General features: G+C 40.8%; 1 protein-coding gene across 3 annotated transcripts; it reads left to right on the top strand.

Moving 5' to 3' along the window:
- The first annotated feature begins 30,125 nt into the window (after positions 1–30,125).
- On the top strand, positions 30,126–254,611 carry tmtc2b (transmembrane O-mannosyltransferase targeting cadherins 2b). 3 transcript variants are annotated; one of them, XM_072269329.1, is made up of 12 exons: positions 30,126–30,452; positions 109,937–110,507; positions 157,206–158,028; positions 158,137–158,251; positions 174,860–174,945; positions 176,383–176,567; positions 194,836–194,914; positions 196,889–197,010; positions 214,545–214,626; positions 223,258–223,372; positions 238,011–238,074; positions 252,575–254,611. In XM_072269329.1, exons 1-12 carry the CDS (start codon positions 30,370–30,372, stop codon positions 252,767–252,769), a joined length of 2,520 nt encoding a protein of 839 aa, XP_072125430.1. In that variant the 5' UTR covers positions 30,126–30,369; the 3' UTR covers positions 252,770–254,611. The 3 variants fall into 3 exon arrangements, with proteins under 3 accessions (XP_072125430.1, XP_072125431.1, XP_072125432.1); XM_072269330.1 differs by lacking the exon at positions 109,937–110,507 and having other exon boundaries at positions 30,366–30,452; XM_072269331.1 differs by lacking the exons at positions 30,126–30,452; positions 109,937–110,507 and adding an exon at positions 149,593–149,611.
- The last annotated feature ends 11,451 nt before the right edge of the window (positions 254,612–266,062 follow it).

Here is a 266,062-nt window from a genome sequence, read left to right as displayed (position 1 = left end):
GGACCAAGTAAGAGCAAGAGAATGCAAGGGTCTACGGCAATGCAGCAGAGTCCAAAGTGCATAATGAGCACATTTCAGTTAGGAACCGAAGTGGGCAGCAAGGTCCCTCAAGCCTGCTGTGTTATGCATCAAAATCGCAAAGTTCTACATACGTATAGTGGAGAGCATTCTAATTGGCTGCATCACCGTCTGATATGGCGGGCCACTGCACAGGATCGAAATAAGCTGCAGAAAGTTGTAAGCTTAGTCAGCTCCATCATGGGTACTGGCCTCCATAGCAAGAAGGACATCATCAAGGAGCAATGCCTCAAAAAGCCGGTGTCCATCAGTAAAGACCCCCATCGCCCAGGTTGTTGTAATGTGAGCATTATTAAAAGTAAGTTAATACTGATTAGGATAATGGGAGGGGAGGGTGGTTTTACTTCCATTCTTTTTACTTCCGGTGTGCCTCGTATATAGTGTTCCTGCCATGCCATACGGGTTCTGAAAGCCTCTGTATATGCATATTGGTTTTGACGTTCGAGAAAAAGTTGCTTCTTTGGGCATGAAGTTGTCAAGTGTGCCTTTTCAAAGTAGAAGGTACCACATATTTTTGGCGACGAGATGAACTGGTTTTGTGGACGTGTCGGCACGTTTCGAACGGGAGCAGCCGCGCCGATAAGGGGCCTCACGTTCAGATGGCTACGTTTGGGACTATCGTTGAATTTGTGGAGGTAATGGTGGACTGGCCGGAGTATGAGGAAAAGTTGGGAAACTTTTTCTGTGCTAATGGAATTACGGAGGAGGCTAAGAAGCGCTCTATTCTCCTGAGTGTGTGTGGGGGGCAAAGACTTACAAGCTAATAAGGAATTTAGCCACACCACGGAAACCGGGGGACATTCCATATGACGAACTGGTCAAGCTTGTGGGGAACAACTACAATCTGAAACCTTTGGTGATAATCCAACAGTGTAAGTTTCACAGCCGTTTCAGGAAGCCAGGTCAGTCTGTGGCCAATTTTGTGGCCGAGCTTCGGCAGCTGTTGGAGCATTGTGATTTCAGAGCGGTGTTGGATGACATGCTCCGTGGTAGATTGGTATGTGGCATTAATAATGACGGCATACAACGCCGCCTGTTAGGGGAAACCCCATCATTGACTTTCAAGAAAGCCTTAGAGATTGCCCAAGGCATAGAGATGGCTGCTAATAATGTCAGGGATATCCAGAAAGGACATGGGGGGTCGCAATCGGCGGCAGTGCACCAAGTCAGGAGGGAGACTGGTAAACAGGCAAAGCGGGTGGAATGTTTCCGGTGTGGAGGGACGCACTATGCAAATGATTGCAAATTCAAAGACACTGTCTGCCATGCTTGTAGCAAAAAGGGACGTTTAGCTAAAAAGTGCAGAAGTTCAAAGAGTAAGATTGAGCCTGGGCAGGGGAAAGCTCAACAGGCTCAGGCAGCCACACACCATCTAGAAGAAGCAGATGAAGAGGCAGCGTGTGCCTTCAACATGTTTGGAGTGGAAACAGATGAGAAACCACCTGAACCATATTATGCCACTGTCATTGTCAGGGGAAAGGACATTAAGTTTGAGATTGATTCAGGGGCTACTGCATCGGTCATTAGTGAGGAGACCTACAGGAGGACATAGGGGTCCAACCTGCCTCCCATTAGACTGTCAAAGCTCAAACTTAGGACCTATACAGTGCAGCCCATACCTCATTTAGGGGTGTTATATGTGGACATTTCAGCCGGGTGTCAGAAGGCTGCAGCCAGGCTATTGATAGCTAAGGGCAGAGGGCCCAGTCTTTTGGGTCGCAGTTAGCTCCGCAAAATCCAACTAAACTGGCATGAAATTAAGTATGCACACACGACGGAGGACATTCTGCAGCGGTACACTGGCGTTTTCAGGGACGAGCTGGGCACATTGAAAGGCATGACAGTGAAACTCCATGTTGACCCTGAGGCTACACCACGTGTTTTTAAGCCCAGGTCGGTGCCCTATGCCATGAAAGGCAAAGTTGAGAAGGAGCTGGAACGTTTACAGAGGCTGGGCATAATTGAGCCCGTCCAGTTTTCAAGGTGGGCAGTTCCCATTGTTCCAGTTTTGAAGGCAGACAAAATGGTGAGGATATGTGGAGATTATAAACTGACGGTGAATCAGGTCTCTAGGCTGGAGGACTACTCATTGCCACAGGTGGATGACCTGTTTGTGATCCTGTCAGGGGGTAAGCTGTTCACAAAGCTGGACATGAGCCATGCCTGCCAACAGCTGCTGCTCAACGAGGATTCAAAGGAGTACGTCACAATTAATATGCGCAAGGGATTATTCAAGTACAATCGCCTGGTGTTTCGAGTGGCGTCCAGCCCTGCCATTTTCCAAAGGACAATGGATACTTTGCTGCAGGGGATTCCACACGTAGCAGTGTACCTTGATGATATTTTGATCACGGGGGCTACGAAGGTGGAGCATCTGGCTAATTTAGAACGGGTGCTGAAGAGGCTCTCAGACGCAGGGCTGCGGTTGAAACGTGGAAAATGTGTGTTCCTGGCATCGAGTGTGACTTACCTGGGACACAAGATCACAGCTGAGGGGCTTGGCCCTGTGGAGGACAAACTGAGAGCTATTAAGGAAGCCCCAAGCCCTAAGACTGTCATGGAACTCAGATCATTTTTGGGCATGATGAATTATTATGGCAAGTTTCTTCCTGACCTCTCAAGGGTTTTGATCCCACAGTATAAGCTGCTTCACAATGACACTAAGTGGCAGTGGGGTGAAGAGCAGGAGAAAGCTTTCAAGGAAGTGAAAGTACTCCTCTAGTCAGCGAAGCTACTTGTTCACTATGACCCAGACAAGGAGATCACCCTTGCATGCAACGCCTCGCCCTATGGAGTCAGGGCAGTTCTCTCACATGTAATGGAGGACCATTCAGAGAAGCCTATTGGTTTTGCTTCACGTACCCTGACAGCTGCTGAGAAGGGATATACACAGCAAGACAAAGAAGGTCTGGCCATTGTTTTTGTGGTCAAATGCTTTCATCAGTACCTTTATGGATGCGTATTTACAATTTATACGGACCATAAATCACTGATAAGCCTGTTCAGTGAGACTAGATGCATCCCACCGCTAGCGTCAGCCAGGATACAGCTTTGGGCTCTTACATTGTCAGCCTACCAGTATGCTATAGTGTACAGAGCGGGTGGGAATAATGCAAACACCAATGCACTGAGTCGACTACCTTTACCTGAGACACCTGTTACTATATATGTGCCTCCAGAGACTGTGTTTTCATTGGAGAGGCTGTCAGAGACACCTGTAAAGGCGACCCAGATCAAGCAGTGGACAGAGAGGGACCCAGTCCTGTCCCAAGTCAAGACTTTTCTTTTACAAGGTTGGCCCAGAGTCGTGGGAGGGGAGGAACTGAGGCCTTATGCCAAACGCAATACAGAACTCAGTCTGCAGGATGGTTGTATTTTCTGGGGGGTGAGGGTCATCGTGCCTCCCCCTGGCCGTTCACAGATTGTAGAGGAAATTCATGAGACCCACCCAAAACACCCTCACCAGCGGTGCCTGCTGGGTCACCGGGGGTAGTGTGCAGATCACAGCGCACTCGTAAACCTCCTGACAGACTGAATCTTTGACAGGACAGTTTTTTTTGTTGTTGTTAGATTGAATGTTGAATCTGTCATGCTTTCCAGATGTTTTGTATTGATAAACTGTTGCTGAGATACTAGTATAAGTTTTCAGGGGTAAGCAAGTTAATAACACCACTGTTTTTATTTCCTAGTTTTTTACATTTGGGGAATGTTGGATTTTAAAGGGGGAGAATTGTTGTAATGTGAGCATTATTAAAAGTAAGTTAATACTAATTAAGATAATGTGGGGGAGGGGTGGTTTACTTCCGTTCTTTTTACTTCCAGTGTGTTTTGTATATAGTGTTCCTGCCATGCCATACGGGTTCTGAAAGCCTCTGTATATACATATCGGTTTTGATGTTCGGGATAAAGCTGCTTCTTTGGGCATGAAGTTGCTGAGTGTGCCTTTTTCAGTAGAAGTTCCCACACAGATCATGCCTTGTTCTCAATGCTACCATCAGGTATAGAAGTGAGAAAACACACACACTCAACGATTCAGAAACAGCTTCTTCCCCTCTGCTGTCTGCCCATGAACAGTACCTCCCTTTTTTAATTTCTATTTTTGCATTACTTATTTAACTATTTTATATATATAACGAGAGAGAGAGATAAACAATCGAGTACTTTCTCGGTGTATATAACTGATAAACACTTCTCAGGTTTTCAGCTGGGTACAGAATCAGAATCAGGTTTATTATCATTGGCATGTGTCATGAAATTTGTTAACTTAGCAGCAGCGGTCCAAAACAATACATAATAATATAGAATGAAAGAAAATAAATTACAGAAAGTATATATATGTATATTGATTAGATTAAAATAGTGTAAAAAAAAGAAATAATGTATTTTTAAAAAAGTGAGGCAGTACTCATGGGTTCAACGTCCATTTAGGAATTGCATGGCAGAGGGGAAGAAGCTGTTTGTGAATCGCCAAGTGTGTGCCTTCAAGTTTCTGTACCTCCTTCCTGACAGTAACAATGAGAAGCGGGCTTGCCCTGGGTGATGGGGTCCTTAATAATGGACGGCACCTTTCTGAGGCACCACTCCTTGAAGATCTCTTGGGTACTATGGAGGCTAGTACCCAAGATGGAGCTGGCTAATTTTCTTATGGTCCTGTGCAGTAGCACCCCTGTACCAGACAGTGATGCAGCCTGTCAGAATGCTCTTCACGGTACATCTATGGAAGTTTTTGAGTGCTTTAGTTGACAATCCAAATCTCATCAAACTCCTCATGAAATATAGCCACTGTCTTGCCTTCTTTATAGCTGCTTTGATATGTTCGGACCAGGTTAAATCCTCAGAGATCTTGACACATAGGAACTTGAAATTGCTCACTCTCTCCACTTCTGATCCTTCTCTGAGGATTGGATCATGTTCCCTCATCTTAACCTTCCTGAAGTCCACAATCAGCTCTTTGGTCTTACTGACACTGACTGCAAGGTTGTTGCTGCAACCCCACTCAAATAGCTGATATAGCTCCCTCTGGTACACCCTCTCATCTCCATCTGAGCTTCCATCAACAATGGTTGTATTATCATCAAATTTATAGATGATATTTGAACTATAACTAGCCGCACAGAGTGGGTATAGAGAGAATAGAGCAGTGGGCTAAGCACACATCCCTGAGGTGCGCCAGTGGTGGTGTCTGAAAAGAGGATGCTGTCTAAGTTGCATGCCATCTTGGTCAATGTCTCCCATCCACTACATAACGTACTGGGTGGGCACAGGAGTACATTCAGCCAGAGGCTCATTCCTCCGAGATGCAGCACAGAGCATCATAGGAAGTCATTCCTGCTTGTGGCCATCAAACTTTACAACTCCTCCCTTGGAGGGTCAGACACCTTGAGCCAATAGGCTGGTCCTGGACTTATTTCCTGGCATAATTTACATATTACTATTTAACTATTTATGGTTCTATTACTATTTATTATTTAACGAAAACCAATTTCCCCCGGGTTCAATAAAGTATGACGACTACTACTACTACGAATACTACTACTTTTTGCCACCTCTTTCATTAATTGCAAGCATTTTGGGATGCAAGTCATTTTTACATCCTGCCAGGATTTTCAGGTCTTCTTCCAATTACAGTGGATGATTTAACTAACCAACTACATCTCCAAATAATGAGTGACACCAACATTACTGAACTCCTGCCTCAGCAAGGACCTGGATCCATTGCAATTTGCCTATCGTCACAATAGGTCAACGGCAGGTACAATCTCCATGGCTTTTCACACGCTTTAGACTACCAAGACAACATAAACATCTACGTCAGGATGTTGTTCATCGACTAGAGCTCAGCATTTAAGACCATCATTTCCACAATCCTGATTGAGAAGTTGCAGAACCTGGACCTCTGTACCTCCCTCTGTAATTGGATCCTCGACTTCCTAACTGGAAGACCACAGTCTGTGCTGATTGATGATAACATATCCTCTTCGCTGATGATCAACACTGGTGCACCTCACTGGTGTGTGCTTAGCCCACTGCTCTACTCTCTGTATACACATGACTGTGTGGCTAGGCATAGCTCAAATACCATCTACAAATTTGCTGATGATATAACAGTTGTTGGTAGAATCTCAGGTGGTGATGAGAGGGCGTACAGGAGTGAGATATGCCAACTAGCGGAAGTGTGCCACAGCAACAACCTGGCACTCAACGTCAGTAAGACGAAAGAGCTGATTGTGGACTTCAGGAAGGGTAAGACGAAGAAACATATACCAATCCTCATAGAGGGATCAGAAGTGGAGAGATTGAGCAGCTTCAAGTCCCTGGGTGTCAAGATCTCTGAGGATCTAACCTGGTCCCAACACATTGATGTAGTAATAAAGAAGGCAGCTATACTTTATTAGAAGCGATTTTGGCATGTCAACAAATACACTCAAAAACTTCTATAGTTGTTCCATGGAGAGCATTCTGACAGACTGCATCACTATCTGGTATGGAGGGGCTACTGCACAGAACTGAAAGAAACTGCAGAAGGTTGTAAATCTAGTCAGCTCCATCTTGGGTACTAGCCTACAAAGTACCCAGGACATCTTCAGGGAGCGCTGTTTCAGAAAGGCAGCGTCCATTATTAAAGACCTCCAGCACCCAGGGCATGCCCTTTTCTCACTGTTACCGTCAGGTAGGAGCTACAGAAGCCTGAAGGCACACACTCAGCGATTCAGGAACAGCTCCTTCCTCTCTGCCATCCGATTCCTGAATGGACTTTGTAGCTTTAGACACTACCTCACTTTTTTAGTATACAATATTTCCGTTTTTGCGTAGTTTCTAATAATCTGTTCAATATACGTAATTGATTTACTTGTTTATTTATTATTATGTTTTATTTATTATTTTTTTCTCTCTCTCTGCTAGATTATGTATTGCATTGAACTGCTGCTGCTAAGTTAACAAATTTCACGTCACATGCCGGTCATAATAAACCTGATTCTGATTCATTAAAGCCAAAAGTGGGATAACTGGGGTCCTTTTTCAGAATTTTAAAAAGTACCTATACCTATATGTAATTGTTTCTTTACCATTGATGCAGTCAGGTTCAACAGTAAGTCCATTGTTCTTGGATGTATATCTTCTGCAGCTTGCTTGGGTACTTCCTTTGACATTTTTAAAGAGTTTGAACCTTTAGGTCTGTCTGCTTTTCAGATTGTTCAGTCTAAATGCCATCTCCAATGCTGAGCCAAATGGGTTTTAACTTACATGACATGACTGTAAATAGTCTCATTTTTTTCTCTCTCCCAAATTGGTGAACCTCTCATGATTTCTGATTCTCTGCAATATACAAAACACTGTTAATAAAGTTCAAGCAACACACATCAGAGTTGCTGGTGAACGCAGCAGGCCAGGCAGCATCTCTAGGAAGAGGTACAGTCGACGTTTCAGGCCGAGACCCTTCGTCAGGACTAACTGAAGGAAGAGTGAGTAAGGGATTTGAAAGGGATTACTCCAGTTGGCTTTAGGATTCGTTTCCAAGCCTCTCAATTTGGACCTTCTGAGGATCCCAGGCACTCACATTTTATTGACTCTGCCTCTCGCTGCTTCTCCCGTCAAGCTCTGAAGGCGACTGTCTCCGCCATGAGGAGGTACTTGGTGTCCCTATCCCAGACCCTTCCACACCTTCGGGACACTTTCTTCGCCGTCTGTAATGGTCCTACCCGTTATTTCATCCTCCGTCGGATTCATGCCTGCAATTGCCGTTTTTTTGACTTTGTCATGTTACGCAAAGATCGCAAGATCCTACATCTACGGTCTCCAGAGCCTGCCGGCCCCGACGCTAGCAGGCATGAACTTCAGATTGCAGTCCCTGCCATTGATCTCGCCGGCTCCAACACCTCAGGGCATATTCAAAACCCGGACTCCAGCAACAACCATGGACACCTTCACAGCGATTGCGCAACCACCAACTGCGACGCCAGCCTTGAACTCCAGGCCGGGTCTTTATGTGCTGCTGTTGTGACTCCCGTCTCCCCTTCCCCCACCAATACTCTGCAATCCCGTCTCCCTCAGATCCCACCGTCAGCTCCTGGGTACTCAGAGGCTCCATCTTCCCCTCACCCCAACCCTCCCCTCTCCATTGACACCCCCAGCCTTCCTCCTCCCGCCTCTGATCCCAGCTCTCAAGATTCCAGCCTTGAACTCCAGGCCGGGTCTTTATGTGCTGCTGTTGTGACTCCCGTCTCTCCTTCCCCCACCAATACTCTACAGCCCCGTCTTCCGCAGATCCCATCGTCAGCTCCTGGACCCTCGGAGGCTCCATCTTCCTCTCACCCCAACCCTCCCCTCTCCATTGACACCCCCAGCCTCCCCCCTCCCCCCTCTGATCCCAGCTCTCATCCGTGCCGGGTCTTTACCATTCCCTCTGACCTTCAACTGTCGGAGGCAGAACGCTCGGTCCTCAGTAAGGGCCTCACCTTTGTCCCCCTTCGCCCACACCTCAGCGAGTTCCGTGTTCGCCACGATGCGGAACTTTTCTTCCGCCGTCTCTGTCTCTGAGCCTACTTCTTCGGCAAGGACTCTTCCACCCCCACCGATGACCCCTTCTCCCGTCTTCAACCCTCCTCTTCTTCATGGACACCCCGCTGGATCTCTTTATCGCTAATTGCCGACGGGACATCAACCGTCTCGACTTCACTGCACCTTGTCCCCATTCCAACCTCACTCCTTCCGAACGCTCTGCTCTCCACTCCCTCCGCACTATTTATTTTTAAAAAAACTCCAACTTTCAAATCCCTTACTCACTCTTCCTTCAGTTAGTCCTGACGAAGGGTCTCGGCCTGAAACGTCGACTGCACCTCTTCCTACAGATGCTGCCTGGCCTGCTGCGTTCACCAGCAACTTTGATGTGTGTTGCTTGAATTTCCAGCATCTGCAGAATTCCTGTTGTTTGCGTTAATAAAGTTCATGTTCTTTTCAAGATGGCTTAAGAACAGAGCTATTCAAGGAATGATTAGAAGTTGGTTCAATAGTACTTATTTGTAACTTGTCTTCTGCTGGTTCTTTTGTATGCCTGAAATTGCAAAATACAAAAGCACACATTAAATCTTGCTTATACTGATGTTTATAATGTTGAATTTCTTCAGGGCAAAAAGATAGATATTTGGAAATAAAGTACATGTGTGTGTGAAAGAGAATTGTAAAGATAGATAGATAAATAGATATACTTTATTAATCCCGAGGGAGAGAGAGGCAATGTTTAAGAAAATGACTAATAGAAGTAGAGACAAATGCCCACAATGAACATCTTGGGACCATCTTATGGTCCTGAAATTATGGTGCCTATCACCAATTTAACTGTGATGTTATTTATGATATTTATTATGATATTTTCTCAGAGTGTACTACCTACAATCCTGTGTTTATCCTGTGGGATACTAGCAAAAAAAAACAAAAGGTCACACTCTTAGTTTAATCAATTGAGGTATTAAATATTCTTTTATTTTTGTTAAACTAATGCAGAGGAATTTAAACATCCTCTTAAAGGGTCGTTACTTATTCCAATAGTATTTCTCGCTACTGCCTGTAAAGTGTGTGTATGTCCTCCCCATGACTGAATGGGTTTCCTCTGGTTGCTCTGGTTTCCTCCTACAGTCCAAAGACATATCAGTTGGTAGGTTAATTAGTCACTGTTAATCGTCCAGTGTTTAGATTCGGGTTAAATCGGGGATCGCTGGAAGGGCCATGCTGTATCTCAATAAATAAATCAAGTATTTGTCACCAGTCTTAATAAACAACCATCAGCTTCTTCCTGCAAGGAAATGAGTATTTGATGTCATTAAACCTTGCATCGTAATTACGAGCTGAATGAAGCCTGTATATCTCTGCCCATATGAAAACATTACATCTTAATTATAGTTGTATGTCCGGAGAAATATTCACTGGCCTCCAGGCATATTTAGACTTGTTTGTGGTTATTATTTAAAATACATATCTAAGAATTTGTTCCAAAGAACAAAGTTCAAAATGACTTTATTATCAAATTACATATATCTCACCTTGAGATTCATTTTCTTGCAGGTATTCATAGTAGAACAGAGAAATACTATAGAATCAATGAAAAAAAACTACAATGTTTCTCCAGAATGAAGCTTAAATGGTTTGGAGTTATGAAAATTAATGATATCCCTAGCAGAAGGGGCTAAATAAAATTTAGATTGAGATTTTCTTAACAGGCATTCAGACATGTTATTAATGGAAAACTGACATTTTAGAGGTTCGATGTATGTTCATATCCTTGAAATAAATTTAGTGGTTGAGGCGGGCACGTTAGTAACAGTTAAAAACCATTCAGCTAAGTATGTGGATAGGAGAGGTTGAGAGGTCTATGTGCCAAATGTAGGCAGATGGCATTCGCTTGTTGGGAAATGCAGTTGGCATGGACTACTGTTTCCATGCTGTTTGTGTCTTTGATTCATAAACTGTATTTTGTAACAGTAAACTAGATTTGTTTAGAGTGTTATTTCCAATAAGCTATTAATTGTTTAAAGCATGGATAAACACAAATATATTAAAGGGATACTAAGTAAAAGTTAAAAGCAAAATTTATTATCAAAATACATATATGGTACCACATACAACCCTGAGATTCATTTTCCTGCAGGCATACTCAGCAAATCTATAGAATATTTACTATAACAGGATCAATGAAAGATCATCTACAGTGCGGAAATAACGAGAACATAAGATAGTGAGATAAAGAGTCCTTAAAGTGAGACCATTGGTTGTGGGAAACATGTCACTGATGGGTAAGTGAGTGTAGTTATCCCCTTTTATTCAATAGCCTGATAGTTGTGGGGTAGTAGCTCTTCTTGAACCTGGTGGTGCAAGTTCTGAGGCTGCTGTACCTTCTACCTGATGACAGAGCGAGGTATAGCAACATTGAAGGAATTTATCCAACAGATAACTTGTTGGATTAACATCCTCTAAATCTTTACAATCACTGATCTTTACAATGCGAGGAGGGAGGAGAAGATGGCGGCATGACGCAGCGCACACGGCCATTCCGAATGATATCGTATGTGTTAACTAGGGGCTGTGCACAATCCTGATTTGATGGAGACAGCCGTGAGAAGCACGGAGGAACAACTGAAGAAACTTCTGAAATGCCCGCTTCGCTGCCGCTGCTACTGTGCGATTGAGAATCTCCGGAGAGGAAGGCCCCAAATCCTTGGCTTTGCCTATTGCCTGTTGCCGGGGCTGGGGTCGAAGTGCTTGACAGAGATGGTGCTCGGTGCTTGGTGTCGGAGAGCTGGTCGGAGGCTCGGAGTTTTCGGACGGACTCGGAGTCGGACTGTGGTTGGATGCTTCCGGGATGCTGCATCGGCAAGTTTGCGGCGCTGGAGGTTTACCATCTGCGTGAGATGATGGGACGTACGAGAGACTTTGAGACTTTTTACCATGCCCATGGTCTGTTCTTTATCAAATTACGGTATTGCTTTGCACTGTTGTAACTATATGTTATAATTATGTGGTTTTTGTCAGTTTTTCAGTCGGTTTGTCCTGTGTTTCTGTGACATTCTGGAAAAACATTGTATCAGTTCCTAATGCATGCATTACTAAATGACAATGAAAGAGACTGCATGTCCTCATAATCTTATGTAATCTAATCTAATGTTGGAGTAATTAAGTTTTGTAATTGGATGGTTGAAATATTTTTACTCAGAGTAAGCAAACAGTCTCTACAGAACATTTTCATGATTATAGAACATCAAGAGTCATTCTAGAACTTAACAAAAAGCTTTTAAGTTACCATAATGTTCATTACACAGCAACAATTCACTGATCTTGTGATCCAGAATCAGGACAGGACAGTGTCTGTTATACCACTGGTACTTCAGGCAGCAATGAAGGTCCTCCATCCTTGTTTGCCCGTACCGTCACACACAGATGCAGAAGGATTCTTCATTGCTGTTTCCGTAACAATTTCTTTTGACCAGTCAGGGTTGTTAGTCCTGAGCTGAATCCCCAAACCGAGAGGACTGGTGGGCTACTCCCAGTCTGGACTCTACCCTTTGGCCTGTTTGGTATGGGTGACCCTACCAAGAGCCAAAGCATAAAGTCCTGACTCAGCCTGCGTAGCTCTCTGTTCATTGAGGCAAGCGAGTTTCCAAACCCTGCGACAAATTTGTGGTTCTCTTGGAGAGATCCAGAATCATTATCACTGACATATGGTTGTTTTGTACCTGCAGTACAGTACAAGACACAAAAAAAATCACTAAGTTACAATAAAAAAGTAAATTAGTGCTAAAGAGGAATAGGAAGGTGTCGAGATTAATAATTCAGAAAGAAGAGTGTAAATACCACAGAAACGGTTGGGAAATTAAGTGAAAAGATTAGATATTGATAAAGATGACTATGAAATTTCTGGGTTGTTCTGAAAACCCAACCACTGCATTAATGTCATAACAATAAAACCTGATGCATTTCATTACTGGATTCAGAATAACAAATAGACATCCAGTTTAATTGTCCCTGCAAAGGCCTCTTCACCTGTTCACTAATACCTAATGACCATAAGATTATAAGATATAGAAGCAGAATTAGGCCATTTGGCCCATCAAGTCTGCACTCCCATTTCAACATGGCTGATCCATTTTCTGTCTCAGACCCAACCTTCTGCCTTCTCCTGGACTTCTGCTGAAATTGCAAAGAGCAGCAGCCTGATACTGTATTCAGCAAACCCTGAAATGGAATTAGTATCTCGGACTCCTTATGAACCAACTTTGGGTACATGCTGTCCTAACAATTGGACAAGTATGCTGAAAGGAGGAGCAGAGCGATTTATCAAAAAGGAAACGGTTGTGAAAAACTCTATACAGCCTCATGGCTTTTGTTGAAGCGTGGACAAGGAAGGCTCCTCCTTCAGCAATAGATGAAGTACTTGAGCAGTTCTTGAGATAGGCTTTAACAAAAGCACCGAGATCAGTAACACTAGGGTCTGCAGACACTGGGACTCCAAAGCAACACACTCAAAATGCTGGAGGGACTCAGCAGGTCAGGTACCATCTATGGAAATGAATAGATAGTCGATATTTTGGGCCGAGACCCTTCTTCAGGACTGAGAAGGAACGGGGAAGATGCCGGTATAAAAAAGGTGGCGGGGTGGTAAGGAAGCAAGCTGGAAGGTGATAGGTGAAGCCGGGTGGATGGGAAAAGTCAAGGGCTGGAGAAGAAGGAATCTGATATGAGAGGAGAGTGGACAATAAGAGAAAAGGAAAGAGGAGGCAACCCAGAGAGAAGTAATAGGCAGATGAGAAGAGGTAAAAGGACAGAGTGGGGAGTGGGGTGGGGGGGAGGTGGGTGTTGGAAAGGCAAAATTGATGTTCATGCCATCAGGCACAGAGATTGTGTGAGCTGAGACTTCGATTTTCACCAGGTACTTTGGAACACCTCTGCTGACAAAACTGTTTAACTCTTGATTCATTCCAATTGATATCAAGAATTGGCTTGTAGACCAGATATCATCACGTTGGGAAATCTGAAAATGTATCTTCCAGCGCAAACCATGCAAGGGCAACTTTAAAAGCAGGGCAAATCCAATTGACCAATTCTGACACCAGTCTTCTCTCAGCCACCAACAGACTAATGAAATATAATGTTATTAGCGCTAAGAAGTAATGCTACATAATATTCTTCTGGCTAATGTTCAGTTTAGCTTTGGGTTTGTTTAGCTTCTGACTCCATTACAATCTTGGTCTACACATTGGGAAAGGCAAGGATTTCTATCCTGGTGTATTAAGTCAATTTTAGACTGAACTCCATGGGAAACAAGGAAATTGTTATCAGCGACCAATCCTCTCACCCCTAGGACATCACTGGAGGAATTCCCTAAGGCTGTGTCATGACCTCGCCTGCAAGCTCATGAAGGAAATTGCTATCAGCTTATCAGGGGTAATTTGGCATGGGAAATAAATAAGAGCATGGACACAGGAACAGAATTAGGCTGTTCGGTCCATCATATCTGCTCTGTCATTCCATCATGGCTGGTCATTATCCTTCTCAGCTCCATTCTCCTGCCATTATCAGCTACAACTATATCCCATGACTATGTGAAAAGTGATGCATAAATTCTCACAACAGCAGTAAGATAATGAACATATTTATTTATTTATTGAGATAGAGCGTGGAATGAGCTCTTCTGGCCCTTCGAGCTGTGGCACCAAGCAATCCCCTGATTTAATCCTAGCCTAATCATCATCTTTGGACTGTGGGAGGAAACAGGAGCACTCGGAGGAAACCGGAGCACCTGAAGGAAACCTGCGCAGTTATGGAGAGAACACACAAATGGCTTACATGCAGCAGCGGGAATCAGAGGCTGTGCTCTTCATTAGGCAAAACATTTCCGTACTTCAGAAAACATTCTCATTTTCTGTAAGATCAGGAGGAGGACGGAGAACTCTACACTTGCCAAATGAGTGCAGATTCTCAAACACGAAAGAAGGTTTTTAGGATCTACTACAAAGCAGTATGCTTAATTTGCCAGTGGGGACCAGGCTAAAGGTGTTTGGCTTGAGGAACTCAGATATAGAATAAAATATACCTTTTTTGGAGGGAAAATTGGATAGACAGTGCCCTTTATAACCAAGTAAACTAAGGCTCAGTATTAAGATCCTGGCTTCCTGACCTGGGCCTGGGCTAAATTTGGACCAGGTAGATGGATCAGGTTGGAAAAGCCCTCAGGTTTAGGTTGATTCAGATTGACTACAATCAGGTTAGGCTTATTTTATACTGGAGGAAATCTCTACACCCAAATATGCACAGTACTTCTTACCAGCTTTACGCTCTGTAGTTTTCAGGTGATATTTCTTCATTTACACAGTCACTTTGTGAGCGCTTTATTGTTAATGAGAAGGGGGACAACTTCAATCAAGTGCCTTTGCATTAAATTTTAACATGAGGCCAAATCAATATAAATACATTTATTATTTTATGACTCAAAGGTCATTGTCATCTGGCACAGGCAGAGCAGAAGTGTTAACTTTCCAATTATGGAGCAAGATTTGCTAATTAAAAATGTAAGAGCACATGAAATAATTCATGGGTGTGTCATTGGTCCTGAAATCAGCATTTATTTAAAGGAGTCACTGGTAATATTTCATATGATCCTTTTTTAATAACTAAGGCAAGGCTTATCTAATGCAATTTTGTTTTCTCACATTTCCACCAGATTCGACCACTCAGTTACACACTGGGTGAAATTTACAGCGACCAATGAATTTACCAGCCTGTACACTCTTGAGATGTGGGAGGAAATCAGAAAACTCAGAGGAAACCCCACCATCACTGGCAGGATGAGTGAACTCAATATGGACAGCAAGAGGTTAGAATCGAACCCAAAGTCCTGGAGCTGTGAAGGTGCGGCTCCATTAACTCTGCCACAGTGCCACTCTGTAGAATGCCACAGCCAGATTTTAGCAAAATTCTCTGATTCTGAAGGTTACCCGGAATATCTTGTGTGCCCATATAAAGGGGGGGGGGGCAAGATGCTGAGAGACCACCTTAATGAATATGGCAGAAACAATCATGACAGATTTTCAGATGTATCTGTTGTTATGTTTTGTTACTTCAAAATATGAAACTAATTCAAATGAAGACACAGGAGTCAAAATGCAGGTCTAACTTTGAACTTACTTTCAGCAAGGCGAGCAAGTATCATATGATTGCGTGATGACATGTGCAATTCACATATTTATACATATAACCTGTAATTAATTATTTGAAGGAACAAGAATGCTTAATCGACATATATATATATACACACATACAAGATTAGATTAGATTATGAGGACACGCAGTCCTCTTTTATTGTCATTTAGTAATGCATGCATTAAGAAATGATACAATGTTTTTCCAGAATGATATCACGAAAGCACATGACAAACCGACTTAAAAACTAACAAAAAACACATAATTATAACATATAGTTACAATCGTGCAAAGTAATACTGTAATTTGATAAGAACAGACCATGGCACAGTAAAGTCTCAAAGTCTCTCGAAAATCCCATGATCTCACGCAGACGGTGAACCTCCAGCGCCGCCAACTTGCCGATGCAGCATCCTGGAATCATCCAACCACAATCCGACTCCCAGTCCGTCCGAAAACTCCGAGCCTCCGACCACCTCTCCGACACCGAGCACCGAGCACCATCTCTGCCAAGTAATTCGACCCCGGCCCCGGCGACAAGCAATAGGCAAAGCCGAAGAGCACTCAAAGCAAGAGTACTCAAATATTATTGAGATATTAAATGCACAACATCTGTCATTACAGACCCTCAATAATTTTAAGGTAATTAGGAAAATAAAAGAAGTGACAGGAATTGGAGCCAGTGAGTGTCTATTGAAGCACCATTGACCTTGCTTAAAGGCTGATTAAGTGGATCTGTTACTGAGAGGATGGGGCAAGTGTTTTGATCTTCCCTGTAGGATGATAGTGCAACTTTTCAGGCAATATTATGTGCAGAATCACAGGTATGGTAGAAAAGGAAGTTGTCAAAGTGTGACCCTGCAAAGTACCAGTTTCCAGGTGTGTGTGACTGCCACAATCATCGGTCTGCTTCACATTCAAGTGCTAATTCCTCACACAGTCTGCAGTTCATTTCTCCTGTTCAGCATGTCACGGAAGTATATTGCAGTTTACACACTTTCACACTGATCTCTACGTCAGTCTTCAAACACATGGTAACACACACACAATACTGAAGGAACTCAGTGGATTGGTCAGCATCTATGGAAATGAATTAACAGTTGATGGTTTGGGCTGAGACCCTTCTTCAAGACTGAAACAGAAAGGGGCAGAATAAAATGGTGGGAGGGAGGGGGGAAGCAGGACAGCTAGATGAAGCCAGGTGGGTAGGGAAGGTAAAGGGCTGGAGAAGAAGAAATGTGATAGGAGAAGAGAGTGGACCATAAGAGAAAGGGAAGGAGGAGGGGACCCAGGAGGAAGTGGTAGGCAGGTGAGGAGAAGTAAAAGGCCAGAGCGGAGATTATCAAACATATGGTTTTGGTAACTCAACCTACATCAATGGTTCATAGTCAATAGCGGTACAAAACACAGGTCAGGTTTGTATCTGATCGACATAAATTAATTTTTACTTTGCAAAATGAAGAAGGGTAACAGTCCGAAATCATTGTCACTGAAATTAGAAGCAAGATTATAGCTTTAGCTACTGCCTGTACAACAGTCACACAGTTCACTTGTAAGTTACACACAAAGTTCCATGAAAGATTATGAAGGTGTAAATCAAAGTCAAAAAGTAATTATGAAGTAATCTGCAAAATCCTCATCACCCCTCCCACATATCACTGGGAGTAATGAGCTGAGACCACACAACAGATCCACTCGCACAATGGGAGTGGGACATCTTATCATCTCTTGGGCTGGCAATAACGTGTATCTCATCTCAAACTTGCTCTGCTTCTAGAAAGCCAGCTGAGCTGAACTGCTCTCCCAACCACTAAGATTCTGCAGTCATTCTTTCAAGACTGAATATAGACATCTTCACACTTTCCTCTGAAGTGTAGCACATCCTTCTCCAATGTTAAGGCAATTGGGGACCTATTTTGTGGTCCAAATATATTGCATTGCTTAAAGAAGTGTGTACTTTACAGCCAGATTGTGACTACATTATGATCAAAAGTTAGATTTAAGCTTTTGTTCATGGAGCAGCCCCGTGTAAGTTGAATATAATATAGTCTGAAATGCCACTTGAAGCAGCAATTCACTTCCACTTCTTCCAATCCAATGGATTGCATTCAATATTTACAGCATGGTTTGGATTACACTGAAAAAAAAACAAAAGCAGATTGGGTAATCACTTTCCGGAGCACCTGTCTTCCAACCTCAGGAGACACCTCATTGCTTTAGTTGCTCGTTGCTTTAATTCAGTGGCAGAGACAGGGGTGTAGGGCATGATGTGAGCATATAGAGATGAGGTGTAGAGGTTTTGCTGGTTGCTCGTTGTGCAGAACCTACGCTCTCCTTGGCATTATCAGGGCTGCAAAGAAAAGAGCCATCAGGACCATAGCAGAGGCTGTTGAGTGAGCCTCCAGATGGCTATGGATCAAGAGGCGTGACCCGTGGACCAGTGCTGCTGGGATACAAGCCAAAGCCTGATCAACCCTGGTTGGGTTGTCTGGGCAAGGCTGTCTGATGTTGAAAGACCTGAAACATCCAATGACCCCAGGTTACATCACTGATGCATCTCAGCATGACCATTCCATTCCCACTCTGACCTATCTATTTGTGACTTTTTGTGCTGTTACAACCATGGCCCAATGCAAGGTTGAGGAGCACTTTATCCAGGCACATCTTTCAACTTCAGGTATCTCCTTCTTCCTTGCCGTCTATATCAAAACTGTCCATTTCTGTCTGTTATTGGCGGCTGTGGAGGCCAAGTCACTTAAGACAGAAGTTGTTAGAATTTTGATTAGTCAAGGCATGAAGGGTTACAGGGAAAAGGCAGGAGAGTGGGACTGAGAGGGAAAATGGATCAGCCATGATGAAATGGTGGAGCAGACACGATGGGACAAATGGCCTAACTCTGCTCCAATGGTCTTGTGGTCTATTGTCATAGTTCAGTTTTTTTCCTATTAGGATATTCTGAGCTGCCATGTGTCTCCCATGGCCATGCTATTAATAACACATTACGCAGACAAAGCCCATACCTACTCCAACTTTTATTGTTTAGTTGAAGAACTGTTCACTGAATGATGGCTGAAGAACTATCTATAAAATTCAGTTGATACCTTGCATTTTTCCCCCATTGTTGATACAATTAATAAAAGTTTCTGATCCAATGGTGGTTTCAAGCAATGCACTGTTCACTGAATGATGGCTGAAGAACTATCTATAGATGGCGGCGCGATGCAGCGCATGCGGATGCTCTGGAATGATATCTGTATTTGTTAAATGGGGTACCGTGCACAATTCTGATTTGATGGAGACAGACGTGAGAGCACGGAGTAACATCTGGAGAAATTTCTGAAATGCCTGCTTCGCTGCCGCTGGTACTGTGTAGTCCGGAATCTCCGGAGAAGTAGCTCTCTGAGTCCTCGGCTTTGCTTGTTTTGGCAGCCGGGACGAAGTCGAAGGTGCTCGGCAGAGGATGGCACTCAGGAGGCTGTATTGGAGGGGCTGGTCAGAGGCTCGAAGTTTTTGGATGGACTCAGGCAGCTGTGGTTGGGTGCTTCCAATGCATCAGCAGTTGTCAGTTGTCGGTGCCTGGAGGTTTATGGCAGGGGAGTTCCTCCCTTTTTGCCACTTGCTATCGGGGACTATAGAAGTCGATCAGGACTTGAGACTTTTTTTTACCGTGCCCATGGTCTGTTCTTTATCAAATTATGGTAATGTTTTGCAAAGCCGTAACTATATGTTATAGTTATGTGGTTTTGTCAGTGTTAGTCTTTGGTTTGTCCTGTTTTTGTGTGATATCACTCTGGAGGAACATTGTATCATTTCTTAATACATGCATGCATTTCTAAATGACAATAAACGGGGACTGAGTGCCCTCATAATCTAATCTAATCTAAAAATTCAGTTGATACCTTGCATTTTTCCCCTATTGTTGATACAATTAATAAAGTTTCTGATCCAATGGCGGTTTCAAGCAATGCACTGTTGCAAAGAAATTTTATGAATAACATAGTTATTCAGTATTATTTGGAAATTTACTGGGGAAAACCACCAGAGCTGTCTGGCAGTAGGACCCAAGACAGAGCTCTAGAATTATAGGGACTTGTTCCTATAGGAGTAGATGACGCTAATCATCAAACTATTCTACAGTTCAACTTTAATTGCAATGATTATGTCATGCCGTGCAGTTAACTCTACCTCCAGAAGATCCTCTGTATTTTCTGGTCAAGAACGATCTCCAGCCTACTCTTACTCCTTCAGTGTGATCAAGAGAACATGGGCACAATCATCATGAGGAAACATTGCCGATGGATTGGGCACATGCTGAGAAGAGAGGCCAACTTCATTGTCAAGCCGGCACTTCATTGGACCTCTGAAGGGCGGAGGAAATGTGGAAAACCAAAGACAAGCTGGTGCTGTAATATAAAGACAGAAATCAGAATACTGAACCACACTTGGGGCACAATAGAGAAGATGGCCAAGGACAGACAGAGATGGAGGACCTTCATTGGTGTAACAGGCAATAAGTAACTAACTAACTTAATTGCAGTCTTTAGCCAACAATAATTAACATTAACCCCAGTCTTGAAAATTTCAACAGATTCACCATACACAGACCCTGATGTGAAAAGTGTGCCTGATTTCACTACCGTGTGGCCTTCCTTTAAGTTGCTACAGTACATATTGGATCTTTCACCTAACTTGATGTCAATATAACCTATGGCTTAACTTGTATTATTGCTATTACCTGTTGAACCTGACAAAAGTTGGATAAAGATGTTGAGGGCTCGTACTAACCTTGATTTCATTAAGCTTTGCATCATCAGGTAGTTTAATGAGGCATAATGGAATGAATCATGCATTAAAAATTGCATTAAAAACGCCACTCTTAGAAATGAAGATCATATGAAGACCTTAAAAAAAGGACCATTTTTCATTTCTCAGGAGCCTTTTTGCAATGAGTTCTTCGGTCCTGTGGGGGCACTGGAGAGCATTGGGCTCTGAGATTTTAAGAGCACCTGAATTAGTTAATTGCTGTTTAATGAGAGTCGTTAATCATTTAGAGTTCCTTATGTTTTTCTCGAGTGGCGTGTTCTTTGTAATATGGTCTCCTGGTCTTTTCTGTTTAAGCTTGTTAAGATTAGTTTGATAGGCTCAGGGATTCCGTGGTCCTTGTATTATTTAAGCAGATGCCCAATTAGTGCTAATTGCAGGGTCCTTTTTTTTTTGAGAATGTTACTTTGTATGGTGTCGCTTGGCAATGTTCCATGTAGATGTGCCCAATGGAATTATTATGAATAAGCTCTCGTTGCCATATCTACATCAGAGTCTGTTGTTCTTCCGTGCTTGGGTTCTGATATTGTCAGAGCATATCATGGCACTTTTCTCAGAGAAGGCATATATCAGGGATAAAGTTCTCCGTTCCTCCATTGTATCAGATCAACCTTTGTCAGTATGAGGTAAAGAGTATTTGGAGATCAAGACCTCAAACATGGCCAATAATTCTACCCTTCTGTATACCTCAGAGACATACATCACCTGAAGCAGGTACAAGACAGTGGACACCAATGCTGTCACTGCAGAACCTTCCAACTTCACTTGCAGAATAGGTGAACTTCTTCCAGGTCAACATCTTCATTACCTTGCTTACTCAATAACAGCAAGACCAAGGAGCTGATTATTGACTTCAGGAGGAGTAAACCAAGGGTCTAAGAACCAGTCTTCATCAGAGGATTGGAGGTGGAGAGGATCAGCAACTTCAAATTTCTCAGTGTTACCATATTAGAGGACCTTTCCTGGCCCAGCACATAAGTGTCATTACAAAGAAAGCACACACAGCACTTCTACTTCCTTAGGAGTTTGCAAAGAGTTGGCATGACAAACTTCTATATATGTGGAGTGGAGAGTCTATTGACTGATTGCATCATAGCCTGGTATGGAAACACACATGATCTTGAAAGGAAAATCCTACAAAAAGTAGTTGATAAGGTCCAGTCCATCATGGGAAAGCCCTCCCCACCATTGAGCATATCCACATTGAGCACTGTCACAGCAAAGCAGCATCCATCATAAAGTATTCCCCCTTGCAACAAGTCATGCTCTCTTCTTACTTCTGCCATAAGGAAAAAGGGACAGGAGCCTCAGGACTCATACCTGCACATTCAGGAACAGTTATTACCCCTCAACCAACAGACTCTTGAACCAGATGAGACAACTTCACTAAATTTCACGCAACCCATCACTGAACTGTTCCCTCAGCCTATGGACTCACTTTCAAGGACTCTTCACCTCATGTTCTTGCTATTTATTGATTTCAATTTATTTATTCTTTTTTTTTCTCTTTTGTATTTGCACAGTTGGTTGTCACTTGCACACTGGTTGTTTGTCCATCCTGGTGGGTGTGGTCTTTCATTGACACCATTGTGTTCCTCAGATTTACTGTGTATGCCCAGAAGAAATTCAATCTCACGGTTTTATATGGAGACATATATGTACTTTGATAATAAGTTTACCTTGAACTTTGACAAACAGAAGTCACTCACGGGATACCAATCAGACTGTTGGATTTGTGGGTGGAAGGAGGAGTCATGATACAATTTTCATTCGTCTCTCATCTTCTCACTTACTCTTGGTGTTTGGACAATTTAAACGCCAGCTCCGATAGACTAAAAGGCTGGGTGTTGGGACCGGAGGTGAGGGTTGGGCTGATTCTGCTCCCTCTCCGCAAAATCTACTGCTCTCTCTGCGGTGCTGAGGCAGCTTTGGGCTTTGTGTCTGCGAGCTTCTCGATGATCTGCCCTGCTGTGGGATGAACTTAGACTGAGGTTATGAGCCTGCTTCGGCTGCACTGATCTTTACATCTCTGGACTCAATTTCATTCTGAATGCTGTTGCTTGCCTTTATTGTTTGCATGATTTGTGTTTTTTTTCTCTCTCTGCACATTTGGTGTTGATCTTTTATTAAATCTCAAGGTTGTATAATTTATAATACTTTGATAATAAATGTACTTTGAACTTTTGAGCTTTGACTTAGGGGTCTTTACATTTTTTTTTACCTTCTCATTAGGAGAATGGCCTATGTAATACCCTGAGTTATTTTTAAATATATCTCTTCTTCAATTCCTTTTAATTCTTGTTTGTTGATTACTTTTACTGTTCTTAAAGCAAACTGAAATGTCAATTCCCTTGCTTTGAACCAATTGTTAGTGTACCAGAAACTCATACCTGAATATTTTATATACTACAAGCTCATTGTGTTTCAAGTTCCAAATAAGCATGAAATTATTTGTATATATTTTGTCAATCTCATTTCATTGGCAAAATTATGCTGATCACCATGAAAAAACGGGTACTTAGTTGTAATCAATTTTCTGATTGTAGTGTGATTTTTATTTCATTCTATGCTTTATCTGCTGTCACAGTTTTGTATTACTTGCACTGTATGTGGCAGTGCTTTATACTTGTAGTGGTTTGTACCCGCAGGTTCTGAAATGAACAAATTGTATTTTAAATAAGCAGTATTATGCTCCTGTTTCAACTAATATTGCCGTCAAGGGAAATAATTGAACAAAAAATGTTAAGAAAACAGACCGGCGAATCCAACAGAATTCAACAAGTGTGAGGCTGACACTCAAGCAGTGCATTCTTCTCCATCCAGAAATTTTACTACAAAAACTCACTTCAGATCCTATGTTCTTGGACATGCTCAGTGAAGCTTTGTAACTATGAGACATACACTTCATAAACAAATGCTGATATAGAATGGAGCACTTGTAAAGAATTTTAAAATGTATATTCACAGCTTTTTGTTTGCTATTCTACAAGATATGTTAAAAATGCCTTAACTTTTTCCTTTGTTAACTAAAATTAATTTATTATTCTTTATTATTTTGTAGCTGTTGTTCTACTGTAGCCTGGCTCTTTTGTTTTAAAGTTTTTATAGCTTTGACAATTGATTTCTGTCTTAGTTTGCATAAAATGATTCTAATGTTCCAACCAATATTACTACTAAGTAGTGGATATGGTCCAGTCCATCACGGGTAAAGCCTTCCCCACCATTGAGCACATCTACACGAAATGGTGTTGTAGAAAAGCAGCATCTATCATCAGGGACCACCCACCACCCAGGACGTTCCTGCTGCCATCAGGAAGAAGGTACAGAAGCCTCAGGTCTCACACCACCAGGTTCAGGAACAGTTATTACCCCTCAAACATCAGGCTCTTGAACCAAAAGGGATAATTTCACTCAATTTCACTTGCCTCATCATTGAAATGTTTCCACAATCAATGGACTCACTTTCAAGACTCTTCATCTCATGTTCTCAATATTCATTGCTTATTTGTTTATTATTATTATTTCTTTCTTTCTGTATTTGCACAATTTGTTGTCTTTTGATCTCTGGCTGAACACCCAAGTTGGTGCTTTTCATTTTCGTTGATTCCGCTGTGGTTAGTATTCTGTGGATTTACTGAACATGCTTGCAAGCAAATGAATCTTAGGGTTGAATACGGTGATATATATGTTCCTTGATAATAAATTTACTTTAATGTTCAGGAATTCCCCTACTGATTCCCTACTTTTAGATTTTATATTTCCCTCTTAGCATTTTTTATTCTCCTTTGTTATTTATTTTCTGTGGCATAAATTTTTAGAAGCATCACTGTAAATGTCACTATGCTGCAAACCAATATTATTTGCTAATATTTAGATACTACACAATTGCAAATATATGAAGGTAATTAGCCCAGTTCACATTATGAACTGTTCAAATGAGAGAATAATCATGTAAACGTTATTTATGTGGAATTCTATTTTGTTGAAAGAATACAGAATAAATTACATTTCAATTTGTTTCTTCCACTGACTAATAGTCATGACTGCTATTTTTGTTTATGAAAATTTTCCATGCTAATGTCAATAAGACCATGTAGATTAATAACCACTTGGTAAGTCTCTAAAATTCTATCAATGATCATGTTAGATCACATGCCATTCATTATACATGCACTTCATGCATTTTGATAAAAAACAGAACAGGACTGCAGTATATGGCAGTTTATTTATGCCTATGAATCTATGTAATAACCTCTAAATTTTAATTAACTTCTGATCAAGCACTACTAGCTTTATAGTGTTTTTTTTTAAACCCCTGATTCAATGAGATCAAATTTATGATACAACATATTGGTTACTCCAGTGCACCTCCTAGTGGACAGTTAAAGGACATTTCTAACTGGAAAGTTTAAGAATATCTTGTACCCCAGGCAATGGGAATGATTTTAGTTAAGGGAAGTAGTAACAGAAAAAGTATGTTAAATGGGTGACAATAAATGCAAAATACTTAATCATATCCACATAGATGAAAATTTTCTATGTACCCCTTATTCCTGAGAGAGGATATCAGGCATATGCCCCATTTTAAATTTAAATCAATCATATAATTGCCATAGATGACAGGAAATTACTGCAAACCACCTGGGATATGATGTTGAAGTAGAACAAATAGAAGCCTTTGTTCTTTTGTAATATCATGTTGGTGTATCCACTACAATGTTTTCAGATAGGACTGCAGTCAGTACTAAGGCCTGACCTCAATTTGTTGATTCCTGCTGCGGCTGTTTAAATTTAGTGGATTCTATTTCGTCAAGTTAGTGCAGGAAGGGAGTCATCTGGCCCAGTGATTCAGGGTGGCCAAAAATGGAGCTGCAGTACATAGGTTATTTTCACACCTCAGCTTTTTCTGTACACTTTCAATACAGGGGCAGCACCGCAGCTAAGTGGTTAACATAATGATTTACAGCGCCGACGATTCAGGTTCACTTCCCTCCACTGTCAGTAAGGGATTTGCAAGTTCTTCTGCAAGTGCATGGGTTTCCTCTGGGAGCTCCGTTTCCCTCCCGCATTCCGAAGACATCTGGGTTAGGGTTACTAAGTTGTGGGCATGCTATGCTAGTGCCAGAGGTATGGCAACACTCACAGGCTGTCCTCCCCCAGCACATCCCTGGACTCCGTTGATGATGTCAATGATGCATTTCACTGTATGTTTCAATGTACGTGTGACAAATAAAGACAATTTTTAAATACCAGCTCTCCAAATACATAGCAGGTAACTTTTAAGTGTGTAGCTTGTTTCTACCTCTGCAATCCTTCAAGGCAGTGAGTTCTAGACTCTCACTGCTCTTCGAATAAAATGAGAGAGGTGTGGAGGCAGAATTTAAGGCTGAAATAGATAGATTTTTGATCAGTAAGAAAACTAACAGAATGGTAAAGGAAAGAAGGTGAACATGAATGATTGGTGGACTTGAATAATGTCAGACCGGCCATAACTTATTTTATAGTAGAGCAGACTGGAGGGGCTGAGTTTCCTCCTTTCCTACTTTTGATGTTCCAAACTGCCTCACAATCTTTCTACCAGCTTAAGCCTATACTCCCTAGTTAGTGATCTCGTATAAATGAATGGCTTCTTCACTTCCTGTTTCGTACTCATATTTTGATATCACCAAAGATCTTATTTAAAGAAAATATTAGAAGCTTATTCCTGTGGACAAACAAGACAATATACTCAGTGTCCACTTTATTGGATACAGGAGGTACCAAATAAAGTGGCCACTGAGTGTATACTTGTCCACTTCAAGGACCAACATCTTCTGCACACCACTGTTGTAAGGCTACTTGAGTTATGGTCACCTCCCTGTCAACTTGAACCAGTCTGGCCATTCTCCTTTGACTCTCTTATTAACAAAGTGTTCTCGCCCACAGAACTGCCGCTCATTGCATTTTTTTTCCCTGACACTATTCTCTGTAAACTCTAGAGACTCTAAGATATAGGGGCAAAATTAGGCCATTTAGACAATCAAGTCTGCACCCAGGAGATCAGCAGATTCTTAGATACTCAAACCACCTTGTCTGACACCAACAGTCATACCACAGTCAAAGTCACTTAGATCACATTTCTTCCCCCATTCTGATGTTTGGTCTAAACAACAACAGAACCTCTTAGTCTTGGGCATGTTTTTTTAATGCATTGAGTTGCTGCCACATGATATTTGTATCAACGGGCAGGCGTTCAGGTGTACCTAGTCCTGTTGCATGTAGTTGCATGCCATTCAGCAACAAAATCTTCCACTTACTGTGAAGCATATGCAGACAACCCGGACACAGGTGTTGTGAAACAAAAGGTATTAAAATTCGTATAAAGTGAATGATTGATGGGTCGGTGCATCTCGGTGGGCCGAAGACGTACCTTCGTATCTGCGCTGTATCTACCTATCACGTGGGCCAGTGTATTGCCAGAGCAGCCTTAACCCTACTGAATTACCACTTGAGTGATCCTCCGAGGTTATATCTCCGTGGCATCAAAAGATCTTTAATTTATGACGATGGAACTCTTATGCGTAAAATCCTGTAATAGTTAATGATGAAAACCGAAACGTCGACTCCATTTCTTTCCACAGATGCTGCCTGATCTGCCGATTTCCCACAATATTTTGTGAGTTACTCTGGATCTCCGGCATCTGCAGATTCTTTTTGTGTTTAAGGTCATTATTAAGACCTTTGAAGAAAATCTAAGGAAAAATGTAATTTCAGATTACAAAAACGTCCGTCGTAGTTAATGACACAACTAGAACCTGCAGCTATTTAAGAACTGCGAATGGTGAATAATATTTCAATGTGCGTCGCAAATTTGAAGTACTTCTGTTCAATGGAGATGAGACTATCGCCACCAGAGGGCAAAACAATCGCAAGTCCTGGTTCAAACCGTTAAACTGGTGTGAAAGAAAATAACTGAGACTAAATCTAAACTAAGCGAAACTGGTTTAAAAATAGTCATCGACTCTGGTGCGTATTCTGTCATTTCGGTTGAATAGCAATTAATCCCAGAGCTTCACAATATTCTACCAAAAGTAGAGAGAGAAAGCACTGTATATTTTAGCGCCGAGACTGGAAATGAACCGCAGACCACATCAAAACTGGATTTTCAACAAAGGAAAACACACTCTGAAGGATTGTCTGTTTCCTTTGTTATTTCCTGTGGCTGATGTTTTCCTGATGCCCTGTGCACAAAGCCGGCTAGGGCGCCGAGTTAGTATGAAGCCACTATTCTCCCAGATCGCCCTTCGGTTAAAGGTCGGGAAAAGAAATTGTCGGGAAAAGTATGTATCGTGTATAACGCTTTCAAAAAAATGCTTTGATGTTTTCTATTTGGAGCTGGAAATGGTCAGTTTAGAAATGGTGCTTTCAAATGACCCAACTGAGAGCGGAAAATGGGCAAGGCATCACCTCGTTACTGGAGAGCGCAGGTGCACACAGCTAGGCGCCAAACTTATTGAGGAAACTTCTCATTATACAACGTGAATTGGAAAATATGTGAATGGTGGAGAAAACACGTAGAATAAACAAACGCCTGAATCTGCCTTTTTCCTCAAAGTGCGAGCTTTTTTTTCCGGACAGGAATAGTGTGGGTGTAGCCGTCCCTATAGCACATTCACTTGTTACTAAACACCTGCTTTTTAAAATAAATGTTTTCCGATCTTATTGCACTTGGAGCCTTTATGGCCTCTCGCTATTAAACACAATGACCCGTGATTCTTACAAGAGAACACATTTAACTCTTGAAGTTTCGAGTAACATGGAATCTGAACTGAGGGGGTATTCAGCAATCCAAAAATAATGTTATCACGAAAGACAGAGCACATTATAAACAGATTACTAAAGGGAAAGAGTCAGAGATAGGATGGCCGAACATCATAACAGTGGGTGTTTTCACGACCTATTAACTGTAGGCGTTATGATTTAACCGCAGAAACTGGGTGCTAACCGAGTTGGCAATCCGTTTAAGGAAGTTGTTTGTAATTTGGTTGTATGTCGTGTGGTAAACCGTGTATATATGTTGTGTGGTAAACCATGTATATATGTTGTAACTCGGTTACCTGTCTGGACACACCCCTCTGCTGACTGCCCCTGTGGCTCCCCCCACAGAGTCCTGTATAAAGGTGTTCGGCTTGCCCCTTCCCCTCAGTCCGGGGGCAGACACTCACTGTGAAGGTCCCATTGTACAGCGAATAAAAGCCTTTCAGTATTTTACCAAACCTCAGACTTTTGGAGTAATTGAAGGTGCTTCATGTCGGAAGTCCATTACATTATTCCCGTGGCTCCGACAATACCCGGGGCCATGGTTCTTCTACGCGTAGCAAACCAGAGAGCGAAAGGTGGGGGTCCATGGAATGCTAAATATTGAGAATTGTAACATTTACCCGGTTTCCTGACTACGCCCACAAATGTCCTATGAAGATATATCCTCATTAGTAAGAAACAAGCAAAAATTCAAATATGGAAATCTGCAAAGGATGTCGATCATCGCTAGTCACATTCTGCGATAACTGTGGTGCTGTGTCCATTCGCTCTGTCCATTCAACAAATGATCATTGTACCCCTGCGGCGCCAAATCAAATGCAACTTTCCCCCCTTCTTGATCGATGCTGAGTTTGCGCATCAAACTTCGGAACTGGAACGTGCTTTGTATTTCATTCGGAACATACAATTTAAATAATACAACAAAATCACCAAACCTGCTTTCGATTTTCACTAACTTCCTTATTAATTAACTCCTGGATTTCGACCTTACTTTCCACACCAGCCGCAACCTCGCTATCCCAATCATCACGTTACCCCTCGCTCCTTCAAGCCTCACCTAATTCACCTCAGCAACGGAACACTATTATGGATTTGTCTCTCTGATTGTGTGTGTTTTTTTTTACCAATAATTTGTTTTACACTGTTTTCTCTTCACTGTCTTACGTAATTATGTATAATTTATGTTTTGTGTGGTGCCTGAATTTACGCGTCTGTGGTGCCCGCTGTAAGCAAGTTTCTCACTGTAATGCGTCTCATTGTATTTGTGCACATGACAATAAACTCGAATTGACCTCTTTGCTTTTAACTCAATCCACGACTGCTGACCCCGGCTCTAAGCTATGGAGAACTTTCCCCCTCAACCATGCCACATCTTTCGACGCTTCCTAAAACCTCTCCTCTTTCAGTGTAAATACCCCGTGGAATCGCCAGCAAAGCACCTTAGGGCGCCAGTGCGTTATTTAAATGCAGGTTCGTGTTGGGCGACACAATTCCGCAAAAAGAGATTTTTTCTCGTTGCACATGCAGAAAATGTCGCGCCGCTGCAGGTGTACGGTGCTAAGTGACAGCTGTCGGGAGAAAGAACAGCAACTGCGCTGGCCCCAAATGACCGTACAACTGACAGACCCCAGGGGCGGGGAGACGGAGGGAGTGGGGGGGTGGGGGTGTGACCGTACGCATGCGCACTGCCGCCGGCCGGAACGCACACGCGGCTCCGCGCTTACAAGCAGCAACACATACACTTAGTTACTGTTAGCAGCGCCTATGCGTGCATGCGTGCGTGTGTACATATATAAGCGGATTCCCAAATGTAGGCGACCGATTGCACATCGTGTGCGCGTCCCAGGGCGACCGGCAGCACCTTGCACTGCGCTACGGGTTAGAGGCTCAAAGAAAAAAATATAAAGCAAACAAAAACAGCCCGAGGATGCGGATCCATCCCAGCGAGGAGAAACCAGGAATCGATACGATATTGTAGTAGACATGATTTCTGAATTTGTGAGCAGCGCGGTTGCTTTTGCCCTGTACCTGAACACACTGAGCGCTGATTTCTGTTACGATGATAGGTAGGTATTGTTCTTTCTGCATACTTCCTGATCGATCACTTGGTCACATAACGTTATTATGCGAATCGTATTGACGAAGCGATGGATGCGGTGTCCTTCCCTTCCCTCTGAGGATAGGAAGTGAGACCCTGTTTCTGATTAAAACTCTCAGTTGTGTCACCGCCGTTTGCAGATGCTGGTTTAGCGGTGCCGTGAATCCTGTCATGCAGTTGGGGAAAGGAACTTCCGTGTCACTCGATTAGAGAAATGTGCTTTATAAGAGCATTGGATGCAAGCGAAATCGCCTCAAATGTGCCAACCTTTTTGGCAATATTTTGAATTGTTCAATTTAATAATCGGAATTTTGTTTGCCAGCAGCTCCGTCTTCAGCCCTCTTTAAGTATGTATTTTTTAACATTGCATGCCACCTCTGATTGCGAGGTTGTGAAGGTGTCAGCTGTTGTCTGAGAAACTAGGAAGCCTGCTGTACAATCTAACAGTTTTGCTGGTGTTCCATTGGCGAGTACCGCAGTGTTGTGAAGCTCGGCATTGTTGCAAATTGATTAAAAGCGTTCCCGCTATTGTGAATCTTGAGTTTAATTCAGTTTCCGGTGACATAATCTGATTACCATTTAGTAGCTGCATAATTGGAATATATAGAACAATCACGCGTGGATAAACTTCACTGTCTGGGGGTTTCACGCTCCATTTAAATTAAACCGTCCCAGCACTTTAGCGTTATCCCCGATCGGTTTTGATAAGAGGGCTCCCCGATTATTCCGAGGTTTTACGGCTGTGGCTGCAAGATCTGAATCGTTATATTAAAAACCGATAATCAGTTGGAGACAGTTCCTTCTTCCTCCCTACTGCCTCTCGGGTTTCAGAGGTCCCGCCGGAGAGAGAGAGAGAAAGATTATTTGGTTGGAAGCTGACAAAAGTGAATCTATTGGCAACAGCGAGCGGTGGAGACTTCTTCTTGGTGAACGCTGTTAGCTTTATTTACACTGAGATGCCAAGAGGAAGGTTTCAGCCTTTAAAATGCTTATCAGCGGGTTTCATTGAAAGCAGCAGATTTTGACAGGTTCATTTTGTAGCGTTGAATTATAAAGCGACTCCTTTTACACCAAGAAAGGACCATTGTCCAGTTGTGCGGTGTTTTTTTCTCTCAGTGGGGAGTGAGGCTTCCTGAGTAATTGGAGATAGGTTGACAGTAACTGGATTTATCTGTTAGTTCATCGTTGGACACTTGGGAAAAAGTAATTTCGGGACATTACAGAGTGAAACGAGCTGGATCCTCGATTGGTGCATGCAAAGTGCTGAATAGAAAAACCATTTCAGGGAAGTCCTGTTTTGGCCCGTCCTTGGCAAGTACAAGCACGTGAGCATCCAGTCGGCCGTACCGGATAACCCCACATAATGCTCCCAAATATTTCACACAATAAGGCATCTTCTTGGCTAATCGAAACGTAAAACGTGGGATAAAAGTAATGCACTGTGAGAATAGCTGGCTCCCTGCCAACTTCTCAGCATTTTGGAGACAGAGGTTCAGAAATATGGGCCTCGAAATTACCCAGTGGGATACTAATATATCAGCCGAACGTTCATCCGAAATCCCTGCTATTTTAGTGGAGGCGTTAACGCATTGAGAGTAAGTTACAATAAATTAACCAGTTCTAAAACAAACGGGTTAACGACTCCACTAAAATAACGGATTTCAAAGGAATAGTTAGGACGTTGTTAGCCAGTATCCCATGGAGTCATCTCAAGGACCGTGGCGTTTTGTCAAGCTGCCTTTGCTGTCAGTACCTCCTGCTGAATATTACTTTCAATTAAATCACCAAAGAGAGATCCTAGAGATCTGGCCTAAACGTTGAACTATTTCCCCTCTTTTTTTGTTTCAGATGGCGATGACAGGCAGATTAGAAAAGTTCTTTCTTTATCATGCGCTTTCTTTTGATGGGAGAGTTTGGTTTAGATATAATCTTGGGTTATACCTAGTGTTCAAGTCTTTGAGTGGTATACTCACTAAAGCGAACCAGAATTACTTGATTGCCAGTATGTGAAACCGTACCAGAATTGATCGTGGTTCGGTGCCAAGCATAAACCACAGAACAATGCCAGAACAGGCAACACAATAGCAAGCAACAATTTACAACACAATAGTGCAAACTGCCATGAGCAATCAACAATTAGCAGAATGGTCTCAAGCGCAAACGTCAATAATCAAATTTAAATTCGTTGCCACAGGCGGCCATGGAGGCCAAGTCTTTACATATATTTAAGGCGGAGGTTGATAGATTCTTAATTGATCAGAGCATGAAGGGATACTGGAGGAAAGCAAGAGATTGGGGCTGAGGAAAATGGATCAGCCATGATGAAATGGTGGATTAGACTCGTTGGGTCAAATACCATAATTCTGCTCCTATATCTTAGGGTCTTAAACAAATCTGAACATATGAACAGACTCAATAATTATCAGAACAAGTACAGCAGGAAAGACCATTTAACCACAAACAGGAGAACATCTGCAGATGCTGGAAATCCAAGCAACACACACAAAATACTGGAGGAACTCAGCAGGCCAGGCAGTATCTATGGAAAAGAGTACAGTTAATGTTTCCTGCTGAGACCCTTCCACTGGATGCTAAGTAGTCTTCCTGTATTTTCCATGTACTTTGACTGTAATAAATCAAAGTATTGAGAACAGGAGATGAAATGTTATGTTGAAGTTGCGTAAATTGCATTGGTGAGGCCTAATTTGGAGTACTGTGTGTAGTTTTGGTCGCCCATCTACAGGAAAGATGTAAATAAGGTTGAAAAAGTACAGAGAAAATGTACAAGGATGTTGCCAGTTCTGGTGGACCTGATTAATATGGAAATATGTTAGGATTTTATTCCTTGAAATTATAAAATTTAGGGGAAATTTGATGGAGGTATTACAAATGGTGAGGGGTATAGATAGGATAAATGCAAGCAGGCTTTTTCCACTAAGGTTGGTTGGGACTACATCTAGGTTAATGGTGAAAGGTAAACACTTTAAGAGGAACATGAGGGGAATTTTTTTTTACTCAGAGGGTCATGCGAGTGTGGAATGAGATGCCAGCATAACTGGTGCATGCAAGCTTAATTTCAACGTTGAAGAGAAGTTTGGATAGCTACATGGATGATAGGGGTGTGGAGGGCTGTGCTCCTAGTGCAGGTCAATGGGAGGAGGCAGTTGAAATGGCTCAGCATAGACTAGATGGGCTGAAGTTCCTGTTTCTGTGCTGTACTTTTCTTTGACTCTATGTAAACGGCAGGGTGGGAATTTCTTCCCCGCATCCCACTCATTCTCCCTCTTCCCAGAATATTCCCACTTTGTGATCATTTGAAAGTGGAACACTGTCCCAAAGCTGAGCTAACGGTTGGTGGTGTGGGTATGCAGTATACAGTACTGTGCTAGCAGCATGTTGTATGATAGTCATTGACACACAGCTCAGAAATTTTTTAGGGGAGACTAAAAGCTACTTGATCTTTTCATTGAGGTAGCGTTTACAGGATATTGCTGTTATCCTTCTAATGTGAACTGGTGCAAGAGATAAATTACTATGTGATTTATGTAATGGTGCAACAATTTCAGTGTTATTGGTTAAATATTATTCCAAATTATTATCTCTGAGGTCTCCTAATGCTTATTAAGACAGTTGGAATTTGAAACAATTAGTCATTGTCCGCTTACCACAGAAGTGTGTTCATTAAAGAAAATCTATACAGCACTCTTAGGTAACCCTGGGTTCATAAGTCAGACATTAAAGAAATCGCATTGTTATAATAATTTTAGAACAACATCTTGACCGAAGAAGCAGAACCAAAAATGACAGCCAAGAATAATGAATGTGCAATGTAGGAAGTGCAAAAGTTTAGTATCAAACAGTCAAGGCATTGTTACAACAGAGAAGGAGGCTGTTCAGCCCACTAAGTCCATTCCAGGACACTGTAGTCAAATCCAGGCGGCCCACTCTCTGCTCTCTCCTTACAGCCCTATAAATTACTTCCCCTCAGGTGTTTTAAAATTCCATTTTGAAAGTCCTGCTTGACTTTATTTTCCCTCTTACAGGCAAGGAATTCTAAACTGCAGCTATTCTCTGCATTAACAATGCCTTTTCCTCGCTTCACCTCAGTTTGCTTTGCTCATCTCTTTGACTTGCTGCCCCCCTGGGCCATCGGCTAATGTGAACAGCTTTCCTCTATTTGCATACAGCTGCTTTTCATAAATAGCAATAAGTAAAATGCCCAGGTCATCTGTTTTGGATGTAGATTGAAGGATAAAAGTTGTCCAGAACAACGGGAGACGTCCACACTCTTTTTCAAACGATGTACCGTTATACTTTGCAATAAAAATAGAACACGCTATAAATTCTCAGCAGGTCAGGCAGCATCTGTGGAAAGGGAACAAAAGAGTTTTCTTTTCAGGCCATTTTCCTTTCATGCTAAATGGATGAAGTTATAGATCAGAAATATTAAGATTCAAAGAGAAAGAGAAGGGAAGAAGAAAGAACAAGTCGGCGATAGATGAAAAAGAAGACAGCTTGGACAATTACTGTCACTGTCCTGCATCTTAAAAATATTTTGTCTCAAACTTCTTTCAGTTCTGAAAAGTCATCTATCTAACAGAGCGCCCTGGATTTTCTGGAGGAATGTACCAATTCTACATAGGAATGCCAGTACATCTCTACATAATGGTCAGGAAGTGTGGGCTCCCACACTCATGTGTCTATGATGATGGATGAGACAGAACTCCTGAGCTGCTATCACAGCTTACTATTCCTTAATAGAGTAGTGGCAGAGAGCAAAATTCCAGCAATTTTCCTGCAGCTTATTGAACCTGCACCAGGAAAGATTATTTATTTCAATACAAGGGGCTGGTGATTTACAATTTTTAATGACATGGTGACATTTATAAGGAATGCAACACAACCCATGTGTCATTCTTTATTCACTTTTGAATGATATGAGAGAGCAGGTTTAGTGACTAAATTTGATATATTTGTGGATGGCACAATTTTTTCCCAAGATTGAAGTTATGCTGGTATGGAGAAGAAACGATGTGAGCTGGCCGTGTCTGTCTGCTTGTGAATTGCGAACCTGACTACTGAGACTTTCACTGCTGTTAGAACATTGATGTGTATCAGGAACCTTTAGCATCAATAAAGAAGTGATGGTGCGTTGGCATTGATAAATTGCTCAGGCTTTATTCCCATTACAATGTAATCTGAAACCCTCCGTTTTATTTTCTTGATAAATATCCAGCATCTTCTTTGCTATGGTTCTCTCATTCTGTGCATTGAACATGCAAGTCTTGTTGAGCAAATTTATGCATTGCATCTATAAAGTAAAAAATGGCTATTTGTTCACTGAATGGAATTGTTTTGTACCGATAGCTACATCCTCACTTAAAGAATGGCTCAGACTTTGAATACATTGCTGCCTAAAATTGTAGGGCTTTTCGATAGTTAAATGCTATCTTTCAAAAACAATAACTCCTGTAACTCCTCTTGTACAAGATATGAAATTACAGAATTATACACCTATTTTTTGTTCATATTAAAAAGTATCTTTGGCATCTGAATTCAGACTCAGTTGGATGTTGTAGTCTGTGCAGATTGGGAGTATAAATTATAAATTCAGTCCTTAAGATGTAATTATTTGAAGTCTAAAATTAGGTATCTTGAATAATCTTTTAACTATGATTTTAGTAACAAAAGATCTTATTTCCCTCCCCAATATTTTAACTATTCAAAAATTTCCTTTGAAAATAATTATATGTGCATATTTAGAAAAGAAACTTTTAAAATAAATGAAGTATACAGATGAGCTTTTTCCACTACCTTGACTCCCAATGCAAAAATATAATTAAAGATAAAAATTATCGGCAGTAATAGGATGAACTTCCAATTATGAAATTTCCATTTCCAATTAATATTCATGAAATTAATCAGGCTGGTCAAGCTTTTAAATTACAACACATAATAGCCCAACTTGTGCAGTTCTATGACGGTAAGAATATTGATCATTGTCAAGAAAGCGACAGCAACTTCAGGATATTGTGGCTTACGTAGTTTAAGGTGGAAATCCAGATGTTACCGGTTTGTTATTTCGACCTGTACACATGCTCTGCAGACTTTCCAACTGCAGTAATCAAAGAAAATGGTTGATCTAACGAGACATAAAGGTACTTCTGAATCGTTTTCATGTAAAATATCCTAAATTTTTCATTGTAGCACAAGATCTGAGTCATATTTTTAATTTCATACGAGTCTATGTTATTGCTTAGCAAGTTTTAAAGACTGTAATAAATTTGGATTAAAGTTTCCTCACTTCAGTATGGATTATTATAGTAATCCTATTTTTAGAGAAAAGAAAAGCTTATTGGCGACACTTGAGACCATAAGATTTAGGAGCACAATTAGACCATTCAGTCCATCGAGTCTGTTTCGCCATTTGATCATGGCTGATGCATTAACCCTTCCAACACCATTCTGCTGCCATCTCCTTATAACCTTTGACATCATTACGAAACAAGAACTTATCAAACTTCACTTTAAATATACCCAATGACTTGAGTATATTTTTACCACTGTTGTCTGTGGCAATGAATTCTGCAGATTCACCACCCTCTGGCTAAAGAAATTTCTCCACACCTCTATTGTAAAAGGATGTCAGAGGCTGTGCCCTCTGATCCAAGACTCTCCCACTATTGAAACCATCCTCTCAACATTCATTCTATCTAGGCCGTTCAATATTCAATAGGTTTCAATCAGATCCCCCTGCGTTTTTTTAAACTCCAGCGAATACAGGCCCAGAGCCATCAAATGCACCTCCTGCATTAACCCTTTCTTCATTAGGAGCATTCTTGTGAACCTCCTCTGGACCCTCTCCAATGCCAGCACATCCTTTTAAAATAAGCTACCAAAACTGCTCATTATACTCTAAATGCAGTCTGACCAATGCCTCAGCATTACTTCCTTGTTTTTGTCTTCTAATCCTCTCAAAGTTAATGTTAACATTGCATTTGCTTTCTTTACTACTGACTCAACCTCAAGTTAAGCTTGAGGGAATCCTGCAGTAGGACTCCCAAGTCCCTTTGTACCTATGATTTCTGAATTTGCTCCCTGTTTTGAAAATAGTCTGCACCTTTTATTCCTTCTACCAAAGTACATGACTGTACACTTCCCTACACTATATTCCATTTGCCAATTCTCTGCCCATTCACCCAGTTTGTCTAAGTCCTTCTGCAGACTCTCTGCTTCCTTAATGCTACCTGTCCCTTCATTTATCTTTGTATCATCTGGAAACAGCTTTCAATTTCCATCTCCCAGATCAGAGTTTCTACCTTACTTTCTCTCAATTAATAAAAAATTTCTTCAATATGATATCATGACGCTGGATGCCAAAGATCTGAAAACAACAACTACTAGGAGAGAGTACAAGACTATGGATTGCAAGATCTTTTACTGAGGTCCATGGTGAATGCCATTGCTTTGCCTATGACCACAAAATCCTGGACATTGAATATTATGATGCTGATTTTATGACTGCATGTTGGAGTACAGTCTTTTGATCAAACTGAAGTTACATCAGTGTCAATGGAATTCATAAACTGAGACATTCAGAGGAAGTCTAAGAATGACCAATTTAGTTTCTATTGTTAGGTTTTAATTCAACATTGAATAGCAGATTGAAAAGTAGATTTCTGAATTCTAATACCGAACAGGTCACCAAAAACACTAAGGTAATGTTAATTTGCAAGGATAATTCATTCATTATGTGCTGTGTTTTATGACCTGGACGATTATGGTCTTTCCATGATCATGATTGTTCTTGGCAAATTTTCTTCAGAAGTGGTATGCTATTGCCTTCTTCTGGGCAGTGTCTTTACAAGTCGGGTGACCTGAGCCATTACCAATACTCTTTGGAGATTGCCTACCTTGCGACAGAGGTCACATAACCAGGACCTGAGACAGGCAACAGCTGCTCATATGACCATCCACCACCTGCTCTGATGGCCTCACGTGACCCTGATTGGGGGAGGGGGAGGCTAAGCAGGTGCCGCACCTTGCCCAAGACTGATCTGCAGGCTAGCAGAGGGAAGAGGTGCCTTATATCTTCTTTGGTAGACGTATCTCTCCCTCACCACCCTCAGTATATTTAAAGGTTATTCACTATGCTGTTTGAAAATCTGCATTTATTGGCATTGTAAATGAATCAGTTAAGGGTAAAATATTTAGGAATGTACATAAAAATGGTTGGGAAATTATAATGCACTATGGGAAATTAAAATGTACTTATATGATTTTTTACTATCTGGAAACAATAGGTTATTGGCAACTTGACCTTGGACATTTCATTTGGGTAAAGTATTTTGGCAGTAGTCTCATAGACACAAGTGGCTGTAGATGTAGGAGTCTGGAGCAACACACAAAACAATGGAGGAGTTCAGAAGGTCAAGTTTGGAGAGAAATGGACAGTTGATGCCTTGGGATTCTCTTCTGGCTGGAGGAGAGTCAAGATAGAGAGTCAGGTACAATCCAGATGGTGGTATAGTGGCATCCGTACTGGACTTTGAGGCGAGTAGTCCCGAGTTCGAATCTGGCTGACTCCTTGCCTGCTTTCCATCTGTGCTGGGTTGAGTGTCAAGCTAGCAACTTGGCCTCATGAAAAATAGACAAAAATGCTAAAGAAATAGCAGAGTTGCTCCGGAATAAGTCACAAGACATGAAAAGGAACAGAACTTCATCTGAACAGTCCTGATGAAGGATCTCGGACTGAAATGTCGATCGTACCCTTTTCCATAGATGCTGCCTGGCCTGCTGTTTTCCTCCAGTATTTTGTGTGTGCTGCTTGGACTTCCAGCATCTGAAGAATTTCTCTTGTTTGTGGCTGAAACATTAACTGTTCACTTCCCTTCTTAGGTGCTGCCTGACCTGCTGAGTTCTCCAGTGCTTGTGTATTGGCAGTAACCTTGTTAGAGTCAATAATTTTATACCACCTATCCAAATGAGTTACCTATATTTCCATCAACGCTGATAATACGTGGAGTTAATTTGCTCATATGATTGAACAATATTGTACTATTTTATTGTAATTTCTCTCTAAAATGATTATTGCAAATTTTCTCTTATTTAATACAAATAAACATCAAAGGAAGTCCATCATTTTCTTCTAAAATTATCTAGTTGATTAAAATTGAGAAATCTCGAGAGGCTGGGAATATTCTAATACTTAGTTAGCTTGGTGCGTTTGTTTTCTGTTATCTCCAGTAAGTGGCCTGCATGTTTGAAGCAACAGTTCCATATATTATAATTTCTTGACAGTAGCTACACTCCAGTGCCAAAATGTGATAGGAAAAGGTCAGGCCTGTCAAACAAGTCTTTCTTGTAACTAAACTGGAAATTGTTTTGAATGACTTTTAGAAATAGTCGGCATGATGCCTAAAAAGTGCATGTTCTGCAATATTTTTAAATTGGACTTTTTTATGCTGTTGCTATTTGATAAAAATTAAAATCATGACATAACAAAAATCTTTTTATGCAATTATAAAGCAGCAAGGAAGAAGAACATTATAATTAATCTGGAAGCACATGCATATTAAGAGTTGGTATGGCAATATCTTTGAGCAAGACTGATATAAGACAGACCACAAGTTCTATGTGTAGTCAGAAGCATTTCTGTCAAGTGGTTTGAAGATCTAATGTTTATTTATACCAGCTGTGAGAGACTCTAGTATTAGGTATGGCTGAAAAACATAAATAAACCATAATTTGTTAAGAATAAAAATGACCTTAGCTAAAATATGTGTAATCCTTTTTTTACTTCTTTCAGCACCAGATATTTATGTTTGGATTTGAGTAAAACTTATTTGGCTTAGGTGCATTAATGGCCTAGAATTGCCTGCCAATAGTCACCAATGAGGTAAAAACGAATTTATCTTTTGCAGATCTGCTGAGACTAACCTTACTAAAGCCATCTTGATCCCGATGATGAGGCCTTGTGTGGTGGAAGGGCTTTGTCCATGTGAAGTTGCTATTTTGGGGATAGGTGTTGCACCACCCAAGAAACAATTGAGACAAACTTTGCCAGTTGACTAAGCACCCCCTGGCTTAGCTGGCATCCATAAACATCCAGAAACAATTAAAATTCAGCCAAATACTTAAAAAATCTGCAGGAGCAACACTGAGCTTCCAGTTCCCTGTCATTTGAACTCTCCATCCCACTACCACTCTGATCCGCCTGCTTTTGAGCTCCTGCATTGTCCCAGTGACGCCCAATGCATGCTTGAGGAGCAGAACCTCATTTCTTGTCCAGGCACACCTCAACTTTCTGGATTCAATATTGAATTAAATAATTCTGAATAACTAGATTTTTCTGTATCCAGAAAGGGCCAGTTCTTTTTTTAAGGTAATCCACCAGCATTATTAATACTTTTTTTTCTCTCTCTACAGATACTGATGGACCTCCTGGGCATTTCTGCTTTTGGTTTCAGGTCTCAGCAACATCTCTACCCTGCATTTCACAGCTTGAACATATCCTTCTCCCCCCCACTGGCTCTGTCATCCCTCATTAGTTGTCAATGATGAACACTGGAATCATCTCAGCAACGCTGCCTTCACTTTATCAAGGATGCCTCCTTTGTCCTTTCATAGAGTCATAGAGAAGTACAGCATAGAAGCAGGTTCTTCAGCCCATCTAATCCATGCTGAAACCATTGATCCTTTCCTTTTACATCCCCTGTCCTATTTAAACTGGGTTTCTTACTTTCCTATTTCTGACTTGAAACATTCACTGTTTCCTTCTTGACAGATGCTGCCTAGTCTGCAGAACACATCCAGCAATTTCTGCTTTATTTCAATTAATTGATTTTTATTTAAAAGTTATTAACATTAAAAAGTAAGCAAAGAATAAGGCAGAAAATGTCCACGAGCACTTAACAACATTTAATTAAATTTAAAATGTAACTTGTTAAGAGCTTACGTTGTCTCCTGCAGCCACTCGTCTTCATGTCAGTGATACAGCTGCTGCAGGTTTAGTGCTTAAAGGCTAGGGAGTTGTGTTCCATCATCTTACTCCAGAAGGAGTGTGAAGGATGATGAAGAGTGGCAGCAGATTTTTCACTTCCATGTTAAAATGTACATATGCAGGAGTTCAGGGCTTGGTCTCATTTACACATAGGTAAATATAGTTCACCTAGTTTCCTGTAAAATCTATACTTACCTTGTTTCAGACCAGCTTTACACAAAGACCACAGTAAGTCCTTCTCCCTAATATTCAAGCCCATGGGTTCATGGAGAATTCAGTGGAGTTATAGAATATGCAATTCCCAAAGCTCAGATTAAATTTTCAGATTCCCATATAATGAACCAATTTGTAATTAATTTATTCACTCTAAATCAATGGAACGCCGCCCCAAAGCACTACTTAAAAATCTCAGTACCTATGTATCAAAAGGGAATTTGATTTTTATGGTCATTGTCAGATAGTGACCTTGCTTGTAATTATCCTGTCAGGTTATAGAAGAAGGCAATTGGGAAGAGTCCACTGGTTCATGGCTGTTGTTATCAGACCTAATGATTTTAGCTGATGTTCCTATGCATAATGTCTGGCTTCTGAAATAGAATTGAATTACAATTACTTTTAAAGCAAGTGGAATAAAATAAGGCCAAATGGAACAGCATGTTTGCTGTGTAGGTATCAACTCAAATTCCATCCCAGAATTCGTTATGGTACTCATTTATCTTTGCAGATGTGTGCTCAATCCACTGGTGAGAACAATTTCTTACTTCATGTCTAATTTTAATAGGATACAATTTATATGTCTGCTGAATCTTTCAGAAAATCTTTGATACAGTGCTATACTAGAGATCGTGAAATAAAATCAGAGCACATGGTACTGGAGGTAATGTGTTGGAGTTGGAGATCTTATATTGGTGTGGATTGAAGATTAGTGAGTAGCCAGAAAACAGAGACTGGGGATAACAGTGCTTTTGGATTCTGAGACTGAACTGCAGGGATTGGTTCTGAGTTCCCAGTTGTTCACAGTCTATTATTAGTGATTTGGGTGAAGAGACAAAGATTAATACATTGCAATTTACTGTTGATGTAAAGGTATCTGGCAGTGTGGATAACAAGGAGGGGCTTCGTGTGGATATGGACGGGTTAAATGAACTGGCTAGGAAACAGCAGATGGAATATAATGTGAGGAAAGATGTGAGGTAGATCAAGTATAAAAGCAGAGCATTCCTTAATTACTGAAAGACTGAAGGCTCTTTGTGCTTAGGGGACCTGCATGACCTTGCATAGAAAAAACATTGAAAACCAGTCTGTCAGTATCACAAGCTATTTAGAAAACAAATAGAATGTTGGTCTTTTTACCACGAGGATTTGAATAGAAGAGTAGAGGTGTCTTCCTAAAATTAAACAGGGCTTCAGAGAGACTGCTTTTGGAATATTATGTACAGGTCTGATTGCCCTTTCTAAAGAAAGATCTATTTGTAATAGGAGTACGTTGACTGTTCATCAGACTGACTCCTTCGTCAGTCCTGACGAAGGGTCTTGGCCCGAAACGTCGACTGTACCTCTTCCTAGAGATGCTGCCCGGCCTGCTGCATTCACCAGCAACTTTGATGTGTGTTGCTTGAATTTCCAGCATCTGCAGAATTCCTCGTGACTCCTGGAATGGTGGGTTTGTTAAAAAAGGATAGATTTAGCAAGTTTGTGTTTAGAAAAATGAGCGGTGACCTCATTGAAATATATAACATTTTTATGGGGCTGGATAGGGCAGGTGTAGGGTTGATGCTCGCCCTTGCTGAGTGTTTTGAACAAAGGTCTCTCACGAGCCTGTGCAGCCTAAAGACAATGAACAACACAGAGCTACTTTGAACTGAACTGAATGTGCCTGAACTGGTTCAATGATTCGACGTTTGCTGTTTTATATTCTGTGTTTTTAGCTCTTTTGTTGATGTTTGCTCATTTGTTCTTTTTTTGTGTGTTGGGGGTTTGATGTTTTTCTTTGAACAGGTTCCAAGCCTTTCTTTCCTTGTTTTGTGGCTGGCTGTGGGAAGACGATTCTCAGGGTTGTATACTGCATACTTACTTTGTTAATAAATATACTTTGAATCTTTGAATCAAGTGACCAGCCATTTTGGACAGAGGTGAGAAGAAATTTCTTCACTTGGAGCATTGAAGATCATTGGAATTCTCTCCCCCCCCCCCCCAAGAGGGCCGTGAAGGCTCACTTGTTGGGTATATTCAATAATGTGGTTGATAGACTTTTTGACAATAAGAGAATCAACTGATGGAGGATTAGTACAAGAAAGTGGTACTGAATTAGAAGATGCGTGGCGTCCAAACTTGAGTCAGTGCTGGACCTTGCCCCCCACCGCCACCCCCCCCCCCCCGTGTTTGCCCCCTGACTGCAGACTGCCTCAACATTCATGGATTCAGGCTCTTGGACTGTATTTTTCTTCATGACTGTGTTATACTGATATCTTATATGGGCTTGCTATTTTATATGTGCCTTCTGTTCTGGCCAGTGGTGTAGTGGCTTCAGCACCAGACTTCAAGGCGAATGATCCCAGGTTTGAATCCGGCCGGCTCCTTGTGAGCTTTCTGTCCCTTCTGGGTTGAGCATCGAGCTAGCAACTTGGCCTCATAAAAAGCGGTCAAATGCTATGGAAGCAGCAAAAATGCTGCCCAATTTGCCACAAGACATGAGAAGGAACAGCATATATGCCTTGTACTGTGTATAACTATTGGTTCTGTGTTTTACACCTTGGCCCCAGTGTAACACTGTTTCATTTGGCTGTATTCATGTATGGTTGAATGACAATTAAACAAACTTAAAGATCTGATCAAATAATGGAGTAGGCACAAGGGACCAAATGGCTTAATCCTGCTTTTAGTTCTTATCCGTTCTTTTAAGTATTAGATAATTCAGCTTGTGATTTATTGGTGAAAGTGAAATATAGCATTTTAGTTCTTTGATCATGGGCCAACTCGCATTCAGACAAACCTTTATTATGCAAAAGACAATGGATTTATTTGATTCTCTGCTCATTGAGGTGAGGAATGCCAATGCTGTATAAAGATAAACTGATCTAATACCAGTCGAATGCAAAAAAGATTTCTTTCTATCTCGCTGTAAAAGTGCAATTGAACTCAATTTGCAAAGAACTCTACTGCGTAAATTTACTATTTTCTCCTATTGTTCATTCTTGTAGGCTCTCATTCTGAGGAGCTAATTAAACTACATTACATCCAGTAGGAGTCCAGAGCTCTGTCTGAAGAAGTGTGGGGAATTCTCCACAGTGAACTGGGCAGATTTCACCCATCAACTTGCACATAAAGATTTTCAGCTCACGTTTGTGCTGCAGACATGCGCTAAATTGCCTGCTGAACTCCTTATGTTACAACCATTTAAATATTTTAAAATTATTCCATAAATTAATGGAGTAATCCACAACAAAATGTTGTGGAATCCATTAAGGTTATAACAGGATTGTTTATAATTTTTTTAATGGAGCCCATCACAAATTATGATCTGAGCTCATGATGTAAGATACTGAATTGAATTAATATCAGCACTTTAGTCAGTAGTCGTAAAGCGGGGGGGGCACATGGACTCGAATGGAACACATCATATGACATTGATCCTCATAGTTTTTCATTCTATTATGACCTGCCTCAGTATATTCTTGAAAACAAGGAACTTAATCATCCAATGATATTATACTATCACCAAAGCAACACACACAAAATGCTGGAGGAGCTCAGCAGGTCTGGTAGCATCTATGGACGTGAATAGATAGTCAACATTTCAGGCCAAGATCCTTCTTCAGGGCTGAGAAGGAAGGTGGAGGATACCAGAGTTAAAAGGTGGGTGAGGGGAAAGAGGCTAGCTGGAAGGTGTTAGGTGAAGCTAGATGGATGGGAAAGGTCAAGGGCTGGAGAAGAAAGAATCTGATAGGGGAGGAGAGTGGACCATAGGGGAAAGGGAAGGAGGAGGGGACCCAGGGGAAATAATAGGCAGGTGAGAAGAAGTAAAAGGTCAGAGTGGGGAATAATGAGAGGGAGTGGGTGGAAGTTCTTTACTGGAAGGAGAAATCGATTTTGATGCCATCAGGTTGGAGATTATCAAGACAGAATATATTGCAGCACTTTATATTCCATCTGGGTACCCTCCAATCTGATGGCCTCTTTCCTCTCCCCCCCACCTGGCATCCTCCCCCTTCTAAGTCCTGAAGAAGAGTCTCGGCCCGAACTGTCGACTATCTATTCGTTTCCATAGATGCTGTCTGACCTTCTGAGTTCCTCCAGCATTTTTGTATGTGTTGCTTTGGATTTCCAGCATCGGCAGACTTTCTCGGGTTGAAGTTATGCTGCCACTATTTTAAATGTGGGAAGTTCATCATGCTGAAGACCTTGAGTGTAGGACCACATAGTCCCGGCGGAGATTGCCAAGCTACTTCCTCGCAACTCCAGCAACCTGGATTAAACACTGACCTCAGATGATGACTGCGTGGTATTTGCTTATTCTCTCTGGGACTAAATGGATTTCTCCCAGGAGCTCTAGTTTCCACCCACCCACATCCCAAGTTAGGTTAGTTGGCCACTGTGAGTGGTAGGACATGAACAGAGTTAACAGGAATGTGGGGAGAATTTAGAATTAAAGGGGTTCGTGCAAATATAGGGTTCTCAATCTGGGGTCCATGGATCTCTAGGTTAGTGGTAGGGGTCCATAGCATAAAAATATTTGGGAATCCCTAATGTAAATGGCTCTTGATGACTGGCATAAACTTGGTGGGTCAAATGTCTGTTTCTGAGCTATATGACAATGAAAGTTTAAATTTTTTTCTCTCTTGTAATGTATTTAATTAGATATTTTGTCTGCTCTGAGCAATTAATAAGCAAATCATTTACAAAATGCCATAACGATCAGCTGATAAATTCAGATTAAAAATATCAATACATTTTATCTACTTATTCATCTATCTATTTATTTAATGATTGATTGATTGAGGTACAGCAAGGAATAGGCCCTTCCAGCTCTTCGAGCCTCACCACCCAGTAATCCCCCAGTTTAATCCCAGCATAATCACAGGACAATTTGCAATGAACAATTAACTTACCAACTGGTATGTCTTTGAACTGTGGGAGGAAACTGGAGCACTGGGCGGAAACACTCACGGTCATGGAAAACGTACATACTCCTTACATGCAATGACAGGAAGTGAACCTATGTCACCTGTACTATAATGCCTTGTGCTAACCACTACCCTACTGTGTCACCCCATCTTAGATGAGCATTAAAAGGAAACAAAAATGCAAGATTCCACTTTGTTTATAAAATGTATGTGTATCTTCAATATAATTTGATTCTTTATAAGACAGATGCTTGGGAAAGGGAAGGACAGATGGCCTGTTTGTGGTGTGTTCTATCAGTTATCTGACAAGTAAGAAAGCTGTAATAAACCAGACTTATTTGCCAGTCATTCCCCTGTTCAACGGAGAAACACATATCTCTAACTGGTAACAGTCCAGACATTTGCATGGACTGGAAAGTCGTAAAGATAAAAGTCATATGTTTCCATTCTGTTCTGCACAATACGATTGTGGTTACTTGATTATTTTCTTGAACCAGATTGTCGAATTGGATCAGTAATTTCATGTGGCCCATCACGATAAATTCATGTAAACACTAAAGACAGAGCCAAAACAAAGCTACATGTGTAATTAACAAACAATCACTAATTTAGCACATTACATGAAAACGTAATGAAGCATGGAATATATACATACAGTAAATTTTGGACTGCAAACCCTGTTCCTGATATTTGTGCAACTGCACTCCAGCTCTGTTATTTTTGACTGGAGGATCCTCTTGATGGCCTGGACTATACGCATGTATATTCTGAGCTATTGTATTTCACTGATATTCTATATGCGCTTGTTGTCTTGTATGTGCAAGGACTGAGCCTCAGGCCGCGGTGTTGCCTGGGGGGGTAGTTTGGGTGTGGGGGGCATCGGGAGCAGTGTGGCGTGGAATCCTGGCGGGTGTTAGTGCTGCCACCTAGTGTTTGCTTGGCGGGGGACAGGCTCTATTGTGGTCAACTGTGGATTGATGGTGCACACGAGTTTCTGGGACTCTTTTATTGTGTGACTGTGATACCATTTCTGCTTGCCGTCTTGTGTGTGCTTTATGCTGTGTGTGACGGTGCCTTGTTTGGCTATATTCACGGGTATTCATGTATGGTTGAATGACAATTAAACTTGAATTGAATTGAATTAATTTCATCTCTGATCTTGCAGCTGTGAAGACATTTGGGAAGATTTATATTAGGCATAAATCACATTTTACATCTTGTACTGTTACCTTTAACAGCTACCTTATCTGTTAGAATAGACTAAATAAGATTGGCTGGCAGTATTCTGAGAAGATCAATGTCTAGCGGGGAGGGGAGATTTTCCTGCCTCTGAGATTAAGATTAATTGTGATGAGAATTTATTTAGCTACAATGGATTGCATCTGTGAAATGTGGTTCCCACATTCATTGGGAATTTGTCTGCAGTATCATCCATCTTAGAGAATATTCATTCTAGAACTGTGGGACTATGAATATGTTTAGGGTTTTTTATCGGGTCTCTTGAGTATTAATCTGAATTTTAGCATAGTTTTACTAGTCACATATAAGATTGTTTATTAAAATGGCTACATGAATAAATATTGGAATAGTTATATGTTTATAACGGGCAAATCTGGGTCAAGGTTAAATAGCTTTTGACAGCTAAGGCTTTACAATATATTATAGTTGCTTTCTTGTATGTGCATTACATATATGAAATGTACAGTTATATTTTTTTTAGTGGGAAATGTTCACCTTAATACTAAGACTACATTCCCAGATGGTGTCTAGACAGTAAATGCATAAAGTCCTTTGCGATATTTTTTCTTGTACTTTTAGACTTGACATTGTAGATGTTCTGTATTGGTTTTGGAAGCTCTGTTGAGGAAACTTTAAGAAAATGATCATGTTAGTGATGCCTAGCCTTTGATTAGAACATAATATTGTACCACAATCAGGATGTTTGGTTGTTTATACTTGGAAATTAAAAAAAACTGGAGAGAACTTGTAAACTTTTGATTTCAAAAATAGTTTTATTTGTGAATGCATTTCTGTGCAAGCAGGGCAACTGCTAATACTTGGTGATATTTTATGAATCTTTTCATACTGCTTGAAGTAAAGCTGCTGATACAGATTTTACGATTGTTTTGCAGTCAGTCAGCTGATTTCATAATTTAAAAAAATCTGGCTTCTAACTACAAACGTTTGTAAATTAAATACTATTAACGGATTTTAAAAAAAGTAACTACTACCAGATCTGCTACCTGCAGATCTGAGATGTTCTTTGATGGAATAGCAGATGAATTATTATTTGAAACCTTTGTTTGGAAATATTAGATATATTTTTAAGAAAAAACTTGCCCTTAAATGCGTTGTGTAAGATGTAGTCCAAGTAATAATGTTACTCTTCTTCTCACCAATTGCACAGCCAGAAGCCAAAGGCTCACAGTATTAAATAATTAAATCTTTGCCTCTTCACATACTACTTTAATAGTTCTGATGTTCTTTGTTTCTTTGGCTTTAATTTTTTGATAGTGAGGTTTTTCTTTGTCATAATTCTGTTGGTTAGTTTAAGTGAACTAATGTCAACATTCGCTTTCAGGTCAACGTCCCCAGTACTGAGGCCCTGGTTATTCTTGTGATATTGTCCAGTTACCTGACATTGAACTTCTGTTATGGATGCCCTGTTCTTAGTACTGTCACAGGAGGAGATTACCAGGCAGGGAAGATTCAATGCTCATGCTGGAAATCCAAAGGAACACACACCAAATGTTGGAGGAACTCAACAGGACAGGCAGCATCTATAGAAATGAATAAACAGTCGACGTGTTAGGCCGAGACCCTTCTTCTGATTGAGAAGAAAGGGGAAAGATGCCAGGATGAAAGGCTGAGGAAAAGAGGCTAGCTGGAAGGTGATAGGTGAAGCCAAGTAGTGGGAAAGATCAAGAGCTGGAGAAGAAAGAATCTAATAGGAGAGAAGAGTGGACCATAGGAGTAAGGGATGAGGAGGGGACCTAGGGGCAGTGATACGTAGGTGAGCAGAGGTAAAAGGTCAGAGTGGGGAATAGAGGAAGAAGGGAGGGGTGGGGGAATTTTTTACAGGAAGGAGAAATTGATATTCATGCCATCAGGTTGGAGGCTACACAGACTGAATATAAGATGTTGCTTCTCTACCCTGAGGTGGCCATCAGAACCCACAAAACTGGAGTGGAAACAATTCATCCTCAGCCTTGAGGAGTTGCCAATGAAGAAGAAAGATGATTAAAAAAATATATATATATATATATTAGTTTCTTTCATTTAAATGTGTGTACACTTTAAGTAAAATAACAATAACTGGCATATGCAGGTTAAAGGTAACAGTAACTTCTTTATCACTGTAGAAAACATGGAATGGAAATGCTTTGGTGCAGGTGCAGCTGACCAAAGAAGTTCCTTCTGCAGATTACCCCAAATGATTTCATGATGGATTTTCAAGAACCTATTAATTCTCAGCGAAATACTTTCATTGTACCTGTCAGATAGCCTGCCTGAGATTTGAGTTTAATGTCAGGATAAATCTAAGATTACCTCAAAATGCAGAAATTTGATCCTGTAGTAAAATGTATGCTAGGATAGTGAGGCAGGAAAACAACTTGAAAATGTAAATCGATGCAGTTTACACCTGAAAGTTGTGCATTCTTTTTAATATCATGGCTTACCTTGTCATCAAAGTCCTTCTTTTCCCCTTTATTAAACCTCTCTGGTACAAGCATTGCCAGTGGTGTTAGGGCATATTGTGGAGTTAGGGTCTACAGTAAATATGAACTTCACCAGCAATCAATCTTCAGACATGAATGTGGATTGTAGATTGAATTTAAAATGCAGCCCTGAGCAATAGTTTTCCTGGAGCTGTGGATTGGAGTTAACTGCAAGCCAGACAATGCTGATTAACATTAATGTTGGGTATTTGGAGTGTGGGTGTGAAGAAGGAGGTGTGTGAAAACTATATGTAATTCAAAGGAAGCATTGTAGATACATTGTAACTATAGAATTGTCCTGCTATTACCATTGATCTTTAGCATATAAAAATGTTATGTAATATTGGGTTGGGAGACCTCTTCCTCCAAGAGAGTCTCAATATGATGCCAGCTGCTCATTCCTGTTCAATAAAATACTTCTATATCCACTAACTTCAGTGTCTCTCTGGAGACTTGTTCACTTTAAAATGGTGGAATACACTCCCCTTTCCTTCAGTTTTTGGCTGAAATGACAGTATTGAGAGTTCACCTCTAAAACACCAATTTTAACAAAATCAATAGAAGGCTTCATCTCTGCCCAGTACATATACTTGGGCTTAAATCTGTATAAAATGCCTAATTTCATCATGCTTGTATAATCCACCAGGAATTGTGTGATTCTTCTAAAAGAAGCTCACAATTCATTCTATTTATTGGAACGTTCAGCAACATTTTTCAGTTTATTGTGAAGTTTTGAGATTAGTCTTCAGAATTTCCATTTTGCTGAGTTGCTAGCTGTTCATATGTAAATGTTTGTTTAATCCGATTTTTCAAAAAGTTAGATAACTGGGAGAAATCATAGTTTAATGAAGTCCAGAAAGCCAAGAGAAAATATGATGAAAATTCTTCTGAGTTGTAGCTATGATATATGGTTACAGTGTCACGGTGGCATCCATTAATGGGTCTTTTCACCATGTTACATTCTCGCCTCAGTGAATGTCGTTTTTCAGATCAATTGTCCTAGAGCTCGGGACTCTGTAAAATAAATGGAGTATGCAATTAAATGGAAAATGTGAGGTCTGATCTATCAAAGGGCTGTATCTAACAGTTTCAACTCTTGACATAAACTTCTTAAAAGAGTGGATTGACAAGATATGGAAGCCTAATTTATTTATGCAGTTTTTGTAAAGTTACAAAATGTAGTTCAGGGAGAAATGATTTAACTATAGCAGATAGGTGAGTCAACTTGAAGCAAGAATGAAAATGTAGGATTAGATGAATGTTAAGGCAGGGCAGAGTAGTTGAGGGATATGCTAAGACAAAGGAATGGTAGAGGCTCAGCAACAGCTTCTATCACAGTGATATAAGACTGTTAAATAGTTCCTCAATACAATAAGATGGACTCTTGTCTTCACAATCTACGTCATTATGCTCTTTTTGTTTACCTGCACTGCGCTTTCTCTGTAGCTGTTACACTTTATTCTGCATTGGTCAGACCTGGCGTAGCTTGGGGAACCGCCTTGTTGAGTACCTCTGCTCCATCCACAAAAAGTGGGATTTACTAGTGGCCAACCATTTTAATTCCTGTCCCCATTCATGATCTGACATGTTGTTCCATGGCTTCCTCCTCTGCTATGATGAGGCCACTCTCAGTTAGCAGGAGCAACAACTTTCATCTAAGTAGGCTCCAACCAGATGGGATGAAGATTGATTTCTCCAGCTTTGGGTACTTCTTGCTCCTCCTCCATCTCATGTCTTCAATTCCCCACACCAACCTCTTAAATCTTCTCATCTCCTCCTCATGGTGCCCTTCCTCCTTCCCTTTTTCCCATGCTCCACTCTCCTCTCCGATCAGATTACAACGTCTCCAGCCGCTTACCTTTTCCACCCATCAACTCCCAGCTTCTTACTTAATTTTCCTTCCCCCTACCCACCTGGCTTCACCTATCACCTTCTGACTTGTCCTTCTTCCCCTCCCCCCACCTTCCTTTCTTGACTTCTTCCCCCTTCCTTTCCAGTCCTCATAGAAACATAGAAAAATAGGTGCAGGGGTAGGCCATTCGGCCCTTTGAGCCTGCACTGCCATTCAGTATGATCATGGCTAATCATCCAACTCAGAACCCTGTACCAGCCTTCCCTTCATACACCCTGATCCCTTTAGCCACAAGGGCCATATCTAACTCCCTCTTAAATATAGCCAATGAACTGGCCTCAACTGTTTCCTGTGGCAGAGAATTCCACAGATTCACCACTCTCTGTGTGAAGAAGTTTTTCCTAATCTCAGTCCTAAAAGGCTTCCCCTTTATCCTCAAACTGTGACCCCTCGTTCTGGACTTCCCCAACAATGGGAACAATCTTGCTGCATCTAGCCTGTTCAATCCTTTTAGGATTTTATACGTTTCAATAAGATCCCCCCTCAATCTTGTAAATTCCAACGAGTATAAGCCTAGTTGATCCAGTCTTTCATCATTTGAAAGTCCTGCCATCCCCAGGAATCAATCTGGTGAACCTTCTTTGCACTCCCTCAATGGCAAGAACGTCTTTCCTCAGATTAGGGGAACAAAACTGCACACAATACTCCAGGTGTGGTCTCACCAAGGCCTTGTACAACTGCAGTAGTACCTCCCTGCTCCTGTACTCGAATCCTCTTGCTATGAAGGCCAGGGTCTGGGCCCCCAAATGTCAACTGTTTATTCATTTGAATAACACTGCCTGACCCATTGAGTTCCTCCACCATTTTGGATTTTCAGCATCTGCAGAATCTCTTGTGCTTATATGTAGAGAGCAGTTGGTGCGTGGACCACACTGCCAGGCAAGGATGTAGAGGCAGATACAGTGTATTCGGGTCATTTAAGAGACTGTTCTATAGATACATGGATGAAAGAGAAATGGAGGAGTACAGCACTGTGAAAAAGTCTTCAGCACATAGGGGGCCGAAGACTTCTGTACAGTACTGTATATTATGTCTTTCCAATGATCAAAATTACTCTTAATACTACTGAGCTAATACAAAGTTAAGTACTCTTATTTCTGTTTCGTAACTATCTTCCTATTTTAGACAATATACAGTAATGTGCAAAAGTCTTAGGCATCCTGGCTATGTGCCTAAGGCTTTTGCACAATACTGTATGTAGGCAGCAAGCGATTAAATTGACCTTGGACTAAGTTAAAAGACGGTGGGTTAAAGGGGCTGTACCATGCTCAACTGTTCTAAGTTCTATGTTACCAGCTCAATCTTACTGAGTGACAATTGCAAGTCTCCACAGTTCCAGATCTCCATGTGGATGGTAATAGTCATATCCCCAGGGTAGGGGATTTCAGAAACTAGGAGGCATAGCTTAAGGGTGCTGAGGAAAAGATTTCAAAGGGACCTGAGGGGGTATGTTTTCATGCAGAGGGTGGTGAGTGTATGAAATGCCGGAGGAAGAGGTTGAGGAAGGTGCAATAGTATCATTTATGAAGTACTTGGATATGTATATATGGAGAGGGAGAGGGAGAGGGAGGTCCTGGAAGGATATCCATTGTAGAAAGATATCGATATGTATATGAAACACCTTGGTTTCCTTGGCTGTGTAAGTCTAAGAAAGACAACCTTCGGCCCCACCAAACTCGTGCGATTGAGACAGCTTGATCCCATCCCAAACCCTGGTTTGTGTGGATGCTGTGTCATTCGCTACCCTGTTACAAATTAATGCCACAAAATAACAGACAGCACACTGCATACGATTAAAGGAATTATATTTATGCCTCTTAACTGAAGGGTTATTAAAAAATAACAAAAAGAAAAGGGCCCATTCTAATTAAACAGTCAAATGTGCACAAGTTGGAGCTCATCTTGGACTTCTCTGTCACTCACACGCTGGGCCCTCGGTCAAAGTGAAAACACATGCCACCTTCAGAATGTCGCTCACGATCCATCTCGAACAAACGGGTCTCCCAGCAGATCGTAAGCTACGACCAGTTCTCCCCAGTGCCTTCTCTCTCTATCTCCTGTCGAGCAAAAGCCCCCAAGCCCAACCTTAGCTTCCCTCACCAAGAAAACCTCCCGCTAATGGGACGGCACGCATTCCGCATCATCCTTTATCTTCAACAATAACCCAAACAGGCTGAAAGCAGAACAAACAGCTCTTACAGAATGAAATACCTACAGCATAACAGCAAAGATGTGAACCAGGGTATTACATATATATGGAGAGAGAGGTCTTAGAAGTATATTGATTGAATGCAGGAAATTGAGATTAGTTGGATGGGTACCATAGGACTCACAGCACCAGGTTTAGGAACAAGTTATTACCCCTAAACCATCAGGCTCTTGAACCTGAGGGGATAAATTCACTCACTCCCCCCATCACTGAAATGTTCCCACAACCTATGGACTCACTTTCAAGGACTCTTCATCTCATGTTCTTGATATTTATTTCTTACTTACTTATTATTATTTTTTCATTTAGTATTGGCACACTTCGTTGTCTTTTGCACATTGGTTGTTTGTCCATCCTGTTGGGTGTGGTCTTCCATTAATTCTGTTGTGTTTCCTGTATTTACTGTGAATGGCCATAAGAAAATGATTCTCAGGGTTGTAGATGGTTTTATATATATGTACTTATATGTAAATTTGCCTTGACCTTTGAACTGGTCAGGCTGAAGGGCCTGCATCAGTACTGTGTTGCTCAGTGATTGTATAACTGGCATCTTGTATAGAGTAATAGTTATTTCTTCATGTACCAAGTGTAGAAGTATCAGATAACACCAACATTTCCTGTCCACCCCAATAACTTCTTGAGCTGAGTAGATTGATTGGCTCTTTTAAGTTATGACTCAGTTACTTTGGCAGGTCTGAAGTCTGCCTCGATGAGAATGGCAAATTTTCTTCCCTGAGGGCATTAGTGAACCTATTGAATTTTTAATGATAATTCAGTAGTTTTACCAGTACTGATACTAGCTCTTTATTCCAGATTTATTTAATTACTTACATTTAAATTCCCAAATTGAACTCATGTATCAGATCAATAGTCCAGGCCTCTGCATGCTAATCCAATAATTTAACCACTGTTGTTCTGTGTCTGCATGAATTGTTCTACCACTGTATTCCCAGAAAGACACAGAGCCTAACATTCTTCTCACAAATGTGGAGGAAGTTGTGCTTTTCTTTGAAGTTCATGAATTTATAATGTAATTGTAGAAAAGCTCACCTTTCAAATAGATGATTTGTGGAAATGGCATTCTGTTAACAGCAGCAAGAGAAGCGTTTTTCAATCATAATCCTTTGACATTTTCAGGCAGCTCCCAAACCACTTAACTGTTCAGCGTCAAAATTTCGGATTGTATCCCAGACAGAAAATATAATTTGAATAAAAGGTCATTTAACATCATCAGTATCTTTCAAATAGCGAGGGGTTCGGATAGCAGGAGTGGTGGAGGCACAATGCAAATACTAAACAACAGCACAAAACATTGAAATGTGTTATAAATATGGTCATTGCTGGCTCCACCACTTCAGAAACCTGGCTGGCAGCCATAAGAAGGTCCCTAACTTCAATAAAAAATATAAAACCAAGGCATGCCAATACTGCAAAACAGTTTGCACGCAATAATTATGCGCAAGAACAAAGGAAGATTTGGAAGACCTACAGAAAGTATGTTGTAATCCCCAAGAAGGATTTGCACAGATCCAAAAGGGAGGTTATTTGAGGCTGAAGAAAGGAAGATCATGCAAGTGGCACCATATATAATGCAACAGGGAGAAAGGAATGATTACATGAAATAACTGTTACGAATACTTCATGTGTTAATCATCTGTTTCTAAATAAAATCAGCAGGAGATTTTGGGGCTCAATCTTCCCTCTGTTAATGGGAGACTTCAGCTGACTTGGGGAATTTTACAGACAATGAAGATTTAAGATTGTTTTGTGATTGCTCAGATAGATTAGTGGCCACTTGGAAAGACCCTACAATGGCGCAATCAAGTACAAGAAGAAAAAATACTTAGCACTCGAGGTCAGTGACAGCTTTGCTGCATCACACTGTACTGTAGGAGAAGTGACAATTTTGAAACCTCTGAGTTCAAAGTAACAATTCTTACTTGCAACTCTTGTTCCTCGTCAATAAACACATTGATCATAACTGCAACTCTGCACTGAGTTAGAAGACACTTCTAAGTTTTAATTTTTCATGTCATTGTGGCAATACCAGCTCTTTGTGGAGCTCTTTAACAGCAAGCCTGACCTGAGTAAAAGCTTTACAGAATGACTTTACCCTAGTGAAATATCAGTGACTTCTGTGCTTCCACGTTCTCTCTCTCTCTGGCTATCCATCCCATAGGATGATGATGGTTCCTTTCAGTCAGTTAGTGGGGTGGTACCCCACTCCTCAGAAAGGAACAGCGTGTGCGTGAATGGATTTTAGGTGAGTAGGGGGTTGCACAGGTCCAGACCCACCCTCTCGACATCCCCTCCCGGATCCAGCGGCATGGTGGGGTCCAAGGCGGCTGGGGGAAGTTCTGTTGCAGTGAATGGCCAGACCAAGCTTCAGTGCAAGGGATGCCCCTTCCACGCTTCACGACACGTGTTTGCTGGATGGCCGTTGACCCTACGAGAGGGTTCATCCGCCCTTTGACAGGTCTTGTTTTTCATCCTGCAGGGTGTCTGGCCACCCTCCTCACCAGGCAAGCCTGGTGGGGGAGCTGGTTTAGTCGCCGACCACCCGACCATGCGACGGGTAGTACTGGGTTACATGGTACCAGTAGCACTCAGACGAGTGACCTGTCTTCCACGTTGTACATGTACATTGGAGACACACATGAGGTTAAACACAATGAATACGTGTAAAATTGACACATTTGATTGACATTAGAAGCATACTGAAGGGTGTGTGCAGGAATTTAAATCTGATTAGTTTTGGAGGTGCACACTAGCTCATTGGACTGTGTGCCTCATAGATCATAAGATGATAAGATATAGGAGCAGAATTCGGCCACTTGGCCCATTGAATATTCTGCAGAATTTGATCATGGCTGATTTAATTTCCCTCTAAACCCCATTCTCCTGCCTTCTCCCCATAACCTTTGATTCCTTACTAATTAAGAACCCTATCAACATCCGTTTTAAATATACCCAATGAATTGGCCTCTACAGCCATTAGTAACAATGAATTCCACTGTTTCATTACTCTCTGGTTCAAAGAGTTCCTCCTCATCTTTGCTCCAAAGAGATATCCTCCTATTTTGAGACTGTGCCATCTAGTCTTAGACTCTCCCAATATCGGAAGCATCCTCTGCATATCTACTCTATCTAAGCCTTTCAACATATGCTTCATTTCAATGAATTCCCCCCCCCCCCAACATACCTATAAACTCCACCGAGTACAGATGCAGAGACATCAGATGCGCCTTATACATTATCCCCTGTTCATCCCCGGGATCATTCTCATATACCTCCTCTGGACTCTCTCCAGTGACAGCACATCCTTTCTTAGAAATCTGGCCCAAAACTGCTCATAATACTCCAGATGAAGTCTGGCCACTGCCTTATAAAATCTCAGCATTGCATCCTTGTTATTATATTCTAGTCCTCTTGAGATGAATGCTAACATTGCATTGGCCTTCCTTTCTATCTACTCAACCTGTAAGTTAAGCTTTAGGGAATTATGCTCCAGGACTCCGAAGTGCCTTTGCACCTCTGAGTTCTGAATCTGCTCTCCGTTTAGAAAGTAGCCTACACCTTTATTCCTTTTACCAAAGTGCATGACCATACACTGCACTCTAATTTCATTTGCCACTTCTTTACCCATTCTCCTAATCTGTCCAGGTCCTTCTGCAGACTCTCTGCTTCCTCAACACTACCTGCCCGTACACCTGTCTTTGTATCATCCCCAAACTTGACCAGAAAACCTTCAATTCTGACATTCAGATTGTTAACATATTACGTGTAAAGATGCGGACCCAACACCGACCCCTGGAGAACACCACTAATCGCTGGCAGTCATCCAGAAGAGGCCCCCTTTTAATCATGATTTACTTTCCGCTATCCAGCCAATCTTCTGTCTATGATAGTCTGTTTCCTGTAATACCATAAACTCTTACCTTCTTAAGAAGTTTCATGTGTGACACCTTGTTTAAGGCTTGCTAAAAACCTAAGTTAACAGCATTCACAGACTCCCTTTTATCTATCCTACCTCAAAGAATTATTAATTCCTCAAAGAATTCCAACAGATTTGCCAGGCAAGATTTTCCCTTAAGGGAAACAAGCTGGCAGTGGAGGGCATTCTAACTGGCTGCGTCACCGTCTGGTTTGGGGGTAGGTTGTCACGACAAAGAAATAACCAGGAGATAGTTGTGAACTCAGTGAGCTCCACCATGGGCACCAGCCTGCCCAGGACAATTCCGAGGAGTGATGCTTCAAAAAGGCGGCATCCATCATGAAGGAGCCCCGTCACCCAGGACATGCCCTGTTCTCATTACTATCATCAGGAAGGAGGTACAGAAGCTTGAAGGCACGGACTCAGTAGTTCAGGAACAGTTTGTTCCCCTCTGCCATCAGATCTCTGAACGGATATTGAACCCACAAACTCTTTTTCCACTACTTTTGCATTACTTATTTAACTTTATATATATACTTACTGTAATTTATAGTTTTTAATTATTATGTATTGCAATGCACTGCTGCTGCATAACAACAAATTTCAAGATATTTGCCAGTGATATTAAACCTCAATCTGATTCTGATCCTGATTCCGATTCTGACTTTATCAAGTTTCTCTAAGTACCTTGAAACTTCATCCTCATCTTGTCAATCACCGAAATCAGGCTAACTGGCATATCATTTCCTGTCTTTTGCCTTCCTCCTTTCTTAAAGAGTCTTAATGACTAGTGGGTAGAGGGTAGGACTAAAGACCTGTTGACCCCCCACTGGTTTATTGTTGATTCATATTTATTTAAAAGCTAATTTGAGAGTATCGTGCTTGAGAAAATCCACAATGGTGAGGTTGGAGTGCCAAAGGCTTTATAAGCTATAGATCTACATGTTTTGAGAATCTTACTGTTTGAAATGATTGTGGCTTTGCAGATTATCTTTGGTACTTGCTCATGTGTAAGCTGTGGCATCTGATTGGCACTGCTGCTTTCTACTCCAGTCTGCTGTGAGCCTTTTCTCATCTAGTACAAAGTGGAAGATACACTTGACCTCTCGTTCTGCATCTGAACTTGTCAGTATGTCCAGAGAGAAAGAACTGACAGGAAAAGCAGAGGAGCTGGATGCACGTTGTGACTGCCTTCCAGCATTATGCCAACTCTGACTAGCATGACAGCATTCATTTGAATATTGTTGCTGGCTCTGAATAAGAATATAACTGCAAGTTACATCAGCACAGATGCTTAGTAAGGTATGGTGCCTTTTAAGAGTTTTCATTTTAAAGCAAAATTTTGGTGAATGATGTTTACCACTTGATTGCTCCTGTGTACGTAATCAGATTGAGTTAAACTGCAACCGGATCCTGTAATGTATTGGATTGTTTCTGGTTTCTCTTGCCATTTTCTGCATGAATCATCTTGAATTTGTTGGTCTTTTATTAAGTGTTTTTGATAATTTTTTGTGTCAACCACCTGCTCCTGATTGCCACAAGGAACCCTTCTGTTTCTGGGGAGAGGTCTCCAACTCTGAGCCAGGCGTTCAACACTTCCTTATTGATATCTAGTCTGCTCAGATCATGGAAATGTCTTCCATGGAGAGTCATGATCTTCCATTGGTTAGCTTTTTCTTTTGTAGTGATAATTTCTTCATTTTTCTACATTGTGCTTTCATTTAAGTTTAGCGGTTTGTACTTCGTACCAGAATTGCATATGCTGCCGTGGAGTGCTGAGTCTTGTTTCCTTTGATAAAAAGATATCTTTGGAAGTTTTATCTGACTGTTGTGTAAATTTTTTATGTCTGATATTCTTTCTCCTCATTATTATTATTATTCTTTCTTCTTGTATTTGCAGAGTTTGTTGTCTTTTGTTTACTTGTTGTTCACTCTGTGAGTGTGTTCTTTCATTGATTCCATTAGGGTTATTGGATTTACCTAGTATGCCCACAAGAAAATGAATCTCAGGGTTGTATATGGTGACGTTTATGTACTTTGATAATAAATATACTTTGAAGTTTACTTATTTTCATTTATGTTTATCTTAACATTTTAAATTATGTTCTAGGAACTCATGATTGAAGTTATATATATTTTTTGTTTATTTTAAGATCCTTTGCAATATTTTTCATATCTATTTGAACGTATGTCAGTGAAAATATTAACAGTTCAAAGGTCTTTGATAACAGTGAGCTGTCAAGGATTACCGGGAGATAAGGCTTCTGATCCGTCAAACGTTCTGAGGTGTTCTTTGAGGCCTTTGCTGCCTCGAGCGAAAATTCACATGCATGGAGGGTGAACTCCAGGGATTCTTCGTATCTGCAATAGATTTGTGCTGGTGGGCAGTCATAGAAAGCAGCAGTTTTAGCAATGATCTGGATCCAGGATTGTCCGGACCATTGATTTAAGTTCAAGTTTAATTGTCATTCAACCATACATGAGTACCCATGAATACAGCCGAACAAAACAGTGTTACTGTTAGTTATATATAGATTGAGAGATACCTTGTAAAATAACTACTTTTCCTACAATTGTTTTTTTTAATACTTGATAATAAAAGATGGTGTAAATGAGGAGAAAACCAGTTGCCCTATCAGGTTCATAAACACAAGAGAGTCTGCTGATGCTGGGAATCCAGAGGAACACACTCAAAACGTTGGAGGAACTCAGCAGGTCAGTCGGCATCTGTGGAAAGGTAAAAAGAGTTGAGGTTTCAGGCTGAGACCCTTTACCAGGACTGGAAAGGGAGAAAGCCACAATAAGAAGGTGGGGGAAGGGGAAGGGATACATGCTAGAAAGTGTTAGGTGAAACCTGGTGACGAGGATAGTACAGTAGGTGGGTAAGGGAGGAGGGATGAAGTGATGATCTGAGTGGTGATAGGTGGAATAAGTAAAGGGCTGAAGAAGAATGAATCTGATAGGAGAGGAGAGTGAACCTTGGGAGAAAGGAAAGGAGGAGGGGCACCAGAGGAAGGTGATAGGCAGGTGGGAAGAAGAGAAGAGATGAGAGCAGAGCTAGAAAAGGAAATGAAAAAGGGAAGGGAAGAGGAAATACTGGAATTTACAGAAATTGATGTTCATGTTGTCAGTTTGGAGGCTACCCAAACGGAATATGAGGGGTTGCTCCTTCAACCTGAGAGTTGCCTAATTGTGGCAGTAGAGGAGGCCATGGACCGACATGTTGGAATTGGAATGGGGATTGGAATCAATATTGTTGGCCTCTGGAAAATCCTGCTTGTTGTGAATGGAGCAAAGGAACCCTGTTTTGTTGTTTAGCTCCATGCACATGGCTGGCCATTTCTTAAATCCTGATATTGAGTCTGTAGGCTGAAAGTTTAATAAGGGTTAAATATATGATATAGTAACCTGTGTGCTCTGCTTCTGAAATTACTTTCCATTTATTTCTCGACCTTATAACCTCCTACTCTGTTGAATTAATTAAAATACTATTCTCACAGACTAATAAAGCATAGAATTAGTGCCTTTGGCTCTCCATGTCCATTCCAACCATTAAATATTTCTCTATATTAATCCTATTTACCTAGGGTAGCAGGGTGGAGATTGGTCTCTACCAAAGAGGGTGTAAGGTGCTTCTTCCCTCTGCTAGACTGCAGTTCACCCCTGGGCAAGGTGTAACACCGCTCTAGCCCCCCGATCAGGGTCACATGAACCTACGGGAGCAGATGGTCACATGAGCAGCTGGTGCACATCGCAAGTCCTGGTTATGCGACCACTAACTTCAGGCAGACAATCTTCGAAGGGTAGTGATAGTGGCTGGGGTCACCCGTCTTGTAAAGACACTGCCCAGAAGAAGGCAATGGCAAACCACTTCTGTAGAAAAATTGGCCAAGGACAGCCATCACCTGCATCATATGACATAGAACATAACGAATGAATGATTTACCCACACTTGGTTCTATGCATTGGAGATTCACGTATTCATTTAAATATTTATTAAATATTGTATGTGACTCCATAACTACTCCCTGTTGGGACAAATATATGATGACCTTGGGTGTTGCTTCTGGAGAATGGCACTGGGCTTTCATGACTTGCCCTAATATACTGACACTAAGTGAACAACATTCACAACATATGCCAATGATATTAAACCTGATTCTGATTCTGATTCTTGTATATACCAGCAGGGATAACAATTAGCTTATCAGAAGTTCTTCTTAATAACACAGAAAATAATGAGGTCCTTTAGCCATTCTTTACACAGGCTGATGCTTAGGGAATTAATGACCTAAAAGTCAAACTGCTTAACCGCTGAATAAATCGTAATTGCATAATATTCATCTGCTGTTTACCTATTGAATGTATTTAGGGAAATGAACCATCAATTAAGCAAAGACTCCAGATACTGTGATTCGAAACCCGAATAACTGTGGCTCAGTGGATAGTGCTGTCATTTCTGAATCAGAAACTTGCAGTTTCAAGACCACTCCAGAGACTTAAGCATGAAACATCAGTCCAAGTTTGAGAGTACGTTTGACTGACAGGGGCTCTGTCTTTTGTCTGAATTTCTAAGGTAACAGATCTCACAGGTGGATGCAAAAGTTACAATTTCTGCTTTGTAGTTGGAGTAGTCTGATATTCTTCAAAGAGTTTGTCTATTGGTGGGTGCTCCTCGATCCAGGATCTATAAAAGTTGGACTTCCTTAATAGAGAATGCATATGCGTGACTTTGTTTTACGTGGGGAGGCTGATCCATGGGAAGCTACTAGATGGTCTTTGAGATGGGGATCAGGGACCAGTGGCATGGAATGCAAGATGACTGGGGACCCTTCGGTGCTGTAGCCTTCCTGTACCTTCATTGCCATTATGATGCCTCATCACCTCCCAGCAGCTCCACTGTTGAGGTGCCAGTCCAATCACACTTTACCTGGAACCTCGCCCTTGACCTTACTGCCACTGGAGATCCTACCAGGAGCAAAGTTCCAGATGACATTGCTTTTGGGATCTCAATAGCTCACAACGTGAAAATGTGATGATCCTAGGAGAAGTTGCTTTGTAATGGAGGGGAGCTCTGCTCCTGACCTCCCCAAAGATTATCCCTTATAAAACAATGCTAAAGATCAGAGGCCTAGCGCTCCTGCATCATGAATATAGTCCTGACCTCCAGTGCTGTCTGTGTGGGGCTTGCATGTTCTGTCTGTGACTATATAGGGTTCCACCCACATACTCAAGGTGGTTAGTACACCAAGTGACCATTGCTCCTGCATGTGTAAATGAGTGGCAGAATCTGGATGGAGAGAACAAAATGGGATAAATGTAGGATTTACTGTAAAGGGGTGGATGCTGGTTGATATGGACTTAGTGGGCCAAAAGGTTTCAGTGTTGTCAATTGATGTATGGCATAAAAAGAGCAATAGAACATTTAGTACTTGCTGAGGCTGTGGCTTTTGATGCCTAGAATGTCTTCTGACCTGGGGAGTTTGGGAGTGAAGGAGGGTCTGGTTGGTTGATTTCACCAGAGGGGTGACAAATCGATGGCATGTGTGTGTCCAAGGAGGCATGTGCAAAAACTTTGTTGCCACCTGGCATGTAGCCCTGCCGCTCAGTTCTTTAATGAAGGGATACATAATAAATACCTTTACTGCCAAATGAAGCAATGAATGATCTTTTACAACCTGAGAACAGTGAGATGCTTTCACAAGAAATGTCTAGCACCGGCTTGGCACCAGCTAGACAATTGTGGGAACGCATCGCGTTGGATGATATGTTTTAAAATCCTCACAGACCTGGTGTACACATCAGTATTTGGATGGTAAACACCAGGGCCAGTTGGCATTGGCTTCATATCTGCCCTTTGTGGGTGAGCACTGGATATTCAGTGATATTAACAGTAAATACTATATGTAGTTAAGAGACATCATTAACGATCCCTCTAAATATTTTTACAGCTGCTCAAACCAACCATTGTTCTGAGCAGAAAATTTTCACACAGCCTGAAAACTGAGTGGCACTTTAATAAAACATTAGATAAATTCCAGCTGCATGGCAACAAGGCTATGTGCACGGGAGCATTTCAGTAACCGTGCGGCCGTGCACCGCACAGTTTAAAGGGATCAGTGGCCTCCATGAATACTTATGCTTCCACAAGAGTCTTATTTATATTAGTAAAAATATTATAAGCTACATTTAACAGTGGAAACATTTTTAAAATTATGTTTACCTTTTACAGCTTGTTCAGAATGTCAGATACATAGGCTAAGAAACAAAAAACTTTTAAGTGATGGGAGAAATATTAGAGAATTTCAAAGGTGGTGGAGTGAGAGAATAGGCATGATTAAAAAGGGTGAGAAAGCACTTTGCATCTTACATTCCAAAACAGTGGTGTGCCAGACCTTCACTGTAGAGCAGCATTATGAAACTGTTCGTAAAAGGCTTGGTGATAAAAGAGAGCAAGAAGAAAAAGAACACTTTTCTTGGGAAATCAGCAATTAACTCAGATATTTTAATGACATTTATTTCAGGTAGTTTGAACTTGGTTGTTGCTAATTTTGAGGTTTCAAAGATGTTTGCTGTACATGGAAAACCTTTCTGTAATGGGGGATATGTTAAAGAATCATCCTTTCCTTTTTGATAGTTTTCCAGAAAAGAAAGATAAAATTCAATGAATTAAGGATTAGCCAATGAGCAGAAGCACATGAAAGGTAGAATATTAATGATGGTCCACTCTGCTCTCCTATCAGATTCTTTCTTCTCTAGCCCTTGACCATTCCTACCCTCTTCACCTATCATCTTCCGGCCAGCATCCTTTCCCTACCCCACCTTTTTATTCTGGCATCTTTCCCCTCCCTTTTCAGTCCTGATGAAGGGTCTTGGCCTGAAACGTGGACTGTTTATTCTTTTCCGTAGATGCTGCCTGACCTGCTGAGTTCCTCCAGAATTTTGTGTGGACAGCAGAACAACTATCAAAAAATATTAGCTCGTGAATTTCCTGACATTCATTTTGATGAGAACTCTGAAGCTCTGAAGGTCGCCTCACTATAGGAAGGATGTGGAAACCATAGAAAGGGTACAGAGGAGATTTACAAGGATGTTGCCTGACTGGGCAGCATGCCTTAGGAGAATAGGTTGAGTGAACTCGGCCTTTTCTCCTTGGAGCGATGGAGGATGAGAGGTGACCTGATAGAGGTGCACAAGGTAATGAGGGGCTTTGATTGTGTGGATAGTCAGAGGCTTTTCCCCAGGGCTGAAATGGCTAGCATGAGAGGGCATAGTTTTAAGGTGTTTGGAAGTCAGTACAGAGGAGATGTCAGGGGTAAGTTTTTTACACAGAGAGTGGTGAGTGCGTGGAATAGGCTGCCGGTGGTGGTGCTGGAGGCGGAAATGATAGGGCCTTTTAAGAGACTCCTGGATGGCTACGTGGAGCTTAGAAAAATAGAGGGCTATGGGTAAAGCCTAGCTAGTTTTAAGGTAAGGACATATTCGGCACAGCTTTGTGGGCTGAAGGGCCTGTATTGTGCTGTAGGTTTTCTATGTTACCTCATCAGGTAGGTTAGTCATTAGTTCTCAAATTTGTAGGGGTGTTGAAATATGTAACTTGGTAACATTAGCTGAACACACCACAGGGGTTGAAATATGTTAGGCAGCATAGGAATAATTGTCTCGTTGACAACTTTTCAAAAATGGTTTCTGTGACAACTGATGTGCATCAGCATGACTGGTAAAGAGGCAGGTTTTGTCAATCAATTTGCAAAATATGTTGGGCTTCCACCGACAAGTGTTCAGTGTATATATAGTATGTGAGGAGGTTTTATGTGCAAAAGCTGGCCATGAGGAACTTAAAGAAGTGATGAATATTGTAACCAAGTTAGAATCAAAATCAGAATCAGAATCAGGTTTATTATTACCAGGATGTGTTGTGAAATTTGTTAACTTAGCAGCAGCAGTTCAATACAATACATGACAATATATAAAGAAAGTAAATAAATCAGTAAATCAATTACAGTAAGTACATACATGTATTAAAGAGTTAGATTAAAATAGTGCAAAACAAAAATAATATAAAAAAGTAAAGTAGTGTTCATGAGTTCAATGTCCATTTAGGAATCGGATGGATAATTGATTTTATTTCTGAGTGTACTTTGAAAAAAAAACAATTTCATAATTTACTGAGCGATGTGATTTCAGTGAACACAGGCCTACATGGGTACAACAATGTTCATTGGTTTAGTTGAGGTTCTGTCCTTAAATGAATTGTTGAGTGTTTTGGATGAAATTCGTCTGTTGTTCATGAATGAAAAGTGTTCTTGTCAAAAATTATATATATATTTGTAGATGGATGTTTTTTGCAGATTTCTCCTCACATTTAAATGACTAGAACACCAAATTACAGAGATTTGTAAAAAACTTGACATTACATTTGATAATATAAAAGTCTTTGAAATCAATCTCTAAGTATTTAAATGTGATGCCAGAAATGGCCTTTTAAATATTTCGCAAAGTTAAAAAACACATGACCGATATTGAAATTCCTGAAAAGACAGACATTCTGAGCCTTCCTATGCAATTTTCAGCATAATTGTTCCAACTACTGAACAATGTTCTTTAAGATTCACTAAGTTCAGGCCATTTGAAGAAACTACAAAATTCATAATGAATGCAGACAATGTAACACCAAACTGAATTTGGAAATGTTGTAGCAGATTGAGTTGGATAATTTTGAAATTAAATTGATTGATTTCCAGAGCAGCTCAATTTGGAAGCAAAAATTTGTTGACTTATGAACTGAAGTAGAAAATATTGAAATAGATCTGTTAGTGACTGAATCCAGACAATGAGGTTCTGAAACTCTGGAATTCCATTCCTGAAACTTTTAACTGTCTGAAAAATCCTGCAAATGCAATATTGACAGTGTTTTCTTTGATATATTCATGTGAGTCATTGTTTTCAATGTTGAACTTTGCCAAGTCCAATTATGGACCTACTGATGAAGCTAGTGCTGCGTGCATCGTTCTCAAAACAACTTATTACAGGTCATATATATTTGTCATCATTAGTGCAGCTGTTGAAGGCGGTGGCATAAAGTATCTCCTTGGCCATTAACAACAGTAAGCGACCCCACCAATCCAGAAAGCCCATCGCCTTTATTAAAGCTGGAGATCAACCACAGTGTCAGCCCAGGTCACCAGCAGGCTTGTTTGCCATGGCATCGGATTGGCAAGCAATTGAAGTTACCTGACTTCATTGCATCGTGTTCCCTGAGACCTAACATGGTCACTCAGTCAGAAACCTCGAAGTACATGGTCATGGTAAAACTGACGGTTCCTTGGAAAGACTGAATTGAGGAGTTGTTTGAGTGTAGGAAAGCCAAATACCAGGAGCTGGTAGAGCAGTGCCAGAGACGGGGTGGAGGGCAAGATGGGAGCCTATAGGGTTGGGGTGTAGAGGTTTTGCTGGCTGCTTGTTGTGCAGAACCTACTCTCTCCTTGGCATTATGGAGGCTGCAAAGAAAAGAGCCCTCAGGACCATTACAGGAGCTGCTGAGTGAGCTGTCAGATAGCTATGGATCAGGAGGTGTGACCAATGGACCAGTGCACCTGGGACACAAGCCGGGGCCTGGTCAACTGCCTCAGCGAGAGTGTCTGATGTTAAAAGACCTGAAACCCCTGATAACCCCAGTCACATCACTGATGATGTGTTCCAGCATGTCATGGGATGTATCTCAGCATCATCAACAAAAGTCTCACTGAGTGTAAAGTGTGCTTGTTGCAGACGCAATCTTCATGGCTCTTCACACGGCTTTAGACCACCTAGACAACACAAAAACCTATGTCAGGATGCTGCTCATCGACAATAGCTCAGCATTTAATACCATCATTCGCACAACCCTGATTGAGAAGTTGCAGAACCTGGGCCTCTGTACCTCCCTCTGTAATTGGATCCTCGACTTCCTAACCGGAAGACCACAGTCTGTGCTGATTGGTGGTAACATATCCTCTTCGCTGACGATCAACACTGGCGCACCTCAGGGGTGTGTGCTTAGTCCACTGCTCTACTCTCTGTATAGACGTGACTGTGTGGCTAGGCATAGCTCAAATATCATCTACAAATTTGCTGACAGCACAGCCATTGTCGGTAGAATCTCAGGTGGTGACGAGAGGGTGTACAGGAGTGAGATATGCCAACTATTGAAATGATGCCGCAGCAACAACCTGGCACTCAACATCGGTAAGGCGAAAGAGCTGTTTGTGGACTTCAGGAAAGGTAAAATGAAGAAACACATACCAATCCTCATAGAGGGATCAGAAGTGGAGAGAGTGAGCAGCTTCCAAGTTCCTGGGTGTCAAGATTTCTGAGGATCTAACCTGGTCCCAACATATCGATGCAGTTATAAAGAAGGCAAGACAGCGGCTATACTTTACTAGGAGATTGAAGCGATTTGGCATGTCAACAAATACTCTCAAAAACTTCTATAGTTGTACCGTGGAGAGTATTCTGACAGGCTGCATCACTGTCTGGTATGGAGGGGCTACTGCACAGGACAGAAAGAAGCTGCAGAAGGTTGTAAATCTAGTCAGCTCCATCTTAGGCACTAGCCCACAAAGTATCTAGGACATCTTTAGGAAGCGGGGACTCAGAAATGCAGCGTCCATTATTAAAGACCCCCAGCACCCAGGGCATGCCTTTTCCTCACTCTTACCATCAGGCGGGAGATACAGAAGGCACACACTCAGCAATTCAGGAACAGCTTCTTCCCCTCTGCCATCCGCTTCCTAAATGGACTTTGAAGCTTTGGACGCTACCTCACTTTTTTAATATACAGTATTTCTGTTTTTGCACATCTTTAAATAATCTATTCAATATACCTAATTGATTTACATGTTTATTTATTATTACATTTTATTTTATTTACTTATTTTTCTCTCTCTGCTAGGTTACATATTGCATTGAACTGCTGCTGCTAAGTTAACGAATTTCACGTCACATGCCAGTGATAATAAACCTGATTCTGATTCTTTCCCTGATCTTTTATGGATCTGCATCAAGCTTATAATTTCACACTCTCATTTTTTATATTATATATGAGGTACAATAACAATACTATTTAGAAATTGTTATTTTTTCAATTGTCTTTTAAAATTATTAATATAAATAAATTTGAACATGTTTTCTGTTAAGCTTCATTTACTTCAATCTGTCAATGCTATACCTTTATTAATAGGTAGAACAATGAATACACATAAATCAGCATGAGGACTCAACCTTTTTCCTTAGAGAGGTCCATAATTATTGTTACTAATTCACTAATCACTGATAATCTCTGCTCAGAATTAGCATGGAATGCAAAAGAAGTTACACAACTGAAGAAGGTTCGCCTCCCTGGGTAAAACAATACCTTACTTGGTGGGTGGGTGGGTGTGGTTAATGGAGATGAGGGCCTGGGTTTTTGGGTAATGACGATGGAGATGGCAATTTGAGGGATAGCGCTGGGAATCTTGAGGATTTGAGGAGCTGGAAGTATGAACCTGGGTTGAAAATGTAGTTCTGGGGACTGGTGATTGAGCATGTTTGGAGCTTTGCTGTACCCATGCGAGGAAGGCTTGGGGTATGGAAAATAAGTCTTAGAACATAATCAGGTCACTGTTCTGTGTTACATTATTAAAACCCATTTGTTCCAAGATAATCAAACAATGGCTGATTCCTAGAAAATGTAGGCCAGCTTACCCTGAAGATGGAAAATAAGCTGGAAATAGACATTTCACACTGTTTTGAATCAGTCATGTAACCAAGTTTCCAGACTAAGTTATTAATCTTGATCTTAATGTGCGCTATCTACAGTCCTTCTAATATTGTAAAATTAACTCCACTTCAAAGTATTTCATTAACTCGAAGCTGTGTAGGAACTGAAGGTGATATGGATGATGCTGCATAAGGGTAATCCTTTCCACTTGCTGAGAGCTGCCATTCCAATCTTTATAATTCATACTCAAACTTGAATGTTTTAGTAAATCAATCTGCCATTTAGTGACCATCTTTAAGTGAATTGCCTTTCACGATAATGTTCAAATCGTTTCAGACAGTCTTTGTTTAGCATTGAGGCTGAAGGTTAAAAAAAACCTTACAGGAGGCACCCAAGGAAAAAAGTCCAAATTAATTTTTAAAAGAAGAGAATTCTTTTTTATTCTTGCTGAGAATATAACTGAATTACGTAGATTTGGGAAAGTTCCATATCGCCTGATTACTGAATAACGTCACAACCTGTCGTCTTAAAAGTTTACTTACAACCAGTATTTTAATAAATAATATAGTTCTCATTAATTACTGCTGTTTTAAATGGTAGACATATCAAAGTTCAACGAAAAAATTATTATCAAAGCACATAAATGCCATCACATACAACCCTGAGATTTATTTTCCTGCAGGCATACTCAGCAAATCTATAGGATAGTAACTATAACACAATCAATGAATGATCAACCAGAGTGCAGGAGACAACAAACTGTGCACATACAAATATAAATAAATAGCAATAACTAATGACAACATGTAAGAACAAAATAAAGAGATCTTAAAATGAGATCATTGGGTGTGGAAACATTTCAATGGCTGGGCAAGTGAGTGTAGTTATCCATTTTGTTCAAAAGCCTGATGGTTGTTGGGTAGGAACTATTTCTGCACCTGGTGGTGTGAGTCCTGAGGCTCTTGTACCTTCTACCTGATGGCAGTAGCAAGGAGAGATCTGATGATGGATGCTGCTTTCCTTTGATGGGGTTTCATGCTCAATGGTTTGGAGGGCCTCACCTGTGACGCACTGGGCCGAATCCACTACCTTTTGTAGGATTTTTCATTCAAAGGCATTGGTAACATAACATGTAACAAGAGAAAGAAAGATAAAACCTTAAACCTTTTGAAGCATTTTAAATGTTAATTTTAGTCATTTCTGAAAACAATATTGAAACTAGTAAACTTGAAATTTGAATGATATTGTTATGTTCTGTAATTTCAAAACATTAAACGAATTCAAAGGAAGACACAGGAATCCGAAATGTGAGTCTACCTTCATGTTTAGAAACATAGAAAACCTACAGCACAATACAGGCCTTTCTGCCCACATGCTGTGCCGAACATGTACTTACTTTAGAAATTACCTAGGGTTACCAATAGCCCTCTATTTTTCTAAGTTCCATGTACCTATCCAAGAGTCTCTTAAAAGACCCTATTGTATCTGCCTCCACCACCGTCGCCAGCAGCCCATTCCACGCACTCACCACCCTCTGTGTAAAAAAACTTACCTCTGACATCTCTTCTGTACCTACTGTTCAAGTGAGGCGCGCATGTGTCATGTGGTAGCATGATGACGTATACAATTCACATATTTATTACATATAACCTGCAATGAACTATTTAAAGAAACAAGAATGCTTTATCAAACTATATATATATGCACACACACGAGATTACCCAAATACATGTACTACATGTATTACTGAAATATTAAATACACAACAGATACATGCCATGTTTAAAAAACATGTTGTTATTGTTTATGATGAATGAGTGTCTTTGTGTGGGAGATGAGCTGAATTCCTTATTTCTCCGAGGGGAAGCAGCTGTGGTAATGAAAATCATACTGGTTAGAGTCAAAAGCAAAATCTTGTGCCATCTCCATTCACTTCACTTCAATTTTAGACTGATGGTGGTTAGCAGTGTAATTGGAGCTAGATGGAAAATCAAAATGGGGAGAAAATCACTGTAGGAATCGATGCTGTTGGTTCCAGGGCATAAACTGATGGCAGATTACTGGACATTGCTTTCTGTCTCTTGTAATGGTGAATGTTCCTGATCATACTCTGAGGATTTACCATTTGTAGGCACTGTAACAAAATCATAATTCGAACCATGGGGACAATGACTTGAAAGTTTGCTGATTGACAAAAAACCTTGAACAAAATGCCTTGAGGTGAAGAATATTTAGTATATTTATTCTTTTTAAACACAATGATTCCTTAATATTGAATCAGAATCAGAATCGGGTTTAATATCATCGGGCATATATCATGAATTTTTTTTGTCTTTGTGGCAGCAGTACAATGAAATATATAATAAGTGAAAAAATGTGAATTATGGTAACTATATATATATAAAATGCAGTGCAAAAAATGAAAAAAAATTAAATATGGGTTCAATGTCCATTCAGAATTGGATGGCAGAGGGGAAGAAGCTGAATCATTGAATGTGTGCCTTTAGGCTCCTGTACCTCCTTCCTGATGGTAGCAATGTGAACAGGGCATGTCTGGGGTGATGAGGGTCTTTTTTGAGGCATCGTTCCGTGAAGGTGTCCTGGATACTATGGAGGTTAGTGCCCATGATGGAGTAGACTATGTTTTCAACTCTCTGCAGCTGCCCACTCCCACCCCCATACCAGATGGCGGTGCAGCCAGTTCGAATGCTCTCCACGGTACATCTGCAAAAATTTCTGAGTGTCTTTGGTGACATACCAAATCTCCTCAAACTCCCAATGAAATATAGCTGCTGTCATACCTTCTCTGTAGCTGCACTGATATGTTGGGCCCAGGATAGATATTGACCCCCCAGGCACTTGAAATTAATCAGTCTTGCTTAATATTGCTTAAAAATAAAAAAAAGGAAATGCTTATATATATAAGCTCTTCCTATTTGTAGCCATAAGACCTCATAATTGATTTTACACATTATAAATCTGCACTGAGCAGAAAATATGTGCTACTGAAGATGGTTGTAATGGCAAAAGATTGTAAACAGGAAGTAGTTATTGTCTATACTATGAGATCATATTTTTCACCAAAATAAATGCAATGTCAATCAAATTCATTATCAAGTAAGTGAGCCTCTTTTACAAGGCTGCTTTTTGATGTTAGAGCTGTAGAAAAGTACATCACAGAACCAGGGCCTTTGGCCTGTCTAGTCTGTGCCGAAGCATTTAAACTATCCACTCCAAACAACACCCCTACCATCCATGTACCTATCCAAATTTCCCTTAAACATTGAAATCGAGCTTGCACGAACCACCTGAGCTGGCAGCTCGTTCCACACTCTCACCACCTTCTGAGTGTTACACGGTGGCTAGAGAATGCAGACTGATCTCAAACAAAAGCAGAAATATTCTGCAGGCAATGCAGCATATGTGGTAAGAGAAACAGCCAACGTGTTAGGTCAGGGACCCTTTGTTAGTTCTGATGAAGGATAGAGGTTCTGAAATGTTCTTTCTGATTTGCATTGATTTGGATAGATGCTGGCTTGCATGCATTTTTTTCAACTTTGACAATGATAGGAGCTTTGAAGTAATCAGGGCATATTTCATTGGTAGAATTAGATAAGTAATCATTTTCATGCATTTCAGAACAGTAGAGATGGAAGAGATAATGTCCTAGTACAGACATTCCACCCTGCAAAAACTCATTTCAGGGAGGTAGCACCATCAATTTGTGGGAGACTTCCGGGAGAGGTGGGATGTCTGCAACAGAGTAGCTCCTTAGCAGCTGGCCAGCTAGTGGTTAGCTATGCTAATAAACGAATGACACCTGTTAAACTTACCTCAACATGTCTTTTACAGTCTTAACCCACCATGGGCAATAGAAAAGTCACTGTTGCAAACAGTGCAGCGAGCAACACTGTCATTATTTTGACCCCTATTAGGCAGGGGTAAACTTTAGTGTAGTCTGGGGTGAGGTACGTTTTATATTTTTTTTGCAACACGCTCTCATGGGGCGCTCTCGCTCGCGCACGCTCTCTCGTGGTCACATGCGCGCTCTCAAGCGCTCTTGCTTGCTTTCTCTCTCGCTCGCGCGCTCTCTCTTGCTCTCTCTCTCATGCATGCGCTCTTGCTCGTGGTTGCTCTCGTGCTCTCTCTTACTTTCTCTCGCTCGCTCTCAAAAAAATTGATTTCTGTGATATTGTATATAATTTGCGGGCATCAGGGAGCCACTATTAATATGCGGGAGACTCCCGGAACTTCCGGGAGAGGTGGGATGTCTGCTAGTATGCCATTAAAATCAACAAGGTGTACTTTTTCTCTTAAAAGGAAAATAGTGTGTAAGTGCTGGAGTTCTCGTATATTCTTTGATGTCTAACTTACTTGGTATTATCTTTTTAATCATTTTTACTGGTTACAGAGTCTCACAGAGTAATGTAGCACAGAAATAGGCCCTTCAGCCCAATTCGTTCATGCCATCCACAACATCCTTCCAGTTGAAGAAACCACTATTTTCTTCACAAATATTCCAATTTAAATGGACTGTTAAATGAAATAACACAATTGTGCTCTCCCAAGCTAACATCAACAGCACTGAGGTCCCACTTACACAATGTTGGCTCTTGTGGATAGGCTACATCATTTGCATGCCTGAAACTGGATTCCCAAACAGACATTGTTATTCTGATCTCTGTCATGGATAAAGATTCCCAGATGGATAGAGTTCCTCCAGCATTTTGCGTGTGTTACTCTGGATTTCCAGCAACTACAGAAACTAAAAGAATCTCCTGTGTGAAGGAATTATGGATCTGTATTCCCAGCTGCTTCTGGTCTACTCAGCATTCCCAGATCCCTCTATTATACATTTCAGATCAAAACATTGACTGTTTATTACTCACCATAAATGATACCTGACCTGCCGAGTTCCTCCAGCATTTTGTGTGTGTTGTTTCATAGTTCCTTGAAGGTGACATCACAGGTAGATAAAGTTCGTAAAGAGAGCTTTTGGCATATTGGCAGTCATAAATCAATGTGCAGGAGTTGGGATATTATACTGGAGTTATGTAAGATGTTGGTGAGACCTAATTTGGAGTATTGTGTGTCAGCTACCTGCAGCAAAGATACCAATAAGTTTGAAAGAGTCTATAGATAATTTACAAGAATGTTGCTGGGACTTAAGGATCTGAGTTATAGGGAAAGTTTGAACAGATTAGGACTTTATTCCCTGAACGTAGGAAAATGAAGGGAGGTACGATAGAGGTATACAACATTATGAGGGTGTAGATAGGGTAAATGCAAGCAGGCTTTTTCTACTGAGGCTGGATGATACTAGAACTGGAGGTGATGGGTGAAAGGTGAAAGAAATTTTTAAAAGGAACCTGAGGGAGAACATCGTCACTCAGAGAGCGGCGGAAGTGTGAAAAGAGCTGCCGTGGAGGTGATGGATGTGGATTCGACTTCATTAGGAGGGATATGGAGAACTATGGTCCAGATGCAGAAGAGTGATGAGGCTGGACGGAATAATAGTTCAACATGGACTAGATGGGCCAAAAATCCTGTTTCTGTGTGAATAGTGTTCTATGACTGTGGCTCTGTTAAAGCACGAGCTCAAAACATCCCTGAGAAAAATGTGAGATCTCCTGTGACTCCTGGGAATCTCCAACCCATGACGAGAGGGATGACATTGAGAATGTTATGTTTTTATTTGAGGAGAACATAAAAGCTCTACATAAATAGTATTAGGAGCATGTCAACTTACAAACTACCCTTCCACCTGTTGTATCGGCCACCTCCTGCGCATCTATGGATGAGGCTGTGATTTTCGCATAGGTAAAATATATCACCTCAGGACCCACTAAGTCCACTTCACCCTTAAACAAGGTCACTTTGAAGTCTCCTCTACATACTTGGAGCAGATCCGGTCCACTTCACACCCCACTCAAGTTTGTTCCACCATTAAGTAAGTTCATGGCTGTTCTAACAGTGACCTCAACTCAGCATTCCCAACTAGTTGCTGCAACCTTTCACTTGCTTACTAAGTATCTAATTTTGCCTCAGTGATGTACCCTACTTCTGATATCCTTTGAAGTAGATAGTTCCAAATCATAAACACAAGAGAATCTGCAGATGCTGGAATGTGGAGGAACTCAGCCAGTCAGGCAGCATCTATGGAAATGAATAAACAGTCAACGTTTCAGGCTGAGACCCTTCATCAGGACTGAGAAGGATGGGGGGAAATGCCAAAATAAAAAGACGGGAGGAGGGGAAGGAGGCTAGCTGGTATGTGATAGGTGAAGTCAGTTGGGGGAGAAAGGTGAAGGGTTAGGGAAGAAGGAACCTGAGAGGAGAGAAGAGTGGACCATAGGAGAAAGGGAAGGAGGAGGGGACCCAGAGCGGAAGTAATAGGCAGAAATAGAGAAAAAGTAAAAGGTCAGAGTGGAAGGGAGGGTGGAATTTGTTTACCAGAAAGAGAAACTGATATTCACGCCATCAGATTGGAATATAAGGTATTGCTCCTCCACCTTGAGGAGCCCCTTATCTTGGCAATAGAGGTGGCCATGGACTGAAGTGTCAGATAGTTCCAAAGACTCATGATAAGCTGAGAGAACTTCTTTGTTTCATTTCTGTTTGTGAACAATTTCTTCCCCTCTGTCATCAGATTTCTGATCGGATGATGAACCAGCTCGTGAGCACTATCTCACTATTTTAGCTCTCTTTGTGTGCTACTTATTTAATTATATACATATATAATAGTAGTATTTTTAATGTATTGTAATGCAATGCTGCTGCAGAACAACAAATTTAATCTCGGAAGTGAGTGATATTAAACCTTTTTCTGATTCTGATTCTGAAATGGGCAACCTTTTATTTTTAAGCAATGACCCATAGTTCAAGATTCTCAAACAAGGAAACATTCTCCCCACCTCCAAATAATCATTTCTATCTTTTGGTCAAATCACCTGTCTGCCCTCTGATACAAATCCATCATCTTTTGTTGTTTTCTTATCTCGTAACTCGAAGATTCAAAGCACATTTATGGTCAAAGTATATGTGCAGTATACAACCCTGAGATTCATCTTCCTCGCAGACAGTCACAAAACAAAGAAAAACAATGGAACCAATTTGTTCAACGAAAAAAAAACGAACATCTGTGATGATATTGATAGAATTCTATTAGTGCTTCTCAAAAATGAACACATTCTTCTGAGATGTTATTTAAGAATCATGCCGGCAGGTTCTGAATTAGTATATTTTATCAGTTGTGATGCCGATCTACAGTACCCTACTGACATGCACGTGCTTCTCTGGTGAGAGTGAATGAGATAGCAGCTTCCTTTTATTGAGATTATGTAGAATGGAGCCATTCAAGTTAGCAAATTGCCAGAAAAGCATGTTAAGTGAATGGATGATTTTGAAGCGGAAACTTTAATGAAGGTATATAAACATTCTCAGCATCTGTATTATTATGCTTTTGTAAAACTGTTCTCTTATTGTGTCAATGTGATTTTAAATGGCTTGGTTTGTGACTCTGCATTAGTGTCATGACGTTACATTCATTGCAAGTCAAGTTAAAATGATCAGAACATAAAAGAAACTTAAGATGAATTCATTGAGCTGTCAGGTAGCAAAAGATGATCACCAGAGTGAAAAGCTGTAATCTGAAATTGTCATTTCAATCAGTTAAGTGTCATTTGACTATTAAATACAAATATGATCATGAAAAATCACCCTGGTGCAATTGAAAGGCTTTGCAGCTGAGCAAAATCTCTAATAAGCCAAAAGAAAATACTGCAGATATTGGAAATATGAAATACGAAGAGAAAATGGTGGATATACTCAGTAGATCAACCAGCATCTGTGGAGAGAAAACAGTTAATATTTTAGTTTGATAGCCTTTCATCAGATCTATTCTGATAAATTATCATTGACCTGAAATGATAAGTCTGCTCCTTTCTTCGTAATTCCAGGATTTTCTGTGTTACCTCTTTATAAAAGGTTCCAAGATATTCTTCTCCTTCATTGTAAACAAAAATTACCTGATAAAATATAGCCATTCAGCAATGTTTTTGCAGAAGCTTTGTTACAAGCATATTCTTTAGGATAAGTTGTGATATATTTTGTGATGCAACCTTATGAAATGCTTACACGAGGAACTCTGCAGCTGCTGGAAATTCAAGCAACGCACATCAAAGTTGCTGCCTGGTCTTATGAAATGCTTCTTCACTATCTTTTCCTATGCCACTTCTTATTCTCACCTTCTTCCAATATGAAGCAGTTCTAAGCAAATTATCTCTCTATCTCACAATATGATGAGAGGTGTCCAAGGTTGTATAGACTGAATTCCTAAGAATTTCTCTAAAGTGAAAGTCTGGCATGCAGTAATTGTTCTTTAAATGCAACATGAGTATAAGTTTCTGACAAGGAAGAATTTCTCAGTCTTTTTCTTCCCCTTCAATGTTATAGAGTAATTTTACTTTCTGTAGTAACTAAGCAACTATAGTGAAGATTGCAGTAACAGCGGGGAATATGAGGGCTGCAGAGCCGCTGATATTCATGATATTCTCTTCTGTGCTGGGGAGAATATTAAATATTGTAGTATCTCCCTCAGTTGCATTGAATCCCATTACTTGTCTTGAAATTTGGTGTACTGCCCAATTTAGATGTTGACAGTTTCTCTGGGGAATGAAGGCTAGGAATATATTTCTCTTCCAACTTTCTTTGATTTTTTTTTGCATTGCACATGCAATTCCAGAGCACTGAAGAGCATAAACTTCAGTTGTTTTTATATTTGCTATCATCTCAATCATTGCTCCAAGGGGACCACAACCTCGTTATAGGGATTTGAGGCTTGCATGCCTCAGTGACTCAGAGATCTATGTTGGTTGGAGTCAGGGCTTTCTGCTTTGACTCTTACTTGGGTCACCCATGCCAAACAGGTCAAGGAGTAAAGGCCAGACTAAGAATGGTTCGCCATTTCTCCAGGTTCTGGGGTTCAGCACTGAGCTAACAACCCTGACTGGTCAAAAAAGTTGTTACAACAAAACAATAATGAAGAATTCCTTTATCATCTAATAGTCTCTTCTATTTGCCTTGAATTATTTTCTGTATGCTCAAGAGCATTCGGTCTTCTTTTTGATGAAAACTTATTTTTTGAGCAGATAATAGCAATGTTTGCTGGTGGTGTAGTGGCATCCACACAGGACTTTGAGGCAAGTGGTCATGGGTTCAAATCCAGCTGGCTCCTTGCACGCATTCCGTTCATACTGGGTTGAGCATTGAGTTAGTCACTCATTAAAAAAACAGACAAATGCTGAAGAAATGGCAAGGTTGCCTCCCGATGCACCACAAGGCGTGAAGGGGAACAACAACAGCAATATTATGGAAAATGTGGCAACTAAATATTATTAAGATTAGATTAGATTATGAGGACACACAGTCCTCCTTTACTGTCATTTAGTAATGCATGCATTAAGAAATGATACACTATTCCTCCGGTGTGATATCACAGAAACACAGGACAGACCAAGACTGAAAAACTAACAAAAACCTCATAATTATAACATATAGTTACAACAGCGCAACAATACCATAACTTAATGAAGAACAGTCCATGGCACAGTAAAAAAGTTCAAAGTCTCTCGAAAGTCCCACATCTCACGCAGACGGGAGAAGGAAGTAAACTCTCCCTGCCATGCCCGACCACAGTCCGACTCTGAATCATCCGAAAACGTCGAGCTCTGATCCCCCCTCCGACACCAAGTACCAAGCACCATCTCTATCTGAACGCTTCGACCTCAGCCTCGGTCGCCAGCAGCAGGCAAAGCCGGGGATTTTGGGGCCTTCCCTCCGGAGCTTCTCGATCGCACAGTAGCAGTGGCAGCGAACCGGGCATTTCTGAAATTTCTCCAGATGTTCCTCTGCTTCTTACGTCTGTCTTCATCAAATCAGAATTGTGCACGGCGTCCTACTTACAAATATGATATCATTTCACTGGAGAGGCTACGCGTGCTGCGTCGTGCTGCCATCTTCTGCTCCCGCAGAACTTATAACTTAAATAAACAATAATAATCAAAACAGATCAAGCAAAAACATTTAAGTAAACTGATGATTAAAAATAATACCTCCCTCATAGCTGTCTTTCCATTGAATTGAAAAGGAATATTGGAATATATTAGAGAATAATCTGTGTAGCCAACAGATTTTAAACATGGCTGAAGGTTTTGGTTATAAACAGGGTCATATTCAAGAGACTGTGGCGTACAGGAGAGGACATGAGGGAGCTAAAGGAGCCAGCACATGGTGAACTTTCGTGTTTGCACAGGAACACTGAACTTGATGACATCTCTCCAGAGAACTGTCAATAGTTCAATACTGCTGGCAAGCCTCAGCACAATGATTTGTACACGAAGACCACTTTGACTGGAAGGTTCAGCTTAAATTACCCAAGAAAGTGAATCAGTTGTGCATTACATTTATATAGGCAAAGAGACTATTGGAAACCCTCATTAGTGACAACTTTGTTGTGGCCTTTATGGATAATAAAATAATTTGTTACAATGAATTTGACTGCTGTTGGAAGATATGCCTGAGAGATTGATTGAAGCCGGGTCATTGACGGTATTTAAGAAGTGTCTGGACAAGCACTTGTATCACCTAGACATATAAAGCTGGGGGATGGGACTACTACAGAAGGGTATTCACTGGTCAAAGTGGCTGAGGTAAGCTGATTCACTTCCATGGTGAATTCTCTGACTCCCAGAGTCGACGACTCTAATATCATCACTCCAGCACCTTAGTATCATCTCCCACCTGTTGTGTTGCACAGTGACTAGATTATGACTAAAACTCTCAGCTTATAACCAAATATCTGAGCCATGTTTAATCCTCAATGAGCCACCAACAATGCCTCGATATTTTGAATGTTGAAGTGGTTGGATTATTCAATTAGATTTTGATTTGTTGAACATCTTCATTGTGAAGCTCCACCGTGCGCAAACTTGGAACCAATAAAGCACTGCAATTATCTTTGTTTCCCGCACTCAAAATTCAAGATTGTTTATTTCATTCCCAGTACACAAGTGTAAAAGAGAACAAAATAATCATTACTTCGAATCCAATGCAGCACAAAAAACCCTCCCACAAAGATAAAGAACACAATCATAATAAAAATAAGACAATAAATATAGATATGTAAGATAGCTTACAACATAGGTTGATCGTATGTCCATAAAGTAACACTTGGTTGTACATAAGGTGACTGATGGGAAATAATAAATTAGTGGTGGAGTCAGTGGGTGGAGGTGTTCATCAGCCTTATGGCATGGGGAAAGTAACTGTTTTTGACTCCGGTCATCCTGGTGTGGATGCTATGCAGCCTCCTCCCTGATGAGAGTGGGATGAAGAAACCATGAGAAGGGTGGGTGGGATCCTTCATGAATTTACTGGTCCTTTTCCAGTACCTTTCTGTATTTATGTCCTTGATGGTGGATAGGCTAATGCCAGTGATGCATTGGACTATTTTGACGACCTGTTGTTGTGCCATCTTGTCCACCACAGTGCAGTTTCTGTACCAAGCAGTGATGCAACTTGTTAGGGATGCTCTCTATTGCAAATCTGTAGAATGACCTGAGTACAGATGTGCAAAGTCCAGCCCTCATCAGCCTTTACAGAAAGTAGAGAAATTGGAGAGCTTGTAGGATTGGGACCATGGGACATTGTGTGTGATGTTCACTCCCAGGAGCTTGAAACTACTCGCAGTTTCCACTGCTGTTCTGTGTTGTTCTCTCACTCAAAGGAATGACATCACCAATACTACTGTCTGCAGGGACTCATTAGTCCCTTGTGCTAATTGACTTAACTTTTGTTTTGAATCAACTCTCTGAAAACAAGGAGATGCAATAAATGGATATTTTTGTGGCCAAGATGTTTTGTAGAAATATACAAAAACCTTAAGAAAATATTCAGGTATTAACAAAAACCAGCAGGAACACTCTATTAGATTGTTCGAACATTGCGAGTAGCCTCTCGTACCAAACAATCGTGAAACATCGAGTAAGCATATTGCCATTCACTGAACAATTAGTAGTATGCTTATATTTGTTTTCTGTAGTAAGGATGATGTCACCATTTAGCACAGTATGTGTAGCACACCATTAGGACAGCATGTTTAACAATATATTCTTATACGTAATGTCTCTGGAAAATTACTAGATATTTTAATAAAACTGATGGCAATTGATAATAATAGGGAAGAGTTTTCCTCCTGAAAGTACACCTGGTGGGTGGTGGGGGTGCGTGGAGGGGCTTGTGGTGCTTTGGTTTGTAGTTTGCATTAGACAAATTTTACAGTAAAAGTTTTGAGCAGTACCACATTATTAAATCTTCTTCTGGGGTCTGTGCTGAATTTGTTTGTGCGTATGTATTTAAACTGAAAAGTCCAGTTGACCAAACAACAGCTCTGTTCACAGAGAAAACTTCAATAGCTCTGCAAGCACAAAAGGCTTTCATTGTATCTTAGTTGAATCATCAAACAAGACGTAAAAAAAATCTGTGCTTTTTATAGGGTTCTCTTTGTTTGTATTTGACAAAGATTGGGTAAGAAGCAAGACATCCTTTAATTCAGTGAAAGTACCACCCAAGGATCTAACCCATCGCCGTCTTTGCAGAATCATTTGTAGGTTTCTGCAATTCATTCGTGTGGTGAAGTCAACCATGAGAAACACAACCAGGGAATGAAACACTGCACCGATGACTAAAAGCTGAGGATCCCAAAGGAAATCATTGGTTTTAAGTTATATTTGTTAGTTGTGGCAATGCAAGGGAAGTTAATACGTTAGAATGTAGCACTTCTGAGAGAGCAAGTTTGTCATTGACATTGTAATTTCTTGACCAAACCCACACTAATATCATCTGTGATTCCTGTGTCTGTCCGCTGCCCACATTAGTGAATATTATGTATTTAATGAATATTTTACTTCAGTATTCACTATGGAAAAGGATCTTGGTGATTGTAGTGATGACCTGCAGCAGACTGAAAAGCTTGAGCATGTAGATATTAAGAAAGAGGATGTGCTGGAGATTTTGGAAAGCATCAAGCTGGACATGTCGCCGGGATTGGATGAGATGTACCCCAGTCTACTGTGGGAGAAGAGGGAGGAGATTGCTGAGCCTCTGGCGATGATCTTTGCATCATCAATGGAGACGGGAGAGGTTCCAGATGATTGGAGGGTTGCGGATGTTGTTCCTTTATTCAAGAAAGTGAATAGAGATAGCCCAGGAGATTATAGACTAGTGAGTCTTTCCTCAGTAGTTGGTAAGTTGATGGAGAAGATCCTGAGAGGCAGGATTTATGAATATTTGGAGAGGTATAATATGATTAGGAATAGTCAGCATGGCTTTGTCAAGGGCAAGTCGTGCCTTACGAGCCCGATTGAATTTTTTGAGGATGTGACTAAACACATTGATGAAGGAAGAGCAGTAGATGTAGTGTATATGGATTTCAGCAAGGCATTTGATAAGGTACCCCATGCAAGGCTTATTGAGAAAGAAAGGAGGCATGGGATCCAAGGGGACATTGCTTTGTGGATCCAGAACTGGCTTGCCCACAGAAGGCAAAGAGTGGTTGTAGACAGGTCATATTCTGCATGGAGGTCGGTCACCAGTGGAGTGCCTTAGGGATCTTTTCTGGGACCCTTACTCTTTGTGATTTTTATAAATGACCTGGATGAGGAAGTGGAGGGATGGGTTAGTAAGTTTGCTGATGACGCAAAGGTTGGAGGTGTTGTGGATAGTGTGGAAGGCTGTCAGAGTTTACAGAGGGGCATTGATAGGATGCAAAACTGGGCTGAGAAGTAGCAGATGGAGTTCAACCTAGATAAGTGTGAGGTGGTTCATTTTGGTAGGTCAAATATGATGGCAGAATATAGTATTAATGGTAAGACTCTTGACAGTGTGGAGGGTCGGAGGGATCTTGGGGTGCGAGTCCATAGGATGCTCAAAGCAGCTGCGCAGGTTGACTCTGGTTAAGGAGGCGTATGGTGTATTGGCCTTCATCAATAGTGGAATTGAACTTAGGAGCCGAAAGGTAATGTTGCAGCTATATAGGACCCTGGTCAGACCCCACTTGAAGTACTGTGCTTAGTTCTGGTCGTCTCACTACAGGAAGGATGTGGAAACCATAGAAAGGGTGCAGAGGAGATTTACAAGGATGTTGCCTGGATTGGGAAGCATGCCTTATGGGAATAGGTTGAGTGAACTCGGCCTTTTTTCTTCGGAGCAACAGAGGATGAGAGGTGACCTGATAGAGGTGTATAAGATGATGAGAGGCATTGACCTTGTGGATAGTCAGAGGCTTTTTCCCAGGGCTGAAATGGTTGCCACAAGAGGACACGGGTTTAAGGTGCTGGAGAGTAGGTACAGAGGAGATGTCAGGGGTAAGTTTAATATGCAGAGAGTGGTGAGTGTGTGGAATGGGCTGCTGGCAGCGGTGGTGGAGTGATACGATAGGGTCTTTTAAGAGACTTTTGGATAGGTACATGGAGCTTAGAAAAATAGAGGGCTATAGGTAAGCCTGGTAATTTCTAAGGTAGGGACATGTTCGGCACAAATTTGTGGGCTGAAGGGCCTGTGTTGTGCTGTAGGTTTTCTATGTTTTCTATTAGGTTCCAGTTGCTATCAACCCGATGGCATGAATATCAATTTCTTCTTCCGGTTAATAATTCCCCCTTCCCTCACTTTCCTCTATTCCCCACTCTGACATCTCACTTCGCATCTACTTCCCCCGGGTCCTCTCCTCCTTCCCTTTCTCCTGTTGTCCACTCTCCACTTCTATCAGATTCACAGCCCTGAAGAAAGGTCTCGGCCTGAAATGTCTTTTCCATAGATGCTGCTTGACTTGCTGAGTTCCTCCGGCATTTTGTGTGTTGCTTTGGGTTTCTGTTGAATAAAATGCTTATGATAAAATTCTCAACTTGTTATCAAATTCCTCTCTGGCTTTGCCCTCACCTTAGCTACAATATCGACTGCTACTGGACTATCTCAATATTTTTCAGGTTTGGCCTGATTATTCCAGATCCAGATTGCACACAGTTGGCCGTTGTGCCCTCAGCTCTACTGTTCCCTTCTTTAAGACCTTTGCTTCTTTGTCCCCTCCCTTGGAGAAGCTTCTAAATGCCAACATCTTTATCTAGCTTTTGTTTACTTACACTGATTTCTCCTCTTGTGGCCTAGACACCAACACGGCTCAATAATACTGAAATGACGTGTCATTCCTCCTCTCGATCCCGTGTTCTCATTCATCCCTCATTTCCTCTTCCTCCAACCAGATCAACTTGGATTAATTGTGCTTCTTCATCCTCAGTCGGCTGACATCACCACCACTTGTGTCATTTGGCATCTCCTGGTTTCCACCTTATTGCAGGCATTCCATTTGTTTTCTTCACCTCTCCTTTTCCGCCCTAGCCCAAAGCATGGCTAAGTTCTAACTTCTTCTCGTTCTGATGAAAGATTGGCAACATGAAGCTTTAATTCTATTTCTGTCTCCATGGATGCTGACTGATTTGCTGAGTGTTCTGTTGTTTTCTGTTTCAATGGTGTACCACAGAGTCAAGCTCAAAAATCTAGACCAAAGGTTTCCAAACTTTTTTATGCCATGGAGCCTTATCATTAACTGAGGGGTCTGTGGACCTCAGTTTGGGATCCCCTGATCGAGACTGGATCTCGAAACTATTATGTCTAATGTATTGTTCAACGTAGCATTCATTCTGAAGCGGCAAATGTCTAATACCAGAAGGCATGTATTTAAGGTGAGGGGAAGGGGTAATTTCAAAAGCGATGTGAGGGGCAAGTTCTTTACCCAAGGAGTGGTGGATTCCTGGAGTGTGCTGCCTGGAGTGGTGGTAGAGGCAGAAACATTAGGGATTTTTAAGAGGCATTTAAATAGGCAAATGGATGTGTGAAAAATGAAAAGATATGGACATTGTGTAGGCAGAAGAGATTAGTTTAGTGAGTCATTTGATTGGTCTGGCACAACACTGTGGGCTGAAGGGCCTGTTCCTGTGCTGTTAATGTCACACAAAGTCATTGTTAGCTCCCTCAGGTACGTGATGTTATTCTGAGGAGAGGCAGGAGAGTTTATCCATGTGTCCTAATAAATTTCTGTCCCTTACTTAAGGTAAGTCGCATCCGGAGTTTCTCCGGTTAGTGGACGATTTCCCTTCATGCCTCTCTGACGTAGTGGGGAACCGCGTACGAGGCAAGTTACAGCAGTGGTTTGCCATTGCCTTCTGCCGGGTGAGTTTCCAAAGAGATCACCAGCTCATAACCCAGCATGGCTGGAAAGCGTTCAGGGGAGCTGGCTGGATTCGAACTCGGGACCTTTCGTCCTGAAGTCCGGCACTGATGCCACTACGCCACCAGCCGGGTCGTCCCTTACTTAACATAACTAAAAAAACCTGCGTTATCTTTCCTTTATGATATTATGGTTGTGGCAAACATATGCTCAAACTGGCTGTAACTTTTCTGAGGTCACAGTGACTGTACTTAATCACCATCACCGCCATCATCATTATATGCTGTGATGTATGACATTGGCAATAATGGTCTTTCTATGACCATGATTGTTTTTGGCAAATTCTTCTTCAGGAGTTGTTGCCATTGCCTTCTTCTAGGCAGTGTCTTTACAAGAAGTGTGATCCCAACTATTATCAATACTCTTCAGAGTTTGTCTGCCTGGCGTCGGTGTTGGCACAACCAGGAGTGCTCACATGACCATCCACGTGACCCTGATTGGAGGGCTAAGCAGGTGCAACTCCTTGCCCAAGGGTAACAGGCAAGTGGAGCGAAGGAGCACTTTACACCCCCTTTGATAGGGATGTATCTCCACCCTGCCACCTAGTGACTGCACCTCATTATTTCCAAATTACACTCGACCCGAAGCAGCGACTGTTTATTCCCCTCCATAGATGCTGCCTGACTTGCTAAGTTTCTACAGCATTCTGTGATTGTTGCATCTGCAGAATCTCTTGTCTTTTAGATAGAGAACTCTTGAGCATGTGGACTCTACAATCTGAACATCATGACCATTGGATAAATTACACACATTTCATTTAGTCAGAACAAGTATCTGCCGTCTTATGGGTGGAGGGAAGCAAAGTGGTCAGAGGGAAAGTAGGCCAACTCCAGACAAGGTCGGTATCACACCCAGATCCCTAGAGCTGGGAGGAAGTGACATTATTCACCCGATTATCATAGATAGGCACGGAACTAAAGGCAGCCACTCAGCCCATCAATTTTGCAATAGCCGTTTAATTCTATCTCACTCTCCTACTGCAGCTCTAGGGAACCAGCAATGGCCCTGATCTGCGCAACAATTTACAGTGCCAGCAGTCGATCCCCGCTGTTGTGTTCACCCTGTGACCACAGAGCTTCCATCAGTGTGCTCTTGTTTCCTCCCACATTACAAAGATGTATGGTTCAGGTAAGTAAGTTGGGGGCATACTATGTTGCTACTCTAAGCCTGATAGCATTCATGGGCTGCCCCAGAACTTCTTTTGACTGCATTGGTCGTGAACAGAGATGGCATACTTCACTGTATAAAACCAATCTTTAAATCTAAAACTGTTCTCAGCCCATGAAACGTGCTAGGTAAATGCAGCTCTTCATTCCTTCGTGCAGTTACTCATTTCACTCTCGGAATAGCAGGATTGGATTTCACTTTCCTAAATTGTTTTGCACTGTGTAATCCAGTTTCAAGTCAAACCCAGATGAACAACGGCAACTTCATGCGAGGCATTCAAAGTCATCAATTTTAGCATTTTTTTGCTGAGACATGGAGGATGCTGGACCGATGCAGCAACAATACATGCATAAACCCCGAATACCAGAACCACAGATATGCAGTGTGACCTGTGCAGAAGGAAGCGATTACAGCAACTGTGAAGTCTGCTTCTGCGTGATTGAAAGATGAGATACTTCACTGAGCATTATTTTTAAGTTGATATTTAACCTGCTATCCTTTGGGCACTGAAGTAGGCAGATTAAATGGTTTTGGCATGGACTAGATGGGCCAAAGGGCCTGTTTTTGTGCTGTACTTAGCTATGACTCTATGACAGCAATTCTCCTCAGTCATCATCATTATTATGAGCCGTGTTGTATGATGTGAGTGATCATAGATGCTGCTTGGCCTTCTAAGTTCCTCTAGCATTTTGTGTGTGTTACATGGTCTTTCCATGACCATGTTTGTTCTTGGCATATTTTCCTCAGGAAATGTTTTGCCATTGCCTTCTTCTGGGTGGTGTCTTAACAAGATGGGTGACCCCAGCCATTATCAATATTCTTCAGAGACTGTCTGCCTGTCATCAATGGACACATAAACAGGACTTGTGATATACATCGACTGCTCATACAACCATCCACCACCTGCTCCCATGGCTTCAAGTGACCCTGATCAGGGGGGCTAAGCAAGTGCTACACTTTTCCTGAGGGTGACCTGCAGGCTAGTGAAGGGAAGGGGTCTCCTTTGGTAGAGACATATTTCCACCCCACATTTGGGCTTCATCTACAAGGGGTATGAAGAAACTGTTTTAAGCAGGGTTTTACTAATAATTCAATGTATGCAGAGATGGTAGAAAGAAAATCAACCTTGCAGCTAAATGCAATGTGCGTAGCCATCATGGTTAGCATGGGTGAGCAGGGCCAAAATGGGTATGGTAGCATAGTGGTTAGCACAACGCTTTACAGTACAGGTGACCTGGGTTCAATTCCCTCCGCTGCCTGTAAAGAGTTTGTATGTTCTTCCCGTGCCTGCTTAGGTTTCCTTCGGGTGTTCAGGTTTCCTCCCACAGTCCAATGATGTACCAGTCAGTAGGTTAATTGGTCACGTTGAATTGTGATTTGGTTAGGATTAAATTGGGGAATTGCTGGGTGGCGTGGATCAAAGTGCCAGAGGGGACCATTCACTCTGTGTCTCAATTTATTTATTTATTGCAATACAACTTGGACTAGGCCCTTCCAGCCCTTTGAGCCACGCCACCCAGCAACCCCTAACTTAGCCCTAGCCTTATCATGGGACAATTTACAATGGCCAATTCACTTACCAACTGGTATATCTTTGGACTGTGGGAGGAAGCCGGAGACCTGGAGGAAACCTAGGCCCGCATGGTCAAGGGGACAATGTACAAACTCCTTACAGATAGTGGCAGCTGGCCTCCCTTCTTTGCAATAACAGTTCTACATTGTGTGAGGAAAGACAGTAGTCAAGAATAACATGGACTCCTTGAAATCTGTTGTCAGTGACATTGTAAGTTAAAGTTAGTGTTGGCAAGCAGGTATAATACTTACTCTGCAGCAGTATTTACATTAGCAAAGTCTATACGATGTCAGAATATTAAAAAATGTTAATGCCAAAGCTTAAAATCCCTGAATCCACAGAAGATACAGTCTGATTTTTCACTTGTGGTGAATATAAGACTGAGGGGGAAATGGCAAAGACTTCCTGATCTCCTCTCCAGTAAATGAGGCACATAAATGTACTTGCTCACATCCTCAATTTGGTCTAATTCAGACAACCACACTTCCAACAAAATATCAACAGGCTGGAATTCCAATTGCGAAATATGTTAAAAGGAAATCAGATCGACCCTACTTAAGATCATAATCTCTCCATTATCTCCAAATGCATACTTGTTTCATGCAAAAGAATTAGTAATGCTGTCCAACACAAGATGTTTGCTTTACTGTGTATTCTGTTTACTTTTTATGGTTAGTCAGACACTAAAACTTGTGAAATATTAAAATATTTAAAGTTCCCAGCATGAAATGGTTGTCATTTTTACCTGTGATACGTTTTAGTATCAAAATTGTAGTCATCACCCAATCATGATTAACAGACATAATGACAACCACTCGGTCTGCAAGCCATCATGTCAAATTGCTCTTGTCCATTTCTCAGCGATCTTGCCGAGGAAGATTGAAATCATCCAGGCATGAGCAGAAGGTGAATGGGTGTCACATAAGAGCATAAGAAATAGGAGCAGGAGTAGGCCATCTGGCCCGTCGAGCCTGCTCCGCCATTCAATAACATCATGGCTGATCTGACCATGGACTTGTCTCCACCTACCTGCCTTTTCCCCATAACCCTTAATTCCTCTACTATGCAAAAATTTATCCAACCTTGTCTTAAATATATTTACTGAGATGGCCTCCACTGCTTCATTAGGCAGAAAATTCCACAGTATTTAGAGCCGTGTACCAGCTTCTCCCTCGCTGATGCTGGAGGAAGGTGTCTGCTGGTGACGGTCTCTCTTTCCCTCTTGCTCAGTGCTCCTAGAGGAAGGTCTCTGCATTCGCATGATCTCTCTCTCTCTCTCTCTCTATGTTGTTGGAGGATGGTGCTGGAGCATCGGGTCGGGCAAAGTTTCATCAATGTGATTAGTGGGTTGGACTCTGTAGTTCACGTTACGATGTGTTTCTGGTTTCTGGTTGCTCCTTTTTTTTGTTGCTATTTTGGACGACTTTGAATCGGAGCTGCCAGCAGATAACAAACTGAGCTGAACTAAGTGTGCCTGAACTCTTATGGTTTTGTGTTCTATTTTCTGTGTTTTTCACTCATTTTTGTTTGTCGCTATTTGCATGATTTTTTTTTGCATGGGAGTGTGGTTGATGTTTTTCTTCGAATGAATTCCACAGTTTCCTTTTGTTTTGTGGCTGTCTGGGAAAGAGGAATCTCAGGGTTGTATACTACATACAGACTTTGATAATAAATGCAGTTTGAATCTTTGAATCTTTGTCCCAACTCTACCTTGAATGCCTAGCCTCGGATACATCCTGAGAATAAATGTGTCAGTGATTCTCTGGCTCTTATGAATGAGAGAATAACAAACGGAAGCTATTCCTTCCATATATCTGCTCTTTGAAAAAGAAATTCCATTATTCCCATCCTCTACACCTTCCTTATATTTGTACAAACATTTCCCCTTTCTCCCATGGCCCACTCTCCTCTCCTTCAGATTTCTTCTTCTTCAGCCTTTTACCTTTTCCACCAATCACCTCCCAGCTTCTTACTTCACCTCCCTTCCCCTACCCACCTACTAACCCCTGCACCTGGCTTCACCTTTGACCTGCCAGTTTGTACTCTTTCTCTTCCCCCTACCTTATTCTGTCTTCTTCTCCCTTCCTTTCTAGTCCCGATGAAATATCGACTGCTTATTCCTCTTCTTAGATGCTGCCTGACCTGCTGAGCTCATCCAGTGTTCTGAGTGTGTTTTCCCTTTCAAGTACACTCTTTAAAATTCTAATCTTAAATCAGCTTCTGCCTACCTTTTCAGGCTTGGTTCTGAATAACTCACAGAGTATAGAGAAAGGATTACCTCATCCCATGGTTATTTTGCTAATTTAATTGAAATCCTTTGGTGACTGTGACTTCTTGGAACAGTTTCTGCCCCTCAAACCCTTCAGGAGTTGAGATGTACTCCTGCAGTTCCATTGAATGTCCTATTTCCCAAAGTTCAATATATGTGCTTTCCATGCAAGCCAACTCCCACGAACAGATCGCTTCTTCCCATGACCTATTTTCAGAAAATATCTGTCGTGCTCCAGGAACTCTTTTCAGTGCATCAGAATGAGCTTATATTTGTTAAAAAAAAACATTCTTAGTATTAAGATAAGGAAAAGAAAATTATTAAATCCTGCATATCATAATGCAAAAAAAAAGAATCATGTGATTTTTCTTCTTATAAATCAGTCATTCTCCTTTCAGTTCTGAAACTGAAACACTAACTCACCTAAATGTCACAGGTGTCAGCTGTGGTTTAGTGGTAGGGTTAGACAGAGGGCTGTTAGTTCAAATCACACCCCAGAGACTTGAGCACATGATCTTTCCTGACCTTTCAGTGCATTACTGTGGGACTGTTTTGCTGTTAAAGCTGCCCTGTTGTGCCAATATTAATCCCTCACAAAACATCACTGAAGCAAATGATAGTTAGTCGCAATTTCATCGCTGTTTGGAAAATTTGGCTTTGTTTATGTTGATTTTTGTTGTATGCCCTTTGTTGCTTGCTGGGCTATTTTCAAATGTAGTTCATGATTTTTTTTGGTACGTTCTTCCCGTGACTGCGTGGGTTTCCTCTGAGTGCTTTGGTTTCCCCCCCCCCCCCCCCACAGTAAAGATGTACCATTTGGTGGGTTAATCGGTCATTGTAAATTGTCCTGTGATTGGGCTGGCATTAAATTGGAGGATTGCTGGGTGGTGTGGTTTGAACGGCCTACTCTGTGCTGTATCCCAGTAAATAAATAAATAATCAGAATGCATTCCAAAATTAAATTAGAGCATTAAACTTTTCAGTTAAAGGTCAAGATTTAAGGTTCAAGGATTCAAAGTACATTTATTACTTTTAAATTGTGGGATCGTTGGGCGGCAAGGCTTGAAGGGCTACTCTGCACTGTGTCTCACTAAGTAAGTAGATAACTGATTTTCCATCCAGTAGTTAATACATTCAGCTGTGGTTCACAATGAGCCCTACTTTCATGGAGTTCATCATTGTTGGTAACCAAACAACATCTTCCAGGAAAGAGTATAAATTGAGAATTACAACCCAATAAAACTCTTCTCAGCTTTTAGCTGACCTAAACAGCCATTAAACAGATGTGATTATGACACCTAATAAGTTGGAATTTGCTTGAAGGCACATCAGCAACAGCACATTTCCAAAGATGAACACCTTGGGCTTGCTGCGTGTGTTTGCCTTCACAGCAATAAAAGTGTTTTACATCTGACATAAGACTCTTTGAAACCTTTTACCACTAGGAGAGAGCTACTCAGCAAATCCAGCAGACTCTCGACTTGAGAAATTAACAGAAGTTTAGACTCTGAGCTAAAGAATTACTTCTATTATTAATTTTATTACTTCTATAATTTATAATTACTTTTACCTCTCAAGAAGAAACAAATTTAGATTTTGAGCCACAAAAATAGAACATTTAATATATAATGTATTAGTGAAATATTAATATATTTTGGAAGTTTGTAGTGGGGACTAGAAATTAAAAACTGAAGCTAATATTTTAGTGCTAATGTTCTTTGAGAAGCAACACATGGTGAGAAATTCTGGAGCTAAACCACACAAACATTGTTTATTCTCTGGGCATAAAATGGAAGTTCCATTAATTATGAGTTGCTCATCTTGTATTGAATGGATTATATCTGTTTTATGTGCTTTGACATCTGAACTGAGCTTTAAAATCCATAAGACTTCTGTTCCGAACTAAAATATTTACATAAATATCAGTGAGAATTCAGTGAGCTTAAGTGTGTTGAAACAATCCAATAACTGGTTTCATCCTTTGCTATTTTTTTAATTGACTTGCTATTTTTGAAATGTTTTAAAATATCCTTTCCTTTCCCTCTTCCCCTCCAGCTGTTGGCCCATTGATGGCATGGTCAGGAACTCAGCCTGGGGAATTGCAGGCATGAAAATGTGGGCCTGGAGCCTGTTGTAAAAATAACAGCAAGGCTATTATCACTCACCATTGTTAAAGTGTAAATTGGACAGCAACTTCCGGCAGCTGCACATGTGCATTTAAGCAAGGGTATCAGGATGTTGTTGTACGAGTGCATGCCCCTCTTTATTTAGTATGACCTATTAAAAGATACAGCCTTAAAATTCCTGGAAGGTTGTGAAATTGTGGTACAAATGATAGATGCACTAAACTCACTAGGGCAAAAAAATCAGGGCTTGTCCTTTGTAGTGAAATCAAACTTTTGAATACCGTGCTAAATATCCGTTATTAACTACTTTGTGTAATTAGGGGCACATTTATTTTACTTTGGAGTAGTAAAAGAAGAAAAAAATATTTTAAATTATTTTCATCTCTCATTTTTCCCTTTGTTTTCTGCACTGATTTGAGATTGAATGTAACATTCTAATTGACACTTTCTGGTTCAACCCCTGCATGCCTTCTTAATGATCCTTCAGTCTGATTGGTTAAAGCAAATTAATAGCAGCTTATCCTGCTTACAAAGGTCTCAGGTTCCCTGTGGTGCTATACTGAAATAACTCAGTTGGTACATAGGTTTTAGTGCAAAATCCTCATGGCAAGTTTGTGGGTATGTGCGAGTTTAATGAATAGCTTCCACTGTTCCAATGCTGCTCATCTCAAAATCCAGGCCGTGGTTACAATTCAGTGATGTCAGCAGTGGGAGGGAGCAACTAGTTTGCACAATAAATTCAAACTTCGCTGAAGTTATATTCAAACCTTGCTCAAATTAATGGGATACAAGTATTTGTTTCTTGCTAACTGAAGGATCTTAAGCATAATTAGTCCATGTGGTAACAATCTAAACCCCAGAAGGTGTACCATGTAGTTCGTTTCTTTTCAATTACTATTGTGAGAGAAAACAGATGATTTTGGGAAAGAACTACTGCCTGAATGTTCATCATAGGTAGCGAGTGTGAAGATTGTCCAGTAAAGCTATACTACTACATTCCTCTGAGGAGAGCTTTAAGTATCCTCCAAAGTTCAGCAGGACAAGAGGTAATCTTTTGGAAATTCCTGGAGGAAATTCTTGAAAGGCTTGACAAGAGTGATGGAGAGAAGATGCTTCCCTTAGCTGAGGAATCAGGGAAGTCACAGAGTAAGGGGTAAGTAGTTTCAGATGGAGGTGAAGAGTAGTTTCTTTTTGAAGAAGATGGTGGATCTTTAGGATACTCAGAGCATGATGAAGTCAGAATAAGAATCAGGATTAATATCACTGGCATATGTTGTGAAATTTGTTGTTATGCGGCAGCAGTATCATTGCAATAACTAATAATAAAAACTGTGAATGACAGTAAGAAGTGTGTGCGTGTGTGTGTAATATACGAGGAGTGATTGATAAGTTTGTGGCCTAAGGTAGAAGGAGTCAATTTTAGAAAACCTAGCACATTTATTTTTCAACATAGTCCCCTCCTACATTTACACACTTAGTCCAGCGGTCGTGGAGTGTACGGATCTTGGACCTCCTGAAAGTGTCCACAGCAGGGGTGATTGATAAGTTCATGACTTAAGGTAGAAGGAGATGAGTTATACAGCTCTCGTTACATACACATGCAGGTCAACTCTTTGAGTGATTATGCAGAAAGTACTTCTATCTTAGGCCATGAACTTATCAATCACCCCTTTTGTGTGTGTGTGTATGTGTATATATACTGATCCTGGATCATTGAGTGTGTGCCTTCAGGCTCCTGTCCCTCTTCCCTGATGGTAGCAATGAGAACAGGGCATGTCCTGGGTGATGGGGGATGCATAGTGATGGATGCTACCTCTTTGAAACACATTCCTTGACGATGTCCTGGATGCTGGGGAGGCTAGTGCCTATGATGGAGCTGACTGAGTTAACAACTTCCTCAGCTCATTTTGATCATTGCAACACGTACTAATAAAACTGTGATTTACAGCAAAGATACAATCATTAAATTAAATAAGTAATGCAAAAAAAGGGTAGTGAGGTAGTGTTCATGAGTTCAATATCCATTCAGAAATCTGATGGCAGAGGTCTCAGCCACTGAGTTCATTACAAAGATCATTAGATTTCTGGATGTAAAAGCATTCAAGGGATATGGGGACGGTGCTGGAAAATGGAGCAGAGGAAGAAGATCAATCACAATCCTGGTTAATGACAGAGTGCCTTTGAAGGGCTTAATCTTTCTCCTAATTCATATGTTATTACACATGTAGGCTGAATTTTGAGTAAAATTATTACAGTAAAAGCTATTAAACACAATAATGATCTACTGTTTCTCTAAAATCCATTCCTTTCTGTGAATGGAACTAATTCTAATTCTCGACATTTGGGGGGGTGGGAGGGGGCACGGTTGCCTAGTGGTTAGCACAATGCTTTAGAGTTTAGGAGACCTGGGTTCAATTCTTGCTGCTACCCATAAGGAGTTTATCTGCTCTCCCCATAATGCGTGATTTCCTCCTGGTGCTCCAGTTTCTTCCCACAGTCCTCCCTTTCTCCTGTGATTAGGCTAGGATGAAATCGGGGGATTGCTGGCCGGTGTGGCTTGTTGGGCCAGAATGGCCTTTTCCACACTGTATCTCAATAGGTAAATAAATCTGCCGGACAATGCTGAGGATGTTCTACGAGTCTGTGGTGGCCAGTGCTATCATGTTTGCTGTTGTGTGCTGGGGCAGCAGGATGAGGGTAGCAGACATCAACAGAATCAACAAACTTATTCGTAAGGCCAGTGATGTTGTGGGGATGGAACTGGACTCTCTGACAGTGGTGTCTGAAAAGAGGATGCTGTCTAAGTTGCATGCCATCTTGGTCAATGTTTCCCATCCACTGCATAATGTACTGGGTGGGCACAGGAGTACATTCAGCCAGAGGCTCATTCCTCCGAGATGCAGCACAGAGCATCATAGGAAGTCATTCCTGCCTGTGGCCATCAAACCTTACAACTCCTCCCTTGGAGGATCAGACACCCTGAGCCAACAGGCTGGTCCTGGACTTATTTCATAATTTACTGGCATAATTTACATATTACTATTTAACTATTTATGGTTCTATTACTATTTATTATTTATGGTGCAACTGTAATGAAAACCAATTTCCCCCTGGCATCAATAAAGTATGACTATGAAATAGTTTTCATTTTAGACAGTCCTTTGGAGTCAAAGATGAGTTGCTTCCACTCCATTTCTGAGAAGTGCAAGATATTAGTGTAAAGGTCTGTTGTGTTTTTTTGAAAGGTTATTCTATTTTGCCAGCGTGAATTAGGTCAAGCATACAAGTTATTGTGAAGGTAAGAGTAACAGGTAGAGCAGCAGACTTATTGTCACGCTACTCTGTCTTAATTGGGTGGCAGGGTGGAAATACGCCTCTACCAAGGGTGTAAGGCATTCCTTCCTCCCTCTAGGCTGCAGCTCATCCTTGGAAAAAGTGTAGCACTTGCTTGGCCACCCAGTCAGCATCATGTGAAGCCATGGGAGCAGGTGGTGGATGGTCGTATGAGCAGTTGGTGCACATCACAAATGCTGGTTATGTGACCACTGACGCCTGGTGGACAATCTCTGAAGAGTATTGATAATGGCTGGGGTCACCCATCTTGTAAAGGCACTGCCCAGAAGAAAGCAATGGCAAACCACTCCTGTAGAAGAATTTGCCAAGAACGATCGTGGTCATGGATAGACCATGATCGCCCATTTCATATGACATGGCACATAATGAACGATGAACTTTGTCTTAAATGAGGGTAGGGGATGTAATGAATTTTGTTTTTGCACCTTTCTAAGTTGTTCTCAAGAAAATTCTGACATAACGAGGTACTTCAGGATAGTTAAATCTACATTCTAAACTATTTTCTTTATGATCTTTTCTGATACTTCTGAGCAGTTCTGTATCATAAAATTAAACTCTGATGTTATTGGATGATATTTCATTGCAATAGATTCACTTTAACTGATCCTACTCGGCAGGAAAGTAGTGTCAGGGAGTCAGGGTCTGTTTTACATCCTGCCTCATTTTCCTGAACACTGGGTCAAATCGGGTGAGATAAAACCCAACAACTTGGTGGAATTCAAAAGGGTGAAACTAAACTGCGTGACCAAGATGCATCAAACAAGATGAAACAAAGATTACTATGGTACCCAAGGGTGGTAATCTTCTAACAGAGTATTCAGCGTAACTGAAACTGAATCAGAAGCTCAAATATAGCCAATGAGTTTGGAGTATTTTTTTGGAGTTTGGAGTTTTTATTTGGAGTATTGTGTACAGTTCTGGTCACCAAATTATAGGAAAGATGTCAATAAAATTGTGAGAGTACAGAGGAGGTTTACTAAAATGTTGCCTGGGTTTCATCTCCTAAGTTACAGAGAAAGGTTGAACAAGTTAGGTCTTTATTCTTTGGAACATAGAAGGTTGAGGGGGGACTTGATAGAGGTATTTAAAATTATGAGGGGGCTAGATAGAGTTGACGTGGATAGGCTTTTTCCATTGAGAGTGGGGGAGATTCAAACAAGAGGACATGAGTTGAGAGTTAAAGGGCAAAAGCTTAGGGGTAACACGAGGGGGAACTTCCTTACTCAGAGAGTGGTAGTTGTGTGGAACGAGCTTCCGGCAGAAATGGTTGAGGCAGGTTCGATGTTGTCATTTAAAGTTAAATTGGATAGATATATGGACAGGAAAGGAATGGAGGGTTATGGATCGAGTGCAGGTCGGTGGGACTAGGTAAGAGTAGGAGTTCGGCACGGAGTAGAAGGGCCGAGATGGCCTGTTTCCATGCTGTAATTGTTATATGGTTATATGTTATATGGAGTTAATTTGTAATGTTAAATGTAACTTGCAGCTGACTAGTTTTGCCAATTTCTTCCACCATGAAGCCTCTTAATGTCATAAAGGAAAAGAAATCTATGCCTCTGTACAGGAGCTGGATTTTATGCAGCAATACTCGTAATGCAGTATGCTTATTGTTTTAACGGGCATCAAAGAAAGCAAACAGAATCATGGTTGCCAGAATCAGTGGAAGTACTCAGTAGGACAATTAGTTGTCAAGGGAAAGGGAAAACATTTTAAAAATTAAACACAAGATACTGCAGATGCTGGAAAGACCATAAGATAGAGGAACAGAATTAAGCCATTTGGCCCATTGGAGTCTTCTGTGCAATTTTATCATGGCTGATTCATTTCCCCTCTCAGCTCCAAGCTCCCATCTTCTCCCCGCACCGTTTCATGCCATGACTAATCAAGAATCTATCAACCTCTGCCTTAGGTATACCCAATGACTTGGCCTCCCTGCTGCCTGTGGCAACAAATTCCACAGATTTACCACTCTCTGGCTAAAGAAATTTCTCCTCATCTCCATTCTAAAAGAATGCCCCTCTATTCTGAGGCTATGTCGTCTGGTCTTAGGATTCCCCACCATAGGAAATATCCTCTGTACATCCACTCTATTGAGGCCTTTCAGCATTTGATAGGTTTCAATGAGGTCACCCCTCATTCTTCTGAATTCCAGTAAGTACAGGCCCCGAGCTCTTCATGTGACAAGCCTTTTAATCCCGGAATCCAAAGTAATTCGCACAAAATACTAGTGGAACTCCGCAGATCAGGCAGTATCTATGGAGAGGGCTAAAGAGTAGACATTTCGGGCCGAGACCCAGTTCAGATGAAGGGTCTCGTCCAAAATATCGACACTTTATTCCTCTCCATAGAGCTGCCGGATCTACTGAGTTCCTCCAGCATTTTGTGTGAGTTACCATCTTTTGGTTGATGACTTTGCACTGGAATCTGCTGGAAGGGTTTTGAAGAAAGGTCATCAGATTAAGATGATGCCTGGTTCTCCCTCCACAGCTGCTTTCTGACCTGCCAAGTATTTCTAGTGCATTCTCTGTAAGTTTGTTTTCCTTGGATAAATAGACAGAAGCTGATCCCGAGGTTACAGCAGATTTAATGGAAAATATCTGAGTAAGCTGCTGTTCAATGAAAACTGAATTACAGTTTGTGTATAAATAAATTTTATTATCTTGTCAGAATGTTTTCGGGATGAACCAGACCCTCGCACCAGAACAGTGACACTCTATTGGCACTGCATAATACATTTATGTTTACATTCAGTAAAGTAGTGATGAACACATGCTTCAGGCACTCATGGTGACTGAAGATATGTGGGCTCGGGATTGTTATTGCATTGCCCACACAATTCTGGTTCCAAGCTGGTTATAAATCACGACAATTTGGCAGCAGATGACCTGTCATGATCACCGCAGGCATTGACACTGGAAAGTTCATTGGGAATCATTTTTTTTTTGAGGGGTAGATGGCGAAAAAGGGTATAGGTCTGTATCAGTGTGCAAAATTGCACCCTAAAGCTGAAATAACTGATTACAATTATTGCTTTATACAGGATCTGTCAGTAATTCCGCTAAAAGCAGAGCAAAACTACTGCTGTTGCTGGAAATCCATACTAAATGTTGAAATATCGTTGACCTTAAATGTTAAGTCCTTCTCTCTTCCTGAGTATTTATTTAGAGATACAACATGGAACAAGCCCTTCTGGGCCTTGCCACCCAGTGTCCCATCTATTTAACCCTTGCCTAACCACAGGACAATTTTTGTAGGGGAAAATGTACAAACTGCTTACAGACGGGGCCAGAGTTGAACTCTGAACTCTGACGCTCTGGGATGTAATAGCGTTGCACTAACCACGATGCCACTGTGGCACGTTAACTGCTGAGATTCCCTAGTGTTTTCCGTTTTTATTCCAAGCAATGTTTTACTGCCTGTGGAGTGAGAAGGCGCAGGTGTCTTCCTCGTTGACGACCTCCACTCAACTCCTGTGGAGCCACTGCTATTCCAGACCTCCAGAACTCTTTCCTTGGACTCTGCAGTACTGCCAGCGAAACAGGCAGACTTATCTCAATTAATCTCCTCCCCTTAGTATGGATGCAACCAGTATTCAAGTGCTTTGAATAGCAGAGTTTGCTGTGGCTAGAATTTTATACTGAGACATATTTGTGTGTTACATCTTAAGTATGTTCATAGAGTCATTAGAACACTACAGCACAGAAACAGGTCCTTTGGCCCATCTAGTCTGTGCTGAACTATTAATCTAGTCCTATTGACCGAAACATCTATTTGGTTACCCTGGTTTCCTCCCTCAGTCATGGAACATAGAACAGTACAGCACAGTACAGGCCCTTTGGCCCACAATGTTCTGGTGACCCTTAAACCCTACCTCCCATATAACCCCCCACCTTAAATTCCTCCATATACCTGTCTAGCAGTCTCTTAAATTTCACTAGTGTATCTACCTCCACCACTGACTCAGGCAGTGCATTCCATGCACCAACCACTCTCTGAGTAAAAAACCTCCCTCTAATATCCCCCTTGAACTTCACACCCTTTACATTAAAGCCATGTCCTCTTGTATTGAGCAGTGGTGCCCTGGGGAAGAGGCGCTGGCTGTCCACCCTATCTATTCCTCTTAATATCTTGTATACCTCTATCATGTCTCCTCTCATCCTCCGTCTCTCCAAAGAGTAAAGCCCTAGCTCCCTTAATCTCTGATCATAATGCATACTCTCTAAACCAGGCAGTATCCTGGTAAATCTCCTCTGTACCCTTTCCAATGCTTCCACATCCTTCCTATAGTGAGGCGACCAGAACTGGACACAGTACTCCAAGTGTGGCCTAACCAAAGTTCTATAGAGCTGCATCATTACCCCGCGACTCTTAAACTCCATCTTATGAAAGCCTATGAAAGCTAACACCCCATAAGCTTTCTTAACTACCCTATCTACCTGTGAGGCAACTTTCAGGGATTTATGGACATGTACCCCCAGATCCCTCTGCTCCTCCACACTACCAAGTATCCTGCCATTTACTTTGTTCTCAGCCTTGGAGTTTGTCCTTCCAAAGTGTACCACCTCATACTTCTCCGGGTTGAACTCCAACTGCCACTTCTCAGCCCACCTCTCCATCCTATCAATGTTTCTCTTCGATCTTCGACAATCCTCTACACTATCCACAACACCACCAACCTTTGTGTCATCTGCAAACTTGCCAACCCACCCTCCTACCCCCACATTCAGGTTGTTAATAAAAATCACGGAAAGCAGAGGTCCCAAAACTGATCCTTGTGGGACACCACTAGTCACAACCCTCCAATCCGAATATACTCCCTCCACCACGACCCTTTGCTTTCTGCAGGTGAGCCAATTCTGAATCCACCTGGCCGAACTTCCCTGGATCCCATGCCTTCTGACTTTCTGAATAAGCCTACCATGTGGAACCTTGTCAAATGCTTACTAAGATCCATGTAGATCACATCCACTGCACTACCCTCATCTATATGCCTGGTCACCTCCTCAAAGAACTCTATCAGGCTTGTTAGACACAATCTGCCCTTCACAAAGCCATGCTGACTGTCCCTGATCAGACCATGATTCTCTAAATGCCCATAGATCCTATCTCTAAGAATCTTTTCCAACAGCTTTCCCACCACAGACGTAAAGCTCACTGGTCTATAATTACCCGGACTGTCCCTACTTCCTTTTTTGAACAAGGGGACAACATTCGCCTCTCTCCAATCCTCCGGTACCATTCCCGTGGACAACAAGGACATGAACATCCTAGCCAGAGGCTCAGCAATTTCTTCCCTCGCCTCGTGGAGCAGCCTGGGGAATATTCTGTCAGGCCCCGGGGACTTATCTGTCCTAATGTATTTTAACAACTCCAACACCTCCTCTCTCTTAATATCAACATGCTCCAGAATGTCAACTTCACTCATATTGTCCTCACCGTCATCAAGTTCCCTGTCATTGGTGAATACCGAAGAGAAGTATTCATTGAGCACCTCGCTCACTTCCACAGCCTCCAGGCATATCTTCCCACCTTTATCTCTCATTGGTCCCACCTTCACTCCTGTCATCATTTTGCTTTTCACATAATTGAAGAATGCCTTGGGGTTTTCCTTTACCCTACTCGCCAAGGCCTTCTCATTCCCCCTTCTTGCTCTCCTTAGCCCCTTCTTAAGCTCCTTTTTTGTTACCGTATATTCCTTAATAGAGCCATCTGATCGTTGCTTCCTAAACCTCATGTATGCTGCCTTCTTCCACCTGACTAGATTTTCCACCTCACTTGTCACCCATGGTTCCTTCACCCTACCATTCTTTATCTTCCTCACCGGGACAATTTTATCCCTAACATCCAGCAAGAGATCTCTAAACATCAAACACATGTCCATAGTACATTTCCCTGCAGAAACATCATCCCAATTCACACCCGCAGGTTCTAGCCTTATAGCCTCATAATTTGCCTTTCCCCAATTAAAAATTTTCCTGTCCTCTCTGATTCTATCCTTTTCCATGATAATGCTAAAGGCCAGGGAGCGGTGGTCACTGTCCCCCAGATGCTCACCCACTGAGAGATCTGTGACCTGACCCGGTTCGTTACCTTATAGTTGATCTAGTATGACATTCCCCCAGTTGGCCTCTCAAAATATTGTGACAGGAATCCATCCTGGACATACTTAACAAACTCTGCCCCGTCTAAACCATTGGAACTAACCAGGTGCCAATCAATATTAGGGAAGTTAAAGTCACCCATGATAACAACCCTGCACCTTTCCAAAAACTGCCTCCCAATCTGCTCCTCGGTATCTCTGCTGCTACCAGGGGGCCTATAGAATACTCCCAATAGAGTAACTGCTCCCTTCCTGTTCCTGACTTCTACCCATACTGATTCAAAAGAGGATCCTCCTACATTACCCACCCTTTCTGGAGCTGTAAGAGTATCCCTGACCAGTAATGCCACCCCTCCTCCCCTTCCCCCCACCCCATCCCTTTTAAAGCACTGAAATCCAGGAATATTGTGAATCCATTCCTTCCCTGGTGCCAGCCAAGCCTCTGTAACGTCCAAAGATTTACCAGTCGGTAGGTTAATTGGTCATTGCAAATTGTCCCACAACTAGGCTAGGATTAAATCGAGGTGCGACTCAAAGGGCCAGAGGGGCTTAGTCCGCACCTTATCTCATTAAAAAAATAAATAATCAGAATACATTGTTAAAGATACATTTCAAAATTAAATTGTAGCAGTAAACTTTTCAGTTAAAGGCCAAGGCTTAAGATTCAAAGTGCATTTGTCATCAAAATATGTATGCAGTATACAACCCTGAGATTTGTCCCCCCACAGACAGCCTTGAAACAAAGAAAACCATAGAACCTGTTCAAAGAAAGACATGAACCACCCCCATGCAGAAACAAAAAATAAATTGCTCAAACAGCAAAAAAATGAGCGAAAAACACAGAATAAAAAACACAAAATTGAAAGATTCTAGGCATATTCAGTTCAGCTCAGTTCAGTTCAATCTAGCACTGTGTCGAACTGACTTCAACAATTGTGATTTCTACTAAGATTGTGAGATGAAATACCACTTTAAGTATACATTTTGCAACTTCAGTATTTATTTGTAGTTAGCTTTGGATCACTGGTATAGTTTTTGCCGCCTTATTTATGTGTTTTTTTTCCATTATTCCATGTGGGTATTTTGTTTTTTGAGGGCAATGGTGAGGTGTTATTTGTCTGCAAAGAAGGGGAAGTAATTTTGGACAGCTAATGTTTCATGCCACTCTTGGGGACTCAAACATGTTAGCCATGACCTAGATTGAAGACTGAATCTTGTTAAGTTTAAGGTGTGAATGCAGTTAGCTGATTGGTTCCCCCTGAAAGTAAAGAGAAGTCCATTTAGTCCCATAACAAGAAACAGATTTTTTGTTAATAGGTATTTTTTAATAGAAAGTTTCAAAATATTCATCCAATTTTCAAAGCAAGCTATAGTTTATATTAAAATGAGGTCCTTTGGCCCATCCAGTCTATGCCAGCTCTCATGACATTCCCATCAATTCCCTTTTTTTTGCATGTGCCTGTGTGCATGCGCGTCTGTGCGTGTGTCCGTGATTATGTCTCTTTCATGGCTTTTACAAGGCGCGGAGTGAGAGAGAGACTGTGTGGCACGCCACACCTCACACAGACATTTTTGCAGTATTTTTCCCTTTATTTTACGAGGTTGAGTTGCGATCTCGACACTCAACCCGGCACGGATGGGAAACGTACTCGGGAGCGGACCCGACTGGTTTCGAACCTGGGAACCTCCGCTCCCGGGTCCGGCGCCGATGTAATTGCGCCACCAGCCGGCCATTCCCATCAATTCCATTCCCATGCTTATTTTCCAATAGTTGATTATCTCTCACATGCCCATCAGCCATCACTACACTTCAGTACCCAGTTAAACTACCGGCATCGTCACTGGAATGTAGAAGGAAATCGGAACAAGGTCATAGGGAAAAATGTGCAAATGCCTCACAAAGGGCACCTGGTCAGGCCCTACAGGTGTGTTCCAGCCCAATGTGCTTCAACATGGTGCTGTCACTTTCAGGGTGTGGTGAACATTTGTATTAACTGTGGCTGAAGTAAGCGATTCCACCACTTGAGTCTGCTCCACCATTCAATAAGATCAAGGCTGACTAAGTCTTGACCTCCACCACTTTTCTGCCTGATCCTCATTATCATGGATTGCCTTATTTTCCTCACCAGCAATTTCCTTAATTGTCTTGAATACCCTTAATGTCTCAATTTCCACTGCTCTCCAAATTCTAAAGATCTAACACTTTGGTTGTAACTCTTACTGTATGTTAAACAAGTGACACACCACCTGAGACCATGCATCCTAGTTCTAGATTTTCTTCATAAAAGGGATGGTAGCATTGTGGTTAGCACAACGCTTTACAGTACAGGCAACCTGGGTTTAATTTCCACTGCTACCTGTAAGGAGTTTGTACATTTTCTCCCTGAGTCCAAAGATGAACCTGTTGGTAGGCTGATTGGTCATTGTAAATTGTCCCATGATTAGGGACAATTTGGATTAAATTGGGGGTTGCTGGACAGCACGGCTCAAAGGGCTTGAAGGGCCTACTCCACACAGTATCTCAATAAGTAAATAAATAAATAAGTGGTAATCATCTTCCCTACATCTACTGTATACTATGAAGTCCAGTCAGAATTTTGCAGAACATAGCCCTCACAAGTCTCAGCAAGTTCCGTTGTTGATCTCATCGGCGTAGTCGTTCCACATCAGATGCTTTTTCAGTCCAGAAATAAATCTGTTTGTTTTTACTGCCTCCAAGGCAAGTGTAATGTTTTTTTTAAGCAAAGAATGTAAAACTGCTTTTTAGATGATCCTTTAGGTTTAAGGAAGCCTTAGCTCCACTCTGGTTCTTGTGATTTCTGACCTGCTGACCCTGAAGGATCCACATGCTCTGCCATAGTTGGTGTGGATCCATCTTGATGGGATGGATAGATGGCCTGTTTTGATTGTTTTGTGGTCCTTCTTCTGCTTGTGCATTGCCTTGTACAATTGCCGGAGAGCTATGAAGTGCTTGGTGCCTCTCTACGTGCTTTTCTGTCAGTTTGAGCAGTTTTGTGTCAGGGACTCACGAGCCAATGAGGGTTTTGCTCCAGATCTGGTGTCACCCAAAATTCAGCGCAGTTTTAGCAAATGCCCAGCCTTATCTTTGGTTCTTGTTGCAAGAAAGGTAAATATTCTATTGCATGTTGTGTCTGTTAAGCTTCTCTCAAAGTTCAAAAAGGCTAAATTCAAAGTAATTGTCAAAGTGTGTGTGTGTGTGTGTGTGTGTGTGTGTGTGTGTGTGTGTGTGTGTGTGTGTGATCATAAGCTACTCTGAAGTTCATTTTCTTGCAGGCATTCACAGTAGAATGAAGAAATGCAATAGAATCAATGAAAAACTGCACACAAAGACTGACAACCGATGTTCAAAAGATTAAATGTGCAAATACAAAATAAGCAAATAGTAATAACAACAGGTAATACTGAGAAGATGAGTTGTAAAGTCCTCGAAAGTGAGTCCATAGGTTGTGGAGTCAGTTCATAGTTGAGGTGAGTAAAGTTATCCACATTGGTTTGGGAGCCTGATAATGGCTCTTGAGCCCAGTGGTTTCAGATCCCTCTGAAGCTGCATTCTGTAGTCTTGTGCCATTTTAATAATATTTCTTCTTATGGCAGCAGATAGCCTCTCATTTCTCCACAGTATATATCATTTAGCAATCCCCAATTGCTTTCCCAGATTTGGCATGCCTTCTTGAAGCACAACAAACTGTGTATTGAATGGACTCATTTGCATGGTGCAGTTGGATAGGGAGATCATGGCACAGCAATAAACTTCTAGGCTGGGATAATCTGCATGTCGTGAGGGAACCATTACGCACCACAGAACAAGACCTTACCTATGACTTACGAAGCATTCTGTAGTTCTCAAACGTTAACACAAGTTTGAGTACCAATTGATGGAATGCACCTGGAACTTGCCTATTTCTAATAGGTGTTGTGCCACAGTCATTGAGGCAAGTTGTTCAGAGAACAGGCTAGCTAAGCAGTGCCTTATTCATCTTACCTTACTGTCCATTACTCTGCTGGAACTTAGGGCAGCAATGAAGGTCCTTCATTTCAGTCTGCCCTTGGCCATCAAAACCAATTTTGGTCTTGGTCTTGGCAGTGTTCAGGACTTACTTCATCGTGCCAGTAGCTTCCTCCCAGTTTTCACTAGTGTCAGTCACGCGAGTCCTGGGTGGAGACTGAGGTATACTGTCACACACAGATGTAGAAGAATTCTTCATTGCTGTATCCGTAACTATTTTGTTTTACCAGTCAGGGTTGTTAGCCTTGAGCTGAACCCCCAAACCTGGAGGACCGGTGGACCACTCTTAGTCTGGCCTCTGCTCTTTGACCTGTTTGGCATGGGTGACCCTACCAAGAGTCAAAGCATAAAGCCCTGACTCCAGCTGATATAACTCTCCAGGTCTCTGAGGCACACAAACCTCCAAACCCAACAACAGGGTTGTGGTCCTCTTGGAGCTACGCTACTCATGCTCTAATATTACTGGTGGGCTCTCAAAGACTTTAGAGCCTGCATATAATTCCGCTTCTGCTTACATGCCATTCTTCTGCACTTTCTGTACAGCATTTGTTGTTATATTTATAGTCTAGAGCAGCCAACTAACGTGCTGATAGAATGTTTGAATTAATGAAGCCCTGCCTTTAAATTGAGTCAGGATGCATAACAACATCTACTATTTCTCTGGAGTTCCATTCAAAAAGAAAACCTCATTATTTGGTCAATTACCTGCTGTTTGTGGGAGCTCCTGTGTGCAATTTGGTAATAATGCATTTATTTGTTCTATAATAAATTGAGATGAAATATTCTATAAAGGTATAAATTGCAGTTTGTCCCTCATTTTATTAGCTGAAGAAAATTTGATGTTTGATTTATTTACTATGGAATATTTTCGTAACTTCAGAACATTTGGAAGGTAGGTTGATCTGTTAATGAAAAAAAACTGCAGATGTTGGAAATCTGAAATAAATATATGCTGGGACGCTCAGCATGTCTGTGGCTTGGTCTGTTGAGTGTTTCCAGCACTTTTTGTGTTTATTTGTTGCTCAGACCTGAAAATAACATTAAAATCAACTGAGAATTAAAAAATACAAATTTTCACTTCTAATTGGAATTGTTATGTGTCTGCCATTTCAGTAATTCATTCTGTGTATGTCCATTTGTACTAACACTTAATTTTCCTTTTTTTAAGCAACCAATGTTTCATACTTTGGTAAAATAAAATGTCTTGTTTTCACATTTGCGTCTGAAACCTTCTGAAACTGTTGCTGAGAATTCCATCCCCATTCAGCAACACTCAACAAACTGTTGTGCAGGACCGTAGGAATTTGGCTCCATTAACTCCATCTGTAGATTCGCAAGAAGATAGGGTGATGGTTGAAGGGAATTGGCATAAGCTGAAAGCAGTAAAGTTTTAGCTGAGTACAAGTTTATGACTATGGAAGATTGGAGTGGACAACTTTGAAAATATTCCACCCTGCAGATTCATCCATTTTGCATGAATTTGCTCCGTCCATAACTTTATTTTCGAGTGATCCTTCAATGACCAAATGCTATACTTTAAAACCACAGTGCCCATTAGTTATATGACAACACACATTTGTTACCACTGTTCTTATAAATCAAGTCAAGTCACGTTTATTATCATTTAACTATATACGTGTATACCGTCAAACGTGACGTTTTTTCCAGACCAGGGTGTAAAGCACAATAGTACACATAACACACATATAACACACAATAACTTAGGAAAGTAAGGATAAAATCTACGCATGAGTTATGCATAAATAAAGAAAGTAAAGTACATAACTTAAATATTGTAAGGCACAGAACAGATTAACCGGTGACTCTTCAAATGCGATGCAGCAGGGAGTTCAGAAGTATAATGGCCTGAGGGAAGAAACTGTTCCGTTTTAACAAAACTATCAAAGTTTATTTACATATCAATCATACAAGCTGCAGGTATTCAGTATTTACAAGACAGTGAGTACTCTCAGATTAAAATATGGCTGCTACCATCTATTGAACAGTCAATGCCCTGGGGGGCCTACCACTCCCGGAAGTCCCCCAATGTACCCATTGCCACCATCTGTGTGAGGAAACTGGAGCACTGGAGAAAACCCACATGGTCGCAGGGAGAACGTGCAAGCTCTTTACAGGCAGTGGTGGGAACTGAACCCACATCACTGGTACAGTAAAGTGTTGTGCTACCATACCTTTCCCATCCTGACTGTTCTTGTCTTTATGTATCAGAGTCTCCTGCCTGGTGGTAGAAATTCAAAAGGGATGCTGGATGGATGGGTGAGAGTCCTGATAATACTAAGGGCCCTGCGTATGTAGCGCTCCTGATAAGTTTCTGATGGATGGTAATCCTCTCAGCTTTTCTCACAGTCCTTTGTAGGGACTTCAGGTGCTCCTGTACCAGACGGAGATGCAGTTTGTCAGGACATTCTCAACGGGCCTCCTGTAAAGTTCGGTTAAGATGGTGGGGGGTGGGGAAAGCTTGCCTGAATCTCCTCAGGAAGCAGAGGCACTGCTGTGCTTTCTTAGTCAGGCAGGTGATAAAGGCCACATGCTGATTATGTCTTTGAGAACAGCGGCAGAGAACATGATGTTGGCTTATGTTAGGAAAAGGAAGAGTGAATAAGGCAAACACGTCAAAAGTGGGAGAAGAGTACAATAATAATTTTCAAATGAGACCCAGCTTCGTCACCTATGAAGAATCTAAGCTATGGTAATTGCACTTACGTTCTTGTACTGGTTTTTCACTTATTCAGCTGTAGACCTTCATAAATCAACAAGAAATGTGATTGGAGATCTGCTATTAAATTGCTAAGACTTTCTTGTCCAATAATTAATTTTATTTCTATATTTCCTTCCAGCCGAGCCATTAAAACCAACCCAGATCTACTTCCAGAAACACCGTGGGTGAATATCTTTTATAATGACTTTTGGGGAACCCTGCTCACCCATAGTGGCAGCCACAAGTCGTACCGGCCGCTGTGTACGCTTTCCTTCCGTCTGAACTGTGCCCTCGGAGCTTTGGAGCCCTGGAGTTTTCACCTTGTTAATGTACTGTTGCACAGTGCCGTCACTGGCTTTTTCACAAACTTCTCCCGGTTACTGTTCGGTGACGGCCAGTGGACGTTAATCGCAGGCCTACTCTTTGCTGCACATCCTGTCCACACCGAAGCAGTGGCAGGGATTGTGGGACGAGCAGATGTCGGAGCTGGGCTCTTTTTCCTCCTTTCTTTAATGTGCTACATTCGGCACTGTGACTGCAGGAGACGGTCGTTGTGGAGCTGGCCTTGGTTGTTTGGAAGCTTCGTGTGTGCGGCCTGCAGTATGCTCTGGAAGGAGCAGGGTGTAACTGTCCTGGTAATTTTGGCTGCTTTTGATGTTTTTGTAGATCACAGACTCAGATTGTACCAGCTCATCTCACTAATTCAGAAGGTAAGCCACTTCAGATTAATTCAGGAATTGGATTTTAAGAGGCTAACAGTGAGCTCATGCTTTTGAGAAAAGGCCTCTCCCTCTGGCAAACAGAGCACATTAAAAAATCTTCTGTGGATTGTCCCATAATTTCCTGTGTGGAAGCAAAGGCATATCAAATTCTCCCTTCAATGAATCTGTTTTATTTTTATTTGGTGCTATCATGATAATAATTGTATTAACTGTCATCCAGTATGCTGGTTTTCAGCATTTGCATTCGACCTAAGAGTATGTTTGTGACAAAGCCAATATAAACCACAACAGGCCCCGGTGTCATGCTGAGAGCAATTTAGACACATACCAATGTGATGGGGCAGTGCTATAATGAATGGCAAATCGCCCATCCCTTGTGCTCGGCCTTTGAAAAGCTGCACCCTCCGCCCTCTACCCCGCCTCAGTGTGGGCAGCAACTGTTTTGCTCCATTTGTGTGCAGTTATAATTGCAAAAACATGCAATGGCAAAAAAAAAATTAATTGTCCAGGCCAGCTTTCAAAGCGTTGAGTTTAGGTACAAATAGTACCTAGCTACCTCTATGATAGCATGGCGAATTTATCTGTAAATATTTTTATATGTTATCTGAGCAAGACACTATCTTGCAATATAATCTGAGGGACTGGTCAGATTCCTTGAAAACAATGTGACAGAAAATTTAAATTCTGCCTTTTACTAGCTTCATTCCTGCTACCCCCTCCCACTTTCCATCCCCCACCCACTTTCCATCCCCCACATCCCTGTTCTTCTAGCTGGGTCGTCTGTGTTGTATTCAGTCCACCCGCTCTGATTCCCATCACCACTCCACCCTGGGAATTCTCGATAACATAGGCTTGTCAGACCACTTCAGTATGGCAGGGGGTCTTACCATGGCTGAGGCTGATTTGTTTTGTCAGAAGTTCATGGTTTCTGTAAAGGACTGGGATTCCCTTCTCACAGATGCCTCATGCCAACTCTGGTCTTTCCATCAATACTCTGACCTGAGATTAGATTACTCAGCACGTGCCAGACATCAACCCCAGGAGGCTTCTGTCCTGATTAACTCAGCTACCCATCCTTTACATAAAATATCCATAGGAACATAAAAGCCAAACAGAAATCTGCAATGCAATAATTTTTCCTTCAACTGTCCTGGAAGTTGTATGATACATTGAGACTGCAAATGTTGACTTATCACAGCAATCAAATCCGTACCAATTAACTCCAGTGGTTTAGGGCCTTAAGTGTCATAAACCCCAGGTCACCTTCCCTAGCAAGCAAGCTACATTCCAGCTACATCCTAGTAAGATTTTTACAAATATATATATTTTCTGTATTGTCATGTGTCTGAGGATGTAATATGCTATATTCGGTATTCAGTGATTTCATTCTATATTCGATTTGCTTTCCAGATAGACCATAAGACCATAAGACAAAGGAGCAGAAGTAGGCCATTCGGCCCATTGAGTCTGCTCCGCCATTTGATCATAAGCTGATCCATTTTCTCCTATTTAGTCCCACTCCCCCGCCTTCTCACCATAACCTTTCTAAAAATGCAATCAATTGATAGGGTCCAAAATTACCCCCCTCCCTCTGTTCCCCACTCTAACCTTTTACTTCTTCTCCCTTGCCTACTTCTTCCTGCTTCCCTTGTTCCCCTCCCCTTTCCCTTTCTCTGTGGTCTGCTCCCCTCTCCTATCAGATTCCTTCTTCCCCAACACTTGACATTTCCCAACCATCTGACTTCACCTATCGCCTTTCCAGCTTGCATCTTTCCCCTCCCCCCACCTTTTAATTCAGACATCTCCCCCTCCTGCCCCCACCCCACCTTCCCTTTCAGTCCTGAAGAACATCTACTACTACTCATTTCCATAGATGCTCCTGACCTGCTGAATTCCTCCAGCATTATGTTTGTGTGTGTTGCAGTAGAGTACACAGCTTTTCATCTGTGTATATTAAGCAATGTTGATGACGCTCAATTTGAGTGAAATAACCATAGTACTTGATATGTGTCAACGAAATCTCACGGATGCCTGGCCTTGCCTGTAAGCTCCTTAGTGAGGTTGTATGATGGTCCCTTACAAACAAGCCATAGTAGTGTATAGCCATTAAAGGTTAAAAGGCCAACTCGTTTTTTAATCAGAGGATCCATTGTGGTCCTTTAGTAAATTAGAGTGAAAAGTTGAGTAGCAATGAAGTGAAACTAATTCCTCAAGGTGAAACAAAAAGGGTAAAAACAAAAGTGTGTTTTATAGGAGAGATTTCATATTATATTTTATTTCAAAGTTGCTTAATCCTTTTAAACTGTCTGAGCATAAAAGAACTAAGTGGGATTTCACTAAATGGGAATGAAGTAGGTAATCTCCGTGCTGAATTGTTGAGTTTTATCTCTTGAGTAGCCAATCCATATGCATCATGCAGGCACTATGCCTGTTAGTTGGTTCTGACTCAGATGCGGTTGATCACAGTGGGTTCACTTGTGATGAATAGCATTGTGACATTTGTCGACATAACGCCCTTTGGGTGAGGTTATGGAAACTGCGAACGAGAATAACTGAGGCAAACTCTATTTCTAATCTTTTCATTGAAAACCGGTAATTTAAAAAGCACAAGGAACACAGTCATTGAAAAGGAATATTAGAAATGTACACACACACACAATGACCTAGAAATTCTTGTGTGTTGTGCAGTGTTTATGTCTGCAGGGTAATGAGGCAGACTGCGCTGACCTTGAATTCTGCGATTTCCTTTTAAATCCACTTCATGCTTGAAGGCATCAGGAAATGCTCAATGGTATTCAGTGCGGGTTTGGGTGCTTCTTCTGCCAATTCAGCAGAATTTGCTGCTTGCAAAATTACCTGGTCAGGTAACAGAAATGAATAATCTACAAATGCAAAAAATCTGAACAAAAACACAGATTGTTGGACATAATTAGAAACATTATCATGATTTTAATTCATGTCATGTCTTTTAAAATATATTATCTGTAGTCATTTAGTAAATAGTGCTGGTTGGTGGCATAATAGGATCAGCACTGGACTCCCAGGCGAGTGGTTGTAGGTTCGAATCCAGCCAGCTCCTTGCACGCTTTCCATCCACGCTGGGTTGAGCGTCCAGCTAGCAACTCGGTCTCATAAAAAACAGACAAAAGTACTAAAGAAATGGGAAGGTGCTGCCTGATGTGCCACAGGGCGTGGAAAGGAAAGAGGGTTTAATAAATATTCGAAACCTTTGACTTGCCTTTAAGTGTCGCAGATCATCAGCAGTCATCTTAAAGCAATTTAATGGTTTTTGACAGCAGGCAGTTGGCATGTTCTCAGTATTTTTATTTGCTCAATTCATCTTCTTTTGCACATTGGGTGATTGTCAGTCGTTGCTTATGTATAGATTTTTAAAAAATAATTTCTATAGTATTTCCTTACTCTCCTGTAAATGATTGCGAGAAAATATATCTCAAGGGAGTATATGGTGACATATGTGTACTCTGATGATGAATTTACTTTGATTTTGAGTTGTTAAAAGACCATTGGGCAGTCAGTGAGCTAGGCCAAAGGATTTGTCCTGCTGCGCTTTGTGTGAAGGCTGCTGAAGCGAAGTCTCAATCAGTGTCACCTCCTGGTTTACGGTTAGTTGGTGTGGATGGTGATTACGAAGTGTGGGCCAGATCAAGCATGATCCAGCACCCCACCCCCCCCCAGCAAAAATCTCAAAACTGTATCTATCTTGTGTAATGCAAACAGATACATAATGTCAAACTTGTATTTGATAACAGGATATCTGACTTAGCGGCTGAAAGAAAAAAACCTTGCAGTGTACAGCTAAAGATGAGGAGACATGTTAATCCGCTGGGGCTTGGTATGTGCATGAAGCATGCTGGGGTTTAAGAATAGAGTCATTAATCAAATGAACTGCATGTGTCCATCTGTCAAACCGAGGAAGGACTAACTTAGCCATCCATTTTTTTTCATACAGCTCATTTTATTTGAACATTTTTGTAAGATGAAGGAAATCTAATTACTAAAGGGCACAGCTGACCATGCCAAACATTTTGTCAACACATGGATCTGAATTTTTAAAAAAGCACGGGGCACGAAAGGGCGTTCTTTAGTAGGCCAAGAAACACGTTTTTAAACATCAAAATACCTATTTATTAATCATCCCAGTCTGTGGGTTGATAAGGAAAATCGATAGCACATCTATCAAATACTTCATTAAGAAGCCTCTTTATAAGAATCATAGAACAATAAATAGAATTGAGAAATATTCCTTCAATGACATTTAATAGGACACACTCCATTGTTATGGTTGAGTATAAGCATTACTATTTCAAGCGCAGAACCTTATAAAATGTTTTTATCGAGATACAGTGCATTCTTCTGGCCCAACTACGGGACAATTGAGTCATGCCGCCCAACAATCCCCCAATTTTAATCCTAGCCCAATTACGGGACAATTTACAATGATCAATTAACCTTCCAACATGTCGTTTGGACTGCGGGAAGAAACCGGAGCACCCGGAGGAAATCCACACGGTGAAGGGGAGAATGTACAAATTTCCAGGCAGCAGTGGGAATTGAACCCAGGTCGCCTGTACTGTAAAGTGTTGTGCTAACCACTACGCTACCATGGCATGCTGGGAATAAAATACACAGCTTGCATCCATGCTGGGGTTATTGCAAGTAAATATAATATTGCAGTTGACCTGACTTTAAAAAAAAATAGAAATTCAAAACATGTTACCAATTCATCAAATGTTTATTCTTTTTGGTTGATTTGTTTAACTGTTCACATTAGTTTAAATAAATCTCTTAAAATGCAGATGAAAGTCAATGAACATGATGTAAAGGCTGACAATAGAGATATATTGTCAACTAGATTTTAGCTGGTTCTCAAAACACTGTGCAGTATGCCGTGGCTCTCATGGAAAGCACATTACATGAAACAGGTACACTGTCTTCTTTAAAGGACTGGGAAAGGAGATTGAATTCATGATCTTAAATTTAAGAGTTTTGCTGGTAATGAAGATATGAGGGGGGGGGTGAAGAATATGCTAACCAGATGGCACTTACATGCTCTACTTGTTTGATTATAGCTCTTGTCATCGAGTGATAGCTGAAAACACATTTTCTTTTCTGAGCACTTGCTCCTCAGCAACTTGTAGACAGGTTTAAAGTTACTTCAGTAATCAGTTAATCCTGTTTCCGATTGACAATAAAGAACGTTCTGTATATTTTAATTGACCTACTTCTGTAGCACCAAAAAAATGCCTAACAACGTGGCATTGAGAATTAGTACCAAAATAAGACGCTGTTGATAAATGGTGAAATTAGTCAAGAAGCCATTTAAAACAGCACTAGGAATTGCTTACATCCAGGAAGAAGTGCTGAGAGGGGTCTCGCACAGTTTACAATGGGACCAGTTCGATTGAACACAGCTGCTGACTGACACTTTGCTGTACAGCAGTTGCATAAAGGTGTCAGTTCTTAAAGACGTGCTGCCTGAGGGGTCAGTTATCAGTAACAAATTGTACTGGAGGAGCCAGAGGCTGCAGGAAAGAATTTCAAAAGAAGACTTTGGTGCATGGAATGAATGATAGGAGTGAGGTTTTGTATGTCAGGGTGGGGAAATAGACCTTTCAGAACATTCTCACAAGACGTGTCAAGACTTCTGTCTCCCTTTCCCTCTTTGACAAGGTCCTGTTGATCAAAAACACTCAGTTGCTTAGCATCCAAGATGAAGTAGTAAATTGAATTAGACATTGGCTTTGTGGGAGAAACCAGAAAGTGGTTGTAGATGGTTGCCCTTGTGACAGGAGGCCTATGACTAGAGGTGTATCATTAGGGGCGTCCTTTAGAATGGAGATGAGGAGGAATTTCTTTAGCCAGAGTGGTGAATCTGTGGAATTCTTTTCCACAGACAGCTGTGGAGGCCAAGTCTTTATGTATATTTAAGGCAGAGGTTGTCAGATTCTTGATTAGTCAGGGCATGAAGGGATACGGGAAGAATTTCTGCTCCTAAGGTCTTATGGTTTTATAATGTGCTTAACTGGATTAGCAGATTTGCAGATGACACCAAGATTGGAGGTGTAGTGGACAGTGAAGAAAACTATCAAAGCTTGCAACAGGATCTGGACCAGATGGAAAAAGTGGGCTGAAAAATGGCAGATGGAATGTTTTAGACAAGTCTGAGGTGTTGCACTTTGGCAAGACAAACCAGGGTAGATCTTACACAGTGAATGGCAGGGCACAGTAGAACAGAGGGATTAGGAAATACAGATCCATAATTTCCTGAAAGTGGTGTCAGAGGTTAATAGGGTCATAAAGAAAGCTTTTGGCACATTGACCTTTGTAAATCAATGTGTTGAGTACAGGAGTTGGGATGTTATGGTGAAATTGTATAAGGTATTGGTGAGGCATAATTCAGAGTATTGTGAGCAGTTCTGGTCACCTACCTACAGGAAAGATGTAAGTAAGATTGAAAAGTGCAGAGAAAAACTTACAGTGATGTTGCTGGGACTTGAGGAACTGAGTTTTAGGGAAAGGTTGAGTAGGTTTGGACTTTATTCCCTAGAGTGTAGAAATTTGAGGGCAATTTGATAGAAGTGTACAACATTATATGGGATATAGATAGGGCAAATGCAAGCTGGCTTTTTCCATTGAGGTTGGGTGAGCTACAACCAGAGGACATGGGTTAAGAGTGAAACGTGAAATGTTTAAGGGGAACATGAGGGGGGAGTTCTTCACTCAGAGCGTGGTGTGAGTGTGGAACATTTGCCAGCGCAAATGGTGGATGCAGGATCAATTACAACATTTAAGAAAAATTTGGATAGGTGCATGGATGAGAGGGGTATGGAGGGCTATGATCTGGGAGCAGTTCAATGTGACTAGGCAGGTTAATGTTTCAGCACAGACTAGATGGGCCAAAAAGCCTGTTTCTGTGCTGTAATGTTCCATGAACCTATGACCCTAGGCCGAAGTAATAGTGCATCAGAAGGACACTGATAACTAAGCTTAGAGTAGATTGTAATTTGATTCGTATAGTGCTGTCACTGTTTTGTCTGATGTGAATCCTACACCATTTGATATAAATATCACGGTTACAGAAGAGTTCCTGTCGTGCAATTATAGCTGAAAATGCTGGAGATTCTCAGTAGGTCAGGTAGTATCTGGGGAAGGAGAAAGGTCACAGATCTTTTGTTTTTAAAAAAAAATTGCAGCATCAACACTAACAAAAATCTTGAAATCTTGAAATGATTTCACATAGTGTCAATGTGCCCCGGGTGTGTCGAGAGCTATTCCAAATGTCTATGATATGAGACAGGTGGTGGCTGTTGGTGTGAACAAGACAGTTACCAAGAAAGAAATTTGCACAAGAACCACCAAGGGCACGAGTGAAGTATTACACAAGAAGTACATGTTTCCACTGGCATCCAACATCCATCAGACCCTGAGACTTGCATTACAATGGGCAGGTTGAAATTCAAAGTGGTGGTTGGTAGAGTGGGGCAGCAAACTGTAGCTGGCTGCTGATTGATCCTGCAGTGCAGACAGCCCATTTCTTCAGTGGAGCTTGTGAAGAAAATTCAGTCAGAAATATAGAAGTTGCCCAAGCTGCTTCCTCCTCCTTTGTGTCACCTCTGAAGGTGATTGTGCCCTGAATCTTTCTGCAATCACAGCTCTATGAATAAATTAACATTTCATAGATCATCAGGAATCATATCAGCTTCAAAGCAGATTTTTTAATAACGTGCTAGGAACAATCACTCACAGATTAACAGCCGCTGTCAGCCGCTATTTTAACGTTATCGCAATGGTCACATGATCATTGTATCAATGTGGTATGAGATAATGAAGGAAGTTACTAATGTCAATACAAGGTGTGCTTTGATAATTAGCACATTTTTCTGTGCAATTCAACATACCATAAATTTGTTAATTATAATCCTGTAATCTTAAAGCAAGCATCTAATGGCACTTAAATTCATATAATTTTCAGCAGCAGCAGTAAGTAATGCGATATGGATTGAGCACTAAAGGCCAACTATCATTCCATATCGATTGATGGCTGCCGGCATTTCCTGCATTAAATAAAAGTCAGTTAGAGATTGGAAGTTTTCTTTTCAATTAACAGTGCTTGACATTCAAGGAACTTGTATTGTTGTTGATAACCTGTCACACTCTAAAGCTACCATTACTAAAACATTTAATTATCTAAATCCAGTGGGCTACTCATGATATAAAAGCAGGCCAGCCATTTTAAATGTTGATGAGTTTTGCAGACTAGATTGCTGCTCACCTATAGCTTGACCTCATTTGTTGAGGCACCCATGTGACAGTGAGCCTCACAATTGGGTATTTATTACATCCGTCAACCATAGCAGATTGAGAAACAAAATGAAATGATCTGGGTCAATGAGATTTCCCAACTGCTTAAAGAATAAAACATGTAAGTTTAATATTACGATCGACAACATTGGCAGTTTGTTACTTTGCACATTTGTGTACTATTCCTAAATCTTTAAAGAATGTATAAACACGTTTATTTTCACAAACACGAGGAGTTCTGCAGATGCTGGAAGTTCAAGCAACACACATCAAAGTTGCTGGTGAACGCAGCAGGCCAGGCAGCATCTCTAGCAAGAGGTACAGTCGACGTTTCAGGCCGAGACCCTTCGTCAGGACTAACTGAAGAAAGAGCTAGTAAGAGATTTAAAAGTGGGAGGGGGAGGGGGAGATCCAAAATGATAGGAGAAGACAGGAGGGGGAGGGATGGATCTCCCCCTCCCCCTCCCACTTTTAAATCTCTTACTAGTTCTTTCTTCAGTTAGTCCTGACGAAGGGTCTCGGCCTGAAACGTCGACTGTACCTCTTCCTAGAGATGCTGCCTGGCCTGCTGCGTTCACCAGCAACTTTGATGTGTGTAACATGTTTATTTTAACTGGGATGCTGCCTCCAATTAAGTCACAGACGACGAAAATTCTTGCATTTGCTGGAATTTCCAACAGGAGATCATTTATACTTTCTGGAAGAATTAAAAGAGACTTTCCCCTAAATGTTTCATGATGTTCAAAAGAATACAGTATTTATAACCAATAGCGTTTTAAATCAAAGTAACTACCAGTCAAACATTAAACACTGATGACAATAGATGATGATCAAAAATAATGGGGTAACACAGAGCTCTACTTACTCCCTAACTAATTACTCAGGCTCCTGAACCAGCATAGATAACTTCACTCATGTCAGCTCTGAACTGATTCGACAATCTATGGACTCGTGTTCAAGGATTCTACAACTGATGTTCTCAGTATCTATCTATCTATCTTTTAATTTATTTATATTTTATTTTAATTGCATTGTTTGTCTTCATTTGTACATTGGTTGTTTGTCAGTCTTTGTTTCTCTGTAGTTTTCATTAATTCTATTGTACTTATTTGCTCTACGTTAAGTGCCTACAAGGAAATGAATCTCAAGGTAGTATATGTCGACATATATATACCTCAATAATAAACTTACTTTGAATTTGGAAATGATAATGATTATTGTAGACAGTATACTTGCTGCAAATGCTGCAGAGCATTTTACGTAAGTAGCACAATAATTTGCAAGATAAAGGGTTTTTTGTATGCTTCTGCTCGCCAAGATGACCACAACCTTGCTGTGGTTTGGAGGTTTGTGTGCCTCAATGACCCAGAGAGTTATGCTGGCTGGAGTCAGAGCTTTATGCTTTGGCTCTTGGTAAGGGTCATGCTAAACAGGTCAAAGGGTAGAGGACAGACTAAGAGTGCTCCACCAGTCCTCCAGGTTCGGGCATTCCACTCAGGGCTAACAACCGTGACTGGTAAAACAAAATTGTTACAGAAACAACAATGAAGAATCCTTTTAAATCTGAGTGTGACGGTATTCCTGAGTCTCTACCTGGGACTTGCATGACTGACAGTGGTGAAAACTGACAGAAAACTACTGACATGATGAAGGAAGCCCTGAACGTCGCCAGAGTTGGAGGACCTTCACTGTTAAATAAGTACACCTTTGTGCAGAAAGAATAATTTATTGATGAAACTATTAGTAATTGCTGAAATTGTTAATTTGTTGTATGATAATGATTTGTGTTGTGCATTTATGTTAGACCGGCGACAGAAGTTGTGCTTTCATTCATATCAGTTTTGAAACATTGTTGAAGCATTGCTTTTCTTATCAGCTCCGCATATAGTTAGTAGTCCTGTAACCATGTTAATTCATAATGATGTGCTAGCATCATTAAAAATCTAGGCTGCCAAAGAACTTCCTTATTTCAATGAATAAGCTTATTTCAATATGAAAATTATACAGTGAAGACTAGTTGTCCAAGTATTCAATCTAGCATGGATCTGATCATAATCTAGCCAATGAAGGTAACAGCTAAAGTTTTTTTTAAGGTGTTCTGAAGACCAATAGCTTGCTTCTGGGGCAGCAAGCATGTTCTGGGTGGGTGTTGCCTCACAAACTGACTCCCTTCCTTTTCCTACCATAACCTCTCACCACAGTTACCTAGCATTAACCTAAAGAACTGGAAATCTTGTTTCCTCCTCCAGTATCCCAGTTTGGTGCGCTTGTTATGTGCTGTGTCGTATGACATTATTATATGCCATGTTGTATGACGTAGGTGATCATGGTCTTTCCATGACCATGATTGTTCTTGGCAAATTTTTCTACAGAAGTGGTTTGCCATCGCCTTCTTTTGGGCAATGTCCTTACAAGATGGATGACCCCAGCCATTACCAATACTCTTCAGGGATTGTCTACCTGGCGTCAGTGGTTGCATAACCAGGACTTGTGATATGCACCAGCTGCTCACGTAGCTTCATGTAATCCTGATTCGGGGGTTAAGCAGGTGCTACACCTTGTCCAAGAGTGACCTGCAGGCTAGCGGAAGAAAAGAACGTTATACACCTCCTCTGGTAGAGACGCATCTCCGCCCTGCCACTGGCAGTTTGGTGCATGCAGTTTAATAACCCAAAGTAAGTGAAGACAGGAGTAAGAAAGTACAGAACTACTTTTCCATGAACAGGGGAAAATGGTTGACATATTTTCTCTCCACCTGACTCCAATTTGCCAGACGATGTTGAAATATTAATTGGTAAAGAATAGAAAAATAATGCTTGCGAAGTTACAAACTAGAGTGCTATGTCAGCTCTCTAATTAACTTGATGAGTTCAGTTTCCTTTCATTACTATGGTCAAACACAATGTCCTTTGCCATAAACATAACTGTGATCCAATAGTCCTCTTTTAACCAACTGCCCAGATTGGCTTTCGGGATATCCAAATGGAGGGAAAGATTTCTTTCCCATCATTTTACAGCAGGCGTATGCCTGCAGGGGTGACCTGATTTTTATACCGTGCAATGTAATTTAATAATAATTTAAACTGACTTGCGGGCAAGTTACCTTGGAATGAGACCTTTTTGGTATGAGGCAGGGCAGAGGATCATTATCCACTACATTGCCCTGTGTGCTAATGGTGGCTTAATGAGGAATAGTTGTGAACAATGCTTGGAGCTAATACCTAATTACTTTCCATAAGCTTGCTAGCAATTTCAGTCTTGAAAATAGAAGAGAAATAGCAGATATTTTCACCTAAGAAAAATCTTTTTAAAGCTTTATTCTTAGGATTTCAAATGCAGTTACTGGTGCTAAATTAGAGTCCACAAGACCATAAGTTATAGGTGCAGAATTAGACCGTTTGGCCTATCGAACCTGCTCCATCGTTTCATTATGTCCGATCCGTTTTCCCTCTCAGCCCCACTCTCCCAGTGTCTCTTCATGCCCTGACCAGTCAAGAATCTATCAATCTCTGCCTGTGGCAACAAATTCCACAGATTCACCACTCTCTGGCTAAAGAAATTCCTCCTTTTCCCCGTTCTAAAAGAACACCCTCTATTCTGAGAATGTGTCCTTTGGTCCTGAACTTTCCGACCATAGGAAACATCCCTTCCTCATCCACTCTACTGAAGCCTTTCAACATCCAATAGGTTTCAATGAGGTCACCCCTCATTCTTTTGAATTCCAGTGAACACAGGCCCAGAGCCATGAAACACTCATCATACGACAAGCCATTCAATCCTGGAATCATTTTTGTGAACCTCCTTTGAGCCCTCTCCAGTGTTAGCAGACCATTTCTAAGATAAAGGGCCCAAAAACTGCTCACAGTACTCCAAGTGAGGAATCACTAGTGTTTCATAAAGTCTCAACGTTACATCCTTGCTTTTATATTCTAATCCTCTTGAAAGGAATGCTAACATTGCATTTGCCTTCCTCACCACCACCTCATCCTGCAAATTAACCTTTAAATAATCCTGCACAGGGATTCTCTTGGATTTTTGAATTTTCTCTCCATTTGGAAAATAGCCTACCCTTTTATTTCTTCTACCAAGGTGCATGACCAAACACTTGGTACTCCTTTGCCCATTCTCCTAATCTTTCAAAGTCTCATATTGATAATCGTTACAATTTCTCTTAATATTTGTCTCCATTGACTTTGGTGGAACTAAATATCAGTTAGAAATGCAAAAGATTAACAACAGATTAACAGTTAAAGAAATAATTCGGAAGATGTGTAGCTCAGATAGTTGATGGTTGGGTTGAGATGTTCTCTGATCTTGGCAATTTACTCGCAAACATTTTATCAATATACAAGGAGGCTTCATCAGTGCTCTAATAATGTCACCTCACGTGGTGACAAATCATTTGCAAATAAATTGCCAAGATCAGAGAACAACTCAACCCAGATAAAGAAACCCTTAAAACAATAGGAAAAGGATCTTGGTATCCCAAGATGTACCATTATCAATTAGTTCTAGCTGGACCTAGAAATGCACAGGCTCGCTTGTTATATCACACACCATCCTGACTGGATCCATGCCTTTGTCTATAGGACTAAATCCCTACTCTATAACCACTGTGAGAGTATCTTCATTAGAAGCCCTACAGTGGATCAGGATGGTTAGTTTGCACCATCTTTTCAAAGTTTATTGAGGATGGACATTAACTGCTGACTTTTGTAGCATTGGCACTTACACAGTGGCCATTTTATTAGGTACCTCCTCTACCTGATAAAGTGGCCCCTGAGTGTATGTTCGTGGTCTTCACTGCTGTAGCCCATCCACTTCAAGGTTTGATATGCTATACATTCAGAGATGCTCTTCTGCATACCACAGTCATCATGTGTGGTTACTTGAGTTACTGTCATCTTTCTGTCTCTAGAGATTGTTGTTTGTGAAGATCCCAGAAGATCAGCAGTTTCTGAGATACTCATTCCACGGTCAAAGTAACTTAGATCACATTTCTTCCCCGTTCTGATTTGGACTGAACAACAACTGAACTACTTGACCATGTCCACATGAATTTTTGCATTGAGTTGCTGCATGCGTGAGTGGGTGATTAGATATTTGCATTAATGAGCAGGTGTGCAGGTGTACCTAATAAAGTGGCCACTGAGTCTATAATACTGCATTTGTTGTACATTTAGAGATTAATTTTGAAATGAAAGAAATTTCATGGTTTCATATTTCAGCGAGTTTGAAGGAGAAAAAATTAACGTCAATACTGCAGTCAGCAGAGGTGTAATATGTATTGAGAATGATGCACTGAGTTCCAGACAGCAACATTTTACCAACGTGTTTTAGTAATATTGATTATTCATTTGAAAACATAATGCGTGTGTTTCTTTGCTGTGCAGATGTAATCCCTGTGTCTGGAGGAGAAAATTAATGCTTACCAGAGAACCTTTATGCAGGCGGAGGAGAAGCGGACTATTGACATATGAATAAAAAATAAGCAAGTCATTTGAGCAACTTGAGACATATTATGCAATTTAAGAATGGTACGATTTATTGTGCTCGTAGACATTATTGTGGATATAGAACTTATCACAGTCATTCTCAGACTGAGTATCTTTTCAAGGCTCTGCCAGGAGAAGATGTAGAAATGGGTTTCCTGAAAAAGGTCAGATCAATGGATGTATAACACACGAACATTGGACATATAGCAATATGGACATATAACACATTATTTAAAATGTCAATTAAATTATTGATGTACAAAGATCCATTCAAATTATAAAGTGAAATCATTTTGCCTTGTGAATGGGAAAAAATAATTGAAATGGGTGAAGGTGATGTAGCAGACTTGTAAGGAAGCATGTACAAAATTCCATCATGAAGCTCGACAAATGTCCGTAATGTCGCGCATCTTACTGTTAAGTCTCATAAAACACAATGCCAACACTAAGTAGATCTTTATCAAGTGCCTTTATTCTTTAGTACTTGCAAGGGGAAAGGGCAAGAATTTCACCAGGGATAGTCGGGGACTACCAACACACCCTTTACAAAGCGTTCCTTTTCTACTTAAGAACAAGACAAGGATACCATTTCCAGTGAGCTCAGCCCTCCCGATGCATTTGTTGTAGTCTGCCATCTGCGCTTGACTCGTCTCTGCTAATTCCATATTCTTGCACCATGTTCAGTACATTAGGTGCCTGCAATCACGTATTCCTTCGTAAGCACATTTCTTGTCATCACGTGCATATATTGCAACATATTAGCTTAGCTCTCTGGGATTGTCTACTCCATTTTGTCATATCAAATGCTTACAAAAAAAAAATGGAAAGTTCATTACGGTTCTTTGCGGGAATGGGACCTGCTCTCGGGATTTCATGAATGGCCATTATTCGGCACGCCTAGGGCTCAGCCTAAGAGCTTCGCTCACCTTTGGAGGATCGAGATTTTATGGCTCTGGAGATGGGAGGATCGGAGGCCGGTGCCTCCGCAGGAGATCGGTGTGTTGTTGGAGACAGAAGATCTCTGGCTGTGTGCCCAGAGACCCGAAATCTTTGGGCACAGAGCCCAGGAAAAGTACGCAATGGACTTTTAATATTGTAAACCAGCGAGTTGTTTGTTATGTCTCCCCTCTCGCTGTGAAATAGGGACACCTCTTTTTCCCTTATTAGGGAGAGAGAGAGCCTTTGTTATGTTGAATATTGGGTGAATGAGCAGTCTTTGGGCTACGACAAGTTTGTGTCTTTGCTGTTGCTTTGCTCACCGTTGAGTGCTTGGTGGCAGGTGCTGATGCTTTTTTTTTGCCGGTGGTGGGAGGGGGAATTGTTGCTTGCTGCCGCTTGCACGCGGGAGTGAGGAGAGCTAAGGGGGGACTCTGGGGGTTCTAACACTTAACTGTCATTCATTCTTTGGGGCAATCCTCTGTTTCCGTGGTTGGTTGCGAAGAAAAAACATTTCTTGATGTATATTGTACACATTTCTCTGACATTAAATGTACCTTTGAAACCTTTGAAACATATTTCCACAGTAGTTAGATGGCCAATTTAGTTTTCATCTTTGCTAGAAATGCAAATGATATACTGCACTCCACGTAATCTATTTCATTTTGAAAGCACCATTGAATGTCGCTTTGTTTGTTAATCAGTGAAAATCCCTTAGCACTATTGGCTTTAGAGGTTTATTCCAACAATTTCTGTTTTCATATTGATTTCTCTGAAATTGCAAAGACGATTAAAAGACTTATTAGGTATGTAGTGAGACGTTATTTTCCCATGGGTAAAAGGTCAGAACTTTTAATTAAGACTGGCCATTCACTGGTGATATTCATCTGGATACCTGTTTGTCCCTCCCCATTGAAAAACTATCTGTTGACAACTGAAAAATGTAATGATTACTGTCGTTATTAGTGACGGATGTTTTAAAGTGTCCACAGTCACATGGAGTTGATGGATTTGAGATACAGATTGATCAAGGTCTAATTGGGAGGAAGAACAAGCTTAAGGAGCTGGATGGCATTTTACTGTTGTTTTGATATTAGAGTTTAAAACTTTTCTCAACAAGTGTTCAAAGTTCAGTCACCATATATTAGCCTGAAATGTGCAGTGTGGTTTGCCAGCTGCACAGAACAGAAAAGGAAGGACTTGCAGCGGGTGGTGAGGGTAACAGAGCGGGTTATTGGCACAATATTACCCTCCCTCAGAGACATTTATACTGGCAGACTTCAAAAGAAGGCTACTTGTATTTCAAAGGATCCCACTGATCCTGGATATCACCTGTTTTCCCCTTTACCTTCTGGGAAGAGATACAGAGCATTAAGGACGAAAACAAAGAGACTCCTTAACAGCTTCTACCCACAAGCAGTGAAATGTATAACACCCCCTTCCCTTCTCCTGCCCCCCTCCTAAGACGGTGGCAGCTAAATGCATCACACTTCCAGGAATGGCAGGTGTGCAATAGTCCTACCCCCCCCATCCATATATTATTAATTTTGGACTGCACTCCTGATGTTTTAGAGTTTATTTTATGTATGTATTCTTTGTCATGCTTCAAAACGTTGAGCTGCTAAACTGTGTTTCATTGCTCCACAACAATGACAATAAAGATTTTTTTTTCTATTCTAAATTCATTTTCTTGCAGGCATTCACTGTAGAACAAAGAAATTCAAAGAATCTCTATGAAGTAGGCAGTTTAAATGATTTGGCATGGACTAGATGGGCTGAAGGTCTTATTTCTGTGCTGTACTTTTGTATAACTCTATAATCAATGAAGACCTACATACAAAGACTGACCAACAACCAGTATGCAAAAGAAACATTATTTCACAATATGCAATATTTAAGAAAAACACTCGAAGATCTACTAATAGTATTGTTTAATTAGCATTTGGTTTAAAAAATTGGTAACCTGTGGCATAGGAAACAACCCACTTTTATGTGTTGATAAACATTTTTCACAGTAATACTGTGTGAGTATCTATAGTACACCCTGTGCACAGATTTGGCTTAGACCGCGGTATGATACCGTAATGATGAAGTGAATATTTAGAAGGTCAGAGCTGATTGTGGGAACAAAATAATGGGCAACAAGGGAGCTTTTACAGGTCTTGAAAGAAGCAGTGGAACTGCTGGAGCAGGAATTTGCATCATTCCAGTGTTGGGGAATGATCGCAAGGAACTGCAATGCATATGTTGTATTAATCAAAGCGTATTCTAATTCTAATCCTAATCTTAAAACTGGTAGCGGCCTTTAGAAAACACTTAACGATGAAAAGTGAAATATTTAACAAGTAAGTATTTAACAGTGAAAATATCTGAATTCCTGTGGTTGACAGCTTGATCAAACTGCTCTGCAAGTCGTCTGATGAAATAAAAAGCGGGTTTTATTTATTTATTTATTTATTTATTTAGTCATAGTCAGACTTTATTGATCCCGGGGGAAATTGGTTTTCGTTACAGTTGCACCGTAAGTAATTAAATATTAATAGAACCATAAATAGTTAAATAGTAATATGTAAATTACGCCAGGAAATAAGTCCAGGACCAGCCTATTGGCTCAGGGTGTCTGACCCTCCAAGGGAGGAGTTGTAAAGTTTGATGGCCACAGGCAGGAATGACTTCCTATAACGCTCTGTGTTGCATCTCGGTGGAATGAGTCTCTGACTGAATGTACTTCTGTGCCCAACCAGTACATTATGTAGTGGATGGGAGACATTGTCCAAGATGACATGCAACTTGGACAGCATCCTCTTTTCAGACACCACCGTCAGAGAGTCCAGTTCCATCCCCACAACATCACTGGCCTTAAGAATGAGTTTGTTGATTCTGTTGGTGACTGCTACCCTCAGCCTGCTGCCTCAGCACACAACAGCAAACATGATAGCACTGGCCACCACAGACTCGTAGAATAAGCCCTTCCAGCTCATCAAGCTGTGCTACCCCAGCAATCCTTGACAAACCCGACTCAACCCTAATCTAATCACGGGACAATTTACAATGACCAATTAAAATGAGGAAACCAGAGGGAAAATAAATAAAAAATAATTCACTTCAAAATCCTGAAAATAAGGTACATACATTAAATATAAGAGGTTCTGTCGATAGGGAGAATCCAGATCACACGCTCCAAATGCTGCAGAACAGATATTAAATGTCGTTGACAGATTCTTGTGAAAATTGTAAGTGAAAATGTAGCAACAAGAATCTGTCAACGACATTTAATATCTGTTCTGCAGCATTTGGAGCGTGTGATCTGGATTCTCCCTATCTACAGAACCTCTTAAATTTAATGTATGTACCTTATTTTCACTTAAAACTGTTTATGCAAAAAGCCATACTATAAAATGTACTTAAATAATTGCAAGTTTATAATGTCACTTGGATTATGCTTTGAAATTGCTATTCAGGATTGCTTGTTCTCCAGCTATCTCCAGTTTAACCTAATTTCCCTGTTTGCGTCCTGCATCTGTCACTACACATTGCCTTGAGTTAGTGGAAGGAGGCAATTGAGCTTAATAGATCTAATTCTTAATCCTAAAATTTAAATAGCTTTCACTGGATAAGCCACTGCTATTCAGACCAGGAAAGTTGTGGGTTTTGGAGACTGAATTGCAGCCACAACAGTGGCAGGAGTGCTACAGTTATTCATCACAATCCTCCTCCAGCCCTTGTCTTTCTTTTGATGCTTGGCCATAAAGCACTTGTAAGAAAGGGATAGGCTACAGTCTCATATGTTACAGTTGAATATCGTACAGGTACTCATCTTCAAACTTCATAGAAGCATGGTTTTGTTGCTGATTCAGTGCAGGGTGGGGTGGGGGGGCACCATCTGTAGAACAACATCCCAACAGGGAACTTGTGCCTTCAGGAGAGCAATGAATTAAAATTCCTGGGAATATTAGCATAGTGTCATCCAAAAAAAAAGAGAAGAAAACGGCAATGCCATTTAAAAATAAACTGCCTAAATTGTTCCATCAATATTTATCCAATACATGCAAAATTCAGTATTTCAGAAGTGCAATGTTTGTTGATTGCTTATACATAAAGCTCCTTTAGATTTCTACCATGCCTATTAATTAAGATATGTGGTTAAGGATCAGATAAAGATTTACTGCTCTAAGGGAAAAAGAAAGTATTGAAAGTCGTCGTCGTGGCTATCCCTCGAGGTCGAGGATGATGACCTACTTATGGGCTCTCAAGTGGCTTATAAGTCCAATCTTCGCTCTGAAAGTTCTTCCGCATTCAGGACAGGTAGTTCCAGATGGCAGATTGGGCTTTGGTTGTTGCTGTCTCTCTTTCCATTTTCTTCTCTTTTCTTCTAATTCTGCACATCTGTTGGCTTCGAAAGTTGCTGTTCCCTCTCGGATGATGGCTTGCCAGAGTTTCCTGTCCTTGGCATTGGTTTCCCAATTGTTGATGTCGATGTTACACTTCTTCATGTTGGCTTTTAAGACGCCCTTGAATCTCTTCTGTTGTCTGCCTCTTTTACGCTTGCCTTCTTTAAGCTGGGAGTAGAAGATTTGTTTCGGCAGACGTTCATCTTTCATCTGAACAACATGACCACTCCATCAGGTCAGATAGCATTTAAGGAGAGAGAAGCCATTTTAATTTTTAAGGTAATTTTTAAAATCAGAATTGGGAAAAATTGGAGATATAATAGATTTTAACCATGCAAGGAAAGTTTGGTGGTTAGAGGAGATGTGCGGTTTGTGCTGGGTGCTAGGTGCACATACAGCTTGATTTCTTTTCTGGCATGATTTATATCAATGTTTGGATGGAAATGATTTTCTATGTCGATGTTTCAGATGAGACTGTAAAGAGCATGAGTTTGCAGGTGTCACTAAAATAGATGGTGTCATAGGCCATGAAGGTGGTTATTAGAAATTGGAAAGAGAGCTTGATCAACTGGGGAAGTGGGCTGAGAGATGGCAAATGGAGTTTAATTATTTAAGTGCAAGGTGTTGTAATTTGGTGAAGACAAATAAGGCTAGAACTTACATAATAAGGCCCTGGGAACATTGTAGAACAGAGCGAGGGTCTCCAACCTTTTTTGCATCGCGGACCGGTTTAGCATTGACAATATTCTTGCGGACCGGCTGACGGTGGGGGCGGGGTGGGATGGTGTTCAAGTTCAACAGTGCTTGACAGGGAATGAGGAAAGGCGCAGCTGACTTGTGTCATTTCATATCACCAAATCATATCATTTCCTCGCGGCCCAGTAGCACATGCTTTGCAGCCTGGTACCGGTCCGCGGCCCGGTGGTTGGGGACCACTGGAACAGAGGAACCTTAGAGTACAAGTTATGGTTTCCTGACAGTGGTGAAACAAGGTAGACAGGGTGGTGAAGATTGCTTTGAGCACACTAGACTTCATTGAAGTTGGGATGGTTTGTTGTAGTTGTATGAGATGCTGATAAGGTCACATTTAGAATATTGTGTTCATTTTTGACCACACTAGTATAGGAAGCATGGCATTAATCTGGAAGGAGTGCAGAGGATATTTACCGGAATGAAGCTAGGGGTTGAACGATTGAATTATAGAATGTGGTCAAGCAGGTTGGGACTTTTTCTCATTGGAGCATCAGAGGTGATTTTATGCAGGTGTTTGCAAACATGAGGGGCATAGATAAGGATAATGCACACATTATTTCCTTTTGGGCTGTGGAGTCAAGATGTGTGGGTTTATAGGATATTGTCTACTGTAAGTTGCCCATATTGTGTAGGTGAGTGGCAGTATCTTGGGTGAAATTCACAGGAATTGGGAAAAGTAAAATACAATTAGTGTCGATCAGTGCTCAATGACCAGTATTTACTCAATGGGCTGAAGGGCCTGCTTTGACGATCTTTGACAGTAACAACTTCAGCATGAACACACAGAGCAATATACTGTTGACCTCGCCTGATTTTCAAGAGATTTTAGTTAAATTAAGCCGACCAGGGGTGTAGTGGCATCCGCACTGGACTTTGGGGCAAGCAGTCCTGTGTTCAAATCTGGCTGGCTCCTTGCACGCCTTTCATCTGTACTGGGTTGAGCGTCGTGCTAGCAACTCTGCTTCATAAAACAGACACACACAAGATTGCTGCCCGATGTGCCAAACAAGGCACAGAGAGGAACTTAAATAACTTAGATATTTAAGCCATTGTAAAAGAGAGGCTCAAAGTATATCTGTTACTTGAAGAGTAAAGGCTGATATATACTTATGTGTCAACTCGACGCCGTAGATGTGGTGTCACCGCGAACCCTACGCAGAGCCCTATGCCGTAGCCTGACGCGCACCTTTCCAAAAATGTAACTACGCGTCGCAGCAATGCAGACCGCAACAACTGTGATTGGTCCGGCTGGTAGCATCGCATCTCCTCCTACACTGCAATAGCTTCCTATTGGCTGACTGAAGGGCAGGGAAGGAACTCTGGCTGTAATGCTTTCCATAAAGCTTTACAGACCTCCGAAATTATGGAGGACACATTTCGCATTTACAAAAAAAGATGCTGGCTTTAAACTTATTTACCCCGAGTAAGACTACCATGACCATGAAGCCTTGCATGGGCAGGTGTGTGCGCATGTGCGTCGTGCCCGAAATGCAGAGCGACGCAGACACACCAACGCACAAGTGTAAATGCTCACAACACGTGTAGGCCACTTGCGTAGGTTACGGCGTCGAGTTGACGCACAAGTGTAAATCAGCCTTAACAGTTCTATACTGCAGAATGGTAGTATAAGTGAAATGCTTTACACTGACAATGACCCAGGTTCAATTCCCGCCATTGTCTGTAAGGAGTTTGTACGTTCTCCCTGTGACCATGTGGGTTTCCTCTGGGTACTCCAGTTTCCTCCCACACTCCAAAGACATAGAGTTTTTGGGCGTGCTGTTTTGGCAACAGATGCTTGCTGGCTGCTCTTGGCACATCCTTGGTCTTTGTTGGTTGTTGTTGCAAACAATGTATTTTACTGTCTATTTTGATGTTTCAATGTATGTGTGGCAAACTGAACCTCTGGCAATGATCTTTGCATCATCAATGGGGACAGGAGAGGTTCCGGAGGATTGGAGGGTTGTGGATGTTGTTCCCTTATTCAATAAGGGGAGTAGAGATAGCCCAGGAAATTATAGACCAGTGAGTCTTACTTCAGTGGTTGGTAAGTTGATGGAGGAGATCCTGAGAGGCAGGACTTATGAACATTTGGAGAGGCATAATATGATTAGAAATAGTCAGCATGGCTTTTTCAAAGGCAGGTTGTGTGTTACGAGCTTGATTGAATTTATTGAGGATGTGACTAAACACGTTGATGAAGGTAGAGCAGTAGATACAATGTATATGGATTTCAGCAAGGCATTTGATAAGGTATCCCATGCAAGGCTTATTGAGAAAGTAAGGGGGCATGGAATCCAGGGGGAACTTGCTTTTTGGATCCTGAATTGGCATGCCCACAGAAGGCAAAGTGTGGTTGTAGATGGGTCATATTCTGCATGGAAGTTGGTCACCAGTGGTGTGCCTCAGCATCTGTTCTGTGACCCCTTCTCTTTGTGATTTTTATAAATGACCTGGATGAAGAAGTGGAGGGATGGGTCAGTAAATTTGCCGATGACACAAAGGTTGGAGGTGTTGCGGATAGTGTGGAGGGCTGTCAGAGGTTACAGCGGGACATTGATGGGATGCAAAACTGGGCTGAGAAGTGGCAGGTGGAGTTCAACCCAGATAAGTGTGAGACGGTTCACTTTGGTAGGTCAAATATGATGGCAGAATATAGTATTAATGGTAAGACTCTTGGCAGTGTGGAGGATCAGAGGGATCTTGGGGTGCCAGTCCATAGGGTACTCAAAGCTGCTGCACAGGTTGACTCTGTGGTTAAGAAAGCACACAGTGCATTGGCCTTCATCAACAGTGGGATTGAGTTTAAGAGCTGAGAGGTAATGTTACAGCTTTATAGGACCCTGGTCAGACCCCACTTGGAGTACTGTGCTCAGTTCTGGTAACCTCACTACAGGAAGGATGTGGAAAATATCGAAAGGATGCAGAGGAGATTTACAAGGATGTTGCCTGGATTGGAGAACTGGCCTTATGAGTGAACTTGGCCTCTTCTCCTTGGAGCAGCGGAGGATGAGAGGTGACCTGATAGAGATGTATAAGATGATGAGAGGCATTGATCGTGTGGATAGTCAGAGACTTTTTCCCAGGGCTGAAATGGCTAACATGAGAGGGCACAGTTTTAAGGCGCTTGGAAAGTAGGTACAGAGGAGATGTCAGGGATAAGTGTTTTATGCAAAGAGTGGTGAGTGCGTGGAATGTGCTGCGATGGTGGTGGAGGCGGATATGATAGGGTCTTTTAAGAGACTCCTGGATAGGTACATGGAGCTTAGAAAAATAGAGGGCTATGGGTAACCCTAGGTAATTTCCAAAGTAAGTACATGTTTGGCACAGCATTGTGGGCCGAAGGGCCTGTATTGTGCTTTAGGTTTTCTATGTTTCTACGATAGTGGCATCAGTAATTTTGTTTTGTGTTTACACACAAATGAAAAGATGAATAAACTCTTCTCGGGCTTCCAGCTGGATACAGCAATGAAAAGATGTTTAACAGGATGTTATACATCCTTTCCAAATTCCTCAGTGGATTTTGTTACAAATGCATTTCAGGTTTCATACTTGGAACAATTAAATGAATCTGTCCAATTTAGAATGAAGTTTTAACTAGCAACTGGGAGTAATTAGTCAAGAAGTCTTATAGGGAATTGTAACAACCTAATTTGGTAATTGCGGATGAATTTTCTTTCAAGTAGTTTCAGCCATTTACCTCTCCAGTGTCAGGAACTGACGCTAGGAAGCTCAGTCTGAAGAGTGATGTCACAGTCTGAGCCCTGCAGCTGGCATACAGTACTCACTTTTCAGCACCATGATCACTAACTACAATCTTGCAGAGTGTTTAAGCTATTGATTATTTTTCTAGTCCTTTGCAGTTTAGAAAAAAATTATAGTTGAGCTGAAACCTTGATAACAATACATCAGAAAAATATGTTTTATTAGAACTATAGATCTACGAGAACATGAACAACCAGGCTGAGTAAATGACCACAGTGCTTCAACGTTCAGTACCTGTACAACATTTTCAACTGGCAAGTGTGCAGCTGGACTACAATAAAGCCAATGATAGCACTTACCATTTTGGAATGTGCTACTATTAGCTTTACTTTGGTCTGGTTGTGTGTCGGAAACACATAGAAATGCTTGAGAATCTGTGGATACACGGGTGGTTAGAATTCTGGCTTGTCATGTATAGATTCTACAGTCTTTTCCTTGAACAAAATTTATGTCCAAAGGGTTACAAGTGTCATCTTCTAGAAGGGCTTAGATAGTCATTGCTGGTGTTTAACTAGCTAAGCCTGAACCACTTCTGCAGTTGACCAGATTTAATCCATCTGCTGCACTATTGCTTTGCAATGTTACCTTGTGATCACAATGACAGGTTAATAAACTGCATCGTTTATAACTTATGATGGATTAGCAATGATCTTTTAAGGTTTTTCACATGGAAATTGGCAAAGGAGGATATGCAGGGTTGTGGGGATTGCTCTGTGAGAAGTTGAAATGAACTGAGTGGGCTTAAAAGCCTCTTGGCTGTGCCAAAACCATTTTGTGACTCTATAGGTATTATTGACTGAGATATCCACAGGGCAATGACTTGACATCAATGTTTCATTCTCCTCTCCTATCAGATTCATTTTTCTCCAGCCCTAACCTTTCCCAACCATCTGGCTACACCTATCATCTTACAGCTAGCCTCTTTCCCCACTCCCCACCTTTTTATTCTGGCATCTTCCCCCTTCCTTCTCAGTCTTGAAGAAGGGTCTTGGCCTGCAATGTTGACCATTCATTCATTTCCATAGATGTTGCCTGATGTGGAAAGTTCTCTCAGCATTTTGTGTGTGGTGCTTTGGATTTTGAGCATCTAAAGAATTTTTCATGCTCATTAAAGCTTTCGTTGCCAGTTTTCTTAAATCTGAATTGAAATAGGAGGAACTCTTTTTTCCTTTCCTGTTGCTTGAAGGAAGAATAAAACTTGAAGGAAGAATAAAAGTTGTTTCAGTTCCCAAACCAAGATCTGATTAATAGGGATTTGCAATGTAAAAGTCAGTAACCGTAACAAATATATAGACTACTGCTTTTCCTTATTTATGGTTCCAGAGTAATGGTTAAAAATATTTCTAAGATGTTAAATATATTAAATTGCTTCTATATTGTGACACCCTCTTCCACCAGTAATACCCTAGTTTGCATTTACTTGTTCAGAAGCATAGTGCATTTCAGAAGAGCATATGTTTATCTAAGCACTGCAGATTCTGGTGATAAAGTGAAGCGTTTCTTTCACACAGCTTTTGCCAGCAAATCACTAACACATGCTCTTATTGCTAGCAAAATATCACGTTGTTGGAAAAAAAAATTTAAACTAATCCGGATCAAACCTGAGCTCCTGGTGCAGCAGCAGTGATACACATTTTAACACAGGGGTTCCCAAACTTTTTTTTTAATGCCATGGACCACCTACCAGTAGCAGAGGAGTCTATGGACTCCAGGTTGGGAACCCCTGTTCTAAGTGTGAAACACTCCATGCAGGACAAACTTGCTTTTTGATACTGTCGAACTACTGTCTTGGAACTTAATATTAGAGTCATAGAAAAGTACAGCACAGAAACGGCCCTTCAGCCCATCTAGTCCGTGCTGAAACCACTTAAACATGCACCAGGACCATAGCTCTCCATACCCCTACCATCCATGTACCTATCCAGACTTCGCTTAAACATTGAAATCGAGCTTGCGTGCATCACTTGTACTGGCAGCTCATTCCACACTGTCACGGCCCTCTGAGTGAAAAAGTTTCTCCTCCTGTTTCTCTTAAACTTCTCACCTTTCATCCTTAACCCATAACCTCTGGTTGAAGTCCCACCCAACCTCAGTGGAAAAAACCTGCTTGCATTTACCCTATTTATACCGCTCATAATTTTGTATACCTGTGTCAAATCTCCCCTCAATCTCTATATTCCACAGAATGAAGTCCTTACCTGTTCAATCTTTCCATATCACTCAGGTCCTCCAGGTATGGTAACATCCTTTTAAATTTTCTCTGCACTCTTTCAATAGGCAATAGACAATAGGTGCAGGAGTAGGCCATTCGGCCCTTTGAGCCAGCACCGCCATTCACTGTGATCATGGCTGATCATCCACAATCAGTATCCAGTTCCTGCCTTATCCCCATAACCTTTGATTCTGTTATCTTTAAGAGCTCTATCCATCTCTTTCTTGAAAACATCCAGAGGCTTGGCCTCCACTGCCTTCTGGGGCAGAGCATTCCACATATCCACCACTCTCTGGGTGAAAAAATTTTTCCTCAACTCCGTTCGAAATGGCCTACTCCTTATTCTTAAACTGTGGCCTCTGGTTCTGGACTCACCCATCAGCAGGAACATGCTTCCTGCCTCCAACGTGTCCAATCCCTTAATAATCTTATATGTTTCAATCAGATCCCCTCTCATCCTTCTAAATTCCAGTGTATACAAGCCCAGTCGCTCCAATCTTTCAACATATGACAGTCCCTCCATCCCGGGAATTAACCTCGTGAACCTACACTGCACTCCCTCAATAGCAAGAATGTCCTTCCTCAAATTTGGAGACCAAAACTGCACACAGTACTCCAGGTGTGGTCTCACCAGGGCCCTGTACAGCTGCAGAAGGACCTCTTTGCTCCTATACTCAATTCCCCTTGTTATGAAGGCCAGCATGCCATTAGCTTTCTTCACTGCCTGCTTGCTTGCTTTCAGTGACTGATGTACAAGAACACCTAGATCTCGTTGTGCTTCCCCTTTTCCTAACTTGACTCTTTCAACAGGATATTATTCCTGTTCATCACCAATTGAAGTGAATATTAGCATTTCATAAATTTACAAGCTTTTAAAGATCCCTATGTGCTTAATGTACATTAAAGATAGGGGTTCTGTATTTAATTAGTATATGAAGTTACTTCTTTATGCTCTCTTCTTGCTGCTGCTATCAGGTAGAAGGTACAAGAGCCTCAGGACGTGCACCACCAGGTTCAAATACATTTGCTATCCCTCAACCATCAGGCTCTTGAATAAAAGGGGATAACTGCACACAACTTAACCAGCCCCAACATAGAAATGTTCCCAAAACCAATGATCTCTTACTAGCTCTTCTTTCAGTTAGTCCTGATGAAGGGTCTTGGCCTGAAACGTCGACTGTACCTCTTCCTAGAGATGCTGCCTGGCCTGCTGCGTTCACCAGCAACTTTGATGTGTGATCTCACTTTAAGGACTCTTTATCTCCTGTTAATTGTTGCTATTTATTTATATTTGCATTTGCACAGTTTGTTGTCTTCTGCACTGTGGTTGGTCTTTCATTGAGCTTGTTATTGTTGCTAAGTGTGCCCAAAGGAAAATGAATATCAGGGTTGTATATGGTGACATATATGTGCTTTGATAATAAGATTTACTTTGAACTTTGAACTTTCTTGCCCAGTACAACCTAAAATTTGATATTTTTTCATGGTAACAGTTTCTAGCCTCCATTGTGCAGGTTTGTTCAGACTCAGCAGATGACATAACAAGGCCAAATACTGATTTTTTTTTAATGTGTGTTATCAAAATATGCGATACAGATTGGGCAGTGTTACAGTTTTAAAACAGCAGTGTTTTTCTGCAGTTTTTGTGATTATTTGTTGATATTGGCTCACAGTTACATCATGCAATGCAATTAGGTTGGAGCAAAATGGGTCCTTGGACCAGATTCCAATCAGCAGACAGCAAATTTTGGATTTTGTGCCTCACACACTATTAATTGGATGTGCAATTAAAGGCAGACAGATGCCAATAAGTACCAGAAATCTGATAACCTATGTAAAATTTTTGTTTTGAGTCCATTTGTTTATTAGCTGTTTAATTTCCTATACTTTTGTACATGTGTACTTAATGTGAAATTGAAAACAAATGATTATTTTTGTATTTTACTTTGATTTTACAGACATTCGGACCAAAATTAAAGGTTCATAATCATTATACTTGGCTAACAGGTACTGGTAGCAATTGTGCTTTTTACCCTTGCACTTCTTCATGACTGATCTTTCTTGCACCATTATGACATCTCTTTTGCCTTTATTCCATCATCTCTTTTAGTATTTTTGATCGCTTAAGCATAGATCTTCTCTTTTTTTGCTCTTTCCTCAACCATCCCCTTTCTGGACACCTGAATTTATTTTAATTATCTATACTGTTTCCCAGTCCTCACAAAGGCTCTCTGATCTGAGAGATCTGCTGTTATTCCGGCTCCAACAGGAGCTGACTGATCTGCTGAGCATTGCCAAAAGTTTCTAATTATATTTCAGAATTCTACCATCCACGGTATTTTGCCTTTTGATTAATACCTAGAGATGATGTGGGCTGAAATCTTAATGTGTTGGTTTTGGACATTGACATCTGAAGATTGAGACAGAATTTCACTAAAAATTGTACCTGTTATGTTTTGTAACTTCAAAACAATAAATTAATTCAAAGGAGACTTGGGAGTTTTGGAATGCAGGTGTAGTTCGAGTTTACTTCAAGTGCGGTTTGCACGTTTCACGTGGTAGTGTGACGGCATAGGCAATTAATGTATTTTTGCATTTAACCCATAATTATTTAAAAGAACAAGAATGCTTAATCAAACAATATATGTACAAGATCACTCAAATATTATTGAAATATTAAATACACAATAGTGCCAATACCATGTTTAGTGATTTTAGTAAGTTTTTCAGAGTGATTTTGATTTCAAAGTAAAGTTATAAATTTTCCTGATTTCCCAGCACTCAAACAATTAGCATAATTTGTGACATCATTTAAGACGGGCATGCAAGCTTTTGTGATTGGAGGACTGCTTTTTGTTCAGAGTAGGGAGCAGGGATTAAAATAACTTTTGTTACTTCCACAAAGGTGATGTGCGGGTTGCTGATCACTGGTAATGATGCCTAATAAATTCAATATTCAATTAATATCGCTTGCATAAAAAATCCGTGGTCAAAGTGAGCCTCAAATGCAGAGGCAGAGAAGGTGTGTGCACATTTCCTTATGGTATTGATCAGAGTTTTCCAGCTTGGGGTCTACAGACCCCTCAGTTAATGGTAGGGGTCCAAGGCATAAGAAAGGTTGGGAACCCAGCCATAGCATAGAGGAAGGACATTAGATCCATATTGGCTCTCATAATCTGAATCAGGTTTAATATCACCAGCATATGTCATGAAATTAGTTGTCTTTGTGACAGCAGTAAATTGCAATACATAATAATAAAAAAACTGTAAATTACAGTAAATATATAAAGTTAATTTTTTTAAGAAGTGCTAACATAGAAAAAAAAAGTAGTGAGATAGTGTTCATGGGTTCAATATCCATTCAGAAATCTGTTGGCAGAGGGGAGGAAGCTGTTCCTGACTCACTGAGTGTGTGTCTTCAGGCTCCTGTACCTCCTCTCTGATGGTAGTAATGAGAAGAGGGCATGTTCTGGGTGATTGGGGTCCTTAATGATGGATGCCAGCATTTTGAGGCATCACTCCTTGAAGATGTCTGAATGCTGGAGAGGCTAGTACTCATGATGGAGCTGACTGAGATTATAACTTCCTGCAGTTTATTTCGATCCTGTGCAGTCCCCCCCCCCACCCCCCATACCAGCAGACGGTGATGCAGCTAGTTAGAATGCTCTCCATGGTATGTCTGTAGAAATTTGCAGATGTCTTTGTTGACATGCCAAATCACCTCAAACTCCTAATGAAATACAGCAATCCCATCAAACCCATCCTTGCCACTTTCCCTATTCCCTCACACATGCTGTTACTATGCCCAGCCATTGATTCTCTTCCCACCCATGTATACTAGGACAATATACCGTAGCCAATTCTACTGCCTACATAACTTTAGGACTTAGGAGAAAACTAGGCACTGGGGAGGGGGGCATGTTATGTCAGGGAGCACGTGCAAACTCCACGCAAGACAGCATTTGAAATCAGGATCAAACTGGGGTAGCTGAATCTGTGGGTCGGCTGCCCTACCTGTAGTACTGCTGTGGAGTTAATGAACAAAAGGCTGAAAAACTCAGCGGGTCGCTGGAGGGAAATAGATGTTTCTGGTCAGGAACCTTCATCTGGACTGGGCTGCTTACAAAGATCATTTTTTCTGTAGAGAGCAGGGTACTGGTACTGGGTTTCAGCCTAAAATTTTGACAATTCTTCTACCCCCTCCCCCCCCCCAAATACTGTTTAATCTGCTGAGTTCAACCAGCAGATTAGTTGTTGTTCAGCTGTTCTTCATTGGAGATCCCTCCTCACCCAATGCCTGCCCCGCTTTGTTGCCCTCAGGATCTACCGTCCTGATCCCTCCAATCATCTGTCTTCCCATTACTTTTCTACTGCACCGCCCCCTCTCCCCGTCCTGGGCCACACTTGTGACATTGTGTGCAGTTCTGATTTGCCACGCTATAGGAAGGATATGGAGGTTTTAGAGAGAGTGCAGAAGAGGCTAATCGGGAAGTTGCTTAGACCGGAGCGTACCAGCTAAGAGAAGAGATTGGACAATCTTGATTGCTTTCCCTGGAGTGTTGGACGCTGAGGCGGTGAGCTAACAGACGCATATAAAATTATGAGAAGTATCGATAACTGGAGTTCTTTAACCCATGGTTAAAATGTCAAATATCAGAGTGCTCGAGTTTAAGATGAGAGGGAGAAAGTTTGAAGGACATTTGCAGAGCCAGATTGTTGACATAGAGAGTATTGGGTGCGTGGAAAGTGCTGCCAGGGGAGGTTGTAGAAACTGTTTATGAAGCATTTGGAAAGACTCCTGAACAGGCAGGGAATAGAAAGATGCAGACCACGTGCAGGCAGGTGGGATTATTTATTAGGTAATACAGCACCCAGTAGGCTTTTTGGCAAACCCGATTAACCCTAACCTAATCATAGGACAATTTACAATGGCCAATAAACCTACCCAGTGCATCTCTGAACAGTTGGAGGAAACCAGAGCACCCGGGGAAAACCCACGCATTCCACAGGGAGGACGTACAGACTTCTCACAGATGGCGCCGGAAATAAACTCTGAACTCTGGAACACACTGAGCTGTAATCGTGTCACGTGATTGGCATCATGGTGGAGGGCCATGGGACCTGTTCCTCTGCTGTTCTATGCTATGTGTTTTCTGAGTTACAGCCCAAGCTCCAAGCATTAGCATAATCTAAAATAATTAGCAGTGGAATTGCACTAGAAAGAAACTTGAACCTCAGTATTACTGAAGGTTGCCAATTATCTTGTGTGGACTGAATACATCCATTGAATTGAACATCTCTATATCAGCGTGTCTGCTGTATAAAACTGGATGAGAACTGGCAGCATCCACTTAACAAGTAGTTTCAAATTAAAAGAATAATTAACAAGTTGTATAAAAACAATGTACATATAGACTGTGCAAAATGCTAGTGGCAGCAAAGCTTCTGAGTGGATACCATGCAAGCTGGTTTCATCCCTTATCAGCCCAAAGCTCCATCTATATTTGTGAACACAAGGCTTCTTGGTGAACCCTTGTGAAAGTGAATGTGAACCAGACTAATATATTCTGCAAACATCTTCCAAGTTGCCTACTTGAAACTCATCTGTTAATTCGTCAAGTACTGTGCAGTGCTAATTTTTTATTCTTTCTTCACATTTGAGTAAATGTAGCATTCAGACGAAGCCATATACCACACCAGCCAATTCCAGTTGCCAGACATATAAGGTTACATGGTTCCCATCACACTGTTGTGCTCATGGCATTAGCTGATTTTCAGATATGTCGGTCAAGTGTGTGATGAGTTTTGGCTGGTTCGCTAATTGGGCACACAGGCAGAGAGGAGAAAATATTCAGATCTGTTCACAAAGGGCTTGTTCATCGCAATGCAGTAGGTTGTGGAACTTTTCTGTTGTCTTATACTGAAGAAAAAATGCCAGGATGTGATTTAGTAGGAAAATTAATATTTGTATATTGACAAGCGATTAAATGAAGCTATTAATAGTATACTGCAACCATGTCCATACATGGCCTCCTCTACTGCCATGATGAGGCTAAACTCAGGTTGGAGGAGCAACACCTCATATACCGTCTAGGTAGTCTCCAGCCCCTTGGTATGAACATAGAATTCTCCAACTTCCGGTAGTTCCCTCCCCCTCCCTTCCCCCATCCCTATGTCACTCTGCCCCCTCCCCCAGCTGCCTATCACCGCCCTCTTGGTTCCGCCTCCTTCTACTACCCATGGTGTTTTCCCCTCTTCTTTCTTCAACTTTCCTGCCTATCACCTCCCTGCCTCCCCTCCCCCACCCCTTTATCTTTCCCCTTACTGGTTTTTCACCTGGCACCTACCAGCCTTCCCCTTCCCACCCTCCCCCCACCTCCTTTATAGGGCCTCTGCCCCTTCCCCCTACAGTCCTGACGAAGGGCTCCGGCCCGAAACGTCGACCGATCTTTTCCACTGATGCTGCCCGACCTGCTGAGTTCCTCCAGCATGTTGTGAATAGTATACTGCTTCTACCCACATCCCTAATTTTGAGCAACCATGTAAAATCATTTTTATTTAAGATTCAAGATTCATTTATTATCAAAGAATATATAAATTTTACAACCTTGAGATTTGCTTGCTTGCAGATAGTCACAAAGCAAGATACCCAAAAGAACCCAATTAAAGAAAAAAAGAATAAAAATAAATAAGAATAAAAGACCAGCACTCAATGTACTAGAGAAAGGAAAAATTACAAATCATGCAAACGATTCAAGTGAACAACAGCATTATGAACCAAATTGAGTCCTTAGATTCGATGACCCTGGAGTAGGCCTAAAGCCTTGCTTATCAGTTCATCGTATTAGTGGGCACGGAGCACAGCAGCCAGGGCAGTCTTTATAGCCTCAGTGCCATGGAGATGACCATCGCAGAGAATGAGCAAAATTGGCTCTTGTCCCAACCAGCACCCTATCTTTTCAGTGTAACTCGGCTGACATTTAAACCCACCAAACAACGGAACAGTGAAAGGCTTTGACGCCCTGGAGAGAGGAGTGAAGATCACGAGTGAAATCAGCTCTCGCTTCTGATCCGGGCCGGTGTTTAAATTGCCTGCACAGTGCAAGGTACCTTGCACTAGGATCTAGGCACCGGGCCTGGACCACGTCACCCAGCGCCTTGCTCAGGGTCTACATTCTGTCACCCAGCCCAAACTCAAGCTCTTCAGGGCAGCTCAGTGCCCAGAATGATGCAGCCTTGCACCCGGGCCATTTGAACGAGCATCAAAACTTTGCTCAGGCCCCAACGACTTCTTTCAGCACCCAAGGTGATCCAACCTCACTCCTGGGCTGGCTGTATCGGCATCAGAACCCAATTGTAACAACTCTGCTACAAACCATCTTGGCTCACCCTCTGAACTCGACTCGCCATCACTCGCTTTAAAAATTGTTTTAAAAGAAAATATTTATTCTGCTGAGCTTGAACACAAACGATACTCACTGATTTAGGAGGTGAGCTTGGGATGAGGTGGAATGAGATCCTGAATTGTTCAACCTCATTGCTGTCATTTCTGCTCCCTATTGCTCCTAGTTCCTGAGCATCAGACAGAAAATGCTGAGGAACTCAGCAATATCTGGGAAGAGGAAGAGTCGGTCGACATTTTAGGCTGAGACCCTTCATCAATCCTGATGAAAGTTCTTGGACCAAAATGCGACTGTTTATTACTATCCATATATGCTTCCTGGCCTGCTGAGTTCCTCCAGCACCCTTTGTGTGTTTTTTTTGGATTTCCAGCAATTGCAGTATGTTTTGTGCTCCTATTTCCAGTCGAAGGTTGGCACTGGACCCTGCTATCACCTGGTGAAATGTCAATTTGTGGCCATCCAATCCAGATATTCACTGTAGGATTGGTTTAGGGTCTTCCTAGGCTGGGATGGCTAATCATCTGACCTCCATTTGCCATACATCTCAACCCAGGAGCCTTACAACAAAAATGAGAATTTCCTAAGGACTTTTGTTCCTTTTATAGCCTGCTGTTTCCTCACTTCTCTCAAAATAGCCTTTCTGCTAACTCCCATACCTGCCAGTACCAATTTAGCCTCCTTCCCTGATAGTTAATTTCTGCCTCCCTTTGGTCTTGTCTTGTACCCAGTATTTCTGTATCCTCTAACCCCATTGAGACAACATGAGACTATTGTAGGTGGACTCTGCAGCCCATTGCCTCCTTCATGAAACTATCACTGACACCCACTTCCCCATTCCACCCCCACTGCCATGCTCTTGACAACCCTTTCCTCTGGGGAGGTCATAGAATATAGCGATTGTCACATCTCCGCGCTCTGCTTCCTTGATTGCCATCCCTAGCAGTGCTGTGATGGGATTTTGTTATTTGGGATTGTCTCAAACAGATAGGGACACAGCTGACGGAAGTAGTGTCCTGGCTATAAATGATCTCATTCCCACGGCTGGTCCTGCTGTTTTCCAACTCCAGTGGATTTTCTGTACCTGCCCATTCTGTGCTGGAGTACAATGGTGGTAAGCAGAAGTCATTATCGGAGCGTTCAGGTGGGACTTGAGGTTGAATCTGAAGCCAACTAATCTGGAGGATTGGACTGATTTTTTGTCATTCAAACATCCTTACCTACTGCCCGTTACACTGCTGATGCATAGGTCAGCAATGAAGGTCCTCCGTCTCTCTCTCTCTCTCTCTGTCCGTGGCCATCTCCTCTATCATGCCCCAGGTGTGTTTCAGGGCCCATATTTTTTCTGCTATGATATGGCACCAAGTTTCCTCCTACCTTCTGGGGTCCAATGAAGTGCTGTCTTGTTGATGGAGATGGCCTCTCTTCTCATCACATGCCCAATCCATCTCCAACATTTCCTCATGTTGATCATGGCCATGTGTTCTTGGTGACACTGAAGGAGTAGGGCGTGGTTAGAGATCTTTCTTGTCCAGAACATACGGAGGATCTTCTTGAGGCTCATGGTGTGGAATGATGACAGCTTGTCAATGTTGCTCTCCGTAATGCATCAGCATTCTGATCCATACCAGAGTGTGCACAGAACAGAGCTTTGGTACAGCTTCACCTTGGTGTGGACACTATACTTGGTTCATCCCCATATACCACTCATTCACACATCCAACAGAGTTAAAATTGGAGCTTTTATCTCAAAATCTTTTTTCGATAATGTAGACTCAAAAATTTCGTCATATATATGGCAGATCAAAAATCCTACGTTAGGTAAAAGGTATTTACAGAAATCTAAAAAGGGGGGGGAGTCTCGCCCTCCCAAATTTTAGATTCTATTATTGGGCCATTAATATTCGATATTTAAAATTTTGGTTATGGGATTTGGATGTATCTTTAAATCCACATTGGGTAAATCTTGAATGTAATTCATTACAAGGGTTTTCTTTGGGTTCAGTTTTAGGAACTTCGCTTCCTTTTACTTCTTCTAAGTTCTATAAACAAATGAATAATCCAATAGTTAAGCATACTTTACGTATATGGTTTCAATTTTGAGGATTGGGTTTAATTAATTTATTCTAGCAAGTCCTATTATATCTAATTTCCTTTTTCAACCTTCCACTATGGATCAAGCTTACTCTGATTGGAAAACCAAAGGTATAATATGTTTTCGTGATTTATTTTTGGATAATTGTTTCATGTCTTTTGATCAACTTTCTAATAAATATAACTTACCCAGATCTCACTTTTTTAGATATCTACAGATTAGAAACTTTTTAATTACTGTTTCTCCTAATTTTCCACACCCATATCCAATGGACACTTTGGAAAAAACTTTTAGATTTAAATCTTTCTCAGAAAAGTGTTGTAGCAATTATATATAATATAATTATGAATTTATGTCCTGATGTTTCAAATAAAATTAAAGCTGATTGGGAAAGAGAATTTAAGATTATCATACCGATTGAAAAATGGGAAAAAATTCTTCAATTGGTTAATTTATCCTCTATACGTGCTAAACATGTGTTGATACAGTTTAAAGTAGTGCACAGGGCTCATATTTCCAAAGATAAACTATCTCGTTATTACTATTATATTAATCCAATATGTGATAGATGTCATTTCGAGCTAGCTTCTTTAACTCACATGTTTTGGTCATGTCCTTTGTTGGAAAAATATTGGAAAGATATTTTTGACATTATTTCAATGGTTTTGAATATAGACTTACAACCTCATCCGATTACTGGTATCTTTGGATTACCAATGATAGATTCAAATTACTTAACCTCTTCAGCACGCAGGATGATTGCATTGCTTACTTTAATGGCTAGAAGATCCATTTTGCTGAATTGGAAAGAGATTAACCCTCCTACTGTATTTCATTGGTTTTCACAAACTATGATGTGTTTGAATTTGGAAAAAATTAGAAGTGCGGTTTATGACCCCTCCATTAAATTTGAAAAAACTTGGAGGCCATTCATTCAGCATTTTCATATGATGTAATTTGACCATTTCCAAACTTATTTTATTTCTCTGTACTGTTGGTTGAGAGGAATGGAGTCGTTGACACTAAGGTTTTCTTCTTTCCCATTTTTAAGTTGTTAGAATTGCCCAAGTCTTTTAGTTTAGTTGACTAATTCTGTTTAGCTTAGTTTTTTTTTGGGATGAGGTTTGTTTTTTTTTCTATTTTTTTTTCTTTTTCATGATTTTTCTTCAGTTTTTGTTTTGTCCTGTATTATTCATTGTTATTCTACACAATTGGGAGCTTTGTCAATTTATACTATTTGGTCTTACAATTACTCATTTTAAGTACAACAATGTATCTCCTACTATTTATATTATTGCTATGTTATGTTTTCATTTTATGAAATTAATAAAAAGATTGAAAAAGAAAGAAATTGGAGCTTAAATGCCTAATATAATTGAAAATTTCAAACACGCTATTATCAGAGAAGTGTATGGTAGGCACAAGTTAAGCTAAAAGAAGATGATTGCTACAATAATTATTTTGAAAAAGCTTGTAACCATCTCTGTCATTTATCTTTTTTGTTCATGCTGTTCAACCATCACAGTTTAATTTCACTACAAAAGCCAAAGAAAAGACTTTAATTTAATCTTCTGCACAATGAATAATCTTTCATCCCAACCCCTCATTTGATAACAACTGTCCACACATCTTGCTTGGGAACATGATGACATAAAATGAGTGAAATGTATTTGCAGTTAGCTTTAGTGTTTGGAAAAGTTAATTACTTGGCTAAACGTGTTTTCTGATCCTGAGAGCATTTTTTTTTCTCTCACCCTAAACTTCCAGGACAATCACTTCGGAGGATGCTGTCTGAATAGCATTTGCCTGGTATTATTCTCCTTGTAAGCGAAAGGATCAATTCTTATCCCCAGCTATTTGCTGTTGATAAAGTGTTGGACTTCTTCTAAGCAGGTTTTCTTTGAGTCCTTTTCTATAAATTGAAAGCCTTCTGCTTTTAGTTCTAATCCAGTTTAGAAAATACACAGATGCATACATAAGAAAAGACTGGATTGTTTCATGCCGAAAATGATTATACTGAAATATAATGCTGACTGGGAACCAACAAACCTCTTATTTAGCACTAAACAGGATTAAAGTTAGTGCTGGCTTTCAATAGCTTTCCATATATTAATGATAAAAGAAGGAGGGGAGGTAGGGGCAGGTTGAATTTCTGCTCCAGTCCCCTGGAGGTTTAGTAATTGAACTGTTCATATTGTTAGCCATTGATAATTTGCTCTTAACGTGAATAGGGTGTCCGTGTTTCGAGTCTGCTAACTGGGAAGTATTCAAGATTCTCCCAAATGTGTTGATCGGTTGTATTTTCAATAGTTAATATGAGAACTGAAGGTCCACTCAATAGTTTTATTTAGTCACATTTTTTAAAAAAGGAATTAGATTGCTGGTACACATGGCAAAAACCACACATTTTTCGTGTCCGGAGTAAATACTCGTCTACTAATTTTCATCATTTATATTGCATATTTTATTCCTTTATTGAGATACAGTGTGGGATAGGCCCTTCAAATTGTACTGCCCAGCAATCCCTGATTTAACCCTAGCCTAATCACAGGACAATGTATAATGCCCAACTAACCTACCAACCTGTCCATCTTTGGACTGTGGGAGGAAACTGGAGTACCTGAAGGAAACCCACATGGTCACAGGGAGAACATACAAACTTATAGCTAGCGGCAGGAATTGAACCCGGCTCACTGGTACTATAAAGTGTTTTGCGAACCAATGCATTACCACACCACTCTGTCATTTTAGTATCAAAATGGTAGAGAATCAGCCTTGACAAGAGTTCAAGCAATACACATAAAAGTTGCTGGTGAACGCAGCAGGCCAGGCAGCATCTATAGAAAGAGGTACAGTCGACGTTTCGGGCCGAGACGTTGACTGTACCTCTTCCTATAGATGCTGCCTGGCCTGCTGCGTTCACCAGCAACTTTCATGTGTGTTGCTTGAAATTCCAGCACCTGCAGAGTTCCTCATGTTTGCGCTTGACAGGAGTTCAGATGCTTTTACTTTAGGAAAGATTTTAACTTTAGTTTTAACATGAACTACTCAGGCAATTGAGAAGCATCCGTGCAGGGAGAACAGCAGTAACATTTCAGGGCAATGACCTTTCTTTAGAAGATTGCGGACATGGTCTGTGGATACCGCCTGACCCGTATAATATTTTCAAATCCTTATCTTAAATATTCAATAACCACAAATTGAGATTCCATTTGTAGATTCAAATTATCATTGCTGAGTTTTTGGAATGTCTGCAGTGTTGGCAAGGGTGTATTTCTTACACTTTTCTGTTTTAGCTGAGAACTTGATGATGGGCCTCTTTGAACTTCTGTGGTTTATGTAATGGCCATGCTTTCACAATGGGGGAGTAATAGAGTATCTTTCATTGGCGGAGCTGACTTGGAGATTGATGCTTGCTTCAGGACACTGTGTGACTTTGTGGGCATCGTGGGTGTGATGTTGTTTGCAAAACCCAGATGCTCTTGTTCTTCGTAGTGGAACAGGTAGCAGTCAAGCGAGGTGTTGAATTGATCAGAATTCAGAACCAGAAGACGTCATCGCTACATCTCCGTAATGTAGTTAGGATATGTTAACATGTAATTACAGAAGTACTAATATTTATGCTTTGCTCTGGATCTGGCTCACTGCCTACCTTCCCTCTCCTCACCATATCTTTGCTCCATCAGACATTCAGTACTGAGTCCACTAGCGGAGCAGGTCTAATCTGTAAGTACTTAACCTCCAGCTTGCCTAAGAGTTCAGTGTTTGATTGGACATGCTGAGCAGCCAGCAGCATGATTCAACTCAACATGTGTTCTCATCAGAGTGAACTGCAGACGTGATGAGTTCAAAATGGAAATGCTTGCCAGTAAGTGACTGGAAAACACTTTATTCTGCATTCTGTTCCTCTGTTTCTTTCTCATTCACCGTCAATGTTCTGCTGTAATGAAATGGTCTGCAAGGATGGCACTCAGAACAAACTTTTTTACTATACTTTGGTACATGTTACAAGATAGAATAATAATTTTTCTCTCCACCATGGTAAATTTAAAGGTAGTATGATAAAAAAAGAACCCAGTAAATTTCAAGAGGATTTGTGACATGGAATTGTGTACAGCCTAATATCATTTTATGGACATACAATCAATCTATGTATTTAAGCTATCATATGTATTTATATTTATATTTTATTATTATTGTGTTCTTTATCTTTAGTGTTTTTTTCCTACTGCATTGGATCCAGAGTAACAATTATTTTGTTCTCCTTACACTTGTGTGCAGGAAATGACATTAACCAATATTGAATCATGAATTGAAGGATTGTGTGTTCAAGCCAAAGGTCAATAAGTTCTTGTATTCATGTAGAACCTCCAAGAGAACCACAACCTTGTGGTGGTTTGGGGACTTGCGTGCCTCAATGACCCAGAGAGCTATGTTGGCTGGAGTCAGGGCTTTATGCTTTGGCTGTTGGTAGGGTCACTCATGCCAAACAGTTCAAAGGGTAGAGGACTGACTAAGAGTGGTCCACTGGCCCTCCTGGTTTGGGGGTTCAGCTCAGGGTTAACAACTCTGACTGGTAAAACAAAATTGTTACAGAAACAGAAATGAAGAATCCTTTATATATCCGAGTACGACTGTATTTCTGACCTTCCTCCTGGGACTTGCATGAATGACAGTTAACCGGGAGAAAGCTACTGACGTGATGAAGGAAGCCCTGAACACCATCAGAGATGGAAGATCTTCACAGCTGCCCAAATGCCAGCAGAGTAACAGGCAGTAAACATACATGCAGAAATTAATGATTTTGTGTGGGATGCGGAGGAATGAAGGAAAGGTATGATCTCACTGAGTGGCAAAGCAAGCTTCATAGTCCATTGGCGTAGTCTGAGATCTTGTTATGTTCTCAAGTCACTGTGTTACTGCTAGAGATGGAACAGGTATGCATGGATGCAAGGTCGACTGTTCATTCTTTTTGTTTGTTTTATTCCAAATTATCACCAGCATACCAAGGTAGGTTCCTCAAAATATTCATGGTATTTCTGTGTCTGACCAACATGTTATTGCATTGGTTACATTGATAGCTAGGAGGGCCATTTTGTTGAAGTGGAAGGATACATCAGCTCCCACTTTGTCACAATAGTTCTCTCAAGTGATGCTATGTCTTAGTTTGGAGAAAATTAGAAGTCGAACCTTTGAACCTTTATTTGATTTTGAGAAAAGATGGGGCTCATTTGCTCGTTATTATCATTTGTTAATTGATATAATTTTTCCATGATCTAATTGTATATGTTTTTAGTATATTTTCTTGCTGGCAGTTTGATGTTTATTTTTAGAAGCTTTTTGTATGACACATGGCTCCGGGGTTGTACACCTAATGGGTTCCTTTTTTTTTCTCTCACTTTTCTGCTTAGTAGGTTTTTTTTTGTTATCACAAAATTTTTTTTTCAATCTTTAAGATAATGTTTTTTTTGAGGCATTGTAAGTATTGTTACTTCGATGTACTCATGTTATTTTTCCTGTATATAACAATAAAAAGATTTGAGAAGAAAGCATACCAAGGTAGTGTAACAGTTAGCATGACACTATTACAGCGTAGGTTGTTGAAGTTTAGAGTTCAAATCTGACTCCGTCTGCAAGGGGTTTGTATGTCCGCCCTGTGATAAGTGTGGGTTTCCACCAGGTGCTCTGGTTTCCTCCTGTATTCCAAAGACATACCAGTCAGTAGGTTAATTGGTCATTGTAAATTGTCCTGCGGTTAGGCCAGGGCTAAATAGGTGGCGTGGTTCATTCAGCCAGAAAAGCCCAATCTGTATCTCTAAATAAATAAGTAAGTAAGTAAATAAATAAATAAAGAAAGAGAGTCAGTCATCCAGAGTATTAACATATAATGTGAAGGCAGCAGACCCAACACCATCCCCTGTGGAAGACTTCTGTTGGCAAATATTGACAGTGCTGAAATTTTGGGCTCGGTACTAATTGTACTGGTTAGTCAGTTAATTGATTATTGGAAACTGTCCTGCGGTTAGGCTAGGGTGAAATAAGTGGGTTGCTGGGCAGTGCAACTTGTGAGCTGGAGGGGCCTGTTCTGTGTTGTATCTCTAAATAAAAAAAAAGATAAAAATTGCAGGCTAAATCATAAATATATCTGGGATATGAGGTGGGGAAGGTAATGGTTGCATAAATAATCCAGTTGCATGAGGATCACTGAAATAAAAATATCACCATACATCAAACAATGATATTCTATGCAGAACACTTAAATAAATACCCGAACAATATTTCATTGCCTTACCGTTTAAAATGGCAATATTTTACATTGCAATTCAGTATTTTACGATTAAGAGTATTAATGTAAAATGCAACAGCAATATATCAAATACATGATTATACTCACCGTCACATGAAGTGCCAAACCTTCAAAGAGGTTATCGTGATTATTTGGCCTACATCTGCATGGTCCTTATGTATAAATAAAGTTAAAATAAATCTTTGCACATGTATTTGCCATAACACATGAAAATAAAATTTACTCTTTGAACTTATCGAGGCAATCTGTGTAGGCAATTAATAAATTTTTATGCATAGTCTATGCTGGCCTAGGTACCACTTACATTAAGATAAATTAGTTCTGAATATCAAAGAGACAGAGTAATTTCTGGCTATTCTATTGGCACATCATCAAGTCAAATTCTTCCTATCCTTTGAAATTTTTGCCTGTTTCATAAGAATTCTGGTTGCATAAGTACAAGATAAACAAGAATTTTTGTATTGAAATTTGTGTATATCATCATGAAAATTTGCATTCCAAGACATATATACAAAGGACTCTCTGTTACTGCGGCTTGAATTGTTCAACATTTGGTTTAGATCTGGCTTTGTCAAGCTATTCAAACCGAGCATTGTATATCGTTTGCTCTATTTTTACACTTGGCTTTCATGAATCAGATGCATCGCTGTTGGTTTTCATGTACAAGATAAATTATTATACATTATTAAGAATGTTCCAAGTACAAGCTGTGGCTGACAAGTCATTTCCTGACTGTCATCAAACTGGAAACTCAAGGCGTTTCAAAGAACTAAAATGAAATGAACTTAAAATTAGGAAGTGGAAAAACCAATTGTGGGGTCAATACAAACTAATATGACCCTTTGATCAATAGCAGAGATGAAAAATACTACCCATCTTGTCCTATGTAGTTATGATACTTGGAGCCATAAACCATTATAGCATAGAAACAGGCTCTTTGGCCAATCTAGTCTGTGCCAAACAATTATTCTGCCTAGTCTTATTGACCTGCACCTGGACCATAGCCCTCCGTATCCCTCCTCCCATTCATGTACTTATCCAAACTTCTCTTAACCAAAGTTCTCTTAACTGTTGCATTCAAACCTGCATCCAATACTTCCACTGGTAGCTCATTCCATACTTGCACCACCCTCTGAGTGAAGAAGTTCCACTTAAATATTTCAACTTTTACCCTTAACCTATGACCTCTACCTCTTGTTTCATTCAGTTAATCTTTTTAGTCCTCTAATGCATAAACTTAAGTTCTAAAGTGAAGCAGAAATATTAGTAAGGGTCCAAGTTGAATTATTTAAGGGGGTTCCTTCTTCCCAGCCCTTTACATTTCCCACCCACCTGACTTCACCTTTCACCTTGCAGCTAGCCTCATTCCCCTCCCCCCCCCACTTTTTTATTCTGGTGTCTTCCCCCTTCCTTCTCAGTCCTGAAGAAGAGTTTAGGCCCGAAACGTTGACTGTTTATTCATTTCCATAGTTGCTGCCTGACCAGCTGAGTTCCTCCAGCATCTTATGTAAGTTGTCTGGATTCCCAGCATCTGCAGACTTGCTTGTGTTTATGAAAAATTAATGAATGAACATTTATTAAAATCAGTAATTACAATTAGTTTTATAGAAATATAGAAACATAGAAAATAGGTGCAGGAGTAGGCCATTCGGTTCTTTGAGCCTGCACCGCCATTCAGTATGATCATGGCTGATCATCCAACTCAGAACCCTATACCAGCTTTCCCTCCATGCCCCCTGATCCCTTTAGCCACAAGGGCCATATCTTTTTTTAGTTGTATAGTTTCTGTCAGCTCTTCCAGCTTGCACAGATCTACAGTGGGGATGACTATTCAGTTTTGAGAGATGGTATTTCACAAGAAATATCAGTGTTGCAAAGAGAATTCATGCTATTAATTCCTCAGCATTATTTGTTTGTGCTGACAAGGCTGATTTAGATTTATTTTGGCAAGATAATTGTCCCATCCATAGGTTGCCAGCTACTGAGTTCCATTGACTGCTGCCATGTGTTTAATATTGTTCTCAGTATCGTCTATCCACACAGCTGGACCAAGCAGGCCTCATGGGGCAAATTCCCCAAAAGCCCCTGCAAATGCTTCCGTGTATAATTACAATTATTTGCATCCAACACCACCGCCGCCATTCAATATCCGAACGAACCCTGCATTCTTTAAGGAGGACTAATCCGCTCCTGCATGCATCTTTGATGTAATATCCAGCTCACTGATTCAATGTAATCAAAGAGGCAATCACTTGCAATTTTCTCATGAGATATTTAGATCCAGATTGCAAAGAAAATACTGCACATGTGAAGATCTTGCAGCTGTACCAATAGTTTTAAATTAGAAGATGTAAATAATCGTTGCTGTCAACCTCATGATGAATTACAATGCAGATGGCACCTAGAATAGAACTTGTTCACTACATAGGGCAAGGATAAAATGTTTGAAGGTTTTTGTGATTCCGGCAATGGTGTCAAAATTGATTTTTAATATCAGTGCCAAGTGGGTCATATTGAATCACTCGCTCCCATTATACCTTGTTCCATTCCTCTAAATAGAAGGCAGAATTGGGTGCGTGGCTATAGATTTGCTATCATCCATTTTGTGATATCAACCTATATTATTTCTCATGGCTCACCGAGCCCATGCAGGCTACTGGCAAAGTCCAGCTCAGAGCCAGAATTGGAATCAGGTTTAATATCACCGGCATATGTTGTGAAATTTGTTAACTTTGTGGCAGCAGTACAATGCAACCCATAATAATAGAAGAACAAAACGATGTATTACGGAAAGTATATGTGTTAAATAGTTAAATTCAATGAGTAGTGCAAGAAATAGGAATAAACAAAAAAGTAGAGAAGTAGTGACAATAAGAAGCAGGGTAGGAGAATGGATGATTATCTGAGAGAGACCAGTGTACCAGGATATAAGTGGAAAAGCTCTGAATGGACATTGAACCTATGAACACTACCTTACTACTTTTTTATTTCTATTTTTTGCACCACTTATCTGATTTAACAATGTAACATATATACTTATTATAATTCAGGTGTTTTTCTTCTATTATTATGTAGTACATTGTACTGCTACCACAAAGTCAACAAATTTCATGACATATGCTGGTGATATTAAACCTGATTCTGGGTTCAACGTCCATTCAGAGATTAGGTGGCAGAGAGGTCCATTCACAGATTGGAATACAGAGCTCTTCTACTTACTTCCTGGTACACTGTTTTTCTCTCAGATATTCATCCATACCCCTACCCTGAGTCTCCTACAGTATCTATATCAGAGGCAATTTAGAATGGCCAGTTAACCAGCCAATCAACAAATCTGGATGTGGGAGGGAAACAGAGCCCCCAAAAGAAGCCCACCTGAGCACAGGGAAACCCGCAAACTCTACACAGACAGCATCGGAGAACAGGATTAAATTAAACTCCCTGGAACTGTAAGGCGGCAGTGCTAAACTGGTTGATCATTTTATTTTGAAGTGGAGGAATATTTAATTAAGTTTCTTCAGCAAACAGAAACAAATTATCAAGCAATGAGCCTGATAAAGAGGAACGCGGAAGTTAATCCAACTCTAATTACAACAGATAAAAATTGGCTCAAAAATAGCACCAATTTTTTTCCAATTTATACTGATATTTGGAAATATCTTCCGGAGTATTTGTGGTAGTTCATTTTTTAAAAAGTGTCAAATTTGTTATAGAAAGAATAGTCTCTTCTAACAACATTATATCAAACAATTTATCCTTCATTTTATTTCGCCTAAGAACTTGACTTAAAAGTATGTTATACTGTATTGGAGAAGTCTTGAGGATGGGTCTGATGTCTTGGGGGAAAAAAAAACACTTGTGTAAAGATCTATTTACTGGAGGCAAAGAGAGAGAGAGAGCTAAATATGGGCAACTGGTACCAGCTGAGGTGGGCACCCCAGTCAGTATGGATAGGTGGGGCTGAATGGCCTGTTGTGTGCTGTGTCTTTCATGACTGTGACTCTACGGACATTAGAAATGTTTTTTGAGTGTATCTCCCCATGAGTAGAGAGTCAGGACTGCTCTGTGTCCATATAGTCCGGAAAAAGTTGAATCTAGTGTGCTGACTTCCTCAAATGCACAATCAGTTACATACTGTAAATATCTAGCAGTCACAAACACGAGAAAATCTGCGGATGCTGGAAATCCAAGCAACACGCACAAAATGCTGGAGGAACTCAGCAGACCAGGCAACATCTATGAAAAAAAATGCAGCCGACGTTTTGGGCCAAGACTCTTTGGCAAATCGAATCGCTGAAGGGTCTCGGTCTGAATCGTTAAGTGTATTTTTCTATAGATGCTGCCTGGCCTGTCGAGTTCCTCCAGCATTTTGTGTGTGTTGCTTGTATACTGTATCTACCAGTCACTATTTATAAAGTCACGTATGATTAACAAGGTACACAGTATGTCGTCAACAGGTCAAAATTACAAATTAAAGGTAGCATGAAGTTATCAGATTTATTTGTTGAATAAAAGTGAAGTTAACTTTAAAGAAGATATTTTCTTAATACTTAATGTATTTTATCTTCCTTAATGTCTTCCTTTTAACCTGTTTTTTCTATTCTTTAACATTAAATTTATAGTTTGTAGATATGAATAACTACTCTATGTCCTTCCAACATTTACCGATTTCACTTCAGATAGATAGCATTTGTAGACTACTTTTTAATGAATTGAAATTAATTATTTAATTATTTTTTTCAATGTTTTGTTGAGGGTTGCTCTCTTTGGAGTTCTCCAATCTGTTTGGGATTTATGTCGTATTGTTAAGGTCACTCAGAGTTGATTTTCCTGGAAGACAATGCAGTTTTATAGCAGGTTTCCTCTAACATCAGCATTTTTAGACCTTAGTTCAATAAGCTGTTTCAACTTTTGCATAGGTTTTAGAGTTTGTGGGTTTCTTTCCTCAGAGTGGCAAATAAGTGAATCTTTTTATGTATTTTCTAACTAACTTTTTGTTCTTTTCTCTTGCAGAGGCAGCTGGCTTCCCTTTTGATAAGGGTGGGACTATTGGCTATCTGGGGTGCCATTCTACTAGGACTTCGCCTATACTGGATGGGTAACAAGCCGCCAAGCTTCTCCAATTCTGACAACCCAGCAGCAGACTCAGACAGCCTGCTTACACGCACTTTGACCTTTCATTACTTGCCAGCAGCAAATCTCTGGCTGCTACTGTGCCCTGACACAATGAGTTTTGATTGGTCGATGGACGCTGTGCCATTGATAAGAACGGTTGGTGATTGGAGGAACCTGCACACTTTAGCACTCTTCGTCGGACTGCTGCTCCTCATCCACACCAGCCTGAAGGGTTCTCCAGAAGACAGGGTTTGCAATGGGAAAGCGGTGATGAATGGCAAACAGAATACAAATGGGCACAGCTGCCACTCAGCAATGGAGCATGGAAACAACGGACAGGGTGTTTATTTTGTACAACAAACCGATCATTTTTTAAAGAATGATTTAATTCAGGGTCTACCAACAGCGCAGAACATATTAATTTTCTCTTTATCACTGCTAATAATACCATTCCTGCCTGCTACCAATCTTTTCTTTTACGTCGGTTTTGTGATCGCAGAGCGAATCCTTTACATTCCAAGCATGGGATTCTGTTTACTGGTAACTCTGGGCATCAGGACCCTTTCTGTCAGAATGAAGAAGAAAGTCTTAAAGCACTTGGTTTTATATGCAGCCATAGCTTTGGTTATTTTATATGGGTTGAAAACGCTATCAAGGAACAGAGACTGGCACGATGAGGAAATGTTATATAGATCAGGGATAAAAGTGAATCCAGCTAAAGGTAATCACATTTTGTCCTTAATCAAAATGGATCTTGATGTTACGATGAAGTGTCTCATTTGAATGAATTCTAGCAACAACTTGAACAACTGCTTTCTTTTCCTGGCAGCGTGGGGTAACCTTGGGAATGTTCTGAAAAGCCAAGGGAAAGTTCTGGAAGCTGAAAAGGCCTATAGAAATGCCTTGTACTATCGTAGCAACATGGCTGATATGCTTTATAATTTGTAAGTATGCATGACTCAACAGCTGGCCTTTTTCCTAACCAGGTCAATTATAAAAGTTGCAATGAAAGGCACTATTGATCTATTTGTGTGACACAGATATTGTTTACTGGTACAATGAATTGCTGTAGCAGTGTTAAAGTAATCCTGTTCTCCATCCTGCTCAGAAAGCAGCATTTCTTCATGACTTTCCTGAACAGAAACAAGTTCCCAACTGCATTAATAGTTTATTAAAATCTCAAATGTCTCCTCAGTGTTGCACAAAGCACGTTTGCAGTTTAAGCTCCATTAAGAGCATGGCATAATTGGTGAAAGTAAGTTTGAAATGAGCAAAGAAAAGAAGTGCAGAGAAGATCCTTAATCCTTTTACTGTGAGATGCATTTTGTAATAAATGCTCTTTAGTTACGTGGGGCTCTGTCGCTCAGGACGTTGCAGTTGTTCAGTTTTCCTTGCTCTGTATTAATTCAGTCCAACACGTACCATGGGCTTCTCTTCATCACAGCCAGGCAGAGTCTGTAAGAACTCGGTATACTTGTGCCAATGGTTGCCTGAAAATATGATCAGATTTCACTTTCAGTGAAATAAAATTCTTGGAATTGTACAACATAGTTAGTCAGCAACTGAAAAACCTCATGCCTCTTTGGTTAAGTAAAATATTCCCCACAAACCCATCCCCGATAATGATTTCTATGTTCCACAGTGTCAGCACTTCCTTCAGACCTTTGTTCACCTCTGCTGGCTTCCTAAATGTGTTATGTAGATACATAGAATATAGTTGATCACTTAATCAAATTCAGTTGGAGAAAATATTTTATTCAAGTCTTCCTCCATTTCTGTTACGTCCATTCTCTCTGGCAAGTGGAAGTGATGAGTAACAATCAATAAGATTATATTATAGCTTTCATAAGGACCAGATATGCTGGTTTCCACTCCACAATATTGACTGCTAGGAATCATGGTTGGGATCTGATAGCCAAGTCTGATTTTGAGCAACAGACAGTGAACGTATTTACAGGTACATTGATTTTGTGGATTAAAGCAGCCATAAGCCAAGATAACTCTTTCACGTTCTTGCTGAACTGAAGTATTCCACACTAAGGAGTGAAAGTCCAAAATTTGTTTGCTATTCCTTTCATTAAAAATGCTTTTTTTCATCTAACTGCGAGGGGTTGGTCAAGATCAGGGAGCATGATGATTTGTCTAGTAAAAAGGTCTTCACCTAAATCAACTGCCTATTCCCTTCCTTCGATGCTGACGGACCTGTTGTGTTTCTCCAGGTTCCAGAATCTGCAGTTCCTTGTGTCAGCACCATGATTTAAACTGACCTGCTTTCAGTGGGATGGGTGTTGCTGGATCAGAATGCACCAGCACGCACAATTGTGCCCAAGCACACTTGCATGCACATGCATATAAAGGTTCATACATTCACTCACTCACTCGATTTTGTGAAGGCGTGTTCACACAGACACTACATGCAAACGGATATGCATGCACATCCATCAACACACACATGCTTCTACTGCTTGGGGGGGAGGGGGAGAGAATGTTTTCTGCTTGATCCAGTTGATCTGTTGCTGCCTGTCTTCCCTTTTCTTCCAGCGTAACCAGATAGATTCTCCAGATCCATGATCGCCTCTGCCCCACCCATGCCTTGCCTTTGTCATTCTTCAGCACATCAAGGAGGAGTCCTCTTATCTCATGAGTTTTCTAATCTCCTAAGCAACACTCACAAAATGCTGGGGGAACTCAGCAGGTGAGGCAGCATCTATGGAAATTAATAGATAGTTGACATTGATGAAGGGTCTCGGGCTGAAGCATTCATTGTGTATTCCTTTCCATAGATGCTGCCTGACCTGCTGAGTTCCTCCAGCATTTTATGTGTGTTGCTTTGGATTTCCAGCATCTTCAGACTTTCTCATATTTATGATCTCCTTCCTGATTTCTGATCTCCACAAGACACAAACTATGAATCTCCCTAAGTATCACCACAGCCTTTGATAGGACTCATGGGAAACTAATATTTTTTGTGGATTATCCAACTATAAGACAGTTTTCCCATCTGCCTCGGAGCTTAAACTGAATCCAAATAATTTGGTTCAAGAAGAAGCATATGACCATCAACATCTGCACTGACATTGCAAAGGTCAAGTTGGCTCCTGGATAGCCCTTTGAATCATTTGTACCCCCTTGCATTATGCTGGCCGGTGGTGTAGTGGCTTTGAGGCAGGTGGTCCCGGGTTCGAATCTGGCTGCCTCGTTGCACGTTTTCCATCCACGCTGGGTTGAGCATTTAGCTAGCAACTTGGCCATGTTAAAAAACAGACAAATGCCAAAGAAATGGCAAGGTTGATGCCCAATGTGCCCCAAGACGTGGAAAGGAACAACAACCCCTTTGCAATGACTATACACTTTGGCGTTTCACTGTTATTTCTTTAGAAATTATATCAGGAAAGTTATCAGATCCGCAGGATCCTAGAATTAAAATTAATCTCTCTCCACTCTAACCACATTATAATCTCAGAAGAAAATGCATGCTATAAGCAATTTTTCCGGCGTTATTTATTTTGTGGGCATTGTTGATCCTTGGTGTAAATTATAGGCTTTCAATTGCGATTAAAAGAAATGTGACTAAACGTCCGTGCATTTAAACCCTGTAAAGTAAAAACAGTCATGCAGGGCATAATTACTGTTAGTTTCCTGAAGGAATTGGAATTATCTATTAATTGTGTTGAGCTTCTCAATTTACATCACCTTCTATTTATGAACTGTGGAAACTCAAAACAGATTATATTTCTTTAAAAACAGATTCAGATATTGTGTTGTTTCCTTGGTGAACGCAGGCGGGATTCACATTGAGAAATTGCATGAGAAACTGTAGTTTGTAGATTACAAGCTCTTGCCAACTCCCATCATTGTAAGAGGAAGCTTATTTGTGTTTCAAGTCATGGACAGAATTCTCCAGGACCTAATCACATTTTTTAATGGAACTGTCGACATGCCATTAGTTTTATTTGCACCATACTTTTGTTTCATGGAAAATTAGTGATATGGTTAGTGTGTGCCAATGAAATTTAGTTAATGAAATATTTCAAGTGTTAAGGATGTAGTGACTCCTTGAAAACAAACTAAAGGTCACTGAGACGCTAAGTGAAGAAATGTCACACATAGTTGGACGCGCTTCCAACTAACCGAATTGCAATTCGGAAAAGTACATTTTTGATTCTTTATTACAAGCCAACAATAAAATCATTCAACTCTTCCGTAATTCATACGAAACAAATAAGAGTGTAATTGGATCAAATTCAAACAAGAATGAGCTGGTCAACAAAAAATATATGCTCCCTACTCACCCTCTCTGTGCTGCCGAAGGGGTAAACAGATGGCTATATTAGTTCATTTTAACTGGCACCCAACACCACTAATCCATGTAACAAATTACCGTAACCCAGAGTGAGGATAGAAAATACAAGTACAATACAGACAAGCAATAAATAGATACTTGGCTCCAACAGAGGAATTGCACAGAGTTTACACCAGTGAACCTACTGCTCCAATAAGCTTCCTCCCATTTTACTTGATTCAGTTCTTTTTTCCTCAGATATTTATCTAAGTGCCATTTAAATGCATCCATGTTATTTGCCCCAACAGGAAGTAACAAGTTCCATATTTTAAGACCATAATACATAAAAGAATTTGGCCATTTGACCCATTGTCTGTTCTGCAATTTACTCACATTAACAGTTAATTACTGTGTTAATGATTGAAGTCAGATTATGTCACGATGATAGGAGTTTGCTACAATATTCTATAGAACAAATAATTTCTTTAGCCACTTCAGAAAATTGTAGCTGCCACTATGCATTTTTATTATAATTAATACAGAAAGAATTCAGTCTGTTTTGAATGATAAATGCAAATAATTTATTATCATGTTGAAATAATTAGTGTTGCTGTCAAAAAGCTCTGAACACTAAGTAATCCTTGTAGTGATTTTCTGATGCTTACATTAGATAAGCAATCAATAAGGTGTGAGGGTTGCTGAAGCAACTAGGAGACACAGTCCTCACTTAACAATAATTTTATGTACTAGAGTTGCAGACTCTCCAGCCTGCAGACACCTTCCCTGTCTGTCAACAGAGATCCCACTGATAATAAATTCATCTCACCCTTCTGACCATGAACGTTGGCATCTTGTTTCATGAACTCATATTTATTTATTGAGATACAGTGTGCAATTGGTCCTTCAATCTGCCCAGCAATCCCTTGATTTAATCCTAGCCTAATCACAGGACAATTTACAATTTCCTATTAACCTACAAACTGGTATGTCTTTGGACTGTGGGAAATTGGATCACCCAGAGGAAACTCATGTGGTCACAGAGAGAACGTACAAAGTCTTTAAACATTGTGGCGGGAATTGAACCCAGGTCACTAGTACTGTAAAGTGTTGTGCTAACCTCTATGCTATCATGCTGTTGCATGTAACCCAGTGAAACATTGATTGCCCATTTATCTCCATAGGTGTTGCTTGCCCTATTGAGTTTGCACAGTTTGTGCGTAGTGACCGTTCTATCAGAATCAGAACCTGGATATTATTTTGTCATTTACCATGGAATTTATTGCTTTACAGCAGCAGTTCAGTGCAAGATAAAGCTTAGTATAAATTGCAGAAGTGGCTGCGTGACCTTGGCTTCACTAGAAGTGAGATTAAGTCAACCAGCAGGGCTGGAGCTGAGACAGCAGAGAAAGGATCAGCATGGGTGTGGACCAAGTATGTCCAGAGGGGCAGATAGTCAGACAATGTATACATATCTTGCAAACCCTTCAGTAGTTGCATAGACACCTGAAGAGCGGACTATCTGTTGGATGGAAGTGACCAACAACTCTGATAGAGGCAGATGCCAAGTTTTTAAGCTCACCAGTGGAAGCTGGTGCTTTAGCACTGCTGGCCCACCACCTCGAGGGAGTCTTGATCATAAGCGGGCCGAAACTCCTGAAGACAGGTAGCAGGTCAACTGATGATCCCACTGGTGATAGCACAGGACAGTTAACATCTTAGTCCACGTGTATTTTCAATTCATGCAGAAATAAATAAATATATAGCAAGAAAGAAAAAATAGAGGAGGTACTTATGGACGACTTTGAAGATTCAGTTCTGTTTTTTGTACGTAAACACATTTCACCTATTGATTTTAGATATTTGTTCTGTGTCTGTGAACAATTTTCAGATTCAGATTTAATTCTTTATCACGTATACATCGAAACATACTGTACAGTGAAGTGTGTCATTTGTGTTAACAACCAACACACCTATGGGTGTGCCGGTGGCAGCCCTCAAGTGTAGTCACGCATACTATGGCACCAACATAGCATGTCCACAATGTTCAGCAGAATAACACAATAACTCATCTCCTTCTACCTTAGGCCACAAACTTATCAATCACCTCGATGAGTTATTAACTTCAAACTTTCTGCATAATCACTCAAGGAGTTGAACTGCATGTGCATGTAATGAGATTCAGTGGCGTTTAAGAGATTGTATGTGGACGCTGTGAGGATATTTCTCCTTTTAGGATAATCTGGAACTAGAGGGAAATAAGGGATAATGGGCCTTTTGACCCATTGACTCTGCTCTGCTCTGCCATTCGATCACGTCTGATTTATTATCCCTGTCAACCCCACTCTCTTGCCTTCTCCCCATAACCTTTGACACCTTTACAAATCAAGATCCTATCAACCTCCACTTTAAATGTACCCAACGTCTTGGCCTCCACAGCTGCCTATGGAAACGAATTGCACAGGTTCCCCACTTTGCAGAACGATGGTCCAGGCTCAAGGGATAAATTAACCTGCTCCTACACCTATTTCTCATCTTTTATTGTTTAAAAATAGTCACAAGAGCCCATGAGCTTCACTCTAATGTACATATATATTCCAAGAAGTTCCTTGGTCATATTAAATGTAATTAGTAGGATGTAAAAGCAGTTTTGCAGAAGCCAAACTCACCATTTTGCCACTGTAAACATTGATGCTATAAAACACAAATCTCACCACACCAAGTACTGTTTATCTCTAAGTATAGTCATGGTTTAATGTGCTGGCTTCTGTTCTACAAACAGTTTCACTGGGAGTATATGTGACAAAACTCAAAATCTATGTTAGTACTTTTAAGAAAATATACAAACGCGCCACCATATGTTGTACAGTGGCAGTTTTGTTTATATACAAGAACACTTGTCATTTATAGAACTTCATTAGTGCACCAAAATAACATTCCAATGTCCAGTACACATGGGTGCATAATGAAAATAAAAACGGTTGTTGGCAACCCACACTGATAGTAATTAGATAACTGACTTCATTTAAGGAACATCTTACAGCAAGTTGGACCTTAGGTTATTCACAGTATGGGTGTTGTCTTTGCTGTTGTCATTGTTGTATAGTGGGGGAATCTAGGGCCAGAGGGAACAGCCTCAGAATAGAGGGACGTCCATTTAGAGCAGAGATGAGCAGGAATTTCTTTAGCCAGAGAGTGGTGAATCTGTGGAATTTGTTGCCACAGGCGGCTGTGGAGGCCAAGTCACTGGGTGTATTTAAGGCAGAGTTTGATAGGTTTTTCATTAGTCAGGGCATGAAAGATTGCGGGGAAAAGGCAGGAGAATGGGTTGAGAGGGAAAATGGAACAGCTGTGAGAAAATAGCAGAGCACACGATGGACCGAATGGATTAACTCTGCTCCTATATGTTATGGTCTTATATTATTTATTGTCTGTACCGAGTTGTCCCTTAGTTTAGGAGGCAGTTAGGACACAACAGGTTAGAGGGTCCAGGTCACATGTAGGCCAGACCAGCTGAGAATGGTAGACAGTGACCACAAAGGTCTGGTAGGTTCATGCCTACTGGTAATGAAACTATGTTTTTTAGACTTCGAATTTTATTTATTACTTCAACTTAATTTCCCTGACTACCAAGATGAGATTGGTTTCAAATCTGGTTTTCTGGAATTATGTTCCGGTATGTGAACCATTTTGCTAACATGCCTCAGAACAATAAAAAAGCTGTGAGACTTCAGAAATTAACTCTGGAGCTCTGGACTCCAGCAGCTGCCAGTGGTGGAATGGTTACATACACAGATGTGCAAGAGTAAGCATCAGGGGAACACATTTGGCTTGGAAGATTATAAGGTGGAAAGAGGCAAGGTCAAGGAATACTTTTAAAGGAAAGGAAAAATCATTTAATTTTGGAACATAACTTGACCAGCAACCTCAATGCGTACTGGGCCTCAAGCAAATCATAAACATGAGAAAATCTGCAGATGCTGGAAATCCAAAGCAATGCACTCAAAATGCTGGAGGAACTTGGCAGGTCAGGCAGCACTTATCGAAATGAATAAACATTTGACATTTTGGGCCGAGACCCTTCTTCAGAAGCCCTGATGAAGGGTCTCGGCCTGAAATGTCGATTGTTTATCCATTTCCCTGGATGCTGCCTGACCTGCTGATTTCTTCCAGCACTTCGTGTGTGTTGCTTTGAACTTCATGGAAGTTAGCAAATAATTTCAACTTTCAAAGTTCAAAGTAAATTTAATATCAAGGTGCATACATGTCACCATATACTTCTCTGAGATTCCTTTTCTTCTGGACACTCAGAGTAAATACAAAGGATCACAACAGAATCCATGAAGAAACACACACAACAAAGACAATAAACTGTGCAAATACAAAAATAAAAAGAAACTAAGCAATAATAAGTAAATGAATAAGCAAACAAAAATATCAAAAAAATGAGTTGCAGAGTCCTTACATTAACAGAATGAAGAAATTCAAACCTAGGTTTGATTTAAATATATATCAATAAAAAAAAGAATGAAAGAAAACTTTATGTAACACAATATTTTACCTTTCTGACACATTCTGGATTACTTTAACCAAAATGTAAACACCAATGAGTAAACCTCCATTATGTGTTGTTGAGCAAGTACTCTCAGGAACAATAAAAGTGTTTCATGTTTATTTTCTACTAATACAGTGATTTATATTTTCTTTATTAACATTTATAGGGATAACCAAAATAATGAGAATGGGCTTTGGTTATTTATTTATATGTTTGTTTATTTATTGAGATAAACTGTGGAATTAGCTCATCCAGCTCTTTGAACCACACCATCCAATAATCCCCTAATTTAATCCTAGTTTAGGGTTTCCCAACCTTTTTCAGCCAAACGCCTTGCAAAGCACTTTCATACTTGCCAATGCCTCCTAACACCACTCTTCGGCACAATATACTTTCTGGTGCCGCCATAGTGTAAAAATATTTCTACCATATGCTAACAGAATAAAAATTATTCTGCTTTAAATGTTTATTTGTCATTAAACCTAGCTGTACAGCAGCTTCGATATCAATGTGATCTTTGAGCTTGACGGTTTTTAGCAAGAGTTGAAATATCTGGTTCAAGTTGTGACAGCAAAAGCCTTAAGTCCCCACACGTAACAACATCCAAGCAGATTCTGTTTTTTGTGAGTATGGGGTTCACTGCACTGAAGCCTCATTCAACAAAGTAGGAGGATGGAAATGCAATGAAGAGTAGTTTGGCTCTTCTCCAAAGACCAGGAAACTTCATATGATGGTATAGCCATATACCAGAAAAGCCAACATCTTTGAAAAGCAGTTTTCCTTCTTCATCATTCTGAAGTTTGATAATTTCTTCTTGCAAACTCTCTTCTTGTTCTTGCAGAGAAATGGTCTCCCACCTTACAGAGAAATGGGTTAATTACCCAGTCCAGAATTTCCAGATTGTCTAAATTCTTGAATCAATTCTGAAAATCCTTCTTCAGTGATTGTGGGTGTAAGCAGTACTCTTGTAAATCACCATCTGTGAAAGAGAGCCTTACTTATCATGTGGGGAAACTGTAAGAACATTCTTCTCCCAATGCTTTGCTTATATATTTCCAATTTTCCGATAAAAGTGGACACTGCGCATCTTGCCTGGGTTAAATTGAAATTCTCACCCTATAGTTTCATACTTAAGATGTTCAATTTGTCATACTGATTGGCTAGGTATGCCACATCTCCATGTAGAAGTTCATTGTTGTTTTCCATGCTCTTGTCGACTTTGAACAAAAATTTAACCACGGTGTCAAAAAGATCAAAGAAATGATCAATAAAGATCAAACAAAAATCAAAGGTTAAGCAGCAGTCTTTTGACAGCCAGTGCACTTCAGTGTGAAGAAGCAAGCGTTCAAACTCTTCATTGTTATCTTGCCATAACTAGAGAAATATTCTGCTATTTAATGTGTGAGCTTTAATTTTGTTGATAATAGATATTACAAGATGCATGCTTGAAAAATAGCCACTGCCCGAGGTTTTTGGCTGTGAGATGTTGACGATGAATTACACATTGGATTGCAAGCAGACTTGGAAAGTTTTTTTCATAAATGCCACTAAATCAGCATGGCAACCTGTCATATATGGTATTCCATCTGTTGCACAAGAAATCATGTTCGTAATCAGAATACTTTTATCCCCAATATACATTTTGAGCTTGTTGTAGATTGATTCTCCATTGATATTTGGGTTTTAACTTTATACAAAAAAGAATCTCTTCATAAACTTTTCCATTTTTGATAAACTGTGCGTATGCCATTAGCAATGCCTCGTTGTCTCGCACAGTTGACTAATCCAGTTGTATCCTAAATTCTGTTTTTGTAGCTCTGTGCATAGTTGATACTCAATGTCTTCACTCATTTCGTCAATATGAAGAGCTACAGAGTTATTACTCAGATAACCATTTGGAGAACAGTGATGAGCACTTCTGATACAGCAGGCATTATTAATCTTTCACCAATCGTATGAGATTTTCTACACTTTGCTATCACTTTGGAAACGTTATAAGAAGCAATGAGACCACTATCAAGGTTATTTTTTGCTTTCTTGGCAAATGACTCAAGTATGCAACGCTTTTCAAATGTTTCTTTCATCTTCTGGAACTGAGTAATACCATAAGTAGCCTTTTCAGGGTGTCTTTTACGGAAGTGTTCCTGCAATCTTGATGGTTTCATGGCTTCATTAGACAGTCCAGTATTACAGATAAGACACACGGGGCGTCACTGATCTGACAGGAATGGAATAAAGCCATACTCCAGGTATGTAATATTGTATTGGCACACTTTCTGTAGTTTCTGTTTCTTAGCAGGATTAAAATTCAAGGCTTCACTGCCTTCATATTTATAGAGATCATACCGTAGGTATTTATCCATCATTAACGGAGCTAAATTAAAGTAAAACATTAACACAAACTGGGAATGCCTATTGGATGCCAACAAAGGCAGTGAGTCAACACAGATGGAATGATGGTAGTGGGATGCAAAGGAATGGTGAGGTGAATATGAAGATGATCACAACAGCAAAATTGTGTTGACAAGGATTCGGATTGGAATCTGAACGTTAGTCGGGATAGAGCTGGTGTTCGGCAAGCTACCTTTACACTAGTCCAGTTAGTGCAATTGATCAATCACCTAAGGTCCCATAATCTCCAAAGATGGTTCTTGACCGCACTTATGAAGCCAAGGTCACTTTGAATACCTCAAGAGGAATCCTTGGGGTCAGCAGGTTCACTGATTGGCTCTATTTCACCGTTTGATTCCAACCTGTGTTGTATTGTTGAGCAACCTGTTTTCCATAGATCTGTAGAGAAAACTGAGAGGGTGTGGGTGTACTTGATCTACCATCTGTTAAATTGCATGAACTTGTTCCGTGCTGCAAGTTGGGCACCTTGTCTGTTTGGGTGGTATGGTCGGATGAGATTGCTGAGTTTCAGACACGTTGTGACAACGAGTGCTCACTGCTTGCAGAACCATGGTTCCTTCTGTGTTCCAGTGTCTCAGCCTTTTTTTTTTGGAAGTGCTTGCTGTACTAATGGTCACACACAAAATGCTGGAGGAACTCAGCAGGCCAGGTACAGTCGACGTTTTGAACGGAGACCTTCCACCACCACTACAGGTCTCCTGCCTCAACTTAAGGTGCCACTTACTGCCCCCTCCCCCCAAGAATCTTGAACACCCCGATGACTTCTGTTTCCCCTAATGCCCCTTTAGGACATGTAAACACCCCCATGGGGGCAGTACCGCCCCCATTGCGAATCACTGTCCTAACCTAATCACAGGACAATTTACAATAACCAATTAGCCTACCAACCGGTACATCTTTGGACTGTAGGAGGAAACCGGAGCACCCGGAGGAAACCCACGCAGAACAGGGAGAGTGTAGAAACTCCTTTCAGGCAGCAAATGGTAACATCTTGGACAGTGTACTGTTCTCACTGTTCTTCAGTGTTGCATGAACTCATTCCCATATTGTCCAGCTATCAGGGTATTTTCCTTGAAGGGACTTCATGAACCTTTCACATAAAGTATGTTTTTTATATATTTTAAAGGTTTTAGTGGGGATTATCTGATTCAATGTTACTGCATCATCATCCTGCTCTCATCCAGCCAACAGTTCGGAGGCCCTGTGCCAGCGTGTGTTTTTTTAAACAGCTGCTTCACAAAATCACTGATAATCTTTCCATTAATAGCTAGCCATGAGAACATTTATTTATTTAGGTTTAGATGTGGGTGTAATATAGAGATAAATAGAGAGTCAGTTGCTGCAGCAGTTGTTAAATGACTTCAGTAGTTATCCAGTGGGCTGGACTAAAAATCCATAGACCTGAGTTCAGTGACTATTGAGGCAGCTAAACAACTCAGTTAATAATTTGGAATTTAATAATAAATGCAGTTACGCTCAGTAATTATGACTAAAGCAAGCTGCTGCCCTTACCTGGTCCATGTTTGATATCGGACCCATCAATATGGTTGACTTTCATCAGTCCTAACAAGCCACTTAGGCCAAGGACAGCTCAGGCTGAGCGATAAATACGGGCCTTGCTTGACAACGCATGCATAAATGCTGAAGGAACACAGCAGATCCGGCAGCCTCGATGGAAATAAATAAACAGTCGACGTTTTGGGCTGAGACCCTTCTTCAGGCCTTGCTTGAGATGTCCAGATGAAGATAAAAGAAGGGAAAATTCAAAACTCAATTTCCAAATGAACCTCGTCAATCTCTAATCATGAAGTATAACAAGATGGCACAATGGCTCAGCTTGTAGCGCTGCTGCCTCACAGAGACACTGACTCAGTTTCAACACTGACCTCTGGTGCAGTCTGTGTGGAGAGTGTATGATGTCCCTGTAATAACACTGGTTCTTCTGGGTCCTCCATCTTCCTCCCCCATCCCAAATCCATGATCGGGATTAATCGGTCACATTAAATTGCACTCAATGGGTAGGTAGGGGGTAGAATTGATGGGAGTGTGGGGCAATAGGTTACAGGGGAAATAGTAAAGCAGTGAATGGGATTGCTCTGTAAATCATTATAGATTAGGTGGATTAAATGTCATAAGAAATCATGGAGATATTATAGTTGGCAATTGCAATTGATAGCCCCAGTCAACAGAGCTATGATCAAATATGTTAACTTGTAGTAACCTTAACCCCAGAAGAACTTGCTTAAGTACGCGATGCCTGCAAAGGCAGATTCACTTATTCACAATTAGATAACTGAAAATGATGGGCTTGAGCCTGCACCGGGAAACCCACTGGTACTCAGAGCTCCTTGTGCCATCTTAAAGCAGCACATCTAATGATGCTCCTTGAACCTGCTTGGCGTTTATTTCAGCATATTGTGTTTTTTCAGATTCCCAGCATCTTCAGTTTAATGTCAGAGCGCATTACTGCAAATCTCATGAGCAGACACTAAAACGCTCACATTATTATTTAGTCAAATCAAGGTGCCGACATCCAACAGACCCCCGTTTTCCTTCCTTCAGGGTAGTTGTGGTGGAAAGAAAAAAAAAAAAACAAAATAAAAAGCCTTGCTGATGCTTGGAATCTGAAATGTGAATAGGGACATCACTGGATCTGCTCAGCATGTCAAAACAGGCGAGCTGACATTTCTGAAGCATGTATCTTATCATCACTGGAATCCGTGTAGATCCGACCCTGTGTGTACGACCATGTGTTCTTCCAACCCATGTCTCTTAGGGTTGATAACAACACAAAGAGAGAAGGCAGCTTGGCCCCTTGTGCCTGCTTAGCCATTTGGTAAGACTGTTGCTGATAAAACTGCTGTTCTCTAGTCTTCTGAGTGATTCTCCAGATTGCTTGATTTCCCCTGGCAATCTATTTCTCCATCAACTGGGAGATGGACACTCCATATCAAGAATAAACAAGTGGATTTCAGCTTTCCTGATGTTCAAATTGTCGAAGCCAAACACCAGTTCGTATTGGTTGTTGCCATTCCAGTGAACAATGCAACCAAAGGCAATGTCCTTCAGACAGTTTATGAAACTACTTCTTTCACTTCTTTTACTACTTCTTTTTCAATTATCATTCTGCTACTGTTGGAGCCTGTGATCGACATTTTGGTGTGGTGTTTTCTGGCCAGTTGAGTGATCTAGCAGTTTGCTGTCTCTGACGGAGCTGGGTGAGGTTTTGAGCAGAGTGTGAGGCCTGGAGGCCAAGAAGCCTGGAGACAGGACACAAACTCATGATTGAGTCCACTCCTCACTGATTAACGTGCTGAGGAGGATTGAAATCACCAAGGACGAGGGAGAAAGACAAGCACGTGTTCAACACTGTCTGCCTGCTTATGACTGGTCTCTCTCTCTTTCCCTCTCGCTTGATGCCGCTGGAGAACGGTGCCAGAGTGTTGGGACTTGGGCAAAGTTTAATCAATGCAGTTTGTGGATTGGACGCTGTAGTTTATGTTATGATGTGCTTCTGGTTTCTGGTCACTCCATTTTTGTTGCTATTTTGTGCAATTTTGCCATTTGGTTAGGTCCTTGTGAAGATTTTGACCAAGAGTACAATGGCCAAATGCTTTATGTTACTCAGTGATGGGATGGTGCAAGCTGAAAGTTTACATCCCGCAACAGTTTCCAGCTTTTGTGGCTTACCTACTTGACAGCTTGATTCTGGACTTCGCATTTGAGTACGAGGAAGTCCTGCTGACCCCTATACCATTGAACTTGAACTTTGCACAATTAATCCATAGTTCATTGTATATTGTAGTCCAAGTTTGCTCTTTGAAAGAAAGTATAAGAAAATGTTTAGTTAGAAACATAGAATAGAAACATAAAAAACCTACAGCACAATACAGGCCCTTTGGCTCACAAAGCTGTGCCAAACATGTCCTTACCTTAGAAATTACCTAGGGTTACCCATAGCCCTCTTTTTCTGAGCTCCAAGTACTTGTCCAGGAGTCTCTTAAAAAGACCCTATCGTATCCGCCTCCACCAATGCCGCCGGCAGCCCATTCCACACACTCACCACTCTCCGCGTAAAAAACTTACCCCTGACATCTCCTCTGTACCTACTTCCAAGCACCTTAAAACTGTGCCCTCTCATGCTAGCCATTTCAGCCCTGGGAAAACGTCTCTGATTATCCACATGATCAATGCCTCTCATCATCTTATATACCTCTATCAGGTCACCTCTCATCCTCCATCGCTCCAAGGAGAAAAGGCCAAGTTCACTCAACCTATTCTCATAAGGCATGCTCCCAAATCCAGGCAACATCTTTGTAAATCTCCTCTGCACCCTTTCTATGGTTTCCATATCCTTCCTATAGTGAGGCACAGTACTCCAAGTGAGGTCTGACCAGGGTTCGATACAGCTGCAACATTACATCTCGGCTCCTAAACTCAATCCCACGATTGATGAAGGCCAATGCACCATATGTTTTCTTAACCACAGAGTCAACCTGCGCAGCAGCTTTGAGTGCCCTGTGGACTCAGACCCCAAGATCCCTCTGATCCTCCACACTGCCTAGAGTCTTACCATTAATGCTATATTCTGCTGTCATATTTGTCCTACCAAAATGAACCATCTCACGCTTACCTGGGTTGAACTCCATCTGGCACTTCTCAGCCCAGTTTTGCATTCTATCAATGTCTCGCTGTACAAAGTTTTCCTTTGTATTAGTATTAACTGTGTTGTAAATGAGACTACTATGGAAGGATGTAGAAAACTATTTGCAAAATAAAGATTTAAAAATACCCAGCTATTTAAATCTGTAGGAAGTTCTTCTATTTCCCGTTGAACAGAAATCTTTCCTGAATGGCATCCTTGCAGTGTCCATTAGAAGATATATAATGGGCAGTCTCTGAAGGGTAACGGTGAGAGTGTTGGGATAGCCTGAAGATTTCTTCACTAAAAAAGCAAAAGTAACTTGTATCTGCGATCTATCTTTCCTAATTACTTTTCTGACCCCCAATGAAGTCAGGCCAATCAGTCCACTTCTTGGCATGTTCATCCCTGTTGAGACGACCTGGCGTGTGTTTGTTAAATATGCACAATGAAGTCCCCAGACCAAAACCTCTGAACCTTAATGAAGCTCCAGCCAGCTTTGATAAAGAACACAAGTTGCACAAAGTGCATCTGTTAAAATGAAGTCTTGGGGCAAACATATATGAGGGAGCCTGACAGTGTTTTTATACTCACTTCCTGGAGCACCTCAATTTTATCCGGCAAAGGGATTGGTGGCTCAAACTGAGGCTAGATGAAGGTTCTGTGCTTAGCTGCAATACCAGCCCCAACATCCAGAAAAAGACTTAGAGGCAACCTTGATGTGATTCTTCAAAAATCTCATTTGTATCTGTCACAATGTGCCTCATATGAAGCAAAATAAATGACATTTTTGGAAGCAAAAATGTAAAGCGGTTGGGGGAGGGGTGGAGAGCAGAAAAATTTCAAGAAAAGTGAAGCAATTGTCCCCGTGGAGGGTCAGACACCCTGAGCCAATAGGCTGGTCCTGGACTTATTTTCCATCTGGCATAGTTTGCATTTTGTTGTTTGATTGTTTGTGCTTTTTGTATTGCTATATTTACGCTCTATTCTTGGTTGGTACGGCTGTAACGAAACCCGATTTCCCTCGGGATTAATAAAGTATATCTATCTCTATCTATCTGTCTATCTACCTTTCAAAGACAGAAACATAACCAGCTGACTTTGAAGATTACTGATCAGATGCAACATGGCTGCAAGACAACATCCCATGCACTATCAGTCTTTAGTCCATACCACTCAGGGAATTGTGCTGATATTATTTTGTGACTGTATTGTGCTTTATCATAACCATATGTGCTATATCATGCCTATATGTGCACTGTATTTTGCACCTTAGACCCAGAGGAATGATGTTTCATTTAGATGTTCTATATACATGTGTATGGTTGAATGACAATAAACTTAATCTTGACCAACTTTCATCACAGTGGGATGGATAGAAAAGGGACAATCCAGAGGCGGGAAAAGAAACTACTATCCAATTTCTCTTGATTAAAGTCCTTGGGAATGTAATCAGGATCTGTGTACTTTTGCTGAAGTTGAGAACACATTGGGGGAAAAATAGGAAATGCTGCTTTCAGTTTTTATTATTTCCATCCCCACATTGGGATGCACTATTTGTCTTTAACCCTGTCTTTCTCCAGGCGACATACCCGTTGTTTCAACATCATTTTATTTTCAGTAATGTCTTGGTATTTATATTTCATATTTTTTTAAATTATCAGAGGACTGCTCTTACAAGAAAATGACCGGTTCTCGGATGCTCTACACTACTATAAATTGGCCATTGGTAGCCGACCCACCCTGGCATGTAAGTAAATGCTTAACTTTGCTGAAAACATTAACTCACTCTTTGCTTTTCAAAATAGCTAATTAGTCATATATTTTTCTCATTTGAAGTCAGGCACTGCTATCCAGATTTGGGGCACTAATCTAAAATGAACCAAATGTTGGTTGGTCAATGCTCATTACGATGAACCAATTAAAGTGTCAGTATGTTAATTTATGGCTATTTCTCTTTGCAGTAATAGTGACGAAAACTCAAATTCACTACTGTGATGAAAGACTAATTACACTCCAGTCTCTGCTCAATTAGCAAAAATATGTTTTTTTTTGGGTTGCCAATTATTTTATTTATTTGGAAATAGTTCTGGTGCATTGATGTTTGATTCTTCCATATGTTTCTGCTCAAAACTCCATACCAAAGTCAGAATGACAAGGGTCAGGCAGAAACTACTCCTAATTGGATAGTTGTATTTAATTTTGAGATATGCATTTCTTCTGATATTGCAATGGCATTGTGCAAATTGAGCACAAATGACTTTTGCCTTTAGAAGGGAATGGATTTATCCACCCTATCAGTTGCAAGAGTTTGTAGTTTATCCATCGATACAAAAGAACCAGGGATTTCCACTGAAAGACAATAAGTGTATTTGGTTAAACCTAGGTTACTTACTTACTTGCTGTCCTTTACAGCACTGGCGTTTAGGACAGCAATGAAGGTCCTCCATCTCTGGTGGTATTCAAGGTTTCCTTTATCATGTCAGTAGCTTCCTCTTGGTTTTCATTACCACCCGTCATGCAAATTCCGAGTGGAGACTTAGGAATACCATCACACTCAGATGTAGAAGGATTCATCATTGCTGTTTCCGTAACAATTTTGTTTTACCAGTCAGGGTTGTTAGCCCTGAGCTGAACCCCTGAACCTGGAGGACTGGTGGACCACTCTTAGTCTGGCCTCTACCCTTTGACCAGTTTCGCATGGGTGACTCTACCAAGAGCCAAAGCATAAAGCCCTGACTCCACCCAATGTAGCTCTCCGGGTCATCGAGGCAGGCAAGTCTCCAAACCACTCCAAGGTTGTGGCCCTTTCGGAGGTATTTATCTATAATACTTGAGAAATACTGGTTCGCAAATGTAAATAAGCAGGAATATCAAGTGCATATAATTATTAGAAACACAGTTTATGCAAGGGGTTGTTAGACACATTAAATGATTTGTTATGCAAATTTCCTGCCATTATATTTTGGTTGTTTAATTGTAATACATGACTGCTTCAACAGTGGGGCTATTTTTTGTGTTTGATATGCACATTATCCTACCTGTAGTCAACAGCATCTTTTCTAAAGGCTAACTGTGGAAATTTCAGACTTCTGTGACAAATGACACTGAAAAGAGGGAACACATCCCTTGTGCTTAATTAACATATCTGGCTGTTGTTTATTCTTTCTTCATTTTTGTTTTGCAGCTGCCTACTTGAACACTGGGATTATTTTAATGAACCAGGGACGGTTAGAAGAAGCAAAGAGAACCTTTGTTATATGTGCTGAAATTTCCGACGAAAACCTGAAAGATCCTCACACTCACAGAAGTTCAGTAACAAGCTGCTTATACAACTTGGGCAAACTTCTCCATGAACAAGGACAACATGAGGTATGAGTAGAGTAAGAAGCACGATTATAATGAAGGGTTTGCAAGCAATGCTGGAACAAGGTGGTCATGGTAGTCTTGGCAATTCCTTGGGAAGACTGGACAGAGCAGGTGTTTGAGCGTGAAGAAGCCAAATGCCAGGAGCTGTGCTAGAGACGGGTGGAGGGCACAATGTGAGCCTGTTGGGTTGGGGTGCAGAGGTTTTGCTAGCTGCTCGCTCTGCAGAACCTACTCTCTCCTTGGCGTTATGGGGCTGTAAAGAAAAGAGCAATCAGGACCATCACAGAGGCTGCTCTGCAAGCCTCCAGATGACTGTGGTTCAAGAGATGAGACTCGTGGCCAATGCTGTTGGGACACAAGCCAGGGCCTGATCAGCCCTGGCTGGGTCGCCTGGGCGAGGGTGTCTGATGTTGAAAGAACTGAAACACCCGAGGACCCCAGGATACGTCACTGATGACGTGACCCAACGCATCTTTGGATGTATCTCAGCATTGAACTGATGTAATTCAGACACTGGGGCTCGAACCATTCCAGTACATCATGACTCAGAGATTTAACACTTCAAATGCATGGTGTATGACAAGTAACAAATGTTGTTTGGGGTCTACTGCTGATCATGAAGCCCAATATACTGTGTGCAACATCACAGGGCTTACATGTTCCAGAAGCTCAAAGGCCTTTCCTCCATGTTCTTTGCAGTGGTGGAGCCAGTAGTGAATAGTTCAGGTCATGGGTCTGGATCACAGGCAATTGGTGGTGGTGTCCTGCTGTCATGTTGCACCTGATCAGTAATCTCCAAAGTCAGCTGGCTATGTTTCTGTCTTTGAAGGCACAGACTTGGACAATTACTTCACTTTCCTTGAAACTTGCCTGTTCTCCCCTATACTTTACATTTTTGTTTTGTGAAATTACATTTATTTTGCTATTTTTAAGGATATAGGGCATATTGTGATAAATGTAATTAAGATTTTTGAAGAATCATTTCAAGTTTACCCCTAAGTCTTTTTCTGGATGTTAGGGCAAGTATTGCAGCTAAGCACGGAACCATTGTCTAGCCTCAGTTTGATTCACCAATTACTTTGCCAGGGCTGCCGGCAACGGTGGTGGAGGCGGATACTATAGGGTCTTTTAAGAGACTTTTGGATAGGTACATGGAGCTTAGAAAAATAGAGGGCTATAGGTAAGCCTAGTAATTTCTAAGGTAGGGACATGTTCGGCACAACTTTGTGGGCAGAAGGGCCTGTATTGTACTGTAGGTTTTGTATGTTTCTATGTTTCTATAATATTGAGGTGCTCAGGGAAATGAATACAAAGAACATTATCAGGATATGTTTGCCCCAAGATATCATTTTAACAGGTGCACTTTGGGCAACTTGTGTTCCTTACCAAAGCTGGCAGGAGCTTCATTAAGGTTCAGTGGTTGAAATTTGGAAGAATGAATTGGGACATCTCTCAGATTGGAAGACAAGATACTCACGGATGGGGTTTAGCTATAGGAGGAAGGGTTGATTGTGATTGCTTGCTGGTGAGAGGACCAATGAGGGTTAACCTGTGACAGAGTAGTAGGTTGTAGTAGGAAAAGGGGTGTGGTTCACAGCTGAGCTGGAGATTACAAGGATTGAGGGAAAATTGGCATTAGGGGGATAATATGAAGTGAACCCAGATGAAGGTGGTTCCTAATGCTGGTCTCCGGAGAGGTCTTTGAAAGGAAGCTCTCCAAGTACGCAGGACTGGTCAGCAACTGTCAGCAGGCTGGATGGAGAGCGAGGTGTCTCCCAGTGGAGGTTGGTTGTAGGGGATTCGTAGCCCATTCTTTAGTTAGAGCCTTCAGCATTTTGGGCGTCGAGGGAGAGAGGAAGAGGAGAGCCATCCGCAGTACCACCGATGCGGCAGAGAGGGCCTCAAGATGGCTGTGGCTCAAAAGAAGGGAGCCATGGAGTCATCTCCATGTAGCTAGCCATCTGGACACAAGCTGGGTCTGATCAGCTCCGGCTGGGTCACCTGGAGGAGGTTGTATGATGTTGAAAGACCCGAAACACCCGATGATTCCAGGAACATCACTGAAGATGTGTCCAGAAGCATCAATAGATGTATGTACACAGCTGTTAAATTGTGACAGAGCAGACCATATATGAGAACCTGCTTGCATCAGAGTGGCTCATGGTGTTTGTAGCCATGCATGTGTGAGCTGTGGGGCACGCATTACACACGACTGAATGCCACCGAGCACGTACAGTTACCTGCCTCTCTGACCATCAGCATGTCATCACAAGCAGGCTCTCCAAGGAAAATCAGTCACCATTTCTCACTGCTGCCATCGGGAAGAAGGTACAGGAGGAGCCTCAGGATTCACACCACCAGGTTCAGGAACAGTTATTACCCCTCAACCATCAGGCTCTTGAACCAGAGGAGATAACTTCACTTGCCCCCTCACTGAACTGTTCCCACAACCGATGGACTCACTTTCACGGACTGTTCATCTCATGTGCTCAATAGTTATTGCTCATTTATTTATTATTATTATTTATTTCTTTTTTTATTTGCACAGTTTGTTGTTTTTTGGCACACTGGTTGAACATCCAAATTGGTACGGTCTGTTATTGATTCCATTATGGTTATTATTCTATTATGGATTTTTTGAGTATGCCCACAAGAAAATGAATCTTGAGGTTGTATATGGTGACATATATGTACTTCGATAATAAATTTACTTTGAACTTTTAACTTCGAACCTTCTGATCTGGGTTACTTACTTACTGCCCATTGCACAGTTGGCGTTTAGAGCAGCGATGAAGGTCATCCATCTCTGGCAGTATTCAGGGCTTCCTTCATCATATCAGTAGCTTCCTCTCAGTTTTCCCTACTGTCAGTCTCTCAGGTGGAGACTCAGGAATACTGTCGCACTCAGATATAGAAGGATTCTTCATTGCTGTTTCCATAACAATTTTATTTTACAGTCAGGGTTGTTAGACCTGAGCTGAAGCCCTGAACCTGGAGGACCGGTGGACCACTCTCGATACGGCTTCTACCCTTTGTCTTGTTTGGTATGGGTGATCCTACCAAAAGCCAAGGAATAAAGCCCTGACTCCAGCCAACATAGTCTCCGGGTCATTGAGGCACGCAAGCCTCCAAACCCTATGACGGGTTGTGGTCCACTTGGAGGTCTGATCTGGGTTACTGATGGCATGTTTTTCTTAGAAATTCAATCTGGCTATGCTGACATGGAAATTTATCGCCATTCCTTCACCCTCACTGAGACAAAATTAGCCTGGGGGGCATACCCATGTCTTAAGGGCTGCAGTGGTTGATAAAGCAGTTCATTATCTCATGAGCAATTAGGGATGAGCTGTTAAGATCTATCTCAGCCAGAGAAGCCCACATCCATTGAAGATATTAAAAAAATCTAACGTAGCAAATTTAAGTGTTGTGCAATGTGATGAAATTCTTAAGGACTTGGCAGTTCTAATCCTTAATTCCATGTACTTGGCTTGCTCTGTAGTCCACCAATTTTTATATAGTGAAATTAAAAAAATAATATATAGGAGCAGAATTAGGCCATTAGGCCCAGCAAGTCAGCTCCACCAATTCATCATGGGCCTCAGTATCATGCTTTTTCTCCATACCCCTTCATGCCCTGACTAATCAAGAATCTATTAACCTCTGCCTTCAATATACCCATTGACTTGTCCTCCACAGCCACTTTTGGCAACAAATTCCATAGATTCGCCACTCTCTGGCTAAAGAAATCCCTCCTCATCTCCATTCTAAGAGGATCTCCCTGTATTCTGAGTATGTGTCGACTGGTCTTGGACTTCCCCTCCAGAGGAAAATCTTCTTCGCACCTGCTTTATCAAAGCCTTTTGACATGTGATAGGTTTCAATGAGGTCACCCCTCATTCTTTTGAATTCCAGTGAGTGCAGGCCCAGAACCATCAAACGCTCCTCGTATGACAGGCAAGTTCAATCCTGCAGTCAGTTTCATGAACCTCCATTTAACCCTCTCCAACATCAGCACATCCTGTTTTTTTGATAAAGGGCCCTAAAATGTTAGAAAAATCCACTCATTGGAAAATAACATTCAGTCTTTTGAAAAAGGCTGATTGAGCTTATGACCTCAAAACATGACAACCACCTTTATCCATTCATTCAGACCGTCTTTTCTTCATCTTCACTGCATCTAAATCCTGGAAGTCCTTGTCAAATAGTACTTTGTGAACACATTGCAGCAATTCATGAAGGCTGTATATTACCCTTGTTCACAGGCAATTAGGAATCAGTAGTAAATGCCCATTTTGCTCACTACTTTGTTGTCCCATCAGTGAATAATAATCAATTAAGTATGATTATCTGTGGTAGCTAGTAGAGTTTATTATTCTGAGGTTTTAAAACATTCACTTACACCAGTGATAAATAGTATTCAAAAAAAACCTAGTGAAACATGTTCTGTTTCCTGAACATTATTAAATGTTTATTCTATTTTTTTGGCTTGGAGGGAGCTGAATGTGGAGAGCAAAACTCAAGACAGAGATAGGGATACTTAAGGGAGCTTGACAGCTGGGCCTGTAAATGTGTGGAACTGGTTTGTATTTGAAATGTGGGGGATGAGATATTGCTTCTGACAGCCTACCTTATATGTAGTTCAGTGGTCATCTCCTCTCTGAAGAGAAAAACAATCAGTTATTAGTTGAGGAATATGGTGTTGTCACATAACTCTCCACTAAGTCTCACAGGACATAATGTCAGCACTGAGTGGATCTTTATCAAGTGTCTGTATTACTTGCAAGGGGAAAGTTCACTTCCACTCCCACCAGGGATGGCAGGGGTCTTCCAACACACTGTTTACAAAGGGTTCCTTTTATACATAACAAGAGGAGTTTACTATTTCCAGTGAGCTCTGGCCTTCAGATACATTTGTTGTAGTCTGCCATCTGCAGTTGACTCATCTCTGCTACTTCCTTATTTTTGCACAATGTTCAGTACACTGTGTGCTTGCAGTCACTTATTCCTTTAGTAAGCACATTTCTTGTAATTTCTTCTTGTTTAGCCACATGCATATGTTGCTACATAATAGCATAGCACTCTGTGATTGTACAACTCCATTTTGTTACATCAAATGGTTACAAAAAAAATACGAAGTTCAATACATATTTCCACACTTCCTGTCACTTGGAAAAGGATCCGCTTATTTCTTCCTCCGTTTCCTGTCTGACAAACAGCTTGCCACCCATTAATTGATATTGCCTTCAATTCCCATGTACTTTCATTTCGTGATTATCCCCTGTTGTGAGACCTGTTGACAGCTTCTACAGCAGGGGTGGATAGTTTGTTCCATAGGCTCTGTACCCTTTCTACAGTTTTCCTTGAGTTTTGCATGTTCACAGCAAAGAGACTTAAAGGGCTTAGTTTTTAATTGCTGTTCCTTCTCATTTTTGAGTGATTTTTTAGGGAATCTGATGAGTTCAAGGGTTCAAGGTATATTTATTATCAAAGATTGTATAAATTATACAACCTTGAGACTTGTTTGCTTACCAACTCCCGCAAAGCAAGAAACCTGAAAGAACCCAATTAGAAAAAAATAAAGTCCAACCCCAATGTGCACAGAGAAAGAGAAAAAAACATAAATCATGCAAACAATATAAGCGAGTAACAACAGCAACACTCCCTATAAATTGATGAAGCAGCCCGGAGTTTTCCCAAAGCCTCCGTATTCAGTTCATCATATTAGCAAATTGGGATGAGTTTGTTACTTTTTTTTTTCAAGAAGGCTTTTATTGCCTCTGCTCCTTTTGTAATCTGTTGCTGTGATAGAGTTTGGAGTAGAATGCCTGGTTTGGGAGTCTGATGGTGGGTATATGAACAATCAGTCCTCCAGTCAGAACCAAAGAAGTACATTTAAAACCTTGGCACTGTGGATCTCGTCTGGGACAGGATGCTGACACTATTACACTTGTTGGAGCATTTACAGAGACAGCAATGGTTGTATCTCCCCAGTGCTCTGAGGTGTCTGTGGAAGGTAGTCCATGTTTCTGAAGCATCTAAGAGGGCAGAGATTGATGCTGTCCAGCAGACCATGAGCTTTGTGCCAGGTTTGAAGTTTTAATCTTCCAAAACTCATTTCTTCAAAGATCCAATACCTATGCTGGTGCAATAGAAATGGTGGTGACTTTTGTCAGTGTTGTGTTCAGTTTTGGTCACCAAATTACAGGAAGGATATTAATAAGGTTGAAAGAGTGCGGCGAAGGTTTACAAGGATATTGCCGGGACTTGAGAAACTCAGTTACAGAGAAAGGTTGAATAGGTTAGAACTTTATTCCCTGGAGCGTAGAAGAATGAGGGGAGATTTGATAGAGGTATATAAAATTGTGATGTGTATAAATAGAGTAAATGTAAGCAGGCTTTTTCCACTGAGGCAAGGGGAGAGAAAAACCAGAGGACATGGGTTAAGGGTGAAGGAGGAAAGGTTTAAAGGGAACATTAGGGGAGGCTTCTTCACACAGAGAGCGGTGGGAGTGTGGAATGAGCTGCCAGACGAGGTGGTAAATGCGGGTTCTTTTTTATCACTTAAGAATGAATTGGACAGATACATGGATGGGAGGTGTATGGAGGGATATGGTCCGCGTGCAGGTTAGTGGGACTAGGCAGAAAATGGTTCGGCACAGCCAAGAAGGGCCAAAAGGCCTGTTTCTGTGCTGTAGTTTTTCTATGGTTTCTATGTGTGTCTTTGTGGGATTTGGAAAGTGATTAAGATGGCAGAAATCCTTTGTCCTACAGATGGGTATATTTAAGGCAGAGGTTGATAGACACTTGAATAGTCCGGGCATGAAATGTTACGGGGAGAAGGTAGGAGGTTGGAGCTGGGAGGGAAAATGGATCAGCCATGATGAAATGGTGGAGCAGACTCAACGGGCCAAGTGGCCTAATTCTGCTTTTATATCTTATGGTCTTATGTTAATATGAAGCCCATTCTCTCATATGCTTTAGTGAACCAGTCAATGCTGATTTGGAGTTCGGCCTTCGAGTGTGTATGTGCACCTGCGTTATTTGCATAATGCTCTTCAATAACTGAAATTGGAGTGATCTTGGTTCTGGAGTGCAACAATAAAGGTTCCACAGTTTTCCATTAGTTCTGTAGATTAGCTCCACTCCACTGAAGAGCTTGTTGAAGGTGAGGTCCCTTGTTGTAATGGTGAGGATTGAGAAGGCGATTGGAGTGACAACAACAGTCTTGTTGAGTCTGTCTGCATTAGAATTGGATTAGCAGAGGACCCCTTGATTAGAATCATGACTTGCATATCATTGTGTAACAGATGTAGAATGCAGATGAATTTTTAGGACAAGTATAATTGAGGAGAATCCTACCTAATTCTCAAATATAATTGGTGATGAAGTTGTAGGCTTTTGAAAGGTCAATAAAACACACCAACCCTGTAATTTGTATTTCTCTGCATTTCTTTCCCTTTTGATTGCCCCTGATGACTCTGTTTTATCATTTTGGCAGCAAGGGTGTAGAGATTTTGTGACTGCTGGCTGTGCAGAACCCACTCTCTCCTTGGCATTACGGGGGCTACAAAGAAAAAAGCCATCAGGACTGTTACAGGGGCTGTTGAGCAAACCATCAAAGATGGTTATGGATCAAGAGGTGTGGCCTGTGGACCGATGCTGCTGGGACACAAGCCAGGGCCTGATTAACTCTGGCTGGGTTGCCTGGCGAGAGTTTCTGATGTCGAAAGACTGGATGACCCCATGTTACATCACTGATTGTGTCTCCCAGCAAATCCTAGGATGTGTCTCACCATCATGTTCCAGGTTGTAGCTACTCCCTGTGTAGAAACCTTTCCATCACATTTCTTCAGAATCATTCATCTATCACTTTAAATCTGTTTTCCTCGATCTGTAAATAGCTCACTGATGGGAGCAGATCTCCTTACCCTATCTATGCTCATCACGACCTTACACACCTTGAGCAAACCTCTTCTCAAACTTCTTTGCCCATGGGAGAACCACTTCAGCTACAATATTTAACTGAAATGCCTCATTCCCAAAATCTTTTCAGTAAGTAGCTGCAGCTATTCTCTCTCATGTGCAATGTGACCATAAGACCATAAGACAAAGGAGCAGAAGTCGGCCATTCGGCCCATCGAGTCTGCTCCGCCAATTAGCATGAGCTGATCCATTCTCCCATTTAGTCCCACTCCCCCGCCTTCTCACCATAACCTTTGATGCCCTGGCTACTCAGTTACCTATCAATCTCTGCCTTAAATACACCCAATGACTTGGCCTCCGCTGCTGCCTGTGGCAACAAATTCCATAGATTCACCACCCTCTGACTAAAAAAATTTCTTCACATTTCTGTTCTGAATGGGCGCCCTTCAATCCTTAAGTCATGCCCTCTCGTACTAGACTCCCCCATCTTGGGAAACAACTTTGTCACATCTACTCTGTCCATGCCTTTCAACATTCGAAATGTTTCTATGAGGTCTCCCCTCATTCTTCTAAACTCCAAGGAATACAGTCCAAGAGCGGACAAACATTCCTCATATGTTAACCCTCTCATTCCCGGAATCATTCTAGTGAATCTTCTCTGTACCCTCTCTAACGTCAGCACATCCTTTCTTAAATAAGGAGACAAAACTGCCCACAGTACTCCAAGTGAGGTCTCACCAGCGCCTTATGGAGCCTCAATATCACATCCCTGCTCCTATACTCTATTCCTCTAGAAATGAATGCCAACATTGCATTCACCTTCTTCACTACTGACTCAACCTGGAGGTTAACTTTAAGGGTCTCCTGTACGAGGACTCCCAAGTCCCGTTGCATCTCAGAACTTTGAATTCTTTCCCCATTTAAATAATAGTCTGCCCGTTTATTTTTTCTGCCAAAGTGCATAACCATACACTTTCCAACATTGTACTTCATTTGCCACTTCTCTGCCCATTCTTCCAATCTATCCAAGTCTCTCTGCAGACTCCGTTTCCTCAGCACTACCGGCCCCTCCACCTATCTTCGTATCATCAGCAAACTTAGCCACAAAGCCATCTATCCCATAATCCAAATCGTTGATGTACAACATAAAAAGAAGCGGCCCCAACACTGATCCCTGTGGAACACCACTGGTAACCGGCAGCCAACCAGAATAGGATCCCTTTATTCCCACTCTCTGTTTCCTGCCAATCAGCCAACGCTCTATCGACGTATGTAACTTTCCCATAATTCCATGGACTCTTATCTTGTTAAGCAGCCTCATGTGTGGCACCTTGTCAAAGGCCTTCTGAAAATCCAAATACACAACATCCACTGCATCTCCCTTGTCTAGCCTACTGGTAATTTCCTTAAAGAATTGTAATAGGTTTGTCAGGCAGGATTTTCCTTTAAGGAATCCATGCTGAGTTCTGCCTATCTTGTCATATGCCTCCAGGTACTCTGTAACCTCATCCTTGACAATCAACTCCAACAACTTCCCCACCACCGATGTCAAGCTAACAGGACTATAATTTCCTTTTTGCTTCCTTGCCCCCTTCTTAAATAGCAGAGTGACATTTGCAATCTTCCAGTCCTCCGGAACCATGCCAGAATCTATCGACTTTTGAAAGATCATCGTTAATGCCTCCGCAATCTCCACAGCTACTTCCTTCAGAACATGCAGGTGCATTCCATCTGGTCCGGGAGATTTATCTACCTTTAGACTATTCAGCTTCCTGAGTACTTTCTCTGTCGTAATTGTGACTGCGCACACTTCTCTTCCCTGCCAACCTTGAGTGTCCGGTATACTGCTGATGTCTTCCTCAGTGAAGACTGATGCGAAATACTCGTTCAGTTCCTCTGCCATCTCTTTATCTCCCATTACAATTTCTCCAGCATCGGTCCTATATCTACTCTCACCTGTCTTTTACTCTTTATATACTTGAAAAAGCTTTTAGTATCCTCTTTGATATTATTTGCTAGCTTCCTTTCATAGTTAATCTTTTCCCTCTTAATGACCTTCTTGGTTTCCTTTTGTAAGGTTTTAAAAACTTCCCAATCCTGTCTTCCCACTAATTTTAGCTTCCTTGTACGCCCTCTCCTTTGCTTTAACTTTGGCTTTGACTTCTCTTGTCAACCATGGTTGCATCCTTTTTCCACTCGAAAATTTCTTCTTTTTTGGAATATACCTGTCTTGCACCTTCCTCACTTCTCGCATAAACTCCAGCCACTGCTGCTCTGCTGCCTTTCCCGCCAGTGTCCCTTTCCAGTCAACTTTGACCAGTTCCTCTCTCATGCCACTGTAATTTCCTTTACTTCACTGAAATACCGACACATCAGATTTCGGCTTCTCTTTTTCAAATTTCACAGTGAACTCAATCATGTTATGATCACTGACTCCCAAGGGTTCCTTCACCACAATCTCTCTAATCACCTCCGGTTCATTACACAATATCCAATCCAGTACAGCTGATCCCCTAGTGGGCTCAACAACAAGCTGTTCTAAAAAGCCATCTCACAGATATTCTACAAATTCTCTCTCTTGAGATCCAGTGCCGACCTGATTTTCCCAATCCACTCGCATGTTAAAATCCCCCACAATTATCATAACACTGCCCTTCTAACAAGCCTTTTCCATTTCCAGTTGTAATTTGTAGTCCACATCCCTGCAGCTGTTTGGAGGCTACCCCTGCTATTTCTTAGCTCAACCCATAAAGATTCTGCACCTTCCGATCCTATATCACCTCTTTCTAATGATTTAATATCATTTCTTACCAATAAAGCCACGTCTCCCCCTCTGCCTACCTTCCTATCCTTCCGATACACCGTGTATCCTTGGACGTTCAGCTCCCAGAGACATGCATCCTTTAGCCAGGTCTCAGTGATGGCCACAATATCATACCTGCCAATCTGTAGCTGTACAACAAGATCATCCACCTTATTCCTTATGCTGCGTGCATTTAAGTATAACACCTTAAAACCAGTATTTGATATTTTTCACTTTGATTTCACTGCAACTTTATTGTACTGCAACTCATCCCAATGGCTACAAATTTGGCCCATCACCTGCCTGTCTTTCCTGACATCTTTACTGCTCACTATCGTAGATTTATTTCTGTTTTCTCCTTCCTCCGCTCTGTCATTCCAGTTCCCATCCCCCTGCCAAATTAGCTTAAACCCTCCCTAATAGCTCTATTAAACTTTCCCACCAGGATATTGGTCCCCTTTGGTTTCAGGTGTAACCTGTCCTATTTGAACAGGTCATACTTCCCCCAGAAGAGATCCCAATTATCCGAGAATCTGAAGCCCTGCCCCCTACACCAGTCTGTCAGCCACGCATTCGTCTGCCTGATTCTACTTTTCTTGCCCTTGCTAGCACGAGGCACAGGTAACAATCCCGAGATTACTACCCCGGAGGTCCTGCTTCTCAGCTTCCTTCCCAACTCCAGGAAATCTCTCTTCAGGACCTCCTCCTTTGTCCTATCTATGTCATTGGTACCAACATGTACCAAGACAACTGGCTGCTCACCTTCCCACTTCAGAATATTCAGGACCCGATGCAAGACATCCCGTACCCTAGCACCTGGGACGCAACACACCATGCGGGTACCTCTATCAGGCTCACAGAATCTCCTGTCCATTCCCCTGTCTATGGAATCCCCTACGACTACCGCATTCCTCTTCTCCCTCCTTCTTTCCTGCACAACAGTGCCAGGCTCAGTGCCAGAGACCCGGTCACCGTGGGCGTCCCCTGTCAGGTCATCCCCCTCAACAGCATCCAGAACAAGATATTTGTTGCTGAGGGGGACAGCCACAGGTGTGCTGTCCTCTATCCGGGCATTTCCCTTCCCTCTCTTGACAGTGACCCAGTTTTCTGACCCCTGTAGCCTAGGGATGACTACCTCCCTGTAGCTCCTGTCTATCACCTCTTCACTTTCCCTAATAAGCAGTACGTCATCAAGCTGCAGCTCCAGATCCCTAACATGGTCTCTGAAGAGCTGCATCTCGGTGCACCTGGTGCAGATGTGGCCATCAGGGAGACTGGAGGTCTCCCAGGATTCCCACATCTGACAGCCTGAATAAAGCACTAACCCTGCAGGCATGCTATCTAATTCTACAGGAATGAAACAGGAAAAATAAGTCTACTCACCCACTTACCTCGTTAAACAGACAAACTTTTTAAACCGTTAGCTCGTACTGTTAGCTGTGTGAGACCTGCTGTTCCTGTCTGTCCGGGCCGATTAGCGAAGGTGGGGGGAGGAGAAAAAAAAGAGTTGGTGCTTCGCTCTCGCCTCTTCCCGTTTACCGCCGAAGCCTGTTGAAGCCAAAGCCCTACACTCTGCTCCCACTCACTCCGCTGCCCGCTGTATAGGGTGGTCTCCATTTTAAACTCTCCGCGCAGTCCTGTTGACGTCACGTGCCTGCGCAGTCTCGTCCTTCTTGCACTTGAAGAAGTTTTTAAAAAAACTGCCTTCCTTCAGAATTCAGCTCCCACGACGCTCTGTAGTCCCGATCCAAAAATGTGCTGTGTGTCCCTCATCTTTCAACAGGATCCTATTCTAAACAAGCTCTCAAGCTTATCTGGATAATCCCGTGAAAATATCTTTAAACAATCCATCACAAGTTAAATATCCCACTGTGCTCTCCTGAGTCTTTTCAGTTAAAGGAACGATGAATTAGGCTACAGTGTGCTTGCTGAATGTATCTTAAACTAATTCATGAGTGGGCAAGAAAAAGAGGGAAAGAGTTTATCACAAAGATTGAGTACCATTTTGCATATACCATTAAAATACCTCATGCAAAAGGAAGCAATTTGTCCTACTGTCCTCTGCTGTTTTTTTGTTTCTTTTAAAAGAACATTGCCTCACATCACAGCTCTTTGCTGCAATCATCTAAATTTCAAACTTACTTTTTAATTATTTGTGAGATGCAGGGCAGAATCGGTCCTTCCGGCCCTTTAAGCCATATTGTTCAGCAATCCCCTAATTTAATCCTGGCCTAATTACAGGACCAATTAACCTTCCATCCGGTATGCCTTTGGACTGTGGGAGAAACTGGAGCACCCGGAGGAAACCCATGCGGCCACAGGGAGAACGTACAAACTTTTTACAGGCAGCTACAGGAATTGAACTCAGGTCGCTGTAAAGCATTGTGCTAACCACTATACTACCATGCCATACCTGACTGTCTCGATTTAATTTTTTAAAATCAATTTCCACCATCTTTCCCGATCCACACAGCACTCTGAGTGAAATCTTTTACCCTCATATTTACTCCATATCATTTTGCAAATTATTTTATACCTATTGTTTTTCAATATTCATTCTTTGTCATTTGCAAGACAAGTATTTATTGCCCATTGCTAAATTGTCCTTGGTAGGTGAGCATTCTTCTTGAATGACTCTGTTCTTTCTGGTGAATGTACTCCCTGAGTGTCGAAGCAGAGAGAGAGAGAGAGAGACTACCAGGAACTGGACCCAGCATTGATGAAGAATTGGTGGTATGTCTCTAAGTCTGGATGATGAGTGACTTACTTCTTCACAGGCACTTGCTGCCTTCATTCTTCTTGGTGAAAGAGTTTTGGAGCAGCCAAGGCTAATAACTGCATTGTATTTGGTAGATGGTGCACACTGCAGCAAATGTATGCCAGTGGTAGAGGGAATGGTTAATGGAGTTCATAAAATGGCGGCTTTATCCATGGTGAAGTTGACCTCTGATTTTTGGGCCATTTGTCAGAGGGAATAATTTTTCCCTAACTTGAATACAGTATTAAATCATTTTGTTTTAGAACAGGGGTTCCCAACTTTTTTTATGCCATGGACACTTACCATTTACCAAAGTGTCTGAGAACCCCAGGCTGGGAACCCCTGTTTTAGATCATCACTGAATCTTCTTTGAGAACAGTCTTTACTTTCTAATCCCTTGTCATAACCAAATTCCCTTCATCCCCAGTAATCTTCTTTGAGAACAGAGATTAGGAGAAATTTTTTTAGCCAGGGTGGCAAATCTGTGGAATTCATTGCCACAGGTGACTTTGTGGAGGGCAAGTCATTGGGTATATTTAAGGTAGAGGTTGATAGATTCTTGGTTAATCAGGGCGTGAAGGGATACGAGGAGAAGAGAGGAGATTGGGGCTGAGATGGAAAGTGGATCATCCATGGTAAAATGATGGAGCATATTCAATGGGCCAAATAGCCTAATTCTGCTCCTATATCCTATGATTCTACAACACAAAATCTAAATCATCTTTTAATGTTTATATCATCCCTCAAGTGTTGTGCCCAGAATTATCCTCATTGCCTCCATTCAGGGGCTAACTGGTGATTTATTATGTTCCAATATCAGCTTTTTATCTGTAAATGAAGTTGAAGGGTATACAAAGTAACCAATATGTTTGTAATTGACCTCATTAGCTTGCCCTTCCAGCGATTCATTTTGTCTACAGAGATGCAACACCAAGATTTCTCCACATTGGCACTCCCTGCCATTTATTTGTGCCATATTTCCATAACTTCAACAGAAAGAATGTGTCATGTTGGGTCATCAATTAACACCTGATTCACATCCTGTCAAATATTAAATCCTTATGCAGATATCATTTGGTTGGGTTCATAAATTGTCTCATTCCACATAAGATTTCAAAAATTCTGAACTTGATGAAAGTTGACTTAGATGGATTTGGAACCAGGAACCACATTTTACTGGTGTAAACTTCTCTTTGAATATGGCAGTGATCTGCCCCTGAAACCAACAGTCAAAGGATCACAGCTTCCTCCATTGATATCCACGTCTCTGCTGATTCTTTAAAAAGTATGTTTTGCAGACAGACTGGCAGAAATTAAGGAAATGTGTCAACACAAGGATGTTAGCTATCTCCTGCATAATCACGGCTTGCTTCTGAATCAGCTGTTGTTTAGGACCCCAGCAAACCACTGACTTCCTTATGGACTTGTTGATTTAGACTTCAGTAATGGTCAACGCACCGTGGTGGTGTCTGGAAAAACAACTCCTTTTAAAGTAATTGATATCAAATGTTTAGTAGGGCCAGTTGTGGTTCGGTGAACTGTACTCTCACTTTTGAGTCAGTGGATTCAAGTTCAAATCTTGCAGCTTGAGTACATACAGCTAGGATGACACATCAGGGCAATACCAAGGGAGTCCAGCTTGGAAGTGCTTTTGCTTTTGGATCCAACTGAATTTTCTTTCAGGAGGTTGCAAAGGTTTGGTTTGAAATACAAAAGAGTCAACACCACTGTTTGGACCAGTATTTACAGTATACTTGAATAAGTATTTTAAAGTAACAAACTGCCTGGCAACATGACATTGCTGCGAGACCTTGCTGGGCACCAGTTAACCACCATGGTTTCTACATTACATTGATGTGTACAGTTCAGAAGTCCTTCCATGGGCAAAATGCATTTTGGGATGTTCTAGCACAACAGAGCAGAGAAAGATGCTCTTCAGCACAAAATATTTGTGCCGACTTTGATGGTAATCTCTCTGCTTACACAATGTCCTTGTCCCTGTATTGCAGAGGTTCCCAACCTGAGGTCCACGAACCCTTCAGCTAATTGTAGGTGTCCATGGCATAAAACAGGTTGGGAGTCATTGATCTATTCACTGCCTGTTATTAATGCTTCTTAAACCTATTGTCTTTAGTATTTGATACTGGAAAAAAGACTCTCACTATCTGCCTTAGCTTTGTTTCTCATAGTTTTACAGTATTTACTGTGGTCCCAGTTAGTTGGCCATCGATTAATCAGTGCAGTTGCTTATTTGAGACAAATCTTAAAAAACAAAAACTGCTGGACAAAATAGCTGGGATTTCCTTCATTTATTTGGGACTCCATGCCTCTTAATTGTGGCAGGAGATGGGTTGTCTTCTTCTTCTGCTGTGGCCGAACACTTTCTAACTAGCATCAATTGTCTGTACCTGTGAGTCCGTTAGACACTACACTATGTGTTTATGTTCAAAAAGCAATAATTTTTGTCACTGATAGTTGGTGAGATATAAGCCGTAAGACAATTCAGAACGGTTTTGCTCACTGTGGTTTCAAACATTCAGGCTTGATGATGATAGAAACAGCCGGGATTGAAAATGAAATGATTTCACAAATTCAGCAAGTTAGGAACTACATAAAAAGTTTGAAGGTATTGACAATTATCTTGAATCTTAGAATAAAAATGAAGATTTGGAGGAGGCAACAGTTTTAATTAGGGTCAGTCACGTACACTTGTGTGGCTTAGAGTGAACAGTTTTTAAATACCGTCAGTTGCGTATGTTATGTTATTTTGTTTGGGCCAACCAACTGAATTAAAAAGCAGTGATCTTTGACACTACTTTATGCAGGAAGACGATGAAGGAAATCCATTATCTGCACTAGCTGTCTGTGCCAATTTTGTTCATTTACAGTCTACCTCAACAAACATTGTATGAATTTTTGTATTTATTGTTTATTTTTACTTATTGAGATACAGCCCATCGAACCACACCATCCAGCAATCCACCAATTTAATCATAGCTTAATGATAGGATAATTTACAATAACCAGTTAACCTACCAACTGGTACATCTTTGTATTGTGGGAGGAAACCTGAGCATTCGGAGGAAACCCGAGCATTCGGAGGAAACCCACACTGTCACAGGGAGAACGTACAAACTCCTTACAGGCAGTGATGGGAATTGAACCCGGGTTGCCTGTACTGTAAATCATTGTGCTAACCACTATGCTGTTGTGCCAGCCCTCCATCACTTCCTACATCGATAACTATTAGGGACTGATACACAGAGTTCTCACTCTGTAGTACTATAGGTAGTGTTCTAATTTATTCTGCATTTCATTTAAAACATAATTTGTTACTTAGTTAAATGGTAGTATGTCTTTTTTAAAACTATTTCCACAAAACTTCAGATAATTGGGTTAGCCGCTTAATTGACTCCTACTTGTTGCTAGTCCCAATGTATCCAATGAACCAAAATCCCCTGTATTTCTTATCATGTACTTCTATCAGGTCACCCCTTCAGCCTTCTACTTTACAGCAAACAATCCAGGTCTCTCCAAGTTCTCTTTATAGCTAATACTTCCCCGTTCAGTACCGTCTCCACCTTCTTCCTGTAATGTGGCAACCAGAACTGCACACAATAGTCCATTTGTTCCAAGCCAAAATTATCTTAATATTGCTTTATTATTGTCAAATGTACCAAGATACATTGAAAAACATTTTGCATAGTGTTCATGCAAGTCAAAATCATGATACAATGCATTAAGCTAGAACAAGGTTAGACGATAACAATAACAACTGAGAAGATGACAGTGGTCTCCCTACTGTCTCCCTGCCTCATCATGGAAATTTATTAGGAGCACTGCATATGCAGGTCCCACCACTCAGAGAGACAATGTCTCATTTCTATACACATTATATGATTATATACATGTATATAGATAAATGAGAATAAATTTGATTTGACTTGAATAAAGTATAGAAGCTACAGAGAAAGTTACACAGTTGCAACTTGAATAGTGAACCTTTATACTTTCTAAGTGTTGCAACTGAAGAAAGAAATTATGCTGTATGCCTTCCTACCCACCCAATCCACTTTTCTTTTAGATCTCAAAGGTGCTTAAAGAAATGCACATCTTTCTGCTCTACGTACAGTAAATCCCTGAAGTGAGACGGGAGGAACTGACTTTAAAAACAGAAAATAAATGTGACCCCTCAAGCCATTCCAGATAATCACCGATTGATATGCCCTCTCAGGGTCATGCATGTTTCTATGAGGTCACCCCTCATCCTTCTAAACTCCGAAGAATATTGATCTAATTTCCTTAGTTACTTGTGATCCTCACATCTCAGGGATTAGCCCAGTGAATACCCTTGGACCGCCTTCAAAGCCAGTGGGGGGTGGCGAAGAAATGCCAGAGAATCCTAAACCCTGACAGTTACATCTTAACTATGTATCACCACAATCAGAACAGGCACTAATTAACCGCACTTGATTTAAAGGCAAAAGTTGTGGATTACGCAGCAGTTCTATTAAACAGTGACGGGAAGTTAATATTTCTGGCAAGAACTTCTATTGGAAGATGAAAAAGTTATTAACTGTTTTTTTATTCTGACGGGTTAGTTGTAAACATTTTTGTAGACATTTTTACAACCACCCTGTTGGTTGTAGTTGTTTTATGTGGCCCAGTGAGATCAGTAGAAAAGAGAAAAACTGTGTTGAAAGAGATTTTGTAACGTCTCATCTATGTGTATGTTTTTTTGTCATAAAATTTGTGTTCAAAACGACAGTTATCTTTCTTCACTGCAGGATGCACTGGTTGTCTATAAGGAAGCAATACAGAAGATGCCAAAACAGTTTGCTCCACAGAGCTTATACAACATGATGGGTGAGTGCATCACGTCATGGCCTGTAATACCTGGCACATGCACAAAAAGAAATGTGACTAGTAATTCATCTCTAGTTTATAATGTTAAACCTGCAAGCAAGTTTTCCCCTGCTGTCAAAGTTCATTCCTTTGAAGTCATACTAAAGTGAGGGCATACACTTTCAGTCTTGCTGTCTGGGAATGCATCTTGAGCAGTAATATTTTTTGAAGGCATGTTGAACACTGTAGGTCTGCAAACTGCCATTTTTCCACTCCAAAGGCTCCTAAGCTATTTTTGCTTCTCCCCACTTCAGAGGGGTTTCCTTTTTTCCTGCCCCCCCATCTGCATTATCCACTATAATTGTAAACATTCTGCAAAACTATTCATTTTTATAATTGCGACCCTTTCTAGATTTACCATGATCCCTTGTTTGAAAGCTCAGGCTTTAATCAATTGCTGTGAAGCAGCGTTTCTGACTTAACCAGCTCAGTGTAGCCATATCATTTTGTAGAAGTGGCTCCGGACAAGAACTTCAAGAGAATTTTAAACTGATGAACCTCTCAATTAAAATCAAACTTAAGACCATAAGATAAAGGATAATAAGGTAATATTAAAATTGCAAAGCAGAGCACAACATGTGCTGCTTATTAAGCAGGGGGAAAAAAAATCAATTCTTGTTCTATTAGTCAAAGTACCACAGTAAAAGAGCTTGTTAAAAAGCAACTGAAGTCAATCTTCTGCTGGTGTGAGTACTAGTACAGACACGTTACTATTTGGTTAGAGCTGCAACCCACAGAATGGGTCTGTAAAAGCGGCCAGATGAGTCAAGCCATATTGTAAAATTTATTGCCATGCCACAAAGCTTTCTTAGACTATCACTTGCTTCAGGACCATGAAACCTCTTGTCTAAAAGAAAATATTATTGCAGGATAAACTTGGGTTGTTTCTTCTGGAGCACTGGAGGCTAAGGGGAGATCTGATAGAGGTTTATAAGATTATGAGAGACATAGATAGAGTAGTCAGGGAGTATCTGGTTCCCAGTGTTGAAATGTCAAATACCAGAGACCATGCATTGAAGGTGAGAAGCGGTAGGTTCGAGGGGTATGTGAGGGGTAAATTTTTTACTCAGAGAGTGGTGGATGCCTGGAAATGCGTTGCCTGGTATGGTGGAAGAGGCAAATACATTAGAGGCTTTTAAGAGATGTTTGGTTAGGTACATGGATGTAAGGAAGATGGAGGGATATGGACCCTGTAGGAGTGATTAGTGTTTGGGTGTTTTTAATTTGCATTTTAGCTGGTTCGCCACAATATTGTGGGCCAAATGGCCTGTTCCTGTGCTGAACTGTTCTATGTTTTATAAAAACATAATTTATCTTAATCTGTTCAAATTCTTTTGAATGGTTACAAAAGAAATTCATGAATAAAGGAAATATTTTAAAATCGTCCTTGTGACTAAAGCCTCCCTTATTATGGACAGACATAGCATTAAAAACAATGTTGAGTAGTAAATACAGTTCAAAGAATTTCATTACATTAAAACAAACATTGTGTCTGTAAATTTAAACATGCCCTTTTAAGTTAGAGCCAATCCCCAAGTAGTCATTATAGTTGTCTCCTTATTCAAAGCTGCATTGTTTTTCAGGAAAGTGATGTTAGATTAATGCTTTTTTGAGGATGTTGGCCTCCAAGCTGTTGCTATATGTTAGTCTTGGACTGAGTAGTGCCTTGGAGGAGTTGCCTCATTGGTGACACGCTTCATTTCTACTTCTAGTCAGCCTGATTATGTTTCAAAATGTCATTACTCAAGTTGGACATCAAAGTGCTTTACACTGGACTATTCCATTGTGTGAAACCTGCCCATTTTTTAATCTGTCGTACTATAACAAAACTCAGAAGTTCGATGAACTTAAAAAATTTCCTTTGCTGTGCTCGTGTTGTGGGAGGGTACTGTTAAAGGTACGTATTGACCCAATTTTTAACCTGTGTGCCAACAGGTGAAGCCTACATGAGACTGAACAAGCTGGCAGAGGCTGAATATTGGTACTTAGAGTCTTTGCGATCCAAGCCTGATCATATCCCTGCCCACCTCACATTTGGGAAACTTCTGGCTCTCACTGTAAGTTGAGCTTATTAATAGCAATGCTGTCTTTATGCTACTTGTATCTCACAACATGTACTTTACGAACTTGTGCATCTGGGACAAGGTTCTAGAAAGCAACTCTCTAAGTTCTAGTGCTTAACTTCTTTACTTCTGCCAGAACTTTGAGTTACGTAATATTTTTAAAGTTTCAGTAGCCAGATGGTTTTCTACTTAAAACACACTGAGGTTGCTTCCAGAGTATGTATGAATAACAGAAAACGAGATTTTTCAACATAAATAAAAACAATATTACTGTTAGTATGAGACTGTGGAGCAAATGTTGACTAAAAGCTCTATATGATGTACCAATGGGTCCCCTATGTATTATTTCATGTGGTAGATGGTTTCCGGATATTGCTCAATTTAGAGTCTTTATAATCGCATGGCTCAGAGTTCAAAAAGAGTTGGTACTTTGAGCTTGTAAGGCCCACTTCATCAAAGCATATGCTCTTAGATTAATCTGACAACTCAGTTAGCTCTGAAGATTCATATATTAGGCTTAAATATGTAAGGGGCTACAATTCCAAAGTGTATAATTTTCCTTTGTATGAATTACTGTACCACCACTCCAACACTAAGTTAAAATTTTTGACAGAAGGAGATTGAATTTACCAATGTAGTTTAGATGTCAAATTCAGCTGGTAACACTTGTTGAAGCAACAATAAAATATACTGCATAAAGGGAATAATTGCAGGCTAGTCCCCCTTACCTTCAGGTAAACTAGATCTGAAAATTTACTGCGATTTATAATTTTATTTTGCTAATTTAAGGACTTAGCTAAAATGATACTGTCTGAGGAGTATTGTGGAAGTGGTACAGTGCAGGTAGGCTCACATATTATACGTAGAAGTTCAGATAACTGCAGATACCCATCAGCTTGGTTATTAACCACATTTTATTCTTTTTGTCATAATTCACTTTATTGTGGTTGACCTTTCAAGGTATTTTTATGGAGTCACTTCTTGGGCCATTTAATTTTCATCAATATGGAACTAATATAGCAGGGGGATGGGAACTAGTATGATAGAGCTGAGGATGAGCCAGCAGGTTTGCAAGTAGATGGTGTAATATGTAAAGAAGGACAAGACAATGATTGGCTAAAACTGCTGACAGAGCAAAGAGTTAAGTTGTACCACAGAGGCAAAATTCATAAGAGCAAATAATGTAGGAGTGAAGGTGCTGTACTTAAATGCACATAGCATTCAGAATAAGGTGGACAAACTTGTGGCGCGATTAGAGACTGGTTGGTTTGATGTTGTGGGCATCACTGAGTCGTGGTAAGAGACGGAATTACATCTTTAGAAAGAGGTGACATAGGGTCAGAGAATGTAGAATCTTTGTAGGTGGAGTTAAGAAACTGCAAGGGTTAAAAAAACATTTTGGGAATCATATATAGGCCTCTAAATAGTAGCCAAGATGTGGGGTTAAGATTGCAAAGGGAGCTGTAAAGAGCATGTAATAACGGGAATGTCACAATTGTAATGGCGAACTTCAATATGCAAGGGGATTGGGAAAATCAGGTTGGTGTCCGATTGCAAGAGAGAGAATTTATTGAATGCCTATGAGATGGCTTTTTAGAGCAGCTTGTGTTTGAGCCTACTCGGGGAAAAGTATCTTAGAGTGAGTGTTATGTAATAACCCAGATCTTATTAGGGAGCTTAATGTAAAGGAACCATTAGGAAGCAGTGATCATAATATGATTGAATTCATGCTGCAGTTTGAGAAGGAAGCATAAGTTGCATGTATCAGTATTGCAATGGAATAAAGGCATTTACAGAGGTAAGAGAGAGGAGCTTGCCCAGGTAGATTGGAAGAGGATACTGGCAGGTTTCTGGGAATAGATCACAAGGTTCAGGGTAGATATATTCCACAGAAGCAGTTGTTCTCAAATGGCAGTGGTAGGCAACCATGGCTGACAAGGGAAGTTAAGGACTGCATAAAAGTCAAGGAAAGGACATATAAGGTAGCAAAAGTGAGTGGGAAGTTGGATGATTGGGAAGCTTTTAAAATCCAACAAAAGGCAACTAAAAAAGCTATAAGAAGAGAAAAGATGAAATATGAGGGCAAACTAGCCAATAATATAAAGCAGCATACTAAAAGATTTTTGAATTACATGAAGAGTAAAAGTGAGTTGAGAGTTAATATTGGACCACTAGAATATGAGGCTGGCGAGGTCGTGAAGACAAAGAAATGGCAGATGAACTTAATGGGTACTTTGCATCTGTCTTCACTGTGGAAGACACTGTGAGCCAGAGGCCTGTGAGTATCCCAGAGTAAGAGTGAGTGGCATTGCTATTACAAAGGAAAAAGTACTGGGCAAACTCAAAGGTCTTAACGTGGATAAGTCACCTGGATCAGATGGACTACATCCCAGAGTCCTAAGAGAGGTTGCTGAAGCATTGGTCATGATCTTTCAAGAATCACTTGATTCTGGCATGGTCACGGAACACTGCAAAATTGTGAATGTCACTCCAGTCTTTAAGAAGGGATAGACAAAAGTGGGAAATTATAGGCCAGTTGGCCTAACATCAGTGGTTGGGAAAGTGTTGGAGGCCATTAGTAAGGATGAGATTTTGAGGTACTTGGAGACTAATGATAAAATAAGTCAAAGTCAGTATGGTTTCTGTGAAGGGAAATCTTGTCTGACAAATCAGTTAGAATTCTTCAGAAAGTAACAAGCAGGGTGGACAATGGTGAGGCAATGGATGACATTACTTGGATTTTCGGAAGGCATTTGTTAAGGTGCCTCACATGAGACTGCTTAACAAGATAAAATCCTATGGCGTTACAAGAAAGATACCAGTGTGGATAGAGAAATGGCTGACAGGCAAGAGGCAGCCAGTGGGAATAAAAGGGGCCTTTTCTGGCTGGCTGCCAGTATCTAATAGTGTTCCTCAGGGGTATTGAGTTTGCTACTTTTCACATTGTTTGTCAGTGATTTAGATAGTGGAATTGATGACTTGTGGCAAAGTTTGCAGATGATACAAAGATAGCTGGAGGAGTAGGTAGTGCTGAGGAAGTAATGTGATTGCAGCAGGACTTAAGCAAATTGGAAGAATGGGCAAAAAAGCGGCAGATGGAATACAGTGTTGGGAAATGTATGATAATACATTTTGGCAGATTATTATCTAAATGGTGAGAAAATTCAAACATCAGAGCTCTCTATTTGTACATTTCTTTATATATGTTTGGATTACATTGTGACTAGGCACTTATCAAGTGTAGTTTAATTGTGAAATATTTCAAGTGTTTTAATAAAACTATCAAAATATGTCTTTGATATATCACTTTACCCCCCTTTGTAATTATGAAGAAAGCACAGCAGCATCTATACTTCCTTAGGAGTTTGCAGAGATTCAGCAGGACATCTGAAACTTTGACAAACTCCTATCTATGAGTAGTGGAGAGTATATTGACTGGCTGCATTACAGCCTGGTATGAAACACTAATGCCCTTGAATGGAAAGAACCACAAAAAGTAATGGACACAGCCTATTCCATCACGGGTAAAACCCTCCCAACTAATGAGCACATCTGTATGAAATGCCTTTGCAGGAAAGCAGCATCTATTGTCATGGACCCTCACCACCAATGACGTACTCTCTTCTCACTGCTGGAAGAAGGTACAACAGCCTCAGGACTCACACCACTTGGTTTAGAAACAGTTACTGCCCCTTGGCCCATCAGGTCCTTGAACCAAAGGGGATAACTTCAATAGCCTGTCATTGAGGTGATCCCACAAACAATGGGCTCACTTTCAAGGACTCTTCATCTCATGTTCTTGATATTTATTGTTTACTTATTTATTGTTATTATTTCTTCTTTTTGTATTTGCAGAGTTTGTTGTCTTCTGCACTCTGGTTGAGCACCCAAGTTGGGTGGTCTTTCATTGATTCTGTTACGTTGTGATTCTATAGATTTCTTGGGCATGCCTACAAGAAAATGAATCTCAGGGTTATATATGGTGACATACATGTACTTTGATAATAACGTTTACTTTGAACTTTATCTGAAACATTTCAACAAAACTGTCATAGTATGTTTTTGATACATGACTCCCTTTCCAGTGTTACCTGTGTAAATTGATCAGAGTTCAAAGTAAATTTATTATCAGTCTACATATATCTTACCATTACTACCTTGAGAGTCATTTTCTTGCAGGCATTTACAGAAAAAAAAAGGAGTACAGTAGAATTTTAAAGTATACATAAACAGACAAAGACTGACAAATACCAATGTGCAAAATAAGACAAACTGTGCTAATGAAATTGAGAAAATGAGCTGTAAAGAGTCCTGGAAAGTGAGACTGTGGATCATAGAATCAGTTCAAAGAAATGGTGAATGCCCATTCAGGAGCCTGATGGTTCTAAGATAATAACTGCTTCTGAACTTAGTGATGGACCTAAGGCTTCTGTACCACCTACTCGAGAGTAGTAGCAAAACAAGGGCATGGCCTGGATGGTGGGGATCTTTGATGGATGTTGTTTTCTTGTGGCAGCACCCCATGTAAGAGTGTTCAATGCTGCAGTGGGCTTGACCTGTGATGGACTGAGTAGCTTTCGCTACTGTCTGTAACTTTTTCTATTCCTGGGCATTGTTCTTTTTTCATTCCAGGCTGCATTTTAACTAGTTAGGATACTCTGCTCAACTATTGAAGTTCGTCAAAGTTTTTGGTGTCATGCTGAATCTACATTGACTTTTCAGAAAATAGAGGCACTATTGTGCCTTCTTTGTGATGGCACGTATATGCTGGTCCCAGGGCAGATCCTCTGATATGTTAACTCCAAGGAATTTAAAGGTACTGATCCTTTTCACCTCCAATCCCCTAATGAAGAGTGGATCATGGGCCTCCAGCTTCTTCCTCCTGTAGTTGATAATTAAGACTGCTGTTCTCTCTAATGAAGGCATCTTTCCATGATTAATTGGAGGACAGTGCACTTTAAGAGGAATGAAGAGATGATATTTTTCATTTTTTTTTACATCTATACCGTTTGACACTACGTCTAGTGGAAAAGTATCGATCAAAGAATTTTCTTACCAACATTGGCCTATTCATGCAATAATCATTTATGAACCTTAGAACATAAAGAGGTTACAGTGAAAGACTGACATTGGGTCCTTCAACCCTGTTCCACAATTCTATAAGTATATTGCTGGCTTCTATCTCAGCTCTAATTGATTGTACAATCTTTAGATTGCTTAATTGTTTTACTATCCAGAAATCTATTGATCTCTTCAACAACTTTAAATTCCCTGGCCCTAGTTGCCTCATTTTCACCATAGATGTCCAGTCCCTATACACTTCTATCCCCCATTAAGAAGTTCTCACCCTCTTTCTCAACAATAGGCCCATCTGATTCCCCTCCTCCATCTGATGGAAATGGTCCTCACACCCAACAAATTCTCTCTTGGTTTCTTCCACTTACTCCAAACCCAAGTTGTAGTCGTGGGCCCCAGCTATGCCTTCCTTTTTTTTTTTTGGCTATGTGGAACAGTCCCTGTTCCAAGATTTCACGGGTAACACTTTCCAACTCTTTCTGCGCTACGTTGACAACTGCATTGGTGCTGTTTCATGCACCCATGCTGAGCTTGTCAATTTGATCAACTTTCCCTTCAGCTTCCACCCTGCCCTTAAATTCACTTGATCCGTCTCTGACACCTCTCTCCCAACTTTCTCGATCTCTGTTTTTCCATCTCTGGAACAAATTGTCTACCAATTTATTTTATAGACCTACTGACTCTCTCAGCTATACTTCTTTCTACCCTGCTCACTTGTAAAAATGCCATTCCCTTTTCTCAGTTCCTTTGTCTGTGCCTCATCTGTTTCCAGAATGAGGCTTTCCTTTCCATAACATCAGAGATGTCCTCTTCCTTTAAAGAAGGGGTTTCCCTTCCTCCACCATTGATGCTGCCCTCACCTGCATTTCCCCTATTTTTCAGATTTTTGCCCTCCCCCCATCTTTTTGCTGCCTTAAAAAACCCCCTCTTGTCCTAACCTACCACCCTGTGAGCCTCTGCATTCAGCACATCGTTCTCTGCAATCTCCACCATCTTCAATGGGATCTTAACACCAAACACATCTTTACTTGCCCACCACTCTCCACTTCCACAAGGATTTCTCCCTCCATGATTCCCTTGTACATTTATCCTTCCCCACTAGTCCCTCTCCTGGAACTTATCGCCGGAGAAATACTACACCCGCCCATTCACCTCCTCCCTCATCTCCACTTAGGGCCCCAAACAGTCCTTCTAGGTGAGGCAACACTTCACCTGCAAATCTGTTTGGTCTACTGTATCTGGCGCTTCTGATGTGACTCCTCTACATCGGTGAGACCCTATGTCGAGTGGGGGACTGCTTTGTTGAGCATCTTTTCTCCATCCGGGGTATATTACGATCGAGGAACGTGTTTGCAGACTGGATATTGAACTTTTTTTACTGTTGGACTTCTGCCACATTCCACTGTGATACAACACTTGGCGGCACGGGAGGTCGTTCCTGCCTGTGGCCATCGAACGTGCAGCTCCTCCCGTGGAGGGTCAGACACCCTGAGCCAACAGACTGGTCCTGGACTTATTTTTTCTCTGGCATAGTTTGCATTTTGTTGTTTGATTGTTGGGGTTTTTTGTATTGCTATATTTACGCTCTATTCTTGGTTGGTGCAGCTGTAACAAAACCAAATTTCCCTCGGGATTAATAAAGTATATCTATCTATCCACAACAAGCAGGCCAACCATTTTAATTCCAATCCCTATTTCCATTCCAGCTTGTTGGTCCATGGCCTCCTCTACTGCAACAATGAGGCCACTCTCAGGTTGGAGGAGCAACACCTCAAATTATGTTTGGGTAGCCTCCAATCTGATGGAATGAACTTCATATTCTCTAACTTCCCTCTTCTATTCCTACTCTGGCCCCACTCTTACCTCCTCTCTTATCCTCACCTGCCTTTCATTCTCCCTGGTGCTCCTCCTCCTTTTCTTTCTCCTATGGTCTATTTTCCTCTGCTATCAGATTTGTTCTTCTTTAGCCTTTTACATCTATCACCTCTCAGCTTCTCCCTCCACCCATCCTTCCTCCACCTACCTGGTATCTACTATCACCTTCTAGCTTGTACTCCTAGTATTTTCTATGTAGTTTAATTTTTCTGTTTGATGATAATTTTTATATTCTCACCTATATATGTGTAAGCTAGGTGGCGGGGTGGAGATGTGTCTCTGCCAAAGGAGGTGCATGGACATTGAAATAGCAGATGAACTGAATACGTACTTTGCATCAGTCTTCTGTGGAAGACACCAGCAGTACGGTGGAAGTTCCAGGTGTCGGGGGCATAAAGTGTGTGAATCTACCATAACTAGAGAGAAGGTTCTTGGGAAACTGAATGGCCTGAAGTTAGATAAGTCACCTGGACCAGATGGTGTACGCCTCAGGGCTCTGAAAGAGGTGGCTGAAGAGATAGTGGAGGCATTAGCAATGTTCTATCAAGAATCATTAGATTCTGGAATGGTTCTGGAAGATTGAAAAATTGGAAATGTCACTCCACTCTTCAAGATGGAGAGAGACAGAAGAAAGGAAACTATAGGCCAGTTAGTCTGACCTCGGTGGCTGGGAAGATGTTGGTTAATTTTTAAGGTTAACTGGAGGCACATGATCAAATAGTCAGCATGGCTTCCACACAGGAAAATCTTGCCTGACAAATCTGTTGGAACTCTTTGAAGAAATAGCAAGCAGGATGAGCAAAGGAGAATTTGTTGATGTTGTGTACTAGGATTTTCAGAAGGCTTTTGACAAGGTGCCACACAGGAGGCTGCAAAACAAGCTACAACCCCATAGTATGACAGGAAAGATTCTAGCATGGATGAAGCAGTGGCTGATTGGCAGGAGGCAAAGAGTGGGAATAAAGAGAGCCTCTTCTGTTTGGCTGCCAGTGACTAGTGGTGTTCACGGGGGGGGGGAGTGGTCTCTGTTGGGACTAATTCTTTTTATGTTATATGTCAATGATTAGGAAAATGGAATTGGTGGCTTTGTTGCAAAGTTTGCAGGTGACATGAAGATAGGTGGAGGGGCAGGTAGTTTTGAGGAAGCAGAGAGAGGCTACAGAAGGACTTAGACAGATTAGGGAAATGGGCAAAGAAATAGCAGGTGGAATACAGTGTCGGGAAGTGTATAGTCATACACTTTGGTAGAAGAAATGAAAAGGTTGACTATTTCTAAATGGAGAGAAAATTCAACAAAACTGAGATGCGAAGGGACTTGGGGGTCCTTGTGCAGGATTCCCTAAAGGTCAGTTTGCAGGTCGAGTCGGTGGTGAGAAAGATAAATGTAATGTCAGCATTCATTTCAAGGTGACTAGAATATAAAAGGGAGGATGTAATGTTGAAACTTTATAACGCACTGGTGATGCCTCACTTGGAGTATTGTGAGCAGGTTTGGGCCCCTTATCTTATAAAGGATGTGGTGAAGCTGGCAAGGGTTCAAAGGAGGTTCATGAAAATGATTCCTGGATTGAAGGGCTTGTCATATGAAGAGTGTCTGATTGTCCTGGGCTTGTATTCACTGGAATTCAGAAGAATGAGGGGTGACCTCATTGAAACCTATCAAATGGTGAAAGGCCTTGATAGAGTGGATGTGGAGAGGATGTTTTCTATAGTGGGAGAGTCTAAGACCAGAGTTCACAGCCTCAGAATAGAGCGGCGTCCTTTTAGAATGGAGAGGAGGAGGAATTTCTTTAGCCAGAGAGTAGTGAATCTGTGGAATTCTTTGCCACGGGCAGCTGTGGAGACCAAGTGTTTATGTACACGTAAGGCAGAGGTTGATAGATTCTTGAATAGTCAGGGCATGAAGGGATTCGGGGAGAAGGCAGGAGACTGGGGCTGAGAAGAAAACTGGTTCAGCCACGATGAACTGGCAGTGCAGACTCCATGGGCCAAATGGTCTAATTCTGCTCCTGTATCTTATAGCCTTATGGTCACGCCATCACTCCGCTCTCCTGCAGGTCACCCTTGGACAAGGTGTAGCACCTGCTTAGCTCCTCAGCACCCATGATCAGGGTCATGTGAAGCCGTGGGAGCAGGTGGTGGATGGTCGTATGAACAGCTGGTGCATATCACAAGTCCTGGTTAAGCGACCACTGATGCCAGGTAGACAATCTCTGAAGAGTACTGATAATGGCTGGGGTCACCTGTCTTGCAAAGACATTGCCCAAAAGAAGGCAATAACATACCACTTCTGCAGAAAAATTCACCAGGAACAAACATGGCCATGGAATGACCATGATCGCCTATGTCATGACACGGCACATAGTGAACGAACGATATGTGTAAGTGTTCAGTTAATTTTCTGGTACAGGTGGCCCCCGTTTTCCAAACGTTCGCTTTACGACACCTCGCTGTTATGAAAGACCTACATTAGTTACCTGCTTTCGCTAACAGAAGATGTTTTCACTGTTACGAAAAAAGGCAGTGTGCGCCCGAGCAGCCAAGCTCCTCCCCCGGAACTGCATTCTAGCCGGCTTTGCTTAAACACGTGCTTTATCTCGATTTATTTCGGGCATCCGTTAGCAAGATGAGCTCTAAGGTATTGGAAAAGCCTAAAAGAGCTCGTAAGGGTGTTACACTTAATTAAGCATTTTGATTGTGGTAAACGAAGCAACGACATTGTCTGCGCGTTGAACTTGCCTGCGTACACCATTTTCACTATTTATACGTAGAGAGAAAGAATTTTGAAAGCTGCCGATGTTACTGTTGGTTCTGCTCGTAGCAAAGTGGTCTCTCTTAGTCAGCATCCGATAATGGATAAAATAGAAAGTCTGTTGCTTGAGTGGATTGATGGGTGTACAAAGCGTGGTGTTCCATTAAGTTTTCTTATACTTAAGGAGAAATCAGTCAGTCTTGTTAATAAGCTGAAACAGAAAGCACTGGATGATGGTGATGAAAGTGGAATTTAAAGGTAGACATGGGTGGTTTGATCAGTTTCTGAGGTGAGGGCAGCTTCATAGTTTAAGCAGTGGTCCCCAACCTCCAGGCCGTGGACCGATACATTGCAGCGAAGAATGCAGCGGTGCAGCGGTAGTCGGAACGCACCCAGCACATCTTTAAGAAAAAAGCTGAAATAAACAAGCTAATTAATTAGGTGCCGCCCGGCACATAAATGTCGGCCCAGATCAGAGGCAATTGCCAATTGCGTCAGGCTGTTATTTGTATAAGCAAGTGTTTAACTGTGACAAAACTGCAATTTATTGGAGTCTTCCCAATTCTAGTAAGTGAAACTACACTGTACATACATTATTTCTACTTTATATAGGTTGTATATTTTTATGTGTTACTTGGTATGATTTGGTAGCTTCATAGGTTAAAGGTTACTGGAGAGAGTGCTTCTGCTGAGAGCGCTTGCGCCGTGTTTCTGCCTAGAGCGCTTCTGTGAGATTTTTGCTGTGCTAGACAGTGCTGCAGGAAAGTATTTCTACTTTATATAGGCTGTGTATTTATCATATCATTCCTGCTTTTACTATATGTTACTGTTATTTTAGGTTTTATGTGTAATTTGTCATGATTTTATAGGTTATTTTTTGGGTCTGGGAATGCTCAAAAATTTTTCCCATATTAATAAATGGTAATTGCTTATTCACTTTACGACATTCTGGCTTATGAACCGTTTCATAGGAACGTTCTACCTTTGGATAGCCGGGGAAACCTGTATAGCTGATTCTGCATTTTTTCTAGAAGCTTCTCAGTTTTCATGTAGCGAATGTCACCCCACTTGAATCTAACTATTTAATAGGTTAATAGTTTTGACTGGAACGTTGTTTATTTCTAGTCTGAGTATGAGATGGCCACAGCTTCTTTTTGTTAGCCTTCTTTACTTTGTTAATTCTTTGTTCGTGTAGCACTTATTAAAATGGCTGTAACCAGCAAGTTTTATGCCTCACTCTTGACTTCTGAAGAACCACTGGATCAATATCTGCAGATCCAACAACCTTTCGTGCTAGATTGCTGCAATTCACATCCTCTAAGAACTCCCAGAAATTAATCAAACATGATTTCATTTCCATAAATCTATTCTATTTTCTTTTCTTGGAACTTGTAGTTATAAACACAGACAGCATCCCAGATTTATGTTGGGCTCAATTGCTGAGAGAATTGTAATTATGAAATTGCAATATGAAAATGAAGAATGCAAAGAATGATAGAAAAAAATTGGCTTCCTCAAGATTAGGATATCCAAGAGCACATTTTACAGTCAATAAATACTCTGAAGATACTGTTACAACTATGTAAGAAATGAGGTAGCCAATTAGAACACAATCAACAATAAAACAAATAGCCAGATCATCTGTTTTTTTATGTGTTGCTAGAGGGCTGATTGTTTGGCCAGACACCAAGAGAACTCTCTTTCAATGGCGCTGGGGGATCTTTAACGCCACCCGAACGGGTAGACTTGTCTGAAAGTTAGCTAATCAAGTATTATTGGGTTCTACTTTCACAGTGAGGAATAATAACATTGCAGCAGAACTAGGAAACCAAAGATATGACCTCACTGCCTCGTTTATTATTTTGGTTTGGCTGTGAGTCATGTCAGGCTTAATTCACTGTTTCCTGTGCAAGCTACACACACACACACACACTTCAAAAAAAAGTGTTCTCCTTTATTGCTCTAAAATATAATAATAACCCAAAGATACATATTTTTGAGTAGTATCTGTGCAGGTAGACAAATAAACTAATTATCACAGCACTAAGCATTGAACTTCCTGACAGCATTGTAGACCAAGACTATGAATGAAATGAAGTCAGTTTAATTTAAGTTTATATTGAGCATAAATCCACAGGCAAAGATTTCAAAAGTTCATCTTTTAGCCTCAAATCTTAGAATACTTAATGAATATTAAACAACAGATCTCACACTGTTCACTAAGGTACCTTGAGGATGAAGGAATTTTTGCTTCAGTTTGGGCTGTGTGCCTTGTTGGATGTAGCAGTGATGCGTCACATTTCCATTGTTCAGCAAGAAATCTTTAAAAGAGAAAGAGTTGTTTTTTCTGTTTGGCAATTTTAGCTTTTATTTTGCACACAAATTGCATTTAGAATTCCCTATTTCAGCAAAGAGAATGTACTTATTCTAAATCTGTCAAATTCTGTTTGGTGCTGATTTATGACCATATGTACCAATTGTATAATTGAGTCTGTTTATAGCTACAGTGTATAAAATACATAATAATCTGTACAAGGCAAATCCATCAATATGATGCAGTAGAACTCATTTAAACATCTCACATTTAAACAAGCATTACACCATACAGTACTGCATAAATCCTTACACACTGATAATTTTACTATGTAATAATTAATTATCCTGATTTATTTGTTATGAACCATTTTTTAAGATGATACACTTTGCAAAGTTAAAATCATTGTAGAATTAAAATAATAAATAAAGTTAATTAAAACACATGTTTAAAAATACTTAGGCGCACAATACTTGTGGTTCTCATGCTCTTTACTGTTTACTTTGCTATTGATATCTTACTGCTTATATATCTATATGTGAACTAAATGGTGGTTCAGTTTAACTCTCAAATGGTGGGAGGCTTAAGGATATAATTGTCTCCTTATGTTTCCTAAGTCACAGCTCACAGTGTTATTGAAGCACTGGTAACGCTACTGGCTGGCGGGGTGAAGGTACGCCTCTACCAGCGGAAGTGTAAGGTTCTCCTTCCCTCTGCTAGCCAACAGGCCACCCTTGGGCAAAGTGTAGCACCTCCCCAACACCACCACTGATCTGGGTCACATGGAGCCATGGGGGCAAGTGGTGGACGGTCAGATGAGCAGCTTGTGCCTATCACAAGTCCTGGTTATGCGGCTACCAGGCAATCATAGAAGAGTATTGATAATGGTGGGGGTCACCTGTTTTGTAAAGACATTGCCTAGAAGAAAGCAATGGCAAACCCCTTCTGTAGAACAATATGCCAAGAACAATCATGGTCATGGAAAGACATGGCATGTAATGAACAAACAAGTAATACTACGGCAGATTTACTTAGGTCTTGAAGGTTTAGGGAACCAGTTCTTGAAGTACATTGTAAAAGGTAAGTACATTTGTGCTGGGTTTTGCTGGACCCTGTCTGCTGCCTAGAATTGCCACCCACCTTCACTGAACTGGATTAGATTCAGAGGTTTAGTCTACCTGGCACAAACATGTTGATTCAGGCAGCCAAACGCAGATAACAAGTTGGCTGTGTACAACTGTGCCCCATCTCACCAATGCCGCCAATGTCTGTTGAAGTTGACAAAGCTGGTGGGGTGGAAGTGGGGACTTCTGTCAAAGTGGCTAGGCTCCTTAGCAGTTTTTAAAAGTTTCTGATCTTCAGACTTTTAACAGGTATTAAAATTGATGAAAATAATACCAAAACTGTTGAAAAAATTAATAAAATTGCATTAAAATGCTAGGAGTGCTGTGGTAATACCGGAGAGGGTGCAGAGGAGATCCACCAGGATGTTGCTTCAGGTGAAACATTTCAGTTAGGAGGAAGTAACTGAGGAAATACGTTGGGGCAGGACAGTAGCATAGTGGTTAGCACCATGCTTTACTGTACTGGTGATCTGGGATCAATTCCCACCGCTGCCTGTATGTTCTCTCCGTGATCGCATGGGATTCCTCCAGGTAGTCTAGTTTCCTCCCACAGTCCAGTTGGTAGGTTAATTGGTCATTGTAAATTGTCCCATGATTAGGCTGGGATTAAATCGTGGGATTGCTGTGTGGAGTGGCTCAAAAGGCTAGAGGAGCCTATTCCGTGCTCTATCTCAATTAAAAAAAAATATCAACAGAAGCTGGAGAGGCTCTGTCTATTTTCTCTGGAGAGGAGGAGGTTAATGATGAGGGGGAGAGACAGGGTGAGCTTTGGAAATCTATTCTCCTTCTCAGAGTTGAATAATACTGGAGGCATCAATTTAAGGAAAAGGGTAAATGTTTGAAGAAGGGGGACTTTTATCACCCAGGCAATGCTTAAGAGTGTGGTGGAAGCAGATTTGCTGACAGTATTTAAAATCATCTGGTTAAGCACTGGAACCATCTAGGGTACGGACCAAATGCTGAATGGTGTAATTAGTATGTATAGGCACCCCTGGTCATTGTGAACATAATGGGCCCAAATGGCCTGTTTCCATGTTCTATGTTTATAAAGGTAAAAATAATTTTTATTTGTCACATGTACATCAAAACATACAGTGAAATGCATCACTTGTGTAGGGGATGTGCTGGGGGCAGGCACCCTGTTTCTACGGCTATAAATTAGAACTTATTTTATAGGTATTAAACTTATGGTCAGTTATTGGAAAAACAAACTCTGTTTTCTCATTCCAAGTGTTATAGATCCCCAACAAGGTAAACATTGTCTTACATTCAGTGTCAGACTTGACCTAGTGTAATATTGTGGAGGTGATTTCCCCAGAGTACTGATGAACAATCTCAGTCAGACTGGTCTTGACGGAGTGTAGTGACAGTTACGGAATCTTTATCACTTATTAAGCCTCTGAAATTCGTTGCTTATTTCCATCAAGGTGACTGAACACTGACGATTTCCTTCAGAACCACCAGACACTGTCACCAAAATTACAAAGTACAAAGTAAATTTTTATCATCAAAGTACATATACGTCACCATATACAACTCTGAGATCCACTTACTTGTTGGTGTCCTCAGCAAATCTATAGAATAGTAACTATAACAGAATCAAAGAAAGACCACCAAACTAGGGCATTCAGCCAGAGTGCAGAAGACAACAAACTGTGCCAACGCAAGTATAAATAGATAGAGCAATAAGTATTGAGGACACGAGATGAAGAGTCCTTGAAAGTGAGTCCGTTGGTTGTGGGAACATTTCAATGTTGGGGCAAGTGAAGTTGAGGGAAGTTATCCGCATTTGTTCGAGTTTGATGGCTGGAGAGTAGTAACTGTTTTTGAACCTGGTGGTGTGAGTCCTGAGATTCTTGTACCTTCTTCCTGATGGTAGCAACAAGAAGAGAGTATGTCCTGGGTGGTGGGGATCCCTGATGATGGATGCTGCTTTCCGATGACAGCGTTTCATGTAGATGTGTTCAGTAGTTGGGAGGACATTACCTGTGATGGAGTTGGCTGAATCCACTAGAGGATCCAAGATTCTGGAGAATATCCTTTCAATATAAAAATAGGGTGAATTATGTTGTGTAATGTTTGAAGTTTAAATGTTGTTTTGTTCATTTTCTTATAGAACTTTCCTTCATTTAACACTTAGCTTTCTTATGGTAGATGATCTCTTCCCAGAAACGTTTAGCTATGTGGTTAAAATCATGCACTGAACTTCATTTTTCTTGAGAAAAACATGTATCTTAAAATATCTACAAATACCTGGGGATACGAATTGACAATAAACTGGACTGGTCTAAGAACACTGCGGCTGTCTACAAGAAGGGTCAGAGCCGTCTCTATTTCCTGAGGAGACTGAGGTCCTTTAACATCTGCCGGACGATGCTGAGGATGTTCTCCGAGTCTGTGGTGGCCAGTGCGATCATGTTTGCTGTTGTGTGCTGGGGCAGTAGGCTGAGGGTAGCAGACGCCAACAGAATCAACAAACTCATTCGTAAGGCCAATGATGTTGTGGGGATGGAACTGGACTCTCTCACGGTGGTGCCTGAAAAGAGGATGCTGTCTAAGTTGCATGCCATCTTGGTCAATGTCTCCCATCCACTACTTAATGTACTGGGTGGGCGCAGGAGTACATTCAGCCAGAGACTCATTCCTCCGAGATGCAGCACAGAGTGTCATAAGAAGTCATTCCTGCTTGTAGCCATCAAACTTTACAACTCCTCCCTTGAGGGGTCAGACACTGAGCCGATAGGCTGGTCCTGGACATTTCATAATTTACTGGCATAATTTACATATTACTATTTAACTATTTATTACTATTTTCTATTACTATTCTATTACTATTTATTATTTCTATGACTATTACTATTTACTATTAATAAATGGTAATATTACTATTACTATTTCTATTACTTTATTATTTATGGTGCAACTGTAACAAAAACCAATTTCCCCTGGGATCAATAAAGTATGACTATGAATGAACTATGACAGGATGATCTGGGACTTGCTGTATGATGAAATATCTGGTGTATTAATTGGAGCAGTGAAGATACTACTTTTTCTAATGTATTTTATATTTAATAGTTATGTATCCTCATTTAAGATGACCCTGTCACAAGTACAGGTCAACCTTCACTAATCCAGCACCATTGGGACCTGAGAAGTGCCGTATTAGTGAAAATGCCAAATTACAGAAGGATCGCATTAAGCATAATCAGTGCTGGATTATCGAAGGAAACGGATTACAGGTAGTTGGATTAGTGAAGGTCGACTGTACTACAAAATCATTTGCCATTGATAATAAGAATCAGAATCGGAGTCAAAATCAGGTTTACTGTCACTGGCATTTGTCGTGAAATTTGTTGACTTTGTAGCAGCAGTACAATGCAATACATAATAATATAAAAAATGTGAATTACAGTAAGTAAATATTAAGTAGTTAAATAAGTAGTACAAAAATAGAAATAACAAAAGTAGTGAGGTCGTGTTCATGGGTTCAATATCCATTCAGAAGTTGAATGGCAGAGGGGAAGAAGCTGCTCCTGAATTGCTGAGTGTGTGTCTTCAGGCTTCTGAACCTCCTTCCTGATGGTAGCAATGAGAACATGGTGTGTCCTGGGTGATGGGGGTCCTTAATAATGGACACCACCTTTTTGAAGCATCATTCCCTGAAGATGTTGTGGATACTACAGAGGCTAGTGCTCATGATGGAGCTGACAAAGTTTCCAACTGTTTGTAAATTCCCTTCCTAGATATTAGGAATTGTACATTAGTAATGTATTACCATCCCTTAATTCTCAGTCATACCAGAGATCTGGCAACTGAAAGGCATTATTCCAGGCTTGAGCACATCATCTGCTCCAGGATTAAATTATAACAGTGAAGCCTCGATTCTTTTTATCGTATTTTTGGGATGTGAGCATTTCAGTTAATGCCAACATTTTTTTGCCCATCCCTAATTATCCTTGAGAAAGTGGTATTGGGTGACATTCCTTAACTGTGCCAGTTCTTCAGGTAAAGTGCTGCGATGGATGGAGTTCCAGGATTTAGAATGAGTGACAATGAAGGGATGGCAATGTATTTCCAATTCATGATGACTAGTGATTGGGAAAGGAATCTACAAACAGTTGCTATCTCAGACGGATAATATAGAGAGAACATTTATTCACTCAGTTGTAGAGTTTGTGCAAATAGAAATGTTGATGGGTGACTGTTTTAACACTTACAGAATAGAATTTTAGCATTTTTTTAATAAGGTGTGTATCATAAATACATTAATTCATATTATTGACATTATGAAATGAAATTTGCCAGTGTATTTGTTTTGGCGAAATTGAAAGAAGTGATATATTCAAGCCTTTTACTGAATTAATATTTTGTTGTTGATTCAAAGGGCAGGAAAGAAGAGGCTGAAAAGTACTTTTTGCGTTCCATCCAGCTAGATCCAAGCAAAGGAAATTGCTACATGCATTATGGTGAGTCCTTCATGTGTTGTTTAACATGCCCCCTAGTTTTAGAGAAAAAATGGTTTTAATGCCTTTGTTAGGATACCACAGGTTTTACATCAATAAATTAATGTGAAATTGCAGAACAGTAATATAGATGATCAGCTAATGTACACAAAATGATTATTGAGAAACAAATATTGGGTCAAGGCATCAATTAAGAACTGCCTGCTCTTCTTTCAGCCTTAGTAAATAAATAAAAACTTGATTTTATTTTGGTCCTTTCACTTACCTCAGGAAATTTCAAGGGGTTTATGATCAATAAAATATTTTAGAAATATAGTTACTTAAACACTGCAAGTGACAAGATGTCCAGTTTATGCATGGCATTCGATATACGCATGAATCTTCCCAGAATCAATATGATGCTTTGTGCTAAATGATCAATTAATCTTAGTGACTTTGATAAATATTTACCAGAACACTGGGGGAGCAGCATTCCTTTTATTATGTAGTTCTATGTTAAGTTAATTTTGTATTGCATTAGCAACTTACTTCAATTAAATTAAAGTCTATGGCAATATAATGCATGAACTGAATCATTACAACTTAAAAACCTCATTCATCTTTCCTCAGCTCTGAACCTTTGGTATTCAGATTGTATCACAAGCCAGTGCTCTTCAGAAAGTGGCTTTGAATCTCCTCTAACTTGCTGCATTTCGTGCGCTGCATGTACTCCAGCAATGCTGTTGGATAGGGTGTTCTAGCTCTTCATCCCAAAGATGGAGTGGCAATTTACTTCTAAGTTGGGGTGCTGTGTTGGAGGGAAGTATATCCTTAAGCTAGTCCAGGCAACAGTGAGAGTGAGGCATTGTTCAAAGCTCAAAGTACGTATAAATTATACCACCTTGAGATTCAACTTCATATAGGCAAGCACAGAACAAAAAACTCGAAAGAATCCAATTTTCAAAAAAGACCAACATCTATTGCACAGACAGAGAGGGGAAAAAAAAACAAATCCTGCAAACACTAAAGCAAGCAACAGCATTCAGAGCGAAATTGAATCCATAAACCTGAAGCCCGGAGCAGCCGGATCAGGCCTATAGCCACAGTCTCAGTTATCACACTAAGCCCAGAGCAGCCAGAAAGAATGGATGCTCACGTGATGTGCTGTTTGCCCCACAGCTTAAGTGTGATTTTAGCCACTGCCATCCTGATCAGAACTCCATCCCGCACTTAGTTCATAATTTGTAGATAGTGGAAAACCTTGGAAGATGAGAGCAAAATCATTTGCAAGAGAACACGCAGTTTACATACCTTCCTACTGATTTTAATGTGACTTGTCCGTTTAAGTTTCTGGCTAAAGTTAGCTCTGTGGAAGTTGATAATGGGACATTTGGTGTGATTGTAATGCCATTGAATGTCAAGAGGAAGTTGCTTTACAATAATTTGTTGAAGATAGCCATTACTTGTTGCTCATGTAGCATAAATATTAGTGGCCTAACTCTGGATGTTGCTCAGGGCTTTCTGCATTTAGCTCAAAGAGCAATAAATGTGCATGGATGAGTAAATTATGAATTTTGCTTGATAATTCTGTCAACAATCCCTCCCAATGTGTTGCTGATGATAGACTGTAGACCTTAGTGATAATTGGCTGGATTGGTTTTATTCTGCCTTTAGTAGACAATGCTTGGGGATTGTTGCCTCATTTCATTGCATTCATACCAATGTTTAAGTTGTTTTGTAAAGCCTAGTTAGAAGACTGGGCACAGCAGGTGCACAAAATGTTTGCTCGGTAACCAGTTTATTGCGAGGGACTTTGAATATTGCTGTATCTCTTACACTAAGCCTTTTTTTAATATCTTGAGAAGTGAATAACATTTGCTGAAGCTTGACTTCCAAGACAGTTGATATGCATCACCAACTTGCAACGTTTGTCTAAAGTGCTGGCAAATGTTTTCTCTGTCATTATTGGGGGGGGGGTTTGTGGGCGATAACCCTCTGAATTCTTCAATTAACAGAGGGACATCTGTTTGGCACCATTCATGATACATGTTGCAGTATGAACAACTTAATTGTGCCCAGTCCAATAATTGAAATCCTACCAATAAACTGCACTTGATTAAAATCAGTTACTTTAACATGCCATTGCAATATAGGTCATTGATATAAGTTTGAGTATTGGTTGTACCAGTACTTATTGGATTTACAGAAGGAAAATTAGAAACAGATGCATCCATAGTGTTTAATGAGGTTCTATCAGTAATTTTTATAAAAAATAATGCTAAAATCCTTTTATTTTTTTGGGAAATAAAGCCAACCTCTTGTTACATTCTTTCGATCAAATCAATGAAGAATAATATTTAAAAGCACGTTTTAACATTCTGAGAGTGAATTAATGTTTAGACTTATCTTCAGCAGTGCCTCTAACATCTCATTAAAGGGATTATAAGGCAGTTTTGGGTGCTATTTAATGTGATAAAGCTGTTCCACTGTAAATGTATGCACCAGAATACATTGGCATACTGATGTTTTCACCATGTGTAAATAGTGAACTGGAGTTTTGACCCCTTCCTGTCTCCATTTCCACCCCCCCCACCCATTCTGTTGAGTATCTGGTTTCGGGTTTATTTGCGGGAGTGAACTGCATAGCAGCAGGATCAAATCACACTTGGACTACTCCTGTATATTTGTTAGCAGCTGGTTTAGAATAGCACTTTGAGCCACAATTGGCACATGGCCCGGGATCAGGAATGAGACATAAATTAATAAAGCCACTTACCCTTAAATGATAATAAAAATAATAAAGTATAGCCTTTTAGTTTATTTTTAATACTACCAATATCCATCAAAATTCCAAAGATTGCACATGTGTTTATAGATTGGATCGAGCCGGATTGAAGGACATACTGCGTGCCACACATGGTCTGAAACTCAGCTGGGAAATTCCAACGGGAGAACCTATTTGTTTAAAACTTTACTGATTTAGGGAAAGAAAAGCCCTGATTACTATTTAAACAGAACCTCTGAAACTTCTAGCAGCTCACTCTTTGAACTTTTCCTCTTGAACTATGATTATAAACAGTTTGGGCACAGTCAATTCCAGGAATAAAATACAGCACATGAAGGTTGCTGCCATCAGATTTGGACCCATTGAGTTTAAAATATAAAATAACACCGTTATGTTGTTGTGTATTTAATAATACCACTTCATGACTGTAGAACACAAGGGAACATACTCTGAATTCACTACCACATATCTTTCCAGAAGATCATAAGACATAGGGGAAGAATTAGACCATTTGGCCCATCAAGTTTGCTCTGCTATTCCATCATGGCTGATTTATTTTCTCTCTCAGCCCCATTCTCCTACCATCTCCCTGTAATCCTTGACACCCTTACTAATCGAGAACCTATTAACCCTTGCTTTAAATATACCCAGTGACTTGGCTTCCACAGCAATCAGTGTCAATGAATTCCACAGTTTCACTATCCTCTGACTAAAGAAATTCCTTCTCATCTCTATTCTAAAGGAATGTCCTTCTATTCTGAGTGTGTGTCCTCTAGTCCTGGACTCCCCCACTATAGGAAACATCCTCTACACGTTCACTTTATCTAGGTCTTTCAATATTTGACAGGTTTCAGTGAGGTCCCACATTATTCTAAGCTCCTGCAAGTCGAGGCTCAGAGCCATCAAACCCTCTACCTATGCTAACCTTCTTCTTCCGGGCATCATTTTGGTGAACACCTTCTGGACCATCTCCAATGCCAGCACATTCTTTCTTAGATAAAGAACCTAAAACTGTCAAGTTTCTGAGCTTCACTTCTGTCAGAAAAATTGTTCTTATCAAAAATGAAATAATTTTCTGCCTATTGAAAGAATGGAGGGAGGATTTTTTTGTTCACCCAGGACATGCCCTCTTCTCATTGCAACCACTGGGGAGGTACAGAAGCCTAAAGGCACACACTGAACGATTCAGGAACAGCTTCTACCCCTCTTCCATATGATTTCTGAATGGACATTGAACCCATGAATACTGTGTGTGTGTGTGTGTGTGTGTGTGTGTGTGTGTGTGTATATATAAATGCACACGTCATTTACGGTTTTTACAATGTATTGCAATGTACTGCTGTCGCATAACAACAAATTTCACGACATATGCCGATGATATTAAAGCTGATTCTGATTCTGATTAAAGAAAAGCACTTGGTGTATCTTCCAGTTATTTGCATTTCCATGAAATTTCTTGGGCTTTATATTTTAAATTATTCAGTATCATACATTAAAAATCACTTCTATTATACACCATAAACACAAGAAGTTCTGCAGATGTTACAAAATCTTGAGCAACACACACAAAGTGCTGGAGGAATCCTGCAAGTCAGGGAACATCTATGGAGGGGAATGGTTGTGAAGAAGGGTCTCGACACGAGACATTGTCTGTTTATCATCCACCACCTTTTATAACCTCAATACTTAAAAGTTGTTGCAAACAATGAATAACATGGTCCCTGGTCTATTGTCAGAAACTTAACTAATTTGAGCACTGCAAGCTTTCACGAAAAAAATAACAGATTCAAAGTTCAACGTAAATTTATTATCAAAGCACATATATATCACCATGTACAACCTGGAGATTAATTTTCTTGCAGTAAATCCATAATGGAGTAATAACCATAATAGAGTCAATGAAAGACAATTTGTCTTTTGTTCAACCAGTGTGCAACCAATTTGTCTTCTGTTCAAGACAGAAAGCTGTGCAAATTTTTAAAAAAAGAAATAATAATAACACATAAATAAGCATAAATATTGAGAACTTGAGAGGAAAAGTCCTTGAAAGTGAATCTATAGGTTGTGGGAACACGTCAATGAAGATGAGTGCGGTTATCCCTTTTGGTTCAAGAGTCTGATGGTTGAGGGATAGTCGTTCCTGAACCTGGTGGTGTGAGTCCTGAGCTTCCTGTACCTTCTTTCTGATGGCAGCAGTGAAGAGAGAGCATTTCCTGTGTGGTGGGGGTCCATGATGCTTTCCTGTGGTAACGCTTCATGTAGATGTGCTCAATGATGGAACAGATTTACCGAAATGCAGTCTGGGCATGGAACTGTTTTCCCACAGTAGAAATGTTGGGTAAGGGAGATGTTTTAATAAGGAAACCAGTATTAACTCTTGGGAAATCTTTTTTTTACTTGGTCCCATGGGATAGTTTATGAACTGAAACTTGGTTTATTATCTCTTCTGTACAACAAGACTATTGAGAACTAGTGGCTGAGAATACACATCTGTAAGTACTGCATAGCATGTCAGCTGAGAGTTTACATTTCATTCTCTGAAAGAGGGCTGATGAAACAGTCCACACCAGCATTCAGTAAGATTTTGACAACACATAGGTGTGGCAAATAAGATTAGCCGCCAATAGGTGCGTAGCAATAGTTATTAACAGCAGGAATAAAGTCAAACTTTTGTTCAGCAGTCTTACTTTTGGTCAGGTCCCTAATCCTTCTGCATGTTTACTGTCGTTTCTAAAATCTACTGGTAGTGACATGGATGCTATTGCTAGTAAGATAGACCAAATCTGGATATCCTGGAACAAGTGAGTCAGCTGACTCCCCAAAGCCTTTTCACCAGCATCAAGCTATGTCAGGCATGTGACTGAATATTCCCCACTAGCCTGGTTTATTGTAGAACCAAAAATATTCTCCCTGTGACTGAGTGACCGTGTTTGTCCGCTCTTGGACTGTATTTCTTGGAGTTTAGCAGAATGAGGGAAGACCTCATAGAAGCATTTCGAATGTTGAAAGGCATGGACAGAGTGGATGTGGCAAAGTTGTTTCCCATGATGGGGGAGTCTAGTACGAGAGGGCATAACTTAAGGATTGAAGGGCACCTATTCAGAACAGAGATGCGAAGAAATTTTTTTATCCAGAGGGCGGTGAATCTATGGAATTTGTTGCCACGGGCGGCAGTGGAGGCCAAATCATTGGGTGTATTTAAGGCAGAGATTGATAGATATCTGAGTAGCCAGGGCATCAAAGGTTATGGTGAGAAGTCGGGGAGTCGGGGGAGTGGGACTAAATGGGAGAATGGATCAGCTCATGATAAAATGGCGGAGCAGACTCGATGGGCTGAATGGCCGACCTGCTCCTTTGTCTTATGGTCTTATGGACTGTGTGGGTTTCCTCTGGGTGCTCTGGTTTCCCAGAGATGTACTGGTTTGTAGGTTAATTGGTCATCGTCATGAGATTAGGCTGGGGTTAGATTGGGGGTTGCTAGGCTGCACAGCTCAAAGGGCTGGAAGGGCCTATCGCGCACTGTATCACAATAAATAAGTAAGTTCCAGTAACTAGTGATCCTTGAAAGTTCATTACTAATGCCTCCACAGTCTCTTCAGCTACCTCTTTTATAAACTCTGGGATGTAGTCCATCTGGTTCAGGTGAATTATCTACCCAAGCACCTTCTACTTAGTAATAGCAACTGCGCTTACTTCTGCCCCCTAACACTCTCAATGGCACTTACTTGGGTTGGGCTGTCCGAACAAGTTGGACACCTGCTCAGGGATGTCCCTGTTAGTCCCACAGAAGCATTGCTCACAGTAGATGAGGCGTAGAGTTGGCAGAGGCTACCTGAAAGCAAATGCAAATCCCAGGCAGGTGTTCTAGATGTTCACGGCACAGTGATGTGCATTTCTGGTGACCTCTGTGCATTACAGGTGTGCCAGTACAAAATTCACAAACTTTGAAATCCATATACTAGGTCTTTAATTTTCATTCAGCTTGTGTTTTCCTTGGAAATTAAATTAGGTGGGACATAAAAAAGTCTTTGTTTGTTCTAATTTTTTAGGCATTAATATGAAGAGTAAATAAAAATACTGAACTGGTGAAGTTGTTATGGAATCAAATCTAATAACTGGAGATGAATGCAAATTTATTTGTAATATGAATATATCCAATTTCAAAGTGAATTATTTAGTAGTTTTTACCTTGTAGTCTGCATGAGACCATGAGCTCCTTAGGGTTTCTCTTTCATCAACTTCCACAGAAAGAGTAGAGAAACTGGGTAAACAACATTTCCCAGATGAATAAAATGCCTTTTAGCGAGATGTTTCACTTTAAAAAAAGCTTAATGGAATACCCATTGCTTGTAAAACCCAAAGAACTAAATGTTTTCAATGAAACAAAGTCATAGGTACTAAATTCTGAAATGTGGTAACCAGCACAGAGATTTCTATTCCTGGTTCTGACTTCTTCGGCTGTATAAGGATAGTAAAGACCTTAAGGCATAAGAACAGAATTTGGCTCAAGTCTGCCCCGCCATTCAATCACGGCTGATTTATTTTCCCCCTCAACTCCATTCTCCTGCCTTCTCCCTGTAGGGAGAAGGTTGTCTGCCATCAGATTTGCCTCCATTGAGTTTGGAACCTAAAGTAGCACCATTAAATTGTTGTGTATTTAATACCACTTCATGACTGTAGAATACAAGAGAACACATTCTGAACTCATAACCATATATTTGACCAGAAGTCATTCAAGCAAAATTAGGCCCATTGCGTCTGCTTTGCTATTCCATCATGGTTGATTTATTATCCCCTTCAACCCTATTCTCCTGCCTTCTCCCTGTAATCTTTGACACCCTTTCTAATAAAGAATCTATCATCCTCCACTTCAAGTATACCCGATGATATGGCTTTCACAGCCACCTGTGGCAATGAATTTCACTTATTCACCATCCTCAAGCTAAAGAAATTCCTTCTCATCTCTGTTCTTAAGAGATCACTTTCTATTCTGTCGCTATGCCCTCTGGTCCTAAGCTCCAACTATTTGAAATATCCTCTCCACATCCACTCTGTCTAAGCATTTCAATATTCGGCAGGTTTCAACGAAATGTCCCATCATTCTTCAAAATTCCAGTGAGTACTGGCCCAGAGCCACTATACGCTCCTCATACATTAACTCCTTCATTCTGGGGAACATTCTCGTAAACCCCCTCTGGACGCACTTCAAACTCAACACATCGTTTTTTAAGATATTGGGTCCAAAACTGCTCGCAGTACTCCAAATGAAGTGCAAAGGAGGCATTACTAAAAAAAAAAAATGGCATGCATTTTTATGGGATAATTTATGTCCCTTTTAAGACTTTTTAAAGCGCTTTGCAGCAATAGGCTTTGAAAGTTAGTCACTGCTGTAAGGTAATAAATACAACCATTGATATCTGTACAGCAATATGATAAGTGGTGTTGAGGGAAGAATAAATATTAAATTGATTACAATTTTTGATTTCCTTGCTCAATCTCAAAACAATGGTGTTAGATCTTTAATGTCCACAAGAGTACTCTTGGTGTAACATCCCTGAAGTGCAATTTTTCACACAGTGCATCACAGCCAGATGATTTGGTGAATCAGCCAAGATGATTATGCTTATTTCTGGAATGGGATTTGAACTTCATATGTTCTACTTCAGACTTCTGTGAGGTGAAGAACAGCTGATGCCAGGCCGGGCAAATAAGGAACTCCTGGAAATGATTCCAGTCCAAGTAGATTTCTGCTATATTTTAGTGCCAGCAAGCCAGACTTATCATTGAGAAACAGTTCAGTTTTCCAGTCCTTTTAATTGTTCCCTGCATTGAAGAAATAATAATAGTTGTATTTTTGTGTCTTCTGATAGGTCAGTTTTTGTTGGAGGCGTCTCGCCTGGTGGAAGCTGCAGAGATGGCAGAGAAGGCAGCCGACCTGGACAGCACTGAGTTTGATGTTGTCTTCAATGCTGCCCACATGCTCAGGTTAGCTCGTTTCCTTGCATCATGGAATGCATTTCCAGCAGGCTTGTTAGCACTGCAGATTTTGTTGTCTGACACAGATCAGAGCAAAAATAAGCACACTCCTTAACAAAAAAGATGTAAGAGGTTAACACTTCTATGTGGTAGGCTTCCAAACCCATTAAAAGCTGCAGCATCGTGCAGTAATTCAGTATCCTTTTGTGCCTAATTTAACTTGAATGTCAAGTGTGCTAAAGCATTTTAATAAAAACATGCCTACTTGATCCAAGTGACCTTGCAGAGCACCGTGAAGGTCAGGTTGGAGTAAGTGCTCTGCCGCCATAAAGAAAGAAAATGATATACTCCACATTTTTGTAGCTTGCCTGTCTTCTGATGAAATTTCAGTGGCAAAATTAACCATTTCCTGCAAAGAAAAATCTTTCATTCAGAGTCAGTGTCTGGAGTGGGTGTAACAATATTATTGAAAACTATTTCACTTATGACTAACTTGCACTTAAAAATATTTCATAAATCTGTAGTTTATTGTAAACCTTAACGGAAATGTTGATACATTCCTTTACTTACAAAACATTAATCTACTTCAATCTCTGCAAAAAGAACAGCAGTTTTCTGTAAGAATGAAAAGCACAATAGGTTGATAAGTATTTGAAGGAGAAATGAGAATCAGAAACAAGAGAAAATTTGCAGATGCTGGAAATGAGAGCAACACAACAGGATGCTGGAGGGACTCAGCAGGCCAGGCAGCATCAATGGAAAGAAGTACAGTCGACGTTTGAGAATCTGAATCAAATTTAATATCACTGACAAATAACATGTCATGACATTTATTGTTTTGCCATAGAATTACAGTGCAAGACATAAAATATATAAATTACAATAAGAAATATATACTTCCACACACAAATAAATATAAATATATATATGTGTGTATGACTGTGTGTGTGTGTGTGTGTATGTATACATATACATACATACATATATATATATATATACACACACACAAAACTTATATGTATATATCTATATATAATTTTCATTATATGTTATGCTGTATGACGTGGGCGATCATTGTCTTCCCATGACCATGATTGTTCTTGGCAAATTTTTCTGCAGAAGTGTTTTGCCATTGCCTTCTTCAGGGCAGTGTCTTTATGAGACGGGTGGACCCAGCCATGATCAATACTCAGAGACTGTCCGCCTGGATCCAATGACCACATGACCAGAACTTGTGATATGAACCAGTTGCTTACACGACCATCCAACACTTGTTTCTATGGGTTCATGTGACCCTGATCGGGGGAGGGGTGCGCTAAGCAGGTGCTACACCTTGCCCAAGAGTGACCTGCAATCTAGTGGAAGGAAGGAGCGTCTTACACCTCCTTTGGTAGAGGCGTGTTTCTACCCCCGCCACTCAAGTCTATGTTGATACCCAGGAACTTGAAACTGCTCACCCTTTCTACTGCTGATCCTGTAATGAGACTGGTGTGTATTCCATCAACATCCTGTTCCTGAAGTCCACAATTAAGTCCTTGCTCTTACTGATGTTGAGTGAAAGATTATTGTTGTGACAGCACTCACCAGCATTTAATAATGAGTCCTGATGAAGGGTCTTGGCCCAAAACATTGACTGTTTATTCATTTCCGTAGATGCTGCCCAGCCTGCTGAGGCCCTTCAAAATTTTGTGTGTGTTACACTGGTATTCAATTTGCTACCATTCACAACTGATGGAAAGATCAATCTTGAGGAGCAACTATTTATCAAGTACATTGAAACAGTGCATATCCTCATTACCTGAATTAAAATTTGAAAGAATCTGCTAACCTTGGCAGATCTTGGCTAGTTTTCTGAAGAATCATGAATGTAGTACATTGAATTAAATATTTCCAAGTGATCTTCTATACTTTTATTGCTTTAAGATGTACAAAACTATTTTAGAAATAAATAAGGAAATATTGAAAATACTCACCAAGTCAGGTAGCATCTGTGGAGAGAAAAGCAATGTTTTCAGTTTGAAGATCCATCATTATAAATTTTTGAAACTTCTTAAGAACTTGCCTTAAGAGATGCTGAGAGATTGTTTCTCCTGGCTGGACAGTCTAAAGCTAGTAGTCATCACATCAGATGTTTACACAATTATGATGTGAAGCGATGGTAAACTTGCATTGAACCTTGGTTAGACCATACTTAGACTGTGGAGAGAATGTATAAGGATGGATACAATGGTATTTAGAAGTCAGCAAAACATTAACAGATTAGTTCTTAAGAAAGCTAGGCAAAGAGGTGACCTGACAGAGGTTTGTATACTTCTCAAAGGTTTTGAAAAAAAAGGTGAGGGACTAATGTTATCATTTGTGAGGAAGAGGCTTGCCACTAAGAAATTTCATACTGAAGTCAAAACAATCTTCACCAGATGTGTGGTGAGAACGTGGAACTTACTATTATAGAAGAGAATCATATCGATATATTTAATACAGAGCTGAATGAGAGAGAGGAGGAGATGAGGGATTACGCATGGATTTAGAGGAGGAAAGATGGAGGAATGTGAAATGAAGCAAAATCCTGATACTGATCTGCTCTGCTCTGATGCTGTAAGAATATGAAACTAGGACTGAAGATGTTACATTTGAATGCACACAGTATACGGAATAAGGTTGATGATCTTATACTGCAGTTAGAGGTAGGTATGGTGTTGTTGGCATCACTGAGTTGTGGCTGAAAGAAGGTCGTAGTGGGGAGCTCAACATCTAAGAATGCACATTATATCAAAAAGGTGGGCAGGTAGGTAGAGGGGTGGGGTGGCTTTGTTGGGAAAAATGAAACCAAATCCTTGGAAAGAATGACATAAGATGTAGAGTCCTTGTGGGTAGAGTTAAGAAACTGCAAGTTAAAAAGACCCTGATGGGAGTTATATATCAGTCTCCAAAAATTAGCCAGATTGTGGGGTACAAGTAATGATTGGAGATAAAAATGGCATGTGAAAAGGGCAATGTTACAATAGTCATTGGGAATTTAAATATGCAGGTAGATTGGGAAAATCAGATTGGTGCTGGACTGCAAGAGTGGGAATTTGTAGAAATCCTACAAAATGTCTTTGGTTGGAGTAAAGTGGCTAGAGCTGCTTGTGGTTGAGCAATTCTGGATTGAGTGTTGTGTAATAAACCTGATTTCATTAGGGAGCTTAAGATAAGGAAACCTTAGGAGTCAGTGATCATAATATGATAGAATTCACCCAGCAGTTTTTACCTAAAGTCAGATGTATCAATATTACAGTGGAGTAAGTAGAATTTCAGAGGCATGAGGGAGCAGTTGGCCAAAGATGATTTGAAGGGGCACTAACAGGGATGATGAAAGAACAGCACTAGCTGGAGTTTCTAGGAGCAATTCAGAAGGTTCAGGATTAATTCAACCAGAAGGAAAAGTATTATAAAGAGAAGGTGTCACAACCATAGCCGAGAAGGGAAGTCAAGACAGCATAAAAGCAAAACTTAGGCATATAATATGGCAAAAATTAGTGGGAAGATAGAAAATTGGGAAGCTTTAAAAAACCAACAGAAGACAACCCAAAAAAAAGCCATGAGGAGCGAAAAGATGAAATCAAGGTAAGTTAGCCTGTAATATAGAAGAGGATATCAAATGTTTTCTTTCAGATATATAAAGAGTAAAAGAGAGGCAAGAGTAGATATTGGACCACTGGGAAATGAACTGGAGAGGTAGTAATGGGGACAAAGAAATAGCAGACGCATTCAATAAGTAGTTTGCATCAGTCTTCACTGAGGAAGAAACTAGCAGCATGGCAGAAGTTCGAGAATGTCGGGCAGAAGTCAGTGTAGTTGCTATTACTAAGGAGAAAGTTTTTGGGAAGCTGAAAGGTCTGAAGATAAATAGGTTATCTGGACCAGATGGATTACACTCCAGAGTTCTGAAAATGGTAGATAAAAAGTTTGTGAGGATATTAGTAGTGATCTTTTAAGAATCACTAGATTCTGGAATGATTCCGGTGGACTGGAAATGGCAAATGTCATTGCACTCTTTAAGAAGTGGGGGGAGGCAGAAAATAGAATATTAAAGGACAAATGTAGTTGAGAAGATGCTAAGGTCCATTATTATGTATTAAGGATGAGGCTTTTGGGGTAATAGAAGGCGCATGGTGAAACAGGCTAATATCAACATGGGTTCCTTCAGGGGAAATGTTGCCTGACAAATCTGTTGCAATTTTTTGAGGAACTAGCAGGCAAAATAGACAAAGAATTGTGTTTACTTGGATTTTCAGAAGGCCTTTAACAAGGTGCCACCCGTGAGTTTGCCTAACAAGATAAGAGCCTATAGCATTACGTGAAAGATACTAGCACGGATACAAGATTGGCTGACTGGCAGGAAGAAAAGAGTGCCTTTTCTGGTTAGCTGCTAGTAGCTAGTGTAATCCACAGGGACAGTGCTGGGATCATTTCTGTTCACATTATATGTTAGTTATTTGGATGATGGGACTAGTGGATTTGTGGCCAAGTTTGTGGATGATATGAAGATAGGTGCAGGTAGCATTGAGGAAACAGGGAGTATTAACAGGGAGGTTAACTTGCATTTTGAGTCAGTGATAAGGAAGGCAAGTGCAATGTTAGCATTCATTTTGAGAGCACTAGGCCATTAAGTCAAGGATATTAATGCTGAGGCTTTATAAGGCATTGTTCATACCACACTTGGAATGTTGTGAGCAGTTTTGGGCTCCTTATCTAAGCAAAATGTGCTGACGTTGGACACGGTCCAGAGGAGGTTAATGTGTTAGGAGAGTTTGATGGCTTTAGGCCTGTACTTGCTGGTGTAGAAGAATGAGGGGGGATCTCATTGAAACCTATCGAATTTTGAAAGGCCAAGATAGAGTGAATGTGGAGGGGACGTTTCATATAGTGGGTGAGTTTAGGACCAGAGGACACAGTCTCAGAATAGAGGGATGTCCATTTAGAACAGAGATGAGGAGGAATTTCTTTAGCCGAGGGAGGGGGCAGGGTGAATCTTTGGAATTTATTGCCACAGGCAGCTGTAGAGGCCAAGTCATTGGGTATATTTAAAGCTGAGTTTGATAGGCTCTTGATGAGAAAGTGCGTCAAAGGATATGGGGAGAAGAAAGAGTTGAGAGGGATAATAAATCAGCCATGATGCAATGGCAGAGCAGACCTGATGCTGTGAATAGCCTAATTCTGTTCCTAGATCCTATACTGTCATGGTTCCTGTTCCCTCTAGCTGCATGGTGCATGTCCGCGCAGTAACTGAAATGTTCCCACGCACATAGCCTTTCTTGCTGTACAGCTCATATTTTATTTAATATGTTATTAAAGTGCCACACAGTTTTCAGGCTGTGCAAAAATTTCCTGCTCAGAGCAATGGTTGGTTTGCACAACTCTAAAAAAAATTAGAGGGAATGTTGCTTATGGTAATCCCATATATGACCTCAGGGAAAGTTCAGGGCTTCCACAATCATGCATGGTGTGACAGAAGTACAGAGCTTCCTGATGATTATGCGGAGAAATATTAGCAGTTAAATATGTAACTGGGGCATTTCTCTGGAAAACTAGGATGAATAGATTTTTGAACACCATGGAAATCAAGGAGACAGGATAGAGAAATGAAACTCACGTCAAAACTCAGCCATGTTCAAATTGAGTGGTGGAACATCCTTAAGGGACTGTGCATTGTACTTCAGCTTCCACTTCTAATGTTATACAGAAATAGGCTCAAGAATATCTACATTTAATTACCCGTGAACAGCACCAGGAATAGACTGCACAGAGTAAAATCACACGCTAGAATAGTTATTGCAGTCATCCTTTCTAAAGTCATTACTTTAACTTTCGACATAAAATGTTTTTTGTAGACACCTCCATTTGTCATGTTTACAGAGAACAGCACACAGAGGCACTTACCTCATTAGCCGCGTGATTTCATTAATTTTCTAATTCTATGAAGTTGTTGAAAAACTAGATATATTAGCAGATCGACATGCAGCTAGGGAACTGGATGAGGAAAAAGTTTTGCTCTATGTTGACTCTCAGTTCCCACTGAACAAACATAGCTCATGAAAAATTAGTTTAGTGCTATCAAGCTGCATCAGTACTTGTGCTGTACTGCAGCTTCATTTCAAAGTCAAGTGCGGTATCTCTTACATCTGATCAAGCATCACTTCAATTTTGTTGCTATTTCACTCTAAATGCTATTGGAAAATCATAGCTGATACTGAGTGAGCACCAGAACTTACGGCAGTGTGTCGTTAAGTGGGACATTTGTTTAAACTCTTAGCTGAGAGTTTACATGGCTAGATCTGAGGCATGTACTCACTATGGGCAGTTAGTCCCTGTGCTGTCTAATAATTAAAGGTGCTGTGTTATTATGAGGGATGGGGGGGGCAAAGGTCAAATCAGTTTCTCACAATTAATTACAACCTCTAGGAAATTACTATAGGGGCTGTGAGTAAACATGGCTTGCTGACCTGACATCACTGTGCAGTAGAGAGTTCATTGCCAATGTTAAAGTGGGTATATTCACAGCTTCACAAAAATAAATAAATCTCTCTGTGGGCTCAGGACCACCTCCTAATGTTTCCTGGTGTGGAGGAAGACTGGGGAGAAGTAATTATTTGTAAAAATGAAAGACTGATGAGCATTGAGGGCAATGGACCTTAAAAGTGGCAGTATTAGAAAATATACTGTAGGCGAAAACATACTGAGCCTTGTGAATGATTGTGTAAGGCTTCAGTTAATGCATTTAGTTTTGAAGCTTCATTCCCATGGCAGAATGAATCTGACTGCCTTTGCAAAGTAAAACTGCAATTATTAGGTAATCATAGTATTGCAGCAAGTCAAAAAGCTAACTTCCCATCGCTATCCTGCTGCAATCAGGTTTAATTCTAAGCTATTTGTGGCAAATCGGGTGGCGCAGTAGCATAATGGTTAGGACAGCGCTTTACAGTTCAGGTGACCTGGGTTCAATTCCCGCTGTCGCCTGTAAGGAGTTTGTATGTTCCCCCCGTGACCGTGTGGGTTTTGTCTGGGTATTCCACAGTCCAACGACGTACTGGTTGATAGGTTAATTGGGCATTGTAAATTGTCCTGTGACTAGGCTAGGATTAAATCAGGGGTTGCTGGGCGGCACAGCCTGAAGGCAGGGAAGGACCTCCTCAACGCTGTATCTCAATAAACAAATAAATAAATGTGCAAGGGAACCCGATCAAGCCAAAGAGGTTGGAAGCTCTCTGAATTGGGAAGCTTGAAGTTACTTTTTTATTCCGGTACTCTTGGTGTAATATTAATAACTTACCTTTCTAATGTTCAATATGTCCAACGTCGCAGCAGGCTCACATGAGTTTCTTTGATTAGGATAGTCATAGTCAAGTCATGGTCATACTTTATTGATCCCAGGGGAAATTGGTTATAGCATTAATAGACAAATCAGTGCTCTTTTAGCATTAATTTTTTATAAGTATGGCACATTTTAGCTAAGGGCATGGAGCAATTAAATTCTCTAGAAATACCTGTAGTGTTATTTTAAGTTCAAAGTTCAAAAGGTCAATTTAATATCAGAGAATGCATACAGTATACAACCTGAAATTCTTACTTTTTGCAGACATCCACAGTACAAAAAAAAGCCCAAAGAATGAATGACAGAACATCAGAACCCCAAAGCCTTTCCTCTTCCTCCCACAAGCAGTAGCAGAAGCATCAGCCTTCTCCCTCCCCAAAGTTCCAAGGGAATCTATTATCAAGGTATAGATACGTCACCATATACTACCCTGAGAATTATCTGCTTTCTTTGAGCAACTCCAGCAGAATGTCATTTATAACCCATATTTAATCAGGTGAAGACATTAGGAGATGCAAGAGAAGTGCTGGTTTCTACACCTTTATAGGCATGGCTACTGTTAGCATGACCAACATCTATTGCCCACAGAAATGTAGTGGTGAACCACCTATTTGAGTCATTACAGTTCTGCTGGTGAAGCTATTTACATGGGGCTGTTGGGTAGGCAGTTGAGGCATTTAGACCCTGGAGCAATGAAGGCCTCTGAAATATTTCCAGGCTAAGTCTTGGACGGATGGGAATCTGAAGGTGAGGGCAATCGCACATGTGTGAAGCCTTTGCCTTGGGTTTGGGAAATGCTGTCAGAATAGCACAGATATATAATTTTTATGTATTTTCCTGATCAAATTCAAATGTTAGAGTTTAATTATCATTTGACCATGCATGAATAGAGCCAAACGAAGCAGTGTTCCTTTGGGGCCAAGGTGCAAAACACATTACCAACAGCGCATAGCCCAAAACGGAAATAGCATATATGGATACAATTTCAGAAGAAACTTACAGTGACAAAGAAACAAACATAATATATCCCATATCCCTGAGTGGCATGACTGTACAATGGATGGTAAGTTGTCTAAATCCAGCTTGTTCTTCTGTGGAGCAAACACTGGAGGGCAGCACCAAGTGAACTCAGAGAAGAGCACTGAGTGAACACTAGAGAGCAGCATCATTGGGCGGGGCCAGTACCCAACCCAGTGCCATTCCAGTGTGCCCGGCAGAGATTTTCTGATTCTGCTTTGGCGTCGCCGCCCTTGGGTGGCTGCAAAAGGCACCTAATGGTACATAGTGTAGTGATTGTGCACTGGAATTGGGAGCAAATGGATATTTAGTGTGGTGGATGGGATGCCAATCCACTAGACTGCATTAGAAAACATTAAGACATAAGATTAGAATTCGTCCATTTGGCCCATCGAGTCTGCTCTGCCATTCCATCATGGCCAATTTATTATCTCTCTCAAACCCATTCACCTGCCTTCTCCGCATAACCCTGACTAATCATGAACCAATTGACCTCTGCTTTAAATATACCCAATGACTTGGTCACCACAGCCAGGTTCTACAGATTCACGACCCTCTGGCGAAAGCAATTCTTCCTTATCACTGTTCTTAAGGGACATCCTTGTATTCTGAGAGTGTGCCCTCTGATCTTAGACTTCTCCACTATAGCAAACATCCTCTCAGCATTCACTCCATCTAGGCCTCTCAATATTCAATAGGTTTCTATGAGTATAGTCACAAAACCATCAAATGCTGCTCATACATTAACCCTTTCATTCTCGGGATCATTCTTGTGAGCCTCCTCTGGACCCTCTCCAATGCCAGCACATCCTTTCTTGGGTGAGGGGCCCAAAACTGCTCACAATACTCCAAGTATGGTCTGACCATTGCCTCATAAAGCCTCAGGATTACATCCTTGCTTTTGTAATCTAGTCCACTCGAAATGGTTTTGGACCTCAGGGGTATTGTTGGGAAAAGTACTTAACCAGGCAATTGGAGGGTCCACACAGAAAATGCTGGAGGAACTCAGCATCTATGGAAATGAATAAACAGTTGACCTTTCAGGCCAAGACCCTTATTCAGGACTGAAGTGGAAGGGGGAGAATACCAGAGTAAAAAGGTGGGGGGAGGGAAAGGAGACTAGCTAGAAAGTGATAAGTGAAGCCAGGTGGGTGGGAAAGGTCAAAGGCTGATAGGAGAGGAGAATGGACCATAGGAGAAATGGAAGGAGAGGGGAGCCAGGGGGAAGTGATAGGCCGGTGAGAAGAGGTAAAAGTCTAGAGAGGAGAATAGAAGAAGAGGGGAGGGGAAGGGGAAAAATATCAGAAGGAGAAATCAATGTTCATGCCATCACGTTAGAGGCTGCCCAGACAGAATATAAGTTGTTGCTCCTCCACCCACCCTCAGGGTAGCTTCATCTTAGCAGAAGAATAATTGGAGGGTACATATCACTCTGCTGACTAGTCCATAAACCAGGGTGAGTTCTAGGTTCATTAAGTAATTATATTATTTTGCTGGAAGGTGCATAATATAGAGTTACTGTGATCGTCATCAGTGATGCTTGTAAACAAAACCAGAACATATTGAAATAAGTTTGGTAGAGATTCTGGGTAAAACACTGATGCCCTGTAGGATATCTTTACCTGATTTCTTCCTTCTTTTGCTGTGGGTGAAAATTGCAGTTTATGGGTTGCACCTTTGAAATTCAATTTCTGTTGTTAATGGCTGTTGCACATGAGATAACACTGGAAAAAATACGCAGTGGACGATGGAAGAACTTGGTCCAATCTCCCAATCAGCAGGATTTCAACAGGAATATTGCATGTGTGGGATTTATGCCTTTTCTTTAGGGAAACAGGTGCGAATGGATACCAATTCTAGGCGCAAACATGAGGAAATCTGCAGATGCTGGAATTTCAAGCAACACACATAAAAGTTGCTGGTCACCAGCAACCAATTCTAGGCACTGTGTTTTCGTTTAGAGTCATCCATCAGCTTTCATGTTTACTTTCTATTGCCACTTCTAAGTTTATGAAATTTTGTTTCATAAAATGACATGATGAAATTTGATCTCTCAGCTTTGAGTCATGCACTTTCCACTGGCCCTGTAATAAGTTAGTCCTAAATATACATTGATATTCTTCACATGACTTGACATTCTACCTAATTCCATTTTCTTTCATAATTTTGTTTTTCAAGGAAATGTTCCATTTTCGCTTAAAATAACTTATCAGCCCTCCTACAATAATGTTCTTTAATGGGAAGTTTCATATTGTAGAATTCCCACTGTGTAAATTTACTTTATAGTTAGCTGAAACTTAGTCTTGATTCTTCAAATGTACTGTGCATGTGAACCACTTATTGATCGTAACCTTTCTTCATGGTAAAAGGCATCTATTAAATCATCCTCAAACAACTCTGCTCTACCTCCTAACTTGAAACTTATTTTGTTGAAAATAAAGAAAGAAAAACTCTGCAGTAGCCAGAAACTTAGTTTATGTTGATTTTCATAACTGTAGCTTCTCATCTTGATAAATTTGTAGTGAATTTATGTTCCTTCTTTCATATCGCCTTAATATTCTAATAGCAAACAATAAAAGTTTAATGTGATTCAGTCAGAGTATTACATGTAAGGTCTTGTTAAATTTATTACTAGTCCCTTATGTGTTTTGTATGAAGGCATAAAAACAACCACATGATTTGTCTTTGGTTAAAGTTTTAACTATGTATGTTACTGCTTTAATGCACATTGGCATAACCAGGCTCCCTTGATAATTAACTTTGCATAAAAATACATTCCAAATAGAGTATTTTCATTCTTTAGACTTCCAAATACATTAGCTTTATGTCTTCTGCATTGAGTTGCCATTGTGCTTGCTTCTCTGTGTACTCCTCTATTCTTCTTCAAACTTTCCACTATTTGTCATAGCCTCAACCTCTTTCTGAAGTTCAAAGCAATTTATTAGTCAAGTACATATACGTCACCATTACAACATTGAGATTTATTTTCTTGCAGGCATACTGAATAATTCCATAATAGAATAATAACCATCAATAGAATCAATGAAAGACTGCACCAGCTTGGGTTTTAACACAACTTTTAATTTCAATTCTATTTTGTCATATTTTGATTGTGGATGTATCATGAACATAGCAATACTTACCACAAAGCATTTTCACTACAAGAAACTTTATATGAGCACTAACCTTTTTTTTTTAATTCTCTTTTCAGCTCTCTGAAAGCTAGTAAGATAGTGGGAAATCAGAGAGTAAGGTAGAAGGAATAAATTGTAGAAAGGTTTCAATGTTTTGACTTTAAGAACACTGACCTACTGGAATTTACTTATTTCATTGGACAATTTTTTTAAAGTGTTGCTTCCGCAGAATTATTTTGCTTATGATAGACTGCTTGAAGCTGAACACAATATAATTTCAGACTAATTTTAAACCTGTAGGTATTTGGAGAAACAAGAAATTAACTTTTATTGAATATACTGCATTTAATTGCATAATGATATTGATGCTTTGCAGCAATTCATCTCAGCTAAAAATATTTTGTTAATGATTTCCATTTGCACTCAGTGTCTGAGGCTTCTCACTTAAGCATCCAACAGTAATCAGCCAGCATTGATAGATTCCAGTTTCCCTAATACCATTTCTCAATGACTGCAATGTTCTGGTGAAACCTTTCAACATGCTCGTCACTGACAGTGCCAAGATTTGCAGGGAGATGTCTAAATGAGAATGCAGAAAATGAATCTGTAGTGACATCTTGCACTTCATGGTTTTGTATGCTTGAAACATGTTGTCAACCAGCTGCACATAGTTTGGTGCTCTGTAGTTGCCAAGAAACTTTTCAACAACATCCTTGAATGCAATTTTCTCCAGTCCTACTAGGAGTTCTTTGAGTTACCTGTCATTGATGACCTGTTTGATTTGTGGACCAACAAAACAGCCCTCCTTATTCTTGACATCAATTATTCTGACTTGAATTTTGAATTGAAATAAAAAATATTGGTGATTTGGAAAAAAAAACATGGTGCATGCTAGGGAAATGTTATGGTGGATTTCATGATCCACGCCCATAAGATACACCCAAAAGTATTCAAGAAGGAAAATCTTTGTTGACCAGTGTTTTCTGTTCAGCTTTAACACCTGGGTGGTAAATTGAAAGCTTGCCCTTAGGGCATTGGTCATAGATTTTACTTATTGTAATTACATTATTGTAAATATTTTAGTTGTGAATTCTTCTATAAATGATCAGTCATCAGCTGCTGTTTTTCATCAGCCAACAAAAAGTCTTGAGAACAAGGATCTAAACGACGACAAACCTCATCTGGGTACATTAAACATAGAAATATATATTCTGTTTTATTAGTCCTTCTAATAGAAATTTATTGACAACAAGCATTCTGAACAATATGGTATGACTCACATGGGACTTCCTGTTGGAGCAAGATTAACTGGCTGATATTGAAGGATTCTTAGGCTCCAGTGGATCAGTGCCACTGTTCATCAATGTTCAGTTTTCCCATAAAACAGCAGCTAAAGTGTTCAGAACTTTTGGTAAAAGATTGTGCGCAACGACGAGCATTATAAGGGAAAATAGCTTTCAAAAGTTTTACATAAAAGAAGCATCACTTTCATGATACTTAAATTGTTTTACTTGGAAATGTTTAAAAACACACTATAGAGCTGGAAATATATTCCAGTATATTCCATTAAGCTTGGGAAACAACAAACAGCCCTTAAGGGAAATAGTAAACACTCAAAGTTTTGAGCCGAGACCCTTATTCAGGACTGAGAAGGAAAGGGGAAGATGCCTGAATAAAAACTTGGAGGAGGGGAATGAGGCTAGCTGGAAGATGATAGATGAAGCCAAGTGGCTGGGATACATCAGGGGCTGGAGAAGAAAGAATCTGTTAGGAGTGGAGAGTGGACAATAGGAGAAAGAGAAGGAAGAGGGGACCCAGGATGAAGTGATAGTCGGGTGAGAAGAAGTGAAACGTTAGAGTGGGGAATAGAGGAAGGCGGGGCAGGGGCTGGGGGTTAAGTTTGTTCACTGGAAGGAGAAATTAATATTCATGCCTTCCGGTTGGAAGGTACCCAGACAGAATATAAAGTGTTGCTCCTCCACTCTGAGGGTGGAACAGCAATTCTGCTTTTTCTCTTCAGTTGGCTTTGCCAAACATTGAATAAAGACATCAAAAAAGAACCTTCTGCAGTGCATCAAGTTTAGTGTCAATTGTGCTGTCCAGTTTTTAAGTAAGCTCTCAATATGATCCACTAATAGACTGTGTCCTCAGGGGTCAGTGCAAACTCTTTTCATTAAGGCATTGTCCAGTGTAAACTTTATAGACCAGTATGTTGAATCAATCCGTTGGTCAGGATGAGAATGAGCATTCCATAGTTGGCTTCAATTCAGGGAAATAAGCCAGGGATCTCCTGCCTGATTTAGCTCAGTTATTCCCTGTTGTAAAGCATTCACATGTGGGCTTTGCCTAAGATGGAAAGCTTGACTTTCTACCATCAGGCAGGAGACTCTGTTGCATAAAAACAAGAATGGTCAGGATGAGAAACAGTTTCTTCCCTCAGGCCATTAGGCTTCTGAACTCCCTGCTGCATTGTATTCGAAGTGTCACCAGTTAATCTGTTCTGTACTTTATAATATTCAATTTATGCACTTTACTTTTGTTTATTTATGCATAATTCATCTGTAGGTTTTATCCTTACTTTCATAAGTTATTGTGTGTTATATGTGTGTTATGTGTACTACTGTGCTTTACACCCTGGTCTGGAGAAACGTCTCGTTTGATAGTACACATGTATATAGTTAAATGACAATAAACTTGATCTAATTTGACTTGATGCTCAATTTTGTTGTGTAGCACAGTAATAGACCCCGTCTCATTTCACTTGAGAAGAATGTAGCACTTAAATCAGACAGCTGAAGGTTAGTGATACGCTCGGACTCAACTTCTTAAGGTGAAGAAGCAAGGAAACAACATGGAAAGTATGTCTAAAATTAGAGGGAATAATATATTTACATAAATCATTTGCAAATGTTGTTTGGGTATTACCACAATGCTGGAATTAACACAATTGTTTTGACTGTACTCATTATGAATAATTTTGGAAAATGTCCAATGAAATGCAGGTAAAATGACTGTGCGACCTCTCTGCTGAACATCTGGCAATTTTGTCAGCTTTCTATCTGAAATATAAACCATTTAGATGACACGTGTCCGAAGTCAGATTTCATTTCATTGGGAAACTTTTTTTTTTCTTGTTCCGCAGACAAGCTGGCCTGAACAAAGCAGCTGAGAAACATTACGGATTGGCAGCAGGACTGCGACCCAATGTAAGTGAACACAGCCATAACAGAACAGCAGCCATGCATGATTAACGCAGATCTCCGTATACTACACCAATAAAGAAAAGTGGCCAGTAAATTCACTTACGAATATGCTTAAGCTCTGCTGAAACCAGCAGCTGTGCCAGAAAAGAACCATTGTCACGTTTTTATGACTGGGGGTTCTCATTACGTTGGCTGTGAAAGAGCACTGTGCACTTTTATTTATATATTTATTGAGATACAGCATGGAATAGGCCCTTCTGTCCCTTCGCGCCACGCTGCCCAGCAATCCCCCAGTTTAGTCCTAGCCTAATCATGGGCCAACTTACAATGACCACTTAAACTACCAACTGGACTGTGGGAGGAAATCACGGCACCAGGAGGGGACCCACGCGGTCATGGGGAGAACGTACAAGCTCCTTACAGAGAGCATTGGGAATTGAACCCAGGTGGCCTGTAGTGTAAAACGTTGTGCCAACCACTATGCTACCATGCTGTCCATGTATGCTACTCATATTGCGTGCCCTTATTTCCACTGTACATCTGCTGGTGAAGTTTTGATGTCTGTAGAGTGTGAACTTCCCCAAATCATTTTGGTCATTTTCTGATATCCTCTGTCGGTCCGTTATACAAGTAAAAGATGATCTGGATACCCCAAATTCATGGGTATTGCTGCCACTTAAGTTTTCCGTGCACCTAAATTTGTTTCCGCACTGTTTCGGTCTAGAATATGATATGAGGGGTTCATGACAGTTATGCTACGTGGCAGATAATAGAAGATTTTAAAGCATATAATGAATAATCACGTGCATCTCCACACCATCCACCACAAGCGGGACTACCCGGTGGCCAAACATTTTAATTCCCATTCCCATTCCCATTCCGACATGCCAATCCATCCCTCAGAGTGGAACAGCCACACCTTATATACCATATGGGCAGCTTCCAACCTAATGGCATATGTATCGATTTCTCCTTCCGGTGAACAAATTCTGCACCCCCACCTCACTTCCTCTGTTCCCCACTCTGACCTTTCACTTTTTCTCACCTGCCTATTACTTCCCCCCGGGTCCCCTCCTCCTTCCCTTTCTCCTATTGTCCACTCTCCTCTCTTATCAGATTGTTCTTTCTCCAGCCCTTGACCTTTACCACCCACCTGGCTTCACCTATCACCTTCCAGCTAGCCTCTTTCCTCTCCCCCCTTCCCCCACCTTCCCCCTCATTCTCAGTCCATTCTTTTCCATAGATACTGCCTCACCTGCTGAATTCCTCCAGCAGTTTGTGTGTGTTTTTCTTCGTTGCTCCTTTTCGCATCTTTTTGCACCTTTTAGAGGTTTCAATTTAATGCATTTTCAAGAAACCATAGAATTCACTGTGTTAAGTTGTGGCTTTATAAAAACCATACACTTAGTGGCAAATTGCTATCAACAGATATACATTCATATGTATTTTTAACAAGAGTTAGAACTCATAATTTTGTGAGGAACATGTTCTTTTAGACATCAAGAATGAGAGAGTTAAATTGATGGAGTTTGATTTCGCAATCCGTTGGCTGAGAACTGAATTTGGGCCAGGAAATGGGGGAGAGCGTAAGGGATATTCTCAAGGGATAATTTTCTCAATTGCATGTTTCATGAAATAAGCCCCATTTTTGCATCATCCCGATAATTACTGTCAGACTAACTTTGCTTCCATCATGTAAAATCTAAAGTCCTTACTATTCCTAGAAATCTGTGCATGATTTTATTTTGAGGGCATCACTTGAATGCATTGCATAACTTCAGCTGCTAGCTCAGGATTATGGCTTCAAGCTAAAATTCAGAAGATTTATCCTGTGTTGACACTGCAGGTTAAAACAAGGTTCTGTTCCTGAGGACTGCTCACAACCCATCTGCTTCATAAGTCAGAAATATTCTAAAACAGTGTTTGGGAGAGGACGACAGAAAATAGCTGTGACAGGAGAGTGAGCAGGCCCAGGAAACATGTCTGCCAGTCAGTCTCACTGATTCAGAGTGAACAGTTGAGTCTGCTAAATTCAGCTTACCAGCCTCCAACTATTGCAGCTCGCAATCAGAATCAGATTTATTATCACCAGCATGTGTCATGAAATTTGTTAATTCAGGAGTGTTGGGTGGGCTGTAGAGCAATGGCATATGGAAATGCCCCGTCCCCAACCACCAGAAGATGCTTTCTGCCCTGGAACAACCGGAAAATACATCATTATCCATCCTGTTGATCTCCAAAATGCTAGATCATATGAATGGAGTGTTCATATGTCTAGCATTTGTAACCTGTGGAAGACCCATGGATTATTGAGAAGTTAGAGAGCTGTTATCTATGGAAACATAGAATAGATAAGGCCATAAGACATAGAAGCATAATTAGGCCATTTGGCCCCTTGGGTCTCTTCCACGAATTAATCATTGCTCATACATTTTCCCATCTCAACCCCAATCTCTTGCCTTCTTTCTACAACTTTTAACAGCTTTACTAATCAAGAACTTCTCACCCTCCGCTTTAAATGTACCCACTAACTTGCCTCCCACAGCATCTGTGGCAAAGAAACCCATTGATTCCCCACCATCTGGCACAAAAGATTTCTTCTCATCTCTGTTCTAAAGGGATGCCTTTTTGTTCTGAGGCTGTGCCTTCTGGTCCTAGACACAATAATTACTGGAAACATCCCCTCCAAGTCTACTTCATCAATATTTGGTAGGTTTCAATTAGATTCCCCCTCATTCCTCTAAACACCAATGAGTACAGGCGCAGAACCATTAAATGCTTCTCATACATACTCATAACCATCCTTTGGATGTCTCCAATGTCAGTACATCCTTCCTTAAATATGAGGCCCAAAAGTGTTAGAAACATAGAAAACCTACAGCACAATACAGGCCCTTTGGCCCACAAAGCTGTGCCGAACATGTCTTTACCTTAGAAGTTACCTAGGGTTACCCATAGCCCTCTATTTTTCTAAGCTACACATACCAATCCAGGAGTCTCTTAAAAGACCCTATCATATCTGCCTCCACCACCATCTCTGGCTCTACCATTCCACGCACTCACCACTCTCTGCACATTAAACTTACCCCTGATATCTCCTCTGTACCTACTTCCAAGCACCTTAAAATTTTGCCCTCTCATGCTGGCCTTTTCAGCCCTGGGAAAAGGCCTCTGACTATCCACACGATCAATGCCTCTCGTCATCTTACATACCTCTATCATGTCACCTCACATCCTCTGTTGCTCCAAAGAGAAAAGGCCGAGTTCACTCAGCCTATTCTAATAAGGCATGCTCCCTAATCCAGGCAACATCCTTGTAAATCTCCTCTGCACCCTTTCTATGGTTTCTACATCCTTCGTGTAGTGAGGTGACCAGAACTGAGCACAGTACTCCAAGTGGGGTCTGACCAGGATCCTATACAGCTGCAACATTACCTCTCGGCTCTTAAACTCAATCCCATGATTGATGAAGGCCAATGCACCGTATGCCTTCTTAACTACAGAGTCAACCTGTGCAGCAGCTTTGAGTGTCCTATGGATTCGGACCCCAAGATTCGGATCCTCCACACTGCCAAGAGTCTTACCATTAATTCTATATTCTGCCATCATATTTGACCTACCAAAATGAACCACTTCACACTTATCTGGGTTGAACTCCAACTGCCACTTCTCAGCCCAGATTTGCATCCTATCAATATCCCACTGTAACCTCTGACAGCCCTCCACACTATCCACAACACCTCCAACCTTTGTGTCTCAGCAGTTTACAAACCCATCCCTCTACTTCCTCATCCAGGTCATTTATAAAAATCAAGAAGTGTAGGGGTCCCAGAACAGATCCCTGAAGCACACCACTGGTCACCGACCTCCATGCAGAATATGACCCGTCTACAACCACTCTTTGCCTTCTGTGGGCAAGCCAGTTCTGGATCTACAAAGCAATGTCCCCTTGGATGCCATGCCTCAATCAGGCTCGTAAGGCTTGACCTGCCTTTGACAAACCAATGCTGACTATTCCTAATCATATTATGCCTCTCCAAATGTTCATAAATCCTGCCTCTCAGGATTTTTACCATCAACTTACCAAACACTGAAGTAAGACATACTGGTCTATAATTTCCTGGGCTATCTCTACTCCCTTTCTTGAATAAAGGAACAACATCCGCAACCCTCCAATCCTCCGGAACCTCTCCTGGCCCCATTGATGATGCAAAGATCATCGCCAGAGGCTCAGCAATCTCCGCCCCCCCCCCCACCTCCCATGGTAGCCTGGGGTATATCTCGTCTGGTCCCCGTGACTTATCCAACTTGATGCTTTCGAAAAGCTCCAGCACATACTCTTAATATCTACATGCTCAAGCTTTTCAGTCTGCTCCAAGTCATTCCTACAATCGCCAAGATCCTTTTCCGTAGTGAATACTGAAGCAAAGTATTCATTATGTACCTCTGCTATCTCCTCCGGTTCCATTGTCACACTTGATTGGTCCTATTCGCTCACGTCTTATCCTCTTTCTCTTCACATACTTGTAGAATGCCTTGGGGTTTTCCTGAATCCTGTCCACCAAGGCCTTCTCATTTTACCTTCTGGCTCTTCTAGTTTAATTCTTAGGCTCCTTCCTGCTAGCCTTATAATTTTCTAGATCTCTATCATTACTTAATTTTTTGAACCTTTTGTAAGCTTTTCTTTTCTTCTTGACTAGATTTACAACAGCCTTTGTACACCATGGTTCCTGTACCCTACAATCCTTTCCCTGTCTTATTGGAATGTACCTATGCAGAACTCCACGCAAACATCCCCTGAACATCTGCCACATTTCTTGCGTACATTTCCCTGAGAATATCTGTTTCCAATTTATGCTTCCAAGTTCCTGCCTGATCGCCTCATATTTCCCTTTACTCCAATTAAACACTTTCCTAACTGGTCTGTTCCTATCCCTGTCCAATGCTATGGTAAAAGAAATAGAATTGTGATCATGATCTCCAAAATGCTCTCCCACTGAGAGATCTGACATCTGACCAGGCTCATTTCTCAAAACAGATCAAGTACATATTGTGTCAAGAAACCTTCCTGAACATACCTAACAAACTCCACTCCATCTAAATCCCTTGCTCTAGGGAGATGCCAATCGATATTTGGGAAATTAAAATCTCCCACCATGACAACGAAGTTATTATTACACCTTTCCAGAATCTGTCTCCCAATCTGCTACTCGATGTCCCTGTTACTATTGGGTGGTCTATGAAAACACCCAGTAGAGTTATTGACCCCTTTCTGTTCCTAACTTCCACGCACAGAGACTCTGTAGACAGTCGCTCTATGACTTCCTCCTTTTCTGCAGCCGTGACATTATCTCTGATCAACAGTGCCATGCCCCCACCTCTTTTGCCTCCCTCCCTGTCCTTTCTGAAACATCTAAAGCCTGGCACTAGGAATAGCCATTCCTGCCCCGGAGCCATCCAAGTCTCTGGAATGGCCAAAACATCATAGCTCCAAGTTTTGATCCACGCTCTATAGAGTGCATTTAGAGTATTAACGATACTCTAAATGTATTCTGACAAATGTCTTATAATGCCTCCCCATTACATTCTTGTTTTTATATTCTAGTCCTCTTGAAATGAATGCTCATCTTTCATTTGACTTCCTTACTACTAACTTGACCTTTAGGGAATCCTGCAGAAGGATTCCAAAGTGCATAACCTTACATTTTCCTGCATGATGATAAAGCTTCAAATACATTATTTTACAGCGCTTAATAATATTTAACTGAATGAGTATCAGCTTTACTTTGAAGAATCAAAGAATCTGATTCAGTATGGGATGTAACTTTGCAATTCCAGTTTAGCTGGTTTGTGTAACTGTCTTTTCGCTGAGATTTCCTTTGCCCTGCCTTTTGCAGGCATGATTTTGAACAGCTGGATTTGAGGAGCTGTATCTGCTAATTTATGGTAATGAAAAGGATCAGTTTGAAGTTTGTATCTGAAATGCATTAAACAAAATGTTGGCGTTTTGTTACATCGTACTTCATGCCCACATAGAATTCTGTCTTTTTGAAGGATAATTCCGCCTTTAATGCCTTGACCCAGAAAGTATACGTGCTGTGAATGGAAAACCAATGCACTGGTACTTCACCTCCAAAGTATTATGACAAACTGTCTCTTTGCATGTGAGAATCATCTGGGAAGTAACATTTTTTTCACTGTAAAATGTTTCTATCCAATGTCATTCTGTACAAACAACCACAGGATACTCCGTCTAGAGTTACACCTCCAGGCAAAGCAGAAAAAATTTAATAAAAGGGACTGCATAGTTTATAAATCTTTGTGGTCACCAGAGTTTTTCAGACTGGAATCAGTTCATTACTTTTCAAATTTGTTAAATATTGTGTTATTTGTATTAACAGAGATGCCAAACATAGAACATTTTTGCATAGCAGGCTGACCATCTATAACCTGTTGTTCTTTGTTGGGCTCTCTTTATTACTTATAGTAACCAGTATTTCAGATGAAGGTTGTTAAATATGATTCAGAAAGATTCAAAATGCTAATGAAAAAACACTTTTGATGAAATATGATTGACTTGACCACCCAGAAATGAGTTTGTCCAGACCTATGTAGCATTTGATTGTCAATTACTGGCCAATGGGACTTTCTTCATTTCCAACAAGTATAGCTTATCACTTGTCTAATCATTTGTTCACTGAATAGCACAAACTCAACAAAAATTAAAACTTTACCTCATTTGCATTAGTTCTGTAGTATTCTGGTTTTCATCTGTAATCAGTTCTGATCTTTGAACAAAGCCTTGCAAAAAGTCGATTTTTTTTCTTTCACATGCCCAGCCCCGATTTTGTATTGAGATTATTCCTGAAATTCTGCAACTGGCAGTTGTTTGAATCTAGCACAAAATTTTAAAAAAGGGAGCATGCGATTTGAGAATTGCTTCGAGTGTGAGAGAACATCCACCAATATTTTACTTATCCATGTTAACAACGTGTTGGTACATCAAGTTATACAGCACAGAAACAGGCCCTGGCCACACCAAGACTGTGCTAATTGTCAGGCATCCTTTCGCCTGAATCCTGCACTAAAGCTATCTTGTTTTCCCTTATTTCAATCACGTCTACCCCAGATTCTATCACATCTACACATGAAGGGCTGTTCACAGTGGGCATTACCAAATGTCTCATGTAGGAGGAAACTGGAGCATCCCTTGAAATCACAAAACCCAGAATACTGAAAATGGACAGCGCCTGTGTAAAGGTTACTGGCACAGTGAGGTAGTGGCTCTACCATCTGCACATAAATGCAAACACAAAGAAAGCATGGCAGTACCTCTACTTCCTTAGCAGTTTGTGAAGATCAGAATCAGAATCAGGTTTAATATCACCAGCATATGTCTTCTATAAGTGTGTTGTGGAGAGTATATTGACTGGCTGTGTCAAAGCCTGGTATAGAAACACCAATGCCTTTGAACGGACAATTCTACATAAAATACTGGATATGGCCCTGAGGCCCCATCCATCATGGGTAAAGCTCTCCCCATTAAGGACCCCCATAAACCCAGCCATGCTCTCTTCTCACTGCTACCATTAGGAAGATGGTAAAGGAGCCACCAGGTTCAGGAACAGTTACGACCCCTCAGCCAAAGTTACAAAGTCTTGAACCAAAGGGGATAACTTCACTTAACTTTACTTGCCCCATCATTGAGATGTTCCCACAACAGACTCTCTTTCAAGGACTCTTCATCTAATTTTCTCAATATTTATTGCTTACTTATCTATTAAAATTAGTTGTTTCTTTTTGTATTAAAGTCATAACTTTCATCGATTCTGTTATGGTTATTATTCTATGGATTTATTAAGTATGTCCGCAAGAAAATGAATCTCAGGGCTGTATATGTACTCTGAACTTGGAACTTTTTTTCATGATGATTAATTTATTTTGAGGTTTTGTGAACTGTCTTAGTACAGGTTAATACTGGATTTGTCTGTCTTTTTTTTTTAGCAAACTCAGATATAAACCACTTCATCTAATGCAGGAAATGGTGCCAATCCTTTAGTCATTTGACCAGGAAAGCTGTAGGTGGTATCATTTTCACAGAAGTCTAGTAATGGAGGATTATTGAATTCCAGCATTAATGACCTTCTATATTGATGAGGTGAAAAAGGCTATCATCTGCATTCAATATAAAACAATTGATTTGGGAAACTATACCATCATGCATTTATTTACCATTATGCTGGTCATTAATCATGTGGGTCACAAAGCATACCAGCATAAAGAAGGTGGTGCATATCCTGAAGTAAATAAAATGTTCAGCGATCTTTTATAAAGACGATGAAGGCCCAAATCAAATTGCAAAGAAGGCTCTGTGTATTGTGTAGCGGATCAACAGGGTGTTCTCTTCAGGACTTGGATGACTACATGCTGCTTTTGATAACTTGTATTAGTCAATGAAACTTCATGGCAATGGGGAGGATGAAAATGGAAGGAATGTTTTTGGGTGAAAGGCTGTACGGATGTGCTGTCCCAGGAAACAGAGCCTTTGTGAAACTGAAGCTTAGTTCTTTAAAACCAAGGTCAATGCTTCGGCTTTGATTTTTGATGTGAATCTATCCATCTTAGTAAAGCTGCAGGGCAATTAGCTGCACAATTTTTTTTTCTAATCTATCTGACAGAGGTTAAATATGGTCCTGCATAAGTCAGTTAAAATATTTTGGCTTGAACATTTCCTTCATGAACCTTTAGTATAACAGGTCCAGCCCTGGGGTTGAATTGCTTTGAAGGGATGAAGAAAACAGTAAGTCACAATTCATTTATCTGTAAGTTAATGTCCTCAGTTTAAGAGGATGGAAATTAGATTTGCAGCTAAACTAACTTTCTGAAATGTACACTAATAATAACCATTTAAATTCAGCATACTCAGACTGGAATTGGAAAGTGATTTCAATGGTATAATCTCTGTGGACAGAGGCTGTGACACTGCTGAACCTCTCATCACAGCACTAAGCAGTATTGCATCCGTATTGTACTGTCTCAGTACTTTTATACTTGTGTGCTGTAGCACTTTTTTTATTCATAGTTATTTTGTACTATTCTTTGCATTTCTGGTCAGATGCCAAATGCATTTCATTGGCTTTGTATCTGTACTCGGCACAATAACAAAGTTGAATCCAACCTGATCTAATCTAATAAGTCAAGGGTGTATGAATTAAACCCTTCATTATTTTTTTAAAATTGTGGTACAGCACAGAATAGGCCTTTCCGGCTCTTCGAGTTGCACCACCCAGCAACCCCCCGATTTAACCCTAGCCCAATCACGGAACAATTTACAATGGCCAGTAAGCCTACTAACCCGTAAGTCTTTGGGCTGGGGGAGGAAACCGGAGCAGCCAGAGGAAACGCAAGCGGTCACGGGGAACATGTAGAAACTCCTTACAGGCAGTGACGGGAATTGTATCCAGGTTGCTGGTACTGTAAAGCTTTCTGCTAACCACTATGCTACCAGCACTTTTTCTAGGTTAAGCAATTAATTCAATGGCATCCTTTGGGCAGAAGATCAGGAGAAAATCTTGTTCTGTTTATATAATGACCAGTCTCACATACAGCAGCAAGACTTGGATAGGAGTAGAGCTAAATAGAGAAGGGCATTGGCTGAGAATACTGTAATAGAGAGGGTATGATGCCTGTGGACAGAGGACAATGGAGGGAGTGAACAGAACTCCCCTCTTCCATCTCTTCTCCCCCCTTCTATTTCTCCTATTCCATTTCCCATTCTGGCTCTCCTCATACCCCTTCTCTTCTCATTACCAGCCCATCACCTCCCTCTGACATCCCTCCTCCTTCACTTTCTCCCCTGGTCCACTGTCCTCTTCTATTAGAGTCCTTCTTCAGCCCTTTACTTCTCCCAACTTACACATTACAGCTTCTCACTTCATTCTCCCTCCCCCACTCACTCACCTTCCTCCTCACCTGGTTTTACTAATTTAATTATTTGCCAGCTTGTACTCCTTCCCCTCATCCCTGCCTTCTTATTCCAGTTCCTTACCCCTTTCTTTCCAATCCTGATGAAGGATCTCAGCCTGAAACATCGACTGTTTATTCCTATCCATAGATGCTGCCTGAACTGCTGAGTTCTTCCAGCACTGTGTGTGTGTGTGTGTGTGTGTTTGTTGCTCAAAATTTCCTGGAGAGCCTGAATGATGAGAGACAGTAGGGAAGTATTGAATGGTGAAGAAGATGTTCAAAAGGTAGTCATCGTGCTTTCAACAAAGGCTAGACGAACTCAGGGATATGTAAATAAAGATCCGTATTAGTTATATTACAGGTTTGAATTGAGGGAATTAAGATGACTAACTATCATTGCAGCTGAGGGTAGGTCTACTGAAGAGGTGTAAGGATGACAAAAGAGTATGTTCTTGAACTGGAATGAGATGGGCATAAAATCACAGAGTGAATGGGATGCTTTCAGCTATTCATGGAGAGAAATTGAAGTGGAATTAGGGAATTGGAAATGATTGTCACCTTGTACAGAAAGTTGAACAAATTCCAGGTTGAATTGGGAAAGATGATTGCTAACTGAAGCTGGACTGTAGGATTGTGGAAGAAGGATACCAGTTTCAACTGATTTGGAATGAAACAGGGAAGATGTGAAAGGCAGAGTGATTCTAATGGAACCGAGAGGAACCATACAGTCAGGATTTCATGTTATTCATTTAAATCATGGCTGAACAGTGTCTCTACTCTATTTACACACTTTATTCCATGTACCTTTACAAACTTAAGCAACTGAAGTTATTCATCTCTGTCTCAGGGAATTTTAATTGTCTTCAAACAAGAAGGATTGGGATTACATTAGGGTTAAAGTACAGGTAAAATGGAACAGAAACTAATCATGTCTAGAATATGCCCACTTTCTATTTTACCATGAGCAGATGAAAGGGTGGGGCATCCATACTGCTCATGTGATGTGGTCCATCAGTTGAATATATCATGAAGATGATTGAGTTCTCGCTAAAAGTAATACTCTTTTCAAGCATAGGCATGGACTTGTGCCACGGGAAACTTGACAGCCCAAAGCAAATGAATAGTTAAATCCATAAAATAAATCGATGCTTATGGGCTGTGATGAGGAGGTGTGTTTCCTTCAGAAGAACAGGTTTACAAATCCCCACCATCAGACCTTGTGCACCAAATTTTACCACAGTTTTCGTATCCCATCTTGAAATCATTGAGGCGGTTGTGGATGGCCAGCAGGTGCCTACAAGCCCCTCGCTCGCTGCTGCCAGAGCAAGATGTCTGCTTGTGGCGGTCTCTCTCTCCCCTCTCGCTCGCTGCTCCTGAAGAAAGGTCTCCGCGTTCGAATGGTCTCTGTCTCCCCCGATGCTGTAAGAGGGTGGTGCTGGAGTCCTGATTCTTGGGCAAGGTTTAGATGATGCGGTTTGTGGATTGGACTCTATAGTTCACATTATGATGTGTTTCTGGTTTCTGGTTGCTCCTTCCTTTGCTGCTAATTGGGCAATTCTGAATTGGGATGGCCTGCAGATAGCAACCTGAGCTGAACTGCACATGATTGGACTCTTTCAATCGAGTATTTTGTATTCTGTGTTTTTCACTTGTTTTTTTTTTGATCCCATTTGTGTGATTGTTATTTTTGAATGTGGCTGGGTTGATGCTCATTCTTTGAACAGGTTCCATGGTTCTTCTTTGTTTCATGGCTGTCTGTGGCAAAGAAGAATTTCAGGGTTGTATACTGCATACATACTTTGATAATAAGTGTTCTTTAAATCCATGAATTTTTACCATTATTTGGCCTCTTTCCTATTTTTACATTGTGATTTCCTCATCATCACTATTCTATATAGTCCTTAATCTTTATCCACACAAAACCCATTCCTGACTATCTTTTCTTTTTCCCTGTGAAACAGGCTCCCCAATTCAAATGGTTCCAGGCTGTAACCATGGTGCTTGAAGGGAGGTGTCTCCACTTCAAGGAGCTCTATTAGAAACCCAGGAAATCCATACTTACCAAGTTTTGTGGTTATAATAACTCTACATATTGGCAGAATTGCATTCATTTTAACATTTATGGTAGACTTGGGCATATGACAGAGATGAAGTTAGGGGAAATTAACAAAGAAATTGTATTGCTTTGAGAGTTGGCAAAGACTTGAGTGGTGGAGTTGCCTCCTTCTGTGCCATAACGTAGGGGTTTCCAACCTTTTTTATGCTGTGGATCCGTGCTATTAACTGAGGGGTCCATGGACTCCCAGTAGGGAACCCTTGTTGTAAGGAAGTGAATATGAAATGTAATATAAGAAATTCAGGTCATATTATTTTTGGTGTTGGTGGGGGATAGGTGGCAAGAGACTTGTTCCACTTTAATAATTTTCTTTGCCTGGATAATGTGATTCCTAATTATGCTGCTCAACATATTTACAATGAAGCAATGTGCATTATTTTAATTTTGAAATTCAATAATTTTTAACTACGCTCTAGCTGCTTTGAACCATACCTTATTGTCTACTTAAAGAGTCTATATTAAGCAAGCATGTTTTCCACAGTCCTAAACATTACAATAACCTGATAATGAAGTAGGGTTCAAATTGCTTATCTCCCATTAAGCAATTTAAAGAAATTACAATCCAATAAAAGAGAACTGTCTCACGAATAGATTAATACTACTGAAAGAAAATTAGTTTTAAAATATACCAAAAAATATAATTTGGTTTCAGAATGATTTTGATGTTGGATGACAATGTAAAGTGGTGTTATCGGACTGGGTGCTCATGATACATTCCTCATAATTTTAATTCCTGTTTATTTCAAAGGACCTGAAAATCATAGAGATATTTATCAGGTGACTGAAGCCCATTATCCACAGCAATCCAATGTCAAATTATCTCTTCAGAAAAGAGATATCACTCTTCAGTATAATTGTACATAATGGATACACAGTGTGCAGTGCCAATTTTCACTATAGCTTTGAACAAACTGTTATATAGCAAAAATGCTTTATGAAAGAATTATGCTCACTGACCAACCAAGAAAATAAATATAGTGTCATGGACATTTATATCCCCCATCTTTGACATATTCCTTTTCTCTCCTATGAGTAGTGGAATGTTGGACATAGTAACAACATAAGTTACAAGCCCATGTGGCAGAGTATAATTACTTGTTTTAATGGTTATTGTTTTATCCCTGGGGCTACTTTTGAAGCTGTTATGTCAGCTTTTGCTCTTTTCTCTGATTATGATTATGGTTTGGAATTCATGTGTTTATGTGCACTCCATAATACAACTAATATAAAATAAGAGTTCAACAAGGAAAATTGTGCACAATTATACTTTTCCTTCTGCATCTTCCATGTCTTTGGCAAGCTGGTGCAGGATGCATTTCCTTGATATCAGCCCTTGACAATGTTGTAAAACTTAATCTGTCATACGCAACTCTTTAGGGCAGCTTGGTAGCATAGTGGTTAGCCCAATGCTTTACAGTATCAGTGACTGGGGTTCAATTCCCATCATTGTCTGTAAGGGGTTTGTACGTTCTCCCCGTGACTGTGTGGGTTCCCTCTGGGTGCTCCGGTTTCTCCAAAGACATACTGGTTGGTAGGTTAATTGGTTATTGAAAATTGCCCTGTGATTATGCTAGGACTAAATCAGGGACGACTGCTGAGTGGTGCGGTTTGAAAGGCCAGAAGGACCTATTTTGCACTGTGTCTCAATAAATAAAAATAAATAAATTATAGAAGTTTAATTGAACATAGAACAGTGCAACACCATACATGCCTTTTGACCCTTGATGTTGTGCAAGCCTATATATGGTCAATCTTACCCTTCCCTCCTGTATGGCCTATAACCTCCATTTTTCTTACATCCTTCACCCTATGTAAGAGTCTTTTAAATATCGCTATTGTGTCAGCATCTGTCACCACCCCAGCAATGCATGGCTGACACTTCCCACTCACTGTTTAAAATAATGACCTACCTCTAATATCTCCCTAAACTTTCTACCATTCACCTTAAACAAATACCTTCTGGTATCAAGCATGTGCATTTCTCGGCATAATATTTTTTTCCCAGATGGTGCCTGTTCAGCAGTATCATCTTCCAGCCTCATTGTTCAGGAAGGCAATAGTCAATGTATCTCACTTACATTACACAACAGCATTGAATAGCTGTTTATTTTGTTTGGTTATTATGTCATGGGGTGGTGGAGTGGAGCTATGTCTCTACAAAAGGGAATGTAAGGTGTTCCTTCCCTCCGCTAGACAGTCTCTGAAGACTATTGATAATGGCTGGGGTCACCCATCTTGTAAAGGCACTATGTAGAAGAAGGCAATGACAAATCTCTTCTGTAGAAAAATTTGCCAAGAGCAATCAGGATCAAAGATTGTCATATGACATGGCACATAATGAATAAATGAATGACTTTTATGTCAGTGTTTAAATTTTGTGCCTATTACTCCTCTCTCAGTCTGCCATTTCTTTTCTGACAGTACCCCGCAGCGTTGATGAACCTGGGTGCCATTCTTCATCTGAATGGAAAACTGCGCGAGGCTGAGGCTAACTACCTCCGAGCTCTCCAGCTCAAACCTGATGATGCCATTACCCAGTCGAACCTTCGCAAACTGCGCAACATCATGGAGAAACAAGGCTTGAATGTGCAAAAGAGAAGAGATGGTAAAACTTAATCAAACTCTTGGAACATTAAACTTGGAAGAATTGGCAAGGATGTGGATGGACATCTGTTGTTTGTGACTCTGGTGATGCCCTTTAACACTGAAACTCCTCAGTTTCCAGTGCTTGTGGGAAGACATCTAGTTAACATGTGATTCATCTACCTGATTTCCTGCACTTGCTGACTAAAGGCACACTAAAAAATTTAGGAACATCCCAACTTTCGGAATGTGATTTACTTAGGGTCTAACTCTTAACTCCAGCTATGATTCCTATGTTCCCTTTGTAAGGGTGCAATCTTTAGAAAACTTTAAGATTTGGCTACTTGTCTTGCAAAGCAATTGTTCACCTTTCTGAAGACTGGTACATCTAATTTGCTCAGTGTTTACTACCTTCACTGATAAATCAGAACCCCTTTGGGCCAAAAGATTGGACAATTGTTGGCTCTGCCTTCTTCCTCGCTATCCTTTAGCTCTTCAGGTGGAGTTGGAGATTCTTTCCCTGACAAGGGAAAGGAAATGTGGGAAGCTCCCAGAAACAATGAAGATTCATAAATGAGGGGGCTTCATTTGTCTTGTTTTTGAAACTGACACCAGATTTTATACAAGCTTGGCCTCTCTTGTATCTGCCTCATCAGCAGACCGTTAGAGCACTTAGAAAAACAGATTGGTGAACAACTAATGCTGTTTTGATCAAAGTAAACATTATCAATTATATATTTTTCAGTTGGCACACAGAAGTCTAATACTCCTGCAGACGAGACACACACTGTCTGATTCACATAGCTTTTGTTTAAATAACCATGTGTACTTTTGCTCCAACTTATTTATAAACAAGTTGGAGATAAATAATAGGACTTTTTTTTATTTTCGGGAGCTGTCAACAGCTTTGCGAATTCGGATCATGCACCTGCCAAGACTGAGGGAGCATATTGAAGAGTTCTGCTTGTTGTTACTAGTAATTTACCAGTACAACGGTGGTGGAAGACTGAGGTCAAGCATTCATAAAGTGTACCACATCTGCATGGTGTCCTTATGTTCAACACAATGCCATGTATGGTTCTGGAGGATTTTACACCACTGTGTTTTAAAGTTGGTTTTTGCTAAAACATATCAAGGTATTTAATTAACTGTGGAAGTTTTAAGTTATTCTAATTCAATATGGGGCTGATAATGTTAAGTTTTACCCTAGTCTCGTATAACATTAGAAGAACCTATTTGCTTTAGATACAATAAAGGCATATTTGTTCATGTTTTACAGAAATGGAAGGAAATAGACATGAGCCTGCATTTATTCTCCTTTTGATTTGTTTACATCTATCGCCTTTTGATGCCAACTACTTTTAAATGATTTGTTTGCCCATGGAACAGATACATATTTTAATGGCTTTTAAGTCAGAACACAAAGGTATCTTTACATAGGATCTTGATTCACTTAAACTGAAAAGCAGGGATATCTTTACTTTCTTCTTTATTATGTGATTGCATGGCAGAAATGACTAATTGCTCTAACTATATTGGCATTGTGTTGTAGCAATGATTGAATTGTGGGTTTGTCCGAGACTTAAGGGTGAAACCTAAGCCATGCAGGAGAGACTTCCTCTCTGCCTGGTCAATGCTTTCAGGTTCTGAGAAATACTGATTAAGCATTACATCTGCATTGCTGCTCAGGGATTTCGTAAAGTGGAGTAATTCCAGACAGTGCTAAAGAGTACTGAATGTGTTTACTAAATTAAAAGTTTTATTTTTTAAAATTGTTCTATTTGTATAAATTATCCAAATTTGTAGAAGTGTTTCCTCTTGTAAAATGACCATGTACATGCCAGCGAAATTCACAATTTTTCCCCAATTAAATGAAAGCATTGATGAAAACTTATCTTGACTGCTTTCATGGTGTTTGATACAGACGCAAAGTTCAAAGTGCATTTACTAGCGAAGTATGTATAATTTAATACAACCTTGAGATTCATCTGCTTACAGGCAGCCACAAAGAACCCCAATTAAACGCATTAAAAACAAAAGAAGGCCATCAAACACTGTGTGTGCGTGTGTGTGTGTGTGTGTGTGTGTGTGTGTGTGTGTGTGTGTGTGTGTGTGTGTAGAGAGAGGGAGAGGGAAAAAACACAAGTTGTGCAAACAATAAAAGTAACAGAACAGCATTCAGAACTGAAGCTCACAAAACCAGGCATCACTGCAGTCAATCCAAAAGTCCACTAGTTGCAGGGCCACAGCTTCATTCCAGTACAGCACAGAGACGGGCAAACCCTGCTGAGCAGCGAGCTGAACTGGCCTGCCTCTTGCCTCCAACCCTGACACACCGACCATTTCAATCTGGTCTGGTGTCCAAACCTCAGGTCATTGCTCGCCCTCAGGCTCTGCCGCCTTGATTCAGCCAAGACCCGCCCTTTCCAATTCAGCTCGGCTCTCAAATCGATCAAACCTCGTATCGCTCCCCGCCTCTCCTTGACTCCGCCACATCGAATTACGTGGCCTTCCCAGTTCGGCTTCACTCTTAAATCAATCAAACGTCAGATCTTTTCTCACCCCGCCTCAGCTCTGCTGCACCAAATTGCCTCCAAGTCCGCACCAGCAACTCCAGGCCGGACGTGCTGCAACCGTCCTGCCCCAGCGTGACTCCAGCCACCGCAGAAATGCTAGATCACACAGGTGCTTCAGCTCAACTCCAACAAGGAAGCCACAGGCCATGATGATTTATCAGAAAAAGTGTATTTCATTTCTTGCTCACTACAGTATGTGTCTAGACATACCTTGTATAAAATACAAGTGATAGAATTCAACTTAGTGAACGCAGAGGTTTCAGATTAACTGCTGAATGTGAACAAACTTCTGTCAATGTTTTGGATCTACCATTTGGACAAGTGATGATTCTGTGCACTTCCCTGAACTGCACTGGCATAATGCCAACAGAGGTGTTGGCCCCTGTGCCTTAATCAAGGAAAGGAGCAAAATGACAAACTAATAACATAATAGGCAACATGTGACACATTAATAGCTGACATATGTATAATGGGTATCAAAGCCAGGTGTAGTGACTATCATTAATGTTTCTGAAGGGAAATGATGAGTTGTGACATACCTATTTGCACAAGCTTAAACTATAATTTAAAGCCAGTTTACATATGTGGCATCTGTCATAAAATTGTAGTGTGGTAAAAGAAAAATCTTGACTTTGAGTGGATATTTCACAAACCTCGCTGACAATCATCACAGACCCACTGCAAGATTATGTGCTTAGCACACTGTTCTACTGCCTTCGCACTCGTGATTATGCGGCTAGGCACAGCTCAAGCTCCACCAGTAAATTTGCCAATGACACCACTGTTGGCAGAATCTCAGATGACGACAAGGAGCCGTACAGGAGTGAGTTAGATCAGCTGGTTGAGTGGTGATGCAACAACAACCTTGCACTCAGTGTCAGCAAGGCCAAAGAACTGATTGTGGACTTCAGGAAGGGGAGATCGAGAGAACACACTTCAGTCCTAACCGAGGGGTCAGTGCTGGAGAGGGTGAACAGCTTCAGATTCCTGGGCATCAACATCTCAGAGGATTTATCCTGGGCCCAACATATTGATACATATTATATTATCTATAATATAATCCCGTAAGTATAACAGTGCCTTTTTTAGTTCAGAGCTCCATCCAAATTGTGTCTGCGGATGAACCTGCACCTATGATCCCCTCTGAGCATTACTGTGAGATTTTCCCTAATCAGGAGTACAACTACTCCACTCCCTTTACCCACCTCTCTTACTTACTTACACTGCTGATATTTAGGGCAGCAATGAAGGTCCTCCATCTCTGGCAGAGCTCATTGTGTCAGTAGTTTCCTCTCGGTTTTCACCACTGTCAGTCATGCAAATCTTGGGTGGAGACTCAGGAACACCACCGCACTCAAATGTAGAAGGATTCTTCATTGCTCTTTCCGTAACATTTTTTTTTACCAGTCAGGGTTGTTACGTGCTGAGCTGAACACCGGAACCTGGAGGACTGGTGGACCACTCTTAGTCTATCCTGTACCCTTTGACCTGTTTGTTATGGGTGACCCTACCAAGAGTCAAAGCATAAAGCCTTAACTCCAGCCAATATAGTTCTTTGGGTCATTAAGGCACACAAGCCTCCAAAACCACAACAAGGTTGTGGTCACCTTGGACAATCCACCTCTCTATCAAGTCTAAAACAACAAAATCTAGGAAAATTATGTTGCCAGTTCTGCCCCTCACACAATCAAGTCTCTGTAATGGCAACAGCATCATAATTCCATGTACTGAGCCAGGCTCTAAGTTCATCCTCCTTAACCATATTACTCCTGACGTTCACATAAACATAATTCAGCCTGTCAGTCCCACTCCTCACTGTCCTTTCTTTCAATTTCACATGTCATACCACCTTTCCTGCCCTCAACCCTACCATTCTGCTGGTGTGGTTCCCATCCCCTGCCACACTGGTTTAAATAATCCAAACAACACTAGCAGACCCCCTAGTGAGGATATTAGTTCCCCTCCAAACCATCTTGATTGTATCGGTCCCACCTGCGCAAATCTGAGTGAGGTTATCCCCTCTGGGCCAAAACCCTGATGGTTGAGGGGCAATAACTGTTTCTGAACCTGGCAGTGTGAATTCTGGAGACTCCTGTACTTTCTTCCTGTTGGCAGCAGCGAGAAGAGAGCATGTCCTAGGTGGTGGGGGTTCCTGATGATGGTTGCTGCTTTCCTGTGACAACATTGCATGTAGCTGTGCTCCGTGGTAGGGAGGGCTTTACCTGTGATGGACTGGGCCGTATACACTACATTTTGTAGGATTTCATCAGAAAAGTTGAGGTCTATCAGATATAGTTAACTTAAAGGAGGACAGAGTAGAGGTAATTGGGTAAGTACTGCATTAATATCCCATAATCTCAAACTCTAGTTATTAATTGAGCGTTTGAAATAGAACAAGTTTCTACTGAAGCATAACTTCCTTGGATGTAGCTCGCACCTCTATTTTTTTTTAAATTATGTGGTATTATTTTATTAATTATACCATTTGCACCTCTATTTTGATTTGATGAACACATAAGGAAAACTGTGAGACTATTTTGCACTACTTGATTATTTTTCTATATTTCTTACTGTAACTTCTAGTTTTTTTTTCTGTATTGCACTGTACTGCTGCCTCAAAACAACATATTTCATGACATACATCAGTGATAATAAACCTAGTTCTGTTTCTGATATAATTCAATTAGATTATACTTGCTTTTAAAACATAGGAATAATGGGCTTCTATCTGATGCAATATTAATTCGGTGATATGCATGACATTTGCTAATGGACTCAAAAATGACACACAGCACCTCAACCTGGTCACTACGTCACTGCATACAGGGCTTTAAAAGGAGATACATCTGAATATGATCAACAGATACACTGGATTTTATTATCAGCTATTGCCCTAAATATTTTGGGTAATTGTCTTATAATGAGGACAACGGCTCGACTGGAAGCATTGCGGGACCAAAAAAAAACAGAGAGGCCACAGGTGCCGTGCAGATGGGCCTCTTGGGTTAAAAAGAGTGAAGCCTTTCCTCACTGGATCAAAGTTTGTGCTTAAATCATATTTTTCTGTAATAACTCTAGTTGTATATAAAGCCCTTTGAAATCAGTATGATGTGTATTCCACCAGGCTCCAATTTAAATGGACTGGATAATATCTGCAACTTTATTGTACAAGCTGGAGATGATTTAAATTTTAAGATATTTGAATGAAGATTAACATAATCCAACTTTCTTTAGGGCAGATTGTTCTGTGCTGAAGTATTGTACATATCTTCCCTTTATATTTGTCACACATGCTTTTTTCATCCAGTTCTTTGCACTCAATTCTGAAGCTACTCGCCTGAACCATGGTAATTACAAAATTTATTGACGAAACAGTGCTTAACAGAGGCCATTAGCTGCACTTTTTACAAATGTGGTTATGTAAAAAGAAATGCTACTTTTGTACCAGCAGGAGCCACTCATTCCTGAAAATATGCAGGGATATTCATCAGATGGAAAGGAAAATTAATGGCAAATAAATATGTGCTTTGCCAAGGTAACACTGTGACACTAAACGTTATACAAAGATTCAATTCAAAGTACATTTATTATCAAAGTATGTATGCAGTATACCGCCCTGAGGATCATTTTCCCCACAGATATCCACGAAACAAAGAAAACCATGGAACCGTTCAAAGAATAAACATCTATTCCTCCCTCATGCTAAAAAAAAACAAATCGCACAAACAGCAACAAAAAAAAAGAGCTAAAAACACAGAATATAAAACACAAAATCAAAAGAGTCCAGGCATATTCAGTTCAGCTTAGTGTTCACTATCCGCAGGCCGCCCCCATTCAAAGTCGCACAAAATAGCAGCAAAAAAAGGAGTAACCAGAAACCATCATAATGTGAACTACAGGGTCCCTTTATTAATAACATCTACTTTAAATCAATAGTATTTAGCATTTTCTTCTTGAATGCTATTTATAGAGTTGTACAGCACAGAATGATTTTTTTTTCCTTTTCAGGTCCATATCTTGCTGCAGCAGCAGCATTTTCTTTTTCTTCCAAAATGATGCCAGTCTTTTCCTCTGACCCCTCTCCCCTACCCTTTCTTAGTAGCACTCTTTCTGCTTAATCCACTTACGAACCTCCAAGACAGCCGCATCCTTGTTGGGTTTGGAGGCTTGCGTTCCTCAATGATCTGGAGAGCTATGCTGGCTGGAGACAGGGCTTTATGCTTTGGCTCTCGGTAGGGTCACCCATGCCAAACAGGTCAAAGGGTAGAGGCCAGACTAAGAGTGGTCTTCTGGTCCTCCAGGTTTAGGGGTTCAGCTCAGGGCAAACTACTCTGACTGGTAAAACAAAATTCTTACAAAAGCAGCCATGAAGAATTGTTTTACATTTGAGGATGACAACATTCCTGAGTCTCTACCTGGGATTTGCATAACTGACAGTCGTGAAAACCGAGAGGAAGCTACCGACGTGACAAAAAAAGCCCTGAGCACCATCAGAGATGGAGAATCTTCATTGCTGTCCTAAATACCAGAGGTGTAACAGGCTAAGGCACACGTGAAGATTATGCTTTTTCATTACTAGGATGAAAGATTAAATAGTTTACCTCAAAAAGAGTTCCATTACTTCCAGATATATGATAAGTTACATCTAAAGGATTACTGAAGTCCAGTTAGAGACTCTTGTCCTACGTTGGATTGTGTTCTTCTAAAAGACATTGATTTGTTTTGTTCTTGTTCCACTGAGCATTATTTTAAAATTACAACAATTAATTTTAATTTTAAATTTAAATTAATTAATTTAAGGATTGGGCCTCATATAAGTGGAATTCCCTTGGCTGCAGGTAAAATCTCTGAATAGCAAGCTACTAAATAGGCAGCCCAGTGGAACTCACTAGCTTCTGGCCAGAGTGTTCTTGGCAGACCAAATGTTGCGGAAGTGGTAACAAAGTCAATTTAATAATAGTGTCTTAGAGAAGCAAGCTGGGCTAAAAAAAAAGCTTCAGAATATACTTACCAGAAGCCGCGGAATTCTCAAAAAAAAGTCTGCAGATGCTGGAATCAAGGGCAAAGACCTGGAGCTCTGTGGGCCAGGGGGCATCTGTGTAGTGAAATGGACAGTTGTTAACAAATAAACTCTTCTCGGGCTTCCCGTCAAGTACAAGTATCTATTTTAACTGATGGTTTAATGACAAACTCTGCCATCTTCATCAGGGATAATGCCTAGGCATATCTATTCTGGTGGTATTTGTACCTTTGTCATCCGTCGCTTCTGACTGAACCCGAGAAAAGTTCATTCATCATTTACGCCAGGAAAGCAATAGATCCTTTGCGGACAATTGTTGTTTCGGGTTAAGATCCTTCACCTGCACTGAAAGAGTACAAAGTGCCTTCAGAGAAATAGATAAGAGGTGCAGGGAAAGGTGTGTAGCAAAAGCTGACAAGCTAAATGAGGTGGTGTTGATTGATAGCTGGAGTCAGGTGGGAGAGAGAATCCTGGCAATAGTGACAGAGAATGGGAGATGATAAATGGAGATAAAAGAATTCGATAAGTTAAGAAGATGAAGAGTGTAACCAAATAAGGGAAGGACAGTGGGTAGATGGGAACAAATTCAACTTTATTTTCTTGTTTCAAGTTCCTGGATGTCAGTGTCTCTGAGGACATATCCTGGGCCAAACATATCGATGCAGTTACAAAGAAAGCACGGCAGCAGCTATATTTCATTAGGAGTTTGAGGAAATTTGGTATGTCACCAAAAACACTCGCAAATTTCTACAGGTGTTGTGGGTGAATGGTGAAAAGTTTAAGGGGCACATGAGGGGAAACTTCTTCACTCAGAGGGTCATGAGAGTGTGGAATGAGCTGCCAGTGCAAGTAGTGCATGCGAGCTCGATTTCAACACTTAAGAGAAGTTTGAATAGGTACATGAATGATCGGGGTATGGAGGGCTATGGTCCCGGTGCAGGTTGATGGGAGTACGCAGTTTAAATGACTCAGCATGGATTAGATGGGCTGAAGGGCCCCCTTTCTGTGCTGTACTTTCTATGACTCTATGCGCCATGGACACATCTGTTATACATCATATTCTATAAATTTGCTGAGTATGCCCACAGGAAAATGAATTTCAGAATTGTAAATAGTGACATATATACGTTTGATAATAAAATTTACTTTGAACTTTCAATGGCATCTTAACTGGCTGCATCACTGTCTGGTATGGGGTGGTGGTGGGGGGGGGGGGTCACAGCACAGCTTTGATATAAGCTACAGAGAGTTCTAAAGTCAGCCAGGACATCCTCAAGGAAGGATGCCTCAAAAAGACGACATCCATCACCGAGAGCCCGCATCACTCAGGACATTCCCTTTTCTCATTGCTACCATCAGGGGATGAGGTACAGGAGCCTGAAAGCACACACAACAATTCAGAGACAGTTTCTTCCCTTCCACCATCTGCTTTCTGAATGGACATCATACCCACGAACATTACCTATTTTTTTTGCAATACTTATTTGACTTAACTTTTATACATCTACTTCCTATAATTCACAGTTTTTATTATTATGTATTGCAATGTGCTGCTGCTGCATAACAACAAATTTCATGACATTTACTCGTGATATTAAACCTGATTCTGACTCTGATTTCAAGTCAGTTGCCAGCAAAAGTGATTGGAGAATATGCGATGTATGCTCTGGTCAGATAAACCACTGGCCAGTAATCATTGAAACCACTGGAGTCTCAATTCCAACACCATTTGACTGAGAGGAGATTCTCCAGCTTGACGCTAAGGGATCCCAATGGAAAAAGTTTCCATGCTGAGACCAGTAAGACTACAGAGATGCACGTAATTCCGTCTCTCACTCAATAAGTCTCAAGCTTATATATTCAACCACACATGCATAGAAATCCAAGATCCACTGAAGATTCTGCCAAATCTAACGATTAATATTCTCTCCCGACCTTTCAGATACCTGCGCAGATTCAGCATGTCAGATATCTCGCTCTCTCCAGCCTGTGTCCCCTTCCACAAGCCCATTGAATTTCAAACTCCACTAACTCTGCACAAAATAGTTGACTTCAAGGACTTGAGTTCATTGTCAACACATTGCCATTACTCTGCCATTGAAGTGACCTTCCCAGCTGTTTCCTCTACCCCACTGATATATGTTTACTTTCCTACTTTATCTTCAATATAATTGGAAATCATTTACTTATTAGCCCCGACCTACAAGAATTGCTTTTGAGAGACACTTCGCTCATGATCTGCTTCTCCTTCTTTCTAGCTTCTAATTTTTTTAACCATGCTTTTCCAATTCCACTCTTTCTGAGCAACCTAGGTCGTGCTCTCTTCTCACTGCTGCCAACAGGACTCACACCACCAGGTTCAAGAACAGTTACTACCCCTCAACCATCAAGCTCCTGAATAAAAGGGGGTAACTACACTCACTTGCCCTGTCATTGAAGTGTTTGTACAACCAATAAACACACATGACTTTCCAAGACTTTCCATGGTCTCGTGAGACTAATGGATGCCACCATATATATAAACACACATGAAATGATGGAGGAACTCAGAAGGCCAGGCAGCATCTATAGAAAAAAGTGCAGTCGACATTCTAGGTCAAGACCCTTCAGCAGGACTGGAGAAAAAAAGATGAGGAGTAGATTTGAAAGGTGGCAGAGGAGATAGAGAAACACAAGGTGGTAGGTGAAACTGGGAGGGGGAGGAGTTGATTGGTGAAAGAGATACAGGGCTAGAGAAGGGGAAATCTGATAGGAGAGGATAGAAGGCCATGGAAGAGAGACAAAGACCATAAGACAAAGGAGCAGAAGTCGGCCATTCGGCCCATCGAGTCTGCTCCGCCATTTTATCATGAGCTGATCCATTCTCCCATTTAGTCCCACTCCCCCGCCTTCTCACCATAACCTTTGATGCCCTGGCTACTCAGATACCAAAGGGGGTGGAGCACCAGAGGGAGGTGATGTGCAGGGAAGGAAATAAGGTGAGAGAGGGGAAAAGCGATGGGGAATGGTGAAGGAGAGGGAGGGCCATTACCGGAAGTTTGAGAAATCGATGTTCATGCCATCAGGTTGGAGGCTACTCAGACAGAATATAAGGTTTTGTTCCTCCAACCTGAGTGTGACCTCATCACGACAGTGGAGGAGGCCATGGATTGACATATCGGAATGGGAATGGGAAGTGGAATTAAAATGGGTGGCCAATGGGAGGACCCGCTTCTTCTGGCTGATGAAGCGTTGGTGCTTGGCGAAGCGGTCTCCCAATCTACATCTGGTCTCACCGATATACAGGAGCCCACACTGAGAGTGCCGGACACAGTAAGTGACCCCAAAAGACTCACAGGTGAGGTGTCGCCTCACCTGGGAGGACATTTTGGGGCACTGAATGATAGTGAGGGAGGAGGTGTAGGGGCGGGTGCAGCACTTGTTCTGTTTGCAAGGATAAGTGCCGGGAAGGATATCAGTGGGGAGGGAAGAATGGACAAAGGAGTCGCGTGGGGAGCGATCCCTACGGAAAGAAGAAAGTGGGGGGAGGGAAAGATGCGCTTGGTGGTGAGATCCAACCTATAATCTTCCTCTGAGGACTCTATCACATGTTCCTGTTAGTTATTGCTATTAATTTATATATGCCTTTGCACAGTTTGTTGTCTTCTGCAATCTAGAGTATCTTTCATTGATCCTGATTTGCTGAGTATGCCTGCAGGAAATAAATCACGGGCTTGGATATGGTGACATGTATCGAAACATAGAAAACCTACAGCACAATATGGGCCCTTCGGCCCACAAAGCTGTGCCAAACATGTCCTTACCTTAGAAATTACTTAGAGTTACACATAACCCTCTATTTTTCTAAGCTCCATGTACCTATCCAGGAGTCTCTTAAAAGATCCTATTGTATCTGCCTCCAACACCTTCGCTGGCAGCCCATTCCACGCACTCACCACTCTCTGTGTAAAAAACTTACCCCTGACACCTCCTCTGTACCTACTTCCAAGCACTTTAAAGGCCAATGCACTATATACCTTCTTAATGTATGTATTTTGATAATAACATTTACTCTTACTTTACTTTAATAAGTTCTTTCTGTTCAATCCAAATGTACTAAGTGGCATTTTTCCAGATGAGTAGCCCTGTTCAAATTGTTATTTTTTGTCATTTCCACCATTAGGCAGGTAGTACAAAGAGCCAAGTTAAAATACTTTAAAGTGCTAGTAGTTTTGGTACTTATTATGCAAACCATGTGAGTTTCCTGTTTGTTCAGACCAGTCAGCGTTATGTAGGTTGCAATTCTCTGCTGCACAGAAATATTTAATAGCTGCTTCAAGTAGAAAAACACATGATTCACAAGTTTCTCCTTTGAAGATGTGCAGGTAGAACTATCCGGTGATCAGATCAAATTAACGTTAACTCTGTGAGCACAAACAGTGGCAGAGTGCATTTCTCTCTGGGCGCCACGTATTTGATGAAGTGGCAGATTCAGTAATTTATGTCCAAAGACCAAGAATCTGCTATTAAACATCGAAGTGATGAGCTGAGGAAAGGGTACCAGAGAATGTGTGCTGTGTTTATTTAGTTAGTTGAGTAGTGTACTTTGAACTCCAACTTGTCTCCAGTTTCCTGCCACAGGACTACTGCCAGGAAGTGCTGTCTTCAGAAGATACCATCAGATGTAAATGACTTACAGGCTTTTTATTCTCTCCTCTCCCCACCCCCACAGGATAATGCTGAATGAAGTCTGTGATTTGAAATTCCTAGATTCAACACATTCCCTGGTATCTCATGTGTACTGTTTTTGAGATCGGTGAGAAAGTATATTTAACTGGACATTCATTCCAAATACTTTCTGTGCAGAAGTGTACAAGGATGTATTTCTTAAATCCCAGTCTTATCACGGTTCTCTTTACACCATTATGATTACTTATCCTGCATTCTCAGTGATATTCTGAAATTGATTAGCAATGCAGGATGAACGAAAACCGTTCAGCTTCGGCTGGGTTTTTTCATTCAGTCTAGGTGAGAAGGGAATGTGTTATTTTAAATTGGCCCCAGGTTGATTGTATAATCTTCTCAGAACAGGTTCCTTCATTTTTACAAAGACAGACATTGCTGATGCCATCATCTTTAAAGGCAGTGAAAGGATTTGGTAAAAAAAAACAATCCCATTTTCTGTTTCTCAAATTAACTAGTGTCACAAAAATACATGGTAGGTAAAGCTTTAGAAAATACAAAGCTCCATATTGGGATAGTCAACAAAATCTCCATTTAACAGCTGCTATAAAATGGCAAAAATGCTGCAAACCATTTGATTATTAAGTAAAAAATCAAAGTGCAGCTACATTATGACATCTAAGGCCCAGCCTAAGTGGTATAATTTACTGAGTGGCATAAAGTAGTAAATGAGATGGTGAGGTTAGGGGAGGTAAATTCAGGGTCATAGATCTTGGCATCCAAAGATGCAAATGGCAGTGAAGGAGCAATTAACTTTGGTGGAGCAGAAGACGTAGGAATTAGACAAGTGCAATTACCTTGAGTCATGGCGCAAGCAAACATGGGACATGCAAGGGAATTCCTAGAGGCATAGTTTTCCACGAACAGTTCTGGAAACAAACATGTGGACCTCAATACAATTTATGAGCCAATGTGGGCAAAATTCCAGACCACAACACATGAGTTTCGCCACACATAGAAGAGTACAGGCCAGGAACAGGCCATTCGGCCCACAAATTTGTGCCGAGC

The sequence above is a fragment of the Mobula birostris genome, chromosome 9, assembly GCF_030028105.1.
Source record: "Mobula birostris isolate sMobBir1 chromosome 9, sMobBir1.hap1, whole genome shotgun sequence".
Classification (NCBI taxonomy): Eukaryota; Metazoa; Chordata; class Chondrichthyes; order Myliobatiformes; family Myliobatidae; genus Mobula; species Mobula birostris.
The sequence above is the reverse complement of the archived record's forward strand: the minus strand, read 5'-3'. Positions and strand labels throughout refer to the sequence as shown.

What these genes read in the sequence shown, in the direction of transcription:
- tmtc2b (XM_072269329.1), top strand. Translation starts at nt 30,370, where the DNA reads ATGATTTCTGAATTTGTGAGCAGCGCGGTTGCTTTTGCCCTGTACCTG. An exon ending in TCATCTCACTAATTCAGAAG is followed by an intron (nt 110,508 to 157,205) that starts GTAAGCCACTTC and finishes TTTCTCTTGCAG; the next exon opens with AGGCAGCTGGCTTCCCTTTT. An exon ending in GAGCTTATACAACATGATGG is followed by an intron (nt 194,915 to 196,888) that starts GTGAGTGCATCA and finishes GTGTGCCAACAG; the next exon opens with GTGAAGCCTACATGAGACTG.